The 224,990-nt window shown below is 38.1% G+C and overlaps 4 protein-coding genes across 9 annotated transcripts; 2 read left to right on the plus strand and 2 right to left on the minus strand.

Annotated features, from left to right (window-relative positions):
- Positions 1 to 10,846: 10,846 nt before the first annotated feature.
- LOC123309738 (ankyrin repeat domain-containing protein SOWAHC) lies at positions 10,847 to 185,383 on the plus strand. Of its 3 annotated transcripts, none has more exons than XM_044892984.1 (14): positions 10,847 to 11,062; positions 11,515 to 11,709; positions 12,444 to 12,886; positions 41,352 to 41,387; positions 43,260 to 43,367; positions 146,000 to 146,011; positions 154,274 to 154,276; positions 163,197 to 163,286; positions 166,128 to 166,133; positions 181,593 to 181,665; positions 181,747 to 181,839; positions 184,011 to 184,037; positions 184,112 to 184,281; positions 185,018 to 185,383. In XM_044892984.1, the coding sequence occupies exons 1-14, from the start codon at positions 10,933 to 10,935 to the stop codon at positions 185,195 to 185,197; spliced, it is 1,566 nt and encodes a 521-aa protein (XP_044748919.1). In that variant the 5' UTR covers positions 10,847 to 10,932; the 3' UTR covers positions 185,198 to 185,383. The 3 variants fall into 3 exon arrangements, with proteins under 3 accessions (XP_044748919.1, XP_044748913.1, XP_044748929.1); XM_044892978.1 differs by lacking the exon at positions 154,274 to 154,276 and adding an exon at positions 157,906 to 157,911 and having other exon boundaries at positions 10,848 to 11,062; XM_044892994.1 differs by lacking the exons at positions 154,274 to 154,276; positions 184,011 to 184,037; positions 184,112 to 184,281; positions 185,018 to 185,383 and adding exons at positions 157,906 to 157,911; positions 183,519 to 183,805 and having other exon boundaries at positions 10,852 to 11,062.
- A 133-nt stretch (positions 185,384 to 185,516) lies between these two features.
- Positions 185,517 to 186,794, minus strand: LOC123309754 (myosin regulatory light chain sqh). 2 transcript variants are annotated; one of them, XM_044893005.1, is made up of 3 exons: positions 186,583 to 186,794; positions 186,041 to 186,260; positions 185,517 to 185,984 (listed from the first exon to the last, which is right to left on the minus strand). In XM_044893005.1, exons 2-3 carry the CDS (start codon positions 186,258 to 186,260, stop codon positions 185,680 to 185,682), a joined length of 525 nt encoding a protein of 174 aa, XP_044748940.1. In that variant the 5' UTR covers positions 186,583 to 186,794; the 3' UTR covers positions 185,517 to 185,679. The 2 variants fall into 2 exon arrangements, with proteins under 2 accessions (XP_044748940.1, XP_044748945.1); XM_044893010.1 differs by lacking the exon at positions 186,583 to 186,794 and adding an exon at positions 186,391 to 186,571.
- Positions 186,795 to 187,136: 342 nt separating this feature from the next.
- LOC123313518 (proteasome assembly chaperone 2) lies at positions 187,137 to 187,927 on the plus strand. The gene has a single exon (XM_044898439.1). The coding sequence runs from the start codon at positions 187,183 to 187,185 to the stop codon at positions 187,900 to 187,902; it is 720 nt and encodes a 239-aa protein (XP_044754374.1). The 5' UTR covers positions 187,137 to 187,182; the 3' UTR covers positions 187,903 to 187,927.
- A 302-nt stretch (positions 187,928 to 188,229) lies between these two features.
- On the minus strand, positions 188,230 to 224,783 carry LOC123315742 (FK506-binding protein 2-like). 3 transcript variants are annotated; one of them, XM_044901583.1, is made up of 4 exons: positions 224,509 to 224,783; positions 190,815 to 191,091; positions 190,213 to 190,385; positions 188,694 to 188,848 (listed from the first exon to the last, which is right to left on the minus strand). In XM_044901583.1, exons 1-4 carry the CDS (start codon positions 224,694 to 224,696, stop codon positions 188,833 to 188,835), a joined length of 654 nt encoding a protein of 217 aa, XP_044757518.1. In that variant the 5' UTR covers positions 224,697 to 224,783; the 3' UTR covers positions 188,694 to 188,832. The 3 variants fall into 3 exon arrangements, with proteins under 3 accessions (XP_044757526.1, XP_044757518.1, XP_044757509.1); XM_044901574.1 differs by lacking the exon at positions 188,694 to 188,848 and adding an exon at positions 189,802 to 189,889; XM_044901591.1 differs by lacking the exon at positions 190,213 to 190,385 and having other exon boundaries at positions 188,230 to 188,848.
- Positions 224,784 to 224,990: the final 207 nt, after the last annotated feature.

The raw sequence follows: 224,990 nt of genomic DNA on the forward strand, positions 1-224,990 counted from the left end.
TTTCTCTAATCAATTAAAATATAACTCATTAATTGAGTACCATAATAGAAAATACACCTTCTGAATTTTTTATGAATATTTTTTATGAATTATCTTTGAAACGTCACATTTTGAAATCATTTCAACCGTTTCCCATAAAAAATTATTTTAAGTACCTACTTACTAAAATGAAAAATAAAAACGGGTATTTAAAATTTCAAGCGTTTTGTTTATATTGCACGAGTTGGCAACATCGACTGAAATATGCGTTGATAATAAAGGACAACAAATACACTATCTTGATGAGATAGACAAAGATGGCTGTCTATGAAGTCTGCGACGAACGAGGAAGGTAGTAAAATTTTATGGCCGGTTGCTGTTGAGGCTCGCCAGTGAGTACGCGCCTTATGATGGCTGTAAATCAACAGCTGTTATTTTATAAACAAGCCATTGTTTTTTTTATTTTCTAGTCGGCGCTGTTGCCAAATCGTAAACTAGAAACGAAGCTATTCAAATTTTAAAACCTCATATTTGAAGAATGGTTTTGAATAGTTCTAGCGGTGCATTTGAAAAATTCATGAATAAAACTCATAATTCATTCAGACTTGCATATGCTGTGAGGTCAATTCCCCATTCTGTAAACAAGTTAGACATCTCTTTTTCTATTATAATTCACTGTATTCAACATGACAAATTATTGTCTCTGATAGCTTCCCTGACTGCTTTACATCAACCCTATTTATGACTGAACATTTTATTTATATCATATCCACATTCGAAAAAATCAAACTTTTGAGGTCTGGTGATCTTGCTGGCCAGGCAATAGGACCATAGGTTCCTACCACTTGTTGCCTATATCTTCAGCAATGTTTCTTTTTAGAAATAATCTAAGGCAAAAAATTCATGAAAATTCATTTCATTCTATGACCTTTACTATTACAATGTATTGAAGTATTCTATCTACACTTTATTCATAGAATAATGTATGCGAGACTCAATAGTTAGTGATTATTTCACTTTTATGATAAGCTTTGGAGATGTAAGTATTATATCGATATATAAATATTTTTAAAAAGTTAAAAGGATGTAGGTAGGTATTCTTATTTAAAATGGGTAACAAATTTGTTTTTTTTCCACCTTTAGTATTTAAGGCCCCAATAGGACTTCTTTTGAAGTTTTTACCAATTTCTCCGTAAATTATCTCTGCAACTTCCGGATCTTCCCATTATACCGTAAACAGCCTACTACTTTCTTATTACAAAGGGCACAACCAGTTTATCTTGGCATATTTTGATAACTGAATTGATGGAAAATTAAACAGCCATTTGAAATCAGAATGCAGTAGGCTGTTTACCGTATGAACGGAAGTTATGCAGATGTCTGCAAATATTTAGGTGTCTTGAATATTTAGGGAGAAAGTTCATTGTCAAAACCCCAACAGGTGAATTTTCAGCACAAAATTATGATTGTATGACCATCGTGATGAATCGCCCTGTATGCAGGCTTTGAAATTCCAGATTCAGTCTGATTACAAAAGATTACTAAAATAAAAATGAAATATATAAAGCCAAGAAAAAGAGATCCAAAATAACAGTCACTGTATATGATTACTATGTTGAATAGATCATTAATTGATGAATTATGGTAGGGTTATTACAGGAAAGAAATCAACATAAAAAAACCAATATCACAAACCGAGTAAATAAACAATAATTTCAATCATTTTTTTGATGAAAAGACAAGAAACATGTTTTAAGATATACCCAATAAGCTACAATAATATCTCTGAAGAATAGACTTCCAAAATCAATCTCTATTTCTGCTGAAACATTAAAAAAGCGAGTTTTTTCAGGAATCCTAAATTTGAGCGATGGTCCCCAAAAGATTGAAAAAAAGTTTCATCTTTTAGCCTCCTCAAGTTGTGCCGAATTCAAATCCACATCGATTCAGAATTCTAAGTATCGCGTAAGTATCACGAAAATGAAATTCAGAGTCATAACACGAAAAAATTCAGCCTTTCCCTCGTTTTATTGCTCCTTTTTTCGGAAGAAACCAACTTACATATATTAGACGATATTACATCAGAATTCTTGCCTTATCTGGCTCTTCAATCTTGATACGGGCCTGTTGTCCACTATAAATTTCGATGTAAATTTTGGAGTTCTGTGAACACACTTGATTTACACCTTTCTTCGGCGCGAGCAGTTAGTTTTTATGGGAATACCGTTGAATCAGAGTGAAAATAGAAATCATAATGTCATTAGTACAACCAACTTGATGAGTTCGTGGGAATTTCGAAGAATTATTGGGGTTCTAATTCAGAAGAAATCAAGTCGACAATGATGATGATGTGGATTTTCGATTGTTTTGTCGTTTGAAGAAACTAACACCCAAGAAATTGGTTGAGAACATCCTTGACAAATACATCGATGAAGACGTGAAATTATTTTAGTTTTCCTATTCTTCTTCTCGTCTGATATATGGGTCTGCTTCGAGCAGTGCCAATTAAATTATGCCAACGACTTGAATAAATTTAAATTTGGATGATGAGATTGTAACGCAGTACATGCAACGGTACAATGCCATATACTCTTAATTGCATTAAAAAAATACCGTGTTATGCAGTTATGTGCAACCAATGTGAATGCGATAGGGAGAATCGATTTTTTTTTTGAGAAAAACTGCGTGATACTGAAAAATGCAATTTTTGAGGACACATCAACACTTTTTCATCATAAATCCAAAATTTATGCGATCCAGAGGCAAGAACTGATTTTCCAGTACCAGGAGTGATTAATGGAAAAAAAGGAAAAATCTTTCATGTAGGCAGTAGTATTTCCTTTCCAATATTTTCAAATATGTGATTTTAATGCTTTGATTTCTTGAAAATGAAGTTTGAGTGAATGTTACTGTGAATCAATTGAATCATTGAACAAGGATTGCTGAAATTTTATGGCCAGAATGTCAAGAACTGGATGTAGATGATGTTTGAATGTTTATTCACAACAATAAGGCGATGCTTGCCTTAGAAGTGAAAGTTTCTTATCAATATGCAGACGACTGCGCACTTATCGCCCAGAGGATCTACACATAATGCTGGACACCTATAAACATATATACGAAGCTTTAGGCCTTAGTCTCAATATCGACAAAACCAAAATCCTGGTAAGTCCGCCAGAAAGCCTTCAAACACATATCAGCCTGGAGAATGAAACCCTAGAACAGGTCGAGCAGTTCAAATACTTGGGAAGCTTCAAAAATGCTAGGGCTAACCTAGACACGGAAATACACAACCGTATCAATTCGGCATCACGGGCATTCTGGAAGCTAAAGGTCGGAGTTTTTCAAAATCACGACCTCAATCTGAAGACCAAGACAGCTATTCACAAAGCAGTGGTCCTCCCAACGCTTCTTTACGGAAGCGAAAGCTGGACGCCCTACAGGCGACATATTAAACAGCTTGAACAAACTCAACAACGTCATCTAAGACAGATAATGCACATCAGATGGTTCCACAAAGTTTTGAATGCAGAAGTCTTGCAACGCGCGAGTTGTACAACAATTGATACTCAAGTAACGAGAGCTCGACTCAGATGGAGCGGCCACATACTGAGAATGCAAGACACAAGACTGCCCAAAATAGCTCTATATGGCGAATTCACTGAGGGAGCCCGGAAACCAGGAGGCCAATATAAGCGGTTTAAGGATACACTACATCAATCCCTAAAATCAGTTAATGCCAATCATAACTGGGAACAACTAGCGTTAGACAGGTCACAGTGGTCACAGTCTTTGGTTATAATGGAGACTCGAGAAGGATACAGCGGCGGCCAGATCCTGGCGTGGTGACTATCCATGAGTGTGGAAATCTGTTCTTTTTTTGTAGATTTATTCCCGGTTACCGGATACAGTAATGAATGAATGAATTAATGAAAGTTTCTGGCCTTAAAAATCATCGGATTTAACACCTCTGTACTTTCATTCGTGGAAGTCTTATGCTGATGCTCCTCAGTCAATAAAAAAGTCAAAATGTAATGGAAAATTTCATCGAAGAATATGGTCCTGCCAACGTAGCAGTGGAGGTCATTTTGCCGATTTCTTATTATCATCGACTTCCTCGAATTCATTGAAAAAAATATATAATTATTATTTTTCACCAAGTAAAAAAGTGTTTGTCGTACAAAACAAAATGACACCTTTAATTGGAAAACTCTGTAATTTGATTCATATATGCAAATATTCACATCGCATTCGAATCAAAATTTCTTCAAAATAGATAAAAATTCTTCGAAAACATCTACACCTGCAACTTTCAATCACCGGCTGTTGTTGTACTTACATCTAGTGAATTAGGTAGTCAATTAAAATTTCCTAGTAAGGACCTCGCCAGAATATCAATTGGACGGAGGAAGAAGATGTACATTTTCGAAACCTGGCCAGGTTCCACGAACTCAGGGACGATTTAAATATACCATTTTGAATTACCATAAAGCGATGCACCTGAATATCATAATTAAAAAGTGGTTTTCGGACTTAAAATGCATAAGGAGTAATTAAAGCGACAAGAATGACTCATGACGGAAACGGATAAATTAAGGGAAAATCTGAAATTACAATGCAACAAGTCAGTCGAGCTGTAAAAAGTGCGGTTATGAAAAAGTGCAATTAGCAGGATTTTCACATAGTTGGTATTGATATAAAGAAGAATTTTTTTGGTTCGTTCGTTTCTTGTCGACAGGAAATGCACATGTGGGAGGATATTTTATCGTTCCTTGATCTTATCCAATCATCAGTCTCGTGGTGGTATGACGATCTTCGAATTCGAGTTCTCTCAACCAAGGAAGTACAAATATGAAGGGAATTTTGCTTATGCCTAGTGTTTTTGAAGGTGTTAATCATGAACTTCAATTTTTTCCAGCCCTTAGCTTTTTGCATTGCGATTTTCTGATATACTTCAATCCAAAATATCTATGAGTTAAGCTGGATTCCTCTCTGAATTTCAAAGCACTTTTGCAGAATTTGCGACTGAAGTTGAAAACTAGGAATAATATCTTGCAGGTGATATGCATCTGAATATCATTTACTTACATATACATAGTTTGAAATCCTTTTAATTCCGCCTTAATAATTCAATTATTACGGATTAGTTATGTTCATAGTTTTCTGCTTCGAAATCGATTCATGTGGAAAGCTTTTTTTCGCGTTGTCTAAGCAATGACGAGGCACTCTGTCACCAGATGATCAGCAGTGTCATCTTTCACTCTCGTCCTCACAGAATCTGGAATCTCCTCAGTTTCTGCTCCACCAATTCACATTAGGTGCTTCCTGAGTCGACCCTGTAAGGAATCCAGTATATATACTTGAGATCTTTCAGAGTAAGAGTTTCCAAGAATCTTTTTGGAATGTTCCAGTTTCTGAAGATTTCTCTAGAGTAATTCTCTTTCGGCTTCCCCCTCTTCTTCTCTACTTAGCATCATATAGTGAATGTTTTCTCTATGCTCTCTTTCTTTATCGTCTTGTCCCTAGGAAGAATGGCCGATGAGATGTACGAGGATGTATTGATATCTAGTTAGCCTAGACCAGTTCCATGCATAAAATAAATATTGCCTTACCATAGCAACGAACAATAACTCATCAGAAGTGTCAGTGTGAAGTTTGAGGTCAAAAAAGTAAACCAGAGTTACGCAATGAATTAAAAGAAAGAAGATGTCCACCGAAATTGTGAAAATCGAAAAATTGGAGTATCGAGCCATCATCAAGTACCTGCATTTAAAAGGGTTAAGAGGTAAACAGATTTACGAAGATATGCTTAGTACCCTTGGTGATCAATGTCCTTCGTATGCGACCTTGAAAAATTGGACTGCAAGCTTCAAAGGAGGTAAATTTTCCATTGAAGATGATGACCGATCGGGAAGGCCAGTTTCTGTGTCAGTCCCCGAAAATATCGATTCAGCTATATAAAGACTTAATCAGACCGTCGAATTGGGCTAAAACGGATATCTGAAGCACTGAATATTTCATACGAACGCGTTCATCAGATAGTTCACGTCAATTTGGACATGAGAAAAATTGCTGCAAAATGGATCCCCAAATGTTATGGTTATCTTAGACCTAAGAAGTTTCGTGTCCAAAAATCTGCTGGAAAAGTTCTTGCTTCAATTTTTGGGATTGCCATGGAATAGTCGTGCTTGATTTTTTGGATAAGGGTAGAACAGTAACCGGAGATTACTATTCAACATCACTGACCACTCTACGGGAAAAATTAAAGAGAAAAGACGCGGAAAGCTATCCAAAGGTGTTTTGTTTTTGCAGGACGAAGCCCCTGCACACAAATCTCATGTTGCCATGCGAAACATTCGTGATTTAGGGTTTGAATTACTAGAACACCCCCCTTATTCACCAGATTTGGCTTCATCCGACTATCATCTCTTTACCCAACTGAAAAAAGGTTTAAAAGGTCCTGAATTTTCTTCCAACGAGGAGGTAATGAAAGCTGTGAAGGTCTGGTTTGCAGAGCAAGAAGAAACTTTTTTTTTTGAAAGTTCTAGAGACGTTGCAGGTTCGCTGTAATAAATGTATCCAATTAAAAGGAGAATATGTTGAGTAATAAAATATTTTCACATTGAAATTTTGTTTGGTTCTACAGTAAGCTAAGAATTTCTCAATATATCCTCGTAATTAGTCAGAGTGGCCCAGACTCTAAGATTTGTCATTTTTACGATACTCTCGCATGCACGAGACAGGACTTTCAGGAACTCCTGTCGATTTAGTTACGTGGGCATAACTTTTCTTAAGGCATTTCTGTTATTGGGAGAAGGGAAAATGAATTTCTGGATTCCTGTGTTAAATGTAGATTAACACCATCTTCCCTTCAAACCGTATAGTTCCTATCGTTGCAATCCACCTAGCCGGATGCTCTAGAAACGCTCAAAACAATCACCCACCCATTACCCACGGCCATCGGTCGTACTAAATAGGTAGTGCGCTTTGAACAATAAGAATTAAGTCTGAAAAACTCTTACCAATGACGTCGACTTCCTCCGTGTGCCCATGAATAACGCAAACACAATAATCACATTAGAAGCCAAGTAAGTTTTCTAGTTTTTCCGCAGCTTTGGTCGCATTTCCTTAAGTACAACTTAGTGTTCGTCAACGTCTTAATAGTTTAATTTCTCTCATTACCGCTATCTAGATATAATAATTGTTTTTCAGACGAAACAGGGGTAATTGGAGTCACTCCGAAATCCCATTTCCATCGTGATTTATGCCTTTAATTAAGGATTTTCACTTGGATTTATTACTTACCAATTATCTCCGAGAGATATGCGTGTGGAACGGCCCGGTTGAAAGGTTATTTATACCCAGGTGGAAAGATGTGACTCTGGGCTTATTAGCAGTAGACATCTGCTTTGTCTCTGGATTACAAGAAGTCGTTCAGTCGTATCGAGTCATGTAGTTTTTGATTCATTTGAATTGAATCGAGGATACGTTCTTATTTCCATGAAACGAGCTCAATTTCAGATGCGGAATATTCTGTTTGTTGGAGGAAACGGTAAAAATAACCGAAAGGGACGGTGACTGACGTGTTCTGTGCTTGCTGTCAAGTGTCAACCACAGCAGGAATAAAAAAAGATGATATTATCAGATTTTGAATGTATTGGATCCATTCTAAAATCAGTTGTTCTCGATCAATTCTAGTGATCAATAGTTTTTCTTTAGTTTCATTTTCTACACTCGATCGCTATGCAACGCGAAACACGCAATTTGACCCAAGAGGAATGTGCCCAAGCGGTAGTTTTGCGAGAAGAAGGGTGAACATACACAAGAATTGTAGAAAGGTTTGGAGTTTCCCATACAAGTGTGTCCAGAATGTTGTAGCGATTCAGGGGGACAGGTATGAATGTCCGAAGACCAGGACAGGGTAGACCACGGGTAACAACTGCCATTCAAGAACGTTACTTGAGAGTTTCTTCGTTGAGACAACGGATTGCAACCGCTCGCCTCCTTCGAATTCAGCTTGAGCAAACTCATGAGGTGCAAATTAGCACTCAGACAATAAGAAATCGCCTCAGAGAATATGGTCTCGTGTCGCGGCAAGAGGCCCAGCTCTTACCCCAGCCCATCGAAGGGCGCGTTTGGATTTTGCGAGAGAGCATATCCATTGGGAAGAGGATTGGGAAAGAGTACTCTTCACAGATGAGTATAAATTCTGCCTCTACCATTGTGATCGACGTTTCCTTGTATACAGACGTCCACATGAAAGATATGCTCAGTGCAATTTCTTGAATACTACTGGTTTCGGGGGAGGATCGATTATGGTATGGGGTGGAATATCTTTGACTGCTCGCACAGACCTAGTGGTCGTTGATAATGGAGCTATGAATGGTGATAAGTATATAAGGAACATTCTTGAAGAGCATGTAGTGCTATTTGCCCCATACATTGAATAAAATTTCATTTTTATGGACGATAATGCCAGACCCCATCGTGCGTGCATCGTTCAGGAGTACCTTGAAGAGGTTGAAGTCTCTCGAATGGAATGGCCAGCAAGAAGTCCAGATCTCAATACGATTGAGCAGGTTTGGGACATCCTTAATAGAAGGCTGAGAAGTTCAGAAAATCATCCAGCTACTCTCAATGACTTAGGAATCCAACTCGGAGAAATCTGGGAAGGATTAGATCAGAACATTTTAAGATCACTCATTTTGAGTATGAACCGTCGTTGCCGAGCTGAAATTAAGGCAAGGGGTGGAAATACCAAGTATTAAATCACTTATCAGCATTTCAGTATTTTGACAATTGTTCATTTCTCTTCTTTCACATAAGATTCGGTGAAATCCTGAATTTTTCTTCCATTTAATGTGTCTTGTTTTGTTCAAAACTTTCTTGAGAGAACATAAAAAAGAAGTTATAATGTCAATGTAGAGTTAATTTTCATTAAAATTGCGATTTTCAGAATGTGCGTTAATTTTTTTTGCGCAGTGTATTTCAGTAATCCGTTTAAATTTTGTTTTCAACTGTGTCATTTTGAAAGTTTGGTATAGGTGATTTTTGGTGAAACGCTTCATTTTGACCAGTTGTACCTTCTGTTGAAAAAAAAGCCTCACCCTTAAATGCACCCTGTCTACTTTGATACCATGCTAAATAATGTCCACCTCGAAGAGGACAGAAAAGAAGAACAACACCCTGGCTCACCCAGTATATGTCATAATATGACGTTTTGATGAAGGCTTAACATCCTCGTCTTCTCGCTTTTTCAGCGGTAGTTCATGCGGCACTAATTGCAGGTGTAGTGCTCAACACAACCCCCGCCCCCTCTCTTCACGAAATATTTAATTAAGTGAATTTCCCCCCTATACGATATTGCGATCAGATAAGATGATCCGGCTAGTATGAATTTCGGACGCTTCCTTCGTATATACATCGCATAATGATTCTGGCAGGAATTAATTAATTATCATTTCGGTGGTTGGTTGTGCGCTGAGTAATTGGCGAGCATGCACTTCCATGCCATGCCAAAGGGTTCATTGAGATGTGATGAGAGAGAGAGCGTTGGGAAAATTCTTTATCGAATGTGGAAATTTTATCGTTGATGTTTGAAATACGAAACGCATTTTTCTGATATCATTCTGACATTATGAGAGAACACCATCAAATTTTTTTTGATTGATTCGATTTCGAAAATAATATGTGAATTTTTTCAGATAACAAATGGTCTAATTTTTTTTTATCTATGTTAACTAAGTACATATTGTATGATTCCAAATACTTTGAACGAATTGACGATAATCTCTAACAAAAAAAATCACATTCCACTTAATATGTCTTCATTGTTTCTTTAATGTAGGTACTTATATATCTGAACAACCAAACTGCATTAAAACATAGGTACCCAGCAATCCCAGCATTATTATACTCAGTGTTCGATTGAGTTAAAATGTATGAAAGACTCGTAAAGTTATAAGTATCGACTTGCCGATCAAATCAATCGCATTAGTAGAAAGAGAATATATAAAATTATTTATAGGTATTTGGTAGCTTAAGTGACATCTACACAGTGTTTCCTTTTTTTTTGTACTCAACAGGTGTATTGACAACGATTATCATGGATAAAACAAAAAACCATTTGTAAACAAAATATTCAAACCACCATAAAAACTATTCGACTTCTCTAAATTATATTGTCACTATATTCCGGATTGTCGACAATTTTTTTATTCAATTACACTGATTATACCGAAGCACGACAACATTTTTCTATACTTTTTACGTTTTTCAGATATCTCCTATCGCACCTATCTATTCAACATGTCAAAAGCGAGTGTTGCTGATGATTGCTGACATACAAATGTCGTGTCACTAACAATTAAAAACTCACAATATTCCAATTGATAATTGGAATCAATATTAATAACTGCCGTAGTTCTGCAAACCCGTTATTTGCTGTATTGTGTAATGGAAAAGAAGGATTATTGTTGCTGTCGTTAACATGCAAACTTGACAACCTTTAGGACGAAACATGATTCATGCGTCATGTTGATGAATTTAACTCATTTCCTAAATTAAAATTAAGTTTTTTACACTTAAAAGGACTTACCTATGATCGTTCTTCCGGAATGAAATCAGGATGACACGATAAATCTTCCTGAACTTTTGATTTTTTTTCAAGAGAACGCTTAAAAATGTTATATCTGGAATTTTGAAAGTTGACGTTTTGTATCTGAATATGCCAAGTCCATAGACTACTAGGCGAGTATTTTTTTTTGAGTTTCGCGCGTCCGATTCAATTTTCATTCATTTCCGTATTTCTAAAAACGGCCCCTATTGGGGATATTCGATACCAACGTTTCCCAGCCTGCGTGCGGCTGTTCGAGGCCTTGAAAACTGACAAGCGCACCTAAACACTCTCCTCCTAAACCTAACCTTCAAAACTGACAAACAATCACACAAACTATGGCTACACAAGAATCTGATATAACTTTCGAACAAGTTTTGGAATATTTCCGAGATAATGGTGGTTCAGTGAGAAATCGTGATGTGGTTACAAGTTTCAAGAAATATTTGACGGATCCCTTGTCGAAAGGTATGTAATATCCTGTTTACTATCAGTCTGTAAGCACTATTTTGGTTCATGACAACTTGTTGATATGAACAAAACTCATCAAATTCTGATATCTGATAGATCCCCCTCAGTTCAAACTAATACAATTCATTTTTATCCAATTGAGAAAGTGGAAATGCAATGTTTAATTACCAATTAAAGATTGTGTTTGAAGAAGTGAGGTTATATTATTCAAAACAATTTCCTTGTTAGACTTCCTGGAGTGAATATTAATTAAATTTTGGATAATCAAAGTATTAGACTTGATTGTAGAAATAGAATAATATGTAACACATGTAGTTCGAATACATGACAAGATTTATTATTTCCCAATTGAACTCACCGAAGGACAATGTTCTTTTCTACATATTGTATTTGCTTGATAATTATGGAGTGACAGCCAAGTATATTACTTGATTTAATTTATGTTTCAGATGATGCTAGGATAAAATTCAAGGAATACGTGAACAAACTGGCAGTGTCGAAGGTAGTGAACGGAGAGAAATTCCTATATTTGAAGACCAGGTATTTGCAGTACCAGTGTCCGTCATCTCCAGTACTCACTTCACCTAGAGTTAGTCAAATGCCAAGAGCTCCTCCTCCCCCTATAGATCAAATGAATTCAATCGGTGAGTTGGAATTTTGTTCACCTTGCTCGGAAATGATGAAACTGCAGATGACTCAATTAAAACAGTAGGAGACGACTTCTCATGTAGAATAGACAGAGATAGATAACTGGGACCTTGGGTCGTGCATCCTCCATGTGGAATACAATTATTCCTTTAGTTTTGCTTTGGTTTTTCGTGAATGAATGTTTCAATTATTGAAATTGCAAACTACGAGGAAGAAGCGATGGGCTTCTTTCTATGATGTGTTTTGTTTTACTGTATCCTATGAGTTCATGGCTTTATGAAATTCATCAACACAAATTTTGGATTATTTTTAAAAGTTTCAATCTAATTTTTGGACTTATATGTAGGTATATTCTGACGTGTGTTGTTTTATGCAGTAACCGAGAGCCCGCTTAACAATTTTGTGGTAGAGAAAGACTGCAATTACATATACTTTTTGTATTAGAGGGAATTTTTTCAATGAAAAGTGGGATTCTCAAGTTTAGCTCTCTTAAAACATGTGATCACTTAAATCTTTCTTAAACATCTTAAACTTTTGATTTTCAATCAAATTTTCCTCTTGAACTTCAGCATTTTTGGAGAGGAGAATATAGTACAGCAAGTGTTCTTCTTCTTGAGCCCCATTCTTCATATTTATACAAAAGGTATCGAAAATCTCAAGCAATTCAGGTCTACAGGGTGATTTTTGACCGAAACGGATTTTTAGCAATTTACTCCCTTCGATTTTTCAGGTATACCAGTATCCCCCCTACCATCCCCCTCTCAGAGCCTCAAGGACTTCTCGACCTCTTCTCCGCGCCAACCACCCCCTTACAGACCGCCCCCTCCCGTCCTTTCTCCATCCCCGTCCCTGGACACCCTCTCGATGAACTCCTTCACCCTCTCCATCCAGGAGTCCGGCACCCCCCAACCTCCCCCGCGCAGGAAGAGCGTTGAGAAGTTTAGGACGAGCGACGATGACTCCGGCACTCCCACTACTCCTACCTTCGCGGTAGAGATGAGGGATAAGGAGCCCTTGGAGGAGAACAGGGAGGAAGAGGAGGAGGGCGAAGATAACGAGGCGAACGTTAGCGTCAAGGAGAGGACCCAGAAGTTCAACAGGCTGGCGTCCGTGGAGGGAGAAGAGAGGAGTCCCAGGTGCAATAAGACCCCTGATAGGGTGGTGAAGAAACAGGTAGGTGAAAGTGTTGTATGAGCCAAAAAATTATGCACGGGTGTTGGAATTACGCTTTCCAACGGTTCGGTCGGGACGTGGTGCATCTAAGGGATGTTTATTTTAGTGTTGGTTCATCCTCTGGCGCTTATAAATCGCGTAACGGTTCAGGAAATGGGGAATTCTCCTCAATTTGGGTTATCAGAGCATATGCTGCTGAATAATTATGAGTTTCATTCATGAATTTTTCAAATTCACCGCGGAATCTATTCAAAATCATCTTTCAAATATGGGGTTTTAAAATTTAAATCGCTTGGTCCCGAGTTTACGATTTGGCAACAGCGTCTACAAGACAATGGAACGAACAATGTCCGATCAGCTTATTTATAAAATAACAGCTGTTGATCTACAGGCGCGTACTTACTGGCGAGCTTCAACTGCAACCGGCCATAAAAATCCCATAAAATTTTACGACCTTCCTCGTTCGTCGCAGACTTCATAGACAGCCATCTTTGTCTATCTCATCAAGATAATGCATTTGTTGTCCTTTATTATCAAGGCATATTTCAGTCGATGTTGCCATCTTGTGCAATTCTCACAAAACGCTTTAAACTTTTAATACCCATTTTTATTTTTCATTTTTAAGTACTTAAAATAATTTTTTTTTGGGAAACGGTTGAAATGGATATTTCAAAATGTGATGTTTCAAAGATATTTCATAAAAAATACATCATTTTCGTCAGAAGGAGTATTCCCTATTCAACGCAAAACTTGATCCTCTCCTTGAAGAAAAAGAAAAGTTACCAGAAAATTTTATCTGGAATAAAAAATACAAATGCAGAAAAATTTGTGATGATAAAATTAAGTTCTATTTGTCAGATTGACCTAAAATTCACCACCCAATTCAAAAAGATTCGGAAACTGCATGAATAGCACAAATATCATCCTGAAATTTATAAATGGGACAATGATCAACCAGATGTTCCAGTTTCTTCTGTTTCCTCGAATTCACAACTGGGGCTCTCAACTGAATTCCATCGGAAAAGCATACTATTGCAACGTCGGTGACCTGTTCTCTGTTCTTATACGATTCAGAATAAATCATATTTTCCTGGGTAGATCAAAACCAGGAACTCTATTCGAGGGATCACTAACTAATTCTTGGTTGAAAATGTTGCTTACATTCGAATTAAGTAAAGAGGTTTACGCGACCTCAGTCTGGGAATCGTATATTGTGGAATATAGGACCGAATAGGGAATACTCCTTCTGACGAAAATGATGTATTTTTTATGAAATATCTTTGAAACATCACATTTTGAAATAACCATTAAACCGTTTCCCGAAAAAAAATATTTTAAGCACTTAAAAATGAAAAATAAAAATGGGTATTTCAAGTTTAAAGCGTTTTGTGAGAATTGCACAAGCTGGAAACATCGACTGAAATATGCCTTGATAATAAAGGACAACAAATGCATTATCTTGATGAGATAGATAGAGATGGCTGTCTATGAAGTCTGCGACGAACGAGGAAGGTCGTAAAATTTTATGGGATTTTTATGGCCGGTTGCAGTTGAAGCTCGCCAGTAAGTACGCGCCTGTAGATCAACAGCTGTTATTTTATAAACAAGCTGATCGGACATTGTTCTTTTCATTGTCTTGTATGCGCTGCTGCCAAATCGTAAACTCCGCACAAAGCGATTTAAATTTTAAAACCCCATATTTGAAGGATGATTTTGAATAGTTTCCGCGGTGAATTTGAAAAAATGATGAATGAAACTCGTAATTATTCAGTTCAAACTTGCATATGCAGTGATAACCCAAATTGAGGAGAATTCCCCATTGGAAATGAGTCGAGAAAGGAGTGAAGTTTATTCCAAGAATGTATAACTGCAGTCTATCTACGAATATGGGGCGGTACAATAATTGAAAGAACTGGTAACCATTCAATAGGTGAAGATCTAATACTTCCAGTAGTGATTCTCATAGAAAGATTTAGCTGTGCATCAATTTTTTTGCACATTAGCACTCTTAACCCAAACGAGGCAACAATATTCAGCTGCCAACAAACCCAATTCTGACCTGAAACTGAAACTCGTAATGAGATGGGCGAAAGAATGAAGAATTTTGGAACAGTCCCAAAATTACTGGAATTCCTTAATTTTTCTGATCAATGAATAGAAAGGACATCGAGAATGTGAGTTGAATTAACTTTTGACGTTTTGCTTTCGTCCCTCAAGTCAGTGTCGGTTACTCTGATCGCCAGATGGAAAAAAAATCATGTTCCCTTGGTTGGATCTGCTGCCGGCTTCTAATCGCTGTTTATGGGAAGGGCTTTCCTGCCATGGACAAGATAGACGGACATTCCGTAAGTCCGTATCGCGTCGTTACGATCGGCATAATCCCCTTATTCGTCGCCAACCAGGTCCAAATCCCCGCGAAGCATTACAAATCTTGTCGTAATCACATATTTATGATATCAATTATTAGCTGTCAGGTGACTTGCAGAAATCCACGTGACAAGGGCCCGACCGAATCGGGACTATTATTAGCGTCGAACGTCGTGACGACGTTTCAGCGAGCGTCCCGCTGAGCGCGCGCCTGCGGCTCGTTTCCTGGACGTAGTAAGGAAAAAAAATCTGATAGACGATCCTAATTGGTTTGTGGTGTTCTAACTAGCGGTCGCAAAGTTCTTGAAATTTTCAAGATAAGATTAAGACAAAAAGTTATGTTAGAAGTTCAAGACAAGAAATTTTACGTCAATACAGCAAGATTTTTGTCGAGAAAATAAGAAACTTGAAGAATATCTTGTTCAACCATGAATATGCTGAGACGTGTTTATTTGTGAAAAAGATAACGTTTTTTAACATGAAATACCTGTTCCTATTTTTTGCACACATTTTTTGCTAGAAAGAGGAAAATTGAAAATAATCGATGATAATGTTGTTGAAACTCCAATTGGAATCTAGATTTTCAATTTTTACTCTCAGGCATACACTGTTTTATGTCTATGAAAACATGGTATAATTTTGTCTTATTTATTATCTTCGCCATCGGTACTTGTGTTCACCTGAATTTCGAAAGAATAACAGAATTTCTTTTTGTCAGTATTGCCACTAGTACCTACCACTATCTTGCATTGTTGAATGCTGCTGCATTTTCCTTTCGTAGATAACGCTTTCAGATTCAGATTTATCATTTTCACTCGCATTAGTCGCTTTAGTTTCACTAATCATTTTATATTTTTACTAAAACTTCTCACTATTGCTTGTTAGTGAATATTCTGAGTCAGAATCGGAGCCAAATGGCTCAGCAGAAGTTGTGTTTACTGAAGAGTCAATGTCACTTATGGTAAAATAAGACTTCCACTTTGTGATGATCAAGAGTAGGTATAGAAATAACTTGCAATTCAGTTCAAAACCGGGTGATGACGTAGAAGGTGGCAAAGTCTAGTTCAATTGAAAGAACTGGGTGCGTTAGCAGTGGCGTATCGATAGACAATAGTGATAGGTAAAGTTAAAGAGAAGATAATTTAAAATATCTCAAACTTTTGTGCCAAAACGCTGCCTGATTATATGACAATGTGCGCTTGTGTGACGTGGCGTGATACCAAAAGGAGCCAGCCGTGTGTTTTCGATCTCCTATTGTCTGCAAAATATTCTCGAAAGTGGCCGATTGTCGACACTTTCCACTAACTTGTTAATTCGTGTACCAATTTATCATGCTTGTAAAAGTGCAAATGAGCTGAGAAAGAATATGTTTTCTTAGTTGTTTGGTCAAGTGTTACGATTTTTTGTTTATAAATTTGTTCATCGTTTGTACATTATAAAGACTATCTGCTATTTTTATTCATGTATGTTTTTTTTTTCAGATCTCGAATTTTCTTATTTTGTTAAATATGTGTTTATTTTACTCCTTCTGGGTAATAAAGTAATTTTTTTTGTATTCATCAAAAATTGGAAGGGTCATATAGTATACAAACCTAAGTTTAGATTGTATGACTCTGTACTTCTGTTTATAATATTGTTTATATTTGTTATGATGAATAAAGAATTGAATTGAATTGAATTATATTTTCTTGGTAATAATAACCTCACTCAACTAAACGCAGTAAAAAGTGCAACTGCGCGATGTCATTTTGAATTCGTCAGAAAACAAATACACTGCGCAAAAAAATTAACGCACATTATGGAAATCTCAAATTTATTCTACAACTGAAGGTGTTCTCAATGATAATTATTTTTATCAGAATTATGCATGCATATGTTATCCACTTTCAAGGGTTTTCTTCAATACAGATGTTTTTTCCCAGCAGGAATAGAAAAAGATGATATTATCAGATTTTGAATGTATTGGCTCCATTCTAAAATCAGTTGTTCTCGATCAATTCTAGTGATCAATAGTTTTTCTTTCGTTTGATTTTCTACACTCGATCGCTATGCAATGCGAAACACGCAATTTGACCCAAGAGGAATGTGCCCAAGCGGTAGTTATGCGAGAAGAAGGGTGGACATACACAAGAATTGCAGAAAGGTTTGGAGTTTCCAATACAAGTGTGTCCAGAATGTTGCAGCGATTCAGGGGGACAGTTATGAATGTCCGAAGACCAGGACAGGGTAGACCACGGGTAACAACTGTCATTCAAGAACGTTACTTGAGAGTTTCTTCGTTGAGACAACGGATTGCAACCGCTCGCCTCCTTCGAATTCAGCTTGAGCCAACTCATGAGGTGCAAATTAGCACTCAGACAATATGAAATCGCCTCAGAGAATATGATTTAAGGCCTCGTGTCGCGACAAGAGGCCCAGCTCTCATCCCAGCCCATCGAAGGGCGCGTTTGGATTTTGCGAGAGAGCATATCCATTGGGAAGAGTCCGATTGGGAAAGAGTTCTCTTCACAGATGGGTCTAGATTCTGCCTCTACCATTGTGATCGACGTTCCCTTGTATACAGACGTCCACATGAAAGATATGCTCAGTGCAATTTCCTGAATACTACTGGTTTAGGGGGAGGATCGATTATGGAATGGGGTGGAATATCTTTGACTGCTCGCACAGACCTAGTGGTCGTTGATAATGGAGCTATGAATGCTCATAAGTATATAAGAAACATTCTTGAAGAGCATGTAGTGCCATTTGCCCCATACATTGGTGAAAATTTCATTTTTATGGACGATAATGCCAGACCCCATCGTGCGCGCATCGTTCAGGAGTACCTTGAAGAGGTTGAAGTCTCTCGAATGGAATGGCCAGCAAGAAGTCCAGATCTCAACCCGATTGAGCAGGTTTGGGACAACCTCAATAGAAGGCTGAGAAGTTCAGAAAATCATCCAGCTATTCTTAATGACTTAGGAATCCACTCGGAGAAATCTGGGAAGGATTAGATCAGAACATTTTAAGATCACTCATTTTGAGTATGAACCGTCGTTGCCGAGCTGTAATTAACGCAAGGGGTGGAAATACCAAGTATTAAATCACTTATCAGCATTTCGGTATTTTGAAAATTGTTCATTTCTCTTCTTTCACATAAGATTCGGTGAAATCCTGAATGTTTCTTCATTTAATGTGTCTTGTTTCAAAAACCTTCCCGAGAGAACATAAAAAAAAGTTATAAAGTCAATGTAGAGATAACTTTCATTAAAATTGAGATTTTCAGAATGTTCGTTAATTTTTTTGCGCAGTGTTAATATCGGGGAACCACCAGATTGTTGTGTCAGCACGAAATGCAATGAAAAGTTCGCCAGGGAGTCACCATTTACGGTGTCACTGGTTTATCAAGAAATTTCTCGACTTTTTGTCATCAAGACAAGAATCCTTGTCTTGTCAAGTCAGTTCCGCAAACTGCAAACGTCATTGGGATTGTGGGATTTTCTTTGCGTCAACGCGTCTAACAGTTAACACCATCACATTGAAATTGACCACGTTCCCTTGTTGGAAACATCCCGCTTGACTGTCCCACTTGCGCCACCCTATATAGAGACATCGGACCGCAGAGAATCGCCCGCGGAGCAGCGAGCGCGTCGCCCGCGCCAAACCGTAAATTTTGCATCGTTCTGGCTGCTACACGGGATCGAGAGCGGAGGTATGGGGGCGCGGCAGGGTTTATAATTAGGCGATAAATTTCGCGGGAAACAAACGACGACAGGAATGTATGTAGACCAATAGCGAGAGCAATTTGTGACAAACAAATTCACATGCTAAATAACCGCGCGCTCTGCGGAACGAGTCCAGGAAACGTACACACCGGGCTTATGGATCGGTATAATTCAACGGGATCCGATCTTGATTATGCCGAGAGCTGTGCAGAGATCCACGCGAACTGCGCTCTATTTTCGGTCGGGATCGTGCTACGTGGACGTTGCCGAACCCGAAATACGTGGTGGTTACGTTGCTAACGCCATGGAATTTTTATTGGGGTAGTTTATAGTTTGGAAAAAAGGTGGTTACATTGCACTGCGATCTTAAGGTTAATTGTGCCCCCCATCAGAGCTGTTCTTACAACTGCTACCTCTAAAGCTCGCTCTCCAGAGCTCCAATGAACTCCAGTAGCTGAGACGTCTTCAAGAAGGCTGAGTCCTGATTCCTCCTTCGATTTTCTGGTCCAAGACATTCCTTGCGCAAGCTTGCAATGGCGAGGCATTCTGTAAGCAGGTGAACAGGAGTTTCCTCTTCTTCTCGACATAATCTAAACTCGTCACTTTCTGATGAGCCCTTTCTCATCATATCCTTTCTAAGGAGCCAATGTCCTGTGATGAAGCAAGTGAAGAGGCTTAACTTCTTACTGAGATCCAAATACGTCTTGGATCTTACAGTTTCGAAATGCCGAAGGAACTTTTTGGAATGATCCATTCCTGGAAGATTACTCCAGAGTGTTTCCCTTTTGATTTCTTCCTTCTCCAGAAACTCTTTCATAGGTGCATTATCCTAAACCACAGAAAGGCTCTGGGCCAGTAAGTGGCGTTTGTTCTTTCTGGTGAGTATGTTGGCTTCCTCGTTTTCTTTGATTCCAGAGTGACCTGGAACCCAGACTTAAGAGACCTTGTTGTTCTTGACTATTTCATTGAGTTTCCTTCGGTACTTTCATATCAGCATTGAGATGATGACTGATTTGGTAGCGGCTTTACTATCAGAATGGATCACTATGTCACATCCTTGATAGTTGCTTTCCAGGTTTATGTCTTCGCATCTTTCGTTTGCAAGTATTTCTGCCTGAAAACCCCTAGAGCAGAAGCCTAACGATAGTGTACATTTGGTGCTTGTGTCGTATATTCCAGCGCCAGCCCCTGTCGTGGTTTTTGAACAATCTGTGTACCATTTAATGGTATTAACTTTGAAATTCTGGGTACTGTATTCCTTTTCCTATTCCACCCTTTTACAGACATCGTGTTAAAGTTCTTCTCAATGTTTCCTTTTTAATCATAACATCCTAGTTAGTTTTGCTGATGAGATGTACCTGTTTAGAGAGGACCAGGCTCTCTGACTTTTAATTATTTTATAACCTGTGCCTTTCCTAGATATTCTGAGGAAAGCCTAATGAGCTACCCTATCCATAACTAGATGTAGAGGAGTGAGATCTGTGATGACCTCAAGTGCTCTAGTTGGGCACGTTCTCATAGCTCTAGTGAGTCTGCTTTGCTTCAGCAAACCAGACTACTGCCCCATATGTCATTATCGGTCTCACAATCATGACGTGCACCCATCGTAGTATTTTAGGGTTGCACACCCAAGTCTTACCTGATAGATTTCTGCAAGCCGAAAGTATTTGTAAGATGCTTATTCCACAGAAGTTTGTTGTGGTTATTCCAGATATTTGACTTCCGACATCTCCACTCAATCGTTTCTTCTCCGAGAGAAGAGAATTAGTGTGGTCTTGGTTAGGTTAGTTCACTCCCACTAACAAGCACCACTGCTCAATAATTCTGAGGTCCTTCTGTAGTAGTAGTAAATGGCCCCGAATATACCTTTTACTCTCAAGACAATGCCATCGGCATAGCCTACACATTCGAAGTCAAGCTCCGTTCTCATCTACTACCAAGATGGAGATATTACTCCTCCTTTTGGTGTTCCACGAGTGGTTTTGACAGTAATAGTTCGAGTGCCCACCAATGTCTCAGCTGCCTCCGTCGTCAACACATCACACATCCATTTTCTAATGGTATCATTCACTCCTCGTCTCACAAGTGCTTCTCTCACAGACACGTGTGTTGTGTTGTCGCAACTAGCTTTTCATTCAACACTTTGAATTCTCCAAATAAAAAAAACTTGAGCTAAAGCGTCGGATCCAGCCCTCTTCCTATCACCAAGAAAAGAAAGGGTCCAAGAGTAGACCCTTGAGAAACACCAAAAAATTTTTTTGCGATGGGCGCGTCGCGCATCCTATCCAATCCGAGCAGTTCCGGTTCCTGCTCGTCCAGAGGTTTCGTAAGACGCTGGCGAGGCGCGCGTGTGTTCCACGCAAACCAATTTGTGATCGCAGCGGGACCGAGCAAACAGACACGCACGAAATTGGACGTCCGCAACGATGACGGAACGCATTCCGCACAATGGGCCATTAGTCATCTTAGCGGCGAGACGCGTTATCGCGCCCGCCGTGCACGTCTAGTTGGCGCTGATCTAACGCGAGAAATAGGTTATGTCGATCGAGAAGAGCTCGGTCATCGCGCGCTTTTTCTATTAACATGTAAATCGAGATCGATCGAGATTTGGTAATTGAATAACGGCCCTCGATGGATGGGTTCTTGTGGTCCAGAACCTCGGGTCAAGATTTGACAAATTATCGTGGTTGAGATTATAACTATGGATGGTATATACTACAAGCGATTTTGTATCAAATTGAATTTAAGAAACAAATTCTTGTTTATGAGGTTTTTTCTTATTCCTTTTAGGAGGAGAGAAGATTGAAAACAAGAAGAAAAAAAGAAAACATAGAAAATAGAAAAATGTGACAGTGATTGATTGTCCAAATATCATTCTAACATCCTGATTGTTTGAATACTCATTACAATGCGAGTAACTGCAACTAACAGATATTGATATTGATGTTTGTGCTCCGCCATTCATAACTTGAGGCGACAAAACCACCAACGCCATGTCTAACTTGTAATCTATCCTTTCTAAGGGTGTGAAGAGAATAATGTGGACCTCAACAACGACCCATGGGGTAACCCAATAAAAGTAAGCATTGAGAACTCAAACACGATGGTATGTGACAAGGAAAAATGAGAAAAGGGAATTTCGAAGTTAATACAATGAAATGGTACACAGATGGTTCAAAAACCATGATAGGGGCTGACGCTGGAATATACGGGAGAAGCACCAACTGTACACTATCATTAGGCTCTTGATCGAGGGTTTTTCACGCAGATATACTTGCAATCGAAAGATGCGTAGACATAAACCTGGAAAGCAACTATCAAGGATGTGACATAGTGATCCATTGTGATAGTCAAGCCACTATCAAAGCACTGAACTCCTATGTCATCATCTCAATGCTGATCTGAAGGTACCGAAGGAAACTCAACGAAATAGTCAAGAACAATAAGGCCTCTTTAGTCTGGTTGGCAGACTGCCCAACTAGAGCACTTGAGGTCATCACAGATCTCACTCCTCTACATCTAGTGATGCAAAGTGTAGCCCATTAGGCCATCCTCAGAATATCTTGGAAAGGTACAGGTAATGAGAAAATTAAGAGTCAGAGAGTCTGGTCAAGTACATCTCATCAGCAAATTTAACTAGGATGTTATAATTAAAATGGAAACGTTGAGAAGATCTTTAACACAATGTCTGTAAAAGGGAGGAATGGGAAAAGGAATACAGTACCCAGAATTTCAAAGCTAATACCATTAAATGGTACACAGATTGTTCAAAAACTACGTCAAGGGCTGGCGCTGGAATATACGAAGCGAGCACCAAATGTACACTATCCTGTTCGAGGGTTTTTTTAGGTAGAAATACTTGCAATCGAAAGATGTGTAGACATAAACCTGGAAAGCAACTATCAAGGATGTGACATAGTGATCCATTCTGATAGTCAAGCCGCTGAACTCCTATGTCATCATCTCAATGCTGATCTGAAGGTACCGAAGGAAACTCATCGAAATAGTCAAGAACAATAAGGCCTCTTTAGTCTGGTTGGCAGACTGCCCAACTAGAGCACTTGAGGTCATCACAGATCTCACTCCTCTACATCTAGTGATGCAAAGGGTAGCCCATTAGGCCATCCTCAGAATATCTTGGAAAGGTACAGGTAATGAGAAAATTAAGAGTCAGAGAGTCTGGTCAAGTACATCTCATCAGCAAATTTAACTAGGATGTTATAATTAAAATGGAAACGTTGAGAAGATCTTTAACACAATGTCTGTAAAAGGGAGGAATGGGAAAAGGAATACAGTATCCAGAATTTCTAAGTTAATACCATTAAATGGTAAACACATTGTTCAAAAACCACGACAAGGGCTGGCGCTGGAATATACGAAGTGAGCACCAAATGTACACTATCCTGCTCGAGGGTTTTTCAGGCAGAAATACTTGCAATCGAAAGATGCGTAGACATAAACCTGGAAAGCAACTATCAAGGATGTGACATAGTGATCCATTCTGATAGTCAAGGCACTGAACTCCTATGTCATCATCTCAATGCTGATATGAAAGTACCGAAGGAAACTCAATGAAATAGTCAAGAACAACAAGGTCTCTTAAGTCTGGGTTCCAGGTCACTCTGGAATCAAAGGAAACGAGGAAGCCAACACACTCGCCAGAAAGGAAGCACAGAGCCTTTCTGTGGTTTAGGATAATGCACCAATGAAAGAGTTTCTGGAGAAGGAAGAAACCCAAAAGGAAACACTGGAGTAATCTTCCAGGAATGGATAATTTCAAAAAGTTCCTTCGGCATTTCGAAACTGTTAGATCCAAGAAGTATTTAGGTCTCAGTAAGAAGTTAAGCCTCTTCACTTGCTTCATCACAGGATATTGTCGCCTTGAAAAGCATATGATGAGAATGGGCTCATCAGAAAGTGACGAGTGTAGATTCTATGAGGAAGAGGAGGAAACTCCTGTTCACCTGGTTACAGAATGCCTTGCCATTGCAAGTTGGAGCAAGGAATGTCTTGGACCGGAAAATTACAGGAGGAATTAATATCTAGCCTTCTTGGAGACCTCTCAGATACTAGATTTCATTGGAACCCTGGAGCTGGAGGACGATCTGTAGATGGCACAGTTGTGAGAACAGAGATAGGGGGCGCAATTGGCCTTAAGGTCGCAGTGACATCTAACTTTCTTATCAAACTATAACTATTACAAACGTAGTGAAAAAATGATCCGAATAAGATTCTACTTGCTCAAGTCTGTTGGCTTAAAAAAGGTTCATCAGCTTGGAAATGATATTTGTCAGTGTCGACCCACTCCTCTCTCGCGGGAATCTCGAAAAACGCCCACGCCGAAGCCCCCGGCCCATAGTGCCGGCTCTCGTTTGGCGAACAACCCGGCCGAGTGGACCACTCCAATAAATTCAAACGACAATTGTCGATAAAAACGAAAACACACATTTCGCCCGCGGGCGTCCGCTACATCGGTGTCGGTGGCGTGTTCGCATTGTCGCGACTAGAACGGGCCCAACACGTGAATAAAATATTCATTTTCCATAACGCGATAAATTATTCGCACGCGAACCGTCCGAAATTAATTCGCCACGTGTAAATGACAAAACAACAAAATGCAATGAACGACTGGCCGCGTCGATTGGCGCTGACGTTGCGTCGGTGGCGTCCATGCCCCGAGGAATATATGGCGGCGTCGAGTTCGGTTCGGTCGACGAAAAGGTGAAAAACGACGCGAATTTCACTCGAAGTTTCGTTATTTCCAAAATTCAATGGAAAACCACAGGCCAAGCCTCGCGGATGTCAGCACAATGCTTAAGACGTGTTTACACAAAGCCACCACAGTTTGCGAATGTTCGAAAGCGTTTGCGAACGTTTCCGAACATTCGCGAACACGGAGGAGGGTTCGTTCGCACCGCCCGAGCTGAAAGAACCGCAAGAATTGTATATCGAATCATAATGAGCTACATTTTGTATCGAAGTTCATTTTGCACTGGTTATTAGTAATAAATAGAATGATCACGCCTTAAGGCAATGAATACAATAATAAGGATAAATTCAGATGCATACCATATGAATATCAACAGGTGTTACGATCTGAATTGAACTAGCCAATTTGTCATCGTCAAGGCCCCAAATGGAGTACGCTCCACCGAAAAAAAGCAAATGCTGACCATGGTTTCGGTCTCATTTGACCCCATCAGAGCAACATAGCATTTTACTCCGATGGAGAACGTTTGGAATTGATGGCGTGCAATATTGGCAAGCGCTACTGGGTACTATACATTTACCCAGAGCGCCACCCAATATGAAACGGTGTCCGATTCAATCCCCTCCAGATAGAAACCAAGACGAAGACAATAGCATATGTCGCATATTTTCTCTAATTCAGTACGCCGATTCGCTATAAGGATGGAATTTATGTTGTTCAAGGATTCTCATGGTTTTTGTGTTTGAACCACCAGATACATCGGACAATTTTCTAGTACTTAAGGTTGGATCCATTGCTACATGACCTAAGACAGCCACATCCCTCGCTTCGTATTTTTTATTCACGCGCTTTTTGTTTCCGACTGAACCAGTAGCGTCAAATTTGGCGACCATTTGCATAACGTAAGCAGCGGTTACATTTTTTCCAGGATGTCGTTCGTTAAATAAAGACATTGTTTTTCCCGCAGAGACGTTATTCCAAAAAAATAGTTTTATTATTTTCACCCTTTCTTCTACGGAATACACCATTTTAGGTCTCTGCAAATTTACAGTCGTTATGACACACTTTTAGCGTTCTTAAACATTCACGATAGAGTAAGGTAAATCAAAAACTTTCTTTGACAAAAAAAACAACATAACTACTAAATCCTTAGAAATGTGTCGGATACGAATAATATTCTCGAGGTAAATTTCACATGTAGAGTCATTCGGGGTAACTGAGCGCAGTGGGTAAGTGTGCGCAGTGCGTATATCTCGACTATGCAATGTATGAAAAAGGGGTTCATTTGGGTGAAGCAAGGGCGCAGAATCGCCATATTAGTGTTACATAGGAGTGCGCCGTGCCACGTTTCTTTAACTTTTTATTTGCAATCAATCAAATTCACTGGTTTTCTTGTTAATTTTTAGCATCTCTGCACATTCTGCCAGATCCAAGTTCCGAGTCCGACAGTGTTAAACAATATTTTATTCGATCATGGGCATATTAATCTAATTATATAATAAAAAATTTTAGGTTCTCTTAGCTGCTCAACTCTATAAGAACGTCAATTCAAATTTTGGCTTACTGGGGAAAGTGTGCGCATAGATTCATTATATGGACATTAGTTCAGTGAGGAATAAATTATGACATTGTTGATTTTCTTGGTTAAGACTCGATCAATATTGTCCTATTTGTTCAGCAAAATATGAAGAGCCACCAATAGAGGAATGTTGTGTTCACCAAGAATTGTGGCACGAACAATAATGCACTGCTTGTAAAATGGCTCTTCTGTATTGACAATAAACAGCATTTCTTTAATATTGTAACATTTTGATGACATTATTTTGTAATTTGTTTTGATTGTGTGGTTCACTAAGCACTGCGTTCACTTACCCCGTGAGGGTGCGCACACTTACCCGCAATACGGGGCATGTGAACGCACTCCGACTTTCTCTATTAAATTCTTTTTTGCGGAAAGAAAACGTTTTTGTTTGTTTGCTTTTTGACGTTTTCTTAAAGATTAGAAAATTCTCTATCTTATGAATATGTTTTAATTTTCCCAGCTTCAACATTTGAAATAGAGTATGGTTTGAAAGGCAAAAGTGCGCTAAGTTGCCCCGAATGACTTCTCTTTCACCATTTTCGCTGTTATTTCATTATCGATGGATATTTTGCACCGAAATTTTACGGTCAGAGACTTCATTATTTGTATCTTCGAATAACAGTCAACGCACGGAGAAGCCACCCCCGTTGCCGTCCGTCCCCGGTTGTGAAATTTCAATTCATCGTGCGGCTGCGGTGCATGTGAAAAGTCTGATGATTTAGGGGCGCGCTTTTAATTCGAGTGGCCCTAATATGAGCCGGGTAACAACCGTGTAAAATACGTGGCGAATTTTTCCCCGGGGCCGTACCGCGACCGTGTTCACCCGGATTAGCGCGGGGGGCGGCGGCGGCGTGGACGATGCATCTCTGCCCCCGCTCGGAAAGGACATGCACGCGTTCGTCCGTCGGGTGTTTTGGAAAGTTGATGAATGTCGGGGTTTGGGAAACTGTTCCTCTTGTTCAGTTTGTATTTCGCATCGATGTGAAAAGAGGTGTGTGAAAGGGACGAAGTGAGGGACGTGGCTGTCTTAGGTCATGTGGTAATGCATCCGACCTTTAGTAGTGGGAAATTGTCCGATGTATCTGGCGTTTCTCGCATAACAATCATGAGAATCCTTAAACAATATAAATTCCATCCTTATAAGATACGATTAATTCAGGAACTGAATGAGGATGATTTAGTATTTAGTGAAATGATCAACAGTAATCAAAACTACATGTTCGATATCTGTTTTTCGAACGAGTGTCCATTTTACCTTAACGGCGTTGTAAACTAGGATAGAGTCATTCGGGGCAACTGTGCGCACTTTTACCTTTCAAGCCATACCCTGTTTCAAATGTTGAAGCTAGGAAAATCAAAACAAATTCATAAGATACAGAATTTTCTAGTCTATAAGAAAACATCAAAAAGCAAACAAACAAAAACGTTTTTTTTCCGCAAAAAAGAATTTAATAGAGAAAGTCGGAGTGCGTTCACATGCCCCGTATTGCGGGTAAGTGTGCGCACCCTCACGGGGTAAGTGAACGCAGTGCTTAGTGAACCACACGATCAAAAAAAATTACAAAATAATGTCATCAAAATGTTACAATATTAGAGAAATTCTGTTTATTGTCAATACAGAAGCGCCTTTTTACAAGCAGTGCATTATTGTTCGTGCCACAATTCCTGGTGAACACAACACTTGATACATTCCCCTGTTGGTGACTCTTCATATTTTTCTGAACAAATAGGACAATATTCATCGAGTCTTAACCAAGAAAATCAACAATGTCATAATTTATTCCTCATTGAGCTAATGCCCATATAATGAATCTATGCGCACACTTACCTGCACACACTTTCCCCAGTAAGCCAAAATTTGAATTGACGTTCTTATAGAGTTGAGCAGCTAAGAGAACCTGAAATTTTTTATTATATATTTAGATTAATATGCCCATGATCGAATAAAATATTGTTTAACACTGAGGGACTGAGGGACCTGGCAGAATGTGCAGAGATGCTAAAAATTAACAAGAAAACTAGTGAATTTGATTGATTGCAAATAAAAAGTTAAAGAAACGTGGCACGGCGCACTCCTATGAAAAGCTAGTATGGCGATTCTGCGCCCTTGTTTCACCCAAATGAACCCCTATTTCATACATTGCATAGTCGAGATATACGCACTGCGCACACTTACCCACTGCGCTCAGTTTCCCCGAATGACTCTAATTGTCGGTATTGGTCATATGAAAATCCAAGATTATTTCTTGAGGTGCACACTCAGCTTCTCTAAAAATTATATGTTCGGTCGAGTATTTATGGAAATCATATAATCGGTTCTTTTCTATACCCGATAATCTCACTGACCAAATTTATTTAGATCTATTGGAGAAGGCTATTTATCCAGCCCTCGTGAAAGTATTGTAGAAATGATCAAATGATCATTTTCCAACAAGATGGCGCACCACCTCATTCCGTTCAACCGGTGCGTCAGTTCTTAGATGGAAATTTTCCTCACGCCTGGTTTAGAAGAAGGGGACATATTGAGTGGCCACCCAGATCACCTGAACTGGCTCCACTGGCCTTTTTTCTATGGGGTCACCTGAATTCCAAGATTTACGCTACCCAAACCGAGTCACTGGATGATTTGTGAGCTCGAATTATTGATGAATGTTGTCGAATTACAACAGAAACCTTCAGTAATGTACGTGAACGTTTTCAACGAAACTTATAATACTGCCTGGAAGTGAATGGTGTCCATTTCCAGCATTTAATAACCTAATCACAAAAGTAAGTACTCTTCCACTATTTTATCTGTCATTTCGCTATCGATGGTAATTTTGAAGCGAAATTTCATGATCAGATAGTACTCGATAAGATCTTCAACATGAGGTATCGCAACACCTCTCATCCCTATTCAAAATCAAGAGGTTGTGCTCACCCTTGATGGGGGGTTACAGTGGCAACGAGTGGAAAAGTTGTTTTTGAATCAGAAATTGACGAATCCGAGCGATTTTCAACATTCTCCTTTTAAAGCCGGGAAATCGAGGTGTTAAGTTTTCGTCGATCCACAGTGTATATGAAATTCGGTACAATATTAGAGACCTTTCCGGTAATTTATTGAAGGAAAAGCATTTTCTAATTTTTGTAGAACTATTGTGGAACTTCCATCTCAACCATCAATTCCAAACCTTTTCCATCGAAGAAAAAGCTGTGTTGCTCTGACGAGGTCAAATGAGATCGAAACCATGGTCAGCATCTGCCTTTCTTCGATGGAGCGTACTCCGTTTTGGGGTCCTGACGATGGCAAATTGGCTAGTTCAATTCAGATCGTAACATTTGTTGATATTCATATCAGCGGGTGGTATGCGTCTGAATTCATTCTTATTATTCCATCTCAACTTTCCATCATCGATATAGTGTGTACAGGGTGGGCAAAATTCGATGGGATTGAAGGGAAGCTCTGTAAACGGTAAGAACTAGGGAGAAATGGATGGCACTACGCCACTGTATTCTACATGAAAAAGTGTCTGGCGACAGAAACATCACTGATACTTTACGAAATAAAGGCAGTAGCACTAAGAACCGAAAAATGAGTTTTCACTTATAACTTGAAAACAAAAGAAGATAGAGGGATGCGGTTGTGGCAATTAACAATCTTTTGAAAATCGAGGTTGGAAACGTGCAATCCATTTTTCCCTAGCTTTTCACCAGCGGTTAGAGAGCTGCCATTCAATCCCATCGAATTTTGCCCACCCTGTACATCCAGCAGATTGGCGATATTTAAAAAATTCATCCCGAAGTTGACCTAAGGTGACAAATAAACCTGACGATGACCTGTCGGGTTCATTCTTGCTCCTGCTGACGTCCGCTTTTACGTCCAATTCTATTCATAGTTCACGTATAACAAACGCACGTTTTCGTGTTTAAATAAGCAGTGACTCAATACCGCCAACAATTACCAGAAGTTAGTCCATTGTGTCTCTACTTAACACGATTCCGCGTGCATCCGTATATACCCCATTGAGCCCGCTGCAGTCGGCTCTCGTGACAATAGCCCTCCGGTGGTTATCTTCCATCCCTAATTGATATGCAACTAGAAGAGCCTCATTGCGCGCGTCCCACGTCCTCGCATTCTCTGTCGGTCCACGTCGTATTTTTTTTTTATTTTTCGGTAATTGACGCGTGTTCATTGTTCCTTTGTTTTTCGGCAACAATCGGCGGCCCGTTTTTCGGTTGACCGATAAGTGGGCATTATTTCGTGGTACTTCACGGAAAGGAGCGGGCTGTTTGTATGCGGTCGGAGGTATTGAACTCCCGCAGGCGGCACATGGACTACGAAAAGGGAGGCACGGTAAGCTGTGCTGTGATTCTGTGTGCATTGGTTTGTTGATGATACTTGAATTTGGATTGATTTTTCTATGGTAAATGATGTTGATATGGTTAATTTTATTCTTCATACAGCGGTATAGTTAGGTACGCAAGATAAAATAGGTAAAGTTGGGTAAACTCAATAATCTGTGCGAAATGCGTACCTACTCCCTAATGCTACCAAAAATACTTCATTCACTTTTATTTTAGCAGTCGGTTGGCCATGAAAATTTTACACATTTCACTCTGTATAGTACGAAAATGTGGGGTTATGAAGCTTGTCAAAACATTTTTGGGTTTTAAATCAACGCTATGTTGCCCGTTCTACGTAAAAGTTTCTGTTATTACGTATTTTATCACAATATCGAATCTTCGGAATATATGTGACGAACATAATTGAAGTTTATACAAACTGATTTAAGGCATACCAAATCCAGTTATTTGCATGGAAAATACAAGAGATCAGTATAATATCATAATATGCACTAGCTTGAGGAGAGTTAATGTTCGTTATCTTCTTTGGCTTACATTATTTGTAGATTTCAAAAATATTAACCCGAAGATGAAATGCATATGATGCAGTAGTTGGGAATGGGTATCTCCCGAAGGAATTAACAGATAATTACAAGAATGTCAAATTCTTCAACAAAAATCATCTTGCATCAATATATATAAGAAAAAGGAATTGAAGGAAGTTTCAAGTTAAGATGAACTTCACCTTTGAACAAAAATTTCACATGAATAAACAAGTAACAGGGTAACTTGCGCGTATTTGTGGCTATTCATCTTAATACGTTGATGTAATAATAAAAATTAGGTATTTATTGGTACTTTAAGACATTTACATTGTATAGGACAAGTCAAATGAAAAATAGAAAAATCCATTTTGAGGAACTTATTCTACGATGACATTTATCGAGAATCCTGTAGAAAACGAAAATTCGCTCAAACATAAAATTCTCAAATGTCACCGCTTTTTTGAGTCTTCCAATAGAAGGAAATTCTTCGTCATCCTCTTTATTCACAATTTTTCTGATTGTTAAAACATTCAGCTGAAATATAAGTCTTTTAGATTCAGATGAAACATTATATAAATTCTCTTACATTGAATATGCTCGCTACCGTCTGAGGTATTGTTGATTTTAGAATATCAGGGTACAACTATTTGAATGAGCGGACCTGAATTCTGAATAGCACTTCCTGATAACCTATCTCTTTTTTTCAATCACTTTCGGCATTTTCGTAATGAAAATTGATATTACTTGTGGCAACGGCGTTATGACATTAACGACATTTCATGAGTGCCAACCTTACTTCGTTCTAGTTACAAAAACTTGAGAAAATTATTTCATGGCCAACCGACTGCTAAAATAAATTTGAATGAAGTATACATAACTCGTTTGTCATTCAATACATCAGTAAAATCCCTTTAAGCTTGAAGCTTCCTTAACTGTCATTTTAAGTAGAGTTAAAGGAAGCTTTAAAATTAAAGGGACTTTAGGTTTGATTATGAAGCCGACCGTAACTCTTGAGAGGATTGTGGTTCTGCCGATTCTATCAGGCTCCCACCAAAGCACAAATGATCGATTTCGAAAATATCGTTTTTTTGGGTCAAAAATGAGAAAAGGTTAGACCGCCCTAGAATGACCTATTTACACCTCTGTCTTCAAAGCAGTGTGTTCTATTAGTGTCCTAGGATATGGAGGATGAAGAAGTTGTTTTGTAGATTCCAGAAAACCAAACAGTTCATGATCCGATAGAGAATGGCGTTTCAGAGAGCTCTCCTGAGTGAACTCGAAAATGAAAAATGGAAAAACTTTTAATTTCTCGTAAACAGTGTCAGATAGATGGGAGTTTGGTATGAAAATATTGGTTTTCGAATACGCTTAATCCTTTGCAAGCATTTCCCGAAGCCTATCCCTTTTCGTTTGGATTTCATGGTTGGGATGGCATTTTTCAAAAATTGCAAATTTCAATCTGCGATATCTCCTGTTATATTCCTCCGATCCAATTGAGATCTTCGGTTCCATAATCAGCGTTGACAAGGCTCCCACCGTAGCACATAAACTCGATTTCGATTTCTTGAATCGAAAATGAGCAAGGGGTTTGACCCTTCAGAAATTCTAAATTTCAGTTGAAAGCTTCTCAAGATCGAAAGGTTTAGCCGAGATGGATGAAGTCTTGAGATTTATTACAAGAAGGGTTGCTGTTTTAGAATATGTATCACATTTAAATTTACGATAATTTTCCTAGAAGATACGCTACTCGAAATTTGACCTACGAAATATTCCCAAAAAGTTGGATTCAGTTGAAACTTCCTCAATACCGCCAATACGGTTGCGCCGAACTGGATGAAGTTCTCAGATTTAGTACTAGAGGAGTGGCTCTTTCAAAATATGTGTCACGTTTAAATCTACGATAATTTTCCTGGAAGATACGCTACTCGAAATTTGTCATTCGAAAAATTCCCAAAAAATTGGGTTCAGTTAAAACTTCCTCAAGACCGAACGGTTGTGCCGAAATGGATGAAGTTCTCAGATTTTTTACTAGAGGAATTGCTCTTTCAGAATATGTATCACGTTTAGATCTTCGGTGATTTTGCTGGAAGATAAATCATTCTAAAGATGACCTTCAAAAATTCCCAAAAAGTTGGGTTCAGTTAAAACTTTCTCAAGACCGAACAGTTGTGCCGAAATGGATGAAGTTCTCAGATTTTTTACTAGAGGAATTGCTCTTTCAGAATATGTATCACGTTTAGATCTGCGATGATTTTCCTGGAAGATAAATCTCTCTAAAGATGACCTCAGAAAACTTCCCAAAAAGTTGGGTTCAGTTAAAACTTCCTCAAGACCGAACGGTTGTGCCGAAATTGATGAAATTCTCAGATTTATTTCTAGAAGAGTTGCTCTTTCAGAATATGTATCACGTTTAGATCTACGATAATTTTCCTGCAAGATAAATTACTCTAAAGATTACCCTCGAAAAATTGCCAAAAAGTTGGGTTCAGTTAAAACTTCCTCAAGACCGAACGGTTGTGCCGAAATGGATGAAGTTCTCAGATTTATTACTAGAAGGTTACTCTTTCAGAATATGTATCACGTTTAGATCTACCATGATTTTCCTAAAAGATAAATCACTGTAAAAATGACCTTCAAAAATTCCCAAAAAGTTAGGTTCAGTTAAAACTTTCTCAAGACCGAACGGTTGTGCCGAAATGGATGAAGTTCTCAGATTTTTTACTAGAGGAATTGCTCTTTCAGAATATGTATCACGTTTAGATCTGCGATGATTTTCCTGGAAGATAAATCTCTCTAAAGATGACCTCAGAAAACTTCCCAAAAAGTTGGGTTCAGTTAAAACTTCCTCAAGACCGAACGGTTGTGCCGAAATGGATGAAGTTCTCAGATTTATTTCTAGAAGAGTTGCTCTTTCAGAATATGTATCACGTTTAGATCTACGATAATTTTCCTGCAAGATAAATTACTCTAAAGATTACCCTCGAAAAATTGCCAAAAAGTTGGGTTCAGTTAAAACTTCCTCAAGACCGAACGGTTATGCTGAAGTGGATGAAGTTCTCAGATTTGTTACTAGAGGAGTTGCTCTTTCAGAATATGTATCACGTTCAGATCTACGATGATTTTCCTTGAAGATAAACCTAACACGAAAGTCGAATAATGTAAAAAAAAATTGCAAGTTTCAATCTGCGATATCTCCTGTTATATTAGTCTGATCGAATTGGGATTCCCGGTCATATAATCAGCGTTGCATTGACTTCCATCCTATCACAAAAACTCGATTTCGAAAATCCCGATTTTTTGGGTCAAAAATGAGCAAGAGGTTAGACCCCTTTAAAATTACTCATTTTCTACTCTGGCTGAAAATCAGGATGTTCTATTATTGTCCTAAAATATGGAGTGCATGGAATTTGTTTGAAGATTCTAGAAAGCCAAAGAGCTGATTATTCAGTAGAGAATTGCACTCCAGAGAGCTCTTCGAAGTCAACTCGAAAATGAAAAAATGGAAAAAAATTCGATTTTCGACAGTGTCAGATATTCGGAAGTTTGGTTTGAAAATGCAGGTTTTCGAATACGCTGAATCCATTGCAACCATTTCTGGAAACCTATCCTAGTCGTTTCATAGAGTTTGATCTATAAAATGGTATTTTTAAAATATTGTAAATTTTCGATCTGCGATATCTTCTGTTATATTCCTCCGATCCAATTGAGATCTTCGGTTCTATAATCAGCGTTGCCAAGGCTCCCACCCTTGCACAAAAAATCTCGGTTTTTTGGGAAATCCAATCGTACCACCCCTCAAAGTCCACCTCCATCAATTTCCAGGATAATTCCCGCGACAAACTCGCATAATTAGGCGGTAATAAGAGAACCGGCCTCCAGAAGCTGAAAACTATTACGTTACAGGCGGCACCAGCTCCTCGGTCGCCGAAATAAATCCGTTTTAATTTCTCCGCGTCTTTTTTTTTTCCCTCCACCCAGCCGCCTCATCTTCTCCCGACGACGATCGCGTGTCCCATAAATCGGCAGATAACCGGAATTATGACTGCCACGACACCATAGAAACGGCAATACGATCCTTCTAAATCATACGGTCCTCGTTTTTGGTATCGGATCGCGAGCCGCCTGGGCCGTAAGTCAGAGACGCTGATAGAATCTGTTTGTGAGCATATTAAAGAACGTCAACGGGGTCGCAAATAATACGCGCGGATAGCGGGAATCGTCAATAAGGTTTTTCCTGGTAACCGACCGAGTGGGGGAAGGATATTTGAAGACGAAACGATGCGGTTATGACTCCTTTTGCATTCTTCATTTCATAATGGGAATTTTTCCTCAATTTGGGTTATCACTGCATATGCAAGTTTAAACTGAATAATTATGAGTTTCATTCATGATTTTTTCAAATTCACCGCGGAAACTAGTCAAAATCATCCTTCAAATATGGGGTTTTAAAATTTAAATCGCTTTGTGCGGAGTTTACGATTTGGCAACAGCGCCTACAAGACAATGAAAAGAACAATGTCCGATCAGCTTGTTTATAAAATAACAGCTGTTGATCTACAGGCGCGCACTTACTGGCGAGCTTCAATTGCAACCGGCCATAAAAATCCCATAAAATTTTACGACCTTCCTCGTTCGTCGCAGACTTCATAGACAGCCATCTTCGTCTATCTGATCAAGATAATGCATTTGTTTTCCTTTATTATCGAGACATATTTCAGTCGATGTTGTCAACTTGTGCAATTCCCACAAAACGCTTTAATCTTCAAATACCCATTTTTATTTTTCATTTTTGAGTGCTTGAAATAATTTTCTTGGGAAAAGGTTGAAATGTTTATTTGAAAATGTGACGTTTCAAAGATATTTCATAAAAAATACATCATTTTCCTCTGAAGGAGTATTCACTATTACGCCACTGGGCTAGATACCTCCGGAATATTCAAAAGAAACATATCCTGAACTCTTTCAAGTCTGTCGAAGTGTAGGGTGACCACACACAAGAGGCTCTCCTTCTTATATTACATCTTTATCGAAGAAGATTACACAATAGATGCAAAATGAATGAAGTCTTTGAATAAATGAGAAATTTCGATATATAAGGTGTCCTATGTCAAAAATGAAGTCAAAAAAAAGAAAATTTCTCAAAAACGCCCTGTAACTTGAGAACGAATCAAGAAATCTATGATCTGTTTTCTGATATCTAAGTATTTCGGAAAGAGATCTGGCTCCTTTAAGATTTTTTCTGTACAGGGTATCTCAAATTCGATGCTGATGGCCAGTGAGGGGATCTCGGAAACTGCAATATCTGGAGCTAAACCGACTACACTTTTTCAAAGAAACAAAGAATGGTGTGAACCGTAGTCCCAAAGAATTATTAGCAAAAATTGAGATTTTCACGATTTCGTAAAGTTCTCATAACTTTTTTGTCTCTGAAGTTACATCATTTTGAAACTGGAACCTTCTACAGGCACCTTTTTAGTAAGAATCCATTGACGATCCTAAAATTTTTTTTCTTTTCTAGATTTCCAAATATTTGGTGAACTTTTATTTTCCTTAATGCAAACTTTTGATGAGTTTGTTGTTCTGGAATTGGAAAAAAATCGTTCGTCAGTAGATTCTAAGTATAAAAGTGCCTATAGATAGTCAAGTTTCAGGCCTGCAACTTCAAAGACAAAACAGTTATGGGAACTTTTCGAAATCGTCGAAATCTCAATTTTTGGATCAAAGGATCGTAGGAGACTACAGTTTTCACCATTCTTTGTTTCTCTGAGGAAAAGTTCGGAAATGTGTCATTGGTTTTGCTCTAACTCTTCCAGTTTCCGATATTCCCTTACTGGACATCGAATTTGGGACACTCTGTACATGTCTGCCGGGAAACTACTTCCAAAATGATCTTAGATCACCCTTCATTGGCGTTCGTTGGCCAAATATCTCAACCTAAGAAGAGTAGGAGAGAAATCAATGAAAAACAACCATTATCTGGTGTATTTTTTGCTACCTTACTGGGTATTTGAGGATTGGAACTGAGCAAAAGGCTTTTTATCTTAACCTTTTCCAAACTAATTCCATATCAAAGTATCGTACGCTCCGATACAACCACCACCACCACCCACCAACGTCTTCAAAAGTCTCTTATCTGGTCCAACGGCAGTTATCGTACGTCTACCTCCGATCCGACCCCCTGCCCCCCCTTCATCACCGCCGATGCGGACGTAAACTCTCACGACGGGTCGCCGAGATCCAGGTCTTATCTCCGATGTCCATCTCCATTGTGTCGTACCAATAACATGTAGTAAATTGAAAAGATTATAAAATCAATTGCCCGTACCTCGTACCACGTGGAGGTGGCAGTGTGACAGTCATGCCCCCCGGCGTCACCCCGCCGCCGCCATTAGGCGGACGGTCCAAAGCGGGGATGACGCGCGTTACCGCGTGTCCGCGGGGGGCTAGCCGGTGGTACCTCTGGTCGAACGATGAAGATTCGATTGGTTTTGGTTCGTTAAATCCGGCAGTTGACAGCCTTATCACTTTTTTGGTGACAAATTCAGAGTTTCGATAAACTGCAGTACTGCCTTCACAGTGCTGCAGAAGTATACAGTGTGTACAGAGGGTGGGCAAAATTGGTGATGCCTGAACTACAACTTTTTAACCCAAGGAGATATGGAGGCAAATGAATGTGCCATTCATGTCGTCCTTTTTCGAGAAACTAATAAGCTATCAACTGCATTCCTCTATCTTATTTTGTTTTTGAGTTATTGGCCAAAATCAAAATTTGGGCGATTTCAACCTGTTGGAACAAATCATAATACGCCACTGGATTGCTATAAAAAAAGTGCCTGTATAATGTCTTCATTTCAACATCCTAGCTTAAACAGAAACGGAGATAATGACCACAGTTGAAATTTTAATTTTGATCTACAGGGTGTCCGGGGAGTAACTGTACATACTCATACCAGAGATAGAGTTGGACTAGCTGATTACGGATTGACTATAAAAAATTAATTTCTGGATTTCCCTGAAAAGCTACAGGGTGATTTTCCAACTTCATGGACATACTTAGACCATCATAAAATCCAAACTAATTGACGGCTATTATTGAAACTTAGGAGGTTCTTGACACATGCTAAGGTTGAGTCAGAAAGATATCAATTATTCCATTATTCCAGGGCCGGACTCATTAATCGCCTTTCAAAGTATTCAGGGTAAAAAAAACACTTTGTATTTCGAATTACAAATAATTGATTAGCTTTTTAGAAAGAAGCTAAATTATGCTTCAATTTTTGGTACCGCTCAAAGTTGTCACATCAACAATTATTTTTTTATGAATTTTTTAATTTGGATAAAGTTCGAAAATTGCAATTTATTTACCTGAACAGGACGTAGTCATCTTGTGCAGGTCGAAAATAAATAATAAATTTTCTTAAAAAAGTCACTGAAGGTGAAGAAGACTATAATAATTTGTTGATATACTGGGTGGCCACCCCAGACGCGGATTTCACTTTGAGGGAGTAAATGAAGGTATTTTGAAAAAAAAAAATTAGTGATGTGTATTGGTTGTACAGAAGCATATTTCAAAATTATTCTTATGTATACTGGGTGTTCGACAACAATGATATAGACCAAAGTTACACTTCTTCCAGTGAAGAGAACAGCTGATGAACAGAATAAACAATTGTTGCGATATTTTAAGAAATAATGGCGATATGATTCGAAAGGCTGTATCCAATTTGAAAATTCGGCAAGAAAAATGTATACAAGCTGATGGTTTTCATTTCGAACCACTTTTGAAACATCGTTGACTCAGCAATTCATTCGTTTCTATTTTTATTTTTATTAGGTACTCTTTACTGTATTTTAGTTTTTTTCATTTGTTATTGTTTCGTTATTGAAGTGCTTATTAAATCTCTGAACTTTTTTGTAAATTTTCTACTAATACATTCGCATTTTATATTCAAACATGAAATTTTCAGTTCTCTTCATGGTGAAAAATTCAAATTTTCGAACTTTATCCAAATTCAAAAATTCATAAAAAAATAATTCTTGATGTGACAACTTTGAGTGATGCCGAGAATTGAAGCATAGTTTAGCTTCTTCCTAAAAAACGAATCAATTATTTGTAATTTGAAATACAAAGTGTTTTTTTTGCCCTGAACACTTTAAATGAATATTAATGAGTCCGGCCCTGAAATAATGAAATAATTGATATCTTTCTGACTTGGACTTAGCATGTGTCAATAACCTCCTAAGTTTCAATAATATCCGTCAATAAGTTTGGATTTTATGATGATCTAAGTATTTCCATGAAGTTGGAAAATCACCCTGTAGCTTTCTAGGGAAATCCAGAAATTAATTTTTTATAGTCAATCCGTAACCAGCTAGTCCAACTCTATCTCTGGTAAGAGTATGTACAGTTATTCCCCGGACACCCTGTATAACTCAAAAACAAAAGAAGAGTAATGCAGTTGATGGCATTATTTGTTTCTCGAAAAAAGACGACCGTAATGTGCCAAGCATTTTCCTCTATCTCGTTGGGTTGAAAAAGTTGTAATTCAAGTATCACCAATTTTGCCCACCCTGTACATAAAGTATGGAATAAATTCATTTTCTCGCACTGGGATTTAAACAAAAATGCTGGAACACATTTATCTACTACTATCTAAGAGGGGCTTATTTTAGACATATTACCTTGCCTCTAGCTTCACCCTCTGATCGGGGGTGAGTACTACCCCTAGTTTTTGTAATGGAAAGGGGGGTTGAGTGATACCTCATTTTGAAGGTCTCTCGCTCCAGATTATATTCCTAGAGTTTGAAGTTGCTAGTGTTATCTTTGTTAACATAACAGCTTGTCAAAATCACTAATTTTATTTGTTTTCTCAAGCTGTCATATTCTCGTTTTCTACTCAGCTATAATTTCGAGATGGGGGAGGATAAATAAATTTTTATGTCTATGGAAAGTAAATAATACAACCTTCATCAAACTGATTCGAAGACATGATGATAACTAGGGAAAAAAATAAATAATCATAGGTACATAACTTGTTCTCCAGTTGCACTATGAAGAACATGATCTTTGTGTCAAAAATTCTCTGCTGATTTTGGTGAACGATTATTCTTGATGTCAGAAATCCTTTCAGTATTGAAATTAAGAAAATTCCAAATCCTCCTGTGAACCGGAAGGGTCTTTTGACTAGGTTCTGATTATTTTGGACCTATTTACCTTCAAACAAGTGTTGTCTATCGGAGTTGACCAAAAGAAATTTAGTCTCATCGGGAAATTAACACCAACTATCCAATTGCGATAATCCTGGGTCCTCTGCCAACGTAATCCTTATTCAAAATTAGATGCAATGGGAAATTCTCCTCAATTTGGGTTATCACTGCATATGCAAGTTTAAATTGAATAATTATGAGTTTCATTCATGATTTTTTCAAATGCACCGCGGAAACTATTCAAAATCATCCTTCAAATATGGGGTTTTAAAATTTAAATCGCTTTGTGCGGAGTTTACGATTTGGCAACAGCGCATACAAGACAATGAAAAGAACAATATCCGATCAGCTTGTTTATGAAATAACATCTGTTGATCTACAGGCGCCTACTTACTGGCGAGCTTCAACTGCAACCGGCCATAAAAATCCCATAAAATTGTACGACCTTCCTCGTTCGTCGCAGACTTCATAGACAGCCATCTTTGTCTATCTCATCAAGATAATGCATTTGTTGTCCTTTATAATCAAGGCACATTTCAGTCGATGTTGCCAACTTGTGCAATTGAAATGAAACGCTTTAAATTTTAAATACCCAATTTTATTTTTCATTTTTCAGTGCTTAAACTAATTTTTTTGGGAAAAGGTTGAAATGGTCATTTCAAATAGTGACGTTCCAAAGATATTTCATTAAAAATACATAATTTTCGTCAGAAGGAGTATACATGACAAGATATGAATTTTGTGCGTTACTTTTCATCCAATATTCAGTCCGGATCATCTGGGTTTCTTTATCGAGCCTCATCGAGTCCATTCGCTGTCACCGTAGCATGATTTTTCACCACCCTCGCTCTAGCGCCTTGACAAATTGTACAGGGCGTATAATTTTATCCTTTAATAATTCGAACGTGACTGGCGCGTTTCTCCAGAGTGATGGACGACGCTATAATCGGGTCCGAGATTTTATCTGGACGCTAATTTATATACACACCGATCCTTTCATTCAACGAGCTTTGTTTTCTGTCCGCAGGGAGCCGACGATGATGATGGTGCCTCGGTGATCTCGGTAAGTACACATTTTTCGGTTCATGAATCTTTTCTTCTTATGGTAACACTTCTTTTCTTTCTAAAATGTCAATATAATCCACTTACATCTAACCACCATGAACATGAGGAGAAGATCAGCCTTCAAAAACTTTCAGTTCTACCCTGTATACCATCAAATTCAATTTAAATTCCTGCAGACTCGACATCAGGTGATAAACTAGATGAAATAGGCTACAAATAGACAACAAAATGATCAAAATCGATGCACACCTTATAAAGTTATTTCAAAATGAATTTGGTGAACGAATTTTCATTCCGGTTTTTTTCCAGCAGTGTATCATCTTCAATTAATTGATTGTGTGAACTGTCCAAATCAGATTCTTACCATCTATTAGTTTACTCCTGAATAATTTCATCTATCGGATCCATTATTCGAGTACCTAGAGCTGTCATACTTTTTCCGCGATTGTAATCTCTCTATGCTAGTAGTGTGCTTAATTAAAAAGCCTTAATTGTTTCGCCTTATCTTAATTACAATAGTATATTCGCTTCAACGAAATGGTCCCTAAGACAAATCACCTTTATCAGCATACGTTGCAACGATATTATGTTAATTATTCGTTTATTTATTTGTGCCGTTGTTTTGATTTGTTAGATAGCTTAGGTGCGTATCAAATGGGTTTAACTGTTCTGTCTCGAGGGTTCTCTAGTAGAGTAGATTTCTTAGACTACAATGAGTATGATTTCATTATAATTTCCCCATTTTACCGAAGTATAATACTCAAACTGAAATGAAAATGTCTTCAAAACTTCGATTGAATGGCTCTTTATTCATTCACATCTACATGTTTCGGTAAAAACCATCTTCAGGATGTGAAACTGTAATTGGTAAAAAATAATACAAGGTGATATGTTGCTATGTTTTGACAGCTCAATAACCTGAACACCTCCACTCATCGGCCAATCAAAAATATACAGGTTGAGGCTTTTTTTTCAACAGAAGGTAGGACTGGTCAAAATGAAGCGTTTCACCAAAAATCACCTATGCAAAACTTTCAAAATTACAAAGTTGAAAATGATTACTGAAATAGATCCTGATACGACCCTAGACCGTTTGTTAGCTGAATTATCGCAAAGCAGTGGGAAAAAACTTATCTCCTGACAGAAGAGATTTAGGAGACAAGTGCAAAAAATAGAATAATACTTCAAAATCTCACCAATAAAATTCGTCTAAATTATTCACGAATTTCTTCACAATGGGCATCACAAAATTCTTGTTCGAAAATTCCAACTATCGTCGTAAAAATGGGATGAAATGGGAAAACATCATATCACTTTCTCAACATAACTAACATAAGCACTTTCAAGAAACTGCCCCGATTTTTTACATTTTTTTTCCACCCTAAATTGCACGATACAACAATTATGATTATCTCAAAATTGACCTGATGCATCTAATCCGATGAACTTGGTACTGAACCATTCATTGTCCAGCCATATGTTTATGTTTTGTTTCATTTTTGCGATGCTGGAGTCACCTTCCACAGTCCCGTACTTGAAATTCAATGAAATGTTGTCGAACTTGTTGTATCTCAGCCATCTTGAATATTTTATATAGACAATTTTTGGTTAAACGATTTATTTTGAAGAGTTATACCTTCTGTCAAGCCTCACCTTTGAAAACAGCCTGTATGTACATTATCAGATGTTGATTTAATGTGGAATTATATCTTTCCGAATAATCTGATGGGGAAAAACTTTTCTCTAATAATTAATCAAGGAAGGATTGCAGTGGTCTTCGCATTCTGCGCCTCTTGCTCTTCAAAATGTTACCGAATGAAAAATGAAAGATACGGTGTGTTCGTATTTCCAAGATTTTTTCGATTTTCAGAACTTGGACCCGAAAAAATGCGTAGAATGGTACGTGACTGCGTCCAAGGGTGACTGCCAGGAGCTGTTGAAATTGGCCAAGGATGAACCAAGGCTCGTCAACAAGAAGGTAAGATCTTTCTTTTCCTCATCATGCGTACTTGCCAACTTGTCAACGTTTCCTTCGAGAATGCACGTTGATGGTCGATGCTACTTGTCCTTTGTTCCGATCTAATTGCAATTGTTCGAAGTGCGGTTCCTAATTTGCGGTAATTTAGCGTTATCATGGGTAATGGTAAATTACCGGAAGAATAAATAACGCCACACGCAATTTTCTTGTCGAAAGCCTACGCAATTATATGATAAGAGAATTTCTAAATCAGGTATCACACTACGAAATTTGGTCTCATCGTTTTGCTACGTTCGCCTTGGATGTGACTGAAATATAACTCCTGAATGCGAGGTTAAGGAAAAGATTTGGCAATGACAAATCGACTGTTTCGATTTAGTGGATACTAATGGAGAAACGCGTGTTTTGCTATTTTTTAGATATGGGGTCCTAGTGCATTGGAAATGGGCAGATAATTGGTATCGAAAATTTATAGCGTCATGCATACGATATATCAGAATCTTTCAGTGCTGTATTCAGTTAGATATTCAGGTTTTGTGATTCGGAAATTGCGCTCGTTTCGATGTAGGAAATTGCTATACGAGGATGTATTGATATCTAGTTAGCCTAGACCATTTCCATGCATGAAAAAAATATTGCGTTACTATAGCAACGAACCATTAGAACTCATTAGAAATGTCAGTGTGGAGTTTGAGGTTGAAAAAGTAAACCAGAGTTGATATCCGAAGAACTGAATATTTCATGCGAACGCGTTCATCATATAATTCACGTCAATTTGGGCATGAGAAAAATTGCTGCAAAATGGATACCCAAATGTTTGAATGTTGACCAAAAGCTTGCAAGTGTAGAAGCATCGCGTTCGATCTGTGCTCGATTTGAAAACCATGTAGACTTCTTAAACCGAATTGTTACTATGGATGAGCTTTGGGTACATTTCTACGATCCAGAAACGAAGCAACAATCGATGGAATGGCGACACTCTGGTTCTCCAAGATCTAAGAAGTTTCGTGTCCAAAAATCTGCTGGAAAAGTTCTTGCTACAGTTTTTTGGGATTGCCATGGAGTAATCATGATTGATTTTTCGGATATGGTTAGAACAATAACCGGAGATTACTATTCAACATTACTGACCACTCTACAGGAAAAAATTGAAGTGGAAAAAATGCTATCCAAAGGAGTTTTGTTTTTGCAGGACAACGCCTCTGCACACACAAATCTCATGTTGCCATGAAAAAATTCATAGTTTAGGCTTTGAATTACTAGAACACCCCCCTTATTCACCAGATTTGGCTCCATCCGACTATCATCTTTTTCCTCAAGTGAAAAAAGTTTGAAAGGTCGTAAATTTTCTTCCAACGTGGAGGTAACAAAATCTGTGGAGGTCTGGTTTGCAGATCAAGAAGAAACATTTTTTTAAGGTCTAGAGACGTTGCAGGTTCGCTGTAATAAATGTATCCAATTAAGAGGAGAATATGTTGAGTAATAAAATATTATGACATTGAAATTTTCTTAGGTTCTATAGTAGGCTAAGAATAATATCCCCGTACAAATGAGATGAACTGATAGAGAATTCACAATATTCAAGTTTAATACGGGAGACGTGAATTCAACAAGGCGAACAATGAAAGTACTTATATGAAGAAAAATAAATAGTTTTCCGCTTCGGAAAACTCTGAGAGTTCTGATAGTTCCAGAGTGGGGCTGCTGCGTCGGTCAATCATCGGAGTATGTACCATGGACTTTGCGTATAGTAATACGTTGACGTTTGGTACTAGTCAGGAGCGTAGACAAGAGCAGGGTCGAATGGGGGCTTTTCTCAATTTTCAACAATGCTTGCGAACCCCTGGTAACCCCTGGATGTTTTCATGTATCGTACATACGTCTGCCACTGACTTATTTTTTTCGATATAATTTATATAGTGGTGTTATTATAATAGAATACAACTTTTTGACAAGAATCACCGCTTGATTTTTTCCGCAACTATCTATTTATACCCTGTATTTTTGGCATTTTACAGTCCTGAAATCAAGATATCTTTTAATATCTTTTACAGATCTAAAAACAAAATTATAAGATTTTCACTAGCATGAGTTGTTAAACCACGACACGTGTTTCGCTATCACAGTAGCATCTTCAGGTGGGTGAAGGTCAACCATTTCAGTTATGGATTTTCATCAAGTATCGGCCATATCAATTCAATATCCTTCACAACGTTGAAAATCCTTCCTTCTTCTTCTCATTTTTGTTGTTGTCGGTGTTGAAATCAACAAGGCGATATTTCATCGATCGTCATAATCACGGATTCTATTTCTGATTGCCTCCCAGCCCCCTCGACCGGGGGGGCCGAACTGCGTGGCCTCGTAAATCACGTATAGCTCCTCTTTCTCCATTCCCGATTCGAGAATGGAAGAAGCTACGGCAAATCTGAATATTTATAACCAGTAGTTGGGGCCCAGGGCCCGTACTAAATAGATTTTAATTAGAATCGATAATATATTATCTTAATTACGAGCTTCTCTGGCCCTCGGAACCGTAGGTGGGCGCCACGGTCCCCACCGGCTGATGTATCGCCTTTATTCCGAGCCAAAAACCCAATTTATTCAGCCGGCCGTCGGTCAACTGGTCAACTGGCCCGAGGGTGGCTCTACGAAGGAAAATTTGTAGAATTGGCGTATTCACTCACTGAATTTACGAAGGATTTCTGTTTTCATTGTTCCCACACCTTGTGAACCTTAGGTTAAGAATCGTGAATAAAAAAAATATAACCTTACATAAAATTTCTCCATCTTAACTTCACTACTTGACATGTAGATTTATTTTTTACCGAAATTATTCACCCTGTTCAGATCTAAATATCATGGTTCGATTGAGTTTATAAGGAAAAGTGTATTAATACACTTGAAAGTTTGCAGAATGCAACTTTTCCAATTTGTGCTTAATTTTATACTAAGTTTGTGCTGCTTCCTGCTGTTGAATAGTTCTCTTTATCCATACGGTTTTCAAGATACTCCACGAAAATTATAAAATGAGCCAGCCCGTCGCTTCTGGAGAATAACGGCTGAAATACACTGCGCAAAAAAATTAACGGACATTATGGAAATCTCAAATTTATTCTACAACTGAAGGTGTTCTCAATATTGATTATTTTTATCAGAATTATGCATGCATATGTTATCCACCTTCAACGGTTTTCTCCAATACAGATGTTTTTTCCCAGCAGGAATAAAAAAAGATGATATTATCAGATTTTGAATGTATTGGCTCCATTCTAAAATCAGTTGTTCTCGATCAATTCTAGTGATCATCAATAGTTTTTCTTTCGTTTGATTTTCTACACTCGATCGCTATGCAACGCGAAACACGCAATTTGACCCAAGAGGAATGTGCCAAAGCGGTAGTTTTGCGAGAAGAAGGGTGGACATACACAAGAATTGCAGAAAGGTTTGGAGTTTCCCATACAAGTGTGTCCAGAATGTTGCAGCGATTCAGGGAGACAGGTATGAATGTCCGAAGACCAGGACAGGGTAGACCACGGGTAACAACTGCCATTCAAGAACGTTACTTGAGAGTTTCTTCGTTGAGACAACGGTTTGCAACCGCTCGCCTCCTTCAAATTTAGCTTGAGCAAACTCATGAGGTGCAAATTAGCACTCAGACAATAAGAAATCGCCTCAGAGAATATGATTTAAGGCCTCGTGTCGCGGCAAGAGGCCCAGCTCTTACCCCAGCCCATCGAAGGGCGCGTTTGGATTTTGCGAGAGAGCATATCCATTGGGAAGAGGCCGATTGGGACATTTCCGAGCTCTGTTCCAGAGAACCAAAGAGTATGTTAGAACCGTAACTACTTACGATGATCCGCTTGTGAGATATTGGCTTAAATTTAGATTTGGGCGATGAAAAGTTCACATAACTTACCCATTTGATTTTGAGTTAGAGGTGTGAAACTTGAATCTTCTACTGGCAGGTTTTTACTCATTGGACATCGAATCTGGGACTCCCATATATTGAGTTGCGCCTTTTCCAAGGCCGACTCACAAAACTGCCAAATATTCAACCTTTTGGACATTTTTGCTTGGAAAACCCTTCCTGTATCCACTGTATGATTTGGTGGAACAGGAGACAAACGTCTTCTTGGCATGAGTGATCCATCAATATTGCTTCCATTCCTTCATTTTTTGTCAATTCAAATCGGAATTATGCGTTCAAACGAGAAGAAAACCGATTTAGCAACAAATACAATTGATCGATTTCAGAGAGCAAGCATTTGAACTAAAAAATAATGTGATTAAAACAACTTAAAATACCCCAGTGCTACCTTAAAAACACATTTATAACAGATGTCCCAGATAATCCAACAAAAGTCAAGAATAAAGAAAAATTTATACGTTATCCTCATCAGTTGTTGAGCATTGTGATTGTGCTACATTAGTGCTGACTTGTGCCGTTCAGATTTTCAAGAAAGAATTTCCCTTTTCTCTCAACTGGTGAAAAATTGGTATAGAAAATCATTATACATGGCAACATTTTCGATATTCAGTCAGTACGTTGATTCTTTGACTCTAATATTTCAACAGTAGATTCTTGAGGTCAAAAGAAACACTTTTTTCCTATACCATTTTTTCCGATTCGGCACTGATGAAAAGCAATAGCCATTTTAAGTTTTCATAATGAGCCGTGCCACCACTGGAAAAACAAAATTATTTTCAGAATAACTAGCTTAATTTTTGATACTACACATTTGTGGATCTTTTGAACAGAATTGTATTCAGCCAAAGTACCCAATTTTTGAAATTTCAAAGATACATTTTAATTTTTGAACATTACTCGAAAACGGCGCATTATACGAGAAAATATAAAGAATACTTTTATTTTACAAAACGTTCAAATATTCATTAGATAGCGTCAAACTTAGTTGCAAAAGTAGGGTTCTTTGAATTTTTGGTATTTTTATGGTACGTAATGGTCATAATGAGAAAACTGGAAGACGTGGGTGATATCTTGTGTTCGATAAAGATTGATCAAATGAATGAAAAACCAAGTTCCGAAATTCATTTCATTCGATAAAACCGTTTGTGGGGTAGAACTAAAAATAACATTTTTTTATGGTTTTTCAACAGCCTGTATCTTTTAAACCGAGCCGATTCGGAGAAAATGGTAGAGGAAAAAAGTGTTTCTTTTGACCCCAAGAATCTACCATTGAAATATTTCTACGAGTCAAAGACTCGTCCTGTAAAATAACTCAGATGGCTGCGAAGCAGGTCATTTCTTGCTAGTTCTGACCGTTTGACTAGTTGTCGCGCCACCGGCCGTCCGGTGGATCTTACCCCGTAGGTGAGTATTTGTGTGAGTGTGTGTAATTCATTAGTGGTATGTTTATTTAACCGAGCGCTTTTTGCTCTCCCTTTCGCGGCCAGCCTCGTTCTCCTGCGGTCCAATTAAAAAATATAAACGACCGGAACCCGACTTACCTGCTGGACTTGAATTTCATTCATTTCTTCGCCGGTCCAGCGCGGGAATTAGCCGCCAATATAATGAATCTCGATGTGCGATCTGGATTTTTTCGACTGGGAAAAGGAATCGTAGAAAAGGATCGGGAAATTTTTCGGTGGAATTCAGGCAGTCAGTCTTTGACTGTTACGGATATTTTAGCAGTAGATTCGTGAGGTCAAAAGAAATACTTTTTGCCCCTACCATTTTTTTCGAATCGACTCGGTTTGAAAGATACAGGCTGTTGAAAAACCATAGAAAAATGTTATTTTTATCTCACAAATGGTTTTATCTAATGAAATGAATTTCTGAATATAGTTTTTCATTCATTCTATGAACCTTTTTCGATAACAAGATATCACCCACGTCTCCTAGTTTTCTCATTTTGACCATTACGTACCATAAAAATACCAAAAATTAAAAAACCCAACGCTTGAAACTGAGTTGGACGCTATCTAATGAATTTGAACGTTTGGCAAAATGAAAGAATTCTTCACATTTCCTCGTAATGTTCAAAAATCAAAAAAATATCTGGGTAATACACTGCGCAAAAAAATTAACGCACATTCTGAAAATCCCAATTTTAATGAAAGTTAACTATACATTGACTTTATAACTTATTTTTCATGTTCTTCCGGGAAGGTTTTGAACGAAACAAGACACATTAAATGGGAGAAAAATTCAGGATTTCACCGAATCTTATGTGAAAGAAGAGAAATGAACAATTTTCAAAATACTGAAATGCTGATAAGTGATTTAATACTTGGTATTTCCACCCCTTGCGTTAATTACAGCTCGGCAACGACGGTTCATACTCGAAATGAGTGATCATAAAATGTTCTGATCTAATCCTTCCCAGATTTCTCCGAGTTGGATTCCTAAGTCATTAAGATTAGCTGGATGATTTTCTGAACTTCTCAGCCTTCTATTGAGGTTGTCCCAAACATGTTCAATCGGATTGAGATCTGGACTTCTTGCTGGCCATTCCATTCGAGAGACTTCAACCTATTCAAGGTACTCCTGAACGATGCGCGCACGATGGACTCTGGCATTATCGTCCATAAAAATGAAATTTTCACCAATGTATGAGGCAAATGGCACTACATGCTCTTCAGGAATGTTCCTTATATACTTATCAGCATTCATAGCTCCATTATCAACGACCACTAGGTCTGTGCGAGCAGTCAAAGATATTCCACCCCATACCATAATCGATCCTCCCCCGAAACCAGTAGTATTCAGGAAATTGCACTTAGCATATCTTCCATGTCGACGTCTGTTTAGGTACAAGGGAACGTCGATCACAATGGTACAGGCAGAATCTAGACTCACCTGTGAAGAGAACTCTTTCCCAATCGGCCTCTTCCCAATGGATATGCTCTCTCGCAAAATCAAAACGCGCCGTTCGATGGCTGGGGTAAGAGCTGGGCCTCTTGCCGCGACACGAGGCCTTAAATCATATTCTCTGAGGCGATTTCTTATTGTCTGAGTGCTAATTTGCACCTCATGAGTTTGCTCAAGCTGAATTTGAAGGAGACGAGCGGTTGCAAACCGTTGCCTCAACGAAGAAACTCTCAAGTAACGTTCTTGAATGGCAGTTGTTACCCGTGGTCTACCCTGTCCTGGTCTTCGGACATTCATTCCTGTCTCCCTGAATCGCTGCAACATTCTGGACACACTTGTATGGGAGACACCAAACCTTTCTGCAATTTTTGTGTATGTCCACCCTTCTCGCAAAACTACCGCTTGGGCAAATTCCTCTCGGGTCAAATTGCGTGTTTCGCGTTGCATAGCGATCGAGTGTAGAAAATCAAACGAAAGAAAAACTATTGATCACTAGAATTGATCGAGAACAACTGATTTTAGAATGGAGCCAATACATTCAAAATCTGATAATATCATCTTTTTTATTCCTGCTGGGAAAAAACATCTGTATTGAAGAAAACCGTTGAGAGTGGATAACATATGCATACATAATTCTGATAAAAATAATTATCAATGAGACCACCTTCAGTTGTAGAATAAATTTGAGATTTCCATAATGTGCGTTAATTTTTTTGCGCAGTGCATGAAAAATTGGCTATTTACTATATATTTTATCCTGAAGAAGTCCCAATAGAGGGACCGAAACGTTTCAGAAAGAATGACTTGTTCATAATCCTGTTTCTTGATCGTACTCATTTCATATAAAACCTTGTGACTCGAAGAACAGCCAGGAAGTGAAGAAACATTTCAACTCTTGGTAATTCGACAATGTACAAGTTTCCTGGAACCCTTGAGTGAAATTTTCTAACGCTGTCTGCGACATATCCGTGGAATGCAGTAAATAACGAGACGGAGAGAAAACGAATTAACGTCTCACCTAATCTGAACAGATAGACAATCTTGTCTCCCTTAGATCTTCTTGGGTTGCGCTCGGAAATATAGACAGATAATTCAGATAAGGGAAGTGTGTCTCTAACCTCATGCCCCGTCTGGGTTTCGATTTCATAGATAAACATGTCAGGTGTCCTTTTGCGAAGATTTGATATTTGGCATGTTCTCTGGAGCCAACTATATTGCTTCGTTGATGAGTCTTAAATCTTGTAAATTTTTAAGGACTGTCTCCAGTCATTGTGATAATAGAAGGTTATGAAGTTTGCCAAAAATATCTTCATCTATCTCGTGATAATGAGGGAACTTAGTTCTAGTACTAATTCGAGATCGTGGATCACGAATATGCAATTGGACTTTTTGTGGAATCAGTATTTTGGGAAATCAATCACATAATCAATCAATCGCAACATTTCGAAAAAATTGGTCAACTTTGAGGAGCTGTAGCAGCCAGAAAAAATGCACTGGACATAAGATGTTTTTTTTGGTGATAGATTGGTGCTTTGCGAATATAAAGAGCCTACTTTCATTCATCTACCGCCAACAGTTTAGCTTTTATGATTTTTTCGCGATGGTCCGAAATTTCCGATTTTCTATGGACCATAACTTGAAAAATGAATTTTTTTAAAAATATCTGTTCGCATATTCGTATTCTACGCCCTCTAATTAGTGTACAGTATGAATTAGGTTTGGATCGGAGACCAAAAATATTTCTCAAAAAATCGCAATTTTTCCATACATATGCATGGAAAATTTGAAAAATTTTCGATCTCCCCGATTTCCACCAAAATTGAAGTATTTACTGAATCGATGACGTAGATTACGAATATGCGAACAGAATTTTGTTGAAAGGATTAATTTTCAAATTATGGTGGATAGAGAATTCGAAATTTTGGACCTCCGCGGAAAAAATCATAAAATCTAAACTGTTCGCGGTAGATGAATGAAAATTGGTTTTTTCTATTCGCAAAGAACCAATCTGTCACCACAAATAGTAGCCGCAGGCGAGCCGGTTACCTCCTTGAGCCAGTAAAACCCGTTACCTTGCGTGTATTGTTTTATATTTTATTTGTTTCTCATTTGTAAAAAGCTAACCAATTCCAAAAAAAAACCTCATTAATTTGTCGCAAATGTCGTAAGCTATGGAAGCGTTGCCATGAACATGTCTGTTTATTTTTCTTTACATTTGTTTTGGCGAAAGCGAAAATGAATGAACCAAAAGAAATTATTGAGGCAGCCAGCAGTGTAGCTTCAAGTTTATTACCTGCAAAATCAGCTTCAAGGTACGAGCGAGAATACGACGACTTCAAAAAGTGGCAAAACAAAAATAGTGTGATTGAGGTAACTGAAGATGTTTTGTTGGTCTACTTGAATCAACTATCAGCTAGATTCAGCCCTAATACTTTAGGGGCAAAATGGTCTATGCTGAAAAGCTGCTTGGTAATGAAAGAAAATGCCCCTGTTCGCAGGTTTGTTTTCCTTAAAAAATTTATTGAAAAATATGACGTTTAGTTGTCATTTGCATATTTCAAAAGGTAATAGCGCTTCTGAAACGAAAAAATGAGCGTTATACGCCAAAAAAGGCCAAGGTATTAAGTAAAGAAGATGCTGAACAATTTCTTTTACATGTTCCTGATGACCAGTGGTTGCTGGCGAAAATTGTAACAATATTTGGGTTTTTTGGATGTTGTCGATGTGACGAAATTCTCTCCTTAAATATGAATGATGTAGAAGATATGGGAAAATACGTTATTGTGACATTGCGGCAAACAAAAAATTTAACAAGAAGATTCACGAAAACCGATGATGGCTGCAGCTTCAAGCCCTGCATGTTATACAGAAAATATGTAAATCTTCGGCCTCCAGGAACAGAAAGCCTAAGGTTTTTTTTGACATACCGACATGGAAAGTGCATTTCCCCTAATGCTGACTATTGGTGGTTTCCCAAAGCAAATAGCGAAATATTTAGGTTTAAAAGACCCAGAGTTATACACCGGCCACTCTTTTCGCAGAACTGGAACCACTATGGTTGCGGATTCGGGTGGAGATATTTCAGCACTAAAGCGTGCAGGAGGGTGGAAGAGCACCGAAATTACGATGAGTTATGTAGAAAAAAATCGAAATGTCTAGCAAATTATTTGTTAGTAAGGAGAGTACAAATGTTCTGCAGTCCTCGAGTTCAGCAGTTTCTGAGTCAACAGATGGTTCATCATCATCAGTATCAACTCTTTCATTATCAAAAATCTGTGTTACTGGAAATAACAATGGTACCATGATTTTCAACATATATGACGATGAAACAAAATTTTCTAATGTAAATAATACTACTAACTTGTAAAAATTTTGCAAGTTAACTGTCAGTTTTACAAGTTAGTGACTTGATAAAATAAACTTTCTTGATTAATATTGTGTTTTTGGAAACTGACGTTTACAAATGAAAACAAATAAAATCATCTACAATCTCATATGAGACATGAGATTTTTCATCCATATCAAAACCGCACCGGCAACAATCCATCGCGTACGATTTGTGCCGTACGTTATTTTGTACGGACGACGCGTTGATCCAGCGTCAGTGGCGATTTTCCAACAATCGCAATAGCGGGGCATAGATCGTATAGACTGCAAACACACACGTATACACACACAATATACAGATCCCCACAAAGAGATATCTTCGCCGTAATGCAAACGTAATTAACACGTGACATTGTTTGTCTTCCGCCGTCGCCGCGGCATTCGGGGTGCATCAATTTACCTCCGGGTTGACAAATATGACCTCGCCGAGTCGTAGATGCGATCTCTGGTCGGAGCTCGCGCGATCAATTTGGAGTAGCGTCCGTCTATCCTGCCGCCCTTCCCGAACAAGATGGATGAAGGGCTGGCTTCTAATTAGGTAAGCGCGATTATTAACTATAACAAATTGGGGAGGGTGGACTTCGATTAACAGGCAGAGATGATGAATGGCGCCTGCTGGGTAGCGATTAAAAGTCGGTTTCGGCACTTGGAAATATTTTCGAAACAGTGACTGCCACCAGTGTTTTACTCGCAATCATAATGATTTAATTATTCCTTAATTTAGGTTTGAAATAGGACGACAATCTGGGAATGAAAGTCTTCAATATAATTTGAGTAGGGAAATCAAGAACGCAGATAATAAATTACTATTCAAAGGAATGCTGAAATCTATTTTAGTGGATAAATGTTTCTACAGTCTATCTGAATTTCTTCACTAATAGTTGGGGAGCCTAAGAGGAAAATTCAGGGTTTATTGGACCGTGTCAGATTGATACAAGGGGAGATACTCTGGATCTTGTAGAGTAATCACGCGTACATTCTCGAGCGCGGTGGCTTTTTTCTTATATTGAAGCTAATGATTCAAGAATAACGGAAAAAATATAATCTGACAGTTTCAGCTAGCCGAAACAATAAAAATTGGCTATAAAGGTCACAAAAATCAGTTTTCTTGAATTATCTTCTTTCCTGGGCTTCAAATCTTTTTCGCATTCATTATGAAAGTTGTAGGGCATAACATTTTCTACAAATTTCGTTCGAAGCAATTTTTTCTAGGTTCTAACGTTTTTGAGATATATGGCGATGAATGTACATTCATACATTGACCTTGGCCTTTCGCATGTGTGGCTAAGCTCCTCGCATTGATCACCTTCTAACTCGAAAAGGGTTGAGAGTATGTAAAATTGTTTCAGACAAAAGTTGTGTAGAATTTTATTATCTACAACTGTTATAATGAACACAGAAACGATTAGAGGTACAGGAAGGGAGATATTTAAAAAAAAACCTTGTTATCATCTTCAAACTGTCAGATTAAGAAACCCCCCCCCCCTGATTAGGGTTAGATCAATGGGTCAATACGTCTGCAACACCGAGATTAACCATCGGCATGAAAATCTGGCCAATCGAGTATGTACAACAAACGATTTTTTTTGCATTTTCGAAGGACCGCTGTGTTCTTGCGTCACGTTCGAATTGTCAGTCCCTTGAAAAGTAGCTACCTCTAGGTCCAATTAACATATCCTCTGAAAATCTGACACGCTCGAAACATTTTTTTTTAATACCATGTTCAACTCTTCCGTACGGCCAGTCCCACCACGCAAACTGTCAGATTAACATGAATTTATCATCAGAGACTCTTAAGGGATATACAGTATCTTAATCTTACACGCTCTAGTATGTACACCTGAGGATTTTTTTATATTTTTGGAAACCTACAGACGCTTTCCCCACCGCTGAAAGTGCATACATCATAGAACCATTTTTTCTCTCTACCATCAAATCTTCAAAATCCACCAGGTTCGAGTTAATCCCGATTTAGCATCGTCGACTGTCCAACTATATGGAAACTAGGAGCTCGACCCTAATCTGTCATTTCCACCAAAATCTGTTATGTGCTAAAAGTACCTCTCTCATCTTTGATGTGTTGTTCCAACAACGTCATCTTACAGCGGGTTTCATAAAACTCTTACTGCCCGATCAATGATTTGACAGTCACTGGATTTCAAAAACGAAATCACTAAATCTTTTTCATTCCTACATATATTGAACAAGAAGCAATTTAGAATCATTGAATAGATGTATATAGATCATAATTTGATTCGAGAATTGAATTCCGAATTCTTATGACTGAATTATTGATTGAAAACAAATTGACGTTTATCTGTCAATCAAGCGTTGATCCCCTGATCGAGCTTTATGAAACCGGGGGTCAGACAGATAATGCACATCAGATGGTTCCACAAATTTTCGAATGCAGAAGTCTTGCAACGCGCGAGTTGTACTTGGGACTCAAGTAGCGAGGGTCCGACTCAGATGGAGCGGGCACATTCTGAGGATGCAAGACACAAGCTTCCCAAAATAGCTCTGTATGGCGAATTCACAGAGGGAGCTCGGAAACCAGGAGGCCAGTATAAGCGGTTTAAGGATACACTACATCAATCCCTAAAAACAGTTAATGCCAATCATAACTGGGAACAACCAGCGTTAGACAGGTCACAGTTGAGGTCTTTGGTACACAGTTATAATGGAGACTCGAGAAGAATACAGCGGCGGCCCGATCTGGTTGGTGACAATCCATGCTCGGAGTGTGGAAGGATTTGTAGGTCACGGTTGGGTCTCTTCTTCACAGGAGGGTACACAGTCTCAAGACCTTGTTCTTTTTGTAGATTTATTCCCGGTAACTGGATACAGCAATGAATGTTGTTCCAGTCCAAATGTCAATTCCACCTTCCATCAAAAGTGTTTCTTTTGACCACTAAAATCTATTGTTACAGATGCACCCTGTATAAAGTATATCTTTCATTTGCCTATCTTCCTGTGGCACACCATCACGAATTCGCTTGAAAAAAAAAAATTCAATCCGAGGCCAACGGTCCGCCACCCCTGCAAAGGTACCCCGATCGATGTCTCATAGGTCTCGCGGGTATTATTGTACCTCTGCGGCCGCCCCTCCGCCGCCCCCGCTGCCCCCTCACGGAAACTGCCCCGATCGCTGATTGCGGGCCCTTGTTTCATTAGCGATCCGTGTAGAGGTATCGGTATTGCCGCCGGGGGTAGGGCGCCCGCCGCCGCCCACCCTCCGCCGAATCCTGAATTAATGAACGTCCTGTTAGCGACGCCCGGTCGGTCCCCGTGTATAACGCGTGTGTACGTGTGTGCGGGCGGCGCATTGTTTTGCGAATACCTGCCCCCGAAGGGTATGTTGCGTCGGCATTATTAAACCATCGGTCGGCGGTCGATGGCGGCGATTATCGCGGCCTCGGGGGTTGCCGGGGGGTGGGGGCGTCTCGATCCGACCGATGGGATGAAATATGGGCGGTAGAAAACGCCGCAGAGTTATCTACATATTGGAATCAAAGGACTCAAATAAGGATATAGAGCTCGACCTCAAGGCCGATGGACAATAGTAGTTTTTCGTTCCCCTGAAACTCTTTTTTGTAGCTGCATTTTTTCATATCGAGTATCGAGCCATCATCAAGTACCTACCTGTATTTAAAAGGGTCAAGAGGTAAGCAGATTTACGAAGATATGCTTAATACCTTTGGTGATCAATGTCCTTCGTATGCGACCGTGAAAAATTGGACTGCAAGCTTCAAAAGAGGTAAATTTTCCATTGAAGATGATGACCGATCGGGAAGGCCAGTTTCTGTGTCAGTCCCCGAAACTATCGATGCAGTTCATGACATGATTTTATCAGACCGTCGAATTGGGCTAAAACGGATATCTGAAGCGTTGAATATTTCGTACGAACACGTTCATTCTATAGTTCACGTCAATTTGGACATAAAAAAAATTGCTGCAAAATGGATCCCCTAATGTTTGAATGTTGACAAAAAGCGGGCAAGGGTAGAAGCATTGCGTTCGATCTGTGCTCGACGATGTAGAGTTCTTAAACCGAATTGTTACTATGGATTAGACTTGGGTACATTTCTACGATCCAGAAACAAAGCAACAATCGATGGAATGGCGACACTCTGGTTCTCCAAGACCTAAGAAAATTGGTGTCCAAAAATCTGCTGGAAAAGTTCTTGCTTCAGTTTTTTGGGATTGCCATCGTGTAATCATGATTGATTTTTTGAATAAGGGTAGAACAATAATCGGAGATTACTATTTGACATTACTGATCACTCTACGGAAAAAAATGAAAGAGAAAAGACGCGGAAAGCTATCCAAAGGTGTTTTGTTTTTGCAGGACAACGCTCCTGCACACAAATCTCATGTTGCCATGCAAAAAATTCGTGATTTAGGCTTTGAATTACAAGAATACCCCACCTTATTCACTAGATTTGGCCCCATTCGACTATCATCTGTTTCCTCAACTGAAAAAAAAAAATTAAGAGGTCGTAAATTTTCTTCCAGCGAGGAGTTAATGAAAACTGTGGTGATCTGGTTTGCAGAGCAAGAAGAAACATTTTTTTGAAAGGTCTAGAGACGTTGTAGGTTCGCTGTAATTGATGTATCCAATTAAGAGGAGAATATTTGGAGTAATGAAATATTTTGACATTGAAATTTTGGTTGGTTCTATAGTAGGCTAAAGATTTTTTAATATATCCTAGTTTAAATTTGTTTTTCTCACCATATTCTTGATTTCACCTAATTTTGTTATTTCTGACATGTCCTATACATTGTGAAATGTCTCTCAGAACGAATAAATTATTTTCTATTCTATTTTATTCTATTTTATTCTATTCTATTGTATTGTATTCTATTCTAATCAATACGTAAACTGCCATACAAGAATTATTTTACGGAATTGTACTCTAGTTGCATTCTTTTTTATTTTGAAACTGATAATTACAGTCAGGTAATTTTTCTCTAAAAACAGGAAACACGGACTCTCCGGCTTCTTGTCTACTGTCTGGGCGCGTACAAATTGGATAGGTTTTGCAGTAATTAGTAGATATTATTTTTCTCCCTAAAACCCCGAACAACCGCATAACAAATCATCCGTTCCAAACAAAAAACTTCGAATTTTAGACGATGTCTCCTAGGTAAAAGCAACAAAGTGGTGTAACTTTCTGAAGTGGAACCGGACATATCTCATAAATAATAATTCCGAAAAGGAAAAAGAGGAAGTGACCATCAAAACATGAACATAAACATATCCATGACCCATTTAGGGACTTGAGAGCACTTAACAAATCGACAGTTTTGTTTTCGGTAGTGGATGGGTCAGATCCACTTGGGACTATTATATTATACTTTTTACGTTCAGAAGATGTTGACCATCCTTAGGACCTTTGTTTGAAGTGGGCCTTTCTCATAGAATATGCTCGGATTCTATTTCATCGTTTGATTTATCGTTCTCCACTTCCCCGGTTATATTTTTCCGATCCAATTGAGATCTCCTGTTTTATAATCAGCGTTGCTAAGGTTCCCAGCAAAAGGCACGAAAAATTTTTGGGTCAAAAATGAGTGAGGGGTTAGACCTCCAGAAAATGACCTATTTGAGTCTCCCACAAGAACTGCTCTTTTAGAATATGTTACACTTTTAATTCTACGATTATTTTGGTGGGTGTTACGGGTATGAAAGTTGACCATCGACAAATTAAAAACCTTATTGAGGTCGATGAAAGTTCGTGATTTACTACTAGAAGAGTTGCTGGTTTTTCTAGGAGTTAGGCCTGTGGAAAATTGACCTTCGAAAAATTCAAAAAAAGATGGGTTCACTTGTCACTTGAAATTTCGTACATGTTTTCTATTCCACCTTGTTGAAGTTAGAAAAATTGTTCTTCAAATTCGAAATTTTCCCAGAAATGCTCCTTGCTCCAGTGCAGTAATACTTAATTGAAAGTTAGCCTTCAGCTTCTTGCCTTTCTCCATCAGACCTGATGACAAATTCGAACCAGCCAAATTCCAAGTATAGGAATCGCATTATTCAACAGCGAAGAATGTCTTCCTGGTTCTTGTGGGTGGGGTGTGTGGTGTCTGCTTGGCGCCAGCCCTAAATCACAGAACTGTTAAGATAATAGATATATCTTTGGGATGAACGTAAAATGGCTAATTAAAACCGAGGTATGAATTTCACGTAGTTTACGGAATAACAAACGACGAACGTCAGGGAGAATATCGGATAAAGTTTCGCTCATTTGACATGTCGAAATGTGTAAGAGCACCGGACGCAGGGCGGGACTGAAAGCATTTCCGAAGCCATCTGTTTAACGAATAGAAACATGAGATGTGAAAAAATATGTATTTATTGTGTTGAAGAAATTATCTGCTATTGGAATATGAAACGTTATTCAGAAGTAACAGTAGATATGTTTGTGACATGTTGAATTAATACTATTATAATTACCTGCATGATTTTCACTTAAAACCTCATTTTCATAACGTCTGGATTTCACATTGATTCAATGTCAGAAGGAACTGAATTACATGATTCTGATTGATAATTAATTTTTTCTACTACGATCTCTTTCGCTGTTACAATAGCTTTTTCATGTGTGTGAAGATAATAAAGACTTGTTGAAACAACGACTCGGTTTAAAAGATACAGGCTGTTGAAAAACCATAAAAAAAATTTGGTGTTCTATCTCACAAACGGTTTTTCATTTATTCGATGAATCTTTTTCGAACACAAGATATCACTCACGCCTTCTAGAGTTTTTATATTATGGCCATAACTTACCATAAAAATACCAAAAATTCAAAGATCCCAACTCTTGAAACTGAGTTGCTCTCTCATGAATATTTGAACATTTTGTTAAATAAAAGTATTCTCTATATTTCCTCGTATAATGCGCCGTTTTCGAGTAATTTGATGTTCAAAAAAATCTGTGATATTCGGAAAATTGATTACTTTGGCTTAATGCATCTCTGTTTAAAAGATCAACAGATGTGTACTGTCATAGATTCAGCTTGTTATTCTGAAGGAAATTTCGTTTCTCTAGGGGTGGCATAGCTCAATATGAATACTCAAAATGGCTATATCTTTTTATAAGGGCTCTGAATCGGAAAAAATGGTATGGGAAAAAAGTGTTTCTTTTGACCCAAAGAATCTACTGTTGAAATATTTGTACAGGTCAAAGACTAACCCTGTATATGTACCAATATTTACCCCAGAGATCTGCCTTTTCAGCAATAGATACCATATCTGGACCGACAGAGAGACAAGCAATCTTGTCTGGGTAACGTTTTCAAAACTTAAGATGAAACCCTTAATATAACGAGATATTTTGATAACTGTTGAGAGGGTCCTTGTTGGTCTGGGTTAAAGAGACTCAATTTAACAAAATACCGACGTTTCGATTTATTTAAAATCGTCTTCAGGGCTCTACAATAGATGGTACACATTAAGACGCTATTTAAAGAAGGTAGCATTACAAATCAACAAGAAAAATATTAGAACAATTTGGAAGGAACATATATAGAAAGTTTTGTATACGAACAAACCACTAACGTAACATTAGTCATGTTCGTGTGTCTACCTATTGTTTCCTTCCCTTCTTAACATATGATTATTTTCACGTTGAATATATTTAATTTTCATTTCTGATTAATTCGAGTCAAATTCCGTAGTATGCCTGTTATCATAACATCCCTCAATTATTTTTTACTGAAGACAATAGAGACCAACTGACAATGTGAGTAGCTTCAATTTATTTCATTGAAGAGTCAATAATAAATACTCTTTTTATATTTATATATATATATATATGTAACCAAGTTGTTAATTTGTTCGATCTTTTCCCTTACCCTACATTAATGTTTGCTTGCTTTAGTGGTTTGTTCGTATACAAAACTTTCTATAATATATATGTTCCTTCCAAATTGTTCTAATATTCTTCTTGTTGATTTGTAATGCTACCTTCTTTAAATAGCATCTTAATGTGTACCATCTATTGTAGAGCCCTGAAGACGATTTTAAATAAATCGAAACGTCGGCATTTTGTTAAATTGAGTCTCTTTAACCCAGACCAACAAGGACCCTCTCAACAGTTATCAAATTAAAATAAGGTCTTTAAAAATACATCAAAATAACGAGATATATCGATTTCTTCACTGGTCCTTCACGTCCGGATCCGGTCCTGCTTACGTGGCAGAAATCAGTGTCGCAACACAGGTCTAGACCCCGATCGCCTAATCCCCAAAGGTTTTCTGGAGGCGCCACGGTCCGGTCAGATCGCGTCGATAACGCCCGGACCTAACCTCAAAAACGGGACGGGTGCTCGTAAACCACTCGAAAAGCAAGACAAGGGGGCATAAAACAACTTCCTCTTGACGCGGCGTGACAATTTGCTACGTCCCCGATGATGATAATGACGAGGACAAATATTTCCTGTCGATCGAGAGAGATCGTAAAATAGTAACGGAGAAGGGGGCGTCTATGACATAAAAGAAAAAATAGGACGGTTGGTTTGAATGTTGGAAATTCGGCAATGTTTCGAGCTCCCGTATTACGCGTGTTCACAAGGGTTGGGGGTCGTTGAAAGGGGGCCCAAGGATCTCGAGAATAATGCTTTTAAAAGGGGAGCGACTGCGTGTTTTTTCTGAAGAACTATAGGCGCGATATATCTATGGGAGATGATTCCCCAACATAAGGGTCCTGTAGCGTTCCTCGAACAACTCAAGAACAGAAGAATCATCACTTGGAAGACTGGACCTGGTCGAATGATCTTCTCAGTCAAAAGCAAGATTTGGCTATTATTTATTTACTACTGAAGGCATTTCTAACGACAAGGGTGATCCTCCACCAAGATCAGCAGAAGATTTTTGATGTAGAGATGGTATTCCGCCCAGTGCAATTGAAGGACAAGTTATGTACCAATGATTATTTATTTTTTCTTCAGTCATCATCAAGTCTCCGAGTGAGTTTTGATGAAAGCTTTATTATTCCCTTTTTTTTTCTCGTTTTTTGCTCTGTTTCTTTGTTTCAGATATCATTTCGAAATGGGAAAGAGGATAAAGAAATTTTTATATTGATGGAAAAGAAGCCCTTCAGTATTAAAAGCTTATTCTGTAAACAAATTTGTCATCACTACACTACTCACGGGGAGACAGGGTTTTTTTACTGGGGTTTTTCCCTAAGCTCTTGTATCATACTCCAAATTGTATGGTACCCCGTTACACTAACCTTTGCTAAAACTCATACATATGCTTTATTGTTTGATAACTAAAAATGTATTGCTGACATTCAAAAGAATATATATATATATATACTAGATCTACGATTCAAGACAATGCACAAAAGGATATAAATCATTCAAATCAACCAATGGGTTAGAGTTTCATGAAAATTACTCCTTAACTCTGAAATGTTGGATGCTGCGGCTACATTTATCTGGACTGGACTCCAGAAATTTGGAGATCCATTACTATACTCCATTCACTTTTATTTTAGCAGTCGGTTGGCCATGGAAATTTGACATATTCCACATTCTGTGTAGTACGAAAATGTGGGGTTATGCCGCTTTTTAAAACATTTTTGGGTTTTAAATCAACGCTATGTTGCCCGTTCTACGTAAAAGTTTCTGTTATTACGTATTTTATCACAATATCGAATCTTTTCGGAAAATATGTGACGAACATAAATGAAATTTATACAAACTGATTGAAGGCATACCAAATCCAGTTATTTGCATGGAAAATACAAGAGATCAGTATAATATCATAATATGCACTAGCTTGAGGAGAGTTAATGTTCGTTATCTTCTTTGGCTAAAGTTTGAATACGTTACATCAGTTGTAGATTTCGAAAATATTAACCCGAAGATGAAATGCATATGATGCAGTGGTTGGGAAGGGGTATATCTCGAAGGAATTAACAGATAATTACAAAAATGTTAAATTCTTCAACAAAAATTATCTTGCATGAATATAAGTCAAAAATCATCTTACATCAATGGAAGCAAAAGGAATTAAAGGAAGTTTCAATCAAGATGAACTTCACCTTTGAACAAAAATTTCACATGAATAAACAATTAGCAGGACAACTGGCGCGTATTTGTGGCTGTTCATCTTAATACATTGATATAATAATAATAAGTAGGTATTTATTGGTACCTTAAGACATTTACAATGTATAGGACAAGACAAATGAAAAATAGAAAAATCCATTTTAGGGAACTTATTCTTCGATGACATTAATCGAAAATCCTGTAGTAAACTTTTCGCATTAATTCACTCAAACATAAAATTCTCAAATGCCACCACTTTTTTGGGTCTCCAAATGGAAGGAAATTCTTTGTCATCCTCTTCATTCACAATCTTTCTGATTGTGGTAATATTCAGCTGAAATATAAGTCGTTTAGATTCAGATGAAACATTGTATAAATTCGCTAACATTGAATATGTTCGCTACCGTCTGACGTATTGTGGATTTTAGAATATCAGGGTATAACTATTTGAATGAGCGGACCTGAATTCTAAATAGCACTTCCTGAAACCCCGTCTCTTTTTTCAATCACTTTCAATATTTTCGTAATAAAAATTGATATTAGTTGTGGCAACGGCGTTATGACATTATCGAAATTTCATGAGTGCCAACCCTACACCTTTCTAGTTACAAAAACTTGAGAAAATTATTTCATGGCCAACCGACTGCTAAAATAAATGTGAATACAGTATAGAAGAGTTGCTCTTTCAGAATAGGTATCACTTTTGGGTCTACGATGACCAAGACCAAACGGTTGCACTTAGGGGAGACTAGGGAGCATTGATACATGGGGAGGCTTGATACAGGCTTATATCCGCGATCTGTAGCCGTTTTCAAAAGTATTATACTAGTGAACACTATTATTTGGCAGAGGCCGCAGAGGGCATTGCGTGACGTTAATATGTAAGGCTAACAGTAGTTTGTTTATGAAATATTCAACGAAGAGTGTTTCGAGGTGAGAAATTGTAAGTTTTTACTCAAGTTACCTAAGGGTTTTATGATCATGCATTAATTCTTCGGCATAAACAAACATTTCACTGGGAAATATGCATAAAACTACTCAATTTACAGTTTTATTCGCTTTTCAAAATATATGGGTATAAGATGAAAACATAAATCACTTTAAAAATTGCTTTCAGGGAGGTTTGAGACATTTGTCGTGGGAGGCCTGATACATGTATAATCTTCAAAAAATATTCCGTAGCTAGTTGGATAGGCCTACATGAAGGCGTCTTCACCATCCAACATATCAAAGGGATTTTCAAAAACCGTACAATCCCCATGTATTTAACGAGGCCGACTTTTCTTGTGTGGAAGTGACTAACTGACAATTTCCTGATTTTTCTACACCTATAGGACCAAAGCAAGCCAGTATCATTGCTGACCTACCTACTGAGCTGAAAAATCCTCTCGATTACTCTCCCAGTACATCGTATCAATCCTCCCATATGTGGGGAGGCTTGAGACAGTTTGCATGTTTTTGTGTTCAACGTTCTGTACAGAATAAGATGTTTATGTTTTGCGACTTCTATATTTATTTTGTTGAACGATTAATTGAAGAATTATATAATATAAGAAAAGTCCTGCTTCTTCATATAATTCAGTTTCCAGAATAAAAATTCCAAAAAACGTATCAACCCTCCCCAGTCTCCCCTGCTTCGATGAAATTTAGAGATTCATTAGAAAAAGAGTTATTCTTCCAGAATATGTATCACTTTCAGCTCTACGATAACTTTTTGGGGGGAAACGCCTGCCTAAAGTCGACCTTCGAAAAATTCCAAAAAAACGCGGCCACTTAAAAATTCGCCAAGACCAAACGGTTGCTTCGAAATAGATGGGTCGATAACACATTTATTACTAATATAGTTGCCCTGTCAGAATATGTATTACTTTTAGCTTTCGATGATTTTTCTGGGAGATTCGCGTGTCGGAAGTTGACCTTCGAAAAATTGCAAAAAAGATGAGGTCGCATGAAAATTCGTCAACACCAAACGTTTTCACCGAGGTCCATGAAATTTTCAGAGGATGTTCTTGAATAGTTTATCTAACTGGAAAAAATTCGAGCGTTCTCTGGGAAGACTATTTTTTGCGTAATGGAAGTTGGTCTTGTCAGAATCTCCAAAGGGTCATAAAGTATATTGTCATTGCTGAACATCGAAGAAATGTCGAAGAAATATTGAAATTTTTTACATAACTTCGAATTTGACACGCGCAATCCTATTCTATGATCGCCAGAACGCGAGCGTCAATCAGGCGACTTTGACCGCTTTTTGCGCGGTATCCTTCCCACGATTCCGCGCCTCGGTGAGCCTCCCCATCGTCCCGCATCTTCGGGAATCCGCGAGGCCGCCGAAAGAGCGAAGATACGCGGATCGCGGTACGTTATATACGAGTTACGTGCGCGTTAATGTCCCCGGTAATTTGCGCCGACCACCCGCGACGCGGCGGGCGCTGGATCGCGCTTCTTGCTGCCGTCCGCTGGCGGTCTGTTCGCTCGGAAACGCCGGAAAAAGGCACCGGACGATCGATCGGTAGAAAGTCGACAGATTCGCCTCGAATACTAAGTAAGATCTTCGGAAGGGTTCGAAAATGAAAAATTGGGGAATTGAATAGGAAAAGATACTCCTCCATTATGTTGTAAATGTACAAAAGTTGCTGATTATTGTCGATTAATTAAATGTTCATTTATGAGATCTCAAATGTTTGGTCTCTTATATCAGTTAGTCATTCGGGGCAACTGTGCGCACTTTTGCCTTTCAAGCCATACCCTGTTTCAAATGTTGAAGCTAGGAAAATTAAAACATATTCATAAGATAGAGAGTTTTATAATCTATAAAAAAACATCAAGAAGCAAACAAACAAAAACGTTTTTTTTCCGCAAAAAAAAATTTACTAGTGAAAGTCGGAGTGCGTTCACATGCCCCGTATTGAGGGTAAGTGTGTGCACCCTCACGGGGTAAGTGAACGCAGTGCTTAGTGAACCACACAATCAAAACAAATTACAAAATAATGTCATCAAAATGATACAATATTAGAGAAATGCTGTTTATTGTCAATACAGAAGCGCTTCTTTACAAGCGTTCGTATCACCATTCCTGGTGAACACAACACTTGATACATTCCCCTGTTGGTGGCTCTTCATATTTTTCTGAACAAATAGGACAATATTAATCGAATCTTAACCAAGAAAATCAACAATGTCATAATTTATTCCTCACTGAACAAATGCTCATATTATGAATCTATGCGCACACTTATCCGCGCACACTTTCCCCAGTATGCCAAAATCTGAATTGATGTTCTTATAATGTTGAGCAGCTGAGAGAACTTAAAATTTTTTATTATATATTTCGATTAATATGCGCATGATCGAATAAAATATTGTTTAACACTGTCGGACTCGGAACTTGGACTTGGCAGAATTTGCAGAGGTCCTAAAAACTGACAAGAAAACCGGTGAATTTGATTGATTACAAATAAGAAGTTAACGAAACGTTACACGGCGCACTCCTATGAAAAACTAATTTGGCGATTCTGCGCCCTTGCTTCACCCATATGAACCCCTCTTTCATACATTGCATAGTCGAGATATACACACTGCGCACATTTGCCAAGAATGACCCTATATGTCGTTAAAGTAAAATGAACACTCTTACGAAAAACAGATATCGAACATATACAGGCTGTGAGGCTTTTTTTTGACAGAACGTCGTTGAACCAAAAATTGTCTAAATAAAATATCAAAGATGGCTGAGATAAAACCTCTAGAAGTAATACAAAATTTCATTGAATTTCAAATACGGGACTGTCTAAGGTGATTTCGGCATCGCAAAAACGAAACGAAACCTAAACATATGGCTGGACAATGAATGGTTCAGTACCAAGTTCATCGAATTAGATGCATCAGGTCACTTTTGAGAAGATCATAATTGTTGTATCGTGCAATTCAGGGTGAAACAAAATGTAGAAAATCGAGGCAGTTTCTTGAAAGTGCTTATGTTAGTTATGTTGAAAAAGTGTCATGATGTTTCCCCATTTCATTCCATTTTTACGACGATTGTTGGAATGTTCGAACAAGAAGATTGTGATGCCCATTGTGAAAAAATTCGTGAATAATTTGGACGAATTTTATTGGTGAGATTTTGAAGAACACTCGTTAGTTATGTTGAAAAAGTGTCATGATGTTTCCCCATTTCATTCCATTTTTACGACGATTGTTGGAATGTTCGAACAAGAAGATTGTGATGCCCATTGTGAAAAAATTCGTGAATAATTTGGACGAATTTTATTGGTGAGATTTTGAAGAACACTCGTGTCCTAAGTCTCTTCTGTCAGTTGGTATCGAAATGAGCCATTTCATAAAATCGTGTAAGTAACTAAAAAATAATGAGAACAGTTCGGCAATCCTAAGTTTCCATTTTCATTACCACGCAAATATCGAACGAGCCAATATCGTAAACGAAACCACATGGTCGAATGAGGAGATAAGTTTTTCCCACTGCTTTGCGATATTTCAACTAACAAACGTTCTGTGGTCGTATAAGGATCTATTTCAGTAATCATTTTCAATTTTTTTTTCAACTTTGTCATATTGAAAGTTTTGTATAGGTGATTTTTGGTGGAACGCTTCATTTTGACCAGTTCTATCTTCTGTTGAAAAAAGGCTCACCTTCAAATACACCCTGTATATGTAGTTTCGTTTACCGTTAATCATTTCACTGATTATTTCACAGGACTGGAATCGGCGATCGGGATCATCCTCATTCAGTTTCTGAACCAGTCTTATCTTATGTGGTTTGAGGATTCTCATGATTGTAGTGCTTGAAACACTTGATAAATCGGACAATTTCCTAGTACTAAAGGTCGGATCCATTGCAACATGATCTAAGACAGCCACGTCCCTCGCTTCGTCTCTTTTATGCACCCTCTTCTTGTTTCTGACTGAACCAGAAGCTTCAAATTAGGCTACCACTTGCTCAACGTAAGCAGTGGATACATTTTTTTCTGGATGTCGTTCGTTAAATGAAGACGCTCTTGTTTGGGCAGTGTTGTTATTTCTAAAAAATAACTTTATCATTTCCACCCTTTCTTCTACGGAGTACACCATTTTAATTCTACTACAGAATTACAATCGCTTTGACACACTTTTGTGTTCTCAAAATACTAAAAGACTAAGGTGAATCAAAAACATGGTTCGTCTACTCTTTTGGACAAGAAATTAACAACATTAACTACTAAATATCTTTGGAATGTATCGGATACGAATAATATTCTCGAGAGAAATTCCACATTGCCTCTTCCGCTATTTTCGCTGTTATTTCATTATCGATGGGTATTTTGAAGTGCAATTTAAGAGTCAGATAGTACACGATACGATCTTCAAAACTGGTTATCGCAACACCCCTCATCCCTATTCAAAATCAAGAGGTTTCGCTCACCCCCGTCAGGGGGTTAAAGTTACTAGGATGCAAAGACAGGGAAAGTTGTTCCCCCTCGAATCAGAAATTGACCGGTAGAGTCATTCGGGGTAACTGAGCGCAGTGGGTAAGTGTGCGCAGTGCGTATATCTCGACTATGCAATGTATGAAAGAGGGGTTCATTTGGGTGAAGCAAGGGCGCAGAATCGCCATATTAGTTTTTCATAGGAGTGCGTTGTGTGACGTTTCTTTAACTTTTTATTTGCAATCAATCAAATTCACTAGTTTTTTTGTTAATTTTTAGCATCTCTGCAAATTCTGCCAGGTCCAAGTTCCGAGTCCCTCAGTGTTGAACAATAGTTTATTTGTTCATGGGCATATTAATCTAAATATATAATAAAAAATTTTAGGTTCTCTTAGCTGCTCAATTCTATAAGAACGTCAATTCAAATTTTGGCTTACTGGGGAAAGTGTGCGCGGGTAAGTGTGCGCATAGATTCATTATAAGGGCATTAGTTCAGTGAGGAATAAATTATGACATTGTTGATTTTCTTTGAATAAGACTGTATCAATATTGTCCTATTTGTTCAGAAAAATTTGAAGAGCCACCAACAAGGGAATGTATCAAGTGTTGTGTTCTGTGCACTGCACACTGCGTTCACTAACCCCGTGAGGGTGCGCACACTTACCCCCAATACGGGGCATGTGAACGCACTCCGAATTTTTCTATTAAATTCTTTTTTACGGAAAAAAAACTTTTTAGTTTGTTTGCTTTTTGATGTTTTTTTATAGATCGGAAAATTCTCTATCTTATGAATATGTTTTAATTTTCCTAGCTTCAACATTTGAAACAGGGTATGGCTTGAAAGGCAAAAGTGCGCACAGTTGCCCCGAATGACTTTACGAACGATTTTCCACATTTTCATTGTAAAATCGGAAAATCGAGATGTTAGTAAAAATTTTCGTTGGACCACCCTTGTATATGACATTTTGGTTCTCGAATCACATCGTATATCGCAATCGGAGTGAAAGATTGGTAATTCTGTCCCAAGCACCCCATCGCCCATCGAACCGAGATCTTCATTTGCATCCACGACCGTTTCTGGAGCTCTTAAAGCGATCCCACACCTCGTAGAACTCAGGACCGGTCCTCGGAAGCGTGGGCAGATTCGATTTCGAGAGATACCTGCCTCCTCGTGGTGGACCGATAGACAAATTACGCGGCCGTTTCGTGGACCCGTGGACCGGAGACATTAATCTTCGAAATTACCCACACACACTTCCTGCTCGACCGAACGATGGAAAAATAACGCCGTTTTCTGGTTGTTCGATGTTCGTGTCGCGTCTTTATGGACCTAACCTGTTGATATTCAACGCTGTTGTGCCTTTTAAAACGAGCCGAATGCGGGAAAATTGTGGAGGATGAGAGTGACGTGTTTTAATTTATGAGGAATCTTACTGGAAATACTGGAGCACAATGTAGGAGTCGGATACTCACCCTGTATTGGGTTCAATGATGCCGTAGCTGTTTGCATGTGGACTTATTAAGTCTAGAACTTCTGTGCACCCAGATTCAAAAAAGTACCTATAGAATTTTACTGAATTTTACTAAATTTGGACAGTCCAGAGAAAATTTCTCAAAAAGAAGTCAAGATTTTCCACCTGTTAGGAATTTCCTTACTGTAAGGAAATGATATTTCCTTACAGTAAGGAAATTCCTAACTTCCTGTAAGGAAATGATATTTCCTTACAGTTGTTAGTCTTCTGCATAAATGATTGAAAACACGTTGTTTATAAGGAATTAATTTATATTTTCTCGATGCATTGCAGAATACATTGTAAAATCAGTTTGTTATATTTACAGTTATTATACAGTTAGTACAATTATTGGAAATTGGAGAACATTATTAGAACTATGAGAAACATTTTGGAATACATGCGAGGTAGTAGGGTTATTTTGTTGAATATTTTGTACTGTGAAAATTTCATTTGCCACCTTATTGTTAAGAGATTCTTCGATGTATCCTTCAGCAACGTTTGATGATTTCCATGCGCCATGCCTCTTTAAACTAGTTATGTTGGCACCAGAGTCAACAAATATTGTTGCAGAAGACCGACGATAGCAGTGACCAGTATATTCTTCCGGATTTCCCAAATTCGAATAACTAGCAACTATTTTAGGCATTCTTCTGAATTGATCTGTGCCTACCAATTGGTCTTAACGAGAGATAGTTTCGATAAAGATTTAAGTATATCTGATTTTAACTACCATTTCAGACATTTTTCTAAATTGCAGTATTCCTATTAATGATCTGCAACCCTTTTCGCTTTGATATTTAAAGAAAAATCGGTCACTGTTCATATTATGTGTTCTTAAAGAAAAATAGGTTCGATAAGGATTCAAATACATCTGCTTAACTATAAATGATCTTGGTTTGTTGGTCTTCGAATCAGGTATGCTAACTAAATGCTTAGGTTCTAGGTCTTGTATATCGTTTAGAGTCGTTCGGACTAACTCATCCATTCTACAGACCCCAGAAACACCAAATAATGAAGCAACCTAAAAAATGAAGACCAGTGTGATCTGAATAGAAATTAAAACCTTGTAAATTACCTTAATCATTAAATCTCCTGTATCAGGAGCTTCCTGGATACATTTTTCGATTTCTTTCCTCGTTAAAATCTTAGATTTCTTCGCTGTATAACCTTGAGCTTGTCGTTTCAATAAAGAACGAAGTTTTGAATTTGTAGACATAGCAACATTGCAAGGATTGACTTCAACATTGAATAATTGGCCCACAATGTTGAGGATTTTCATCTTTAAAGTATGCCATCACAAAATTTTCCGAGAAAGAACTCGTATTTTTACTCTTGCGATAGCCCATAAAATGTTTATATGCATATTCGTACTTTTCTCTTGATTTCATTGGCAATAACTCTAATGAAGCAGTATGCACTGCCTCAACCAGCTCTGGAGGAGTCCCAGAAATGGAAAATTCATCATCATTTTACACTGTTTGTTTTCGAAAACATCAGCAATTAAATTTATATGCGTTAAGTTTGACTATTCAACATTCATACGGCTTGCGCCTCGACTTAACAATCTTCACAGTCATACAGAAATGTTAGGCATTTCCTACCCGGTAAACAATGTACTATTTTTGATACCCAATATCTCAAATTTCGTATTTCACCTTCCTTCTCGAAATAAAGTGCTCCACAAGAGTTAGGGATATCGTATTCAATCGTTTTTAAAAGTATGTAATCTTTGGGAAAATCGCTGTAAAATCATTTAAAACTCAATAACAACTTGAATCGATCCAATAAAAATCAGTATGAGACATTACGTCAATCTGGTCGTCTTTTTTCTGAAGTATGGTTCTTTGCATATGCTTCATGAATGTTCTTATTTTGAAATGTAGTTTATCAACGGCTTCGATTTGAAACGAGTTTTCTGAAAATGCCGAGACGTAAATTAATAAACGCTGAGGCTAATAGGGCTATCAGAATGCTAAAGGGTGGCCTAACTCAGGTTGTTGTAGCGGAAAGGCTCCAAGTCAGCCAAAGTGTGATATCTCGACTTTGGAATAGGTTCAGGGAGACAGGTTCCGTATTGGAAAGACCAAGGCTTGGTGGGCGACGAAAAACAACACCTGCTCAGGATCGTTTCATTACCGTTTCGGCGAGAAGAAACCCTACATCTACGTGTAGAATGCTACGGAATACTCTTCAAAATGCAGATGGGGTCCAAGTTTCCATCGAAACCATCAGACGACGTTTAAGAGAGGTGAATCTAGGTTTTAGACGTCCATTAAGAGGAGTTCCAAACACGTGAACATAAGCGTCAAAGACTGGAATAGCAACATATAAATTGGAACGGACAATGGCGTAGTGTCCTTTTCACTGATGAATCCAGATATGGACGATTTTCAGATTCTCGAAGAATAAGGGTATGGACAATCACACGCATACCCCGCAATCGTCGCTATGTCCAAGAAGTCCATCCATTCGGGGGTAGTGTTATGGTATGGGCCGGGATATTTTTCAACGGGCGTACAGATCTACACATTTGTCCTGGGAATATGACCGCCTTGCACTATAGGGAGCAGGTCATTGACAATGTTGTGCCAAATTTTCACGCAGCTATTGGTGAAACTTTTCAATTTCTAGACGATAACGCTAGACCGCACCGTGCAACCATAGTTGGGAATGCGCGCGAGGAGCTTGGTATTCCACATTTAACAATACCTCCGCACTCACTAGATTTGAATTGCATAGAACATGCATGGGATATGCTCCAAAGAAGATTAGATAATCATCAACCTACCCCAGAATCCTTGAATGATCTGAGAGAGCTTCAGCATCGTTTAGGTAACCAAATTCCTCAAGAAATGTTCAACAACCTCGTGTGTAGTATGCAAAGAAGATGTCAAGCTGTTATTGTATTGATAGTCTTAAAATGCTGGAATTCTCTGGGAATACAATTTCGTTATTTTACTCGATTCTTGTTAACCACCCTGTATACGCTGCAGACCTACAAGCTGAAATCAATTTGCAACATGAAATCATATTGATATGAATTTTCATCACAAAAATCTTATTTTAACTATATTTTTTTGCAATTTAAGTCAATATCCCTAACTCATGTGGAGCAGTTTGATTCAGACATTTTTTCCCATCTTAAGTAAACACCCTGTATGATCGGTAACACATTCATACATCAGTGAAAGCGATTGAATAGTGAATATACTTTTCTTTCTGAACATTCCATTCGCGTTGACAGTAACAAAAATAAAAAAATTGTCATTTCCATCATCAATTTTTTTCCTTATCCCTCGAGTCTAGACGAACGCGATCTTCCGTCAGTCTCCCCGTGTTCCAGAAAAGTCGTGCCGTAAAAAAATCCCCGCTCTCCCGATCGTCAACGCGGACCTATCGCTTTATGCGCTCCAGATTTACGCCTAATGACGCCACCGCGTGATTTCACTTTACGATTATGACCTGCTAAATAATTCAGCTCTCCCTTTTCTCGCTGAATTATCTCCTCTTCACGCCACTTTGATCCGAGGGGACATCTGGAAACAACTAGACAATTAAGGGGTGAAGAGATTCCCGCGACGAGAAATTTACGGCCGGGAATTATTTATTTGACTGAGTGGTGTCAAAGAGAAGCCACTAATGGCGTTTGTCATAAAGGAGATGGCTGGATGAGTAAAGGGTTATTTTTGGGACGCTTCCCATTCGATGCCGTTTCATGTTGTTTATGGGTTAGTTTTCTGTCCGCTCGTGAAATTTTTACAGACTGCTCGACGAAATAGCATCTGTCAAAGTGTTGAACGATTTACTTATTGTTCTTTATTTCCTTGCTTTGTGAACAACTCAATGGAAATCAGTTTATTCGTATACTATGCGAAGTATTGTGTACCCGCCAAGACAGCCTCACCAGCACAGCATTCGTGGATTTATCTGTACCATATGAGAAAGTATGGAAGGATAAATTGATTTTCAAACTTTATACGCATCTGAAGTGTGGAAAGATGGTTGGCTTACTAGAGGAATTGTTGCGTTCGTTTTCGTTATTGTATATTTCCTCATTTCAGGTTCGAATGGTAATTTATGGCACCAGATCGCGCTGTATAGGTTCGACCTTCCCCCGTTTGTTTGTTTTCTGTATTATTGAAATATTTTTCATAAAGGTAACAAATAATTAGACGCATAACGCGTGAGTGGTTTGATGAAAAAAATCTCATTTCAATGATATATTATTCAAATCAATTTCTGGTGGTAATTTCAAACGACGAATTCCAGGAAAAATAGCCTTAATTTTTGGATTTCCATTATTTATTTATTTCATTTGATGAATAAAATGTAGGTAACGCAAAAATTCATATCTTTCAAATATATTATCCTGTAGAAAAACGCTGGAACTCTTAAATTTTACAGTTGGTTGGAAAGACGCTGCTGTTTTTCGAAAATGACCTTTAATTTACGTCAATAAGTCCTTTTTTCCAATGGCATGCCCTTTTTAACGGATAGGGTACCTATCAAACAAACAAAAAAATTCAGGGCATATAGAAAACATGCTGTCAGATAGAAGGTTTCGTGTATTTGTTGATGATAACAGTAGTAATTTCATCACTTTGAATAACGGTTTTCCACAAGGATCAGTTCTAGCACCTCTTCTTTTCAATTTATATATGTCTGATGTCCCTACTACTTCTTTTGAAGAAATTTATATACGCTGATGATATTGTCCTCGCATTCCGTCATTCTAATTTTAGATGCATAGAGAATAATCTATCTACAGATTTAGAAATTTTGAGGAATTACTTTTTCGAATGGCGTTTGCGTTCTAACCTAAATAAGAACGAGGTTTCGTGTTTTCGTTTGAATAATCATCAAAAATATAAAAAATTGAGCCTAGTTTTCGGTAATTCTTAGTTGGAATATAACTTCAATTTAAATAACTAGGAGTTAAGCTAGATTTCTCGCTGAATTTCAAAGCGCATTTGGAAAATTTGCGTCTGAAGTTGAGAACTAGGAATAATACCCTGCATAAACTAGCTGGTGCTTCATGGGGTGCTGATGCAACTACTCTTCGAACGGCAGCCCTAGCTTTGGTTTTTTCCACTGCTCAATATTGTTGACCCGTTTGTGTTAATAGAGCCCATATGCAAAAAATGGATGTACAGCTGAATCTTTCTATGAGAATTATTACTGAAACTATTAGATCTTCACCTATTCGATGGTTACCAGTTCTTACAAGCATTGTACCGCCCCATATTCGTAGACAGAGTGCAGTTATGAATTTTTGGAATAAATTCCAATACTTTTCCGACTCATTCCCAATTCTATCCTACATTCCAGAAAATACGATTCCAAGACTGAAGTCGTGTAAACCTTTATGGTCCAACTCTTTCTTCAATTCGAATGTAAGGGACAAGGACATTTGGCGGTCTGAATGAAATACGTGCACTATTTTCAACCAAAAATTAGTTAGTGATCCCTCGAATAGAGTTCCTGGTTTTGATCTTCCCAGAAAAATATGATGTATTCTGAATCGTATGAGAACAGTTTACGGACGTTGCAATAGTATGCTTTTCCGATGGAATTCAGTTGAGAGCCCAAGTTGTGAATGCGGAGAAACAGAAGAAATCATGGTTTCAGAGTTATTCATGCAGTTTCCGAATGCTGTTTGAAGTGGGTTGAGAATTTTAGGTCAATCTTACATACAGACCCTAATTTTATTATCCCACATTTTTTTGTTTTTCTTATTACTTTATATTTCAGATAAGTTTTTCTGGTAACTTGTAGAAGACTCCCTGAATTTCCTTTTTCTTCGAGGAAAGGATTGATTTTTCAAGCGAGAGATTCCCTTCAATATGAAATATTTGAGCTTATTTCGTAAGCAGTTTCATCTCTTACAATCCAGAAGGAGTGAAACGAAGGACCATTGACTATGTGAGGGTGTAGAATTCATCAGCCCAAGAAGCTCTTATCTGGACAGACTAAAACCTTCAGATATGACAGGCAAGACTCCTTCAGAAGACGTCAAAATTTGTCAACATCGTAGATGATTTCTTGGGGGTTTACCAAGGAGGGTATTGAAACAGAAGGTCCAAAATGATTGCAGTTCTGAAAGGCTGGATCTTGAGCTGTACTCGGGTTCGAATTTCGGACAGTCCGAGAATTGTTCTAGAACTGCGCAGAACTGTAGTATCGAATCCTGGGATTGTTCGAGGATGGTTCTCATTTTATGAAAACCCGAACGCGAAACAAACGTTATTAAAATATCCCAGATCAGTTCTCAGGTGCTGAATTTGGATAGTTCTAGGATCGTCCCAGGATGATTCTGACAAAATCCAAACACAAAGAAGTTAGTCCTAGAACAGTCCAAAAAAAAACCCGAACAAGGAAGGGGCATTTCAATGCGCAAACTCCTTATAGCTCTAGTACGGTTCTTGTTGGAACCCGAATAAAGCTTTTGTCAATCAACCATCATTTAAACAAAGTTTCACGTTAGGGTTCAAATTCCTACATAGCCACAAAGAGAACGACCCCAATCTCGCACGAATAAACTGGAGGAATGCGACGGCAGACCATTTTCACAACGTCAACATTCCTCACGAATACCCTGGCGTCGTGTTCTCTCGCGACGTCTACGAGTGAGTTATTCAAAACCGAGAAGACACATCGGACGAGCCTGAAATACGGCCGGGCGAACGGTGGAAATTTCAACATCCGGTAAATCAGCTGCGGAACACTAAAATCCACTCGTAAGATACAAGAGTGGAACAAATTGACGACTGGCGCGAACGCACATACGCCGCCCCGTACGACAAAACGGCCGACGCTAAACGGACAAGGTGATCGATTCCCGGAGACCTCTCCTCTACGCGGGCCCGCTAAAGGGGCCCCGCCGCGCGTCCTGGATCGGGCCGACACGTAAATGCACTTAGGTGCCGGCGGGGTCGTCCGTGACAGCCTACAAGGATGCACTTATGCAGAACACGACGCTGCACCATCTGCACCGGGACCCACGGGGCGAGGGGGCGCGAAGAGGGGGGTGGTCGCGTCCCGTGACCGGCCATCCCGGGACGTCATAAGTTGGCAACTTGTGGATAATGAAGAGAGTCGATAAAAATGGCTTATTTTGGTGTGCACGGTGCGATAGGAAATAATCTATGGTGTATAGGTCATTTGGAAGTCACTTGAAACCAAATTGAAGAAAAAAATTATATCTCTATATTTCTCATATATTTTTTATCAATCTCAGTGAAATAAAAATCACCCAATCAAAAACATGTGCACGTGAAATCAGATATTATGTTGCCAAGCTTCTGACAACAGATTGCAATAGATTGAAAACATCTCAAGAACTCATGGTGGTATTCTGTTTTAATCTGTAAGACAATCTGTAACTTTCCATAAGCTTACAGGAAAATTGCCATTCTAGACGTTTTCAGTGATCTGTAGCTTACAGGAATCCTGAACTATTTACGATAAGTTGTTCAAAAGTAAAGAAGATTGTTACAGAATTGCATTATTTTCAAATTTGTCAATCGGACACTGACAGATCGATCGTACGCTGTAGCGTACATGTATGCAGAGTTCTAATTTACAGATGAGAAGTAGAATACAACCATAAGATCTGAGGAAGGAGTGAATCTAATGGTGAATTCATGCAAAGTTACTAAGAACTTATACCTAAGAAAGGGACGAATGTATCTCCCTTCGATGAAGAGCATTAAAATTTTTAATATCAAACAATAATTATAGCATGTGCATAAGATACAGTTTCAGCAGAGGTTAGCTTAACGAGGTACCATACAATTTTGCGTATGGAACAACAGCTTAGGGAAAAAACCCTAATAAAAAAAGCCTCTTTCCCCGTGAGTGTAGTGTATTGTAAGAAATGAAACTGTTTACAAAATGAGTTGAAATATTTCATATTGAGGGGCATTTTGAACTGCAAAAATTCATCCTTTCCCCGAAGAGAAAGAAAATGCAGGGAGTCTTCTCCAAGTTAAAGAAAATTTCATCTGAAATAAAAAAACAAAAGCAGAAAAATGTCTGAGAATAAATTATCTTCTATATATCAGATTGACCTAAAATTCACAACCCAATTCAAAAAAGATTCGGAAAGAGCATTAATAGCCCTAACACCATCCTGAAATTTATAAATGGGACAATGATTAACCAGTTCATACATGGTTTTTTCTGGTATCACAACTGGAGTTCACAACTGAATTCCATCGGAAAAGGATACTATTGCAACGTCTGTGACTTGTTCTTATAAGATTCAGAATACACCATATTTTCCTGGGAAGATCAAAACCAGGAACTCTATTCGAAGGATCACTAACTAATTCTTGGTTGAAAATAGTGCACGTATTTCATTCAGACTGCCAAATACCCTTGTCCTTTCATTCGAATTAAGGAGAGAGTTGGACGATGAGGGTTCACGCGATTTCAGACTGGAAATAGAATTTTGAGGGAATATAGGACAGAATTGGAATTGAGTCGGGAAAGGAGTGGAATTTATTCCAAGAATTTATAACTGCACTCTGTCTACGAATATGGGGCGGTACAATGTTTGAAAGAACTGGTAACCATTGAATAGGTGAAGATCTAATAGTTCCAGTAAAAATTCTCGTAGAAAGATTTAGCTGTACGTCAATTTTTTGCACATCAGCACTATTAACCCAAACGAGGCAACAATATTCAGCAGCCGAAAACACCAAAGCTAGGGCTGCCGTTCGAGAGTATTTGCATCAGCACCCCATGAAGTACCTGCTAGCTTATGCACGATATTATTCCTAGTTTTCAACTTCAGACGCAAATTTTTCAAATGCGCTTCGAAATTCATCGAGGAATCCAGCTTAACTCCTAGATATTTTGGATGGAAGTTATGTTACAAAAAAGAATTACCGAAAACAACGCACGATTGTCAATATTTCTGATGATTATTCAAATGGAAACACGAAACCTAGGTTTTATTTGGGTTAGGACGCAAACGCCACTCGAAAAAGTAATTCCTCAAAATTTCTAAATCTGTAGGTAGATTATTCTCTATGCATCTAAAATCAGAATGACGGAATGCGAGGGCAATATCATCAGTGCATATAAATTTCTCAGAAGAAGTATACTGTATTCATATTTATTTTAGCAGTCGGTTGGCCATGAAATAATTTTCTCAAGTTTTTGTAACTAGAACGGAGTAAGGTTGGCACTCATGAAATGTCGTTAATGTCATAACGCCGTTGCCACAACTAATATCAATTTTCCTTACGAAAATGCCGAAAGTGTTTGAAAGAGAGAGAAGACAGGGTTTCAGGAAGTGCTATTTAGAATTCAGTTCCGCTCATTCAAATAGTTATAGCCCGACATTCTAAGATCCACAATACGTCAGACTATAGCGAACATATTCAATGTAAGAGAATTTATATAATGTTTCATCTGAATCTAAACGACTTATATTTCAGCTGAATATTTCCACAATCAGAAAGATTGTGAATGAAGAGGATGACAAAAAATTTCCTTCTATTGGAAGACCCAAAAAAGTGGTGGCATTTGAGAATTTTATGTTTGGGTGAATTGATGCGAAACGTTACTACAGGATTTTCGATTAATGTCATCGTAGAATAAGTTTCCGATAATTGATTTTTCTATTTTTCATTCGACTTGTCCCATACATTGTAAATGTCTTAAGGTACCAATAAGTACCTAATTATTATTATTATATCAATGTATTAAGATGAACAGCCACAAATACGAGCCAGTTGTCCTGTTAATTTTTTATTCATGTGAAAATTCAAGGTTCAAGTTCATCTTGAGTTGAAACTTCCTCCAATTCCTTTTACTTCAATTGATGCAAGAAGATTTTTGTTCAAGAATTTAACATTTTTGTGATTATCTGTTAATTCCTTCGAGAGATGCCCATTCCCAACCACTGCATCGTATGCATTTCATCTTCGGGTTAAAATTTTTGAGATCTACAACTGATGTAACGTATTCAAACTTTAGCCAAAGAAGATAACGAACATTACCTCTCCTCAAGCTAGTGCATATTATGATATTATACTGATCTCTTGTATTTTCCCTGTAAATAACTCGATTTGGTATGCCTTCAATCAGTTTGTGTAAACTTCAATTCACATATTTTTCGAAGAGATTCGACATTGTGATAAAACACGTAATAACAGAAACTTTTACGTAGAACGGGCAACATAGCGTTGATTTAAAACCCAAAAATGTTTTGACAAGCGTCATAACCCCACATTTTCGTACTATATAAACTCGTAATATATAAACTGAAAAGAAAAGGTACTAGCACTGATTCTTGTGGAAGACCGTTATTGAGAGTTTTGAAGTTTTCACTATGATCAGCAACAAAAACCCGAAACCTTCTATCTTAACACAAGTTTTTTAAATAAGCGAGCCTTCTTTTCACATTTTAGATGTGTATAAAGTTTCATATGCTGCAGATAAGTGCACAAATGTTGTTCCTGCTTTTAGTCTATAGCTTCAGTGATACAAACATAGGCTGGCTTTTGTATTCCATCGAGAGTTTTCCACTGTTCTGACTTGCCACGCCACGTCAGACTTTAGTGGGAGTAGCCACTGACATGGCACATACATGACAAAGGCGATTCAAAATTTTATCAGATATCGCACATTTGAGAGAAGTGTCAGTTATTATTTTGCATCGCCTTTGTCATGTATTTGCCATGTCAGTGCTACGCTACTTTGGTGGGCGCTCTCCCTTAGCCCCATAAAAAACACAAAACTACATTTGCACCGACCCTAAGATTTCCTCGTCGATACGCCAACGATCTCGTATCTCCCTCGTAGAGAGTATCGTGTCGAAGTTTCGACAAACTGCGAAACGTCCGGATATCGAATGTCCCCGACCGCAGGGCCATAAACAACAACAGTCGAAAATCCGCGTTGTTTTATGGCCACACGCCCACGGGGTTATTTCAATAAACGGTCCGAATTTATCGGACCGGAGCGTGAATTGCAAATTCGTCAAACGTTTCTTTCTCTCCGTTCTCTGGCCGCTGCTAGCCGCGGTCCCCGCCGTAAATTATCGACAGAAACGGAACGACAGTTATAATGAGGTATATTATACTGTGTGTTGTTCGGTGTCGCGCTATATTTCGCGCGAGGGGAGGCGTTACGGGCGTCCGAAAAAATTTATCGCCGCCGTTATGAATAATGAACGGGATATGGGGTCGAGGTTGGGTAGTTGGAGGTTTGGGGGAGAGCTGGAGGTCTTCTTTGGATATTGGTCAGATCATTCATTAAAGTAGTCATTGGTCAAGTATCGGATGAAATTTATCTTCAGGAATCAGAGGGCTGTCACATCTGTTGGGAATTCGGGTGTACAGGGTGGGCAAAGTTCGTTGTCTACTGAGGGGATCTCGAGAACTATAGCAGCTAGAAGAAAATGGATGGCATATTCTCGAGATCTTTTTTCATGACTAATCCAAATCTGAAAACAGAATCGACCTATCATTTTTAGATTTCGTGTTATAAACAAAAATTGAGATTTTGACGATTCCGAAAAGTTCTCATAACTTTTTTGTCTTTGAAATTACACATCTGAAACTTGAATCTTCATAGGCATTTTCATACGGAGAATCTACCGACGAAAGATTGTTTTCCAATTCAAAAATAACAAATTCAATAAAATTTGCATTTAAAAAAATGAAAGCTTACCCAATGATTCGAAATGAAAAAAATATTTTGAGCTTATCAGTGGATTTTACGTAAAAAAGTGCCTGTAGAAGGTTCAAGTTTCAGATTTGCAACTTCAGAGACAAAAAGTTATGAGAACTCGACGCGATTGTCAAACTCCAAATCGAAGTATCGTAGGAGGCTGCAGTTTTCACCATTCTTTGTTTCTCCGAAAAAGATCTCGGAAATGTGTCATCCGTTTTGTTCTAGCTGCTATAGTTCTCGAGATCCTCTCAGTAGACAACGAATTTTGTCCACTCTGTACAGTGACACTAACAAGACAGTGGCGACAATTTTTTGAAATAATATGGTGGCACAAATTAATATGCTGTATATTCGTGTTCTGTGAAGAGAACAAAATTTTCAACAGTAGTTTCTTGAGGTCCTTTAGGTCAAAAGAACCACTTTTTTATACCATTTTTTTCTGATTCGGCGCTGATAAACAGATTATTTTAAGTTTTCATAATAAGCTATGAAAAACAAAATTACTTTCAGAATAACTAGCTAAATCTGTGACACTACACATCTGTGGATCTTTTAAAATGAGTTGCATTCGGTGAAAGTACCCAATTTTTCGAATTTCATAGATATTTTTTAACATCAAACTGATCAAAAACGTCGCATTATACGAAAAAATATGACGAATACTTTTATTTTATAAAACGTTCAAATATTCATAAGATAGCGTTCAACTTAGTTTCAAGAGTTGGGTTCTTTGAATTTTAGGTATTTTCATGGTACGTAATGGTCATAATGAAAAAACTGGAATACGTGGGTGATATCCTGTGTTCGAAAAAGATTCATCAATTAAATGGAAAACTATAACACGAGATTCCATTTCATTCGATAAAACCGTTTAAAAACATTTTTCTATGGTTCCTCTACAGCCTATATCTTTTAAACCGAGCTGATTCGGAAAAAATGGAAAAAGGCAAAAATGTTTCTTTTGACCTCAAGAATCTAGTGTCAAAATGTTTATACGGGTTAAGGTCTTACCCTGTATAGAATTGGAAGCTTCATTAATGATTGATAAAATACATTTTCGTTATAACTGAAGGCCACCAATAATCAAGTATTGTATTCTTGATGGACATTGCCGAACTTAAATTCAACATAAATTTTAACTGATATAGGAGGACGAGGAGTAGGAGCTATTCAATACATGAAGGAAATTTGACGCTTGTCAAAACATTTTTGGGTTTTAAATCAGCGCTATGTTGTCCGTTCTACGACGATGTATTGATATCTAGTTAGCCTAAACCATTTCTATGCATAAAAAAATATTGCGTTACCATAGCAACGAACAATAACTCATTAGAAGTGTCAGTGTCAAGTTTGAGGTCAAAAAAGTGAACCAGAAATACGCAATAAATTAAAACAAACAAGATGTCCACCGAAATTGTGAAGAGCGAAAAATTTGATTATCGAGCTATCATCAAGTACCTGTATTTAAAAGGGTTAAGAGGTAAGCAGATCTGCGAAGATTTGCTTAATACCCTTGGTGATCAATGTCCTTCGTATGCGACAGTGAAAAATTGGACTGCAAGCTTCAAAAAAGGTAAATTTTCCATCGAAGATGATGACCGATCGGGAAGGCCAGTTTCTGTGTCAGTAACCGAAAAGTTCATGACATGATTTTATCAGACCGTCGAATTGGGCTAAAACGGATATCTGAGTCACTGAATATTTCATACGACCGCGTTCATCATACACTTCACGTCAGTTTGGATATGAGAAAAATTGCTGAAAAATGGATCCCCAAATGTTTGAATGTTGACCAAAAGCGTACGAGGGTAGAAGCATCGCGTTCGATCTGTGCACGATTTGAAAACGATGTAGATTTCTTGAATCGAATTGTTACTATGGATGAGACTTGGGTACATTTCAACGATCCACAAACACAGCAACAACAATCGATGGAATGGTGACACTCTGGTTCTCCAAGACCTAAGATGTTTCGTGTCCAAAAATCTGCTGGAAAAGTTCTTGCTTCAGTTTTCTGGGATTGCCATTGAATAATCATGATTGATTTTTTGGATAAGGGTAGAACAATAACCGGAGATTACTAATCGACATTACTGACCACTCTCGGGGATAAAATTAAAGAGAAAAGACGCGGAAAGCTATCCAAGGGTGTGTTGTTTCTGTAGGACAACGCCTCTGCACGCAAATCTCATGTTGCCATGCAAAATAGTCGTGATTTAGGGTTTGAATTACTAGAAAACCCCCTTATTCACCAGATTTGGCTCCATCCGACTATCATGACTTTCCTCAACCGAAAACAAGTTTAAAAGGTCGCAAAGTCACTTACAGATAATATGCTACCGTGTGATATATTGTAGATATCAGGATTACCTATTATTTGAATGAGCGGACCTGAATTCTAAATAGCACTTTCTGAAACCCTATTTCTTTTTTCAATCACTTTCGACATTTTCGTAATAAAAATTGATATTAGTTGTGGCAACGGCGTTATGACATTAACGACATTTCATGAGTGCCAACTTTACTCTGTTTTAGTTACAAAAACGTGAGAAAATTATTCCATGGCTAACCGAGTGCTTAAATAAAAGTGAACGGAGTATAGTTATATCGCAGACGCCGCGTCGATTCTACGGTAATTTTTATCGAAATCCTAGTTAGTCTATGAACAGCGAACATCGTGTCTATCAATAAGCCCGGGCATCACGCCCGTTTTCTCTCACAAATCGAAACAACAGTCGGCGTTGTAACTCGATTTTTCAACATCGGCGGAATCCGTCGTTCCCTAATTAAAATACGATGTAACAATATTCAGAAACAACGCTCGTATCGAACACGGCGTCCAATCGAAGAAACACATGTCGAATTAATTTCGGGATCGACGACTCAATTTACTGGCGGCACAGAAATAGCAATTTGCCGGATAGCGTATATCTACACTTTCGCACAAACACACACACACACACACAGAGACACACGTACACAGTTGCGGTATTTTGCATTTCGATATGCGGAGATATATTATTTCGATTTAATTGGGACAGCTGAAACGGAGCGGGACAGTTCTCTTTTATATCTGTCGGTCGGGAACACAGATATACAATTTGCGCTGGATCGGACTACAGAGGCGGATTTCAAGTTTCGGATCGTGGGTATCCTTGGAATTGAGCTTAGACGCAAGATGGCGAATGCGCCTCTCGTTATGGGTGGCGATTGGAATCCGGCCCTGGAGATCTAATCCAGGAAGGTAACAAAAATTCGCTGAAATTTTAAAGAAGGTTCATATCCAAAGACGCAAGCTGTGGAATTGTAGAACTACTACAATTTGTTTCAGCGAAAGTGAATGCATAAATAGAATATTATGGAGGAATTTTGTTAAGATTTATAGATACATATATAGGTACAGGATGAGTCCTTGACTTGTACAAATATTTTAACAGTAGATTCTTGAGGTCAAAAGAAAAACTTTTTTCCTATACAATTTTTTCCGTTTCGGTCCTGATATAAAGATATAGCCATTTTGAGTTTTCATAATGAGCTATGCCACCACTAGAAAAACAAAATTCCCTTCACCTACATCTATGACACTATACATCTGTGGATCTTTTAAGCAGAGTTCCATTCAGCCAGAGTACCCAATTTTTCAAATTTCACGGATATTTTTATTTTTGAACATCGAATTACCCGAAAATGGCGCATTACACCAGAAAATATAAGGAATACTTTTATTTTCCATAACGTTCAAATATTCATCGGATAGCTTCCAATTTAGTTTCAAGTGTTGGGTTCTTTGAATTATTGGTATTTTTATGGTACGTAATGGTCATAATCAGAAATCTGGTAGACGTGGGTGATATCTTATGTTCGAAAAAAATTCATCAAATAAATGATACTATACCCCGAAAACCATTTAATTGGATGAGACTGTTAGTTTTTCAACAGCCTGTATCTTTTACCGAGTCAATTCAAAAAAAAATGGTGAAAGACAAAAGTGTTTCTCTTGACCTTAAGAATCTACTGTTGAAATATTTGTACGAGTCAGGGACTTACCCTGGATACAGGATGTATTTAAAGGTGGGGTTTTTTTTTAACATGCATAAGGTAGAACTGATCAGAATGAATTGTTTCACCAGAAACCATCTATATAAGAATTTCAAAATGAAAGTTGAAAAAAAATCGAAATTATTACCGAAATAGATCCTTATACGACCCTAAATCATCTGTTATCTGAATTATCGCAAACTCAACCATATGGTTTTGTTTAGGATATTGGCTCGTTCGATATTTACGTGGTAATGAAATGGAAACTTATGATTGCCGAACTTTTCCCATTATTCAGTAACTTACACGATTTTATGAAGTGACTCACTTCGATCTAACTGACAGAAAAATAGTCAGGACCAAGTGTAAAAAATAGAATATTGGTTTGAATATCACCAATGAAATCCATCTAAATTATTCACAATTTTTCTCACTATTGCCATCATAATCTTTTTATTCGAACTCTCCAACAATCGTCGTAAGAATGATGTGAAGAAGAGTAACAATAATAGAACTTTGTCAACATAAGCACTTTCAAGGAACTTTCTCAATTTTCTACACTGTTTTCACACCAAATCGCACGATACTATACAAGTTTTCGAGTGACCTGATTCAACCTAATCAGATAGACTAAGGATATACTGAACCATTCATTTTTCAGCGATATGTTTATGTTTCTTTCGTTTTTCTGATGCCACAGTCGCGAACTTGAGATTTAATGAAATTTTGTCGGAATGGTAGGTGTTGTAGCTCAACCATCTTGAATCTTTCATAGTGACACTTTTTGGTGGAATTATTTATTTTGATGACTTCTACCTTCTGTCTAAAAACTTCAGTAAACACCCTGCATATATTTTTAACAAAAGTCACAGTCAGAAACCGATCTTGTTCAGGAGTGGTAGATCTTTGGAGTCCACTTCTCGGTCTTTTGGTCCCGTTTCCAGTTTCTCAATATATATGGACGAGGAAACATCTCTCTGATTTATTATTTCAAAACGAATTTTCAGATTTGGAATCCAAGTTGTTTGCAGAACAATAACTTAACAAAATTCTTAGAAACGTTAACGACAAGAACTCGCCTGAAACTGAAGAAATTATCAAAAGAGGAGCAAAAAACCATTAAGATATAAGGAAGTAATCATTCGATTTCTCATAAATGAACATTTCATGTATAAGAAACGGTCACAAAATGTCTGAACTTTCTTAACTCCTCTAGAGTAGTATTATTGCCAAATCAACCTCTCTTTAAGCTTTGTTATACATCCCCAGATTTTCCAAAAATATTCCCTGTCGTTGCCTTTTAATCTAATCAAATTTTCAAGAACGCTTAAACAGGCAGTTAAATCCCGAACCTTCTCGCATCAGTATGTTATGTTAACACCTCACTTCTCGATAAAGTTATATATTTTATCTACTCGTCCGTTGTTGGAAATCCTAATCGGGTAGATCAACATCTAGCTCGAGGCGCAGAAGGGAAATCTTCTCACTAATTGGAGAAGATTGGTGATATGTATATTAGTTGCTCCGTGGGAAGAATCCTACGACTCGCTTGTTGATTCTTATCTCGTCCGTTTCCGAAACCTAATGAAATCCCCTAAAAAAAAACGCCAGCTCTGCGAAAATTCTACAAAGGAATGTTCAGTGATGAAATTTGCTGTAGTCCTTCCCTGTTTGAGAAACTGAAACGTAGGGACGCATTTTTGCAAATCCTCCCAAATTACACAGTGAGAAAGAGGGATATCATTTGCATTTTTATTGATATTGCGGCTGATGTGTGTGTTTACAATTGTTCTGTTATGTGTTATTGATAATCTGGTTTCACTTGCATCTGGTCCTATCTGAGCACGTTCCGAGGCAGATGTCAGATTCTCGAGATCTGATCTTTGGAAAGAACGATGAGGCATATCTGTCATCAGTGGGTTTTCGAGGATATAACTAGTCCAATTCACAATCGCCGAAAGTTCGATTCAAGTGCATATTTTTACTTATACTCCGTTCACTTTTATTTTAGCAGTCGGTTGGTCATGGAAACTTGACACATTTCACTCTGTATAGTACGAAATTGTGGGGTTAGGAAGCTTGTCAAAACATTTTTGGGTTTTAAATCAACGCTATGTTGCCCGTTCTACGTAAAAGTTTCTGTTATCACGTATTTCATCACAATGTCGAATCTCTTCGGAAAATATGTGAAGAACATAATTGAAGTTTATACAAACTGAGTGAAGGCATACCAAATCAAGTTATTTGCATGGAAAATACAAGAGATCAGTATAATATCATAATATGCACTAGCTTGAGGGGAGTTGATGTTCGTTATCTTCTTTGGCTAAAGTTTGAATACGTTACATCAGTTGTAGATTTCAAAAATATTAACCCGAAGATGAAATGCATATGTTGCAGTGGTTCGGAATGGGTATCTTCCGAAGGGATTAACAGATAATTACAAGAATGTTGAATTCTTCAAGAGAAATCATCTTGCATCAATATAAGTAAATCATCAATCAAGATGAACTTCACCTTTGAACGAAAATTTCACATGAATAAACAATTAACAGGACAACTGGCGCGTATTTGTGTGTTCATCTTGATGCATTGATATAATATAATAATAATAATTAGGTATTTATTGGTACCTTAAGACAATTACAATATATAGGACGAGTCAAATGAAAAATAGAAAAATAAATTTTCGGGAACTTATTCTACGATGACATTCATCGAAAATTCTGTAGTAAACTTTTCGCATTTATTCACTCAAATATAAAATTCTCAAATGCCACCACTTTTTTGGGTCTCCCAATAGAAGGAAATTCTTTGTCATCCTCTTCATTCACAATCTTTCTGATTGTGGAAATATTCAGCTGAAATATAAGTCGTTTAGATTCAGACGAAACATTATATAAATTCTCTTACATTGAATATGTACGTTACCGTCTGACGTATTGTGGATTTTAGATTATCAGGGTAACTATTTGAATGAGATGACCTGAATTCTAAATAGCACTTTCTAAAACCCTGTCTCTTTTTTCAATCACTTTCGGCATTTTTGTAATAAAAATTGATATTAGTTGTGGCAACGGCATTATGATATTAACGACGTTCATTGAGTGCCAACCTTACTCCGTTCTAGTTACAAAAACTTGAGAAAATCATTTCATGGCCAATCGACTGCTAAAATAAATGTGAATGCAGTATAGGTATTTATCATAAAGTTCCATGAGATGTACCTTTGATTTGGAACAAAGACTGTCCGTCCAATTATGCCTCCGGATTAATTTTCTTCGTCGACAGGGACCCGGAGTTAATCCGGGCAGACCTTATAGACCATAATCGGATTCATCAAAAGTGACACGCTGGCGTGATCGTCGTAGAATGGCGATCGCCAACAAGTAGCCCAATCTGATAAGCGGCAAATGGTATAGAGCCATGGAAAACCGCATTGAAAGACTTACCCACCGTGATCTTTTTCAGATCTTCGTTGCTATCTTCGCATTCCGGTGGTGGTGAGCGTTTACGTGGACTCCTCTCGAAGAGGATACTTGATCACCTTTCGAACAGGAAAAGAAGAGAAGATGAGGCGGAAATTGGCCGATGCTAGTTAGTAAATTTCAAAGAAATGGTGTGCTGCCCTATTTCCACTGAACTAACAGATTATATCCACTTCTGGTGGCTTTTGAGAAGTTTGTAGGTCAATTTGTCATTGTTTACTTAGAGGTCTTCATGGAGGAGATTTTTTCAGCTGTCACAAAAAGAATGACAGAATTTTTGTCTCTCAGTATTGCCACTGGTACCTACTACTATATTGCATTGATGAATGCTGCTGCTTTTTCCTTTCACTGCTGCTTTCGAAGCTACGATTTCAGATTCAGATTTATCATTTTCACTCGCATTAGCCGAATAGGGAATACTCCTTCTGACGAAAATGATGTATTTTTTATGAAATATCTTTGAAACGTCACATTTAGAAATAACCATTTCAACCGTTTCCCAAAAAAAAATTATTTTAAGCACTTAAAAATGGAAAATAAAAAGGGTTTTTAAAATTTAAAGCGTTTCATTTCAATTGCACAAGTTGGCAACATTGACTGAAATATTCCTTGATAATAAAGGACAACAAATACATTATTTCGATGAGATAGACAAAGATGGCTGTCTATGAAGTCTGCGACGAACGAGGAAGATCGTAAAATTTTATGGGATTTTTATGGCCGGTTGCAGTTGAGGCTCGCCAGTAAGAACGCGCCTGTAAATCAACAGCTGTTATTCTATAAACAAGCTGATTGGGCATTGTTATTTTTATTTTCTAGAAGGTGCTGTGGTCAAATCGTAAACTTGAAAACCAAGCGATTTAAATTTTAAAACCCCATATTTGAAGAATGATTTTGAATAGTTTCCGCGGTGCAGTTGAAAAAATTATAAATGAAGCTCATAATTATTCAGTTTAAACTTGCATATGCAGTGATAACCTAAATTGAGGAGAATTCCCCATTCGTTATTGTTTCACTGATCATTTTATATTTTTACTAAAACTTATGTTTCTCTCTTTTGCGTGTTTGTGGATACTCTGAGTCAGAATCGGAGCCTGATGGAGTATAGGGGTAATCACCATGTACGTCACTAGTTAACCAAGATTCTGAAATTTCTGGACTCAAGACAAGATTTAATATATCAAGAAAACGCCAAGACAAGATTTTTTTAAATTTCTTGACTTTTTCTGAATGCAAGGCAAGAAGTTTGTCATCAAGACAAGAATTCTTGTCTTGTCGACTCTTATTTGCGCACGTCATGAAAAAGTGTGCATTGGTTATGTTGAATCTGGTTTCAGATGCTACTGGAATTCGATTCCTTCGTTCAGAATGACTGTTGAATTGACTAGAAAAAATCTCCCGTGAGTATACAGATGGGTTGATGGCTCTTCGTTGATTTTGACGAATCGTGAATGACGGATCCGTTATTTTAAACGATTCGTGATTCGGTGCGTGCGCGAGAGGACGGCTTCGCGTACAATCTGACGCTAAATCGAAAATAACGATTCAGCATAAATAACGATACGGCGAAAAAAAATCTCCTGTGAGTATACAGATGGATTGATGGCTCTTCGTTGATTTTGACGAATCGTGAATGACGGATCCGTCATTTTGAACGATTCGTGATTCGGTGCGTGCGCGAGAGGTCGCTTCGCGTACAATCTGACGCTAAATCGAAAATAACGATTCAGCATAAGTAACGATACGGCGAAAAAAAATCTCCTGTGAGTATACAGATGGATTGATGACTCTTCGTTGATTTTGACGAATCGTGAATGACGGATCCGTCATTTAAAACGATTCGTGATTCGGTGCGCGCGCGAAAGGCCGGCTTCGCGTACAATCTGACGCTAAATCGAAAATAACGATTCAGCATAAATGACGATACGGCAAAAAGACGGGGAGGGAGTAAACGGAGTCACCGCAGCTCCCCGATCTTGTTTGGACGTCGTCGCCGGCCGCCGCTGTCTCCGCTTCCTCTCCGACTTAATTCCGATTATTATAATCGGGTTCGCCACACACGTCGGCGATGCCCGCTATCTGCATTGGCATCGGACGGTCGATGGACGTACCAGATAGCGCCGCTAATTATCGATTCATGAAATACGACGCATAAAAACCGCGGGGACATGCGGGAATCGATGTCTGCTCGCTTCTTCGATGCTTGTAAGGGTTACACCTACGACTGAATCCCCCGGATCATGAATATGAAGGGGCCGGAATCGTAGATGAGACGGGCTAGGTTCTCTGACGCTGCCAGACGAGACCTCGACTACTTCTTAAAGGTCGGTATTGGACGGGAATGAACGAAACATGTCTATTCGGTGGGGTGGTGATGCTTGGGGGACTCCTTGTATGGTTTTGATCATTGATGGGAGGGTATTTGAGAGGCATCGTCTTCAGAATACGCCTCGGAATCGGATGTTTCATCTGCCAAGGGACTGTCTACGGGCCTCCATTTACTGTGGGGTTAAAATTAACAGTGCTGTGCCTAAGGTGGCCTAGTGACGTAGTTACAGTCAAAGAACACAACTGGTTCTCCGAACTCGTACAAGTTCACAGAGCTTCTGAGTACCTACGGAGAATCAGGATGATATGATACGATATGGTTGCTCAGCACTGAGCTACTCACTTGGTATCATTACTTGGACCACAACAGATTAAGGAGCCTCACAGGGAAAATAGGAAGCTGATCACGCTTAAAGCTTTGAAAGTCTAGGATTTTTTGATTTGTCTAACCTTATGTCTCTGGAAATTGTAGAACTTCTAGAATGTTTTCTGAACTAGGCAGTTTCATCGGAACTTCGTCCAGTAGTTTGCGATGGTGATAGTTATACTCCAACAGGATCACTTAGAAATCGTTGAACACTCTGCAGAAAGCAGGATGCTTGTAAACTGATTAAAACTTTGCATGGAAAGCACCAGAACTAGTTCAAGCTTGATTAAGTCGACATAGCTGCGTCGAGCTACTGGTTGTTGCCCGAGATGGATTACTTCATCATTGCCATCCAGGATGGAGTAATTCCTACCAGACACTATACGAAATACATCTCCAAGGATGCCTCAGTTGCATGGCTGTCGTTATTGCTATGCGATACTTGAAAACATGCCAGAAGCTAGTGGCATAGAGTACAAGAATAGACTAGATGGTGTTGCCAAGATTTTAATCAAAGAATTGGAATGAAAGTCCACATTTCTGAAGTCCAAAATGGTTCCTTATCCAGATTGTGTATTGGATAAGGATCATCTCAAACTCCACTAGGATCGCACGGTTCCCACAGACCGTAAAATAATTCACAATGGACCTATATTGCTGAATGAGAGCACCATTCATCGACGTGGAGATTTCAAGTAACAACCTTCCAGAAGGCACATTCAAAAGATTTCGAAACACAGAGATCTCGGGGAACAAATCAGGAGGCAATGGTAGTCAAAAGATACCAAGACCATCCCTTTTGTCATTTCATCCACCCAGGCCTGGTATAGTCATGCAGAAAGCGGTACCGCTGGGGATGGCGAGAACACCAAGAACAACATTCATTTTCCCAAGAAATGTGGGGAGATCCAACCGACACCAAGGAGGAGAAAGGAGCTGATCTACACCAGAGAGCCGAGAAGTCAACTCTTTAATATTTGGGATAAGTGAATGTTCCTCTGGAGGGGAGTGTGAAAGCAGCAAGGCTAAAGTAGTAGGCCAATCAAGTAGGAAACACATGTCAATAAAGTGGCTCAACCTTGAAGAATACAATTTTGGTTGCAAGATGCGTGAATATTTCTGGAATAATAATAAATATTAAGCATTGTTTTTTTCCGATTTTCTTCCCCATTAGGAAACCTGTTCTGGAATACCTTAGTAACTCACGCGTTCGGGTCCAAGTCAAACCTCACGCCAATCCACATCTATCATCCCCAATATCAGCGCACGTCGAGAATTCCTCGAATACATCTTTCGCTATCTTTCAACGGTCGTACCAGGATCCGTCGATGACGCCTCGTCAATATGCGCGCTTCTATAGCGGAGCAAGTAGCCGGCTATGTTTTATTAATCCTTTCGCGGCGGTATACGAGAGGAACTTTCTGGTTTTGGCGCATCCATCTCCGAGATACGCGAGCACGACTGGTCGATAAGGGTATTGGTCTTGAGGGAATAGCCGAAATCTGTTGGAGAGGACGGTAAGGAATTGAAATTCCAATTTGTGTTCGATCGGATCTGTATATGTTACTTGTCGGGATATTCCGCGAATATAACTGTTGTCGAAGACCTTGCAGATTGCTTCAGCTCAGAAGCGGACTCAACAGAAAGGTATTCCATTCATTTTTTCCATGGTACATTCAAACTGGTCGAGACCTGTTCAAGTGAATATTTTCCATCTTGTACTAGAGGCAGAAGAAACCATTGAAGTATTAAAAAGGGGAAAACCCATATTAAAGAGTCTCAATACTTTTTATTTCTCTTCGCTTTTGAATTGTCGCGTAAGTGCAGAAATTAGCGTTGGTCTGTTCACTAGAGGTCATGAACGCCAAGTGTTGCTTGCAACTTATATTTCGCTGTAAGGCAAAATGAAGAACTTTCCCATGAAATGTGTGAGAGATTTTTCGTGAAATGAATTGATAAGTCGAAACTTTAGGCCTCAATATCGACGAAACCAAAATCCTGGGAAGTCCGCCAGAAAGACTTCAAATAGATGAAACTCTAGAACAGGTCGAGCAGTTCAAAAACTTGGGATGCTTCATAAATACTAGGGCTAACCTGGACCCGGAAATACACAACCCTATCAATTCGGCATCACGGGCATTCTGGAAGCTAAAGGACAGAGTGTTTCAAAATCGCGACCTCATTCTGAAGACCAAGTCAGCTGTTTACATAGCGGTGGTCCTCCCAACGCTTCTTTACGGAAGCGAAAGCTGGACGCCCTATAGGCGACACATTAAACAGCTTGAACAAACTCAACAACGTCATGTAAGACAAATAATGCACTTCAGTTGGTTCTACAAAGTTACAAATGCAGAAGTCTTGCAGCGCGCAAGTTATCTAACAATTAACGAGGCCCGACTCAGATGGAGCGGCCACATTCTGAGGATGCAACGCACAAGCCTCCCCAAAATAGATCTTTATGGCAAATTCTCAGAGGAAGCTCGAAAACCAGGAGGCTAGTATAAGTGGTTCAAGGATATACTGCATCAATCTCTAAAATCAGTTAATGCCAATCATAACTGAAAACAACTAGCGTTAGACAGATCACAGTGAAGTTCTTTGGTCCACAGTTATAATGAAGACTAGAGAAGAATACAGCGGCGGCCAGCTGGTTGGTGACTATCCATGCCCGGAGTGTGGAAGGATCTGTGGGTCACGGTTGGGTCTCTTCAGTCACAGGAAGGCACACAGTCGCAAGTAGCTCTAAGGAATTATAAGTTTGAGCGCGCCAATAGTTTTGTTTTTAAAGTCTTTTTGTAGATTTGTTCTCGGTAACGGGATACAGCAATGAATGAATGATAAGTGCTTAGCAAAACCTTAAAACATAAATACATGGAATGGAGATTGAAGTGCTATGAATGTATTTGTTGTGATACAAACATTCTATGCTTCTCTTTCTAGCGCGACACTAAGGCAAAGGCTGTAAAATAAATAAATTTATATAGCTCCTACCTTTTTGTACGGAAAATTAACGGGACAATGATGTCCGATTCAACTATCTCAATTGTGATTGGCGACACTAAGCAACTATCTCACTCCAGTCTTTGGACAACAACAAATGTTTATTTTCCATTCCTTGTATCTATGTTTCGAGATCAATTTCAATGATGAATTCAGCCCACTTAGGAATGTTTTAAGCTTGTTTAAAAGCGGTTGCTTGCCATATATGTTTCCCCAAATCCCAAATAATTTCTCTTCGAATACTAGCTGAAACGGCTCTGTTCGTTCTCGTAGAGCTTGCGACGAGCCTCCGTCTTCCGTTTCGGGTCTTTGTCCACTCTGGATATGTTAATAATACACCGACGTCGTATCGGCCTGGACCGCCGTTCATCTTCCGCTACTAATTGCATACAAATCAAAGGCCTAAAGGAGCCGCCAAATTTATAGACAATATCTGGAAGATGCGATCTTAATCTTCGCCAACCGTAGACGAAAAGCGACTCGGTAGCTGAAAGTCGAGCACGAGGCAATACAGCAGAATAAAACGGCGACCGAAGGATTTTTTTCTTGGTGTTGTATGGGATATTTCAGGTTTATTTGGGTCACGATGTTCTAGTTCATTATTTTAATATATATCCCTTCAAAAATCTCTGCTCAAAAATTAAAGTGGGTAGTAGCTTGCGACAGTTAATCCACAGTAGCCCATTATAGCATACACCAACCGCAAAAAAAATGTACACCTATAAGAAATAGGTTTCTTGTAATTTTTTTTCAATTGAGTCAGTAAGTGCCATGAGGACCATATTTTGGGTGTGTGTAATGAGCGTGGCATGTACAACTATACCGAAAATTTGATTCACGTGCCAATTTTTAATTTTACCGTTAGACGGACTCACTGAAGGACCACAAACACTGAGTCCATCTCAATAACAACACAGATCTCTCCAGATTCTCCTAAGATCGACCACCGCAACGTTTTAATCAGTGGCTGAAAATCGAGTGTCACGGTAAGGCTCTCCGACAGAACTCTGTAATCCGCAAAAGAGGTTAAAAAAATTCCAACGTCCCAGATTCTCGCAAAAACGGTCGGTCTAGCTAATAGCGCACCTATGCTCTTAACGGTGGGCAGGCATATCTTGATGATGCCGGTCCGAGGATGTTCGATGGGCCTTAATTAAATTCACAATTTGCCGGCGACGTTCGGTCATTAATTAAAACGGATCCTGGATCCTGGGAGGAAGAGCGATTTGTACGGAAAGAGCATTTTCGATGTTGATCCGTGAAAATGTTAGCATTACAAATAAGCGTCGGCGAAAAAAGATGACTTCACCAGAGGGTTATGTTGGATTTGTAAGGTTGGAAACGCAATATCTTAAGGTCAGAGAATTTTTTGTATTGCCTCTCGCAACAATGTAATATTTGCTCGATTTCATTTCTGTCAGTTTTCTGGTATCTAGGAAAAGACTGAAAATTGCTTTCCAGGTGCCTTCTTCAGTTGAGAGAACTGTTTCTGAGCAGATGCTGCTCAAAAATGATAGTTCCACACCATTTGTTGACGAGGAATCTTCAACAGAATGAATTATCTGGATATTTTCTCTCCAGATATCCAACGTGTTTGCACGCCAGCCAGAAAATCGTACTCCCAGCAGTAGTAGGATAGTGGGTGGACCAAAAGGTTTCCAGTTAAAATTACGGAGTGCTGTCTCACCTTTGGTCTCGGTTCACAGAAGTTGTCTCCAGCGGTTGTTCTCAAATTAAACGCTGAGAAAAAGATAACCGAGCTACAAGCCTATTGTTACACGTACTTTGAAGAGAAGTAAATGCAAGAATCACTGGAACTAAGAGAGCAAAAACGCAAACTTTCGCTGATAACGGCCTATAGAGTCATTCGGGGCAACTGTGCGCACTTTTGCCTTTCAAGCCATACCCTGTTTCAAATGTTGAAGCTAGGAAAATTAAAACATATTCATAAGATAGAGAATTTTCTAATCTATAAGAAAACATCAAAAAGCAAACAAACAAAAACGTTTTCTTTCCGCAAAAAAGAATTTAATAGAGAAAGTCGGATTGCGTTCACATGCCCCGTATTGCGGGTAAGTGTGCGCACCCTCACGGGGTAAGTGAACGCAGTGCTTAGTGAACCACACAATCAAAATAAATTACAAAATAATGTCATCAAAATGTTACAATATTAAAGAAATGCTGTTTATTGTTAATACAGAAGCGCCTTTTTATAAGCACTGCATTATTGTTCGTGCCACAATTCTTGTTGAACACAACACTTGATACATTCCTCTGTTGGTGGCTCTTCATATTTTTCTGAACAAATAGGACAATATTAATCGAGTCTTAACCAAGAAAACAATGTCATAATTTATTCCACACTGAACTAATGCCCATATAATGAATCTATGCGCACACTTACCCGCGCACACTTTCCCCAGTAAGCCAAAATTTGAATTGACGTTCTTATAGAGTTGAGCAGCTAAGAGAACCTAAAATTTTTTATTATATATTTAGATTAATATGCCCATGATCGAATAAAATATTGTTTAACACTGTCGGACTCAGAACTTGGACCTGGCAGGATTTGCAGAGATGCTGAAAATTAACAAGAAAACTAGTTAGTTTGATTGCAAATAAAAAGTTAACGAAACGTCGCACGGCGCACTCCTATGAAAAACTAATTTGGCGATTCTGCGCCCTTGCTTCACCCAAATGAACCCCTCTTTCATACATTGTACAGTCGAGATATACGCACTGCGCACACTTACCCACTGCGCTCAGTTACCCCGAATGACTCTACACTCGATACAGAATTCAGAACTAATTAGAATGAATGGACCAGCGGAGGGACATCTCCTTCGGTATCTACCGGTGGGGTGTGGATACGGAATGTCTCTAAAAAAGGGGTGCTTTTTTTTGGAATAAAATTAAACTTTATTACCCTGTCTCTTTGGTGATACAACCTGTGTTCGGTCGTACGATCAGCTTTCTACCAAGGATCCCGTCCAATTTGCATATTACCCAGTGAAATCGCTACCACTCAATCATGTTTACTTTCGATTAATAACAAAGTACGGCCTTCCTATCTGGATTTCCACTGATAAAATCCCGCTTATTTATCGTCGGACTACCTCCCGGTCGCTTGATTAAAGAAACGTGGTCGATTTTCTGATCTGTGTAATAAGGAGGCGTTGGTGGATCGTCGTAAATTATCGTACGACTGTCGAAATACCAATCGTCGAGGACAGGAAACGAAAGGGAGGAGAATGAATGGTCGAAAGGATGATCGAGCTCCCACGGTGTGATGGAGACGTACCGGAGTTTTTTTCCGCCAGAAATAGCCATGGTGATGGTGAATTCAATCTGAAGCTGTACTTGCTTCGGCTTCTGATGTAAGTTCGGCCTTTCATATTCCCTGATTTTCGAATCTTTGAAAAGCCAATTATGGAACATAAAGGTTGAGTCTTTGATTCGCACAAATATTTAACAGTAGATTCTTGAGGTCGAAAGAAACACTTTTTTCATTTACCATTTTTTCCGAATCTGCTCAGTTTGAAAGATAGGCTGTTGAAAAACCATAACAAATGTTATTTTTAGTTCTATCCCACAAACGGTTTTATCGAATGAGATGAATTTCGGAATATAGTTTTTCTTTCGTTTCATGAATCTTTTTCGAACACAAGATATCACCCACTTCTTCCAGTTTTCTCATTATGACCAGTACGTACCATAAGAATACCAAAAATTCAAAGTACTCTTGAGACTAAGTTGGACGCTATCTAATAAAGATTTGTACGTTTTGTAAAATGAAAGTATTCTTCATATTTCCTCGTATAATGCGCCGTTTTCGATTAATTTGATGTTCAAAAATTAAAGAGTATCTGTGAAATTTGAGAAATGGGGTACTTTGGCTGAATACAACCCTGTTTAAAAGATCCACAGATATGTAGTGTCAGAGATTTAGCTAGTTATTCTGAAGGTAATTTTGTTTTTCCAGGGGTAGCACAGCTCATTATGAAACTTTAAAATGGCTATATCTTTTTATCAGGGTCGAATTGGAAAAAATGGTTTAGAAAAAAAATGTTTCTTTTGACCCCAAGAATCAGACTCACCCTCTATACAGGGTGTGGGAATACTTCCTCTGACGAAAATGATGCATATTTTATGAAATATCTCGTCTATGAAGTCTGCGACGAACGAGGAAGGTCGTAAAGTTTTATGGGATTTTTATGGCCGGTTGCTGTTGAGGCTCGCCAGTGAGTACGCGCCTCATGAGAGCTGTAAATCAACAGCTGTTATTTTATAAACAAGCCATTGTTCTTTTTATTTTCTAGTAGGCATGAGAGCTGTAAATCAACAGCTGTTATTTTATAAACAAGCCATTGTTCTTTTCATTTTCTAGTAGGCGCTGTTGCCAAATCTTAAACTAGAAACGAAGCGATTTAAATTTTAAAACGTCATATTTGAAGAATGATTTTGAATAGTTTCCGCGGTGCATTTGAAAAATTCATGAATGAAACCCGTAAGTATTCATTTCAAACTCGTACATGATGTGATAACCCAAATTGAGGAAAATTCCCCATTGTAGATTTCTCAATATTTTCTCATATTTTTTCTTGCATTTTTTTTCCGGGTCTTCGTTTCAGACTTTGACAACTTTAAACAATTAAAAATGAAATTGAAGCAGTATGACAATTATCTATCTTCGTAATCTTGACTTGACTGTTCAGCGATCACTCACTTCAATGGATATATGTGTTAATTGTCATACTGCTTCAATTTAATTTTTGATCATAAAATGCCAGTTTTCTCGAATACGGTTCACTTAAGATCAATGGACACATTGACGCATCAGAATTCGCTGTACAAATGCCAATTGGTCCAGTGGCGTAAAATTTGGGGGTAAAACCTTTGTGCAAATTCAATATCTCCGCCACTGGCACTTTGATAAAACCGAGTAAAGTGCAAAAATGTAACTATTATTAGTGAAAATATGTGTACATAAACTCAATTTTGTAATTCGAATGGTTCCTAAGATATAAGCAAAATACTGAAAAAAAAATTCAATTTTTGACACTCTGTATCTCGAAAACGAAGACCCGGAGTAAAAACTGAAAGAGAAATAAAAATGTTATGAGAAATGTACAGGGTGGGCAAATTTCGATATTTTAGCACTACAGTTTTTAAACCAGAGGAGATAGACAGAATCTGATACCCCATTCTCGTTCTCTTTTTCTGAGAAACTTACAATAGCGGTAGTGATTTTTGGCCACCTTCTTTTGTTTTCGAGTTATAAGCGAAAATTGGAAAAATGGCGATTTCGAAATAAATTTATATCTCCGCCAACACTGATGCTAGAGCTCTGAAATTGAAACATTATACAGGCACTTTTTTACGTCGATTCCAGTGGCGTGCTCGCCTCTTCAGCAGGATTTTTAATTACGAAGATATGACCCAAAGTTATATTCTTTTAAATGGGAACACTAGTTTTCTGTGCAATTTTTTGAAAGCTTAATTTTTACTGATTTCAAAAATATATAACATCATACGATTTGTATCAATATAAATAATAGAAAATGGTCAAAAACCTTTTTTCTCAATATTTCTATGGTTTCAACTTTTGATGAGCATAGAAACATAAAGCATCGTATGATTACCACTGTCCCCTTCTATGAGTCCTTTCATTGATATGAACATTTATGAAATATAGCTTGATTCAAATTTTGTGAAAATTGGTGAAAAGCATAGAAAGAATGACATTGCCGGAAGGAGACTGCTTTTGTTATAGGAAACTCTATTTTTCTGTGCTCGTCATAGAAATATTGAGAAAAAAAGTTTTTGACCATTTTCTATTATTTAAATTGATACAAACCATATGATGTTATATATTTTTGAAATCAGTAAAAATTAAGCTTTCAAAATATTGCACAGAAAACTAGTGTTCCCATTTGAAAAAACATAACTTTGGGTCATAGCTTCGTAATTAAAAATCCTGCTGAAAAGGCGAGCACGCCACTGGATTCTACGTAAAAAAGTGCCTGTATAATGTTTCAATTTCAGAGCTCTATCATCAGTATTAGCGGAGATATAAATTTATTTCGATATCGCCATTTTTCAAATTTTCGCTTATAACTCGAAAACAAAAGAAGGTGGCCAAAAATCACTACTACTATTGTAAGTTTCTCAGAAAAAGAAAACGAGAATGGGGTATCAGATTTTGTCTATCTCCTCTGGTTTGAAAACTGTAGTGCTAAAACATCGAAATTTGCCCACCCTGTACAGTTGACAGTTGATACACTTATCAAGATGTACCAATCATCGTCATACGTCGCACGAGGCTAGTCCGAAACACAGAACCCATCCACCTCCGGCCACGACCGACATGCCGTTCCCGTACTCCTCCAATTAGGATCGGCATCGTGGTTTCGGCGGCGCAGCGCGGACCGTCGCGACGCGACAAAGGCGCGTGACCGCGGGCGGTTCGCCCGCAACAACATGATAACGACAAACCGAAGAAACACAAAATATCCGACTCCTCTTCCGCCATGTCGGGAGTCAAACGGGTCGCGGCCTTGTAGGCCCGGGGCCCTTCGAAACTCGAGAGCGTGTTCGGCCGTCGAACTAATCAGGGAACTGCGCGGAGGGCGTTCGACGACCGGGTCGGGGGGTTGGAGGCGGATGGGGAAGGTTTCGGCATGTTGCTGATTGTTTGGATATTGGTCGAATGGTGATTTTATGAAAAATTCGAAGGATCCAAACAGATTTGATCGATTTTTCCTCAATAGGGAATACTCTTTTGACGAAAATGATGTATTTTTAATGAAATACATATCTTTGAAATGTCACATTTTGAAATTACCATTTCAAACGTTCTCCAAAAAAAAAATTATTTAAGGTACTTAAAAATGAACAATAAGAATGGGTATTTAAAATTTCAACCGTTTCTATTGCACAAGTTGGCAACATCGACTGAAATGTGCCTTGATTATAAAGGACAACAAATACATCATCTTGATGAGATAGACAAAGATGGCTGTCTATGAAGTCTGCGACGAACGAGGAAGGTCGTAAAATTTTATGGGATTTTTATGGCCGGTTGCAGTTGAAGCTCGCCAGTAAGTACGCGCCTGTAAATCAACAGCTGATATTTTATAAACAAACTGATCGGACATTGTTCTTTTTATTTTCTAGTAGGCGCTGTTACCAAATCGTAAACTCGAAACCAAGCGATTTGAATTTTAAAACCTCATATTTGAAGAATGACTTTGAATAGTTTCCGCGGTGAATTTGAAAAAATCATGAATGAAACTCATAATTATTCAGTTTAAACTTGCATATACTGTGATAACCCAAATTGAGGAGGATTCCCCATTTATAGAGAATGTTTGTTTGAATATATCGGAATTCGATTGGTGGGGAAAACGAAGTTGATAATTATCGGTGATGAATCTACTTCGGTTTCTTATGCATTTTTCATAACTTCAAGGAGAGCTGTCGATAGAACAGACGCATACACAGACTCTAGAGGTACCTGCGGTCTTGCCTCGACGTGTTCCTGAGTAACACCTAATAACCAACCTAAAATTTTGATCGATTACTAACCTAAAACCAAGACACATGTATACATATACTCATGCATTCATTGCTGTATCCCGTTACCGGGAATAAATTCACAGAAAGACCTGAAAAAAATATTTCTTAGGGCTAATTGCGAATGTATGCCCTCCTGTGACTGAAGAGACCCAACCGTGACCTACAGATCGTTCCACACTCTGGGTATGGATAGTCACCAACCAGATCTGGCCGCCGCTGTATTCTTCTCGAGTCTCCACTATAACTGTGCACCATAGACCTCCACTGTGGTCTGTCTAACGCTAGTTGTTCCCAGTTATGGCATCAACTGATTTTAGGGATTGATGCTGTATATCCTTAAACCGCTTATACTGGCATCCTGGTTTCAGAGCTATTTTGGAGGGTCTTGTGTCTTGCATCCTCAGAATGTGGCCGCTCCACCTGAGTCGGGCCCTTATTGCTTGAGTATCAATTGTTATACAACTCGCGCGTTGCAAGACTTCTGCATTCGAAACTTTGTGGAACCATCTGATGTGCATTATCTGTCTCAGATGACGTTGTTGCGTTTGTTCAAGCTGTTCAATATGACGCCTGTAGGGCGTCCAGCTTTCGCTTCCGTAAAGAAGCGTTGGGAGGATGACTGCTTTGTAAACAGCTGTCTTGGTCTTCAGATTGAGGTCGTGTTTTTGAAACACTCTGACCTTAAGCTTCCAGAATGCCCGTGATGCCGAATTGATACGATTGTGGATTTCCGTGTCTAGGTTAGCCCTAGTATTTATGAAGCTTCCCAAGTATTTGAACTGCTCGACCTGTTCTAGAGTTTCATTCTCCAGGCTGATATGTGTTTGAAAGCTTTATGGTCGACTTACCAGGATTTTGGTTTTGTCGATATTGAGTCTAAGGCCTAAAGCTTCGTATATATATGTTTATAGGTGTCCAGCATTATCTGCAGATGCTCTGGGCTGCTAGCGATTAGTGCGCAGTCGTCTGCATATTGAAGTTCCGTGATAAACTTTGTACTGGTTTTTGGTCTGAGGCGCCTTAGGTTAAATAGGCCTCCATCAAATCTGAATCTCATTCCAACACCTCTTACAGGCATACTCATGTCAGCAATTATCGAGACAGCTATTGCGAAAATATTGAACAGTAAAGGCGCTAACACTCATGTTTATTCCAGAATTGGTTGAGAAATGGTCGGTTGTAGAGCCATTATGCTGTATTCTAGCGGTGTTGTTGGTGTGGAGGCTTTTACACACTGCTAAGAATTTTTCGGGTACTCCAAGGCTTCCCATGATTCCCCATAGCGCATACAAATACACATGTATTTACGATAAAGTCATCAATACTGGTAGTTCTGTTCCATTATGTATATCAGTATTAAACGGCCATAGAATCTCCCGAGTCCACAGCGTCAATATTTCATTCATTCATGTATCTACGACTCGAAAACTACTGAGGAGATCCCGGAATCCGACCGAGGCCGACTAGATTCCTCATCCCGTCGCGGGGATATCCATCAACCGTTCCCAGATCTGAATTATAACATCGCGCCCTAACGGTATCGTCAGAAAAACATCCAGGAATAATTTATAAAAGCGCCGTCGGCAACGCGGCATCGGGATGCTGTTCGGCAACGAAGAATCCGGTCGCCGCAAGTTATTAATGTTTGAATTGGTGTTTGTGTGTTTGTAAATAGTCGAATTCCAGGCCGTTTTATATATATTTAGCGACAGATTAATCTGGTGTCGCGCAGCGCCGTGGAAGGGCGTCCATCATGGTGTCGCGCGCTGCTATAAAACTGATAAAACACGTCGGATGTCTCTTGGAATATACCGATGTCTGTCTGTCGGGCGGGCCAGGAGGAAGTTGTAACGGCGATTAAAAAAAGAGGTTACGTTTTCGGTTGCTTGTTCGGGGGAAGGGAGATCTTTCGCCAAATCGTTCTTTGAAGGGACTGTGGGGTATTAATAGGTCGTGGGATTGTTGGATTGTCTACCCAGTATTGCATTCATGAAATAAGAAATATCAAGGATAGCTGGTGGAAAAAAAAGCTAAGGAAATACAAGCTTACGCCGAAAACCATGACTACAGGCGTTTTTTCGAAGCTAATAAAACTGTTTATGGCCCAAGCAGAAAAGCTGAGTTTCCTACAAGAGATGCTCATGAAGCTATTCTAACTGATGATAGAAAAATTCTCGAAAGATGGAAGGAGCATAACTCACAGGTCTTGAATCAAATGACGACTCGGATTCATTCATTTTAGACCAGCTCCCCGTGTATAGTCCGATGACATCGCTTGATGACGAAATCCCAATGTCGGAAATCATAAGTGCCATTAAAAATATGGTCTAGACGGCATTCCGGCGGAGATATTCAAAGCCCTGGATGAAAACATTGTCAATAGTCTCCTAACACTATTTCGCAAGATCTGGGAACAGGGAGATGTGCCACAAGGCTTCAGAGACGCTTTTGTTATCAACCTCTATAAGAACAAAGGCGATACGTCTGATTCCACTCTTAGAAAAGCTATTACCTGAATCCCAGTGCTGCTTTCGAGCAAATCTAGGGACGGTGGACCTAATTTTCACACTGCGACAGCTGCAAGAGAAGGCCCGTGAAGAACACTCAAGGATCTATACAGCCTACATCTATTTAAGTAAGGCCTTCGACTCGGTGAATCGGAGAGCGCTATGAGAAATCTTGGGACGCCTTGGAGTACCCGAAAAATTCTTAGCAGTGTATAAAAGCCTCCATACTAACAACACCGCTAGAATACAGCATAATGGCTCTACAACCGACCATTTCTTAACCAACTCTGGAATAAAACAAGGCTGCGTGTTAGCGCCTTTACTGTTCAATATTTTCACCATAGCTGTCTCGATAATAGCTGACATGAGTATGCCTGTAAGAGGTGTTGGAATAAGATTCAGATTTGATGGAGGCCTGTTCAATCTGAAGCGCCTCAGAGCAAAAACCCGTTCAAAGTTTATCACGGAACTTCAATATGCAGACGACTGTCCACTTATCCCTAGCAGCTCAGAGGATCTACAGATAATGTTGGACACCTATAAACATATATACGAAGCTTTAGGCCTTAGACTCAATATCGACAAAACCAAAATCCTGGTAAGTTCGCCAGAAGGCCTTCAAACACATATCAGCCTGGAGAATGAAACTCTAGAACAGGTCGAGCAGTTCAAATACTCTGGAAGCTTCATAAATACTAGGCCTAACACGGAAATACACAACCGTATCAATTCGGCATCACGGGCATTCTGGAAGCTAAAGGTCGGAGTGTTTCAAAATCACGACCTCAATCTGAAAACCAAGACAGCTGTTTACAAAGCAGTGGTCCTCCCAACGCTTCTTCACGAAAGCGAAAGCTGGACGCCCTACAGGCGTCATATTAAACAGCTTGAACAAACGCAACAACGTCATCTAAGACAGATGATGCACATCAGATGGTTCTACAAAGTTTCGAATGCAGAAGTCTTGCAACGCGCGAGTTGTAGGTACAACAATTGAGACTCAAGTAACGAGGGCCCGACTCAGATGGAGCGGCCACATTCTGAGGATGCAAGACACAAGACTCTCTGTATGGCGAATTGACAGAGGGAGCCCGGAAAACAGGAGGCCAGTACAAGCGGTTTAAGGATACACTATATCAATCCCTAAAATCAGTTAATGCCAATCATAACTGGGAACAACTAGCGTTAGACAGGTCCCAGTGGAGGTCTTTGGTACACAGTTACAATGGAGACTCGAGAAGGATACAGCGGCGGCCAGATCTGGTTGGTGACTATCCATGCCCGGAGTGTGGAAGGATCTGTAGGTCACGGTTGGGTCTCTTCAGTCACAGGAGGGCACACAGTCGCAATTAGCCCTAGGAATTTATAAGTCTGTTCTTTTTTCTATGTCTTTTTGTAGATTTATTGCCGGTAACGGGATACAGCACTGAATGAAAGAAAGCTGCAACCGTTGCTTTCATCTAGCGGCTTATTTCGGCCAACGATCGCAGTGGCCCCATTTCACAGGAGCTCCAAGTAGTGCCCTAAGTAAACGGGCTCACCGTACGATCCAATCAACCTAATTAACGGACCGATATTTCGCCGTCCCTCAAATACAGCCGGTCGTGCGCTCGTTATTATCCTTTTTTGGAACGGAAGCCGTGTACGTCGCGCCGCCCCCTGCCCGCTTCCCGACGGCGGTGGGCAGATCGGTCTCGGGGGCCCCCGACCATAAATTAACCGATTGATAATTGGTTTTCAGTGATTGTAATTAAACGTCATCTCCTCGAAACCGAGACCTCTGGGTATCGGATTTATGGGAGCGGCGTCGATTGCGATGGTACGTTCACGGGCCGTCCCACCGCGCGGTTGTGTAAACATACGCGGCGCGCGAGGATCGCATCGGGGCAGATTGGATATTAACAGTCTCGCGTGGAGCCAGGAACGAATTCTGGAGTCAATAATGGAAACTACGATAAAATAATTGTCGAGCTAGTCATGAAACAGTGGTGTCCCTCATCAGTACAGTGCAGTGATAAACATTTCAACCGGAGGATGGGATCTTTAAGCGAAACTGGGGCGTCGCCGTGAGGAATATTTGCAATTCTCATCACGATACGCCACCTGCCCCACCAAGACTGAACGAAGCCTCACTTACTCTGTAGAATCCTACACCCATACTTCACCCCCCGACTCAGCCTGACTTGACGTGCAGTCAACGAAAGTACAACTATCCGTCAAGAGACCGAAGGAGAGTTTAAGGTACCTACACAGTACTCCGCCGGTTTACGAGAAACTGAGTATATTATTGTGAAACTACTGGATGGAGCTTCTCATTATACCATCCGAAGTATTCGGGACCATCTCAATAATAAACTGATCTTCTAAAGTTGAAGTTAATGCCATAAAATAGTATGCAGATGGTTCAAAACCACGATATGAGCTGGTGCTGAAATATAAGAGGAAATCACAAAATATAGGTACACTATCGTTAGGTTGTGATAGTGTTTTTCTTGCAATCTAAACATGCGTAGTGTAATGAACCCCAGTTTTCTGAGGAAAATTGGAGTTCATCTTAGTGAATTTTTTTCGTTTTAAATTTCCGTCTTTGAAAATATTTTAATATTCCGTACGTTCATTCCGACAGGCGGAGTAAATGTAAAAAACCGCTTATCTGTATTTTACGTTGTTTTTCTTACATGCCGCTGAAGATTTCAACGTTTTTCATCTGTTGATATGCGATAAACCGGGGCTGACGACGTTTTTCAGTCTTGTCGTATTCTGGAATTTTCGGATTTTTACCGTGGGGGGGGGGATATGCCTATAAAAGCGAATTTTCCCCCCGCGACGGTCACTTTTGAATTTTACTTCAGTGCTTTCCTTTCGCTTGAGTATTTTTCGCTTTCTAACGTGGTTTCTAACTTCTGTTGTGAATTCGGTTAATTTTCGGTATTCTTTCGCCGTTGAAGAATAATCATTTTGTGTTATTTGCATCGGTTAATAGAGTTGGTCTTTTAGTTTTTCTTTTGAATCCTTTGAGTTTCGAGTGCTTGAGGCAGGGGAGGTGGGTCCCCGTCTGTACCGTTCAGTTTCTTTGTTGGACCTGCGCCGTTGCTTCTTTAACTTTGACACTGCTGTACTGTATCGTTTCCTGTTGTATTTTATCGTTCTTTACCCTGTCCGCGTTCCGCGTCATAAGTGTTAAATCCGAAATCTCTTCTTTTCTGTCAATCATGGTGTGCCATAACCCTTGGGGCAGAGAATAAGAGATACCGCACGTAGTCAGTGAGATCCCGTAGTCGCGTTAAACATAGACATTTTCTTCGCTGTCAATCATGGTGTGCTACAACCCTTGGGGCAGCGAATAAAAGTCCCGAACAGGTCCGCCCTAGCCCTTGGGGTACTGAAGGGAAAGTTCCGTCAACCCCCCTGTCCGCGTTCCGCGTCATAAGTGAAATCCGAAGTCTCTTCTTTTCTGTCAATCATGGTGTGCTATAACCCTTGGGGCAGAGAATAAGAGATACCGCACGTAGTCAGTGAAATCCCGTAGTTGCGTTAAAAATAGACATTTTCTTCGCTGTCAATCATGGTGTGCTAAAACCCTTGGGGCAGCGAATAAAAGTCTCGAACAGACCCGTCCTTATTGTGTTTCATTCCCGGAGAAATACAACTACACACCGATACCGTATAGCAACTCCTTAGCATTCGTCAGTTCTGGTTGGCGCATTTTTATTGAACCGTTAATTTTTCACTACACCCGGTATAAATTTCATAAAGTGCTCGTGACCGGATAAGATTTCCCGAATGTATTTTCACTGATAGAATCACTCATATTTTATATCACACATATCTCCCTTGTACATATAATTAGTTTCCGAAGTTGTGAATAAACTTTTACATAGTTCGATTTTGACTTCTTCGTTGTCGCTACTACCCTAGACAACACCGAGCTCTGTCTCTGGCTAGCAGCTACCCTGGTAGGTTTGCTATTCTTCCTATTGAAAAGAATAGCTGGCGCTCGAGATTAAGGCTTTTCCGAGAAACGCACGTTACAGTAGACATAAACTTGGAGAAGAACTCTAAACGATGTGACATAGTGATAGACTCTGATAGTCGAGCTTCTATCTATCCTATGTCAACCACTAAAAGCTGATATGGGAGAACCAAAGAAACTCAATGGAATAGGCAAGAATAACAAGGTGCCTTAGTCAGGGTTTCAGGTTATTCTGAAGAGCTTCTCTTTCAGATGGCTCACATTTAGTTAGTCTTCTTGTTTGATTCAGTTAAAACTTCCCCAAGACCGAACGGTTTCGCCGAGATGGGTGAAATTCTCAGATTTGTTACTGGAAACGTTGCTCTTTCAGAATATGTTTCACGTTTAGACCTACGATAATTTTCCTGGAACTTAAATTATTCTAAAGATGACCTTCGAAAAATTCCCAAAAAGTTGGGTTCAGTTAAAACTTCCTCAAGACCGAACGGTTGTGCCGAAATGGATGAAGTTCTCAGATTTATCATTGGAAAAGTTGCTCTTTCAGAATATGTATCACGTTTAGATCTACGATAGTTTTCCTGGAAGATAAATTACTCTAAAGATGACCTTCGAAAAATTCCCAAAAAGTTGGGTTCAGTTAAAGCTTCCTCAAGACCTAACGGTTGCGCCGAGATGGGTGAAATTCTCAGATTTGTTACTAGACTCTTTCAGAATTGCTCTTTCAGAATATGTATCACGTTTACATCTACGATAATTTTCCTGGAAGATAAATAACTCTAAAGATGACCTTCGAAAAATTCCCAAAAAGTTTGGGTCAGTTAAAACTTCCTCAAGACCGAACGGTTGCGTAGACGATCCCCAGACCCCGTGTCGAATCAGGGCGTCCGCCGCTCGGTCCCTTCACAGGAACAGATCCTTTTTTATTTCTTTCCGCCGTTTGTCGAGTCGTAAAAATCAAAGACTGGAGGCAGTTGCGGCATCCCGACCGTCGTAAGTCAGCCATCGGATAGCCGTGTCCTATCCTTAATTGTCGGTAATGCGTGGCGTCACGTGTTTCCAGTGCCTCGCGTCTCCCCTGCCCTGCCGGAGGAATCTTTCGCAGTTTTCGGTCGAGCACAAACATCGCACGGGAGATCGCCAATCTTTCGACTCCACGAACGCATAAAATAGTTCCATGAGAATGTTCAATTCATCTGCTGACAGGCACATATGGGTTCTGTTTTGACAGGGCTCTGTCCTAAATCCACCTCATGACCTGAAGCTGAGGTCGTGATAGTTGCCAGTATCTTCTTGGTGTAGGAGTGCGACAATTTCACAATTACATTACTGCGACTGTTGGTTGGCTCCCTTTTTCTAGCCAGGAAGCAAATCCATGATTTCAGCAGCTTTTCTATTCTCCTCAATACAGCAATGCCGTGGCACCTATAATAGGAGAGTCACAGTGCAGCCAGCCTCTCTATAGCATAGTTTGGTTTATCGTTTAGCAAGGAGGTTGTTTTTCACTGCAGCCTTAAGGTCTATTGTTTCCCCATCTCCCCATCAGTGCTGTTCTCAAAACTGCGTTCTCTACACCTCGCACTCCAGCTGTAGATTTACACTGAGAGGGCTTCAAGAAGACTAAGTCCGCATTCCTCCTGTTTTATCGTCCAAGACATTCCTTCCGCAGGCTTGCAATGGCGAGGCATTCTGTAACCAGGTGAACAAGGGTATCCTCCTCTTTCCACAGAATCTACATTCGACAGTTACTGCTATGCCCATCATATGCTTTCTAAGGCGACAATGTCCTGTGAGAAGGCGTAACTTATTCTTACTCAGATCCAAATACTTCTTGGATCTTGCAGTCTTGAAGTTCCGTAGGAATTTTTTGGAATGCTCCATTGCTGGACGATTCATCTAGAGTGTTTCTCTTTTGGTTTTTTCCTTCTCCAGAGACTCTTTTATAGGTGCATTTTCCTAAACCACAGAAAGGCTCTGGTGAGTGACGTTTTTTCTCTCTCCCTTTCTGGCGAGTGTGTTGGCCTCCTCTTTCCTTTCCTTGTTCTTGTCTATTTCATTGAGTTTGCTTCTGCACTTCCACCTGAGCTTTGAGTCGATGACATAGGAGTTCAGTGCTTTGATAGTGGCTTGACTATCAGAATAGATCACTATCTCACATCCTTGATAGTTTCTTTCCAGGTTTATGTCCATGCATCTTTTGATTGCAAGTATTTCTGCCTGAAAAGCACTCGAGCAGGAGCCTTACGATAGTGTACATTTGGTACTTGCCTTGTATATTCCAGTGTCAGCCCCTGTCGTGGTTTCTGAACCATCGATACACCATTTAACGGTTTTATTACTTTGGGTAGTGTATTTATTTTCCAATTCCTTCCTTTTATGAAGCATCGTGTTAAAGTTCTTCTGAATGCTTACTTTTTTAATCATAACATAACGAGGTTCACTGATGAAATGTACTTGTTTAGATAGGACCAGGCTCTCCGACTTTCAATTCTCTCATTACCTGTACCTTTCCTAGATATTCCGAGAATGACCTCATGGGCTACGCTGTCTATCATTAGATGTGGTGGAGTGACATCTGCGATGATCCCAAATGCTCTAGTTGGGCACGTTTTCATAACTGCACGCTAAGGCAAGCCTTTGTACCTGTCAAGTATTTTCCTCGAGCTCGACTCCTCTGATTTAGCAAACCAGACTACTTCCCCATAGGTTATTATGTGGTGATAACAGCAATTAGACATCGAGTTCGTCACCATATGACTCAGAAGAATGATATCTTCATTTTGTAACAATGAGATTCATAGACCTGACCCTCAACGTTCTCTAAGCCCCGAAAGATATGGTCTAAAACCATAGGAGAATAACTTTATCCTTCTGGTACTAAAAACCTTATCTGGCGCAGGTCTATGAACCCATTGGACAGGTATAACAAGCCAGAATCGCCAGTATCAATTTGGTAAGTTACCATTTGTAATCAAAGCTAGTGTCCGCAAAATAAACAATGTTTTCATCTTCGTCAAGTGTTTCAATGATACTCATGAAAGTAATACCCCTATATTATCGATCTCACAATCATGACGTACATCCATTGTAGTTTTTTTGGGTTACATAAGCCGGCAAAACGGCATTGAAAGGTCAGCAGAGAGCCCTGGACTTGAACTCCATGGCCTGTCTGACTGCCATTATTTTATTCAATTCTGGGGTCAATTTCGAACAGTTGATTTCAATGTGATTTCAAGACCTCCCGTACTGTGCGAGGTGTAGCAGGAGAAGCGCATCACACACACGTGCGGCGTCAGCGATTGATAGGTCCAGCTTGTGGTAGTTCCGACTTTGAAGTTTCCCGATCATAGATCGTCAATCTCGTCAATGGTCCCGCGGCACAACATCGATTGAAACCGGCGGAAATTGATGAGGACGTTCACGAGAAAATCGCTGAAGGTGTTATTGAGAGAAAGATTCTTCAAAGAATTGAACTTAGTGATATCAAACTTGCTCTGAAGAAAAAACCAAGTCCTCTCGTGAAAAATGCCTGAATTAGCGAATGCAATAGGGAATACTCCTTCTGACGAAAATAATGTTTTTTTTATGAAATATCTTTGAAACGTCACATTTTGAAATAACTATTTCAACCGTTTCCCATTAAAAATTTTTTTAGCACTTAAAAATGAAAAATAAAAATGGGTATTTAAAGTTTAAAGTGTTTTGTGAGAATTGCACAAGTTGGCAACATCGACTGAAATATGCTTGATAATAAAGGACAACAAATGCATTATCTTGATGAGATTGACAAAGATGGCTGTCTATGAAGTCTGCGACGAACGAGGAAGGTCGTAAAATTTTATGGGATTTTTATGGCCGGTTGCAGTTGAAGCTCGACAGTAAGTACGCGCCTATAGATCAACAGCTGTTATTTTATAAACAAGCTGATCGGACATTGTTCTTTCATTGTCTTGTAAGCGCTGTTGCCAAATCTTAAACTCCGCACAAAGCGATTCAAATTTTAAAACCTCATATTTGAAGGATGATTTTGAATAGTTTCCGAGGTGAATTCGAAAAAATCATGAATGAAACTCATAATTATTCAGTTTAAACTTGCATATGCAGTGATAACCCAAATTGAGGAGAATTCCCCATTATTTCATGGCCAACCGAGTACTAAAATGAGAATGGGGTACTTATATGTTTTAAAATCCGCCGATCTCGGCGAAACGATCAAAAATGAGGCAGCCACACAAAGCACACCGTCCGATCCTCGTGATATATCATTTCGCGTGTCGCTACAAGGAAAGATTGTAAATCTGGAGCCGGCACAAATCGCTATCAGTTGTAGAACACGTCTTGATCCCTAGTCGGTTATGAAGCGACACATGTAAGCTAAACGACTCTGTTCCGAATCGTTTTCCGCCACTTCTCACGAAAGCCAGAAGAAAAATATTAATGGGCCGAAATCGAACACCATCCACACATGTAGTTAATTAGGCGTTATCCGTTTTTTTTTTCTCGGTTTAATCTGGAGGAAAAAATCGGAAAATGGGGCCGCGGGCGTCAGGTGTGGGTTCGCGCAGCATCTCACGCTACATCGGTAGCTAAACGTCCGTTTGATGTTTTACCTTCTGCCCAATTTTTCAATCGGATACAGGGGGATATTTGGGAAGATGGCCCCTGATTCAGCGCAGGCACATCTGTTGGTTATGATTGATGGGGAGATAAAAAACCTAGACGTATTTATGTCTTGACTCGTTGGGGTTAAGTAGACGCGTAATTCATTCGTAAAGCGATGCTACTGTGGGATTATGATGTTTAGTTATGCGAGTCTTTTTTTTGTGGATGGCAACTTGATCGATTGGCCAGATGATCTGGATGGTTACGTTCTCAAATTCCGATGAATTGATGAATTTTTCTCATGTAAAATCAACCTTTGGTAGTGAAATACACTCATTCGACCACCTAAAATTTTGCTGAATTTCGTTGTCCTAGACTTTTTGTAATTTTTCATCGATTTCAATTGTTTCTACGCCAAATTATCGATGAATTCTCTGGTATTGAGACAAACTCCAGAAAACCGAAAAATATCGATAGCTTATTTACACATTGTGAAAAAACCATGTATTCATAGTCCAATAGGGAAAATTCCTTCGGACGAAAATGATGTATTTTTTATGAAATATCTTTGAAACGTACCCATTTCAACCGTTTCCCAAAAAAATTATTTTAAGCACTTAAAAATGAAAAATAAAAATGGGTATTCAAAGTTTGAAGCGTTTTGTGAGAATTGTAAATGCTGGCAACATCGACTGAAATATGCCTTGATAATAAAGGACAACAAATGCATTATTTTGATGAGATAGACAAAGATGGCTGTCTATGAAGTCTGCAACGAACGAGGAAGGTCGTAAAATTTTATGGAATTTTTATGGCCGGTTGCAGTTGAAGCTCGCCAGTAAGTACGCGCCTGTAGATCAACAGCTGTTTTTTTATAAACAAGCTCATCGGACGTTGTTCTTTTCATTGTCTTGTATGCGCTGTTGCCAAATCGTAAACTCCGCACAAAGCGATTTAAATTTTGAAACCCCATATTTGAAGGATGATTTTGAATAGTTTCCACGGTGAATTTGAAAAAATCATGAATGAAACTCGTAGTTATTCAGTTTAAACTTGCATATGCAGTGATAACCCAAATTGAGGAGAATTCCTCGTTTTCTAACACCCTGTGAATCTGTTAAATTTATAGAGTTTACTCTCAGTACTCTCAAGTTACAAGGACCATAACGATTTTTATCGTGAGTGAAGCCATTGAATTTAGGCTTTTGGTGGGTAAATCATAAGAGATAGGGGAAAATGATCAAGTACAATAGGGAATTCTCCTCAATTTGGGTTATTACAGCATATGCAAATTTAAACTGAATAATTATGAGTTTCATTCATGATTTTTTCAAATTCACCGCGGAAACTATTCAAAATCATCCTTCAAATATGGGGTGATAAAATTTAAATCGCCTTGTGCGGAGTTTATGATTTGGCAACAGCGCATACAAGACAATGAAAAGAACAATGTCCGATCAGCTTGTTTATAAAATAACAGCTGTTGATCTACAGGCGCGTATTTACTGGCGAGCTTCAACTGCAACCGGCCATAAAAATCCCATAAAATTTTTCGACCTCCCTCGTTCGTCGCAGACTTCATAGACAGCCATTTTTGTCTATCTCATCAAGATAATGCATTTGTTTTCCTTTATTATCAAGGCATATTTCAGTCGATGTTGCCGACTTGTGCAATAGAAACGAAACGCTTTAAATTTTAAATACCCATTTCAATTTTTCGTTTTTAAGTACTAAAAATAATTTGTTTTAGGAAACGATTTAAATGATTGTTTCAAAATATGACGTTTCAAGGATATTTCATAAAAATACATCATTTTCGTCCCAAGGAGTATTCCCTATTCTGTAGAGATCGAAGAGGGTTGTTGATTTTTCTGCTAATTTTCTTGAATTGCTCCAATTATATTTTACCTAACATTTTATAATGAAATATTGCTAGAGCAAAGCGAGGGTTCAAGCTGGTTTATCCCTATCGCTGAATCCTTCACCTACCACCCTCAAACGCACGAAAACAACAACAGAAAAAGACTGTCGTCATCCTTAACGTACCTTTCGTGTGACACCCTTATTAATCATATCACCTTGCCACGTAATCGAATCCGCCCATCTGAACGATCCTTCTGCGATTTGCATAAACGGCCAATTTGAATTTTATCACCTAGATTTCAGGGCGAGAAACAATAACGACCGGGCGGTTTTCGGACGAGAGCCAGTCGTTAACCCCTCTCGTCCGTCGTTTTTCGCTGAATCATTTCACGAAAGAATCGGTAAATCTTAATTGCTCCGTTCGCGGTCGCCAAAAAGCGGGATTTGCATTGAATGGCAGCGATTAAAATTCGGTTTGTCGACGGAAAAAGTGCAAGGTGGCGTCTAATTACCATATGACGGGATATTAGAGTCGATATTATTATTTTAAAGGGTGAAAACCATCCTCGAAGCTGAAAAAGTTGACATATAACCGTCGCTGATACAAACCTGTAGGGATGTTTCAGCCACGATAAGTTTCATATTATGATGACTAGCAGTCGAGGAAATCCTTCTTTTCTTCCCTATCGGGGAATTCTCCTCAATTTGGGTTATCACTGCATATGCAAGTTTAAACTGAATAATTATGAGTTTCATTCATGAATTTTTCAAATGCACCGCGGAAACTATTCGAAATGATCCTTCAAATATGGAGTTTTAAAATTTAAATCGCTTTGTGCGGAGTTTACCATTTGGCAACAGCGCATACAAGACAATGAAAAGAACAATGTCCGATCAGCTTGTTTATAAAATAACAGCTGTTGATTTACAGGCGCCTACTTACTGGCGAGCTTCAACTGCAACCGGCCATAAAAATCCCATAAAATTTCACGACCTTCCTCGTTCGTCGCAGACTTCATAGACAGCCATCTTTGTCTATCTCATCAAGATAATGCATTTGTTGTCCTTTATTATCAAGGCATATTTCAGTTGATGTTACCAGCTTTTAAAATTCTCACAAAGCGCTTTAAACTTTAAATACCCATTTTTATTTTTCATTTTTAAGTGCTTAAAATAATTTTTTTGGGAAGCGGTTCAAATGGTTATTTCAAAATGTGACATTCCAAAAATATTTCATAAAAAATACATCATTTACGTCAGAAGGTGTATTCCCTATTTGCCCAACAAAAAAAAATAATAATGTGTAAAGTTAATGAATACTTAGGCCAAAAACACTACAGTTTGCCGCATGAGTAATTTTTTTTTGTTACCTCTATCGGAACGACATGGATTTGTTTACATGAAGAACTTACCGCAACTTAATATAAGGGGTGGCTTCTCTTCATTTCTACACCATGAAAAAATTATACAATTGTAGAAACTTTCAGCAAACTTACCATGAAGGATTGAATTATCGACATAAATGAGTCCTCATCATATTGTATACTCTAAACATCACGTATTACTCGTATACCCTAGAATCTGGATCAATCTATCACCAAAAAAATCAGCATATGTCCAGTGCCATTTTTCCTGGCTGCTACAGCCAATTATTTCGAAATTTTCCAGAAAAAGATTTTTTTCCCAAAACACTGATCCTGCAAAAAATCTAATTGCATATTCGTGATCTACGAACTCGAATTAGTCAGTAAAATGATCCGGGTCGATAAAGCTAAATGAATAATTTTTTGTTCCGACATGGAATAATATTGATGAACCGCGGGTAAACACAAGTAAAAGTAGAAATTATTCTGAATCCAACATTTTTTATTTTTCGAACTATATCGACCTGGGTCATTTTTTTGACTGATTCGAGGTCGTAGATAACGAATATGCAATTAGATTTTTCCTAGGATGAGCCTTTTGGAAACTAAATCACTTTTAGTGGAAAATTTCTCGAAAATTTGTCTAATTTGAGGAGCTGTAGCAGCCAGAACAGAAGCACTGGATATATGCCGAATTCTTTCGTGATAGATTGATCTTTTTCGAATTTAAAAATCCAACTTTCATTCACCTACCACGAGCAGTTTAGATTTCATGATTTCTTCCGCGAAGGTCCAAAATTTCGAATTTTCTATCGACTATAGCTTGAAAATAAATCCTTTCAGCAAAATTCTATTTGCATATTCGTAATCTACGCCCTCGACTTAGCGAATACTCCAATTTTGGTGGAAATCGGGGAGATCAAAAATTTTTCTAATTTTCCATGCATATGTATAGAAAAAATTGGGATTTTTTGAAAAAAATTTTTGGTCTTCGATCGAAACCAAATTTATACTGTCGACTAATTCGAGGGCGTAGAACACGAATATGCAAACAGATATTTTTTAAAAAATTTATTTTTCAAGTTATGTTCGATGGAAAATACGAAATTTTGGACCTTCGCGGAAAAATCATAAAATCCAAACTGTTCGCGGTAGGTGGATGAAAATTGTATTTTTAAATTCGGAAATGACCAATCTATCACCAAATAAATCAGCATATGTGCAGTATCATTCTTCTGGCTGCTAGATCTTCTCTAAGTTGACCAATTTTTTCGAAATTTTCCATTAAAAGTGATTTATTTCCCAAAATACTGATCCTAAATAAAATCTTTCTTGTGTTCCCAAAAATCCTCTGCGTCTGAAATGTTTCATAAACATCAAACATTTAGCTCTAAACATATTTTGTATCTTTAACATTATCTGACGAGGTTTTTTTTAATAACATCTGTCAAGGATACATAATTTAGTTCATAATATGCATATCCTACATCAATCTGAAGACCAAGACTGTTGTTTACAAAGCAGTGGTTCTCCCAACGCTCCTTTACGGAAGCGAAAGCTGGACGCCCTACAGGCGACATATTAAACAACTTGAACAAACACAACAACGTCATCTAAGACAAATAATGCACATCAGATGGTTCCACAAAGTTTCAAATGCAGAAGTCTTGCAGCGCGCGAGTTGTATAACAATAGAGACTCAAGTAACGAGAACCCGACTCAGATGGAGCGGCCACATTTTGAGGATGCAAGACACAAGACTCCCCAAAATAGCTCTTTATGGCGAATTGGCAGAGGGAGCCCGGAAACCAGGAGGCCAGTATAAGCTGTTTAAGGATATACTACATCAATCCCTAAAATCAGTTAATGCCAATCATAACTGGGAACAACTAGCGTTGGACAGATCACAATGGATTTCTTTGTTCCACACTTATAATGAAGACTCGAGAAGAATACAGCGGCGGCCAGATCAGGTTGGTGACTATCCATGCCCGGAGTGTGGAAGGATCTGTGTAGGTTACGGTTGGGTCTCTTCAGTTACAGAAGGACACACAGTCGCAAGTAGCCCTAAGAAATTAGGCTTGTTCGTAGAGCGGTTCACAACGGTTGTGAACTGTACAGAGCAAGCGCAAATGGATTTTCGCTACCCTAAAATGGAATTGCGCTTGCTCTGTACAGTTCACAACCGTGAAGAGTGGTTTGCAACGGTTGTGAACTGTACAGAGCAAGCGCTAATGGATTTTCGCTACCCTAAAATGGAATTGCGCTCTGTACAGTTTACAACCGTTGCAAACCACTCTTCACGGTTGTGAACTGTACAGAGCAAGCGCAATTCCATTTTAGGGTAGCGAAAATCCATTAGCGCTTGCTCTGTACAGTTCACAACCGTTGCAAACCACTCTTCACGGTTGTGAACTGTACAGAGCAAGCGCAATTCCATTTTAGGGTAGCGAAAATCCATTTGTGCTTGCTCTGTACAGTTCACAACCGTTGCAAACCACTCTACGAACAAACCTATTATAAATTTGATCGAACCGATAGTTCTGTTTTTCAATCTTTTTGTAGATTTATTCTGGGTTTCATTGAATGAAAGAATGAATCCTACATGATATGAAGTGATTGTTAATGCTGATGATGAAGGCACAATTCAGATATTCAAATGATGAGTATACGATTTGGAACTATCCTCCATGTTCTAGATTACCTATTTTTCGCTACGATGGTTTCTGCTGAACCGTCTACCCTAGTTGACTCGCGTGAAATCGACTGGGAAATTGAGGAAATCGTCAATGGGCACAAACAGAGGCGCCGACGATCGGTATCTTTTTCGCTACGATAGAAACCCATCATCCGTCTCGGCGAAAGTCAACGGACCGCCTCGAATCGGGGGTTCCTTTCGAGAGTTAATTGCGAAAATTGCCATTATCTCCCGGTGTGTCTCAATGAAATTTCACTTTCCGATAGTGGTCCGCGGAGATTGTATGTTAATGCGATCGGATTGTTTGTTTAAAGACCAGAGGTACCGAACCGGCCTGGAGGCTGTTCACTAATGGGTAGAACTACTCAATATAAGTCATTTCACACCAAACGAACCAGGATAATATGTTCAAGGTCATTAGAAAGGGTGGTGAGCAGTGTGGAAGAATTGAGACACGGTCTTGAATTTTTTTCATACGGCAAGTTTGTGCTTGGATCAAACTCTTGGTGTTAATTTTAGGAATGCTTAAATTCCGTCTAGTTAGTGAGTTTTTGAACTCACTTTGAATATTTTTAGATGAAGAAATAAAAATCCACATCTAATGTTGCATTAATTTTATCATTCCCAGTTTCAAATCCAACAGGCCACTCTTCTAAAAACAAAACCATGTGGTTGATTCAGTCACAAGATGAAATGTCTTCGTCGATTTCAAGTTTTTTCGTTCGTAGCTTTTCGATCTATTATATCAAGGATTTCGTCAATAGTCAACCGTAATTAAGCATGTGCATCTCAATTTGAAAACTATGTATAAATTCGAGATTGGTTTCTGATTGTTTCCACAGATTTGGTATCATGCAGTTTACAAGATGAATGTTCGACTTGTAGACAAGGTGTTTCCAAAGGTGAGACTCTTTTAACCAAAAATTGTCTTTATAAAATATCCAAGATGGCTGAGATACAACCCTTAGAAGTTCGACGAAATTTCATTGAATTTCAAGTACGGGACTGTGGAAGCTGACTGTCGCAACGCAAAAAGGAAACGAAACATAACACATGGCTGGTCAATGAATGGTTCAGTACCAAGTTCATCGGATTAGATGCATCATGTCACTCTTGAGAGAATCATAATTGTTGTATCGTGCAATTTAGGGTGAAAAAAAATGTTGAAAGTCGAGGCATTTTCTTGAAAGTGTTTATGTTAGTTATGTTGAAAAAGTGCTATGATGTTTCCCCATTTCATCCCATTTTTACGACGACTGTTGGAATGTTCGAACAAGAAGATTCTGATGCTCATTGTGAAAAAAATCGTGAATAATTTAGACGAATTTCATTGGTCAGATTTTGAAGTATTATTCTATTTTTTACACTTGTGTCTCTTCTGTCAGTTGGTATCGAAATGAGCCATTTCATAAAATCGTGTTAGTTACTAAAAAATAATGAGAAAAATTCGGCAATTCAAAGTTTCCATTTTCATTACCACGTAAATATCGAACGTGCCAATATTCTAAACAAAAACATGGTCGAATCAGGAGATAAATTTTTTCCCACTGCTTTGCGATAATTCAGCTAACAAAAGGTCTAGGGTCGTATTAGGATCTATTTCAGTAATCATTTTCAACTTTACGTTTCATTTTGATCAGTTCTATTCCTTCTTTTGAAAAAAAAAAAAGCCACACTTTCAAATACATACATCCTGTATACAGGTTGAGTCCTAGACACGTACAAATATTTCAACAGTACATTCTTAGGGTCAAATGCCAATGTACTCAAAATATAAAGACTACTCTTCTTACGCAAAAAGTTCAAAGATTCATTAGATAGCTTCCAACTTAGTTTCAAAAGTTGGGTTCTTTGAATTTTTGGTATTTTTATGGTACCTAATGGTCATAATGAGAAAACTTTTTGAGACTCAAAATAACATTTTCTTATGGTTTTTCAACAGCCTGTGTATTTTAAACCGAGCCGATTCGGAAAAAATGGTATAGGAAAAAAGTGTTTTTTTCGACCTCAAGAATTTACTGTTAAAATATTTGTACAAGTCGAAGACTCACCTGTATAACCCTGGTCATCTCTCTGAACTCTTCGGGAAATGGCAAATAGGTCAGCCGAAAACAACGACTTTGAAGGAAATGAACAAAGTATACCGAATGGTACAATTTCGGTGACCTTAACCTATAACAGGCGTATTTAAAGGTGAGGTAAGAGGTTTCTTCTCAACAGAAGGTTATGGGTTAGACCAAAAATCACCTATACAAAACTAGTAAAAGTAGTCGAAATTAAAATATACAGCCATTCCAAGTTGAATGAGCTATGCCACTCCTGGAAAGCTACTATATTGAAAAAACAAGCAACTCACTATTTCCGCTCCATTTCGTGAACGACCTATTATTTACATTACAACGAATAAGTTACTGAAATTTCGTTGGTGATAAATATCGAATATTTTCATCCTGATTTTTCATTTTCGATATTAATATAGAATTCAGCTAATAATTCACGAATGCTGGGTCGTTTCTCAAACCGTTTGAGAACCTCCGACACATCGCCATGAATTATCTGTATTTCTTAGGCGTTCGAATGTGGAATATGTAAATCATCCCAATTATGCATATTATAATTCACGCTATAACGATCCTTGGCAAATAGATGCTGTTTTGTTTGAATAATTAGCTTCTCATTCTGGGTACAGGCTAGGTACACGGGTCCCGTTTAGTTTAGTCATTATGTTCGTTTTCAGATTACCATTAGATTAGAGCTGAATTGTGTGTGAATCCGACGGTAGCGAAAAGAAAGAAGAAAAAAACTTTCACGTCGGACAGATTGGCATGTTGATGAGCGAGGATGTTGCTGTGGTAATAAGGAAGTTGATATAGATCTCGGACAAAATGAAAATCCTGCTCATTAGAATGATATTGGCTTTATTGGAATTTAATACCAGCCAGTCTTTACATGAATCCTAAATTCTTTTTTTGGTCTCTCACAACCACAATTCAATGGGGAAGGGAGGTTCTCTGTAGAGATGCCCTCAGAGTTCTAGACCATAACGAGCTGAAAAATGTACGAAAGAAATCACAAATTTCAATTATTAGGTCGCTTTTCTGAGTTTCACAAGGTCAACTCTAGGCCAGCAGTAAAATTAATGTTTCGAGCATTCCTTTCATCGTGTTGTTGAAGATCTTAAACTGCTGCAAGAGCCTGTCAACATCTGAGATCATTTCCCTCGATATCACAACGGTTTTAGAAAGGCTGTTACTGTTACTGCTCTTTTCCAAATGGGATCCACAAGTCCATAAGCTATGAATATGTGGCTGCTGAGCTGAATATCAGAGCAGTATTCAACAACAAGGCTCGGATGGAATTGATCTGAGATCAATTCCTTCGATATCACAACGGTTTTAAATAGGCTGTTACAGTTTGGCAGTCAATCAGTCTTACTGCTCTTTTCCAAATGGGATCCTCAAGTCCATAAGCTATGAATATTTGGCTGCTGAGCTGAATATCTGTGCAGTATTCAACAACAAGGCTCAGATGGAAGAATCTGAGACAGTTTGGAAGTCAGTCAGTCAGTCTCACTGCTCTTTTCCAAATGGAATCCATAAGTCCATAAGCTATGAATATGTGGCTGCTGAGCTGAATATCTGAGCAGTATTCAAGAACAAGGCTCAGATGAAAGAATCTGATCTGTCAAGGAATATTTCTTAGCTTTGGATACATATGCCAGCTTTTTGAAAGAAGAGGTTACATGGTACTTGTCCCCCAAGTGACAGACCAAAGAAATGACACGACAAGAGGCATGGCTGAACAACCTGATCATCCATTATCAAGTCAGAGGTAATGATTTGGCGTTTCCAAAAAAGTTACTGCTTGGAAGCATCGAATTGCACAAGATTCCTTCGGCTGTTTCCGTTTATCCCTAGTGCGTTGGCCAATGGAAACTTTCGCAGCGAGACGATAAGACGAGTAGGAGACCACCGGGGCGGCGTCCGCCATCTGGGCCAAACACCATCAATCAGCAGCGTTTATTTGCAACGCGCCAAACGCGTCACGACAAACACTTTCGCAGCTCAATCAAGCGGACGCTTTTCTAATTCCGACCGCGCGATGTTCCCTGACAAATTGCCCCTACCTTGAGATCGGTTAAAAGCATTGCCGAGCTAAGTGGGCTGAGTAATGTCATTTATTTCGGATGCCTTTCGGAAAATAACGCTTGACGCTTGGATCGCTCGCTTGCTGATGGATCCAGTCAAGGGACTTCTAGGTTTTTGTGACTCGATACGGAAATATTTGTTTCTCAAGTCTCCAAAATCGAATTTATCTTTTTCTTTATCAAGGTTACAAACTAATTTTTTTCCGAAACGTACAATTTCGACTCACAAGTGGGAATTCTGAAGAACCTTTCGGAATTTTAACTTGTATCTCAAAATTCCGACTTGTATCTCAGAATTCCCACTTGCAACTCAGAATTCTGATTTAACATCACAGAATTTTGACATGCAACCGGAAATTTCAACTTGCCCCTCAGAATTCTGACCTGTGTCTCAGAAGTCCGACTTGAATCACAGAATCCTAACTTTTCTCTCATAATTCGACTTGCAAATCATGATTCTTTTTTGTTCCGAAGATTAGATGCTCACAATTTCAAATTTTATCTCAGAATTCTGACTTTCAACTCAGAATACCTAATTTCAACTAAGAATTTGAACTTGCAACACAGTAATTTGAACTTATTTCTCATAATTCTGACCTGTAATTATAATTTAGACTTGCGAGTCACAATTTCTTCAAGCAACAAAGAATTCTGACTGGTGTCTCAGAAGTCCGATTTACAACACATAATTCTAACCCTTGTCTCAGCAGAATCTCGCAAATGGAGAATCTGTGTTGTTTCTCAGATTTCCTCCTTACAGTTGAGAATTCTGACTTATATCTCAGAATAATTTGGACTTGCAACCCTGAAATTTCAGCTTGATTTTCAGAATTCCTACTTTCTACTCAGAATTTGAACTTTCAACACAGAAATTTCAACATAGATCTCACAATGAGATCTGACTTTCAACTCGTAATTTCGACTTGCGAATCACAATTGCAATACAAAATTTCCACTTGCAACTCAGAATTTCGACTTCCAACTCGAAATTTCAACTTGTATCTCAGAATTCCTACTATAAACTCAAAATTATGACTTGTGTCTCAGAAATTCGACTTGCAACACAGAATTCTAATTTTTGTGACAGAATTTGACTCGCAAATCCAAATTTCGTTTTGTTTGTCAGTTTTATACCTCACATCTGACTTAAATCTCAGAATACTTTGGAGTTGCAACACAGTAATTTGAACTTCTATCTCAGAATTCCTACTATCAATGAAGAATTCTTACTTGTGTCTCAGAAATTCGACTTGCAACACATAATTCTAATTTTTGTCTCAGAATTCGACTCGCAAATCCAAATTTCGTTTTATTTATCAGTTTTATTACTCATAATGCAGAAGTCCGACTTACATCTCAGAATACTTTCGTATTGCAACACAGAAATTTCAACTTCTATCTCAGAATTCCTACTATCAATGAAAAATTCTGTTTTGTGTCTCAGAAATCCGACTTGCAACACAGAATTCTAATTTTCCTCACAGAATTCAACTCGCAAACCCAAATTTCGTTTTGTTCATCAGTTTTATTACTCCGAATTCGGAAATCTGACTTGAATCTCAGAATACTTTGGACCTGCAACACAGAAATTTCAACTTCTATCTCAGAATTCCTACTATCAATAAAAAATTCTGACTTGTGTCTCAGAAATCCGACTTACAACACAGAATCCTGACTTTTGTCTCAGAATTCGACTCGCGAATCGAAATTTAGTTTTGTTTCGCAGTTTTCTCACTCACAATCCAGAAATCTGGCTGAAATCTCAGAATACTTTGGACTTGCAACACAAAAATTTCAATTTCTAACTCAGAATTCCTACTAGCAATAAAGAATTCTGACTTATTTCTCAGAAGTCGGACTTGCAACACAGAAATTTCAGACTGTACCTCAGAATTCTGAATTGTAACTCAGAATACTCACTTGAAACTCAGAATTTCGTCTTACAACACAAAAATTTTAACTTGTATCTCAGAAATCCTACCTGCCACTCAGAATTTCAACTTCCAACTCAAAATTTTCAACTTGTATCTCAGAATTTTTACTTGCAATTCAGAATTCTGACTTGTATCTCAAAATTGTGTCTTGTAGATCAGAATTATATGTCGGAAAACGATATTTTTGTTTGACTTTCAAATTTAATATTTCTGTAGGAGGTATCCAAAAATCAAGCAGGGTAAATTCCAAAGCCTTCCAAATGATTTTTGGCTCGTTCCTTATTGCCTTCAAGATGCCTGCAGTGTTGTCATTCCGTATGATACTTTGCACTTACCAAAAATCGCTATCGATTTCGCGAATAAACAAATCCGATGAATCTCCATCAAACCTGGCAACATCGGGGGCGATAATCGCTCCAGAAACCGCTCTGGGCGGACCACCATCCATCTGCGGGGCCCGTTCAACACACCCAGACCTAGCGCGGGCAGTTATTTATCTGTCGCATTAAGAATTGGCGAGATGCCACTCAGATTTAAAGAGCTACTAATTTATCGGCCGTGACGAAAATCCGCACCGCCGCGTCTGGGCAGGCCGTTGAGTTTCCTCCGTTCCTCCTCGTCCTTTTTTGCTTTCGTTCCTCGCGGAGCGCGTCCTCGTAAATCACCGACGATTTCTCAGTTTATTAAATCTTCGAATCGTGTGTATAATTGCGGTACACACGGTCGCGTAAATCACGGCTAGGGGACGGCCGTGTTGCCGAGCGGTTCTAGGTTGCGATAGATTTATTTTTTGTGAATTGGAGAAGCGACAATTCTGTAGAATTGCAGTTCCAACAACGAGAGCAAGTCATGCACAAGCGTAGGAAAGCCCAGAGAACTTGAAAACATCTAAACACAACTGTAGACCGTTTTCGGGATCATTGTCCCTCATCAGTGCAGTGTAGTGTTGGATACTTCAACCGGAGGATGAATACTCGACCTGGTATCTGGTGGGAGTACTGTGTACTCCACGTTTTCTTTCATTTTTGTTGTTGAATATAACCATTGAGTCTTGGAATTGAGCTTCTTGAAAACTTCTCCTTGAAATCGGAAGATTATTATTCATTATTATTATTTGAACCAGGGTCGTTGTGGCTCGATTAGCCTTTCGGAAACTGCGACCATGTAGATCCTTTGTTCTTCGACGTACTCATTCATAGGAACCCAAGGAGGCCGTCAATGGTGTTGATGAAACCGACAACATCCTTAGGGGCCTTGGCGGTTACCTCGTGAGTATCCAGGACCTGTTTACCCATATGAATGGTTCTTAGGCCAACCAGCACTTGCATACCAAGTATTCAGTATCCCAGAGCGTACGAATCTCATCTGCTGACTCTCCCATATGGTTAAATGACTTTGCCCTGTCCCACCATCAGCTGAAGATCAGCTCGTGACAGCTTTAGCAGCTTTCTGTTGTAAGTCGGTGAAAGCATCACGAATGTTTTTGACTGAGTAAGTCCAGGAGTGGTTCTCCATAGGGTTTTTCTGTTGTTCAACTCGTATTGTTGGACTTTTGCCTAATATGGGTATTTTCAAAGCCAAAAAAAAAGGCTCAGGTCTAGCAGGTGTTAACCTTGATGCTCTTTTTGCAAGTTCATCGGCTTTTTCATTTACTTCAACACCGCAATGCCGTGGTACCCAGTAGAGTCACTTTATTGCCTCTGGCCAGTTGCTTTATGGTATTACGGTACTACCATGTCAGCAGAGATCCTTGTCAGTGTGATTCCAGAGACCGCAGCGTGGCCTTGCTGTCCGTGTTGATATAGATATGCGCCCTTTTGAGGTTCATTTTAAGACACTCCTGAGCGCATACGTAAACAGCCATCAGTGTCTCGGTCTATAAAATAGAGGGTTCACTTCACAGGGCTTCAGAAAATCGAAAAATAGTTCCCAATTTAAACTGTCGGTAAGAGTTTAAATGAAAATGCTAACAACCAACGGTATCTTTCAAGATACGCTTTAAATTTTTCGTCGAAATAGTTGCATCCTATGAGTTGTTCAGCACAAGGAAGGGGAATAGAAAATATTGAAATAGAATCTATCTCAGAATATGGTCGAAAGGGGGTTCGAATTAGGTTTTGAAGTGAGATTTGAAGGCTGAAATACCAGTGACAACCCTTGAGGGCTCTAAAGATGGTGAAGGATGCTGATGCATTCCTTCTTAGCTTCTGCTTTGACGAACCATACAGTGTATGGTAGATAGAGATATATGGTCTACACCAAACGAGCTTCTTGTTCCTGAAGGTCCCACTTGGTTCACCGAGTGGTTCATAGGAACTGCAGTGGATATATTGGTAGTCCCAAAAACGTCATTTCACGTTATAATGATAAGGATAAATTCAGATGCATACCACCCTCCGATATGAATATTAACAAGTGTTACGATCTGAATTGAATTAGCCAATTTGCCATCATCAAGGCCCCAAATGGACTACGCCCCATCGAAGAAAAGCAGATGCTGACCATGGTTTCGGTATCATTTGACCTCATCAGAGCAACATAGCATTTTTCTTCCATGGAAAACGTTTGGAATTGATGGAACCTTATTCATTATTGGCACGCGCTACTGATTACTATACATTTAACCAAAGCGCCCCCCAATATGAAACGGTGTCCGATTCAATCCCCTCCAGATACAAAAGAAGACGAAGATAATAGCATATGTCCCATATTTTCTCCAATTCACGTAATAATGTTTGTGTCGATAGGTATCGAAGCAACAAAATTCTTCGACACCAATCTATAATTTTATCCTCGTGTACGCTCAAATGATGATATTGGCAACATCGCCAAATGGCCTCCGTTCTTTCAGATGAGGTGGAGGTCTTTAATGAGCCAGCTTCACCGTTGTCCCTGGTATGTTATGCAATAATTGGATGTTTGGAATACCAGGGAATCGTAGCCCAGAAAAATTGGTCATCTCGGAATTTAATCGCATGAGAAATATTCTGATGATTATGTGAAGGTCAAGGTTTCTTGCTACCCTAAAGAAATTTCAATGTGTTGATAGAAAGGATAGAGCGATAAGTAAAAAAGGCCTTTTCAATTATTAACTCAAACCTACACCAGCCTTACAATTTATTCTATATTGTAGTTGCCATTCCAGAGTTACGCCTGGTTGGTGTAGGTCGAATATAATCTGTGTTTTGGGCAGAAACGAGTAGTGACTGCTGAAATTTGTAAGAACTGAAAATTGAAGGAATCCCTATCTTCCCGTTTCCTCCCATAAACAAGTCTAAACCCATAAAACAGACCCGGTACAAGACGACCTTATGTTCACTAACTACCAACACATTCGCACAAATGACCCCTATGTACACCCCTAATTTATACCTTGTTTACCTCTCCCCCTCCCCCATCGGCCATCATTCATCCACCCACCCCCACGCGAAAGAACCACTTCCGGCTGTTTGTTTTGACACCCCCGGAATCCCACGGAGCCGATAACGAGCGCCCCAATTAAAATTAAAACCTAACCGGTAATTTGTGGGGTGGGTGTCGCCCCACGTCGCGATCTCCCGAGTAAGAGATGCGCGCGCGAACTGACGGGCACAGAACACACCGATATAGAAGGGAAACTCCCCTACTAAGAAGTGGGGTCAAGTTTCAGCGCCCCCATGCGGTCGGAATTCGAAACAAATGAGCGGGAAAATTTGAAATGCTTCCTATTTAAAATCATTTGATTTGATTTTTGAAGTTCGGGATTGAAACAACGTACTGGAATGAGTTAATATAGCATGTCAAGATGCTATATTACCATTCCAGTACGAGTTGTTTCAAATCCAATGTTCTCAGAAGCTTGATGACTTGAATAAAAAAAAACACATATGTAGGCAATGATATAACTATATTTCTTCATAAATAAATCATATATACATCACAGTGTATGGCCTTATATGTAAAGAATAAAATAAAAATAATTCTAATGTCCATATAATATACATCAAAGTGTATGGGTTTATAAGTAAAAAATAAAATAGAAATAATTCTAATATCCATATAATATACATCAAAGTGTATGGGTTTATGAGTACAAAATAAAATAGAAATAATTCTAATGTCCATATATACATCAAAGTGTATGGACTTGATAGGAAAAAAATAAAATAGAAATGATTCTAATGTCGATATATACATCAAAGTGTATGGGCATATATGTAAAAAATAAAATGGAACATATGTAAAAAATAAAATAGAAATAATTATAATGTCCTATGGGAATTATTGGTTATAGGACTGAAGGAAAACACTGTTTTTTTTTAACTTAGTCGACGTTTCATCAGTACTTTGCTGATTTTTTCAATTCAATTCAATTTGGGAAAACCCTTCATCATAAAGCACTAATATCCATGTAAAAATAAATTCACACTTTCACTCAAAATAGGATTTTCGTATTTGTTCAGTACTTTTAGTAGTCAACAAGGGATTACAAACTTTTTCCATCCAAAGTTTGATAATTTCCGGTTGTTTATTATCTGCTTCAGGAAACCGATGACGTCTACTAGTCTTATCACCACAGTTCGGCACACAAAATTTATTGCTTTTAATATTTCTATTTTCCGACATATTATTCAATTATCAGAAAAAACACTTAGGAATCACGATGCACTTCTCACTGCAGACAAAGACGAAAAGAATGAGGTTATGGAAATGTTTACAAACGTAAAATCGGCGATGGAAGCGACCCCATGCGGTGGTTCAACAAACTAAATAAGGGGTCCAGTTTTTCTATCTCAGTTTCCCCTCTATCTTGACTTACTTTATGCTGACGGGGGTGAAAATTATACGGCGAACACCTCGGGGAGGGGAAAACGATACGCGGGGTAGCCGTAAATCAGGGTGCGAGAGGTGCGCCCACGGGCTAATTGGGCCCCGGACCGGGGTCTGAGTGGCGCCATCGAGGATCGTGGTTCCTCGCCCACCCCTGAATAGTAAATCGTCGCGGTTCACCGCGTTTATGCACGCGGTGTTGGAGTTTAATTGTTGGAATTATATACGGGCTTGGGATGAAGTACGGATTGACGTGAATATATTTTAAACATACTCCTCAGATGTCTGAATACCTAGAAAAAATGCTGCAAATACACTGCTCAACAGTTAATAGGGATCACTGATCTTTTATCGATTCCCCCATGAACATGAGCTGCTTAGCTGTTTCGGACCTATAACACTTCGTCAGGACACTTCTCGCTGAAAAAAGCCCTTTCTGTATGCACCGTATGATTCAGTTAAGTTGCACAATAGCCGAATGTCTTCTCAGCAAAACAGATGCATCGATATCGCTTCTATATCTTCAATTATCGTGAATTCGAATCGAATTTATGCCTTCAAATGAGAATATCTCAGGTATTCCTAATAGTTGGGGAGCCGATGATTCTAAATCGGGACTTTTTTGAGCATCGTGGAGACCTAGTGGATTTTGAAGATTAGATAGTGGAAAGAAAAAAAGATACTATTATGTATGCACTTTCAGCGGTGGAGAAAGCGTCTGCAGGTTTTCAAAGATGTAAAAAAAATCGTCAGGTGTACATACTCGAGCGTGTCAGATTAAGATACTGTATATGCCCTACATGTCTCTGATAATAAATTCCTGTTTACCTGGCAGTTTGCGTAGTGGGGCTGGCCGTACGGAAGAATTAAAATTGGTAAAGAAAAATTACGAGCGTGTCAGATTTTTTGAGGATATGTTGACTGGATCCAAAGGAAGCTACTTTTCAAGGGACTGACAATTCGAACGTGACGCAAGTTCACAGCGATCCTTTAAAAATGCAAAGAAAAGACAAAACTGACACTCGAGCGTGTCAGATTTTCATACAGATGGTTAACCTCGGTTGTTGCGCAGGTGATGATCCATTAATCTTACACTAGTCAGGGGGGTTTTCTCAATCTGACAGTTTGAAGATGATAACAAGGCTTTTTTTTTTAATATCTCCCTTCCTGTACCTCTAATCGCTCCTGTATTTATTATGAAAGTTGTAGATAGTAAAATTCTGTACAACTTTTATCTGAAGCAATTTTACATACTCTTAACCGTTTTCGACTCAGAGGGCGATAAGGGTTAGGAGCTTACATGCAAAAGGCCAAGGTCAATGTAGAAACCTAGTCTAATGTACATTCATCGCCGTAGATTTCGAAAACGTTAAAACGTAAAAAAAATTGCTTCCGACGAAATTTGTAGAAAATGTTACAAACGCTACAACTTTTATAATGAATGCGAAAACAATTTGAAGCCCAGGAAAGGAGATAATTCGAAAAAACTGATTTTTGTAAACTTTATGGCCAATTTTTATTGTGTCGGCTTGCTGAAACTGTGAGATTACATTTTTTCCGTTATTCTTGAATCATTATCTTCAAGATAAGAAAAAAAAAGCCACCACCACGCTCGAGAATGTACACGTGACTTTTTCTTTGGTGAGTTTGGCGCCCTCCCATACATTTTCGACACGCTTAAATTGTCAGATTAAGAGAATATATACTTTTCAACATGTAATTAACCACATATATCTTAACCTGACACGCTCGAGTATATACAATGATGTTTTTTCTTATTATTCTGACAGGCTGTCCTAGACAATTCCCCCTATATACAGATCTAATTTTGGGTAGAGGTACTCTACAGGGTCCAAGGTATATCCTTTATATTAATATGACACGCTCGAGTAAATCCCGAATATCACTCTTGGGCCCCCAACTATAAAAGAACACATTTATTAGAAATGTTGATGTTACGTGTTTGCTATCAATTGTTGGGCAGTGTATTCTTCTTACTTCGACTTGTTAGACCTTTTTCGTATTAAGTGGTTCTTGGCTGTGGAATGAACTCCTGAAAAGGGGCGCAAATCACACAGAGTGAGCATAAACGGTGCCTCATCCACGTTCTAGTCCGTATTGTCTCTTCCAATCCAGCACGCTATCAATATCCATCAATCGGCCCATGTGGTCCGTTGTGCCTTTCGATCTTCTCTGGTCCTTCGGATCGGATGTCAGCGTCCCGGGGTGTTAACACGCTAGATTAACGTGTTTGTTTTGTTTTTCGAAATGGCTGCCCGAAAGTGGTCGTGATGGGGATGAGGAAGACCTGTGGTACCTCTACGTTTTTACGGATCGAATATCGAGTATCTTATCTTCGGGAAAATCAGTTTGATCGTGGGAGTGAGACGGTAATTTGACAGAAATTGAGGGTTCGATGTCCGTTCATTGAAATGTAATTCGTTATGGTTTGGTCCTTCGACCGGATCTTACCTGCTGAGACGACGGTCCTGATTTTTTCGTTGATAAGCGTTATCTGGGCGCAGAATGAACTTGAGCCAAAATTAGGCGATCATTGTTGTTGTGTCGGTCGTAATTTCAAGGCTAGACTACTTTAGGTACTTTTTTATTGCTGGTGTGATGTTAATTTTATATGTGAATATTTAATTGTATTCAAATTCAATTCTTAATATGTACTTTTTGAAAAAACTTATTATAATATCAATGAAATATTTCGATATTGAAACCATTTTAACAAGGTGTAGCGTAATTTGCAAATATTCCATGGTGATCTCTCCAAGGATGTTTATAAAATTCCTTGAAATTGTTGAAAAAACTTGTTTATTGTTGAGAAGGATGTGAGCAGGGTGACAGGACAATAATGGCTTGTTTATTCAATGTTACAAACCGACAGCTTCCTTGGGAGAATTATTAATGTCGACTTGTGAAAAACTAGTTGCGCGTATACGAATATGCATATAAACGATTTATGGACAATCGCAAGAGTAAAAACACGAGTTCTTTCTCGGAAAATGTTATGATGGCATACTTCCTAGACCTTTGCTTAAAGATGAAATCTTCAACTTTGTTGGCCAATTATTCAATGTCGAAGTCAACCCTTGCAATTAAACATAAAGTAGATATATCTACATATTCTAAACTTCCTAATTTATAGAAACGGCAAGCTCAAAATTATAGGGAAAGAAATCGAAGATTTTAACGAAGGAAGAAATCGAAAAATTTATCCTCTAGAAGCTCCAGATAAAGAAAATTCAATATTAAAGGAAATTTACAAGGTTTTAATTTCTGTTTAGATGACACATTTATTCACTTTTTAGGTTGCTTTATTATTTGGTATTTCTGGGGCCTGTAGAATGGATGAGTGCGAATGACTCTACACAATGAAGAAGACCTAGAATCTAAGCTTTCAATTAGCATAGCTGATTCGAAGACCAACAAATCAAGATCGTTTTTAGTTAATATGTACTTGAATCTTTATCGAAACTATGTTTCGTTTAGACCAGAAAATATGAACAGTGAGCGATTTTTCTTTGAATATCGAAGAGTAAAGGGTGGTAGACACTTACTAGGTATACTTTTAGAAAAATGCCTAAAACAGTTGCTAGTTATTTGAACTTGGAAAATTCGACAGAATATACTGGTCACTGCTTTCGTTGGTCAATATTGGTTGACTCTGGTGACATAACTAGTTCAAAGATGACGGATGGAAATCATCAAAGGTTGCTGAAGGATGTATCGAAGAATCTCTTAACAATAAGGTTGAGGTGGCAAATAAAATTTTTACAGTACAAAATATTCAACAAAATAACCCTACTACCTAGCATGTTGTTCAAAATGTTTCTCATAGTTCTAATAATGTTCCTCCAATTTTCAATAATTTTACTAACTGTCAAATAACTGTAAATATAACAAACTGATTTTGAAATGTTTTCTGTAATGCATCGAGATTTTAATAATATAAAAAAAGTCCTCAGAGATAACGTGTTTTCAATCATTCATGTAGAACATAAACAACTGTTAGAAAATATCATTTCCTTACAGTAAGAAAATGAATATTTCCTAACAGTTGGGAAATCTTGACTTTTTTTTTGAGAAATTTTGTCTGGATTGTCGAAGCTTTCTAGCGATTTGCGGAAAAGCCACTTACTGATGCTAATATTGGAATGATAAAATTCGAAACAAATTCGACAAAAAGACAAATACCTACGGACATTGACAAAACCGTGTTAGACAATTGGGAACTGTCCAGAGACTTGTATCCATCAACGGATTAACTTTAGGCAGAAAGCGAACCATCTGCGGCTCGAGAAAAAATCCGACCGCATAACTCGATCGCTTTTTCCATTTATCCGCGGCAGAAAAGATTTGTCGCTGGTCCGGACTGTTTTCATACCTCCGTGACGCGTAACACGGATCTGCTCCGAAACGGCGCGCGACAGCTGTTCCCGCTTTATTTTCGTGAGATCCTCCGTCACTGCCAGCCAAGCCCCCCCTCGCAACCCCGCCGCGGGCACTTATTTTAACTCCTTTCAAAATAAGGTGTCGAGTTGTGACTTACACGTGTTTGTTTACGGGGTCGCGTAAACTTGATTGATACGACCTGAGGACGGCGATGAGATTGGACGAAACGTCGTCGAGAGGTTATCTTTGAGGCGGTATTTCGGGAGCAGTTATCCGTCTTCAGAGTAATCTTATATGTGTAAAGGTCGTACTAATGTGTTGGGTGGGATTATGTTATGATTCAGTCTTAGAGGATAAGATTTACTGGCTTTGGATGTTGTGGAAAGTTAGATTCTGTTTTCTTCGGAATTCAATTAGTAATTATTGTTATTTTCACTCATACCGTCGTGTCAAAGAGAGAAGAATTCATTCTATAACCAAACCTATTGTTAGCCTCAATACAAAGAATCAAACCTTAGTATCTATGGTTAAACTCGTTCACTACCAATCTATTAAATATCGATCTGATAACTTTAATGAATGGATAAACTGTCTTCAACTTTGTGCAAGTTTCTGAGGTCTCTTTAAATGTTTCGACAACTCGATAATAAAATTGGTGAATATTTGGAGTTTCAGCAACTCTTTCGATACTCAATAGATGCCGTTGTTGAAAGAATCATATTTCAATCGGAAAATCCATGATATTCTACGTTAAATTATCCTCGATTTCTGAATTATAACTGAACTATAAAAAAAATCAACAACACCAATAGTAAAATAGTTGCTACTGACACTAGAAGTGTGGTTGAGCTATGCAGACGGAACTTAAGATAGTTATCGAGTATCATCAGTTATCGGTTCGTTAAGTGTATCGAATGGATAAACTATCGATAAATGAACCCCAGAAACCAGTGCAACAAATTCGTACAAGCTAGTGTACATATTTATTCGTTGCTAAGAGGTCATCAATACGCTGCTCTCAGGAGAGCCAATAAGTTCGAAATCATGAGAATTTTCTGAATCTACCTAGATTCGAACTTCAACTAACTATGACAAAACGGGAATATGGGAAAAAATAAACGTGCGGTCCTCTACATGCGGAGCAAAAAATCTGAATAATTTCGCCATAGATTCTCTCGGAAAAGTCCTAGAGTTTGTATTCATAGCGTAGGGAAGCCATGAATTCGACCTCCAAAGCAGCTCGCGCAACTGGTGGATGCTGTGTTATCCGGGACGTATTCGTCTCTACTTTCTTTTCACGAGGCGAAATCCCATTGAATATGCTTTTTACATTTTAGGTTCATTCTGATTTCACGCGTATGAAATATAGAAGGTGGGTTAACCTTCAGCGCCTTCACTAACTGGGGCCTTCGATTGATCATGAAAGTCCAAGAGAAAAACGGATATAATCCCATATTCGAGATACAGGGTGATAAATTCTATACATAAAATTAAATGCTATAATTCTCTCGAAAATTGAGCTGAAGGACCGAAGGTCGATGGCTCTTGTCTGATATTCAGTCAATAAAAAACAGTTCTCTCTCTCTCTCTCTCTCTCTCTCTCTCTTTCTCTCTCTCTCGAAAATACACTAGTTATTTTTTACTTTTCTGAGTTAAATTGGTAACTGGATAAGGCTGGCTCATTTCATCAAAGTGAAAATCATATTCAGCCCAAAAACAGTGGCGTGGTTATATAAAAAGTTTTAGTAAGGCACAGAAAAATTGAGATCAGGGTATACCTGGGCAACTGTACAGTGAGTAAAGAAGTTTGTACCATGTAGTCATCCTTGTTATTATCCATTTATCAGAAAATTTTATGATTGACGAAAATTGATGCTTTACAGAAAGCTTGTAATCTGCTCCTCCAAATGGCGTCCAGGAAATAACATATATGATCAAGAGCGGACTACTTTCATTTCGACATTATTCTTACTTACAAAAACTGTGCAGAATTTTAATTGTGAACGACACTGTTGTCAATCAGCTTCTTTTGCTCGATTCTCCGAATTCCCAATCAGGTGGTCACCCATCCAGGTACTGAACTCACCCAACGCTGCTTATATCTCGAAAAAACTTCAATATTCTCGAAAATACAAATCCGATCAAGTTGAAAACAAGGATTTGCCTCCTTTATATCGTTTTAAAGGTTCATATAGAATTGGATCATCATCTAAGAAATATTTTCTGAGATACAACTCCTTTTCCTAGTGATACAATATCCAAGAAAATTTTTTCTTCGTTTCGATACTATCACTTTTGGCGAAATGGACAGTTCTTCCATTGACTCTGTTGAATTTCAGAACCTTCACATCGAGCTCTAATCGATCTCTCCCAGTCAAAACGCACGCTCATCGATTACTAAAAAAAAAACAAAACCTGACGTAAGGAATGCCTAATTGAAGGCTGGCCCTGGCGACGATTGAGCCGTTCTGTGGATTAAGAAGTCCTGATAAATGATGCGAGCCCAAGTTTCTGACGGAGATTTTCGGTTCATTAATAACCCATCTCGGACGATTAGGGATCCTCATCTGTCTGTCATGATGTCGTCAATATTTGGATTTGAAGGAAATCGAGGTGGGAAGTCTGGCTGTACGCGGAGAGAGGCAGGTCAACTGGACCAAATAGGAGTGCCCGATTTGGGTATTTGTTTTGGAAACTACAGATTCGTGTTCTCTCCCACCTCTCCGGACCAAAATTGTATCGAATAATTATGGTCTGCAGTGTCACAGCAACTAAAACCGCTTACCCGACCCACCGCAGACATTACAATAGGTCGCCAATGTTTTGATGAACATTTGACAAAACGTTTTTCAAACTTTCATTGATAACTTCATTGACGCAATGACGAAGAGGCCAGTAAGAGGCCCCACCTGATATTAAACCTTGATTTCAAGGTGTTTGTAACAGAGGGGACCTTTTGTAAACCTGCAGACTCTACCAGTTAGAATCTTTATTTTGTTAATTTCTCTACAACGTTGTCGCTCTAAAGCAGTCTTGCTGACTGTTGAATGCAGGCTGAATGTATGTAGACATTTAATTTATGAGGAGTTTATACCACGCATTTTTTTCGCTATTCGTATAAGGCGTAAAGAGGGAAAAACTATCAGAATGTAGGGTGTTGCTAGAACACTTGAAAGATAAATAGAAGTTACGAATATTACAATAGTTTCCACTTTCGTCGAAAAGATGGCAATACTTAAAAATATATTATAACATTACTGGCAAGGTAAGAGGGTTCTTACTGACGAATGGAGCCTTGAGCCAGTGAAACCCGTTACCTTGCGTATATTGTTTTATATTTTATTTGTTTCTCATTTGTAAAAAGGTTAGATAAATTCCAAAAAAATCTCAATAATTTGTCGCAAATGTCGTAAGCTATGGAAGCGTTGCCATGAACATGTCTGTTTATTTTTCCTTACATTTGTTTTGGCGAAATCGAAAATGAATATACCAAAAGAAATTATTGAGGCAGCCAGCAGTGTAGCTTCAAGTTTATTACCTGCAAAATCAGCTTCAAGGTACGAGCGAGAATACGACGACTTCAAAAAGTGGCAAAACAAAAATAGTGTGATTGTGGTAACTGAAGATGTTTTGTTGGTCTACTTGAATCAACTATCAGCTAGATTCAGCCCTAATACTTTATGGGCAAAATGATCTATGCTGAAAAGCTGTTTGGAAATGAAAGAAAATGCCCCTGTTCGCAGGTTTGTTTTCCTTAAAAAATTTATTGAAAAATATGACGTTTAGTTGTCATTTGCAGATTTCAAAAGGTAATAGAGTTTCTGAAACGAAAAAATGAGCGTTATACGCAAAAAAAGGCCAAGGTATTAAGTAAAGAAGAGGCTGAACAATTACTTTTACATGCTCCTGATGACCAGAGGTTGCTGGCGAAAATTGTAACAATATTTGGGATATTTGGATGTTGTCGATGTGACGAAATTCTCTCCTTAAACATGAATGATGTAGAAGATATGGGAAAATGAAAATACGTTATTGTGACATCGCAGTAAACAAAAAATTTAACAACAAGAAGATTCACCATAACCGATGATGGCTGCAGCTTCAAGCCCTGCATGTTATACAGAAAATATGTAAATCTTCGGCCTCCTGGAACAGAAAGCCTAAGATTTTTTTTGACATACCGACATGGAAAGTGCATTTCCCTTAATGCTGACCAGCACACTATTGGTGGTGTCCCAAAGCAAATAGCGAAATATTTAGGTTTAAAAAACCCAGAGTTATTCACCGGCCACTCTTTTCGCAGAACTGGAGCCACATGGTTGCGGATTCGGGTGGAGATATTTTAGCACTAAAGCGTGCAGGAGGGTGGAAGAGCACCGAAATTGCGATGAGTTATGTCGATGATTCGGTCAACAAAAAAATCGAAATCTCTAGCAACTTATTTGGTAGTAAGGAGAGTAAAAATGTTCTGCAGTCCTAGAGTTCAGCAGTTTCTGAGTCAACAGATGGTTCATCATCATCAGTATCAACTCTTTCATCATTAAAAATCTGTGTTACTGGAAATAACAATTGTACCATGATTTTCAACATATATGACGACAAAATTTTCTAATGTAAATAATACTACTAACTTGTAAAAATTTTGCAAGTTAACTGTCAGTTTTACAATTTAGTGACTTGATAAAATAAATTAATGATTAATATTGTGTTTTTGGAAACTGACGTTTACAAATGAGAAACAAATAAACCTATTTTTTCAATTTCACCAGGATACGAATTGTAGCCAATGGCGAAACTCTTCGAGAAATTTTTTCATGTGGAAATTCACAGAAGAGATAATTCCAGCTCGGAAAGTTACGGGATCGAGTTCATCACGACTTCCGATCGACTACCCACAGTCCGTCGACCATATGGGTCGGCCTGGTTGACCGCCGTCCACCAGAAACCCAAGACATTGGTTGGCGCTGGCGCCAGCATTCTTCCCGAGATGATTTACGTTCCGAATGTCACATATTCCTCGGGAATGTGTCACTTCGAAACGCCCATTCGTCCGTCGAAGATGGTAATCTATATGTGCCACTAATGCCCGTGCATTAATCCCTTAACAATGCCTTATATTTGGGGCCTGGCGGTGTCGCGTTACCGGAATCTGAAACAGAAGTCCATAATTGCGATATTGGAGAAATATTGGAAACAGATGTGCGTAGAGTTAAAGTGACGGTTCTGGTATTTAGTGGGTAACTTATCGCCTTCTGCGAGTTCGTAAACGAGGTTAAGTGTTTGGGGATAAGGGCCATTTGGAGAGTTTCTCGGAATGGACGTGTAGGCAGTTTCGTTTAGTAATTATGAGAAAATCGGGGCGGATTTGGTTCCGATGTTCCGTTGGGATGCATCTGTCAAATATTCTTCCACTGGTGTAAACCTAAAATGACGAAATTACCAAAAAACATAGACCCCGGGTTTCATGAAGCTTCATCGGGGAATCAACGCTGATTGACGATTTGTTCTCAAGCTTATCGCTTCATCAGTCATGATCATTCAGAAAATCATTCTCGCATGAAATTATGATGTTCATACGTCCATTCAAAGATTCTCTATTGCTACTTCTTCGATATATTCAGAAAGGAAAAGGTTTCAATGATTTCCTTTTAGATTAAATCGAGTGACTGTCGAATCGTTGATCGGACAATCAAAGTTTTATGAAACCCGTTGTCAATGTCGTTTCATTTCGAGTGAAGTTTATAATTTTCATGAATCAAAGTCTTGAACCTGAATTAATCGACGTACTATATTTTTTTGTCAAATTTTGACGTACAAAGTGACACTTTCTCGAACTGATTGGCGTTATTGAATGTCTTACTGTATGTTACTGGTTGCACCAAGTGAAATATCGTGAAACTGACGACAAAAAATGGATTTTACAATTTCTGAAACAAAATTCCGTTTATTAATTGTTATAACACAAGATAACAGAGTATTGATAACACAATAAATGCAGGCTGTTGAAAAACCATAAAAAATGTTATTTTTCGTTTTATCCCACAAACTGTTTTATACAATGAAATGAATTTCGTAATATAGTATTTAATTTATTTGATGAATCTTTTTTGAACACAAGATATCACCCACGTCTTCCAGTTTTCTCATTATGACCAGTACGTACGATGAAAATATCAAAAATTCGAAGAACCCAACTCTTGAAACTGAGTTGGACGTTATCTATTGAATATTTGAACATTTTGTAAAAGAGAAGTATTCTTCAATTCATATTTTCTCGTATAATGCGCCGTTTTCGAGTAATTTGATGTTCAAAAATTAAAAAATATCTGTTAAATTCGAAAAATTTAGTACTTGGCTGATTACAACTCTGTTTAAAAGATCCACAGATGTGTAGTGTCACAGATTTAGCTAGATATTCTGAAGGTGTAATCTTGTTTTTCCAGAAGTAGCACAGCTCATTATGAAAACTTCAAATGGCTATATCTTTTTATCAAGGTCTAATCGGAAAAAAAGTGTTTCTGTTAACGCAGAGTATTTTGAGCTAGGACAGGTGGTGAAGATCAAGACTGAGCTGAACGTTTCGTCCATATATTGGAACTTTTTAAAGGCTGTATAAGCGTATACAGATTCATCAGTAAAACACATAAAAACAGTCAAAACAATAAGAATGACTGCTAACAACAATAGTAAACTGTGATAAAATTGAAGTAAACTCGATAAAATACTATATGAAACAACATAATGAACTAAATACAAGAGCACAGACTATATACAAAGATAAAAAATTAGGTTCAGTAAAACTGTGGTATGTATATTAACTAACCAAGTTCATTCAGTCTCCTACAATAGATGTTAGTTTTATTGACATTCGGGAAAATTACAACCAAGTCAAGACATGGTAAACCATAGAACTGACACCCAAGATCTTAGTCAAATGTACACAAATTTACTGTACCTATGTCTTGATTCCTGAACTCCCGCATAAATATCATTGATATGTCTTCATTGTTTGCATGTGATGACAGCTGCTCCCGATTGACAATTCATCGAGTTGATTTGAGAATTGACAAAGTCTTGACTTCCTTGCAATTTTCCCGAATGTCAGTAAAACTAACGTCTATTGTATCAGAGTGAATGAACTTGGTAAGTTAATATACCACAGTTCTACCGAACCTAATTTATTACCTTTGTATACATATAGTGTGTGCTCTTGTATTGAGTTCATTATGTTGTCTCATATAATATTTTATCGAGTTGACTTCAATTTTATCACAGTTTACTATTGTTGTTAGCTTTTATTCTTATTGTTTTGACTGTTTTTATGTATTCTACTTATGAATCTTTATACGTTTATGCAAGTTCGAATATACAGACGAAACGTCGGCATTTAGTTCAGCTTAGTCTTGTTCTTCACCACCTGTCCTAGCTTCTGTCAAAATCCTTAGCCTAAACAACCAAGGACGTGATTTTCACTAAATTCGTTTCTGTTAACCTCAAGAATCGGCTGTTAAAATATTCTTACGCGTCAATGACTCACTCTGTATAGTTCACTATTCCATTTTCCACTATTACGTATGAATTCTCAAGTTGGCAGTCTTACGAGGAGTAAAACCGTCGATCTAGCCTGGGAACCGCTCGGCATTTCGGCCTGCGGAAAAAACCCAATTCCAACCAAATAACAATAATCTGACGGCATCCAATTTGTCGGATAATGGCCGTAGTTTAGCGCGCGATTACCCAACTAAACGAAAATTAATCCAGCGCATCGAAAGGCCGTAATTTCGTGAAATATGATATCACGTACGCGACGTTTCGCGAAATAGCCATCGTCAGTCATTAGGTACCACTACTACGTCGTCTCCTCCTCGGTGGAAGCGGTCATTAATCTAATGGAAACGAACGGAGAAAAACCGGGGTTCGCGTAAGCTACCACGGACGCTTGACGGTTTTCGAGTCGTTCGCGTATAAAATAACCGCCACTTCCTGACCGCCCTGTAATTAGGCTGCGGCGATGGTTATCGACCTATTCTGATTGATATTGGACGATCGATGCAGGAATGCCATGAGTCGGTTAGAGGTGACGTCTTCATCTGGATTGACCTCGGAGGGCGACAAATACAGGCCCAACGAAGAGAATATTTACGCATCAAAATGTGACAACAACGTCCAACTAGGGGTCCTCAAGTTATTGAAAATTTCAAGATCTTATCTTGATTTTGAAACAAGATCAAGACAAGAAGTAATCTCGGAATTTCAAGACAACACTACGATTTCTTCTCAAAAATACATTTTTTGCCAGAAAAATATGAATTGAAAATAAATAATGATAATTTTGTTGTTACTACAATTGGCATCAAGATTCACAATAAATTCTTACTTTTAGGCATACACTTTTTCTATGTTTATAAAAACTTGGTATAATTTTGGCTTATTTATTGTTTTCGCCCTTGGTACTTGTGTCCACCTGAATTTCGAAAGAATAACAGAATTTCTTTCTGTCAGTATCGCCACTAGTACCTACCACTATCTTGCATTGAAGAATTTTGCTGCTTTTTCCTTTAACTGCCACTTTAGCAGCTACAGTTTCAGATTTAGATTTATCATTGTCACTCGCATTAGTAGAAGTCTTTTCAGTTTCACTGACTATTTTATATTTTTACTCAAAACTTACGTTTCTGTTCTTGCTTGTTAGTGAATATTCTGAGTCAGAATATTAGGCAAAAGGCTCAGCAGACGTCCTGTTTACTGAAGATTCAATATCACTTATGTCAGAATAAGACTACCACTTTGTGATAATCAATAGTAGGTATAAAAAGAAGTTGCAGTTCAGTTCAAAGCCGATTGGAAGGGTGATGACGTAGACGGAGGCAAAGTCAAACTCAATTGACAGAATTGCAGTAGCGTATCGGTAGGTAAAAGTAATAGGCAAAGTTTAAAAGAAAATAATTCACAATAACTTCAACGTTCGTGCCGAAACGTAGTTATTATTTGAATTTTACCGCCTTATTACACAGGGTCTTCAAAGATTAGACTTTTTCTTAACATAAGGTAGAACTCATCAAAATAAGTCGTTTAATCAAAAATTGTCTATATAAAATATCCGAGATGCTTGAGACACCGGCATCGTTAAAACGAAACAGAACATAAATATATAGCTGGACAATTTCAGTACCAAGTTCATCGGATTAGATGCATCAGGTCACTTTTGAGAGAATCAAAATTGTTGTATCGTGCAATTTAGGGTGAAAAAAAATGTAGAAATTCGAGGCAGTTTCTTGAAAGTGCTTATGTTAGTCATGTTGAAAAAGTGCTATGATGTTTCCGCATTTCATCCCATTTTTACGACGATTGTTGGAATGTTCGATCAAGAAGATTGTTATTCCCATTTTGAAAAAATTCGTGAATAATTCAGACGAATTTTATTGGTGAGATTTTGAAGTATTATTCTATTTTTTACACTGGTGTCCTAAGTCTCTTCTGTCAGTTGGTATCGAAATGAGCCATTTCATAAAATCGTGTAAGTTACTGAAAAATAATGAGAACAATTCGGCAATCCTAAGTTTCTATTTCCATCACCACGTAAATATCGAACGAGCCAATATCTTAAACGAAACCACATGGTCGAATCAGGAAATAAGTTTTTTTCCACTGCTTTGCTATAATTCAGCTAACAAAAACGGTTTAGAGTCGTATAAGGATCTATTTCAGTAAGCATTTTCAATTTTTATTTCAACTTTGTCATTTTGAAAGTTTGGTATATATGATTTTTGGTGAAACGCTTCATTTTGACCAGTTCTACCTTCTGTTGAAAAAAAGCCTCACCTTCAAATACAACTTGTATGATAGATACGCCAATGTGTGCTTGTGTGACTTGGCGTGTGGAGATAGGTACTAAAGGGAGCCGAGTATTTTCGATCTCCTATCGACTATTAAGCCTTCTTTCTATATTTTCTTGGTGATGATAACCACACTCAACTAAACGGGGTGAATAGTGCAACTGCGCGACGTCATTTTGAGTTCGTCACAAAACAAATGAATATGGGGGAACCACCAGATATTTGTGTTACACGAAACGCAATGAAAAGTTCGCCGAGGAATCACCATGTACTGGTTAATCAAGAAATTTTAAGATCTTGAAACCTCTTAAGTTAAGACAAGATTTAATATGTCAAGAAAACGTTAAGACAAGATTTTTTGAGTTTCTCAATTTTTTCTCAGAACAAGACAAGAAGTTTGTCATCAAGGCAAGAATTCTTGTCTTGTCGATCCCCAGAGACAACGATCAATTGTTTTTGTTCCTCCCTGCTTGTCACTTGGTTCGTTGACAAAGTACCAATATTACTGCTCATTTTTCCGTCGGATAATATTGTGTGGACAACTTTGAACAAAAAGGCGTTCTATTAGTAATCTGCTAGTAAAAGTATCACATATTGGATGGCGATCGGAATATTACCACCAAATTCCCAAATAACTTCCGATAGTTTCTGCATCCGGTGTGTCCACCATAACCGTGTAAGTGTCATTTGTGCGAGCGAAACGCACGTCATCCTTCCTCTCGCTAATTAATCCTGTGGCGCAAATGAGACGGACACACCTCGCCGTGGCCCTAATCAGTGTTCCTAATGATTTGCTTTTGTTTCAGGACCCATTCACGGTACGTAGGGATGTAGCAACTTGTCATCAATCACCGACCGGGGCCTGTTTGATTCATGTAAACGTCAATGGCCCTGTGTTCAGCTAGATGCATGAGGTATTTATGTAGATCTCATTTTTCCCGATACCGTTATCAATCAATCGCGGTGCATGCTCGCAAGTTACGGCCTTCTCGACCTATTCGCCTGGTACGTGCAGCTTGATGGGCTGAATGCGCCCAATGAAATGAAAATTTTCCGCTTCCGAAGGATGCTATTAGAAATTCCTCATGGAAAGAGCAACATTTTTCCATCTGGGATTTAGATTTCGAGACTTTTTATCTGATTCAAACACTTTTTGCATTGTCTTGAATGGTAGATTGAGGAAGTTCTCGAGTTCTTACTAGTATGATAAAATATTCAGGAATATTATCTGAAAATTTCATGGACTTTAGTGGAACTGTTTGGTCTTGACGAATTTTTAAGTGAACCCATCTTTTTCGGAATTTTCCAAAGGTTAACTTTGGAGACGCTTATCTCGCAGAAAAATCCTGGTAGAGCTGAAAACGATACATATTCTGAAAGAGCAACTCTTACAGTAATAAATCTTCAAATTTCAGTAGCGGTAGAATCCCAGAGTTTACGACTATTTTTCATAGAATTTTAACTCGTTTGTAAATTTGGATGATTAGAACACTTTTTCGCATTATCTTGAATCGTAGATTGAGGCAATCAATTAATTCGAAACAAATTTCCCAAGGTTCAGGAATTACAATCAACATTATCCCTTTCTTAGAGATTTTGAGAAAACCAAGATTACAACTACACTTCGCAAAAACTAGTCTTTAGGGAGTACTGTACATTATTTTCTAGTTGACATAAATGTTGCACTGCAACGCAACGCCTTTTAAAATCTACAGTCTGTAATTGGAAATTTATGTGGAGAAAATCCATTATCAGTGAACGGTTCCGGACATAATTTCATTAAACAAGCATCACTTACATCCCCATGAATATTGTTCGTTGATCTTACAGAATAAAAAATTCAGAATAGAAATTCCCTAAAAGTTGGGTTCAGTTGAAACTTCCTCAAAACCTTACAGTTGCGCCGGGGTGGATGAAATGTCGAGATTTATCACTAGAAGGGATGCTCTGTTAGAATTTTCAAATGACCGCACCTTTTTTGGAATTTTTGGAAGGTCAACATCGTAGAGCTAAAAACGATACATATTCTGAAAGAGTATTCATTTTCTGTTCAAAAAAACGACACTTTTTGGCTGGCCAAATAGTTCCTACTTCAATTGCTGCAAAATGCGATATTTCAGAGTCACCTGTTGATGATTTCAACACTTTTTCGCATTGTCTTGAAACGTAACTAAAATTGATATAATTTGTCATCACCAGCGAATAAAAAAATGTTTTTTATTCGTTTCTGCTCATGAAAAGCTATTTTCCTGGAAAATGATTGACTTTGAGCAACGAACCAAGAGAACTTTTAACTCATAATTTCAATTTTTCCAGTGACGTAAAAAGAAATGTATAAAAACCCTTAGGATACCTTGGAATCACCATCATTGGTCCAATGAATTCGAATAGGATGCAAACTTTGTATTAACAGTGAAAATCTGTATACAAAAACTCAGTCCTATAGTTCAAACGGTTTCAACGTCGATACCCTTGATCTGAAAATCGAAAGCATGAAAAAATTTTTCTTTTTTCATGAGGAATCTCGTGTCCGTAGCGACACTTATTTAGGAACAGCCTGTATTTGACCACCTCGGAGAAACCATGTGATTTCACACATTTCGGTATGTCGAATCTTCACGAAAGATTCTTTCAATAATTCGGAATGCCAATAAGTGGCATAATGATATCCTGCGCCTTTCCTCCAAGCAGCTGGATAATCTGCATCGTGAGACAATGCAGAAACTGGCGATGCGTTAAGGAACATTGCATACGCGATTAGTGAATCGCCTAACGGTAATTGAACTTATTAAAAGTCCATTATGCGGACACGGAACCCGTTTTAAAATCCGAATCGGCCGGCTCTCTGTATCGCCCCGTCTATTGGCCGATCGGTCGTGCCCGTTAGACTGTCGAAGGGAAACCCTGAAATCGCACACGTTGGCGAAATCGCTAGGTGGCGGTTATTTTATGGGATTTCATAATTCACGTCGATAGAAAATGGCTTTCTTGCGCCGCTCCGCTCTAAGCCACTCTCTCTCCGTCGGATTCATTCAAGTGGTCAGTTAATCACCTGCAATTCTAACGGAACTTTTTCACTGCTCTAACAGGTGTCAAAGTCACAATCTGGGGCAATCAAGTCCCCAATTTGACACATGTGCGGCAACATTGTTGGCAGATTCACGAGATTCCTGGATATTACTGACCTTCAAGAAGTAGGTACCTGTCAACATTTCATGGCACTCTAACCGTTGGTACGGAGGCTACAGTAAACATTTAAAGGCCAATTTCACCAAACTGCTGTTTTACTAGGACAGTGTCATGTGTTACAAATGAGATTAGGTTATTCTAGTATATTGACCAGACGTCAATTTGTTCTCAGTTGATAATTCAGTTATCAAGATTTTGAAGAATGCTTTGGTGAAACTCTGGAAAACTCTGCTATTTGCTGTTAACGAGTTTCACCAAAGCATTGTGTTTAGCCCATATGAAAGCACACACAATGCTTTGGTGAAACTCTGGAAAACTCTGCTATTTGCTGTTAAGAGTATCACCAAAGCATTGTGTTTAGCCCATATGAAATCACACACAATGCTTTGGTGAAACTCTGGAAAACTCTGCTATTTGCTGTTAAGAGTATCACCAAAGCATTGTGTTTAACCCATATGAAAGCACACACAATGCTTTGGTGAAGCTCTGGAAAACTCTGCTATTTGCTGTTAAGAGTATCACCAAAGCATTGTGTTTAGCCCATATGAAATCACACACAATGCTTTGGTGAAACTCTGGAAAACTCTGCTATTTGCTGTTAAGAGTATCACCAAAGCATTGTGTTTAGCCCATATGAAATCACACACAATGCTTTGGTGAAACTCTGGAAAACTCTGCTATTTGCTGTTAAGAGTATCACCAAAGCATTGTGTTTAGCCCATATGAAAGCACACACAATGCTTTGGTGAAACTCTGGAAAACTCTGCTATTTGCTGTTAAGAGTTTCACCAAAGTATTGTGTTTAGTCCATATGAAACCACACAATGCTTTGGTGAAACTCTGGAACACTCTGCTATTTGCTGTTAAAAACATCACAACGTTTTTCAATGCGTACGATCGCATATATTGCGAATGCTCGAGAATACCAGCCCTGACCGTTAATTCAGAGGCTGCAGGCTGCAGTAAACGTTTAAGGGCCAGTTTCACCAAACTGCTGTTTTACTAGGACAGTGCCATGTGTTACAAGTCAATGAAAACAGATTAGGTTATTCTAGTATACTGACCCCAGGTTTCGTCGAGAAATCAACGCTTGATTGACGAATAGACGTCAATTTGTTCTCAGTTGATAATTGAGTTATCATCAAAAATTTGGGAATTCCAAACAAGCGATTTTTGTAAATAAAAAGTTAATGGCACTTCTAGACTTTTCACAGGATAAAGGAAACGTGGATGGTCAAAAACTAAACCCAACTAATGGCACTTTTGACTGTTTACATCGAAAACTGGAAAATATTTTGGTGTTCTGATAAGAGTTTTCATAAAAAATATATCGTAATCTATTGAAAATATCTTCATCTATCTCGTGACAATGGAGAAAGCTTAGTGAAGTTTCCATAATTTGCATCATTTGAGCAAATCTTCCATTACGACTTTCTTGTGAAGATGTCAGTTTTTACTATTTTCCATAAACGTTTAGTCAATGTTTAAGGGCATATGTATCTCGTCTTTACAGCATGATACAGTTTTTGTACATTTCAAATTGGTTACGAAGAATAGAAGGTAAATTAACTAGCCTGGTTATATAACCTCAAAATGAAAGGATTTATTCAAAAAACAAATCTGTTTCCCCGAGAGAAGACTTTTTCCACCTATTAAGTTGATAAACATATGAATTTCGATGACATTCACACAAAATTCATTTACGAAATCATTTCTGATCTCCAGTTGAACTTGGACAAGTTTTCTTAGCATCATTGCTGCAATTTCAGCTATTGTATATAATGGAGAAGACAAGATATTGTAGTTGTGGCTCTCCATATAATCAATTTCCTTCTATTTATGATCGTGTGAAGAGCCAAGAAGTTCGGATTCAAAAAATATTGCTCTGTTTTACCAGCTGATTCAGAACATAGGAAGTTTTTTCATAAATACTAATACTTCATGACATTTATCGACCTAAAATTGATGATAATTAACACACTTGAATCCAGTTTCGACAACCAATGTTTAAAATTGAGAAAAAACTACTATAAACTGAGAAAAAAGGATTTTTTTGACGAAAATCTCAAAATCCCCTTATAAAATGACAATGACTGCGTCAACTTTTCACTTCGAACTGTCATCACCATGTCGCTACAATCTACATTTGAATTCCCAATAGTGATAGGGCAGTACCAGATACAAATACTCAGATGGCAACAGGGAAGCGAAAAAAGATATACATAATAAGTAAATAGGGTGTCCCATTTGAATTATTTTCACACCTTTAGTAACCAGATGGTCACGTCACGATAACGAAAAAATGTATAAATTCCCAATCCTTTCAACCATCCTATAATTATGAGTATCGAATACGGATCCCGAACCACCCCAATCATCCCCGCATTCCCACAAAACCGACCGATCATAATAAATAATTAAAACGTTACTTTAAACTCCTATCTGCACAATCTCATCGTTTCTTCGCATCTAATAACACACGTAATAACGTTTCACATTTCATTATGCCATTATCGTCCCCGTATATCGTTACAATTCCATCTACGCGGCCAAACACGAAAAAAAAAATGACACAAGAACGGAAACAGCCATAGATACTGGCCGACACGCGATTCCGAAACTGCTTTTTAATGACGCGCCCGTTTCGGGAAAACAAATAAATACGGTAGAGACGGCCTATCTGGATGCCCGATCTAACGTTTATCGAATCTGGAAATATTAATAAATTACGGGTTTGCGGACGGATAGGCTGGAACAGCTAATAGAATAGGTCGTTAGCGAAAAAACAAAGGACGGGAAAAAGAAGGTAGCGTGGTAGGTGATGAAACATGATTTATGGGACGTGGCTGGCGTTGTCTCGTGTAGAACAAGGAAAAGGCATTTTGGATCGGCTACCGAGTTCCGGACCGATCTGGATCTTGTATCAACAATGGGAAGAAAGGTTCTTCATATCGGTAGGTTCGACGTAGATTTATTGTTTTAACTTCTTCGGTTGAGGATGGAGCCATAAGTCGAGATGATCCAAACCGAAATCTTTCGATACAGCATCGATCAGTCGACAGTTGGACCATCAGAGTCTGAGCAACATCCAAACACTTGATTTACTCTTTTAATTCGAAGAAATCTACAGCTGAGGCTCATCCCTTGCCCTTAAATGTATGCTGCATCAGAAAGATGCAGTGGGTGGTTTCGAAATAAGAGTTTGACTTTGATTTACCAGTGGTTCAACCCATACATCCAATTTCACATCATTTAAAATCGTTGGGGAAGATTTAAAAAAAAGAGATTGGATTACAGACATGTGAACTGAAGCTGGCAGAGGGCGGATACAGCTTTACAAGTAAGAAATGCTGTTTTCCAGGCTTGAAAGAAAACCTTTTTTTGCCATCTCAAAGTATCTTACAGTAGGTTTCATAAAACTTTGATTGCCCGATCAACGATTTGACAGTCACTCGATTTCTAGAGCGAAATCACTGACAACTTTTCATTTCTGAATATATTGAAGAAGTAGGCATTGAGAATAATTGAATGGACGTATGAACATGACATAATTTGATGGGAGAATGATATTGGGAATTCAAATGTAGATTGCAGCGACATGGTGATGACAGTTCGATGTAAAAAGTTAATGCAGTCATTGTTATTTTTGAGATTTTCGTCCAATACATCCTTTTTTCTCAGTTTATAGTTTTTTTTTTCAATTTTGAAGATTGGTTGTCGAAACTGGATTCAAGTGTGTTGATTTTCATCAATTATAGGTCAATAAATGTCATGAAGTATTGGTATTTATGAAAAAATTCCGACTATGTTCTGAATCAGCTGATGAAATAGAGCAATATTTTTTGAATCCGAACTATTTGGCTCTTCACACGATCATAATAAAAGGAAATCAATTATAAGGAGAGCCACAACTATGATATCTTGCCTTCTCCATTATATACAATGGCTAAAATTGCAACATTGATGCTAAGAAAACTTGTCTAAGTTGAAGTGGAAATTAGAAATGATTTTCTAAATGAATTTTGTGTGAATGTTATCGAAATTCATATGTATATCAACTTACTACGTGGATAAAGTCCTCTCTGGAGGAAACAGGTTTGTTTTTTGTTTAAATCCCCTTTCATTTTGAGTTTATATATCTAGGTTAGTCAACTCACCTTCTATTCTTCGTAACCAATTTGAAATGTACAAAAACTTTACCGTGCCATAAGGATGAGATACATATGCCCTCCAACATTGACTAAACATTCATTTCATCGTTTAAAATAGTAAAACCTGACATCTTCACAAGAAAGTCGTAATCGAAGATTCGCTCAAAGAATGTAGATTATGAAAACTTTACTAAGCTTCCTCCATTGTCACGAGATAGATGAAGATATTTCCAAGACATTAAGATATATTTTTCATGAAAACTCTTATTGAAACTCCAAAATATTCTCCGTTTCCCGATATGAACAAACAGAAGTGCATTGAGTTTTTATTTACAAAAATTGACACCAGGGGGTGTATCGCTTGTTTGGAATTTCCAATTCCTGATACTTTTTCTCCGAAAAAAATTTTTAAAAACATGGATCCAATGAAATAGGCTCACAAAAGCTGAAATTTCGAATACGTATAGGTCACTGAGATCCGGAAGATAAGCTTGATTGGATATATAGGGGGTGGTCCAAAATTCTTCCTCTTATCACTCGATAGAAGAACGGCAAACAGTTGAATTTTTCAAATGGGACACCCTACTTTTAATATAATATTCTCAGAGATAATCAAAATACTCATGTACCTAATGATTAATTATGTTCCGAAAATCTCATGGTCAATTTTCTATGAATGTGAGGATTTTATTTATATGTAGGTATATTATAAACTCTTCAATTACACCCTGTATACATTTGTCAGTTGCTCACGTTAGCATTTCGAAATGAGAAGGTGCAAAATTAATCTTCCAAATCTCGTATCTATAGAAATATCCGAACTAGAACTAATTGCCCAAGGTATCGAAATACATATCATTCCTCCAACTCGAATGACACCTCATATTCCATTGTCATGTCATTGTTCCTTTCATGATCGCCAGTACGACCAGAGCTGACGCAATATCTGTCCGTGTCGGAAAAAAGATAATGCCAACGAAACAATAAACAAATGGCTGCTAAACAGTAGACAAACGACCGTAAATCAAAGCATTACAAGTGAACAGCAGGAAATATACGCGTCTCCACCGTACTTATGCAAATGGCGGAATATTTATCACCGAAATGTTGTTCGCGGGGGAAAAATGGCGGGAAAAGGGGTGGTGACACGAGGAGGTCACTTGTAGAAAGGGTCACTGTATTATGTCAAATGGTATTGTTGAAACATATTGGTTTATTGGGTTCATGAAAAGTTTTTTGTGTTTCAACCTGTAAATAGTTTTTGGAGTCATAATCTGGGAACATATTGGTCATATTGAACTCGTTTTTGGCCACGAATGTTTCAAGACTCGAATTTTCACCCCATAAACGAGCTATCTCTTATATTCCAGAAAAAACCAGGGGAATTATAGCTCATGTCAGTATAACACGTATATTCGATGATGAGTCTTTAGATAGATATCTAATAGGTTGTGGACTCACAACCTATATTATCTATATATTTTTTTTGAAAATGTCAATGATCCCTCTCACTCAAGTTACGATAAACACAGGGTGGTTATTGAAGCACCAATCAAGCACGATCAGTACTACATAGAAAGTACCAGATTCATTTGCCAGATGAATTCTAATTCTAATGAGATCTACTTAAATACTCGCTTTGTCTAGGAGAATTTTTGTATATTTCTATATTCCATATTTACTAATTTGTTTTTACTTTTCATTTCCGCTGCTTCTCCACCCACTGATTTCTTCGAAAAGGCCGTAAGTATTTTTTTATCGATTTATTTTATCTACATTATTGTATTTCTATATCTGTTATATTTGCCATATTAGTCGAAGGATTCTCATACTTCCATGCTGTTTTTACATTATTTTTATTTAAGTCCACGAAGTATTTCATATTCAAGGAGAGGAAAATTCAAACCGAAAGAGCCTTAAACACGTAACAGCTTCTGGGTATAAGGAGTAAAAAGTGAAATAAAAAGTAACTCACATAATTCATAACTTGAGTATTTATTTTGTAGAAAAAATGCTCGAACAGGCCAATCTTTATTCTAAGCTACGCAATTTTTCACGTGAAATTGAGGAATTTGTCATGACCCCTCTGCTAAGCGTGGTGGGTGGTTAAATTTTTTCTTAATGGCGATATCAACGATGAAGTCCTCTGTCTCGGGAAACAACCTTCCGAAAGTTCAATATTGACCTCGTTCTGGTGTCTTCCACGAAGAGAGGTTTCCTTTCTGAAGAATTTTCGACGATTTCTAGGTTATCCAGCATCACAAACTACTCGATTGAGTTATCATTATTAATAATGGATGTCTGCATCATAAATCGCTCAGACCAGTCAATTCCTGATTCGAGAGGAAATAACTTTTCCCGCTTTTTGCATCCCCGTAACTGCAACCCCCTAATGTTGGTGAGTACATCCTCTTGCGGTATCTCATTTAGAGGATTTTGTCGAGTACCTACTCTCTGGTCCAGAAATTTCACTTCAAAATTTCCATCGATTACGAAAAGACAGGTAAAATGGTGAAAGAGTAGGTATACTTACTTTTGTGATTAGTTTTGATGAAAATGCTGGAAACGGGCACAATATGTCCGGTTTTTTCAAACCAGGCGTGAGGAAAAACAACTGACGCACCGGTTGAACGAAACGACGTGGTGTGCCATCTTGTTGGAAAATGATCGTTTGATGGTTTTCTGCATTCTTCAATACTTGCACGAAGGCTGTATGAATAGCGTTGTCCAATAGATCTAAATAAATTTGGCCAGTGAGATTACCGGGTACAAAAAAAGACCGATTTTGTGATCTCCATAAATACCCGACCAAACATTTAATTTCTGAGGAAGCTGAGTATGTATCTCACGAAATAATCTTGGATTTTTATCTGACCAATACCGACGGTAATGCCGGTTCTCAAAGCCGTTAAGATAAAATGAACACCCGTCCGGAAAACAGATAAACATGTAGTTTTTTTTCCGTTGACCACTTCACAGAACTGAAGTCGGCGATTGGGATCATCCTCCTTCAGTTCCTGAACCAATTGTGTCTTAAGGATGGAATTTATGATGTTTAAGGATTGTCATGATTGTTGTGCGTGAAAAACCAGATACATTGGACAATTTCCCACTACTAAAGGTCGGATGCATTACTACATGACCTAAGACAGCCACGTCCCTCGCTTCGTCTCTTCTATGCACCCTTTTTTTGTTTCCGACTGAACCAGTAGCGTCAAATTTGGCAACCAGGTGCACAACTTAAGCAACAGATACATTTTTCCAAGATCTCGTTCCATAGTAACCAAAGATTCAGAAGGTTCTTGAAAGAATATCATTGTTTTTCTCTTGTGAGTACTAGAGGTCCCAGATGTCCAGTATCTCGAGATCTGCGTGTTTTTTATTTGGCGTCCGTCGCGACCCTCTCAAAAATTGTTTACGACGCGGATCGGTCGTATATCATAACGTACGCTAGCCGTTGAAAGTTTAACGTATGCATATTTCATCGGTATCCCTTATCGCGGATTCTGCTGCGGGTGTCCCACGGAGACAAAAACCGAAATCGTTTATTACCGCCCCTCGGGGCTCTGAAATTATTGCGAAGGCGCCTACGAAGGAGTACAACATTAATGTACGGGTTGTTTTTTTTTCCTCTTTTCGATGGGAAGAACGTTGCGCGCCGTCGCCCACCTGACGTCTGAAAGTATTACGTGTCACTTTCCGGTAGAGGTGACAGTTGGAGTTAACTGGTTTGTGCGAGGATGCTCGGGGTCCCTGGGTTCTTGGGGAATTCTCTAGAGGAATTCTTCGTGATGAAACGGCCTTTCCGAGGGGACCCATACGTCTCCGAGGTATTCAAAAAAAAATACGAAAATGAAGAATTTGGTAAGAAATTCGGTCAAAATTCTCAGCAAAAAAGTAATAATTTGACAGCTTGCAAATGGGCTCCTTATAATTGAAGTTTCATCAACACTTATGAACCGTATAAAGTACCACCTTATACGTATGTATATGAGTAAAATGTGGTACTCATCGGTATATAGGGTGAGTCTTTGACTCGTACAAATATTTCAACAGTAGATTCTTGAGGCCAAAAGAAACACTTTTTTCCTTTGTCATTTCTTCCGAATCGGCTCGGTTTGAAAGATAAGATGGTTGAAAAACCATAAAAAAAAATATTTTTAGTTCTTTCTCACAAACGGTTTTATGGAATGAAATGAATTTCAGAATATAGTTTTTCATTTATTTTATGAATCATTTTCGAAAACAAGATATCACCCACGTTTTTCAATTTTCTCATTATGACTAGTTCCCGACGGTTCTGGAGATTTTTGATGATCGTAGTATATCAGGCTTTAGGGGTCCTGTTTCAACACCCTCATGAAGATGTTTTTTTACTTTGATTCCTCAGTTTCTTAGCCTCTTACCATATAGAGTTACCTTCAGTAGTTTCCGAGAAAATAACCTTGACAGCCTTGAAAATTTCCGGGGTGTTGAAATTATCCCCATATTCCTTTCCAGAACTTCATCAACAGATATGATAGTATGAAAACGTGAAAAATTACAAATAGGGAACTATTTCACTACCACGGGGTGTTTTCAAAGGTGAGGTGAGGTAGAACTCATCAAAATGAGTCGTTTAAGCAAAAATTGTCGATAAAAAATATCCAAGATGGCTGAGATACAATACAACCCCTAGAAGTTCGACAAAATTTCATTGAATTTCAAGTATGGGACAGTGAAAGGTGACTCGGGCATCGCAAAAACGAAACAAAACATAAACATATGGTTGGACAATGAATGGTTCAGTACCAAGTTCATCGGATTAGCTCCATCAGGTCACTTTTGAGAGAATAATAATTGTTGTATCGTGCAATTTAGGATGAAAAAAATGTCGATGCAGTTTCTTGAAAGTGCTTATGTTAGATATGTTGAAAAAGTGCTATGATGTTTCCTCATTTCATCCCATTTTTACGACGATTGTTGGAATGTTCGAACAAGAAGATTGTGGTGCCCATTGTGAAAATATTCGTGAAAAATTTAGACGAATTTTGTTGGTAAGATTTTGAAGTATTATTCCATTTTGTACACTTGTGTCCTAAGTCTCTTCTGTCAGTTGGTATCGAAATGAGCCATTTCATAAGATCGTGTAAGTTACTGAAATATAATGAGAACAGTTCGACAATCCTAAGTTTCCATTTTAATTACGACGTAAATATCGAACAAGCCAATATCCTAAACCACGTGCGTAGCCAGGGGGGGGGGTTTTGGGGGTTCAAACCCCCCCCGAAATAATATAGTTACATAATATTAGTTTCAAAAAGTCTCAATTTATATGTCAAAATCAGAAAAATTTCATTTCAAAACCCCCCCCGAAACTCAACCCTGGCTACGCCTATGTCCTAAACAAAACCACATGGTTGAATCAGGAGATAAGTTTTTTCCTACTGCTTTGTGATAATTCAGCTAACAAACGGTCTAGGGTGGTATTGGGATCTATTTTAGTAATCATTTTCCAACTTTGTCATTTTGAGAGTTTTGTATGGATGATTTTTGTGAAACGCTTCATTTTGACCAGTTCTACCTTCTGTTGAAAAAAAGCCTCACCTTCAAATACACCCTGTATTTAGGACCCATGAATTCCTTCAGGAATGTCATAAAAATCCGTACAAATCTTGTTCGATATTCCAATTCGTTCCCAGCATGAAATCGACATCTTAACCGTTTGAGCATAGACGGAACGTAACTTCATAAAAGTTAAAAATGACACCGCCCGAGAAAGACTTCTCATTTTTCCCGATATTCATACGTATTTATAATGCGCCGATACGGCTAGACGTACGAACGAAAATATAGTCATGCCGCGATCTGATAACGGGCAGCTTTCAGAATTCCACGGAAGGGTATCTTTGGGACAGCAGGAAGTCCCTCTCAGCCTCTGCGGGGACCCAAACATTATGGAGAGGACTGTTAACAGCACGTAAGAGATTTCCAGCCACGATGTCTGTATGCTTTATGGACGTCGCACTGCTTGTGATCCAAAAGAATGTAGGGCTTTTGAATAAATTAATTATTTTCAGTAGAAAAGAATTCTGTTTCTACGATTCGTCAATACGAAGTATAAAAAAGAAAAAAAGAGGCAATTGGCCTATTTGGAAGATAAACATTCCTTATTTTCTATTGAGCACTGAATGCTTTGAGTCAATGTCAAAATATTTTATTACTCAATATATTCTCCTCCTTATTGAATACATTTATTACAGCGAACCTGCAACGTCTCTAAACCTTTAAAACAAAATGTTTCTCCTTGCTCTGCAAACCAGACCTCCACAGCTTTCATTACCTCTTCGTTGGAAGAAAATTTACGACCTTTTAAAATTTTTTTTAATCGAGGAAAGAGGTGATAGTCGGATGGAGCTAAATCTGGTGAATAAGGGGGGTGTTCTAGTACGTCAAACCCTAAATTACGAATTTTTCGCATGGCAAAATGAGATTTGTGTGCAGGGGCGTTATCCTGCAAGAACAAATCACCTTTGGATAGCTTTTCGCGTCTTTTCTCTTCAATTTCTTCCCGTAATGTCGAATAGTGATCTCCGGTTATTATTCTACCCTAATCCAAAAAATCAATCATTATTACTCCATGGCAATCCCAAAAAACTGAAGGAAGAACTTTTCCAGCAGATTTTCGGATACGAAATTCTTAGGTCTTGAAGAACCAGAGTGTCGCCATTCCATCGATTGTTGCTTTGTTTGTGGATCGTAGAAATGTTCCAAGGTCTCATCCAAGGTAACAATTCCGTTTTAAGAAGTCTACATCGTTATTAAATCGAGCACAGATCGAACGCGATGCTTCTACCCTTACACGCTTTTGGGCAACATTCAAACATTTGGGGATCCATTTTGCAGCAATTCTTTTCATGTCCAAATTAACGTGAACTATATGATGAACGCGTTCGTATGAAATATTCAGTGCTTCAGTTATCCGTTTTAGGCCAATTCGACGGTCTGATAAAATCATGTCATGAATTGCATCGATATTTTCGGGGACTGACACAAAAACTGGCCTTCCCAATCGGTCATCATCTTCAATGGAAAATTTACCTTTTTTGAAGCTTGCAGTCCAATTTTTCACGGTCGCATACGAAGAACATTGATCACCAAGGGTATTGAGCATATCTTCGTAAATCTGCTTACCTCTTAACCCTTTTAAATACAAGTACTTGATGATGGTTCGATACTCCAATTTTTCGATTTTCACAATTCGGTGGACATATTCTTTCTTTCAAGTTATTGCGTAACTCTGGTTCACTTTTTTGACATCAAACTTCACACTGACACTTCTAATTATTTCTTTGCTATGGTAACGCAATATTTTTGTATGCTTGGAAGTGGTCTAGGCTAGGCTAGGCAATACATCATCGTACTTCTTTTCTTGTTCTTGTCTTGAAATCAAGACATGATCAAGACTTCTTAGCGTTTTGTTGCGATTTAGGAAACCTTCCTTCAGCCTGAACTAGAAAACTTGCTTAAGAACACGTTCTGGGTGATACCTGGTTCTAACAGGATGGGACTACAGCCCACACAGCTCGAATTTCATTGGCTGTTTTGAGACAAATGTTCCCGGAGCTGCTGGTCTCATTGAGATGGGACGTGGGATGGCCAGTGCGCTCACCTGATTTAAGCCTTTGTGGCTCCTTTCTTCGGAGCTATACGTTGAAAATAAGGTCTTTATACATCGTCTACACCCCCTGCCACAACTCAAGAATAACCGAAAACCGATCGAAAACTTCGAAAATCGACTACATCAGTTTATCGCTACTGACGACCGCCAACTTTTATCATTTTTTTAAAACCTCTTGAAATTCTCCAATGGGCTATGCTGCACCCTGTATTCCTTGACAGTCGGACAGACTCTCAAGTGATCCTACAAGGTTTCCGTTTACATTGTATAAATAGAACCCCCAAAACGACCCCGATAAGAGGTCCCGTCAAAAAATTAATCGTACACACCATCGCGGTCGTCTAAGCGTTGTCGTGCACCACCAGCTCCAGCAGCAGCAGCAGCAGGTGAACGCCTCTCTGCTCCAGGTGGACCGGGGAGACGACGACGTCAGTCATCGCGCCATCCGAATACTGGGCTAATTGAGGAAAAACGCCGGACCGCTGGAGGAACCGGTCCCGTCTCCCTATCTGCGGCCGATCTGACGGACGGCGCTAATTGCCGGCCGGCCCGATATGCGCGCAGCTGAGGCCCGCGTTAATAGGTTATCATCGTCATTATGCAAATGTCGCGCGAGCCGAGACACCCTCCTCGCGCGCCCGCGATGACCCCGAAGCGCCGCGGTGGTATCGGTGCCGATCAATCACGAGACGAACGGGGGAGTCGTGTCGGAGGACTTCGCGGTTGAAGAATTGGCGTTAACAGGTCCGTTATCTGAGAGTAATGCTCTTTTTCGCCTATTTTAGAATCAGGCACGATGATCCGGCTCGAAGGACCAAATGTAGAATCGGGTGCGTTGATCCGGCTCGAAGGACCAAATTCGCAAATTTAGATGGGAGCTTATAGACGATTTCGTTTAGATGACACAAACGCTAAGGCGCACCCTGAACTTTCGAGAACCGAAAGTCTATTCCCATAAAATTCTTGAATTTTTTTGAAGAAAAGGACGAAAAACTGCCTATTTCAGACAAACCTGCAAATTGCGACAAACAAGTAGGCGAGACAATAGATTTTTGCCCGAAGTGCATATTGCATTTTTTCGTCGACCTCTCCTTACATTTATGAAAGTAAATACTCTCCTGTTTGCTGGCCTCGGCTACGTCGTCGTTTTTGAGGATGAAGTAGAGGACCTGAATTCAGATTTTCGCCAGTCAGATTCCTTTTATAATCTTCCATATTGATATCGGCATTTAACCTACTTTGGATAAATGCGATGCCTTACGCAAAGGAATCTTTAAAAGGTAGGCATGGACTCGATCAGGTATAGTGTTGATGTATGAGTGCTGTATCAGTAGAATTCACTCTATTAGCGAACACACTTTTTCCGAGTTCTTATCATTGGGAACTAGAGCGTTACCGTTTTCCCAAAAAGCTGGAAAATCTCGAAGCTTTTAACATTTTTTGGATTGGTCTCGATGAAAAAATTCAAGTCTTAATTTGGAGCAGAGTTATTCTTAAACAATTGAACTCGTTTAGAGAGGATTCCTGGCCCAAATCGATTATTAAAATCAATCTAATTAAAAGTAAACACTATTTTTATGAAACCGCCGAAGTATGAGATTCCTTCTTACAGAAAATAATTACTAGAAGGGTTGTTCTTGATTTTATCTAATGAAATATTTCCTTTCTTTTTTTCATGCTTGTTTGCGATCTATGGAACTGACCATCTATTGAAGTATGTAAGTATAACTCTCAATAAGAAGTAATTCTTGTAGTATTAATTTTAAAAACTAAGTTTTATGCCTAAAATGTTTCCATAAAAAAGAAGACTACCCACTAGGATATCTAACAGACAAATAAAGTTATGGACATGCCAGTTGAGGCAAAATTGACTCTCACTGATATTATTTAAAGGTCCACCGCTAGAGTGATACGAAACACTGAAAGTAGAAGAAGACTTGAAAATTCTTCGGGAATTCAAGGAAAACATTTATCTCGAACGATTTTCAATATGAGACCTTCATAACCACGATATTTGTCGTAAAAAGTGACACACAGATGAATTATAACAATTAGGGTATTTTGAATTTCATACAGATTCAGAGTCTGTTATAAGAGTTGGATATTCTCATTTGAAAAAGCAGGTTTCCAACTGTGTAAGCCGAAAAATCTCTCTGTTTGTGTATGTATGTTATTATGGACACGTTACAGGTCGAAAAAAAGTTTTGAATAATGAAGAATTAGACATTTGGTCTTTGAATTACCGAATGACATTGTTTTCCAAAATATTTTATAACTGTTTTCTTCCGGCGATTCTCGCGCGGTCTTGGAGGGCGCGCGCGCGCATCCGCACAGCGGGACGCTTTCCCTGGCCGCAAACCAGGGAATTCGGAATATGCGACGTGGGCAAAAGATCCTCGCGGATACGTCTTGTATCGGTTGTATCTGATAAGGGGAGCAAGACGGGTACAGTTGTACGTAAGTAATTCATTTTGCGATATACTCGTACGTCTGCGGCTTACACAGGTGGGACTGTCTACCCCCGCTGCGATCTCGGCGACGTGCTTTATGGCCCATACCGAGCTTGGGATTTTTTTTTTCTAACGGACGCTGTTTTTCCTCCAGAAATTGCGTCTATTCTGAATTATCTTGTGGTGATGAATAGAATATGTGTGAGAGGGGAGGATTTCAAGATGGTTTTTTGGATCTTTGATGTGCGTGTAAAGCCCCATTTTTTTACGTGTTTTCAGGCAGGGCGCAATGATAAGGGGCCCTTCAAACCCAGACAAAAAGCTTTATACTAAAAAAGCAACAACTCAGTAAAAGGTGTGTTAAGGGAGATCCATCGCCAGATTATATGTTATATGTTAACATGAAATGTGTTTTTTGGCTGTTTGGCACTAACTAGACTTTCAGTTAATTCAACGAATATGAATATGCAGGGTGATATTCCACCTAAACTGTATGAAGTGATCATTTTATTGATATTTTATTGATTGAAGTTAATCATTTTATTTATTGCAGAATGTTTTACATTGGGGCGCGAAACATGGCAACGCGGAAATCATCAAGATCTTTGCTGGAACTTACAAAGTGGATGTAAACTCGAAAACGGTAAGTGATGTTGTCTTTCTAGAGATATTTGTTCTGTTTTATTCAAAAAACAACAAAAATTCAACCAGTCATCATGTTCAACAGTGTGCAGTTGACCTTTTTTTCGGCTTATAATAACGGAAGACTTTTATCTAAAATTTTCTCTAACAATTTCATCAACGAGAACTTACTTTGGTAATGTTTGAAAAATAACCAGGAAACTAGAAATATTTCTGCAGTTTTGCTTCATCTTCAGTGAAAATTCTTTGTTCTAAATGCAGGGTGGTTTGATAAAGGTGGGGACCGCCCTCATCACACAAAATGTATGTATATACTTTAACACCAGAAAAATCTTGAAAAATTTGTTCCTATTTTCCACCAAATAGATATTATTCAACGACCTATGATGGCTATTTTTTACTCGGATGTCTTCAAAATTCGTTTCGAGCGTGTCACATAGAGATATATGTAGTCAATTGCATGTTGAGAAGTATATATTCTCTTAATCTGACAATTTAATCGTGACGAAAATGTGTGGGAAGGCGCCAAACTCACCAAAAGAAAAAAGTCACGTGTACATTCTCGAACGCGGTGGTTTTTTTCTTATATTGAAGCTAATTATTCAAAAATAACGGAAAAAATATAATCTGACAGTTTAAGCAAGCCGTCGCAAAAATCAGGTTTTTTGAATTATCTCCTTTCCTGAGCTTCAAATTGCTTTCGCATTCATTATAAGAGGGCATAACATTTTCTACATATGTTGTCCGAAGCAATTTTTTCTACGTTTGAATGTTTTCGAGATATATGGTGATGAATGTACATTAGACTGGTTTTCTACATAGATCTTGGCCTTTCGCATGTGTGGCTAAGCTCCTCGCCCTTATCGTTCTTGAACTCGAAAACGGTTAAGAGTATGTAAAATTGCTTCAGACAAAAGTTGTATAGAATTTTACTATCTACAACTTTCATAATAATACAGGAACGATTAGAGGTACAGGAAGGGAGATATTAAAAAAAAAGGCCTTGTTATCAACTCATCAGATTCAGAAAACAACATCAGATTAAGAAAACCCCCCTGATTAGTGTCAGATTAATGGGTCATCACCCGAGATTTACCATCTGTATGAAAATCTGACACGCTCGAGTGTCAAATTTATCGTTTTTTTGCGTTTTCAAAGGATCGCTGTGACCTTGCGTCACGTCCGAATTGTCAGTCCCTTGAAAAGTAGCTTCCTTTGGGTCCAATTAACATATCCTCAAAAAATCTGACACGCTCGTAATTTTTTTCACCGTTTTGGACTCTTCAGTACGGCCAGCCCCACCACGCAAATTGTCAGATTAACATTAATTTATTATCAGAGACACGTAGGGCATAAACAGTATCTTAATCTGACACGTCGAGTATGTACACCTGACTGATTTTTTTTACATCTTTGAGAACCTGCAAACGCTTACCCCACCGCTGGAAGTGCATACCTACATCGTAGAACCTTTTTTCCTTCTACCATCTTCAAAATCCACTAGATCTCCACGACGCTCGAGTAAATCCCGATTTAACATCGTTTCAATTGATAACTAGAGGAATCTTCAATTAGAATTACATCTAGAACTCTAAAGCTCCCTCATTTTAATATCCATCAATATTGGTCTCCACCCTTGATTGAATCACCCTGTACAATGAGGAATTCTCCTCAATTTGGGTTATCACAGCATATTCAATTTCAAACTGAATAATTATGAGTTTCATCCAAGAATTTTTCAAATGCACCGCGGAAACTATTCAAAATCATTTTTTAAAATTCAAATCGCTTCGTTTCTAGTTTACTATTTGGCAACAGCGCTTACTAGAAAATAAAAAGAACAATGTCTTGTTTATAAAATAAAAGCTGATTTACAGCTATCATAAGGCGCGTACTCACTAGCCAGCCTCAACAGCAACCGGCCTTAAAAATCCCATAAAACTTTACGACCTTCCTCGTTCGTCGCATACTTCATAGACAGCCATCTTTGTCTATCTCATCTAGACAGTGTATTTGTTGTCCTTTATTATCAAGGAATATTTCAGTCGATGTTGCCAACTTGTGCAGTAGAAACGAAACGCTTCAAATTTTAAATACCCATTTTTATTGTTCATTTTTAAGCACCTTGAATAATTTTTTTTGGAGTACGTTTGAAATGGTTATTTCAAATGTGACGTTTCAAAGATATCTCATAAAAAATACCTATTCGTACGGCCGCGACGTCGTGGCCTCGCTAAAATAAAACAACCACATTATAACGTATCGTGTGGATGGACGCCGGTGTGTCTTTGCCCGGTATCTCTTCTGGAAGGCATAAAACTTGTAATTTCCCGTAAACGAATCCATCTGCGGGCTCGATTCACAGTTCGGGCGATAATGAACGCGCACCGCCGTTTTCAATCTACCCCAACGATTAAACCGATACCGAAATTACACATCCGACCGGTCGTAATGATACGACGACTAATCGAGACTGATTACGGGTTGTCTCCGAGGTATAGAGGGCCCGAATTAAGAGCGATATTTCGGTGTTTAGCCCCCCGAGGTGGGTACTTTCGATTTGCACCTGTTCCGCGGCCCGAAGTTCCACCGGCCGATAGATGCCGGTTTTCGTCGTTGTTGTGTTTACATTTTGGGGGACGTTTTATTAACGAGTTTTTTAGGCGTATATCGGTCTAGTATCTGGAAGTCGATGAGGTTCTGGAAACTAGACGGTTAATGGTTTTTTTACTGACTGTGAATCGATCCGCGGCTGCGATTAATATGTATGTATTTATATTTATATTTTCGTTATAATCATGTTTTTTCTTGTTTCCGGTGCCTGTTTCGATGGTGGATGCAGAATGGGGTGAGTATGAGCATTGTTCATGAGTTTTTTCAAGGTTTGCTTGTAGTTTTCATGATTCAGTCATCTCGAAGAGGGGTCATGAAAAAATACAATACAAAATAAAAAGGTTAATTAGAGTCATTCGGGGCAACTGTCCGCACTTTTTTCTTTCAAGCCATACCCTGTTTCAAATGTTGAAGCTAGGAAAATTAAAACATATTCATAAGATAGAGAATTTTCTAATCTATGAAATAACATCAAAAAGCCAACAAACAAAAAAGTTTTCTTTCCGCAAAAAGAAATTTAATGGTGAAAGTCGGAGTGCGTTCACATGCCCCGTATTGGGGGTAAGTGTGCGCACCCTCACGGGGTAAGTGAACGCAGTGCTTAGTGAACCACACAATCAAAACAAATTACAAAATAATGTCATGAAAATGTACAATATTAGAGAAATGGTGTTTATTGTCAATACAGTAGCGCCTTTTTATAAGCACTGCATTATTGTTCGTGCCACAATTCCTGGTGAACACAACACTTGATACATTCCCCTGTTGGTGGCTCTTCATATTTTTCCGAACAAATAGGACAATATTGATCGAGTTTTAACCAAGAAAATCAACAATGTCATAATTTATTCCTCACTGAACAAATGCCCATATAATGAATCTATGCGCACACTTACCCGCGCACACTTTCCCCAGTAAGCCAAAATTTGAATTGACGTTCTTATAGAGTTGAGCAGCTAAGAGAACCTAAAATTTTTTATTATATATTTAGATTAATATGCCCATGATCGAATAAAATATTGTTTAACACTGTCGGACTCGGAACTTGGACCTGGCAGAGTTTGCAGAGATGCTGAAAATTAACAAGAAAACTAGTGAATTTGATTGATTGCAAATAAAAACTTAACGAAACGTCGCACGGCGCACTCCTATGGAAAACTAATTTGGGGATTCTGCGCCCTTGCTTCACCCAAATGAACCCCTCTTTCATACATTGCATAGTCGAGATATACGCACTGCGCACACTTACCCACTGCGCTCAGTTACCCCGAATGACTCTAAGTCAATTTACACTTACTTAGATGATGGGTGTTTGGGAAAAATGCTTGTGCCTCTTGATTCTAGTTTGTTGTTCAAAGTTCCTTCACGTGATAAATATACATTCTTAGATAGTCTCTCAAGAATGTTTATATCACGATCATTACTCATTGTTGAGTAAGGGGAATTTGAATCTTTTCACATTCTTTTCGTACACTTAACTATTGTTCATTCTGCAGTTGCAGTTAGATTCGGACACCATGGCTAGAAAATCACATTTCGGCACTTATACAGGATGTCCCATGCTGGGAGGCCTATTAGACGTTTGCGGAGAACGTAGGATTCTGATCTATTTGACTAAAATATTTCATCATTTGCGATGTTGGCACTCATTCGTAAAAATACTACAAATTTCGCTATTTCATATGGGACGCTCTATTTATTATAACTTCTTTCGCTTCTCTATCCCCATCTGAGTATTTTTCACTAGTACATCCCTATCCCTATTCCTGATATTCCCCTATTCGGGGATATTACAGGCTTTCCACAAAAATCGTCAAAAACATTGATCCAATGAAATAGGCTTAAATGAGACATTTCATATTTTGGGAAGCTGAAATTTTGAGAATGGATCACTGAGATCCTGAGGATGATTTTCGTGTGAAAAAAACTCGGTTTGTGATACATAGAATGCTCCAAAATTCTTAGAATTTCGTGAAGAAACATTGTATACATAATTAGATGCGTATTTTGATTGTACCTGAAAATATCAGATAAGAAGCAGTTTTGTATCGAGTGACAAGACGTCCCTCAAACAGCGGTGAATCTTTGACTCGTACAAATATTCTAACAGTTCATTCTTGAGGTCAATGGAAACACTATTTTCTGATACCATTTTTTCTGATTCGGCCCTGATGCCACTCTGAAAAAACAGAATGCTCTTCAGAATAACAAGCTAAATGTGTGACACAACACATCTGTGGATCTTTTAAACGGAGTTGTACTCAGCTAAAGTACCTATACAATTTTTCAAATTTCACAGATACCTTTTAATTTTTGAACATGAAAATACTCGAAAATGGCGATAAATACGAGAAAATATGAAGAATACTTTTATTTTATAAAACGTTCAAATATTCATTAGACAGCGTCCAACTTAGTTGACTTCATTGAACATTTTCTTAGGGATAATCAATACCCGGAAAATTTTATTAAAAAAACAATATTAAATTTAGAGAGAAAAATGACTAACCAAAATCGTAATAATGATCGGGAACAACCAACAAACCGTCAAGAACAACCAAATTTGTTGAATGTAATTCCTTATGTTAATGGCCTTTCAGAAAAAATAAGAAGAATCGGTTCGATGTTCAACATACGAACTGTTTTCAAAACGCAAAATGATTTGAGATCTATATTAACAAAAACTAAACCTTTGAACGAAAAACAAAAATCAAAAAATTGTATTTACAACATACCCTGTATTTGTGGTAAAACTTATACAGGTGAAACGTCCAGACCTCTAGAAATAAGAAAACGCGAACATAAAAATAATATTAAAAATAGAGAAATTAATCGATCACAAATCGCAGATCACATTTGTTCTAATACGGGGAGACCACATGATGGATTGGGACAACACTAAAATTCTAATGACGGAACCAGACCATTTTAAAAGAAAAATTAAAGAGTCTACGTGTATTCTATTAGATCAAGATAATAATTTGGCAAATTGTTCGGTAGGGATAGATCATATTTGGATCAATTTACTAAAGAAGGAACTGTCATCCGGTAATTTCAAAATTAAATGAATCAACGTTTCTATGCAGTCTCTGTTTCTGTGTGTTGACAATTAATGTCAAACAAAAGCCACAATTCAGAAGATTTTCAAAAGAAGATTTTTCGTCTGATGAAGGAGTCTGATATAGACTCCGAAACGTTACAACTTAGAATTATAATTTCAACGTTATTTATTTTGAGTTCATTGGCAGGCAACAATTTTTTCTAGTTAATTTGCCCCTGACAAATTAGTGCAAGAATTTACGCAGGAGCAAATCGTTGATTTCATTTTTAATTGATTTTGTTTCAGAGATTGGGAGTGAAAACGCTAAAAAGTTTATGAAGAGATGCAGAATCCTCCCAGAATAAATTTCAATCGATATCTTAGTTTCAAGAGTTGGGTTCTTTGAATTTTCGGTATTTTTCTAGTAACTAATGGTCATAATGAGAAAACTGGAAGACGTACTTGATATCCTGTGTTCGAAGAAGATTCATCAAATAAATGAAAAACTATATTCCGGCATTCATTTTATTCAATGAAACCGTTTGTGAGATATAACTAAAAATAACATTTTTATGATTTTTCAACAGCCTGTTGCTTTCAAACCGAGCCGATTCGGAAAAAATGGTGAAGGAAAAGAGTGTTTCTTTTGACCTCAATAATCTATTGTTGAAATATTTTTAGCAGTCAAAGATTCACCCTGTATAAGTGAGTATTCTCATCCCATCAATATAGATGTTTGAGAAACGCAGTGACAAAGACAGTAACCCACAAATTATTTTCGTTCAAACGTCTCGTAAGAATCCACCTTATACTTTCCTTTCCGGACACCTGACCTCCGTTCAAAAAAAAAAAACAGCCCCCTGTAAGATCAATAATTCATGTCGCTCGTATCGGATATCGATACCGATTAATCGTGGGACTCATGAACGTCGCCCTGTATAACCCAGATCGTACCTCAATTCCGAAATCGAAAGGCGAGCTACAGCGGCACCTGTCCCCATCCTCGTGACGAAGGGGGGCAATTACTCGACTTATATCTCGGGGGGACGCAAATTATGACGAACGCAGGCCCGGGGCGAAGTTCCGATGATGTGGATGGAATGAGGAATCGATAATGACAGTAATTAACACTTCTGCGTATATCTATATTTGACGAATTTACGACGAGGCGTCCGTTCGTCGGGGAGGGAACCGGCCGAGGGGGGTTATTAGGGGGGCAATGTGTGAAAAAATGGAAATTCGGTGGATTGATGATGGGCTTCGTCAGGAGTGCGAGACGAAAATAATTTATCACTGCTTAAAAAATGACGCACAAAATTCAAATATTGGGTATTTTCTGATTTGAAGAAAAATACTCAATCAGGTGAATTTTTAATTTAAACTAACTGACCCAGCAGAAATTGCCTAACATAGGGCGAATAGAAGTTAAAAAAAATTGTGGAAATATTATGAACAGACTCACAATAACCAATTAATTGATAACCAATATACTGAACTTTGAGAACGTTGAATCAATTGTTCATTTGTAAACTAGACTACACTCGCGCACGAAATTTTAGTTTTCTTGATTATCCCAGTTTAGTAGGCAACTTTGCCTAATTTTTCTTCTGTTATAACTTCCTACGAAGTACGAGGAAGGTTTAAGAAAATATTGAATGAAATCACAGGAGCCGTTTTTACATTTTGTGATGACAACGCAAAACAGAGCTACAACTTTATTCATAAAGATTACAATAGGGTGATTCTTTGACTCACACAAATATTTTAACAGTAGAATCTTGAGGTCAAAAGGAACACTTCTTGCCTATACCATTTTTTTCCGATTGGGCCCTGATAAATAGATAAACCCATTTCAAGTTTTCATAATTCTCTGTGCCACCCCTGGAAAAACAAAATTACCTTCAGAATAACTAGCTAAATCTGTGACACTACACATCTGTGGATCTTTCAAAAAGAGTTGCATTCGGTCAACGTAGGTATTAAATTTTTCGAATTTCACAGATAATATTTCATTTTTGGACATAAAATTACACGAAAACCTTGTGTTCGAAAAAGATTCATGAAATGAATGAAAAACTATATTCCGAAATTCATTTCATTCGATGAAACCGTTTGTGAGATAGAACTAAAAATAACATTTATGGTTTTTCAACAGCCTGTATCTTTTAAACAGAGTCGATTCGAAAAAAATGGTGAAGAAAAAAAGTATTTCTTTTCACCTCAAGAATCTACTGTTGAAATATTTGTACGAGTCAAAGACTCGCCCTGTATTTCAACAGAAAATTGCTGAGATCAAAAGGCACTTTATCATTTTTTCGAATTGGTCCCCGGTTGAAAAGATACAGGCTGTTGAAAATCCTTAAAAAATTTAATTTCCGTTGAGATCACACAAACGATTTTATCGAATGGGATGATTTTCGGAGTATGTTTATCATTGATGTCATGGATCTCCTCCATACACCAAATTCCATCCAAATCTTCCAGTTTCTTCATTATGACCATTACGCACCTTAAAAATAGCTTTATTTCAAATAACTCAACTCTTAACAGTAATTTGAACGTTCACTAACTTGACCATTTTGTTAATAAAAGTATTCCTCATATGTTTCCATATAAAGCGCTGTTCTCAAGTAATTGATATTGGAAAACAAAACATTCCTATGAAATTCGAAAAATTGCCTACTTCGGCTGAATGCAACTCTGTTTAAAAGATCCACAGAATTTAATAACTCATTTAAGATGTGTAGTGTCATTTCCGTGCTCTGTGCTTGTCAACTTGAAAAAAAAAGAACGTTCAGAGATTGTATGAAACGAAAATTTAATGGGTTATGTTTGAATCTGGAAACCTTCGTCCGAAATTAAATAAACCACGGCACTGAAAGTGTCTGTCATTAACCTTAGAATAAATAAAAAAATCATCAAGGACAAAATCATCCCCAGCAACAAACAGTCTATCCACAAAAAGTTTGGGTTGCCGTTAAAAAACTAAACTATCCTCTTCTCCTTGTAGAGAGTACAATGCAAAACGCCACAATAATTATACATGCGTAATTTATAATGAAAATTGATTGTTCAGAAAATAGCCAACACAAAAGATAAATATTTTGTGTGTTAGTGTTTTCACTCTATAAATTTGTTTTTGAAAGTTTTGCATGGGTGATTTTTGGTGAAATTCTTTATTTCGACTAGGCCACAGCTTTATTAGCTCTGTAAATTAAGTAATTACAGAGTGTCCCAAAATCGATGTCAAGTAAGGAAATCTCTGTAACTGGAAGAGCTGGAGCAAAAAACATAGTTATTCCAATTCCAAAGATGCTTCCTTATTCGAAAACTAAAGAAGAATATTGCTTTCCCGGAGGCTGGTAGATTCTACGCAAAAAAGCGTCTGGAGAGATTCAAGTTTGGATCTCCAACTCCAAAGATCGTCAATGGGGAATTCTCCCCCGTTTGGGTTATCACTGCATATGCAAGTTTAAACTGAATAATTTTGAGTTTCATTCATGATTTCTTCAAATTCACCGCGGAAACTATTCGAAATCATCCTTCAAATATGGGGTTTTAAGATTTAAATCGCTTTGTGCGGAGTTTACGATTTGGCAACAGCGCATACAATACAATGAAAAGAACAATGTCCGATCAGCTTGTTTATAAAATAACAGCTGTTGATCTACAAGCGCCTATTTACTGGCGAGCTTCAACTGCAACCGGCCATAAAAATCCCATAAAATTTTAGGACCTTCCTCGTTCGTCGCAGACTTCATAGACAGCCATCTTTGTCTATCTCATCAAGATAATGCATTTGTTGTCCTTTATTATCAAGGCATATTTCAGTCGATGTTGCCATCTTGTGCAATTCTCACAAAACGCTTTAAACTTTGAATACCCATTTTTATTTTTCATTTTTAAGTGCTTAAAATATTTTTTTTTTTTTGGGAAACGGTTGAAATGGTCATTTCAAAATGTGACGTTTCAAAGATATTTCATAAAAATACATCATTTTCGTCAGAAGGAGTATTCCCTATTTGCGCTAATATCTCAAAAACGAAGCATCGTAGGTGGTACGATATTCTCCAAACTTTGCTCCTGTGAAAGGCTGCGTCTGTTTAACTCCAGCTCTTCTTGCTCCTGAGATCCCCTCACTGGACGTTAAACTAGCGACAACATTTCGAAAATATGACAATAAGAGCGCGATGGAAGGTGGTATAAGGGAGACCAACTTGCAGAAAAAATTCACTCGGACATTGAAGCAAAAGATTGCTGAATTACGTGAAAAACATAACCTTATTGTTTTCACAAGCTGTGCGCCACCCTACTTATGAACATGACTTAAGTATACTGCATTCAAATTTATTTCAGCAGTCGGTTGGCCGTGAAATAATTTTCTCAAGTTTTTGTAACTAGAACGAAGTTAGGTTGGCACTCATGAAATGTCGTTAATGTCATAACGCCGTTGCCACAACTAATATCAATTATTATTACGAAAATGCCGAAAGTGATTGAAAAAAGAGACAGGGTTTCAGGAAGTGCTATTTGGAATTCAGGTCCGCTCATTCAAATAGTTATACCCTGATATTCTAAAATCCACAATACGTTAGACGGTAGCGAAGATATTCAATGTAAGAGAATTTATATAATGTTTCATCTGAATCTAAAAGACTTATATTTCAGCTGAATATTTCCACAATCAGAAAGATTGTGAATGAAGAGGATGACAAAGAATTTCCTTCTATAGGGAGACCCAAAAAAGTGGTGGCATTTGAGAATTTTATGTTTGAGTGAATTAATGCGAAAAGTTTACTACAGGATTTTCGATAAATGTCATCCCTAAAATGGATTTTTCTATTTTTCATTTGACTTGTCCTATACAATGTAAATGTCTTGAGGTACTAATAAATACCCAATTATTATTATTACATCAATTTATTAAGATGAATAGCCACAAATACGCGCAAGTTGCCCTGTTACTTGTTTATTCATGTGAAATTTTTGTTCAACGGTGAAGTTGCATCTTAACTTGAAACTTCCTTCAATTCTTTTCACTTATATTGATGCTAAATGATTTTTGTTGAAGAATTTAACATTCTTGTAATTATCTGTTAATTCTTTCGGGAGACACCCATTCCCAACCACTGCATCATATGCATTTCATCTTCGGGTTGATATTTTTGAAATCTACAAATGATGTAAACCAAAGAAGATAACGAACATTAACTCTTCTCAAGCTAGTGCATATTATGATATTATACTGATCTCTTGTATTTTCCATGCAAATATCTGGATTTGGTATGCCTTCAAACATTTTGTATAAACTTCAATTATGTTCGTCACCTATTTTCCGAAGAGATTGTGATAAAATACGTAATAACAGAAACTTTCACGTAGAACGGGCAACATAGCGTTGATTTAAAACCCAAAAATGTTTTGACAAGCGTCATAACCCCACATTTTCGTACTATACAGAGTGAAATGTGTCAAATTTACATGGCCAATTGACTGCTAAAATAAAATTGAATGAAGTATAGATCAGTTCCACTTATTTGTAGTCGTAATCCGTAATTTAATCAATGAACGACCCAAGCTCCTTCGGTAACTCTCTCAACCGATTCAAATAGCTCGCCCGACAACGTATCAAATTCTACGATAAAGTTTCCTTATCTGATAGCCTTCGATCAAACCGACTCCTACGTCGAACGCCTTTCTACACATAAACAATGTCCCCGCGTTTTATTAACGTTACTTTTATTCAACAACCACACCGAAATAGACCAGCGTTATGCAAGGCATGTGCAAGGTGGTCCCCGACCGGGCGACAGCCGCCTTCCCATATATTTTTTTTCATATTATTCGGCTTGGTGGCCCTTCGGATGGAAAAAAGGAAGCGACATTCTTGGACGGCGTCGGCTACCGGATTTAGCCCGACGAGTACGGAATAGTCAAGGAGAAATTATCCCTTCGTTGCCCCATAATTCAAAGGCACCTCATCCTCCCCCACGAGAAGTTCGGCGAATACCTGAGTTTTTTGGGAAAAAGGCTCCTGACGAGTGAATCACGCTTCCTCTTCCGTTGGTTATGATTCATCGGCGATAGTACGTCGGGATAATGCTAGATTTGTGCCCTTCAAAACGACCATCATAGACACAGCCACTGATTCATTCAATAATGTAATAAATTATGATTTTTTTCCATGATCGATGCATAAAGTTGTCATAAGATCTGTACATTCACTGTTTGTCAATGAAACATTCTTTAATCGCTTGACATTTATGACTATTCTTCCCTAGTCTATCAAGTATGGAGAGTAGAGAGAAGGGGAACGATCACTGCTTTGAGACCATAGATTATAGCTTTGTGGCAGAGATATCTGCTTAGTGGAAGAGATGATGATTTTATGGTTCACCGCAACTACTCCAACGCTTTGGGCAAGGTAATTTTGGACGCCAAGAGAAAATTCGAGAGCAATTTAGCCTCTTCCGGAAACTCCAAGAACTTCTTCAAATACATCAGGTCTGCTATGAGTACTAAGGTCTCGGTGCCCCTAGTTCGAGGTAGTGACGGCATGATTTGTAACTCATCGCAGGAGACGGCCGAAGAATTCTCCAAGAGCTTTGCATCCTCATTTTCTGTCGAACCAGCATTTGTTCCAAGTGCATCGTTCTGGCAGTCCAGAAATGAGTTGAACTCAGTTAGTTTTCCACCCGAATTAATATCAAGGCATCTTTCTGAACTCAAAGCATCTACTTCGCCTGGTTGTGACGGCATTACCGCATCTGTCCTTAAGAACTGCTCTCTCAGTCTCGCCCATCCCTTGTCTATCATTTTCGACAAATCTTTTTCTTCAGGCACTCTTCCATCTTCATGGCTCGAAGCAAGGGTGACACCTATTTTCAAAAAGGGTGACAAGCTGGATCCTTCTAACTACCGTCCAATTAGTTTGACTTCCATCGTTGGCAAAGTCTGTGAGAGAATTATTCTCGACGAGATAATTCACTTCGCTACGGAAAACAATCTCCTTCCAGCCAGTCAGCACGGTTTTCTGCCAGGTCGATCTATAATAACCAACCTATTAACATGTGTTAACGATTGGTCGAGTATGTTGGATAGTGGTGCTCCAGTCGATGTGGTGTATTTGGACTTTTCCAAGGCGTTCGACCGGGTACCACACAAACGACTGTTAGCGAAGCTTGAAAAACTTGGTATACGCGGCCCCCTTCTTGCCTGGATCAGTTCTTTCCTCTCAAACAGGATGTTTCGTGTTCGTGTGGGTGATTCCCTATCGAGTGCCAGAAGCGTTACCAGCGGTGTACCCCAGGGATCGGTACTTGGACCTATCCTATTCATCCTATATACCTCGGACCTGCCAGGCCTGTTGAAGTCGAGGTGCTCACTGTTCGCCGATGATACGAAGATTTACGGAAATCCCATCTCTGATGCTGCTCTGATCCAAGATGACCTTCGAGCCCTACATGAGTGGTCAAGGAAGTGGCTCCTTCCACTGAATCTTGAAAAGTGCAGAGTGATTCACATGGGCAAAAACAATCCGAGGACAACTTATCATTTATCAGGCAACGTGATCGAGTCCACCAAGACGCATTCTGACCTTGGTGTTATTATCTCTGAAAATCTATCCTGGTCAGAGCATATTCTGCACATCACCAACAGAGCCAAAAAAGTGTTGTATATGATTCAGAAAGCCTTTCCTCGAAGCGACATACAGGTTTGTAAGACACTGTACACATCTTACGTGCGCCCAATCTTGGAGTTCGCTGGTCCTGTCTGGTCTCCAACACTAGTCCGTGATACCACGCTTCTAGAATCAATTCAGCGACGAGCTACACGTCTTCCCTACGGTCGGTCCCGCCCATCCTACGAGGAGAGACTAACTATCTTTGACCTCCCATCATTTGCCAGCCGCCGTACACGTGGGGACTTGATCACCACATACCGAGCGCTTAATGGTATGTTCGGTGTAGATGTTTCTCATCTATACCAACTAAATGCTGACCAGCGACTTCGAGGACATCGTTTCAAGTTACGGAAGGAAAAGTTCAGGCTGCCTTGCAGAGAGTATTTTCTTTGCAATCGTGTTTTCGACCTATGGAATCACCTGCCAGAGAGTATTGTTAACTCGCCATCCGTGAATGCCTTCAAAAACAGTTTCGACCGGTGGGCCAGTGCTTGAGTGTTTATATTGTGTTATTATCCTTCTTTTTTTTTTTTTTTTTTTTTTTTTTTTTTTTTTTTTTTTTTGTACTGTGGAATTCATATTTTCATTTCTTTTATTGAGTTTATAGGTTTATACCTCTACCTCATATCTGCATATAATAATAATTATTTGTCCCCGAAAATACACTGCGCAAAAAAATTAACGCACATTATGAAAATCTCAAATTTATTCTACAACTGAAGGTGTTCTCAATGATAATTATTTTTATCAGAATTGTGCATGCATTTTCATATGTTATCCATTTTCAACGGTTTTCTTCAATACAGATGTTTTTTCCCAGCAGGAATAAAAAAAGATAATATTATCAGTTTTTTAACGTACTGGCTCCATTCTAAAATCAGTTGTTCTCGATCAATTCTAGTGATCAATAGTTTTTCTTTCGTTCTTTCGTTTCGCTATGCAACGCGAAACACGCAATTTAACCCAAGAGGAATGTGCCCAAGCGGTAGTTTTGCGAGAAGAAGGGTGGACATACACAAGAATTGAAGAGAAAGGTTTGGAGTTTCCCATACAAGTGTGGCCAGAATGTTGCAGCGATTCAGGGAGACAGGTATGTCCGAAGACCAGGACAGGGTAGACCACGGGTAACAACTGCCATTCCAGAAAGGTACTTGAGAGTTTCTTCGTTGAGACAATGGTTTGCAACCGCTCGCCTCCTTCAAATTCAGCTTGAGCAAACTCATGAGGTGCAAATTAGCACTCAGACAATAAGAAATCGCCTCAGAGAATATGATTTAAGGCCTCGTGCCTCGGCAAGAGGCCCAGCTCTTACCCCAGCCCATCGAAGGGCGCGTTTGGATTTTGCGAGAGAGCATATCCATTGGGAAGAGGCCGATTGGGAAAGAGTTCTCTTCACAGATGAGTCTAGATCCATTGTGATCGACGTTCCTTGTATACAGACCTCCACATGAAAGATATGCTCAGTGCAATTTCCTGAATACTACTGGTTTCGGGGGAGGATCGTTTATGGTATGGGGTGGAATATCTTTGACTGCTCGCACAGACCTAGTGGTCGTTGATAATGGAGCTATGAATGCTGATAAGTAATAAGGAACATTCTTGAAGAGCATGTAGTGCCATTTGCCCCATACATTGGTGAAAATTTCATTTTTACGGACGATAATGCCAGACCCTATCGTGCCCGCATCGTTCAGGAGTACCTTGAAGAGGTTGAAGTCTCTCGAATGGAATGGCCAGCAAGAAGTCCAGATCTCAATCCTATTGAGTAGGTTTGGGACAACCTCAATAGAAGGCTGAGAAGTTCAGAAAATCATCTAGCTACTCTTGATGACTTAGGAATCCAACTCGGAGAAATCTGGGAAGAATTAGAACATTTTAAGATCACTCATTTTGAGTATGAACCGTCGTTGCCGAGCTGTAATTAACGCAAGGGGTGTAAATACCAAGTATTAAATCACTTATCAGCATTTCAGTATTTTGAAAATTGTTCATTTCTCTTCTTTCACATAAGATTCGGTGAAATCCTGAATTTTTCTTCCATTAATGTGTCTTGTTTCGTTCGAAACCTTCCCGAGAGAACATAAAAAATAAGTTATAAAGTCAATGTAGAGTTAACTTTCATTAAAATTGAGATTTTCAGAATGTGCGTAAATTTTTTTGCAATATAAGCTATATGTTCGAAAAAAACTATTTTCTTTGAAACTCATCCTTATTTGAAGAGGCGGAACCGCCCCTGAACTCATCACAGTTCTATTTGGAGATTTCCGTGACCGTTTCCACCGAATCAACGGCCCCATCCCTACTACCATACTTCATCAGAGAAAAAAACCGAAGTGCGGAGCATTAACCCACGCACATTTTCGAAATGCCCCGTCTAAATCCGAACGCACACGTCGCTCGCCTAATCCTCCCAAATCCTCGGGACAGAGTTCACTGGATCGCGACGAGAGCCTCGCTTAAAAACGTGCTTACAAGCGACAAACATCGACGACTTTTTTTTCATCCCCGCTGATCTCCGCGAACGGCGTTGACACTAATAAGCCCCAGTTATGCGGCCCGACAAGTGTACGCCGGCCATAAACATGCCTTATGCGTTTTTTTATTGACGGCCACCTAGAAGAGATGACATGTCCGGCATTCTGGCGACAGTGGCGAGGATGTGCGAGGAAATCTTTTCATCCAAGTAGAATATTTCAGAATGCGGATAAATCCGCCTTTAATGATATCACTCAGCCAGGATAAGTCCGAATTGAAGTGATCATATACAGGGTGTTTTCAAAGATGGTGATTTTTTTTGGCAGATGGTGGAAGTCATCAAAATTAGTCATTTCACCAAAATTTTTCTCTATTAAAGATTCAATATGGCTGAGATACAATCCCTAGAAGTTCGACAAAATTTCATTAAATTACGGGACTGTGGAAGGTGACACAAACAAAACAAAAACTATAGCTATAGCTGGACAATGAATGGTTCAGTACAGGTTGGGCAAAATTGGCGATATCTGTGAACTACAACTTTTTTAACCCAACGAGATAGAGGAAAATGCATGACACATTACGGTCGTCTTTTTTCGATAAACTAATAATGCCATCAACTGCTTTCCTCTATCTTCTTTTGTTTTCGAGTTACGAGGATGTATTACTATCTAGTTAGCCAGTTCCATCCATAAAAAAATATTGCGTTACCATAGCAACGAACAATAATTCATCAGATGTGTCAGTGCGAAGTTTGAGGTCAAAAAAGTGAACCAGAGTTACGCAATAAATTAAAAGAAAGAAGATGGCCACCGAAATTGCGAAAATCTAAAAATTGGAGTATCGAGCCATCATCAAGTACCTGTATTTAAAAGGGTTAAGAGGTAAGCAGATTTACGAAGATATGCTTTATACCCTTCGTGATCAATGTCCTTCGTATGGGACCGTGAAAAATTGGACTGCAAGCTTCAAAAGAGTAAATTTTCCATTGAAGATGATAACCGATCGGGAAGGCCAGTTTCTCTGTCAGTCCCCAAAAATATCGATGCAGTTCATGACATGATTTTATCAGACCGGCGAATTGGCCTAAAACGGATATCTGAAGTACTGAATATTTCATACGAACGCGTTCATCATATAGTTCACGTCAATTTGGACATGAGAAAAATTGCTGCAAAATGGATCTCCAAATGTGTGAATGTTGACCAAAAGTGTGCAAGGGTAGAAGCATCGCTCTGTTATGTACTCGATTTGAGAACGATGTAAACTTCCTAAAACGAATTGTTACTATGGATGAGATTTGGGTACATTTCTACGATCCAGAAACTAAGCAACAATCGATGGAATGGCGACACTCTCGTTCTCCAAGACCTAAGAAGTTTCGTGTTCGAAAATCTGCTGGAAAAGTTCTTGCTTCAGTTTTTGGGGATTGCCATGGAGTAATCATGATTGATTTTTTGGATAAGGGTAGAACAATAACCGGAGATCACTATTCCACATTACTGATCACTCTACGGGAAAAAATAAAAGAGAAAAGACGCGGAAAGCTATCCAAGGGTGTTTTGCTTTTGCACGACAACGCCCCTGCACACAAATCTCATGTTGCCATGCAAAAAATTCGTGATTTAGAGTTTGAATTACAAGAAAACCCTCCTTATTCATCAGATTTGGCTCCATCCGACTACCATCTCTTTCCTCAACTGAAAAAAAGTTCAAAAGGTCGTGAATTTTCTTTCAACGAGGAGGTAATAAGAGCTGTGGAGGTCTGGTTTGCAGAGCAAGAAGAAACATTTTTTTTTGAAAGGTCTAGAGATGTATTCCATTAAGTAACTTTTTCATTCTGAAAGTTTTTTATTGGTGTTTTTTGTGAAACGCTCTATTTTGACCAGTTGCACCTTCTGTTGAAAAAGCCTCACCTTTAAATTCACCCTGTATAGTCACTTGACTCTACGATACCAGGTAGATTTCATTTCTTCCTTAAATTCGTTTTTCTTCTACCTCTCATTTCTCGTGATATACACGTTATACTATGGTGTAACGAGCTTTTTTTTATAAGGAATAAAAGCGGCAGATAGGGGTCACATTTATTTCTATATTACTTTATTTCATGCCAGTCGAAAGCCCTCTTCAAATTAAATATTATTATGGATTGATTTGAGAATGTTCAAATTATTTATCATGGGTTATCCTGGTGAGAAAACCTATGCCGAGCCGAGCTCTACAAAGTTGTATTTGATCATTTTTCATAGTTTATCAGCGTCGGCCATAAAAGCCTAAAATCAACGGTTTAATTCACGACGATATTTGTCGTGGTATCTTCATAATATAGGGATGAATTTTACAAGAAAACCTTCTCGTGTAAATTCTCTACACTGCAGTGAAATTCCCATCAAAATCGGACATGTGGTTCCAGAGTTACGTAGAGACAAACTACAAACAAACACTCATGTATATAATAGTAGTGAGGATTTTTATTTTTTTTTTTTGTCTTTTAGGGATACACTCCGCTGCATATTGCTGCGCAATTCGGACACAAGGATATTTTCAAATTACTCATCGAAGTATACAGTAAGTTCCAACAACCCACTGCAACGAAGAGACTTCTTTGGAATCGTAATCATTAATAATTTTCCAATTTTTTCCTTGCAGAGGCCAATTCGAACGTGAGGGACTACAGCGGACGAACGCCGGAGTACTACCTCCTCGCCAAGGAACAAACTGGGCCAAAGAACAACGTCAGAAGTGAGTACAGAGGTGATCCCATGCATGTCGTTAAAAGGCCGCTCACTCGTAAAGGCACCCTGTTGAAAGGCTTGCACAATTCCAGAGGGAATACCTTACCCATCGTGGAATTGCCTCATAAGATAACCACTGCTGGCTACCATCATAAGTAGAAAGGAGTTGGTGGATGGGTAGTTTGTGTTTTGGCTTCGATACTTACCTAACTCGATGAGAAAGTAAACACTTACTTGCTAGTTTTGGAAAATATAGTAAGAGGACATGGTATCATGAGATTCATTCAAATCCCAAAAGGCTACAGATGAGGTTTGAATGTATTCTAAAGGTTAAAATGACCGAGCATTCCTCATTATCACAGAGTCAGTGGAACACTTAGTATGATTTTCACATCTTGAAACAGAATGGGAACAATCCTTTATCAACCGACTAATGCATGTGGATCATAATTTAATCTCCTCCTTCATATTCATTCTCTGCACACAATTTGGCATCAAGAAGAAATAGTTGTTTTCTTTTTCCTAACAAGTGTGGAAAGTGATACTTTCTTTTAGGTAAAAACTGCATGAGTTGGGGACATTGTTTTTTCTACGACATTTTGTTCCCTATTTTCCTTCACCCTTCACTTTCCGCCAATAGCAGGAAAGAAATTCACTTTCCTTCATTAGTTCGATAAAGTGACATTTTCGGAGCTGAAATTAATGCTGGATAGTATGTAAAAATTAGATTTTATTAGTTATTTAAGTCTTATGTATGCAGAGATTTACAACATAATCTTCTATTACCTACAGATTTTCAGTAAACTGTCACCTCTTATTGTGAATGGTGAATGGTCTTATTGAAGATATCTCTTATTGGGAGCGCCCACCAAAGTAGCGTAGCACTGACCATACATACATGACAAATGCGATTCATAATTTTCAGATATCGCACATCTGAGGGAAGTTTCAGTTATTATTTTGCATCGCCTTTGTCGTGTATGTGCCATGTCCGTGTTATGCTACTTTGGTGGGCGCTCTTCCTAAGGTATCAAAGAAATAATCAGATTAATTGCTCAATTTTCAAAAAATCCGGTACATAAATTTAACCTTAATGAATTTAACTCATCTAATTCATAAGGTAAAATATCTTCTCTCCCATATTTCTACACTCTCTTGCATGTTTATTTTTCTCCTGTATCTTCTGTTTTTCCTCAATAATGATTCTTTATTCTCAGTTAATTATTAAAATTTGAAAATACGTTAAAAATACCTTTTAATTTCCTATTTTTTTGTGTAGGTAACATAATTTTACGGTACGATTTGTTTCACTACAATTTTGTTTTCTATGTTATCTTTAATAATGCATTTTCAAATTTTTGAGTGGAACAAAATTCATTATTTATTTATATTCCTCCAATGTATTCGAAAAACTTAATATTTCCAGAGTCAAAATACTTCATTGGGGTGTTGAAGGAGGTGCGAAACCTTTAACGTTTAATTGTTTCCTATTTTGTTGTTTTCTTTTTATTTTCGATATCTTGTAGTTATTTAGAGTAATATTCTTTAATCTGCCATATTTGTGTTGTAGTGGATTGAGAGATAGATTTTACGAGTTTTTTTTATATTTTGCAACTAACTAAAACTAACGCTGGGTTTCAACAGGCGGCAAGCAAGTTTTTAACTATGAGTTTTTTTCATTTCCAGCTTTTCTGTATTTAGAAACGTTATTCAATAACGTCCAACAACGGGTGAATTGATGCCAATTTTATTCGCTTTATTTGACCATAATTCAATGCTATTCTATTTATAATAATTGTTCAATGCTACCTAATGTTACCTTATAATTTCGAGTTACCATTTCTCATGTTTATATATGACTATTTTATGTGCTGTATTTTGTTATATTCTGTAGTTTCTTTACACCTAGTTCTTTTTTCGTTTTATCAATTTTTTCCATATTATGTTACTCTTCAATAAACATTTAAACAACAGTTTCGCACTGGAATTCTCCTTTGAATATTTACACCTTCACTCTGAGACGGCCTCTTCTCATGAACTTAATGTCGTTTCGCTTTTTTTTAATGTACATAAAGGTAGACATATTTAGAATAGACCTGTAAAACTGCATGCTAACTTTTTGGTTTGTGGCATCCTGAATAGTTTTGTCATATTTAACCGGAATTGTCTATATTGCAGAAATAAAGCGGGGGAAAAAACAATCAGGTAAGTTTTGATCGTCCGTAATATGTTTCCACGAGGGTTGAAAGTGAATTTATGCTGATTCATCCATGTTTCAGACAAAGATTTAGGATTTCTACGTATTGGTTCGTTGAACGTAAGGGTTAAGAAGACTACGGAGGCATTCAGTAATTTCCTAGGGGTTGGAAGCGGATCTGTGAGTTCGCTAGATGGAGCTGCTGACAAACTACATAAAGGATGGGGTTCTGCCGATAACGTTAATACTCAGGTTAGCCATAGATTTGATTGCAAAGTATACGAAGAATTACTACTTTTAATGCTCCTTTAACTCTAGAATCGTTGATTTTAGCTTTAGATTACGTAGAGGACTATTTTTGTTCGCAATTCAATGTAGGTCATTTTTATATACAACTCTATTTGCGCTAATCCGCATAGTTTTGAAGATATTTGAGAAAAAGTGATAATACTACTTATTCTTCTACTCTTCAACTTCCATAACCCTCATGAGACTACACTTTACCTATGAACTGTTGAACAATCCATAATAGTAATAGAATTTACCGTTGATGTTGGAGTTTTTTTCCACCAAACTTAGTATGTACAATTATACAAATTCCAAATGAAGAAGTATACGGGGTGTACTATTTCAGTTGAGAGTTTTGAGGTTATTTCCGTTATTTCCTGTGAAACCGGAAATATAGTAGTAAAAAAGATGTGGCATCAGTCCAACAACACCGAGAATACATTCTCTTGTTGATCGGTCGCGTTATGAGCCAGTGAAATTGTCTGCAAACTTTATAAATATGGTCCTTTTTGTTCAAAAGACATTTACACGTTTCTATACTTCATCCCAACCAGTACAAAGTAAAGAAATTTATTTGCTTTTCATTCCTATGCAGAATATCATTGGAAGGATTCGAGGTAAACTGCTTGTTTGAAAAACTTTCATTTTGAATTGTTCAGCTATTTAAATGCTCTGTCATAATGACCAATTTATTTTTTAGGAAATCATGCAGGCTCCCAAAGGTTACATAGGAAGGAAAAAATCGAAATACTCCTCTGGTAGTATCTCCAACAGCACGCCGACCACGCCAAAACAATCTAGAGGAATGCATGTGCAACTTGGCAACCAAGATTCTGATTCAGACACGGCAGCTGGTTTCGATAACCAGTGGAAGAAATGAAATCGGCCACAAAAACATTCCTATTCTCATTTTTGTACTTAATTAATTTATTGTTAATTATTTGAATTTTATATTGAGGTTGTGATTGTTGACTACTTGTGAATTGATTTGTCTGTTAGTGTGAAATAATTTGTAATTTACGAAGATGAAGATTTTACACCTTTCAATAAAAATTTAACTTTGTAATCAGTTAGCAGCAATGAAGTTCCTGAATGATCCTTAAATATTTTGAGAGTTAATGGAAATTCTCAGAAGCTGTGGGGTTTCGAACCAAGTATAAACTGTAATAGTAATCAAAACTACCAACAAAATAAAAAAATCTAATAAAAAGCATATATTTCAAGTTGCAGACAAAAATGAAGAGACAGTTCGTGATATAAAATCCAATAATAATTTATGTAATATTATCCCTATATACATTTCTAAGAAATTTCTGAAAATAATGATTGCTCTTAGCATAAATGCATTTCTCAAGTAATACTTTACTGTTCATCCTTCTCCTTGGCTCCGTGCTTCAGAATACGAGTAAATTCAACATAATCGAACAAACTGCCTTTAATCGGTGCCTCCCTATACATTTCGTCGACCTCATCGTCGGTAAAACGGTCACCCATTGTAGTGAGTAGTTCCCTCAGCCTTTCTTCATTGACAACACCAGTGTTATCTTCATCGAAGCAACCAAATGCATTTTTAATTACATCTTCTGGATCAGTGCCTTGAAGGCGTTCTCCGAATAGTGTTAGGAACATAGTGAAATTAATTGGACCTGGAGCTTCGTTCATCATACCTTCAACCAAAATATAATAAAATTGGTTCAATTATTTCTAATTATTATCGTCATACCATCTAAATAATCATCGGTTGGATTTTTGCCCAGCGAAGCAAGCATATCATGGAGGTCCTCCTTGTCGATGAAACCGTCATGGTTTTGATCAATCATGTTGAAGGCTTCTTTGAATTCGGCGATTTGAGCTTGATCAAACATAGCGAAAACATTTGAAGTTGCTCTCTGTGCCCTCTTTTTAGTTGTGCCACGACGGCTCACTGATTTTCTTGCAGACATCTTAAAATAAGAGAAACTCTTATGAAAATGTAATAAATGTTTGAGGTGATAATCAAGCACAAAGAGCAATTACTCAGGAGTAGAGAAAAAATAAAAATTTCTTAACATAGAAATATAATTAAGGACTCACCGCTGGCGCTGATTAGAACAAGATTCTTTGAAAAAAACTAATGGAATAAAGACGTGAAGAGTGAAATACAAAGGTGTGTCTTTTGGATGAGTCACTGGTTTTGTTTATTATCCGAATTTGATAAAATACAGGTATTATATCAACCACAATAGTTCCTCCAGCTGAATCATCACAACTAACAGTTTTACTTACGTTGTATATTCAAGAATGCGCTTCCTTTCGCAATATATTGGACAGATGGTGAGTGTTCCAATTTTTCGCTTATACTTCCAAATATGGATATTTCTTTTCCTTTTTGGGTAATTCTGTTACAAGGATAAACAATGTAAGATTTCACCAGAGTACCAACCACGAAACCTGTCACTTTTCCTTCAACCGAAAAATTGCCAAGAACTAGAATCGGCAAAATTTATAAAACGTTGTTTTCTATTCTTGATATTTTTTGAGCATATTTCAAATTCATTTCCAATAAAATGAAGTGGTGTGAGATAGAGTTGAATAGCTTAGGTCACAAATGTGAAGAACAGTATTTCTATGATATATGACATTTTTCTAACCAAATTTAACCTAAAAATTTTGGAGACCTATTAAGGGGTGTTCATAAACTTACCCCGAGAGTAGAGTATGAGTATGGTCATGCTCAGAGAGCATACTCTGAGGAACTAAAAGTACGTTTGTGAACGCTTCGGGTAATCAGAGCTTACTCAGAGCTTGCTCTGAGTAAGTTTGTGAACGCAACCTTATTGTGTCAGATCAGTAATATTTTTCAAAATTCTTCAGAAATCTTGGAAGATGACTTTGATAGATTTAAGACGAGAGGTAGATTTAAATGGTTTCACGTTGATTATCCCAAGTGTATCAGTGGCGAATGTCCCACAATTAGCCATAGATCTCTTGATTATGAATTATGATTTCAAAAAAGTTGGAATGATTTGGCATCCTGCTTTGATGCCATTAGTTGGAGCAGATCCATTCAACGAAAATAGTGAAGACATTTCCACAGCTTGTGAATTGTTTGTTAATGAAAGTTTAAAAATTGCTACCTTACAGCACAGAACTTCTTTTCATTATAAGATGTTAGCAGTCTTTCTGCAGGACTTGAAAGCTGATATTATGAAACATAAAATAACCAGAGTTATAGTACTTGCAAGTGGATTCGATCATGAGTTGCATAAAATTGACAAAGGAAAACTATTTTATATCGATAGTACAGGGAATGATACAATCTTAGAACAAATCGGAGTCAAAGCTCAACCAGCAGTTGATGATAAATATAGTCTTCCAGGAGGAGGTTTTTGCATCCAAACATATGAATTTTTAAAAAGTGTTGCTCACTGCACAATTTTAATAAGATACGTTTCGGAGGGCGTTAATACAAGTGATGCAATATCAATGATATCCATTTTATCCAAATATTTGCCCACCTTGGATGAACTGAATCCTGACAATATCAAAGTCCCTCATTCTTGGGGTTGTATATTCGGTTCCCCACCACCTATAGGAATGTTTTAATTTTTTAAATAAATTTTTTATGAAATTTTGTTGCTCTTTTCTCCTAATACACAAGTTCTAAGAATTATTTCCTAATGTTTGTTTAGTTTGCTTAGTAGAGATAATTAAAGCTACATGTCATACATGCAGAAAATGCCTTAGCACATCTAATAGAATGGTTCTCTTACTCTTGTTTTTGTAGCTAAATTTTCAGATCTCTGAGTGGTATTGCAAGGAGTAATTTTGCATGGGGCTGCTCATTCTATATTTTTTTAGAATTATTTTCACTGTGGTTGATAAATCATCCATAATTAAAAAAAGAACAAGGAAATGTTAAAAAAAATTGTATTCAACCGTACAAAAATTTATTCAGTGCCTATATTACAAATATACCTTATAAAACTTGTAACAATAAAAACAGTAGCAGCTTCCAGACATACGATAAAATACTGAAATACATTTTTCATTTCAATATCAACTAAGTACTATTAAATATTCAGTCATAGTTTTATAAACGTGAAACTGCCGAAAATATTGATGAAAGTACCTATTTGCACTTAATTTCTGAAGATAACGCATTTGCCACTAATGAGGAAAAGAAGATAACTTTGAATTAATTCAATTTGATAATTTTCAAGAATCGTTGGAATTTTATCAGTTTTCAATTAACTCTTAAATCCCTGACATTTAAAACTTACAACTAAATAAAAATATAAAATCAACAAAGCTTAAAATTTAATTGACGGTTTAAAAATTGAATCAATATTGAAAGAAACAACTTCTTCTGAACTTAAAGTTCGTCGTGTTTGGGTCCTGAAAATTCTGTGAAGGAAATGAATCCATTCTTGTCTTTATCCTCGTGGTGAAAAATTTCTTCTACTAGTTTGTCGTGTTCTTTCAACATTTGCTTTACTTCATCCGTCTCTCCTTCTACAGCTATCAGTTGTTTCTTCAAATGTTCGCTGACCTGAAAATTCAATTGGAATATTAATACTCATAACTCATTAAGATATCTATATATAAGTTTTTAACAACGAAAAACTAACAACAGAATCATTAAAGGTCCAATTCTAATATTTCATATGTATTTCGTCAATAGATGGCGATACTTGTATTGAAAAAATCAATCATAATTTTTTTCGAATTTGACAATACTCAAAACGAATGTGGAAATGAGAAATTGAAGAATTTTTTATATTTCTATTATTTGAAAACGGGATCACTGAAAATTCCAAGAGATTCGAAATCAAAACGTAGTGGATGATACGCGCATCCGGCATTTCATATTAAATTATGTATTAAATTAATGCACTATGATTGAGTGCTGCACCAATCTCAAAAAGTTGGAATAATGAACTTCTGGAAGTGGAAGTGTCTCACTGGTTGAAATGAACTGAGTTTAAAATATGACGAATTAGAAGTAAAATAGCCAACATGACTTCCACAAACAAATCCGATAATTTTTGATGGAATTACATTTTCGAATCTGATTCTGAATGAATTTACAAACATATCAGAGTGATTTTTAAACCTTCATAAGGAATTGTAAATACTCAAGTTTTATACATAGGTATTGGAAATCATCATTAAAATGAGTTAAAAATTAAATCCATAAAACCTTGAAGTTTCGTGCAATATTAGGGTATTAATTCGGCAGTAACTGTTAACTTAGTCTGTAAGCGTGATTTTTGCATTCAATATGTACAATGTGTCTATAGGTATATAGTTATCATGCATAAGTATTCACAAGCCATAACAGTTCAATGAATGAAGACCTCATCTGCTAAGCACATGCGAATACTGACGAAAATTGTAAACTGGGGGAGAAATGTGCTACTTATGTGGGGAGAAAAAATTATCAGCTTTTTCTTACCTTAACAAAAGAATGCTCCACAAATTTGATAGTGCTGGCATTTTAAGGATTGTGATCTTAAACTAATTGTAGGTAACTGAAAATACTATTGTGTCTTGTGTTGATAAAGTTATTTTGTGTGGAAGAAACTGGAAACTAATAGAATTGATAGGCAGTTAGTAAAGAAATATTTTATTCTGGAAATGAATATACAAATATATTTGACAATATACAGTACGAAATTTTTGTAGAAAAATACTTCATATCAAAATATGTATCCACCCAAACCTCTTTCCATTTTGTTCATTTATATATACATAACTTATGAGAAATTGAGTATATAACAATCTAATATTATGTACAACATTTGAAAAGTAGAAAAATACATGATCAGCCCTGCCATATAGTGCTAGAACATTTCAATAATTTAACTAAACTAACGATTAAATCTAACTCTAAGTTTCTCTATGGGCACTTACAATTCGTCATGTTTGGGCCCTGAAAATTCGCTATGAGATATAAATCCGTTTTTGTCCTTGTCCTCGTGCTGGAAGATCTCCTCGACCAATTTATCGTGGTCGGCCATCATTTTCTTTATGTCTTCGTTTTGTTCCTCACCACCAGCCATCTGTTTTTTCAAGTATTCACTTACCTAAAATTCCAAAAACATTCGGTGTGCATACAAAAATAAAAGATAAAGCGACAACAAACAAGGAGGGTGCAAACACTGGGAAACTGGTGAACGTGGTAGTGTCAGCATTAGCTAATAAGCAGTGTGGGGGTTAAGTGACAGATTTTTTGCGTGGGTTTGGATTGTACACACGATGCGAACCCTGATCAGATTGTAGAAGAGTCGGAATTCGTTTATTTTGCTGGTATTCACGAAAAATTTATAGAAGTATGGAACTAAAGCTCGCAAATTTCCATTTAATTCAATTTAGTGATATATGGATTTACATTACAACCCTACAAAACCTCTGTAGTTCCAATCATGCATCCAAATAGGAGATTAACACAAACCAAAAGCACTTCATAAATTCCCCAACCTCCTCCACCTCCAAAACTAAGAATTTGACATTACCTCTTCGCGACTGAGCTGTTTGTCGTTGTTTGAGTCGATTTCCTTGAAAACGTTGGTTGGTGGAGGTGCGTCCCCGATGTTGATGAGTTCTACCTCGAACATGAGCGTGGCTCCTGCTGGGATGACGTTACCAGCTCCCCTGTCGCCGTAGCCAAGACTTGGAGGGATGGTCAGTTTTCTCTTCTCCCCAACGCACATGTCCAGGAGACCTTGGTCCCAGCCTTTGATCACTTGTCCTACACCGAGCTTGAAGGAGAAGGGTTGGTCTCTGTCGAAACTGAAAGAAGAAGAAGAAATTAGATTATTATATACAATATACATGGTGCATGTTTACTAAAGATGTGGCAAGAATGCAGGAGATGATTCCTTGGTGGTTTTTATGGGATGTAACCCTTGAAAACACCACCGAAACAAATAAAATAACGTATCTTCAAGAAAGTTTCGCAGTATTACTGCAAACTGTAACTTAACGGACAATGAAGTCGGGGCTGAGTTTCAAAACTACGGTATTGAAGGTTGGGCAAACAAAGCACGGTTCTCTTTTCCGATTTCTGCTTTCAACGTGTTTGCACACCAGCCAGAAATCCACTTCCAGCGAAGAGAAACCAAGAAGGATAAGGGAGCACAATTGTTCACCACTCTGGTTTATGCTTCCAACGGGTTTGCACGCCAGCCAGTAAATCGTACTCTCAAAAGTGGTAGAACTAGGTGGTATAAGGGGTTGAAACTGAGGTTCCCAAGTAAAAGTACGCAGTGCTCTTTACCTCTGGCTACAAGCCGATCTCTACACATGCTTTGAATAGAAATACCTTCAAGTTTCACTCGAACTAAAAGCGAAAGAGAAAATCGCGAACTCTATGGATGTTGAAGGGCGAACCGAATACCGGTAGATTCGGGTGACTTGGGACAATTACCCCCCTTTTAGATTTCTTTGTTTCTTACCATTTATGAGTGAAGGGACAAACTTATAAGATTGTTTAGCGTCATTTCGGTTAGTTTTTGAATTGACAGGAAAAATTAACGAATTCAGGAGAGTAAAAGCGCGTTTTTTATGGCCCTTATACTTTCTAGTGTCCTGTACATGTGTTTCACTTTGTGAGTGTGTAATTTTTTTTTCTGGATAAGTGGGATATTGGGATATTAGATATGTCATGAAACAAGGTTGTTTACAAATCAAACGGCAACACGGATCTCATTCATTTATTTTGTTGTTTTATAGGGTGACTTAGGACAATGCCGAATATATATAAGATGCGCATTGGCAGCAGGAAATATGCCGATTTTTCGCAGGATATATTATTATTTACGTTAATTCCACAAAGAAATTACCAAAGAATGAAAGACATCAAAGATTCCTTGTTTTGTTTAGTTTTTTTTACATTTGAGTTGCAATATATTTACTTTTAGAGGTTTATCATTTAATTTTTTTACCGAATTTCAACTATATAATCACAAATTCTGATTTTTCAAAACTATACACCGTCCCAAGTCACCTATCTCACTTGAGAGTTGAGAAATCAATAGATTTCAACTTGTGTCCCAAGACTCCCAAATCGGTGGGTGACTTGGGACAAGTATATATGTTTTTTTTTTTTTAAATTTATCCTATTTATCCTTTATATTGAATCCTAATGAATAGTCTGAGTCATTAAGCATATTCAAACCTCTTTTTCAGATAAAAATAGGCCACCGTTTGAAAATATGACAAATTGAATTCAACAATCATCCCAAGTCACCCGAATCTACGGTACTCAATACAGAATTATCACAATTCCTTGACCTGTGGGGGGCGGAAACGGAATGTCTCTCAGATGCCGAAATCGGTAAAATTAGTGTCGATGAAAATGTCCAGACTCTGGCGAACAAAAACTCGGTTTTCTCGCAATTCGGGATGTTTTTCACGGTTCTGCATCGTTTTTCAAGAATAAAAAAAGGAAAAAAAGGAATAAAAACGGTCCGGAATGTTAACAGTTTCGAACGAAGTGGAAATCCTGAATTGAAATGAAAAGTATACCTATTAAAATCAAACGGGAAAACAAATGGTCAAATTACTCTAAAATGAGGGTGCATCTTTGTAAAAAAATGAAACCCCATTACAAAACCAATAAGGTTTCGTTTAAAACGAACTGCTATCCGAAGACATTAAAGATTATGTACTTCTTGTCAATGTTTGCTGTAGAAACACTTTCAACAACGACAAAAATCAATAATCTCCACTGTAGTAGTGGTTTTTTTCAGTTGAGCCTTGTGGGGGGTATTGAAGTATGTACTTTTATATCTCATAATCTTCTCGAAATGATGTGAAAGTGGCGCGATTGTACATAACTGTATTCAAACCTAAATCGGCCTCGAGCTCCGATAACCGACTAATCTCTCTTATCTACTGCCGAGAGGACTGTCGACATGGCATCAAGTCCACTATACAGCATGCATGCCGCTGTTGAAACTTTCTGCTCATTGTGCGACTGCGACATCCTGTGTCCTGCGATAACGCACTACCCCCCTGGGAAATGACTCGATGTGTCAAATAAACCGCTAAACTGCGATACTTTGCCTCTATTAGCCGATGGAAACGCCGATCGATCCAGACGATAATTTAAATGTCCCCAGATGAACATGATTCCCTGTCTAACATCGCCCATTGTCTGCTGCACTCCAACTTTCAGCAGGATAGCATAACTTCACTGTGGTCACTAGAGAACACTTACGGAAAGTATGCATAGAGATAAAAGACTCTGTACCCTATTTGCCAAATTACTCGATGAATAAAATATTATCTTTCTATTAAACGTCCTGTGACACCATTGAATTAATATACAACATTTAAAAAGTAGTTTTTTAGACAGTTTACTAATTTTTCTTGATATCTAATGATTATTTGGGATTACCCTTTCAAGTTTGAATTGGAATGTTACTCTGTATTGAGAGCAACATTGTGGGATTTCGCATGAGCCCTCAGAATCCATCAACCGATTGCAGGCAGGCCAGACAGCTCCACTTCTTCGCGTATTCACCTGTATAATATTCCCAACAGCCCTATAATAATTATTTACTACCACGTTCTTATCCTCGGGTAGGCAGCGTATAAGGAATCCTGCTAAATGTTTAATAGGAGACGTGGCTGACTATTCCCAGGGGAAAAATTTGTGTTGGAGGAAACCCTCGAAGAATCGTATCACGATTTCTAGTTATCAGAGTGATGAATTGATAGCCGACGAAATGTATCATTTATTGATTGGGGGTGGCCTACTGGTGAACTGGCTGACAGGGGAAACTAAGTTTTGTTTTTTCGCCAACTTTCTTCACAGTGTTATCATCGAGTCTCATCTGGGTTCGGTTTGGAAAAGATGCAGATTTCCTCAAACATGTGGATACTATGGATGAAACTGGAGTGGATTGCTAAGAAAGAAAGCTATTCAATTGAGAGCACTCTAGTTCTTCAAGGCCTAAGAGATTTGGTGTTGAGAAATTGATGGAAAAGCTTTTCTTTCAGTCTTTTTGGAATTGTGCTTGATATCTGGATCTTACACCCCCTTACTGCATTACTTACAGGGCATTGTGACCTCAGGAAGCACCTAATCTGAATGGGACCACCAGAAACTGACGAGTGGTATTCTGTGCGAAGGAAGAAGAAACTGCAGTTCACCTGGTAATGGAAAGCCTCACCATTGCTAGCCAACGCAACAAATGCTTCGGAAGAGAAATATCTTTGATAGGGGGTACAATAGACCTTATAGTTGGAAAGCCCAAGAGGTAAATTCGGGATTTACTCGAGCGTGTCAGATTAATATGTGGGGAAATAACTTGGACCCTGTAGAGTACCTCTACCAAAAATTAGACCTGTTTATAGGGGGAATTGTCTAGGACAGCCTATCAGAATAGTTAAAAAAACGATCATTGTACATACTCGAGCGTGTCAGATTGAGATATATGTGGTTAATTACATGTTGAGAAGTATACATTCCCTTAATCTGACAATTTCAGCGTGACGAAAATGTATGGGGGGGGCGCCAAACTTGCCATAAAACACGTGTACATTGTCGAGCGCGGTGGCTTTTTTCTTATATTGAAGCTAATGATTCAAGAATAACGGAAAAAATATAATCTGACAGTTTCAGCAACCCGAAACGATAAAAATTGACCATAAAGGACACAAAATCAGTTTTTTTGAATTATCTCCACTTCTGGGCTTCAAATTGTTTTCGCATTCATTATAAGAGTTGTAGGGCATAACATTGTCTAAAAATTTTTTTCGAAGCAATTTTTTCTACGTTTGAACGTTTTTGAGATATATGGCGATGAATGTAGGTACATCCGACTGGGTTTCTACATTGACCTTGGCCTTTCGCATGTGTGGCTAAGCTCTTCGCCCTCGAAAACGGTTAAGATATGTAAAATTGGTTCAGACACAAGTTGTATAACATTTTATTATCTACAACTTTAGTAATGAATACAGAAACGATTAGAGGTACAGGAAGAGAGATATTTTAAAAAATGCCTTGTTATCATCTTCAAACTGTCAGATTAAGGAAACCCCCCCTGATTAATGTCAGATTAATGGGTCAACACGTCTGCAACACCGAGATTAACCATCTGTATGAAAATCTGACACGCTCGAATATGTACAAGGTGGGCAAATTTCGATGTTTTAGCACTACAGTTCTTAAACCAGAGAAGATAGACAAAATCTGATACCCCATTCTCATTCTCTTTTTCTGAGAAACTAACAATAGTAGTAGTCATTTTTAGCCACTTTCTTTTGTTTTCGAGTTATAAGCAAAAATTGGAAAAATGGCGATATCGAAATAAATTTATATCTCCGCTAATAATGATGACAGAGCTCTGAAATTAAAACATTATACAGGCACTTTCTAACGTAGAATCCAGTGGCGTGCTCGTCTTTCTAGCAGGATTCTTAAAATTCAGAATTCAGAATTCAGAATCTAGAATCTAGTGACCACTTTATGAGAAATAAGTATGAAGAGAAACGCGAGAAATTGTCGGAAGGTGTTTCGTGTTTGCAGGATAATGCCCCTGCAGACAAATCGCATGCTGTCACATATAAAAAATTCGTGATTTAGGGCTTGAATTGCACAGGCACACCTCTTATTCACCTGATCTTGCAGGTGTTCTAGTCGATGAACAGGAATACAACAAATTCGAAAAATAAAAGCGTGAGTCGCAGTGCTCATTTCTCCTAAAGTTTCAATATTAATAAGAAACAAAACTATTCCGGTAATGATGAGATTGGTTCTGAATTTTAAACAAATCAGAAGAATTTCAGTCGTTCAAGGCGAACTGGAACCAGGAGATCATTCCAGAACTCCTCGTTTGACATTTCCGCGGCACAAATTTATTATAATTCATGTGATAACCTTTCCAGACGGATGTACCGAATATTTTCCGCTCTTTCGCAAGATAAACGACCCGAATCACATTTTTCTCGATTATCCCCCGGAAAATACAATATCACGTGGTAAGACTTCTACGCGGCAGTGCACATATGTCCTGGCAGCGGAATCATGAGCTTTCATCAAATATTCAGGAATCAGTTTGCGCTTCTGCCGTGAGTAGGAAGTCGTAATCGTAAAATTTTTACATCTATTCGACACGTTCTGATTATCGCATCCTACTGTAATTCGAGAATTCATCGAAGAACGAGTCTGCCACTGCAAGGACCCATGGAATCGAAAATTCAATCACGGAGAAAGGCTTGGATATTTTCCGGAACGAAATCCCATTTGGTTAAGAAGCCACCCACTCGAAATTAATACAGGTGTCTCGAAATTAAGTGAATGAATTCATAGGTATATTCTGGATCGAAAAATAGGACGAAAATAAGAAATAGAGTTGAAATACTTGAAGGATATACTCGGGTACCGGTAGATTCGGGTGACTTGGTACAGTCATGTAACTTGGGACAATTACCCCCTTGCAGATTTCTTTGTTTCTTACCAGTTATGAGTTAAGGAACCAACTTATAAGATAGTGTAGCATCTTTTCGGTTAGTTTAACAATTAATTCCTGTTGAGTTTGCCGTGACCAGAGCGTTTGAATTGACAGGAAAAATTAACGAATTCAGGAGAGTAAAAGCGCGTTTTTTTATGGCCCTTATACTTTCTGTGTCCTGTACATGTGTTTCACTTTGTGCATGTGTAATTTTTTTTCTGGATACGTATGATATTGGTATGTTAGATATGTCATGAAACAAGGTTGTTTACATATGAAACGGCAACACGGATCTCATTCATTTATTTTGTTGTTTCATAGGGTGACTTGGGACAATGCCGAATATATACAAGCGGCGTATTGGCAGCAGGAAATATGCCGATTTTTCGCAGGATATTATTATTTACGTTATTTCCACAAAGAAATCACCAAAGAATGAAAGAAAACAAAGTTCCCTTGTTTTGTCTAGTTTTCTTACATTTGAGTTACTATATATTTACTTTCGCTGTAATAGGGGTTTATCATTTAATTTCTTTACCGAATTTCAACTATATAATCACATATTCTAATTTTTCAAAACTATACACCGTCCCAAGTCACCTATTTCATTTGAGAGTTGAGAAATCAAAGAATTTTAACTTGTGTCCCAAGCCTCCCAAATCGGTGGGTGACTTGGGGCAAGTATATATATTTTTTTTAATTCATATCCGAATTCTGAAACATGGTATATATCCTAATCAATAGTCTGAGTCATTTAGCATATTTGAACCTCTTTCTCACATAAAAATAGATCACCGTTTTTGAAATATGACAAGTTGAATTTCAAAATCGTCCCAAGTCACCCGAATCTACGGTATTTAATTTAAAATAATAAAAAATATTTTGAAAACCCCCTCCACCATGAATATTCGAAAAAATTGGAGCTCTATTTTCCACCTTGTTTTTCATAAGAATCCTGATAACTCATAAACTGTTCAATTTTCATCCAAGGTATACAGAGTGAGTCCTCGATTCGTACAAATATTTAAGAGTAGATTCTTGACGTCGAAAGAAACGCTTTTTTCCTTCACCATTTTTTCCGAATCGGCTCAGTTTAAAATATAGCAGCTGTTGAATTTGAAAACCCATAAAAAATCCCACAAAAATTAAAAAGTATCTGTGAGATTTGAAAAACTGGGTACTTTGGCTGAATAAAACTCTGTTCGAAAGATCCACATGTGTGTAGTGTCACAGATTTAGCTGGTCATTCTGAAGGTAATTTTGTTTTTCCAAGGGTGGCACAGCTTATTATGAAAACTTAAAATAGCTATATCTTTTTATTAGGGCCGAATCAGAAAAATTGGTATTGAAAAAAAGTGTTTCTTTTGTCCTCAACAATCTAGTGTTGAAATATTTGTACGAGTCAAAGACTCACCTTGTATATACTACTAAAATTTCTATAAAATCAGCTATCTCACGATGCAAAGATATACTGAGTATCCTGTTTCAATAAGAAAGTAGAGTTGCAAAGATCTGAAAATATTTTAGAGCGAAAGTTGATTGTCGAAAACCCTAAAATGCGAAATTTCAGCACAAAATTGTGAGTTTTTCAAAAACAGGCTATCGCTGTGAATCACCATTTATGATAGTCCTGTTTATGGTGAAATAGCCTGTGTGTAGAATTGTTCGTTTGTGTGGATTTACTTCAACATATCAAAAAAGGTTTTCAACAAGCATCTCCTCAAATTGACATTGTAACAACAGGACTCTGGGAAAATGAAATCATGTCACGAAAAAAAAGGCTGGGAAGTTTTCGAGAAAAATGTCTAGCTTCATTTAGGTTGAGGCAGCCTGTATACCTACGTTTTTATGACCTTATGATGCGACATATCATAAACATGCCGTAATAAGAGATTTAAATTTTCATCACTCGATAACCCCTTGAGATAATAGGCTATAAAAAGTATTATACTGAGTATTATTGGAAAACATTCTCAGTTTTTATCACCTTGTTCTCAAAGATGAGTTTCTTTTAAAATAGGGCCAAAGGCAATATTCTGATCTGAATTCCACCTCCAGTTTTTTCAGAGGAAAAGTCCGGTTCATTGTTCAAAGACTCACGCGGATAGATCCATAAAAACCGGACACGTGTGTGAAATATCCATGAATGTTTTCACCTGCCCCACGATTCGAAATATGCGATACAATATTGAGCTGATTGCATCCACGATTGTCCACGGTCTGTTCATGGTTCTTTCATGATTAATTTGTAGGAACTCCTCGTCGATCCGTTTCTATTTTCACTCTTTCTGTGACCATGTCAACCGGTAGATCCTGTGACTGACAATCCGTATACAGCTTTTGTAACGATCTGGTTATTGAATCGCTGCTGAATTGCAAAGGATTTTTGAGAAGAGGAATTGTAGCGGAATTGATTTATTGTTTTGAAAGTTCTGTTTGTCGCTGGGGGTTATTTCTATGTATCCTTCCTAATACAAGGCTAACAGAATTCGTGGCTGTCATATGCAGGGTATTTCTAAAGGTGAGGCTTTTTTTGACATAAGATAGAAGTCCAGAATAACCAAAAATTGTTTATACAAATTATTAAATATGGCGGAGCTACAGCTCTTCGAATTTCGACAAAACTTTATTGAATTCTAAGTACTGGACTGTGGAAGGTGAATCCCTCATCGGAAAAACGAAACAAAACGTGAACATATGGCTGTACAGGGTGGCTAAAATTGGTGATACCTGAACTACAACTTTGTCAACCCAAGGAGATAGTGGAAAATGAATGGTACATTATGGTCTTTTTTTTTCGAGGAACTAATAATGCCATCAACTGCATTCTTCTATCTTCTTTTGTTTTCGAGTAAAAGACCAAAATTAAAATTTCAACCTTGGTCATTATCTCCGTTTCAGTTTGTGCTAGGATGTTGAATGAAAACATTATACAGACACTTTTTTGATAGCAATCCAGTGGCGTACTATGATTTTTTCCAATATTTGCTCAGCTATAACATAAAGATGTGTTTTTTCTTATGAAAATAGTAGTTTAAAATGACTTAGAAAGACTGAAGGCGATGTATGATTCTTTTTAAGCCATTTTAAACTACTGTTTTCATACGAAAAAACCAGACTTTATGTTATATCTCAGCAAATAAACCTGTTGGAAAAAATCCTGGTACGCCACTGGATTGCTATCAAAAAAGTATCTGTATGATGTTTTCATTTCAACTAAACACAAACTAGCACAAACAGAGGCGGAGAAAATGACCAAAGTTGAAATCGCCCAAATTTCAATTATGGCCTATAACTCAAAAACAGAAGAAGATAGAGGAATGAAGTTGATGGCATTATAAGTTTCTCGAAAAAAGATGAACGTAGTGTACCATTAATTTTCCTCTATCTCGTTTGGTTAAAAAGTTGTAGTTCATGTATCACCAATTTTGCCCACCCTGTACAATGTTCAGTACATCCGGGTTTGATGGACAATTGCATAAGGTTATTTGAAAAATGTTTTGTATCGTCCGATTTGGGATGAAAACAGTGTAGAAAATTGCATAGAAAATTTTTTCAAATGGCATACCCTGAACTTTTTTCGATTGTTGGATAACTTTTAGGCATAGTGATCTCCATTTTACTGGAAACAATTCAGGATCAAAATGAACAGTTGTTAAAATGCACATATGGCCTAAAATGCAGAAAAGTTTTGTTCATTTTTGAATTATGGACTGCAAATCCTCCTACATTTTTATGCCACGATGTATAATGATAAAAGCTTATGATGTCAATATCCGAATCGATGATTTCCAAATGAGTGAAAGTATAAAATAATTGGCGGGTACTTTCTAAATGCATAAGGCGAGACTCAAACGCTAGTTAGAAAAGTTATTCTTCACGTGTCCTGGTCTCATGATTCAAAAGCGAATTTACTTTTCGTCACAATTGGTTTTCTATGAAAATAGGATAATTCGCTATTTGAACAATGTCGCAATTAGCAGTTGCCATCATTATAATACCTGAGTGAAGGTAAAATAGATAGATAAAATAATTCTGAAAAATATTTGAAGAAAAATATTTTCATTGAAAAAGAAGAATTTGTTCGTGGTATTTCTCATTTATTCGAAACAAATATTATCTTCTTATTAATAATTCATACAATGGGAAGGTTGAATTGGAGTTGAAATAAACAAATGCAGATTGCAAAATTTTCATCGATTTAGGTCTGTGCCAAAAACATACACTTCAGGTATACTCCATTCACTTTTATTTTAGCAGTCGGTTGGCCATGGGAATTTGACACATTTCACTCTGTATATTAGTAAAATGTGGAGTTATGACGCTTGTCAAAACATTTTTGGGTTTTAAATGATCGCTATGTTGCCCGTTCTACGTAAAAATTTCTGTTATTACGTATTTTATTACAATGTAGAATCTCTTCGGAAAATATGTGACGAACATAACTGAAGTTTTTACAAACTGATTGAAGGCATACCAAATCCAGTTATTTGCATGGAAAATACAAGAGATCAGTATAATATCATAATATGCACTAGCTTGAGGAGAGTTCATGTTCGTTATCTTCTTTGGCTGAAGTTTGAATACGTTACATCAGTTGTAGATTTCAAAAATATTAATCGGAAGCTTAAATGCATATGATGCAGTGGTTTGGAATGAGAATCTCTAGAAGGAATTAACAGATAATTACAAGAATGTTAAATTAATCAACAAAAATCATCTTTCATCAATATAAGTATAGAAGGAATTAAGGGAAGTTTCAAATCAAGATGAACTTCACCTTTGAACGAAAATTTCACATGAATAAACACTCAATAAGACAATAGGCGCGTATTTGTGGCTGTTCATCTTAATACATTGATATAATAATGATAATTAGATATTTATTGGTACTTTAAGACATTTACAATGTAGAGCAAGTCAAATGAAAAATAGAAAAATCAATTTTCGGGAACTTATTCTACGATGACATACGTCGAAAATCCTGTAGTAAACTTTTCGCATTAATTCACTCAAATATAAAATACTCAAATGACACCACTTTTTTGGGTCTCCCAATAGAAGGAAATTCTTTGTCATCCTCTTCATTGACAGTCTTTCTGATTGTGGAAATATTCAGTCGTTTAGATTCAGATGAAACATTATATGAATTCTCTTACATTGAATATGTTCGCTACCGTCTGACGTATTGTGGATTTTAGAATATCAGGGTATAACTATTTGAATGAGCAGACCTGAATTCTAAATAGCACTTCCTGAAACCCTGTCTCTTTTTATCAATCACTTTCGGCATTTTCGTAATAAAAATTGATATTATTTGTGGCAACGGCGTTATGACATTACCGACATTTCATGAGTGCCAACCTTACTCCGTTCTAGTGACAGAAACTTGGGAAAATTATTTCATGGCCAACCGACTGCTAAAATAATGTGAATGGAGTATACGTAAACTATTCATTTATTAATTCTTCGATTAGTATTCGGAAGTAATAAACCACAAAATCGAAGTTCTCGTCGATTAAAAACAAAAAAAGTGTCCTAAACGTTCACTTCCCAACTTTGACAAATCCTTTGTCTGCCCACCCTTTTCAAGGAACAAACCCCCCATTCCTAATTGAAAAATCCCAAAGAGTATGATTTTCGTGTCGATAACAGACGCGGGGTTCGAAATTACTCCGGTTTTTTCCCTTTTTTCGTTGTCGAAATTCGACATGGCGCGAGTTTCGCTCGTGTAACGGGTTAGAGCGCTGGATGGTAGCTAATTAAGGCTGCGGTCGAGTCAAAAGTTCAAATAAAAATTGATGCACTCCAACGTCGTCGTAGTGGAAGCGGCTGGAAAAGACTTCCGACTTGTACGTGTATGCAAGCGTGAGATTAAATAATTTCGACTGAAGGCGCTCACGGTGCTATTGAGAGGAGTCAGGCGCGGACTAGACTGAAAACCAACCCCTAGTTCCCTATATAACACTCCCAACCCTGGATCCCATCGCAAATCAACGGAAAAACTAAAATAAACTCTAGATTTCTGACGTCTATCAAACGCATATGCATAGAAATATAAAACATATGTAAACAAATCCGCGATCATAGAATAAACGTTTCTCACAAGTTGGCAGTTGAAAGTGAGGTTGGCAACACTCATTGTCAGGGGTGACAGTGACTCATAGAGCGAAGGGAAGTGTTTTTGGCCTGGGAATTTCTTATTTTAATGAATTCTGAAATCTCAGGGTTCTTCAAAATTGAATGGTATAGAGGAAACTTCTGAGAATTTGTTTCGATTAACGGAAAACATTTCGCTGTATTTTCTGAATGCTCAATCGGTTCTGAAACCGAATGAGTAGATAGTCTTTCATTTTTATTTCAAGCAATTTCATTCAATATTACCCTTACGTCCAGTTTCATAATCAAACCTAAAGTCCCTTTAATTTTAAAGCTTCCTTTAACCCTACTAAAAATGACAGTAAAGGAAGCTTTAAGCTTGAAGTGTTTTTAAATTCGATTATGAAACTGGACGTTAGGAATTTGAAATTGTCTATGGTTCAATGAATGCAATGATCTACCGAGAGATCTACCTTTTTTATGACATTCGACATTAAGTATTTAATCTGATAGGCAATATCGACTGAATTCGATGAAACTGGGTATATTGGGAAAGCAGTCAAGAAAAAAAGTGGACTCTTTTTTCTGAAGCTCGAGCTTTCGGAATATGTTTATAGCTGCTCCTGATGAAGGAATAAACATATTCTGAAAGGTCGAGCTTCAGAAAAAAGAGTCCACTTGTTTTTCTTGACTGCTCCCCCAATACACCTAGATCCAGTATTAAGTGTTTATTGAACCATATACAACATGGACATGTTGTCCATGACGGATTTAGATTTTTAATTTCCTCTGCGTGATTCCGAAGAAATTGCCTGAATTGTAAAATTTATTGAAATTTCATATTTATTCCTCAATTTTATAGCAGAGTACTAGTGGCGACCGTATTGGTATTCATAAAAATTCATTCTCAGCTTATCAATTTATTCTTGGCGATAATAATTGATACTGAAAGTCCCCGATAACATTCGATATGAACATGTCAATGTCATTTATACCGCAAATATTATCTATCGTTAAATTTAAGCAGCCCAGGAAAGAAAATGCTCATAGATTGGCTACACTGTAACAGAGAGTTATGAATCGAAACCCCACTTTTGAGCTTGTATTTAGTAAACTATATCACTGCCAAGAAAAGATACACAGATAAGTCTCTCCTGACAATCAGGATAATCCCAAATACGGATCTGGAGGCTAGAACATGTTGATTAAAAGTTCGCGGAACAAAAAGTACAGCAGAATGATTACAATGGACTCATTTTCTTCCTTCAGAATCCCGATGCGGCTTTAGACAGACTTCATTGGACGTAAAAACAAGTTGTTAAGGAAGGTAACCCGAGGTATTTTCGAGTGGGTATGCCTGAAGAAAAACTATATCTCGCTGAGGTCCCAGAATTTCTTCATGGTTTTGATATCCTTCTCCTCGAGATGCTAGCGAAAAACGAGGAGTTCTCGATTAGAGATTGAGGGGAAAAGTTCTGATTTCATCTAAATTTTTGACGGGAAGAAAAAAGTGTTTCTGAAAAGTCAAATACTGGCACAATTTGTTTGCCATTTCAAGTTTCCATAATGAGCTGTAATACCCCTGGAAAAACAAAATTACCTTCAGAATAACTAGCTGAATCTGTGGCACTACACATCTGTGGATGTTTTAAACAGCGTTGTTCAGCCAAAGCACCCAATTTTTCAAATTTCACAAAAAAATAATTAAATTTTTGAACATCATTATACGAGAGAACGTGATGAATACTTTTATTTTAGAAAACGTTCAAATATTCATTGGATACCGTCCAACTTAGTTTCAAGAGTTCGGTTCTTTGGATTTCTGATATTTTTATGGTACGCCATGGTGATAATAAGAAAACTGGAAGACGTGAGTGATATCTCGTGATCGAAAAAGATTCATCAAATAAGTGAAAAACTATATGCCGACATTCATTTTATTCGATAAAACCGTTAGAGAGATAGAACTAAAACTAAACTTTTTTATGGTTTTTCAACAGCCTGTATCTTTCAAATCGTACCGATTCGGAAAAAATGAGAAAGGAAAAAAGTGATTCTTTGACCTCAAGAATCTACTGTTAAAATATTTGTACGAGACAAAGACTCACCCTGTATAAAAACGCTCGGACACGTTGATATTTTATTTCAGGGAGACAACTTCTGAGATCAAATTGGAAACCGTCCTCGAAGATTTGGAAAAACCAATAGATGAGCTCTCTTTCAACATATTCATTCAATAAAGAAGATAAACAAACTTTAAATATTGAGCATAGCAGTTCTACAAATAAACTCTCCTAACGGTACACAGATGATGATCGCACTAGAAAGTCAGACCGGTTAATTCTACCTATGTCTTTATTCATTCGTTTACAATTTGGACACCATGATCTTGAATGCAGGTTAAACTGCTGCTAATCGCAGATAGACTTGGTTGCTAATGCTGCATTGAGAACATCGTTTACGTGCTCACCAACCGAAAAATATGGTGAAATATTGATAAATTATGAACTAAGCACTTTTCTTCCGTTGAAAATGAAGATTTTTCTAACGATCTGAAGGAAACCGAACATCCACAATAAATGAATTTTTTTGGTACCTACACTAAAATTCGATGTGATTTTTTCGTTGATTAGCATATGAGTGTAGGTACTATGTAATCAGAAATGGTTCTGGTAACATTATCTAACCTAAAACCTAAAATATCTAAGGAGGTATAAGAATATTTTAAATCAAGCAGCACAATGTTTACTTGAATTCTTTTTTCTTTAACTTTTGTCTGAAGCAATTCTACATACTCTCAACCGTTTACGAGTTAGAGGGCGAGGAGCTTAGCCATACATGCGAAAGAGCAAGGTCATTGTAGAAACCCGGTCTATTGTACATTCATCGCCATATATCTCAAAAAGGTTTAAACGTACGAAAAAATGCCTCGAACAAAATTTGTAGAAAATGTTATGCTCTACAACTTTTATAATGAATGCCAAAGAATTTGAAGCCCAGGAGGATGTATCGATATTCAGTTAGCCTAGACCAGTATAATGCATGAAAAATATGCCATAGCAATAAACAATAATTCATTAGAAGTGTGATATGGTGAATACCCTTGGTGATCAATGCGCTTTGTATGTGACCGTGAAAAATTGGACTGCAAGCTTCAAAAGAGGTGAATTTTCCATTGAGGATGATGACCGATCGGGAAGGCCAGTTTCTGTGTCAGTCCTCGAAAATATCGATGCAGTTCATGACATGATTTTATCAGACCGTCGAATTGGGCTGAAACGGATATCTGAAGCACTGAACATTTCATACGAACGCGTTCATCATATAGTTCACGTCTATTTAGACATGAGAAAAATTGCTGCAAAATGGATCCCTAAATGTTTGAATGTTGACCAAAAACGTGCAAGGGTAGAAGCATCGCGTTCGATCTGTGCTCTATTTGAAAACGATGTAGACTTCTTGAACCGATTTTTTAGTATGGATGAGACTTGGGTACATTTCTACGATCCAGAAACAAAGCAACAATCGATGGAATGGCGACACTCTAGTTCTCCAAGACCTAAGAAGTTTCGTGTCCAAAAATCTGCAGGAAAGGTTGTTGCTTCAGTTTTTTGGGATTGCCAAGTAGTAATCATGATTGATATTTTGGATGAGGGTAGAAAAATAACCGGAGATTACTATTCGAAATAACTGACCACTCCACAGGAAAAAATTAAAGAGAGAAGACGCGGAAAGCTATCCAAAGGTGTTTTGTTTTTGCAGGACAACGCCCCTGCACACAAATCTCATATTGCCATGCAAATTCGTGATTTAGGGTTTGAATTACTAGAACACCCCCCCAGATTTGGCTCCATTCGACTATCATCTCTTTCCTCAACTGAAAAAAAGTTAAAAAGGTCGTAAATTTTCTTCCAACGAGGAGGTAATAAAAGCTGTGGAGGTCTGATTTGCAGAGCAAGAACAAACATTTTTTTTGAAAGGTCTGGAGACGTTGCTGGTTCGCTGTAATAAATGTGTCCAGTTAAGAGGAGAATATGTTGAGTAATTAAATATTTTGACATTGAAATTTTGTTTTGTTCTATAGAAGGCTAAGAATTTTTCAATATATCCTCGTATACTAATCGTTTTTTCTTATTATTCTGACAGGCTCTCCTAGACGATTCCCTCTATATACAGATTTGAATTTTGGTAGAAGTACTCTACAGGGTTCAAGGTATCTCCCCTCATTAATCTGACACGCTCTATCAAAGCCCTCTAATGGTTATTCTACATTTTGAATGAAGTGTGCAAGTTTGATTCGCATCCGCAATCTCCATAACCCATAACAAAAAAAACCCGATTGGAGGATTATGGTGCAGACTCCGCCGACGTGACAGCCGTCAGGAAATCGCCGAATACGTTCCGTCCATTTTCGACGTATGGGTTTCGACGACCTCAGGTGAGACCTGATTCAGCCTGCAATCGCGTCATTTATTCATGGCATAAGATACAAAGCAGCTAACTTGATCAGATACTCGTAGGTGTATGTCACGAGAAAGTCTGAAAGGAAATGCCCATCTCCCTAGTAAATATTTCAACCTGGGTTTCTGCATGTCGGAAAAGGAATCCTGCCGGGTCATACTCGCCATTTACCGCGGCTACGTGCGCTCCTATGGAAGGGAAATGGGGGCGAAAGAAAGTGGTGCAGTTGGAATGTTTTTTGCGGCGGAAAATGAAAGTGGAACTCCCGATGTTGTTGATTTATTGACCGAGTATCAAGGTGGCATTTAATGATTTATCGTTTTTTTATGCATTACCATTCATTCACTGACATCATTTGAATGTTTACAACTTATCGGTATATGCAAATTCCGTCGGCAAAAATATGGAGGCAATGAAGGAAAATGAGCAGATTTAAAGGTTTCAAATAGAGATTTGAACAAGGTGCTGCGTATTGCCACCAACAAAAGAAACAAACCAGACTAAAAATCTCGACTAGCATTCTTCAGCATCGAGTATTTCGACTACATGTACTCCAAACAAGATTCCAGTAAGGGCCAAAGGGTACCATACCATAGGTACCCTTTGAGTACCTGAGAGAAATACGTATTTTTTCTAAGATCTCCAAATAAGAATAAATTCACAGTAGTTTTCTTTCAAACATATAGCATATACGAGGATATATTGAAAAATTCTTAACCTACTATAGAACCAAACAAAGTTTCAATGTCAAAATATTTTAACACTCAACATATTCTCCTCTTAATTGGATACATTTATTACAGCGAACCTGCAACGTTTCTAGACCTTTCAAAAAAAAAAAGATTCTTCTTGCTCTGCAAACCAGACCTCCAAAGCTTTTATTACCACCTCGTTGAACGAAAATTTACGACCTTTTAAACTTTTTTCCAGTTGAGGAAAGAGATGATAGATAGAAAGAGATGGAGCCAAATCTGGTGAATAAGGAGGATGTTCTAGTTATTCAAACCCTTAATCACGAATTTTTTGCATGGCAAAATGAGATTTGTGTGCAGGAGCGTTGTCCTGCAAAAACAAAACTCCTTTGGATAGCTTTCCGCGTCTTTTCTCTTTAGTTTTTTCCCGTAGAGTGGTCAGTAATATCGAATAGTAATCTCCAGTTATTGTTCTACCCTCATCCAATAAATCAATCATGATTACTCCATGGCAATCCCAAAAAACTGCAAGCAAGAACTTTTCCAGCAGATTTTTGGACACCAAACTTCTTAGGTCTTGAAGAACCAGAGTGTCGCCATTCCATCGATTGTTGCTTCGTTTCTGGATCGTAGAAATGTACCCGAGTCTAATCCATAGTAACAATTCGGTTTAAGAAGTCTACATCGTTTTCAAATCGAGCACAGATCGGACGCGATGCTTCTACCCTTGCACGCTTTTGGTGCAAACATTTCAAACATTTGGGATCCATTTTGCAGCAATTTGCTCATGTCCAAATTGACGTGAACTATATGATGAACGCGTTCGTTGTAATATTCAGTGCTTCAGATATCCGTTTTAAGGTAAGCGCACATACAACGGCATCGGACGGACGGCATGGAAGGAACGGCACGGCAGCGGCGGAATTTTTATGAAGGTATCGCACATATAACATCGGAATCGCCGGACTCCGGAGGAATAGATTAGTTGCGGTGAGGAACCAGCGTTCGTTCTGGAGGAAGAAGAGTTTCAAAAGCGAAGGAATCGTAGACGAATGTGGATACATGACATATGTAAAAAAGGAAGGATTTTGGAGAATATGTTCATTTATTTCCGGACTTGATGAAGGACGAAAAAAAAATGGTTGCTATAATTTCTGTCACTTAAATTGTACAGGGTGGGCAAATTTCGATGTTTTTGCACTACAGCTTTTAAACCAGAGGAGATAGACAAAATCGGATACCCCATTCTCGTTCTCTTTTTCTGAGAAACTTACAATAGTTACTAGTGATTTTTAGCCACTTTCTTTTGTTTTTGAGTTATAAGCAAAAATTGGAAAAATGGCGATATCGAAATAAATTTATATCTCCGCTAATACTGATGATAGAGCTCTGAAATCGAAACATTATACAGGCACTTTTTTACGTAGAATCCAGTGGCGTGCTCGCCTTTTTAGCAGGATTTTTAATTACGAAGCTATGATCCAAAGTTTTGTTTTTTTAAATGGGAACACTAGTTTTCTGTGCAATTTTTTGAAAGCTTAATTTTTACTGATTTCAAAAATATATAACATCTTATGGTTTGTATCAATATAAATAATAGAAAATGGTCAAAAACCTTTTTTCTCAATATTTCTATTGTTTTAAATTTAGACGAGCACAGAAAAATAGAGTTTCCTATAACAAAAGCCGTCTCCTTCCAGCAATGTCATTCTTTCTATGCAGTTTACCAATTTTCACAAAATTTGAATCAGATATATTTAATAAATTTTCATAATAATGAAAAGACTTAAAGAAGGAGACAGTGGTAATCATACGATGCTATATGTTTCTGTGCTCATCAAAAGTTGAAACCATAGAAATATTGAGAAAAAAGGTTTTTGACCATTTTTTATCATTTATATTGATACAAACCATATGATGTTATATATTTTTGAAATCAGTAAAAATTAAGCTTTCCAAAAATTGCACAGAAAACAAGGGGTTCCCATTTAAAAAACCATACTTTGGATCACTGCTTCGTAATTAAAATTCCTGCTAAAAAGGCGAGCACGCCACTGGATTCTACGTAAAAAAGTGCCTGTATAATGTTTCGATTTCAGAGCTGTATCATCAGTATAAGCGGAGATATAAATTTATTTCGATATCGCCATTTTTCCAATTTTTGCTTATAACTCGAAAACAAAAGAAAGTGGCCAAAAATCACTACTACTATTGTAAGTTTCTCGGAAAAAGAGAACGAGAATGGGGTATCAGATTTTGTCTATTTCCTCTGGTTTACTTTTAAACGGGTAATTTCGATGTTTTAGCAGCTTTCTGTAGTGCTAAAACATCGAAATTTGCCCACCCTGTACAATTCATTATAATTTTGTACGCGCAGTATTAAGTTCTCCTGAAAACTCATGCTTTTGCCGTGAATTCGTATTTCGTATGACTACCCGTACAAGCCGCTGCATGTAGAGACTTGTAAAATGACGCAGATGCCGCGGCAATCTCCGATTGGTATCGCACATATGTCGGGATCGGCCGGCACAGCAAGCATCGGTCGGAATTTAATTCTCGTTCCTCAATTCCGTCGGATGCGATGCGATGCGATGCCTGCCGTCCGCCCATATGTGCGTTGCTCCATTCAGTTCCATTGAAAGTAATTTATTCCGATCCATGCCGTCCGTCCGATGCCGTTGTATGTGCGCTTGCCTTTAGTCCAATTCGACGGTCTGATAAAATCATGTCATGAACTGCATCGATATTTTCGGGGACTGACACAGAAACTGACCTTCCCGATCGGTCATCATCTTCAATGGAAAATTTACCATTTTTGAAGCTTGCAGTACAATTTTTCACGGTCGCATACCAAGGACATTGATCACCAAGATTAAGCATATATTCGTAAATCTGCTTACCTCTTAACCCTTTTAAATACAGATACTTGATGATGGCTCGATACTCCAATTTTTCGATTTTCACAATTTCAGTGGACATCTTCTTTCTTTTAATATATCGCGTAACTCTGGTTTACTATTTCGACCTCAAACTTCACTGACACTTCTAATGAGTTATTGTTCGTTGCTATGGTAACGCAATATTTGTTTTATGCATGGAACTGGTCTAGGCTAACTAGATATCAATACATCCTCGTATTTCCTACACCTCTCCACAGTATTCATGGAATCCAGCTTCTATGAAGTACTTTTCTTCGCATGTGGTAGATATAGAAACAACCGAATATGCGCCCCTGTCATGATTGAGTCCTGCAAAAGTTCTCATGAAGTGGATTTGATTCATGTTGTATTCCGCACATAATACTTCGTCTCAAATACAAATTCCGGAGGGCCAAATAACCGTTTCCGTGAGAAAAATCACCATCCCCCCAGTCATCCTCATTGGGTTACACACTTTTCACCCCCGTGCCATGACACATTCGCGAAAATTTACATTTCCGTCTTGACAGCGACAAATGCGTTGAAAAAAACAATGTTTTCTCCACCAAGCAAAACAATTTATGTATTCGAAAACTGGAAAAGCATCTTACGGACATATATTATTCCGCAGATTCCAAGCAGCCTTCCTTCCCCATCTCCAAGCGCAGACTATTCTCGTATGAACAGACAGCTATTTTTCTCTTGTGCATTTTAAATTGTCTCGGCGATGGATGAAACGAAACGGCGTACGTTGTTGATGGAAAAAATGAAACAAAGATTTTTCGGCGTAATCAAGTGTGGGGGAGGGTCACGTTGCACGTCAGATAGGGAGGAATTGTACGTGTGGTTTTTTCAGAAAGCCATGGAGTTAATATTTGAAAAACTCTCTATAAATAGAGTGAGTCTTTGAATCGTGCAAATATTTTAACAGTAGATTCTTGAGGTCAAAAGAAACACTTTTTTCCTTCACCATTTTTTTCGAATCGGTTCCATTTGAAAGATACAGGCTGTTGAAAAACCATAAAGAATGTTATTTTCAGTTCTATCTCACAAACGGTTTTATCGAATGAAATGAATGTTGGAACATAGTTTTTCATTTATTTGGTGAATCTTTTTCGGACACAAGATATCATCCACATCTTCCAGTTTTCTCATTATGGCCATTACGTACCATATAAATACCAAAAATTCAAAGAAACCAACTCTTGAAACTAAGTTGGAATTCTTATGAATTTTTGAACGATCTGTAAAATAAAAGTATTCTACATATTTTCCCGTATAATGAGCCGTTTTCGAGTAATTTGATGTTCAAAATTTAAAAATTATCTGTGAAATTTGAAAAATTGGGTACTTTGGCTGAATTCAACTCTCTTTAAAAGATCCACAGATGTGTAGTGTCGCAGATTTAGCTAGTTATTCTGAAGGTAATTTTGTGAAATGAAAACTTAAAATGGCTATATCTTTTTATAAGGGCCGAATCGGAAAAATGTTATAGAAAAAAAGTGTTTCTTTTGACCTAAAGGATCTAATGTGAAAATATTTGTATGAGTCAATGACTCACCCTACATAAGAGGTTCTGTACTGAAATGGAATGAAACAACTTAATGTCATGTATCTGAAACGCGCAAGCAGTACGTTTTATTTGAAATTTCACTCATTAGATAATCGGACTTTTGCTTTGAAAGCAGCATAACCTCTTCAAAAATCATTTAAATTATATCGAAAAATATTTTGATATTTCTGTAGTAGTCGATTATACGGAGGCCTTTCATTTTTTAACCAGCCGCTGCTGTGAAACAACCCACAAAAATGGCATCTGAAATGCAATTTCCTATTATGTATTTTCATGAATACAATGCATTTAGATTTATATCCAAATGCAAAATATACCATAGAGAGACCAGCACAATTCATGAGCTCGAAGTGGAATGGATTTGAACTGTTGACTACATTCCGATGGAAACACATCAGTTTGAAGCGTATTCCACCAAGTTGTTCGATGTACTTCAACGCGTTAGTCGTGAAACGTTCCATATTGTAAATGGCAAACCTCAACTAAACCAAAACCAATTCGAAAGACAGATACAATCGACTGAAGTCAAATTGCAGAACTGTACCTTTCGAAAGTCGAATTGCATAACTCTTTGGTCTGGTCCAAAAGAACTACGGTCCTCTGGCAGAAGACACCTATGGAATATTTTCAACAGTTGCTTGCACAAGTACAGAATATATTAAGGTTGTTTCTACGATTTTATTTGTATTTTCACATAAAACGTGATCCTCGAAAATAGATCGTTTCAAAAGATTGGTAACAACCATCCTCCACCATCAGGTCAGTGCCTTTCCTGAGCCCATTCACATCGTATTGCGACTGTGGAGAGATAGGACCAAATAATGTCTACAACGCCAGTCCCTGTCGTGGTTTTCGAACCATCTGTTTACCATTTATCTAATGGTATTTTTTCGGGAATTTGGAGGGTGGCTTGTGGCTTTCCTTTCCCATTCCCAATCTTTCTGTCTACGAAGGTCGTCGATGAATAAATATCCAAATCCTGCAACAATCTCTTAATGTTGAGCTGACACTGAAACGCCCTTGCCTCCTCCAGTTCCACTTCGATTTCCACCTGGACAAGCCCAACCTCTGGTGGGGCAGAATTCGAACGATAAAACGTCAGCAAGTTTCCACATAACGTCAAACTTGCGATATCAGCGAGAGCCGACTACGAAAAGTTGCTAGGAAAAAAAAATTCGTTTAATATTTAAATAGGTCGCGTTGTGTGCGTAACGGGGGATCTGGGAATAGTGGAGCGCACTGCGAACTTCTTCGGGACAATTTTAACATCCCCCGACTTCCATGGCCGACTGGAGATAAGGAGAGTTTAAAAATTTACCGATTCATGCATACCAAACTGCCGAAAATATCGGGTCATATTTTTGACAGTACGAATTCGAGATAGATGTGGGTATTCAATTCAGTAAAATTTTATCAGTGATAGGAAATTTGTGCACACAATGGCACAACAAAAGTTGGGATTTTTCTAAGAATCCTCCTGCAGTTCATCGGATAGGACGTTTTTCACGTACCATAAGCCATTCCTGTTTTGTTCCTGCTCTTCCGATTCTCTTCGGCTGCACATCGTGAGATTTATAATTCATTTTTGCGACTGCGGACGTAAAGTGGGAGAAAGATACGGCGCGGCCCTGTAAAAACCGGAAAACACGCGAGTAACTCAGGATAGTTTATTGGGGAGTGTAGTCTACTTTTGGCCCTCTTGGCTTCTTGATATCCACGCAGATTGGCGATTTTATCGCACATCGTGGAGGGTTTTTCCGATAGTTTTGGGAGATCTGGAGCTCTGCTATCACACAGGGCGTTTTTAAATTGAGGGGAAAGGTATTAGGAGGTGATACTTTAACTAAAATTGAAAGGGGCTTTTCATAATTTGTTTTTGTTCTAAGCCCTTTCAAACCTTGCAATCATTTACATAAGAACTTCTTTTTCTTTCAGTTTTTTTCAAGTAAAAAGTATTTTCGATTATAACTACATTTGTGAGCTGTTTTTTATGTTTTCAATAAATTATAACATCTTTGACTTTAAGTAAAAAAAAAGGCTAAATAATATTTCATTTTCTTGGTATCAAAATAATAATTGCAGGCGATATAATCTAGAGAAATGCGAAAAATTTCAAGGCATCAATAAGTTCTGATGCAGAATATTTTATGAAGGGTTTATTTGTTTATAATGACTTTCTGAATTTCAAATTATTCGCTTAAAACTGAATTTCTAGCACATATTTCAATGATAAGGTTCTGAGAACAGTAAAATATATAAAAAACTGCCTAAATCTTTCGCATCAATCTAGAAACACCCTGTATAGAATGCATTCTTCGTTGGAAATAGATTCGGATTATTTTAAATAGGTTGTGTTGTCCACATATTCAACGATTTGTTTTTGAAATAAAATTGATAGCAAAATATTCGAGATACAAACAAAGAAACGTGTTCATTTCGAAATGGTAGGTATATACTATGTCTATTATGTTTTGGATATTGCAGCATTCAAACGTAAAACTCGATTTCTTTTGAAGACTCGAATTGAACTTTTTGCAATGAATCAGGTACTATTTCTTGGTTGAAGGTACAGGTAAACAGTTTACCTCCACCCACCTGAAGATGCTATTGTGATAGTAATGCTGGACACCTATAAACGTATATACGAAGCTTTGGGCCTTAGACTCAATATCGACAGAACCAAAATCCTGGTAAGTCCGCCAGAAAACCTTCAAACACATATCAGCCTGGAGAATGAAAGCCTGGAACAGGTCGAGCAGTTCAAATACTTGAGAAGCTTCATAAATACTAGGGCTAACCTGGACACGGAAGTACACAACCGTATCAATTCGGCATTACGGGTATTATGGAAGCTAAAGGACAGAGTGTTTCAAAATCACGACCTCAATCTGGAGACCAAGACAGCTGTTTACAAAGCAGTGGCCCTCCCGACGCTTCTTTACAGAAGCGAAAGCTGGACGCCCTACAGGCGACATATTAAACAGCTTGAACAAACGCAACAGAGACATCTGAGACAAATAATGCACATCAGATGGTTCCACAAAGTTTCGAATGCAGAAGTCTTGCAACACGCTAGTTGTACAACCATTAAGACTCGAGTAACGAGGGCCCGACTCAGATGGAGCGGCCACATTCTGAGGATGCAAGACACAAGACTCCCCAAAATAGCTCTATATGGCGAATTCACTGAGGGAGCCCGGAAACCAGGAGGCCAGTATATGCGGTTTAAGGATACACTGCATCAAGCCCTAAAATCAGTCAATGCCAACCATAACTGGGGACAACTAGCGTTGGACAGGTCACAGTGGAGGTCTTTGGTACACAGTTATAATGGAGACTCGGGAAGGATCTGCAGTTACCTGCAGAGGGAGGGCATACAGTCGCAACTAGCCCTAAGAAATTACAAGTCTGTTCGCACCTTCAAGTTGTTTTTCTTTTTTTTTTTTGTTTTGTCTTTTTGTAGATTTATTCCCGGTAACAGGGATACAGCAATGAATGAATGAATGAACGAATGAATGCATTGTGAAAGCATGTGTCGTAGTGTAACAACTTATATTGGTGAAAATCATATACCTAATTCTGTTTTTAATTCAATTACCTTATATAGGTACCTATATCTATCGGACGCATTCGATTATTATCGAATTCCATTGGCTATATTCTCAGCTTTTATTTTAATCTGGAGGGTGAAAGAATGTTTTGATGAATTTGAAAAATATTAATGAAACTTTGGTTTAAATGTAACTGAATTCGAAGTGCTCAAGCCATCGACTTGGGCCAGCATACAGCATAAACAAAACTCTTTTCATCCATGCAGATAATGGAGTCTTCTCCGAAGCCCGAGACTCAAGTGGTTTTTCGACGCCGTCTCCCTCGGAAAATAACGGAAAATTCCATCGCCGACGAGGTGAGGAGAGGCGGGGGGGATTAAATATGTAAACGGCATCATAATGCAGATTACTTTGATCATTATACATAACAGTTAGTGCAGACGGAGATGAGCAAGCTGCAACAGGGATGCTGAAGAGCTTCATTACACCTCCCTCGCGGCATCTTACAAATCCCGAAAAGCCCATGTTTTTCCATATTTCACTCCGGATGTGCTCCCTTGCAGAACGAGGATGAATTTGCGGGTTCCTCAAGCAGAGGCATCCATCAAAAAGATCGGGAATGGGCTTATGCCTGAGTGAAATGGACGATTGGTGGGGGGAGGTGCAAGAAATCTTGACGTTGCTGCTGATTTTCGACTATACAAGGTGTTGAGTTAACTAGATGCGACAGAAATGCACGATGTTTTTCCTTGTCCGAAAAATTCAATATTTCGTGAAGAAACATGATGTCAAATTGGCCTCCTCTTCTGCGTCAAATTAGCTACCCCTTCTGGGTTTCAAAACTATCAAAATTTTAGGAATATGTTAGATTATGTGTTAACTAAACAGTGTTTTTTGCGGAAGGTTTTAGTTTTATGCTTTCATTGGAAGAAAACTGCAGCTGAAATGCAGCGAACGCTTGTGGTGACAACTGAAAATCACGAAGAGAAAGCTAAGACCTTTCGACGCTTCAAGAATAGTGATTTCAACGTTAAATCGTCATAGGAATTCATAGGAATCAATCAAACGCAAGGTATAATGGGTATAATTCTCCCCAATATGGGTTATCACAGCATATGCAAGTTCAAACTGAATAATTATGAGTTTCATTCATGAATTTTTTAAATGCACTGCGGAAACTATTCGAAATTATTCTTCAAATATGAGGTTTTAATAATTCGCTTCGTTTCTAGTTTACGATTTGGCAACAGCGCCTACTATAAAATGAGAAGAACAATGGCTTGTTTGTGAAATAACAGCTGTTGATTTGCAGCCATCATAAGGCGCGTACTCACTGGTGAGCCTCAACAGCAACCGGCCATAAAAATCCCATAAAATTTTACGACCTTCCTTGTTCGTTGCGGACTTCATAGACAGCTATCTTTGTCTATCTCATCAAGTAGTGCATATTTAAGTCGATGTTGCCAATTTGTGCAATAGAAACGAAACGCTTCAAATTTTAAATACCCATTTTTAATTTCCATTTTTTAAGTACTTAAAATAATTTTCTTTGGGAGACGGTTGAAATAGTTACTTCAAAATGGTACGTTTCAATAATATTTCATTTTCGTCAGAAGAATTTTGAAAATTTTCGTTTTATACAAGGTGACTTTCTGACTCGTAAAAATATTTCAACTTTTTTTCTTCACCATTTTTCCGAATCGGCTCGGGAAAGATACAGGTTGTTGAAAAACCATAAAAAATGTTATTTTTAGTTCTAACTCGCAAACAGTTTTATCGATTGAAATGAATTTCGGAATATAGTTTTTCATTTATTTAATGAATCTTTTTCGAACACAAGATATCACCCACGTTTTCCATTTTTCTCATTATGACCATTACGTACCAAAAAAAATACGAAAAATTCAAAGAACCCAACTCTTGAAACTAAGTTGGACGCTATCTAATGAATATTTGAACGTTTTGTGAAATAAAAGTATTCTTCATATTTTCTAGTATAATGCGCCGTTTTCGAGTAAGTTGATTGATGAAAAAATTAAAAAGTATCTGTGAAATTCGAAAAATTGGGTACTTAGTTTAGCTGAATACAACTCTGTTTAAAAGATTCACAGATGTGTAGTGTGATTTAGATAGTTATTCTGAAGGTTTTTTGTTTTTCTAGTAATAAAAACTTAAAATGGCTATATCTTTTATCAGGAACGAATCAGAAAAATGGCAAAGGAAAAAAGTGTTTCTCAAGAATCTACTGTTAAAATATTTGTACGAGGCATGACCAATTTCTTCGGAAGTTGGTCAAATGGTCTATCATCAATATGAAATAATTAACTTTGTTTAATTCTAATTATTTAAATTAGAACAAGCACACATCGATTGGAGAGAAACAAATATCTAATTCGTTTCCCGAACATCCAATAAATTGAAGGCGACAAATCCCAAAAAAAACCTATTCATACAGCCAACATACATCTCAGAAATTGAATTATCCCTAATCCTTATCAGAGTCTCTGTTTGAAGAACCGCCATCGCTGTTCCTTCAGACCCCAGTGGTATCCGGATATAAAATTAACCAAAAACCCATTAAAACTTCGAACACTTCCCGAGTTGGATTGTTGATCCGGAAGTTTTTGTTTGCCCGGTGTATTATTGGGATTTTACTGGGGCATTTTTATGTGATCTTCGCGCAGTGAAAGGGTTATTGGATGATAGGGACTAGAATTGAAAATGTTGATGTTATGATGCAGTTTCCCAGGATAAACGAAAAGGGAGAATAGACGCTAAGATAGGCGATCAAATTAAATTATAATTCAGCAATTAGTAGTTGAAGTACCGATATGAAGAGTTGTTGAAAAATGCTTGAAAATCGCTTCACTTGAAAGTAGAAAAAAAGAGCCCAAAAAATAATTCAGACATTTTTAGCCAGATGAGATTTTGACCAACCTTCAAACTGTTTTAGAGCCAAGTACTAACTATTTTTCAACTTAAATCGAACTGGAAGGAAAAACTAAAGACGCTGAATCTGGATGAATATTGGAAAAAAAACCATTTCGTTCATAGAATTTCATCTGTAATCAACTGCTCAAAGAATCACCCTGTAAAAACGAAAATTCGTGAAACGTAAGACATACCGAATTCATAAATACGTGGTTAGAAAGCATTTCTAAGTTTCAGAATCCTTTCTTACTTGTTAATCCTTCCGAAAAGCTTCTTGAACTCCAGAGATTGCCAGAAGTGTGGTATGAGTGGAATCAAACTAGGTTTTAATGAGGATTATCAACAAGAAGTAGTGGTAACTGAGACTAGATGGTGAAAACTCCCTTAATCATATAATATTTTTGAAAATTACTTCGAACAACAGTTGAGATTAACGTATTAAAGTATTAGAGAAAAATACTGAATTCGTTCGCTCATTCGAGACAACTGTGGTAACAACAGATAAATCAACGGCGGAATATTTCATTCATCGCTAGAATTCATAACCCGCTCGCGTATGTGTGTGTGCGGATAAAAAAAAACGGTACCGGAGACCGCTATGTTCTAGTTCCATAAAATGCGGTGCAATAATCTTTCACAATTAAAGCGAAACCGGATTCGGTCTGCCCCAGCTTACCAGATTGATGGATGAACCCTAGTTTTGTATTTATTTTATTAAAAGATAAATAATTGAAAGGCGGACGTTACCGCCTACGCAGAAGATCGATGACGACAAGTCTGAGAGGCAATCAGATCGAGTCAAACGTAATACAAAATTCCAAATTACGAGGATGTATTGATATCTAGTTAGCCTAGACCAGTTCCATGCATAAAAAAATATCGCGTTACCATAGCAACGAACAATAACTCATTAGAAGTGTCAGTGTGAAGTTTGAGGTCAAAAAAGTAAACCAGAGTTACGCAATAAATTAAAAGAAAGAAAATGTCCTCCGAGAATGTGAAAATCGAGAAATTGGGGTATCGAGCCATCATCAAGTACATGTATTTAAAAGGGTTAAGAGGTAAGCAGATTTACGAAGATATGCTTAATACCCTTGGTGATCAATGTCCTTCGTATGCGATCGTGAAAAATTGGACTGCAAGTTTCAAAAGAGGTAAATTTTCCATTGAAGATGATGACCGATCAGGACGGCCAGTTTCTGTGTGAGTCCCCGAAAATATCGATGCAGTTCATGACATGATTTCATCAGACCGTGGAATTGGGCTAAAACGGATACCTAAAGCACTGAATATTTCATACGAACGCGTTCATCAGATAGTTCACGTCAATTTGGACATGAGAAAAATTGCTGCTAAATGGATCCCCAAATGTTTGAATGTTGACCAAAAGCTTGCAAGGGTAGAGCATCGCGTTCGATTGAAAACGATGTAGACTTCTTAAACCGAATTGTTACTATGGATGAGACTTGGGTACATTTCTACGATCCAGAAACAAAGCAACAATCGATGGAATGGCGACACTCTGGTTTTCCAAGGCCAAAGAAGTTTCGTGTCCAAAAATATGCTGGAAAAGTTCTTGCTCCAGTTTTTTGGGATTACTATGGAGTAATCATGATTGATTTTTTAGATAAGGGTAGAACAATAACCGGAGATTACTATTCGACAATACTGACCACTCTACAAGAAAAAAATTGAAGAGAAAAGACGTGAAAAGCTATCCAAAGGTGTATTGTTTTTGCAGGACAACGCCCCTGCACACAAATCTCATGTTGCAATGCAAAAAATTCGTGATTTGGAGTTTGAACTACTAGAACACCCCACTTATTCACCAGATTTGGCTCCATCCGACTATCATCTCTTTCCTCAACTAAAAAAGTATTTTTCATAGTTTCTCGTATAATTCAAAAATAAAAATATCTGGGAAATTCGAAAAATTGGGTACTTTGACCGAATGCAAATCTTTTTAAAAGATCGACAGATGTGTAGTGTCACAGATTTAGCTAGTTATTCTGAAGGTAATTTGTGTTTTTCCAGGGGTGGCACAGCTCATGAATAAGAATAAAGAAGGACTAATAATGGGTATACCAAGAATTTCAGCCAAATATTCCAGCCTTTAAATTTCATCAACTGAAACGTGCAGAATTCCCATTTTTAACCCCGCATATCCCAGAAGGGGGTAGAAGGTATTTGAACCCATGTTTCTTCATGAAATGATAATGATTTCGGACATTAATTGCCATATTTAGGGAGTTGTATCTGAGCAATCAGAAACAAAGAAAAATCCACAATTTCACCTTCATTCTTTTTTCGCAAGTATTTATCCACATTCTACATATGAGTCAACAGTGCTACAGCACACATCAGGAGAATTATGTATCTTCCATTCGGGTGCAAATTCGTGAAAAAGCGAGCAATAACCGAACGGCCAAACAGCAATTGATCGGTGATTAATGTCGTAGTTTCTGTTAACGCCACCGTTGAATTGCAACCGTTCTGTAAAAATTACCGGCCGTATTGTCTGTCCCAATTGCAGTCGAGGTAAATAATATATATCTCGTGGGATTGAAATCATATTAGCAATTCGGAAATGAATTCGATACGAATAATTGATGGTTACGCTCGGCGTTTTGACGAGGTGCTAACCGAAATAAATAGGCAGTTAGAACAATAATAAAATGGGTTTGAAGGGTAGGTAGAGACCATTGGAATATTAGAGGAATAGTAGGGACACCATTGTCTTGCTCATTTTTTCCTCAACTACGATGTAAATGTTGAAGATTCTTATTTCATCAAGACTCCATACAATTGACGAAAACATGATATGAAAATTTTCCACGCTCAGAGCCTTGAAACTTGAATTCACAAAATAAGCCATATTGTGGGAAAAGAAGAAAAACATGATTATGTTAACTTGACCGTGAATAGCAATTGGTTAAAATTTTTCAAATTGATTTCAAACTTTCGCTTACTGAAAAAACACACTCTATAAAAAAGATCACTGCGTTGATCTAGCTCAATCAAATCTCGGGTACGAGGATATATTGAAAGATACTTAGACTACTACAGAAACAAACAAAAAAAAACTTCTCGTTGGAAGGAAATTCACGACCTCTTAAACTTTTTTCCGCCGACCTCTTATAATAACAGCACTGCTTAACGTACACGAAATCAGCTGTTAATGAACCCTTTTATTGGTTAATTAATACTATAACGTTGATAAAAAATGATCACTGAATCGTATCAAATTTTTTGCCATGTTGAAGTGTCGGTGGAGGGTATGGGAAATTTGAAATGGCGAGCGCCGAAGGCGCGTGGCCGAGTAGAGCGGTAAATGGAACGCAAGAGTAAGAATCGAGCTTTCCGAGAATGCCTAGATCGTATTTTCACCCCGTCTAGAAGTGTCCGAAAATTGCGTGAGAAAATCGCGAAATTCACGATTTTCGCGAAAAGGTACCAATTTGATTTGATTAGCTTGAGAGATCCGCGGTAGCTCGAGAGCCGGGATGGGTGTCGAACTAAGCTCGAAGAACCCGAAATTAAAATAGGCCTGTTTTTTTTCCCGGAGCCCGAACGATATTACCTAAAAAAGCGTAAGAATTTTGAAAATTTTGACGTCTATTAAAAATCGAGTGACATTCCACAAAATTAAATTATTTTCTATTGATTATCAGAGAAAATTAAGTGAAGGTGCACTTTGACAATCGATGTCAGAGTGTGATTTAAAGGTTAACGTCAGTTTTGACGGCTTGGCAGCGATCACAGAACGAGGTGCCTTAAATCGATCGGGCTTTTAAAAAACGTTTTTGGCCTAGATATTTATAAAAGGGGAATCGAGCGAGGGCCGAAGGCCCGAGCTACGAACAAAAGGCGTATCGCGAGGGCCGAAGGCCCGAGCTACGGACGAAAGGCGAATCTGCCAGTAAAGGTGAATCTACCTACAAGGTGGATCTCCTGGCTATACTAGTTTTCTATTAATGCATTATTGTCATGGGTAATCGAACATAGAAGTATTCAGCAGTTTCCCAAAATTTTTATTTGTATGTCGCATTGATTTTCGTAGTACCTAGCGAGTGAATTGAGGAGGGATGAATTGTGGAGGTTGCAGAAAAATTATGATGATAAGAGAGTAATCAATATATTCATGTACTACAACTCCAGCTTCCACCAGCTCCACACATTCTTCAACAGATATTATAGGGAACTATATCAATGTGATATACATACTCTAAATGTGACAACTCGAATATGCCTTCTATGGACTTCTCGAATTGTTCGATCGGCCGCATAAATATCAGCATTCCGATATGAACATAGAAAATTTATGAAGTGTCAAATTTGACTAGGTATCGATAGAAAATTTTTGCAATCAAGAATTTCCATTCAATTCAAAATGTGGTCGACGGAAAAATCTTGTAATCAACTCGTTTATTAATTGAACGATTAATGATCTCCATCATTAATCGCCTTCATTAATAACCTAGTTGATTAAATAACTATTTTTTTTGAAAAGCGTTCAAATAGGTACTAATTAAATAGTGTCCAACTTTTTCAAGAGTTGGGTTCTTTGAATTTTTGGTATTTTTATGATACAAAATGCTCATAATGAGAAAACTGGAGGATGTGGGTGATATCTTGTGTTAAAAAAGATTCAACAAATAAATGAACAACTATATTCCGAAATTCATTTCATTTGATGAAACCGTTTGTGAGATAACATTTTTTATTTATGGTTTTCAACAGTCTGTATCTTTTAAACCGAGGCGATTCGGAAAAAATGGCAAAGGAAAAGAGTGTTTCTTTTGACCTCAAGAATTTACTGTTGAAATATTTGTACTAGTCAAAGGCTCACCAGTTATAATGTATCTACAGCACAAAATTCGAAATTTCTATTTGCGGTTCTCTCCTATCTTGAAAGTGTTAAATGAGGTATACCGAGGGTATAACTATACAACAACCTTACTTCGAAATTCAATAGTCCTAATAAAAGGGGGGGAAAATTCTCTTATTACTCCTCAAATATCCCAAAAATGAAAACGAAAAACTTGAAGTACCGTTGTAAGATAGTGATAGATTCTCGGACCAACTTTCATCGGGCTATCTCCCTTATTTTCTAAGTTTGAATCTGGATAAAAGAGGGAGAGATTTTCTTATTCGTTTTTTGAAATCTACTTCAAAACTCTGGAAATTTTTTATGTGCTAAATTTCGGAGGTTCTCTACTGGCATGAACCGGGACGAATGCAAAAATCCTCGAAAACTAATGAAGAAAACTTGATAAAATTCTGTGTAAAAATAAAGTGTTATCTGACGAGGGTGCTCTCAGCGTTTGTCTACCATAGCCTCTTTTCGTGGGTTCGAAATTGATGAGTAAAACATATTGTGATGGTGGTGTCAACTTTCAACAATTTATTGCACATCATTCATCAAACCTCAACTGATATGGTACCACTTTAACGCGGCTTAAACCGCGCGTATCAAAAAAAAAATTACATGCAGATAGCAGTACACTCCCTTCAACTCACCTGCTATCGAATTTGGTACCATCGGTCAACGTCCCCGTGTAGTGCATCGTCAACATATCACCATTTTTCGACTTGACGTCGCAAACCTCCGGTTTGCTGATAACGTCGATCTTCAGGCCGTCGTCGCAGAAAGCCGCCCCCGCAAAGAAAGCGACCAGAAACGCGAATTTAAAGTTTGACCCAGTCATGTCCGTGAAACTTTTGAACTTGGCCGGCAACGGAAATCTAGAGAGCTGCGAACGCGTAAGTTGCCACGGTTGTTGTGCCACGCCGCCCGAGAGGACGTCACGATTTTCTCCTCGGCTTAAACGCCTCGTTGCCAGATCTGCGGAGGTTTGGGAAGGAGGGAAATGGAGATGATGCACACTTTCACTATTTTATACTTTCTTATTGCGGAGATGAGCCGAGGGTTAGGCAGACAGGATGTGATTCGCGTTTTTGCAATTTTGTTGGTACGTGGAATCGTCTTCCTTCTCGGAAGA

This window comes from Coccinella septempunctata, chromosome 1 (assembly GCF_907165205.1).
Source record: "Coccinella septempunctata chromosome 1, icCocSept1.1, whole genome shotgun sequence".
NCBI lineage: Eukaryota > Metazoa > Arthropoda > Insecta > Coleoptera > Coccinellidae > Coccinella > Coccinella septempunctata.

Excerpts from the sequence above, each read along its gene's own strand:
- LOC123309738 (XM_044892978.1), top strand. The coding sequence starts at position 10,933 with ATGGCTACACAAGAATCTGATATAACTTTCGAACAAGTTTTGGAATAT. Across the intron at positions 12,887-41,351 it reads ATAGGGTGGTGAAGAAACAG|GGAGCCGACGATGATGATGG; the intron begins GTAGGTGAAAGT and ends TTCTGTCCGCAG. Across the intron at positions 184,282-185,017 it reads CCGATAACGTTAATACTCAG|GAAATCATGCAGGCTCCCAA; the intron begins GTTAGCCATAGA and ends TTTATTTTTTAG.
- LOC123309754 (XM_044893005.1), bottom strand. The coding sequence starts at position 186,260 with ATGTCTGCAAGAAAATCAGTGAGCCGTCGTGGCACAACTAAAAAGAGG. Across the intron at positions 185,985-186,040 it reads AACCGATGATTATTTAGATG|GTATGATGAACGAAGCTCCA; the intron begins GTATGACGATAA and ends TTTTGGTTGAAG.
- LOC123313518 (XM_044898439.1), top strand. The coding sequence starts at position 187,183 with ATGACTTTGATAGATTTAAGACGAGAGGTAGATTTAAATGGTTTCACG.
- LOC123315742 (XM_044901574.1), bottom strand. The coding sequence starts at position 224,696 with ATGACTGGGTCAAACTTTAAATTCGCGTTTCTGGTCGCTTTCTTTGCG. Across the intron at positions 191,092-224,508 it reads GGTACCAAATTCGATAGCAG|TTTCGACAGAGACCAACCCT; the intron begins GTGAGTTGAAGG and ends TTCTTCTTTCAG. Across the intron at positions 190,386-190,814 it reads AACAGCTCAGTCGCGAAGAG|GTAAGTGAATACTTGAAAAA; the intron begins GTAATGTCAAAT and ends TTGGAATTTTAG.